The sequence below is a fragment of the Carassius auratus genome, chromosome 6 (genome assembly GCF_003368295.1).
Source record: "Carassius auratus strain Wakin chromosome 6, ASM336829v1, whole genome shotgun sequence".
Lineage (NCBI taxonomy): Eukaryota > Metazoa > Chordata > Actinopteri > Cypriniformes > Cyprinidae > Carassius > Carassius auratus.
Window position 1 is genome coordinate 20,491,988 of NC_039248.1, and position 243,793 is coordinate 20,735,780.

A 243,793-nucleotide genomic window follows, 5' to 3' on the forward strand; every position below is an offset into this window, starting at 1 on the left:
TGTTTTGTTTTGCTTTGTGTAAAATAATTAATGTGTTCTAAAAATGTAAGGCAAATCACAAAGCAGAAAGAATAAGAAGTTCCTTTTCAAACATGTCATGGTATGTGTGAAATCTGTTCACTATTACTGAGCTGTCACCACTCAGTCCAACTCCGGTGTTTATAAAACACTGTATAAATATTTGAGCTGTTGTAAGAGGAGGTTTATGGTTACCAAGGAAAAAAATCTTTGTGGGTTTACATTGGACATGTTATCTTAATTGCTTTACAGAAAGCTCAGATCAGTCTCACTGTTTGTGCTATTCATGTGTCACCTTGTTCACACTGACATCCGGAGGTCATTAGGTCATTGGTGGACTGTATAACTGGCCGTATAAATATGGTGTGTTGCCCACATGAAATCACCAGAAAGTGACACCTTGTTTAAAATGAATGACTTCCTGTAGCTTTGTCAATTCAAATTGTTGTCAGTGGGAATACCCCTTTGTTAAGTAGTGTAGATGACTTAAGCTCTAACTTCTTTTTATGTTAATGGATTTTGTTGTATTTTGGGTTACCAGTCCTCTGAGACCTTTGCTGATATTAAATACTTATTTTTACAAGTTTCACAAGTTACTAATGGAGGAAGTGCAGTAATTACCAAAACTGGATTTAGTGTAACCTTGCAGAAAGAAATCAACAATCTCACAGCATCAGAATATGTTCAGTTACATTTAATAAGGATTGTTCCAGTAGCTCCCAAGAGAATTAAACCCTCGTTTTCATTCTAACAATTAATTTTCTCTCTTTTCTAGAAAGTTTTTTTTTCATTCTGTAATTGTGCCTCTTCCCTCTCTCCTCATCTCTTTGTTCCTCTCTCCAAACCACACAATTCTGTAATGTCACTGACCACATATAATCAGGGGAGCAGTGGTCTCTCATATACACAGCACATTAACTCCACTGAAAAGATTACTGGAAGGAGAAGAGGAGACGGGATGATTAGAAAGATTCCACTTGATGGGCAGAAATAAGGGGAGGATGAATGAAAGATGTGGGAGAGTGGCCTGTGGAATCTCATCTAATAAACACACGCACACACAGCGTAATGAGGCAGAGTCCGATGCGTGCAGGCTGGTTATGGGTAAACATAAGTTTGCATACATTTCACCAGTCTACACACTACATGAGTAGTGAAATAAATTGCTCCATTTATGGTGAGACAAAGACGTGAAGGAAAACACTTACAGCCCTTTATCCCAGGGGCCCTATGTTTAAACAGAGTAATCGTTTATATTCATGTTACAATTAGTACCTCTCATTTCCTGTCTGAACCTCATGGCGAGTTTCTAGAATAATGGCTAGCAATGTTACATACCAGGAACTAAGTAAAGAGAATTTGGCACTAATTTGTGAATGCAGGAATAAACAAAGGGAACAATTACATAAATAAATGAAGATGCTTTGCGTCAAAGCTGAGCTGTACACCATACTCCAATATTGAATGATGGTTTACTGTAGACAGCATACAATCAGTTTATGAAAAATTATGGATATAGGGTAACCTTGATATGCAAGTTAGAAAGAAAGAGAGAGAGTGAGAGACAGAGAGAGAGAGAGAAATCAAATAAATATTATTATCTTTTTTGATAGTTTGAAACCAGTGTTTTTTTTTTTTTTTTTTTTTTTTTTTTTTTTGCTGCATTAGTCAATGATTTATTTAGTCAGATGATTAGACCCTACTGTATTTTCCAGACTATAAGTCACTTTTTTTTTTTTTTATAGTTTGGCTGGTCCTACGACTTATAGTCAGGTGCGACTTATTTATCAAAATTAATTTGATATGAACCAAGAGAAATGAACCAAGAGAAATGAACCAAGAGAAAACATTACCGTCTGCAGCCGCCAGAGGGCGCTCTATGCTGCTCAGTGCTCCTGTAGTCTACCACTGAGCAGCATAGAGCGCCCTCTGGCGGCTGTAGATGGTAATGTTTTGTCTTGGTTCTTGGTTCTAAAAAAATGTGACTTATGGTCCAGTCCGACATATATATGTTTTTTTCCTCATCATGACGCATTTTTGGACTGATGCGACTTATACTCAGGTGCGACTTATAAAAAAAATAAGGTATTTCAAAATCAGTTCATTTTGGAGACTGCCTAATATTAATTCTGTTTAAGAGCTATTTGAAATCATTTTCAGTGTCTAAGAAATAACAGAAAGTTAGAAAAGGCAATACTGTGTCTAAAATATAAGTTACTTAATAATACCTGTTAACTGAACAATGTACAAAAGCAATATCACACCTACAATAATGTTGCTGGCCTGAACATTACAGTGTCTGCCCCCTTCAGCTCACTGTCTTGTGCTTACAACCAAATCACAATCAGTCCTCGGTCCACAAATGAGTCCAACAAAATAATAGAAACCTGAATTTCCACTTTGAATATAGAAACCAACAATTGTAATAAAACAGTTTGGACTATTTTGTCTGTCCAAGTATTGGGGTTTTGCACAGCTTGTCACAGGAGTAGAGGACTCCTGCTAGGAGGCCATATGTACGGTTCTGGAGCGTGGCATAGTGCTCACTGTTGGTGACACTGTTTGAAATGTAGCTGGGTGAGGAGAGACCAAAGCATTATGAAATAAGAGTGTCTATACTGTACTGACATCAGCACATTCAGAATACCTCCCTCATTCACTCGTTTGCTCAGTGCATAGATCACCATAGCAACTTCAGTAAGGTCTCATCATCCGTTCTCTCACCTATCGTGAATGTGAACAGAATGCTGTAAAATGGAGCAGTCATATAGCTGTACTTTCGTCTGATACCAACCATACCTTTTTATGACAATAAGTCATTGACTTAGGGTTATACTCTCAGAGGTCGGCAACCTATGGCACGCGTGCCAACAGTGGCACGCAGAGGGATATATGCTGGCATGCAAGCAACAGTGAAAACTGCATACTGACATACATTTTAAGGCTGCACGTACTAGGCAAGCAGTGCTTGTCAATGTCAAAATTACTGAGATGACCAATCAAATCAAAGTATGCAGGGTTTACTGTTCACTCTTTAAGATTCCATCAGATTGGTGCTGAACAACCCAAAGAGCCAGATTCCACAAAGAGGCCCAGGATAACCAACACAGCTTGAACAGCTTGAAACAACACAAAAGAAAACTTATTGATAATCAAGTAACCAAGATTGATAGTCAAAGAGATGCACAGCATGACCATCACATGTAAATCCATGGTAGTAATCACGAGCTAAAGACTAGAGATTCTTCTAGCCCCTTTTGACCTCTGTTTCTCACAGAAAGCCCCCTCACGTTCACAGAATGGCATGTATAGGCCTATATGCACCAAAATAATGCTAAAAGGACTTATGAGCAGCTTTAACTTCTATGCATAACTCTATATCATGTATAGAGTTATGTTTGACACATTTTTGTTTGTCTCACACATTTGACTTTTAGGCATTGCTATTTGCTTCATGCTCTTAGCCATGCTTTTTGCCCGTGAATTCTTAGAGCGCCATTTCAGCGTGCTCTGGCTCGCATGCCATCCTCTAAAACCATGAGGAGACACGCCACCTAGTCTCGTCAAACTTTACTCTTTTCTTTTCCGTTGAGAGTTTTGTGTTCTGAAGTAAGTTATGCCACAACGCCGTGTCTCCAAGTTCTCCTCGACTGTGTGACCGCCTCAAAACTTCAACCAGTCCAAAACTTTGCATCTTCAGCCAAAGCCCAACCATTGGCTTCTTAAGGCGTCACTTCAACTACTGAACTTCCAGCCAATTGGCAACCTCTGTAAACTCCCTTTTCTGCAATGATGACAACAAGGGGACCCCTTGAATGAGCAACACAAGTACAGTAACTCCAGATCCTAGCTGGACTGGTGCATTTAATATCAAATTTAACCTCATTGAGGAACTTAATGTGAGGGTTAATTAAGTGATTGACGGTTATTCAGGTCAATGCAATTGCACATATTGCTGTCAATTTGGGATTTCACATATAAAAAAATAATAATAAATAAAATAAAAAAATCCAATCCCAAGGCTGTACTTAGCTTGTTTATTCAGGTATGAAGTGGGTTAATCTGGTTTAATTAAATCGCCCAGATTTTCTTTTAACAGGAAAAATAGACAAAATATCAGATCAGGCAGTCCTGACTCACTGGCAATCATGGTTGAAAAGCAGAAACTATTAAGTGGCCCAAGGGGAGGAATTATGTGAAAGTGACTCCGCATTTCAGTCCAGTTGAGATCCCTTTTGAGGTTGCTGTGTTTATGTAATTGCATTTGTACATGCATAAATGACTCCTTGTCCAAAGACATTTGAAAATGCAGTGCTGGGGTATAGCCTCATGTGTAGAACATAAGGGATTTTGAACCAGAATATTTTAGAATCATTATGATAATACTACAGTTTTTATTATCAAAATATTATAGTTCCTATAGTTTCAATTTTGAGCTGAAAAAATAATTTTATTTTTATATTTTCTGTTTCATTTTAATTGTAACTAATATTTTAGTAATTTTGTATTTTTAAATGTTTTATGTCTGGCTGGTCTATGAGAGAGCAAAGTTTAAATGCTTTGTAAACACTTATTCTTCTTATAGTGTGGCAGTATTTTGGCCTTCGACCTGCGTCTCCAAGGTGCCCCTCTCAAACTGCCAGTCACTAGCAGGAGAAGCCAGGCAGGGCACTGTAGCGGTCAGACCCCCTGCCTCACTGGCTGCTGATCGTCTGTCAGCCAACAGCATGCTAAAACACAAGCACAAGAGAGAGAGGTGCAGAAATGGGTGCAGAGCCAGTGGTAGTTTTGTAGGCAAACATCAATTCCTTGAATTTTGTGCAAGCTGCTATTGGTAGCCAGTGCAAATTGATAAACAGAGATGTGACGTGTATTCTTTTTGGCTCATTAAAAATTAATCTTGCTGCCGCATACTGGATTAATTGTAAAGGTTTGATAGAACTGGCTGGAAGACCTGCCAAGAGAGCATTGCAATAGTCCAGCCTGATCAGAACAAGAGCTTGAACAAGGAGTTGTGCAGCAATTTTCCGAAAGAAAGGGCTTGATCTTCTTGATGTTGAATAAAGCAAATCTGCAGGACCGGACAGTTTTAGCAATGTGGTCTGAGAAAGTTAGCTGATCATCAATCTTAACTCCAAGGCTTCTAGCTGTTTTAAAAGGAGTTAAGGCTGATGTTTCAGTTGAAGGTGATGGTCCATCATCCAGCAAGAAATGTCTGTTAGACAAGCTGGATCATCAGGATGGAATGAGAGGTAGACAATAACATAACATCTACATAATCTTCAAAATAACAGGCAAAAAAATTTACTTGTACACTATAAAACATTTTATCTTTAAAAATATTTCTAAAGTAATTTAATTTAGCTTTAATGGGTGGTGTTTTATTTTATTGTATTTTTTATGCATTTAGGACAATGTAAAGAAATACTGCCCTCTAGAGTTATTTGACACCTGTTTACAGTTTTTTGTTTTGTATTGATTTTTCTGTTAAATACATTAGGTTACACTTTATTTTAAGGTGTGTCCTTGTTACAGTTTAATTATGCATTTAGGTACTGCGTAATATTATTTAACTTTGCTTAGGGTCAGGATTAGAGTTTGATTTAGGGTTACTTGCATAATTTATTGTTATTATAACAGTAAGTACATGTAACGTGTAACAAGGACAATTTAAAATAAAGTGCTACCCATTTATTTAGTAACTTATTTGTTGTTTGCTTTTCTTTTTAATCTTTCTTTCTTTCTTTCTTTTGGATCCAAATCCAGGTTCTTTCTGCGTTTCTCACCTTTGCTTTCTTTCCCGAAGTACATTGTAAAATGGCCAAATATAGTATAGAAATGCACTTCTAAGTCAGGTCCGTCAGTGCCTGGAGCATGTCCACTAGAAAGCTTGTTTGTGACAGGCCAGACAAAACCAGGACATGCAGTCCTTAAGGTGACAGCTCCAGGGACTCAGTATTACATGAGACAACATTTTCATTTGCCCTTGGCCAGGAGCTGCTCTGGAGAACAGTGTGTGTAAAAAAATACCAGAGATCCCACTTCATTGATGCCATGTCCTACAGAAACACACTCAAGTGTCATATTCACCCCAAAATCATTATTATTATTTTGTTTTGTTTTTTTTGCATCTTTTACCCACCTCATGTCCTTCCAAACTGTTGGTAATCAAACAGTTTAGAGTCCGAGTGACTTTAATAGTATTTTTCTCCATATGTAATGGGAACCGATATTCTTTTAAATATCTTCTTTAGTGTTCCACACTAGAAATGATAGTTATGGAATGACACGAGGAGGAGCAAATTATAACAGAATTATCTATTTTTGGGTGAAAACTGATACTTTTAAAGCATTAGGTATCATAATGAATATGTTTCACAGCATTTATCAATTTAGATTGATGCTAATTTATAAATATTGTTCACTGATATAGCCTGTTGAGTTACCATCATTTACTGAGCGGCGGAGGAAAAGCTGCTCACCCCTGATGTGTCTTCTGCTGTTAAGCCAGATCTCCAGAAAAGCAGAAGGCATGTCTGAGTGAGAAGGCAGAAGGTTAGAGGTGGGGGGAAAGGGAATGAATTATTCTAAATAGCTGCCCATGCTGGGTGAATCTCAGTTTGGATACTAATCTTACTACATATCAGTATTGGAATTATTAAATTCAAACATGGTGCATCCCAATTCTCTGTGTCAGATTTCATGACATTGATAGCAAGCATCACTGGTTCCTCTTGGAATATAGTGCATGAGTTGGTTGGACTTTTTTTTTATTGAACATTTTGCAAGAAAACTACATCATACAAATAAAATAAAATAAGTCAACAGTAAAATAAGGGGGTATACATTCTGTTTTTGACAGAGTAAATGTATACACCTATATCTTTATATTCACATATAAGTATAAAGTCAATGATTGTTAACATTACAGTATTCAGTCCATTTCTTCCAGTATTTTTGAAATAATTCCTTTTTTTAAGCCTCAAAATGAAAGTCTATTCCTCCATATTGTATATGTCTTTGACGATTTCTAACCATTCACCAAATGAGGGGTTGTCTTGCTTATATCAATGCCAGGTAATTACATGCAATACTTAATATATTTACAAGATACTCATCTCCTTTCAGCACAATGTGTGCAAAGTTTCCAAGATACAAAGTTGTGAAATCTCTTGGTATTTCATATCCTAAGATCTTTTTAAACTCCAACAAAACCATGTCCCAGAAAGGTCATATTTTTGCACAGCTCCAGAATACATGAAGATGGTCAACATTGACCCGACCAAACATTATCCAACAGTTGTGGTGTGGATAATTGTTTGCTTTTAATTTTGGGATTAATGAAGAAACGTACCAAATTTTGCCCTGCAAACTCTTTCCTTTTCAATTCTAGAAAACTTTTCGATTTCCCTTGTGCTACAAAGGTGCACAATGCTGTTTGTATGGACACTTTTTGAAGCAGTATGAATTGGTGTTTTATGAATCTGTTTTTTATCAAAATATCATTTAAAAGTAAACTGTATAATTTGTGTATGTAAGTACATGCAGTTTATAAAACTAAGAAAACATACATTAATCTAACTTTAAATTTAAATCAGGCTGAAGTATATTTTTTTAAATGCATTCATTTATATATAATTTTAATACATAAAGTACACTAAAATGCCCCAGAAATTGGAACGTTTTAAAATGCATTAATTTCCCATGATTGAGTGTATTGCTTTCAAAGAGTATTATTCTAATGTTAAACAATATTATACTGTACCAAGGATAATCAGTATTTAGCTTGCCTTGCCTTGCCTTGCATCCTTAGCAGTTCACACAAGTTTTCTGTCTTCAGAAATACTATGTGTATCTGATAACATCCACATTTGAGATGTAGACAGTTCAGCTGCCAGGAGTTTTGTGCATGTCCAGCAAACTGTCAATCTCAATCCAGGGAGGATCCCACTGGACTTCAGGGGTTGCCTGTTGGACTCTTTCCCTCTTGAATGCCCTATCTGGACACACATGCAATTTATCCCTGAAAAGCATGAGTAAACATCACAGATATTTGATACAGAGAGCAATGTAACTCAGAAGTAGTCAATGAAATTAACAGACTGAATAATAGAAAGCACTGCTTATTAAAAAATCTAAAATGTTCATTATTTACTAACCCTCAAAGTTCAAAATGACATGAGTGAGAGAAAAAGCACCAGAAGAATCAAGATGATACAAAGTCCTGACACCCAGACCAATGATCCTGGATGAAAAAGTTCATAAGGACAGTTATAGCATAGAATGCCAAATTCAATATCTGTATCTCATACCTGTACATTTGTTTTCATCTTTTGAGTTTTCTATGGATTTAGTTAGTCACATGTTAATAATGAAAACTATTGTCTTTAAATCAGTGTGATTTGGATCTACATTATTGACAAAGATGTTTTTACAGCTCACATTGATATTGATGCTGTTGCTTGTCTTGTTTTCAACAGGACTCTCACACCAGTACAATCCACTGTTCTTATAGTCAATGTCAATTAAATTACATTCTTTAGACCTGTCTGTAGATTCTGGGCCATTTAACTGTAAACATCCAGCTCTCGCTTTAGCTCCTTGAAGCCTCCTCAGTATCCAGCCTGTCGAATTAATACCTTTAACTGAGCAGTGAAGGGTGAAATATTCCTCCCTGAAGTGTTGTCTGCTGTCAGGCTGGACCACTAGAGCAGCGTCTGAGTGAAAATCTTTGACTGATTCATTCCGATCCATATCTTGACATGCTCCATATGTGAAAAGGGCGAAATACAGCACTGAAAATTAAATAATGCAACAATGTTAAAATCTTAAATCTTTTTTTCTCCGAGTACATTGTGGATTTTATCCATTAAACCAGGCTAAACTTAGGATAAACATTGATCAAATAGATTGTGTTTTAAAGCTGATTCTTAAACAGTCATATGATTTATGTTAATAAGTTTTATATTAAAAACTCACCTAAGTAACCAGAAGCTGACAGAAGTCCCATGTTTTCCTTTAGTGCAGAGTCTTTTTCTAGAGAATACACGTGCTATACAGATATAATAATCAGAATATCTAGAATAACAATTATAGGCCTTTCTTTACTCTGCCTTTTATGCTAGCTAGCGATGATCTGATCTTGCCGGCAGCCATATCACCCTGGAGCCAAAGACTGGTTGCCCACAGAAACTAAGCATGGCTGAGCCTGGTCAGTACCTGGATGGGAGACCTCATGGGAAAACTAGGTTGCTGCTGGAAGAGGTGCTAGTGAAGCCAGCAGGGGGTTCATACCCTGTGGTCTTTGTGGGTCCTAGAACCCCAGTGTAGTGATGGGGACACTATACTGTCAACAAGCACCGTCCTTCGGATGAGACGTTAAACCGAGATACTGACTTTTTATAGTAAAATTCCCAGGATGTCTTTCGAAAAGTGTAGAGGTGTGACCTTGGCATCCTTGTTAAATTTGCCCATTGGCCTTGACCATCATGGTCTCCTCTCCACCACTAAGCTGGTGTGTGGTGGGCGTTCTGGCTCACTATGGCTGCCGTCGCATCATCCAGGTGGATGCTGCACACTGGTGGTGGATGAGGAGATACCCCCTGACAATATAAAATGCTTTGAGTGCCTAGAAAAGCACTATATAAATGTAAGGAAATATTATTATGATGATAAATTTGTTCACACACAGTTTGTAAGCTGATAATTGGGGTTTCATCTATGCACAAGTAACCAATAAAATAAGTCTGTAGTGGAAACAGAAATGCATCCTTATCTGTTTAATCCTAATCTGTTTAATAGCCTACCTAAAGAGTTAAAAGAAGAAAACAATGTCCTGCTGACCTTTTGTGACAAACTCTTACAGCATATTGTTTCTACAGCATATCCTTTTGTTAGATATAATCAAATAATTAATCATTTAATTTCAACACCACAAATCTATATGAGCAAATCAACCTCTAGCCTGTGTGTCTTGAAACACTATTAGTTCATTTTTTTCTTTTGCTTAGCAAGTTTGTTTAGAGTTTTGTCATTTAAGCTATTAAATAATTCAATAATCTTAAAGTTACATAGTTCTCAAAAGTGTCTCGTGTTTCATGTTTACATCTAAAAGTTTAGTAGGCATGTAGGCCTTCTTGTAGTTTTGTGGTGGATATGTGGATATTAATTGTAATTTTTAACACTATACTTATTTTATTATTATTATTATTATTATTATTATTATTATTATTATTATTATTATTTTAAAGTAGTTATTTTTAAGTAGCTAAGTTTTGGCAGGAATGCTATTTCATTCACTATTTCCCAACAAAAAAAAAATAAGGGGCTTTTATTTTGAAAAACGAACGTTGTGGCGTTATCCTCTAATCTGGCTTCACAATACTCATTACCTGCATATGGCCAGAAACGTTACTAGACCTGACCTAAACTACATTACAGTTATATTTTCTGGCGAGGTGGGACGTCGTTTCCGTGCAACATAAAATGCTGCTGAGGTAAACAGTCACTAGCATTTATTCTGTGCATCCTTACAGTCGACAGAAATGTTTGTGTCAAAAGAAATTGCCTTTAAAAGGAATTTCAGCTGTTGTGCTCAGATAGCTAACGTTACCTCACCATCTGTTCGCAGTAGTCACTATTAATAATGAGTTATTAATATAATTAGCTTGTGCATATGCATGAAATGTTATCGTTGCAGTTAAAATGCGTTGTTTTAGTAATTGTACATAAAGCATTTGCAGTAATCCATGTTAAAAGTTAGGGTTAGGGTAATGCCACCTGCATTGTATTTAACGTTCCACGAAGGTTTGAAATGAAGTATGTACGTCTTTTGTTGTTGTTGTTGTGATGTGTAGATGAAGAAGACGTGATCGCAGGCAGGTGTTGTGATCAGGAGCAGCGGGCAGGACTGCAGGTATGGACACCTGGACACCCAACCCGAGAGCCAAACCCTTCATCCCCCGCCAGCAGCGCAGTCTCTACCTCACCTGGAAATACAGACTCACCAACAAACGAGCAGTGCGACGAATCTGCCAGGTCAGCACATGGCGCTTAATCAGATTATCTTTCAACACTTATAATGGGGGGTTTAGTTTTCTTTCCTTGTGACTATACAAACTAAAGTTTACTTATTTGATGTATCTATTAGTGGACATGCATACAGACATTATTTATTAATTTATTTATAACTGTATTTTTTCAAAATAAACATAATTGATTTTGCATTTATCATTGTTTTTGTTTTGTTTTTGCAAAATAGGGTGTGTATTCGCTTATTACTACTATAATGCTACTCTATGCTTATCATAGAATGATCCATTTAAAAGTAAATAAAAATAAAATAAAATAAAATACATCACTAACTGATAACAACACAACTGTTGATCCATGGCTTTGCCACAACATCGGAATTGCTGACAACATCATAATGTTAGATGTGAAAATTAATACAAGCATTTCACTTTTCAGGTAGTCACTAGTTACATTGGCACAACAAAAGTTTGGTTGTCAGTTTATGTTGTAGTGATGTTACTGTTAGCTGAGCAGAAATTAGTAAAATTGATTTGGCAAATTAAAATGAAATCAATATTTCTAGCTTAGGTAACTAATTAAAAAAGCTAATTTGTGACACTGACAATGTGATTCTTGCAAAAAAGGTCAGATGTCCTTGTTTCTGGTGAAGCAACAGATAATCAGTGGAAGATCTCAAATCATCAGAATGGATTTTTGTAATGTTCATGCAGCTTGAAATTTATACATTTTTTAGTTCAACTTGCACACAACTTGTAATGCTGCTAGAAATGTTGGGTCATGTTGTAGTATCTATAACAGTATATATTTAAATGCAATAGCATTCTCTAAAATGTTCCCATTAAGATCGTGTGTGTGTGTGTGTGTGTGTGTTTGCAGGCCAGTGCTGTCCTGTTTCTACTGATCACAGTGATTGTGAATATCAAACTCATTCTAGACACAAGGAGAGTTGCCAGTGAGGATGATGCAGCTCAAGAGTATGGTAATGTCGATTATTTGCCTTTGTGGACATTGTTTTATGATGCCTTGACATGTTAGAGATTTAAAATATTATAATGAATGGAATTGTAAGGACAGTAAAATCATTGTGCTTTTTTGTGTCAGTTTTGAATTACCAGTTTATTTTTGCCATCTTTAAACATTGTCTCAGATGATGCCCTGCCTAACATGGAAACCCCGCGCAGACCAGCGAGTGGGAGGAAGGTTCTGGATATTGAGGTGTACTCTAGTCGATCCAAGGTTTATGTAGCAGTGGATGGCACCACTGTAAGTGATTCTTAGCCTGTTTTATATGACAAGACCAGATATTACCAGATAACACCGTCAACAACATGTATAATTGATGTATATTTGCAGGTTCTGGAAGATGAGATGAGGGAGCAGGGCCGAGGTGTACATGTTATAGTTCTAAATCAGGCAACTGTAAGAGCACCCATTCACTTCTCATGACAAACTGTATTTTCTTTTATCATCATTACTTGCATATCTTCTGAAGTCGTCAAGATTATTTATACATTTGTATGATAGCATTTTGCTGCATCGTCTTCCTTCAGGGTCACGTCATGGCCAAAAGAGTGTTCGATACTTATTCTCCCCATGAGGATGAAGCCATGATCCTCTTCCTCAACATGGTCACACGTGGCAGAATCCTCATCTTCACTATTAAGGTTAAAAAATAATGCCTCTCCCATCCACTTTCATGGTTTCAGATTTGTGTTTTCTGTGTCTGTAAGTTCATTTCTTAATGGCCTCTTCAGGATGAGGGGACTTTCCATTTGAAGGATGCAGCGAAGAATCTTCTGAAAGGTTTGGGGAGTCAGGTAGCTGTCACCTTAGGCTGGAGGGATATGTGGACTCTGGTTGTAAAGAAGGGAGGTAAGGCTAATGCCTTTTAGCTTTTTAATCATGTATTATACCATTGTTCAAAAGTTTGGAACAAAAAATAACATTGTGGAATGTTCTAACAATTTAAGATCACTGTTTCATATTTTAAAAGGTATTTTCTTAATGTATTCTGGTGATAGTGACACTGAATGTCCATTAGCTATCATTCCAGTCTTCAGTGTCACATGATCCTTCACAAAACATTCTAATGTACTGTAATAAATTACATTTCTTAATAAATTAAAATGGAAAACCCCTCTATTTCCACTGGGAGGTGATATTAATGTACAATTTATTTTCTCAGGTCAAGTGTATGGGGAGAAGCACTCCAAGTCTCCTGCTCTGTCTACATGGGGCGATCCTGTGCTGCTGAAGACTGAGGTCCAGCTGACAGCTTCTGAAGGTATGTCTGCCTCTGTTATTATGAGTGTAGAGTTGATTTGTTCTAGTTATGGATCATGTTGAAGCTGTCTGTTGACGTTGAGACTCATTTCAGAGGCAGAGTGCCATTGGGCTGACACTGAGCTGAACCGCCGGAGAAAACTCTTCTGCAGTAAAGTGGAGGGATATGGAAGCATTTGTAGTTGCAAGGATCCAGCACCCATAGAGTTTAATCCTGACCTAGTAAGACTTTTTATATACTACCATTAAAAAAAACTTGTATTCAGTAGGGATGGGCATTTTGATCGAAATTTCTCATTTCGATCATCGATAGGTTTCAAAAACGATTAATCGGGGGTGGGGCATGGCCATAATTTATATAATGAAAAAAAATCTGAAGATTGTTATGAAAATGAAAAATACAAATCTGACATGAAAATCTATGAAAACATGAACACATGATTAGGACAGGTTAGATTATGATTATGATGAAGCAATGTTATTAAAGGAGCAAGTATCTGCATGAGGTGAAGAGTATACCAATAAACGGACGCTAATTCTGTGACACATCCTATGATAAATCAGATAACTGAGATACAGACATAACATTACATCTTGTATCAGCACAATAGAATGCTAAGTTATGCGTTAGACAGAGAGAGAGAGAGAGAGAGAGAGAGAGAGAGAGCGCGCGAGCTCCCGCTGATGCGTTTTCATGACAGCGCGCTGAAAGATGGGCATGGACAGATTTTACTATAGATTCCTATAAAGTTCTCATTATAAATGTATGGCAGATTTGTGTTATATTTTCATGTACGTTATTAAGTGTAATAGTTGTAATGAAGTATTTTTAAGTTAAGTTTTATTTTCCATAAACCACCTGCGCGTTTTCGAAGACATATGAATTGCATTATGCCCAAATATGACGGAAAAAAAGCTTGGCTGAATTATTATAACATCAATAATAAAATTTATTTTTTGGTTCCCTGATATGTTTATGGTATCAGGAGCTGGGATAAACTCTACATGTGTTTCTCTGCATTTTCTTTCTTTTTTTTAACTATTGTTTGTATGGAGAAGTATAAGACTTTGAGTTCTTAGTGCTTGTTATACCCCTCATCCTGAGAAAACTTGATTCTAGACAGTAGAACAAGAGGGTTTGTGTTCAATATCTGTGTTGAGTAAACCTTTTCTTGTCCTGTTTAGCTGCCTAACAACAATGTCTACAACGTCCCAGTAGCAGTTATAGCTGGAAATAGACCGAACTATCTCTATAGGTTAGTAAACGTATTACCACACTACCAAACCACATCATATATCTGCAGTTCAATGGATTAGTTAAATCTGTGGCTCGTATGTTTTTATATTTTTGTTTCGTACATTTTGTAGCCAATCAAGAATTGTTTATAAGAAATAAGTACCGTATTTTTCGGACTATAAGTCGCATCTGAGTATAAGTTGCATCAGTCCAAAAATACGTCATGATGAGGAAAAAAACATATATAAGTCACATTTATTTAGAACCAAGAGAAAACATTACCGTCTCCAGCCGCCAGAGGGCGCTCTATGTTCTCAGTGTGGTCTACAGAAGCACTGAGCAGCATAGAGCGCCCTCTCACGGCTGTAGACGGTAATTTTTTCACTTGGTTAATTTCTCTTAGTTCATTTCTCTTGGTTCATGTCAAATTAAATTTGATAAATAAGTCGCACCTGACTATAAGTCGCAGGACCAGCCAAACTATTAAAAAAAGTGTGAATTATTTTCTGGAAAATACGGTTTTATTCATCAAGGATACATTAAATGGACCAGAAGTGACCGTGAAGAAGACACACATTTCACATACTATTTTTGTTGTCTGTGTTGTTTTGATTTGGCTTCAGTGGAGAAACCTAGAAATCCTGTGTCTTAAAAAAAGCATACCTTGAATACCTGACTGAAGCCATGTTTGTTTCTCCAGAATGCTGCGCTCTCTTCTTTCCTCCCATGGTGTCAATCCACAGATGATCACTGTTTTTATCGATGGCTACTATGAGGTATCGTCTCTCTTTCATATTCGTTCCTCTCCTCTTAAATGCTTTTTTTTTTTTTTTGGTGAGAGAGAGGATTTATACACATTTACAAATTAACAAAACGTTTTCTGGTTAGGAACCCATGGATGTGGTGGATCTCTTCGGTCTTAAAGGAGTTCAGCATACGCCTATCAGTATTAAGAACGCTAGAGTGTCACAGGTGATATGTTTATGACTTTTGTCTAAAAATTAACAATTAACATGAAAAGGAATGGCGAGTGGTAGATGTTTGCAGTGGTCAAAGCCTGTTTGTGTATGACCATAAGAGGGCACTAATACATTTATGTTCATATTATCTCAGCACTACAAAGCCAGCTTGACTGCAACTTTCAATCTGCATCCAGTGAGTAAATGATGAAATCACCTGCCTTATAGCATATATACAGTTAAATTGTAAAACAGTTACTAATATGTATATAATGTTTTAGGATGCAGATTTTGCCATTGTCTTGGAGGAAGACCTGGATATTTCCATAGATTTTTTCAGGTATGGATGTAAAATAATTGAATATACTGATATATAAGTTCATATATATATATATATATATATGTGTGTGTGTGTGTGTGTGTGTGTGTGTGTATATATATATGTGTGTGTGTGTATATATATATATATATATATATATATATATATATATATATATATATATATATATATATATATGAAATAAATAGTGTGTATAATATTAACTGTGTAAGTTAGTAATTTTATTGCAATTAATTTTACTGAATTACACACATGTCCACTAGATGGTAGCAGACTCCCATATTATTTGTCACAGGCCAGATTAAAAACGTGCAAGTGCAGAATTATTGAGCTCAAATCATGTTAATAGAAAAGATTGAGTAACAACATTTGACTCATTGTCTCTGAAAGTTTTTTTAAATGTGTGATCTATTTCTCATCCAACATTTGTCTCTTAGCTTCCTCAGTCAGACCATCCATTTGTTGCAGGAGGATGACAGTCTGTACTGTATCTCAGCCTGGAATGACCAAGTGAGTGATGGAGAAACAAAGTTTCTTTTCACTTTTCATTACTTGAAAATATGCTATTTTTGTTTTTGTCTTGAGGGTAAATGCTGCCAAATGCTCTTCTGGTATATTTTTCTTCTGCTAAACAATGGTTATTGTACCCTCATCTTAAATTACTGTGAAAGTGTTTAAAGGCCCTCGAGCAGTGCACTTGACCCTGCTGCTGTGCTGTTTTGCAGGGCTATGAGCACACAGCGGAGGACCCGTCTCTGTTGTACAGAGTGGAAAGTATGCCTGGCCTTGGCTGGGTGCTTAAAAAAAGCCTTTACAAAGATGAACTGGAGCCCAAATGGCCAACTCCTGAGAAGGTGATGCAGCTAATGCCTCCATTTAGCCGAGAATTTGTCTTAATAGGAGAAGTTTATGTATTTACAGTTTACATGCGATACCTCTCAAAAGCTGTGTCTTAATTTGGCACAATTTTCCGCTCAATTTGCTTGCACGAAAGCTTCTTAAAGTGATTAATTCTCCTCTCACCATTGGGAAGTGCTGTTCTCGCTATGGATTTTAGTATTTTGTTCTCTCATTTGAATAATATTTCTAACCTTCGAAGAGTCAGTTTGTTGAATTTCAAGAGTGTTTGTAGTGTATATAGTAAGTATCAGAAATTATATTTAAATAAGTGCATATAATGCCTTATTTTTGAAACTTGGAGATTAAAAAATAAAGGTGAATGAAATAGTAAAAATAGTCAAATAAAAAGAAAGTAATATTGTGAAATAATATGAACTATTCTAATATATTTTAAAATGTAATTAATTCCTTTGGTGAAAACTTAATTATCACATGATCTTTCAGAAATCATTCTGATGTTGAAAACAGTTTTACTGGGGAATCTATACTTTTTGTTCCAAAAAAAAAAAAATTTGAAATGAAAATCTGTTTTAACATTTATCATTTTAGTTCAGTTAAATGCCTCCAAACAAACCTTACTGACCCCAAATGTTTGAATGGTAGTGTATCAGTAACCTATATTGAACCTATCTTCACTCTTTCATCCATTGTACTGTTGCTATCCCTTAGCTATGGGATTGGGACATGTGGATGCGAATGCCGGAACAGAGGAAGGGGAGAGAGTGTGTCATTCCTGATGTCTCCCGCTCTTATCACTTTGGCATCGTTGGGTTAAACATGAATGGATACTTCCATGTAAGTGAGACAGTTATATTTGTCTAATTACGTCTATATTTACATTGTTAATGTCAGAGGTTTACCTGTATTATAATATGGTCTTATTATTATTTTTTTAAGTGTATTTTTCAATGGCAAACTGAATCTGGGATGCTATGAATTCAGTGAAGTGGAATGTATATTTTATACCAAATTTTGTGCATGTTTCTCTATAGGAAGTTTACTTTAAAAAGCACAAGTTCAACACTATTCCGAATGTTCAGATGAAAAATGTAGATAGGTATGTATAGTTCCACAATAGCTTTTATATTAGCTTAATTTGTATAATTTTTCAGACATCTTTGTTATTTTCCTCTATGTTGCCAGCTTGAAGAAAGATGCATATGAGATTGAAATCCAAAAACTACTACGGTAATTTTATCTGAAGATCATACTCCTCTGTTGCATATAGTTAATGTAACACCTTAAAATAATTTAATTATCATTACAACAGCTGCAGTAATCATTTGTGTGTCCGCAGTGAAGCTGAGGTTCTGGACCACAGTAAAAACCCATGTGAGGACTCCTTTATCCCAGACACTGAGGGAAAGACCTTTGTAATGTTCATTAAAATGGAGCAAGATACAGATACAAACACCTGGACAGAACTGGCAAAGGTATAGTGTATTTTTAAAGATCCGCAGTTTGAATCTTTATGAGAGTTCAATTGGGTATCTCACATAAATGGCTGCATTTCACAGCAGGTTAGCCAGTAGTTACCCTCCATGTTTTGTTACAATGGGTTGCAATGAATCTTAGCAAAGTGGTGAGTTTTATCGCCTGTTTTTATGTGAACTAAAAGTGCAAATGTCTGGCTGTTGTTTGAAGAGCCTGCAAGGGTAGATAACTGGCTTATAAACACTGAGAGAGGAAATATATAGAGAGAAAGAAATCCAATCTGAGGTGAGGATATTAAAACTGTAGTATTAGGTTATTGCCTTATCTTGTTTACTGCTCTCAGTGCCTGCACGTATGGGACCTGGATGTACGAGGTTATCATAAAGGACTCTGGAGGCTCTTCAGAAAGAAGAACCATGTACTAGTAGTGGCTGTTCCAATCTCACCATACTCGTGAGTATATATTATGTGGCTCAGGTTAGTCAGATTACAGTTGTATGCCCCAAACATAATCACAGATTCTCAGTTGGGTTTAGTTTGGGGCCTGCTATATGACTTCTTGTTTTTGAGCTTATCTGTTGTTTGTAAGGTGTTATTTTTTTTGTCTTTTAATCGCATATATACATTTTATTCCATTTCATTTTATTATTATTATTTTTTGTGTGTGTGTGTGTGACATTTTGTCCATGACCTTCACTGTATCTTTTTTTCCCTCCAGTGTTAAGAAGCCCAATAACGTCAGTCCCATTCACTTGGAGCCAGCACCTAAAGAGGAGGGACCTCCTGTGGAACAGATTTAGAACAGTTGTAATCCCACCCAAAGGCCCTTTCCTAACCACTAACAGACAAGGCCTATGTCAGGCTGATAATGGGCCTTGTGTTACTCTTCAGGCCGTTGCAAGACAAAGGGGATGATCCTGACTAAACCGTCCTGTGCCGGTAGCCTCTAGGAACTGCAGGATTTTTTAAAAACTAGAACAATATGAGTGTGGATTTCAAAAAAGGGTGTGACGTTCACGTTTTGTTGGTATGTATTTTACAGTTTGAGCTTTTCCTGAGGTCATGAAACTTCATATGTGTTTATGCTGGAAGGTCTGACTTTAGAAAAGAACTGATAGATGTTTTAAAGTATTATTGGTACTGTAATAAACGCCAGTGCTGGTTTGAGTTACTGAATTGTGACAGCAGATAACATCTAACCAGGACACTGCAAAAAAGGGATAAAGAGAATATGGCAGACATAAGAGACTTTTTTTAACACTACTGAGTGCTTTGGGCCGTCCTGCACATGCCGTTTTAACTTATGTCTATTTATTTTGTCAATATTAAAATAACTAGGTTTATTTTTACTTCATGGATTGACTTTTTCACAAGAAAAAATGCATTAAGAAACAAAAGGCTTAAATTTGTTTACAAATTAAACTATACAGACGTATATATTTTTAGAATGAAATATTATCATATTTTTTAGTACTTTTATTGGTTCTTTAGTGGCACAGGCAGGATACCTTAACTACATGTATTGGACTGCACAGGCAAAAAAATTTGCTTTAAACATGACGTGATTTTTTTTTTTTTTATGTTGTGCTTTTGATGGCCCTCCAGCAACAGCTTTAAGAATCTTCTTTCCCAGAGAACGACAGGTGATGCTGCTTAGGTGAGATCTATGTGTTCACACAGCCACTAAAGAGCCTTATAAGAGTAGAATGGAGGATTAACGCTGGAAATCAATGCCGTCTCAGCTGAATCGTGGATCTGCCTTGTGTTAACGTGAGTTACTGTGTGTGAAGATACTGGTGAAAAATTGATTTCTCACGCAATAATGGCCAAATCATTTCATGGAGGAGATTGCAGAGTCGATTGTTGTGGGTTCCAGGGTTTCACTGATCAGTACTGATATTGCTAGACATTTGATTTGTGCTGCCACTAAACATTTTCATAGTATCTGGAACATGTGCAATACCATAAAAGAAATGTTTCTCAACTCAACATATTATTTTGTACTCAAGTTTGCAGAGATTGTGTCTGATATGTTAACCAGATTCTTCAACAGTTTTGTATATCTAAGTAGTAGTTAAAAATAATTGGTTTTCTTATATAAAATAAAACCGTTTTCTTACTTTGTTTTCCCTCTGTCCATTTTTTTTTTGTTTCCATGGTTGTTGTTTTTTAAATATGTATTTGCAATCAGACAGTTATGTTTTCAGTATGCTGCACAGTACACTATTTTATTTTATTTATTTATATATATATATATATATATATATATATATATATATATATATATATATATATATATATATAATATTATCTAGAAATCTATTGGAAAGGATATTTAATAATTGTATGTTTAATTGTAATGTTGCCTTAAAATGGCTTTAAAGCAATGGTTCAACTTTTAAGGCCCCATATAAGCTTAAGTTTTTACAATTAATTTCTAAAAATGAAAGCAATATATATAGTGTACACTTTTTAAAAGTTGAATTTTACTTCGAATTCTATTTGTGCATTTTTGGAGATTATATATTTTTCATTAGAATATGAAATCTTTTTTATTATTATTGTTATTATTTCCTATTCGATAAGCAGACAGCACAGCAGGCAAATTATGTGGAAAATTGAAGCAGCCACAAAGGAAATGGTGGGACTATTGAAATCAATGCAAATTTAGTGTGGCTGATCCCTTGCGTCAATGATTCTCCTGTGTGTGTCGATGTTGTAGGGGTAATTGCATCATCACGCAGACCGTTTTTGTAGAATGGGATGTAGTGTCTGAATCTTCGAGTGAAAGTCAAAAACTCTATTCTGATTTCTGTGTAATAGTCTATACATCTTTGATCATTATTATTCATTATGAACTGTACTACTGTCAGTGGGGTAGAAGGTCATACTTTGCCTCTTATGATTACAAAGGATTTTTAGAGGAACTGGTCTGACTCATGATTTCATGTTACTTTTTATTTAGTATCAACTGTACCAACAGAACAAATGATCATCCTCAATCAGTCTTCTACTCAGATATATTTTCAGTGGGTAAGAGATAGTTGCAAATGCATAATTTAGAACACATTCTCCACAAACACTTTCCTATCTCTGCCTAAACGATTTTTTCATGTATAAGAACAGCTTGTGTGACATGAAGCGTTTCAGTGCAAAACAATTATTGCTTCTCTATGCAAATTAACTTGATCTCTGGTTATAAAATTACTTTCTCATGTAGAAGGGGATACAGAAACATTTTATTTCATGAATTGCATTACATTACAACCGCAGAAGAAAATGATTATGTTTATGTAACTTCCAATTTCAAAATCAAATAACCAACTATTTAATCATCCACTTCACCTTGTTAACGTGATACAACTGTAATCCTACAATAAATAGCATCTATAGTATTATGAACAGTTAAAATAACTAATCCTGTAACATAAAGAAAAGATGCATATACATAATAATAAACTAAGATTAGACTTTCAGGTGGCTTTTTTGTCCAGGTAGCAATAGAGGTACATAGACACCCCCATCGCTGCCACCTAGGAAACAAAACACATTGTCATTTAAAAGTGGTGGCAAATAATTTGTCTGTGTCATATGATTGAAATAACTTATAGGCATAAGTGCATATAAATGCATTTGGAAGCAATGAAGATAATGACAACCATTGCTAAAGCTTGTGCTGGACATGCAAAGTGCTAAATTGTTCTATATACCAAACTAGCCTTAACACATCATGATAAAAGGCTACAGTCAAATCCTGAGAGTTGCTCAACTGTCTGCATGAACCCAGTACACTTCTTCCAAGACATTTGTTATTGGAGCAGCATGATGGATGGGTTGTGTTTACCTCAATGGCAGTGACTCCAGCAGCTATTCCTCCCACAATGTTGACGTTCCTCTGGATGATCTTAACAATTTGTTTATAACAGCCCTGGGAAGAGAAACCAATATCAGACAAAAGGGCCCAAATTATATAACCACATCTCTGTAATACACAAGGGTGTAGGAGTGATCTGAAAAGTGGTGGGGGGTCATATTTATATCTTATCAGCATGGCTCATAAATATTAATTAGGTGACGTATCATTCACCTAGTAAGGCTGAAAAAAAATGGTAAGTGGATAATAATCGTATTTGGTTGTGTTGCCTACAGTCAGTCAGAGCTGCCAAGACATAATTTTCATGTTTTGGTCTAATTAGGAACTCATACTAGCAGACTAATCTTACTATATCTACCATATATTTTACCATAACAGTACTGGAAAGAGTAGTATTCAAGTACATGTTTCCATATTCAGCACTTATGTGCCCCTAAAGTGGTGTCTGAAATATTGTAATTGTATTGTAAATTGTGAATTTAGTCACATATACGAGCAAGAAACAAGAATTCTAGCTAGTTTGAAACAATGTACAAAGACCAAACTGACAATTTCATGAGAATATTTTTTTTATGAATTTGTATAATGTGAAAAAGTAAGCATGAAGGTCCACCCCTAACCCCACCCCTAAAAAGAAATGTAAATGTCATAACCAAGTTTGCCAATATTGCAAAATTCTTCATTTTAAATTTAATTTACATGTAACATATTTCAGTCCTTTTCATCATTTCAAATTTTTCATCATTTTTACTTCTGTTTTATTTCTCTGTTTTAGGGTTAGGGTTAGGGTTATGACTGGAATGCAGGACTTGGAGGCATGATGTTCCCCGGTGCATTTGGATGCAGCATTAGTCATATGCCATTTATGACTCATGTGATTGCCTCCAAAATAATTGTGCCCAGAGGTTGTGCTACTATCAGAATTATCATAAATATTCATACTGGAGTTCATATTGGAAACCAGAGATCATTTTGATCCCAGGAGATGGGAAGACCCATAACCATTCAGTAGTATTGTAGGAAATGATTAATTTACTTTAAACTTTAAACATATCAAAACTTTTGCTAGCTATTGCAGTGGAATTATTTGATAGAAAGGTGAATCTTCTGTATGTTTCTCACCTCCACATTACTGAAACCTGCATTGTCGTCGTCACAGGGGAAGAGCTCAAGACCTGCGCAACAGGTAGGGGGGTAAAGGGCCCCATTCTGCTTATAGTAGTAGGATTCAGAGAAGTCTGTGTAGTTACTGAAGCCACAGCACTGCAGCTATCACCCAATGAAAAGCAAGAACAGTCAGTTGCATATAGTATTTTAACAAATATTGCTTTTTGTAGAGCTAACATATCTACATATGTTCCCATGATATGAGTATTGATCTGTAGAGCTCTTGAAGGGTTTTCATTAGCCTGTCAAACTCTTGGCAGTCTGTTTAGTAAGTTAATTTACTGTTAACCGCCCTATACTGGTTTTAAAGGCACATTTGGCCAGGAAATTTGGCATGATGGATTAATTTAGTTTGACCTGTACTGAAAAGCCTGAAGCACAGATCAATACTCATGTATGCATGTATTCAGTTGGCCGTGGCTTACTGTTGTCATGGTTGAGTTCCACAAGTCTGTGACGATTTTATCTTTCCCAAACTTCTCCTTCAGTCCAGGTGTGGCCCACGCTCTTAGAATGATCTCAGTCTTTCAAAATCACAGAGAAAGATAAACAAGGACACATGAATTTCAAAAGGGAATGGATTTCAGCAGATACAAATCTTCCACAAACATACTCCTTTTAAAGCAAACTGCTTTCACCATTGTGTCTCCACAAGGCCGCTAGCAATGACATTTATCATGGCTATATGAAACAAAGGCTAAGCAATAAAGTCATTTCTTTGCAATTCAGTTCTTACTAGTCATGATCATAAGGTTATTTCCTCATTTATTGATACAAACTGTCAAATGTTTTAATTAATTTGTCATTTAATTTGAAAAATATATTCTAAGTGTATTAATATTATGGCTATCAAAGCTGCTTTTACATTATTATATTTTATTTTTTGTTAACACTTTACACTAAGGTTCTATTTGTTAGCACAACTGAATTAGTTAATTTATTCACCTTTGTTGATGTACTAATGCATCATTAAAATCAAAAGTTGTATGTAATTATAATTTAATAGACTTAACCTAGCATGTACTAACAATGTTGTATTTTTATAAACTACATGAACAATGATGAATAAATACTGTATAAATATATTGCTCAATGTCATTTAATGTATGTTAAAGCATTATGCACTTGTTAACTAATGGGACCGAATTTTAAAGTGTTACCATTTTTTTAATTAATTAATTCATTCATTTTATATTACACCATTCCCGTTAGATAAATCAGTAAACTATGAAGAAGGCTGCCATTTTTATCAGTGATATATTTGGGAATCTAACTCAAATCATTTTTTATGTCTTTGTATTTTGAAACTGAATGATTATCGAAGCTCAAAAAATGAAATATCATGGATACATAGTCCACTAATTACCCATACAGTATGCCTTTTATTTAGTGCATTTAGAACTAATTGCATAACATATGGAAAAATAGTTTATTTGAACACACTATGTCTGCATATGCTTTGTAAATTAGAATCTCCTTTGTGTTGCATGCTTGCATTTTTCATATCTTTCTCTCTCTTTTCTTACTTTCTTCCTTATTATTTGAAATTTGATTAATAAACCCAGATGAGTTTTAGACACACAAGGACTTTTTCTAAGTGTCACATGTGTGTGTGTGTGTGTTTGCTGGGAAAGGTGGGGTCAGCAAGAGTGGTCTTCAGCACAGCATGCCTGTGGGGATGTGCAGACAAAACACAATTAAAAGTGCTCCCCCTCCCACCTATGAAGCAGTGGAAGCTACACAGATCAGTAGAGTTATTACACGCAAGCTAATCCATCAATGTCTGGAGGAATTCCCTCACAATCTAGACAGGACAAAGCACTGTAAGGCAAGGGAGCGATTGCTAATTGCTGATCTGAGACCAGTGTGTACGACATAGAAAGCCCTTTACAAACATCAGCTGAATGTAATACAACACAAGAATGTAAATTCTATGTGCTTTTACTTATCATAATAACTATCTTTAATTTAAAGAGTGAAAACGTTATTGCCAAACGACACTCCATCAACACAATGGAATCGAAATGTTCTTGAAATGGGAGCGATTACATTTTGGATCACACTGTAAACAGCTGTGACCAATTGAACATTAAAAACACAATCTCCAGAACGATTTGGCTTATTCTGTAACAATTTTACATATTAATCTAAACATGTAATGCTATTCAAATTCATGATTGTTATGACTTTGTGAAGCCTATTTCTTATCAAAACTACAACAGGGCAGCTGCTCATAGACTTGCACATGAATTATTAAAAACACCAATTTCTTCTTTCAGGATAATAAATAAATGAATGGATAAAAGTGTGATGGTGACAAACAGCACATTAAATGGGTATTTGCATGCTTAATGTTCCTCTGAACAATTTAGTCTATCTATAATTCACAGGAATGTCCTGCACTTTTCCTTTCTGGTGACTCCTTGGTTGCATTAACCGCTCTGGCTTGTTGATGAAGTACTGCGTTTCATCCAGATAGCTTTATAAATGATGCTTCATGAACAAACTGATTCTACGCTTGCATAAATACCTAGACGAACATTTTAATTCTCAATGGAGTAGAACCACAATAACCAAACACCACAAATAGACAGCAGTGTGGATCAAAAGAATAAGCTTCTATTTCCGCTTTATACTTTTTTCATTGCACATGATAACATAACAATGAGTGAAACAGAACTACACTTATCATTTCTCAGTATTTTGCATGGTATAGTTAATTGTGTAAAACCTGATAATCATGTTATCCAGCAAAATGTTCTTAAGAGCTTCTTGTGATACAGTGGAATCAAGAATATCTGACCTTGAACTGACATGGTTAATGTCAGTTTACTTAACTATTTAGGGATATTAAACATTAAGAAATTATTATTTTTATTTAATATTACTTAATTTTTTTACTTATGAAATTATATATATATATATATATATATATATATATATATATATATATATATATATATATATATATATATATATATATATATATATATATAATTTTTTATATTAATTTACAATTTGACTATTTTCCCGATATTTTAGTTCCTTGTTTATGGTATTGTGTGTGTGTGTGTGTGTGTGTGTGTGTGTGTGTGTGTGTGTGTGTGTGTGTGTGTGTATATATATATATATATATATATATATATATATATATATATATATATATATATATATATATATATATATATATATATATATATATATATATATATATATATATATATATATATATTCTTACTTTTCTAACGTAGGATTATTCATTCATATGCATTAAATTAGATTGCTGTCTGTTAAATGGAATTAAATTTTTTAATTTGCCCTAAAAGGCCTTTGTGTTTTTAATTAAATGGCATTATTCTCTTAACATACCCTCCATAACTCATTGAAAGTTGTTGTAATTATTATACATTTCACTAAATGGGTGAAGCTCTGTATGTAAATCGCCTGTTTTGCATATAAAATGCCTAAACGTCAATATTGTAGTGCGATAAATTGCTCAAAGTGAAAGTGCTGGCATAGCGCCTGAGGCAATCTGGGAGTTATTAAGAGGCTGAATGTGCTGGAGCCATTTCAAACCCCCCTAATTTAATGATGGCCAGAGTATGATGGGAATTTACATGCAGCTAAAATGAAAAGAGAGACAAAGAGTGTGTGTGGGGGGATGGGGAGGACTGGCAGAGAGGTCAGTGGTTTAGAGCGAGACTCACGTATGAGGAATAGACCAGGGCTACTATTGCGGCTGCTGTCTCGGCAATGCAAATGAGCAGGATGATGGAGAAGAACTGATAGCATAGAGAAAGACAAAGAGAGTGAACATATTAACAAAATTTAAGCGTACATACATTATTATTCATATTTGACTTGCTATTTGGTATTAGATGAATGAGATTTACCATTATAAGAAGGCATTTACTCTCTTTCTGAGCTCCACAGCACCCCAGCAGTCCAAGCAGAGTCATAACTGCTCCAATAGTGATGCAGAAGACTCCTACATTCACATGACTCTCGAAATCATCAGTAAAGGGTGGCAAAACTTTCATAAAGGAATTTCCGTCCACTGTCACCCATATCCCTGCAGCCGCCAAACACATGCCCGCCAGCTGTCAAAAACATTTTCCACTTTTTTACTTTCACAAATACACCATTGTATTTTAACGGTGATATGCTAATGCCTAGATACAAGTAGGAAATATATACAGTCACCCTGTCATCAGAGCTGTAACCAGAGACCAATGAGGTGAGCAAGTCCTCCTCCCCAATAATCAGACATGGCCAAATACCCCCCCCCCCCCCCCCCATAATTGATTTTCTTGTTTCTTTTCTGCTGCAGTCCATTACACAACTGTCTATGTTGTAACATGACAAAAAGGTATCTGCCTCAATGGAATAACTGCATAAAATAAAGCAGCCTGCCCCAAAAAGCCATCATTTACAGCAACTGAACAAGCCTTTTTTTTTTTCTTTCTTTTTTTTTTTTGTCATAGTAGCCATATGGTTAAGAATAACTGTGTGCAGAAAATATAATATAATATAATATAATATAATATAATATAGTATAATATAATATAATATAATATAATATAATATAATATAATATAATATAATATATGTTTTATAATAGTTTTTTTACTATATGTTACTTCTACTATTTTTCTTTCTTTTCCTTTTTCCTTTTTTTTTTAAGTGCAGTGTAATGAAAATGACTTTGCTCCAAATATTTGACAAACAATGGAGACTACATTGTGACTACGTGACTACAGTGATGTGACGGCGTCCGATGTGTTTGAATAGAACTGATTCTTGAGAAGTGGGACAAAACGGTGCAAAATTGAAAAAAATAAAACCTTGTACTCTGACACATTTTTTTTTTTTTGTTATCTTATATATATACTGAGCTACTAAGCTATGCTTTGATACAACCTCTCAACCTTTTCAGTTTTATCTTTAACAGAATTTAAGAGGTTTTTAACATTTCAAAACACCTTCTCATGTTAGCAGACAGATTACACTTTCACATGTGACCAACAATTCCACAACAAATATAAAATATCATAATGAAATATAAACATATTCAGCTGACAGAGATGACAGAACTGACGGAGTTGACACATCTGATGGTTAGGACGAAAATCTGATTTTGTAGTCATTTTAACTATCAAATTCATTGAATTAATCAATAACTGTATTAAAACAAACACAACAGAAAATGTTTATAAAGCTTTATTCAAGAGTCACAGTTAAGTATTCTGATATATTGTTGAAACACAAAACCTTATGGTGGTGACATCTGACCGTGTTGACTAATTTGGCATTTCTTTCACAAAACAATTGGAGTTCATGTAGTAACAATTATTTTTCTGTTGATGCTAGATGCTAATGGAACCTGCTTCAGGAGAATAAAATGATCTAAATATTTCAAATAATTTGATGGTGTTGACATATCATGTTTGCGACACAGGAAATGACACAGGAAATGATTTTATCAATTTTACAGCATATGAATGACTGAACCCTTGTCTGTGGACACACTGTTTTAGATGTAGTGAGAAGACTATAAGTGTCATAGATTTCCCATAATAATGATCAAATTAAATTGTAGGGGATAATTGTGTTAAATACATTCTATTATTAATCCCCATAACATTTACAATTAAAAATATATATTGTATTTTTAAAACTAATAGGAGTTACAATAGCTGGACATGTTTGTCCATTGTCTCAAGAATAACTCAACAGCCAGAGAATCTGCAAAAGGACACTTAGTAAATGTTCTGGGTAAGTGAATCATTGCTGTTCTCAATCACAGTATTCCGGTAGTCTTCAAAATTCTCTTAGTAAATGAATTTAGAACATGTATTAGGAGAAATGTTTGCATATCAACTGTATCAAGGTCAGTAATGTGTCCAGCTACTGTAAGTTATCCGTAGTCTTTTGTACTTCCCAAAACAAACTGTAGTCTGATACTGTGTGACATAGTTCTAAACACAGTTAGCCCTCATATTTTAATTCATGAAACATCATCATGTCTCATGCTCAAGTTCCTTTGCTATAAAAGCATTATGACCACAGGCGTGTATCAGTTGTAGTCGTGTGTATTTGGCTCCATTATCTTAGGCATTTTCCCATGACCTTTTATTCTCACCATTACGCTGTATGATAAGAGGCCCTGCATGGATTTCCCATTATTGCCAGAGTGTACCTGAGTTATGTGTGTTCTTCCATAGAGGTAGGTCATTCAACAATGGCAATGGCTCAATAGAAAACTAAAGGGTGCCCTTAATGGCCACAAGCCTGCAGGATTAGGTGCTCGGCGGCTCATTTATGTCACTTTCAGGACACTTCGCTGACAATAGGTCTGACACATAACCATGGCATGGGTTTCCTGGGGTTATGACGGACACACAATGTTGTAGTCATTATGTGTCTTCTGATGTATCAAGATCCAAGTGCAACACCATGGTTGGCTTATTTAACTGTGAGCTGTAGAAGAGGTTTATTCAAAGGGTCTGCCTATTTCATATGATGTCTCCAAGCAGAATGAGGTGCATCCAGTCAGATATCAAAAGGTTTAAGCCACAGAACACATTTGGTGGTGGTTTGGGTTAATGAATGGGTTGGTGTCTGCATGTTAATTCACAGTTGGTGCCATAACCATCTCTGAAACCTGATATGTTCTGTCAGACACAATCATGCCTGTCAGGACGACTCACATCCAGCTCAGCTGGCTGACAGCTGAACACGAAACGCTCAATACCCCTTCCCATCAACATTAATTTTTTCCACGTGAGAATAATTTTAATTTGATAATTTCCCGCTTGCGCTCTTGGAGCTTCGGGAATTGTCCGAATGTTTTAGTTGTTTAAACTGACAGCTTTTCATCATGGACACATCTCTAAGCAAATAGAATTTGACGGGCATATTACCTTCAGCTTCTTTTCTTCAAAAGTTCTTCCCTTCCTGTCATAATTATTACAGATTTTTTTTTTTTAAACAAATAATGCTTTGATGAAATGCCACCATGAATGGCATAACGTTGGAAATGGCGTGCCAAAGAAAGATGCTTCTAGAGAGATTTTGTGTAAGGGTAAACTAAGGAACACTGTATGGAAGTGGAATGAAACCGATTAGACATGGAGAGGGGAGGAAAATAATTTGGATTTCCATGGTATTACACAGGGAATTATGGAGACTGCTGTGCAGGGGTGGGGTCTAAATAGAAAAGGGAAAAAAAGCATGTAGATGCGCTGTCTCACTAAATGTAAGCAGAGATGTGTTAAATATAATGAACACATAAATGTGCAGTCTTAATTTACTATTCAGAAAGATGGGAGCTTTCAACTCAGTGTGATCTGTTGCTTTGTTGGAGCTTCTTGGCTCACAGTCTTGGCTGTAACCCAAATATTTAACCCTACAAAAGGAATCCAATCCAGTTACATTGAAAACTATTTGTGTAATATTTAGGGAGGTATTTGCACTTGGTTCGTTTATGCGTTATAGTTGATATCATAGGCAAATATAAATATATTTACCTAAAAAAACAAACAAACAGACATATACTGTTGCTGACATTCACCATTAATACTAGAGCACCTGCATTTGGCACTTTTTGACAATAAAGGCCCATTCACACCAAGAACTATAACTATAAAGATAACTATGATTTGAACTATGAACTGATTTTATATTAAGACTGGAATACACTGCATGACTTATAAAATCTGAACACTAGGCATCATACTCTTGCTAACTTTGTAAATTATTACAGAGAAAAAAACTAGGGATCATACACTAAATAATTGAGGATCACACACTACTAGACTTTCAGGTCGTTCTGAACCCAAGAAAGGAGTAGAAGCATGAAAAATGAAGTCAAAATGTGTTCTAAAATAGGCTCAAAATATTAAACATGTTTGATATCCTCAGCAATGATGGAGTCATAGCCAGAAGCTAAAAAATTGAAGCCTGTGCCCATCACACAGTACCTGATATTCTGCGAAATTCTGTCAGCTCAAATCTCTAGACTGCCTCTGATTTTCAATAGCCAGTGTTGACTTGAAAGACTGTAAATCAGTGCAAAATCTGGTTAAGTGTTTTGCACTGCATTACGACCTTTAGTCTATTAACATTATAGTTATTGTCCTTAGTTTAAATATGCTCCATAATCAGACATATATGGTAGTTAAACAAAGCAAGTTTCGTAAAAAATCTAATTAGCTTATCTTTTGTTGACCAACCATTGCTCTCGAATCATTATGTCAGATTTAAGACTGAATGACAAGACTGATTGGTTTATGTTGAGATTTTGACAATAAGCACAAAAAGCACTTGGTTATAAATTTCTCATTTTTTTCTTTTAATGAAATCTCCACAGAAAACCTTGACCTTGTATTCGGTATAACCTATGTAGTGCCAGTCTTGTCCTCTACCGACCTTGACAAGTATTGAGACTGATAAGTCAGTTGTAGATCTGATAAATAGAAACCGTTCACCAAATAGAAATTAATAGTGTACTGCTCTAACAATGCTTTGAATGAAATATTGTCCACTTTTATGTACGCGCTCCTTTGTTCCTGTGTCTAGAGCCTTAAAAATCTCCTGTCCCACAATGCAACCCAGCTTACCCATCATTTCAGGCAATTGCAGGCTTTAGCAAACAAACAAAGTGGCTGTGAACAATAATGAGATGAAAATTATTGCATGTGAGCAAGTGCGACCGACTTACTCACATTCACACTTTGACTGTGATTATCAAAACTTCACCGTGAAGCAATGAAGCATTTTCTAATGGTTTCATGTTATCGGTTCGCATTAGTTCAATTTATGTGTGTACCGTGTGCGTTCGTTGTAAAGAGGAGAGGATAAATTATTTGTCGCTCATTCAGATGCAGGCTGAATCTATTACATTCTTGACACCCCACATAAAAGTCTCAGTCAATAAATAAAGAAATGCAATTATTCTTCTAAACACCCCTCTCCCTGCACTCAAATGTACACATTTAATGAGGAAAAAAGCTTACTTACGCAGATAAGCAAGTTGAACACAACCATCACAACTTTGACGAATGTGAAGCAGCCCATTTTTAATCTGTAATGAAGCAATAAACATAAATCAGAGCTGCGTTTGATATTTTAATTAGCATTGCATACACAGTACACACAGTGCATGCTGACTCCTTTCCACTTAAATCCGTTTTAATCTAATTTAGTTCTTGCTTCTGTAAAAGCAACTCACCTGGTTTGATCCAAAGTGTAGTGATAGATGAAAAAACACAGTTGAGTGAGGAATAGACAGAGAGGGAAAAGAGAGAGAATGAGATGGAAAGAAAGTGGGAAGAGGTGTGCACAGGTGAGATGGGTGTGGTTTGGATATAAAATAGCTGGTTAGAGTGGCTTTAATGTGGTTTGTGTGTCACATGACTAGTGGTTTCAGCTGTGGTTATCATACTAATTGCATATGGTACAAAATCTCCTTCACACATACCATTTACTTGCTTATGAACAGCAATGATTCAGAAATGTTCTTATGATACCAATTCAAAAATACAGTACATAGTTGAATCCATTTCCATTTTTTTAAAAGAGTATCCACAGTGAAGGTGGGTCAAGGAGAAAGGAGGACAGAAAATATGGACAACGCTGTCTTTAAGGATGACTTCACCTATCAGGTGTTGTACATGTTCCTTACTTTCCTTTGTGTCCTTTTCTGTGTGGTTTCCTTTGTTCTTTTGTCCTGAAGCTAATCTTCCTGGCAGTAGAGGGCAGTATTGCAGTACAAAGGCTCTCAGCTTTCATGGCTTCACTGGTTCAAATCTGTGGTATCATATACTTGGAGATGATTGATGGTCCCTTAGTGGAAGGAAATGTCTTTCTTTGTCCGGTTTTCAGTAGAAAAACAAAACAGAGATAGGTGTTTGAAGATCATTTTGGGTGCTACAGCTTTAGTAAACCAGAGTGCTGGAACAATCTTTTATTTTTGATAAAGTAAAATAATAATAATGAATCATATATTACACCAATTATGCCTATTATTCTTATTATCCTATCAAATGATTATTCACACATTTGCCATGCACTCTCTCTCTCAACTTCTGTCTTTCTTTCCCGTACCTTCTCTCATTCACATTTCTACCAATTCCCCTTCCGTTCTTCATGGCCAGGATTATTTGACATTCCCCACACACCTAAAACATGGCCTTGCAGGCAAGAAAATCACATAAAGAAAAGAAAAAATGACAGATCGCCTGGTGCCACCTTGCCGGAGTTAAACACATATCAGCAGCAGTCCTTTCCGTGATATCACTTTAATGGTCCTATTGTGAGTTATGACAATCTTGCCAATCCCATCATTAACCCGCCCAGTCCTTAATCTCACCAAGAAGAGCACCTGTCAGGCATCATTAGGAATTAAAGCAGTTAATAACCTCCACACATACTCCTGTGTTTGGGGAGAGGGGAGAAGAAAAATATTAGGTGGACACTTTCTCATCATAAGTAAGGCAAGCGATAGAAAATGTAGCTGTATCGGTGGAGCCAGTAAAACATGGACAGCTGTAATGAGGTTGGCTAGATTAAGTATTATCTGTTCCCTCCAGGGCAGGAACTCAGGTGATGCATGGTTGGTTTCTCGCAGTTGCTTCCGATGATCCAAAGGGGCATTCCGTCATTAAGGATCTCCTCCCAGGACAGGACCCTCGTCATAGGCCGGCCAATGATACGACCTGCGAACCTGCAAAACAAGCAGCTCTGCTCTAATGAGGAAGTATGCGACCACGACAAAAGAGCTGCGCCGTAATGGCTCGGTAAGAGAATCTCAGGGCCATTTTATTTGATTAGACAAAGCTAAGATAAGGCGAGTGAAAACTCTGATTTATTATATCATTAACAATGAAAACACCGCAGTTCCAGTCTTCCAAAACAAATCCTTTGTCAAGTTCACCATCTGGAGAAAACAAATACCCTTAAAGCCGTATGCGAATAGTCATAGGGGAAAAAACACATCAGGCATTCCTATTACTTTATTAAGACCACAAGAGAACCCACCCTGACAGCAGTCAGTATAATCACATTGTAAACACAGCCTGTAAATCCCTGCGTGAGACTTTCCTTTTCATCATAGTGAGGGATTACGAAATGCACAGAGCCGCGAACAGAGGCAGTAGTGACTGTGCCTAAACTAAGAGACTCCCCTGTGACCTCTATTGTCTCCCCTAGTATTAATTTATCACAGGAAGCCATAAGCAAATGCATATTAATTCAAGTTGGTCCATCATGCCATAGGCAACTAGCCTATAAATCAGATCTATGAAGAGAGCACAGTTTATGGGAAGGGAGAGAGAGAGACGCATTGCTGTGCATCACAGTTTTTTTTCTTTGTTCTATACATTGTTCATGAGACGGTGTGGATAGTGTGTCAAATTATTTTGTATTATATAATAAATTGATGAATTTGTTTCTTAAATAATTATTGGAGATTATCAGTGAATAACATCTTGAATAAGTTATAATAATAATAAAAAAGCATAAATGTCTCAGTATTTATTTATGTATGTATTTGTTTGTGATTGTTTATTTTCAAACAGTGGATGTCAATGGTAACATTCTTCAAAATATTTTCTATTTTACACAAAAGAAAGAAATTCATACAGGTTTGAAACAACATGAGTGAGAGTTTATTTTTTATTTTTTGGTTGAATTATCCCTTTGATGGTTTTTATTTATTTATTATTAATATATAAGTAATTATTTTTCTAATGAAATTCTACTCTAAATAAGAAACTAAAAGTAGCAGTGGGTGGCAGTAAATGTTATTGAGCTATTCATTTATACTTTTTTTTTTTTTTTTTTGGCTCTCTTTATGAATGGGTCATTGAATTATTGACACAACACTGTTCTGCTCTGGCTTAAATATTTCTCATGCCAAAACTAAACAAAAACAGACAATATTGTTTCTAAAATATAACACAATATTAAATTCCTATTTATTTAAATAGTATATAATATCAATATCACATTTGCAATCTTGCTGTTTGGGACAAAAACACCACACAGTTGATATTTAAATTTAAAATTATGCATTTAGCAGACGCTTTTATCCAAAGTGACTTACATTGCATTCAGGCTAACAGCTTTTACCTAACATATGTTCCCTGGGAATCAAACCCACAATCTTGCGCTGCTAACACGATGCTCTACCACTTGAGCCACACTTGCACTCCTTGCTTAACTATATCACATGATATAAATATCAGACGGAAACCTCATACAATTAAATATCTTGAATCAGGGGGGATATAACTGCATTATATAGGCTATATCATGCTGTGAGTTGTTGGCCTGTATCATGAAATATTTCAGACAAAAATGAATAGTGATATTGAAAATGATATTTTCATGGTGTTTATGGAGTCCTTCTTGGAGCTTGATGTTGAGCTGTTTTATGACAAAAGCTATAGAAAAATTCTTAAACTCAGGAAAAGAGTTCCAGCTATTAGAGGCCTCTCCCTAATAGATACTGTAAATGGACAAAACCAACTGCTAAAAGTCTCAAAATAGAGCTTGTTTTCAAGAGAATAGAGAATTATTTAGGGACATAAAAGGTCTAACTGCACGCCTCTGTGGTGGCATGGACCCTCTCGCTTCTTTCCAGGGGATTGATCATGATATGGAGGCTCTCATGCAATAAATGGCTTCAGGGAGAGCTGGAGATGAGCATCCCCGGAGTGTGGCTCCCCTTAACGACGCCTCCCCTTTCACCTACGGAAATGTTAAGTATGGGCTCGGGAGCACTGAAGCGGTGCGACATCCGCCTGGCCGTATTTCATGCAGATGGGCAGGTTAAATATGCCAGCCACACATCCGATGCTGGGCAATCTTTTTCTCTTCTACCTTAAGCTCGCTCTTTTCAACCCTTCTCTTTCTCTCTTTGTGGTGTCACCGCTTCAAAGCAATTTCTCCTTTCTTAGTTTTATCAGCCATACATTAAAGGTGACTTCTTAAAGCATTAAGAATGATGGCTCACTGTTGCCTGCTAAAGGTTAATGCATTGGATGACTGTAAACTGTTTGGCTTTAGTTCAAAAGGAATAACGGAAAAAAGTGCTCAATCTTAAAATATGCTGAGCCAGCTCTCTCTCCATATGTTTTTATTTATTTATTTTTGAAAGTGAAATATAACATATAATAGATTTCAGCGGAAATACCTAGGAAGTTGGAAAAATACTGTATCGTTTGACTGGATGCTCATTCTGTCAAAAACAAAGGATATGGGAAACATTTCCTCTTCTCTTTTAAGCCTATTAATAATGTATATCATTTTGTTATACATTATTATATGGTGAGATAGATTTGTATTAATCTTATTTAGCATTGACTTTACAGCATTTTTGATCCCAACCCACTTGACTGAGGGAATAGCACATCATTCCACACTTCAGGGGATTCGTTCAGCAGACCTGTAAAGCTGTGGTTACATAATTCAGCAGTTCAAACACACTCCTGTGGACTCATCTGGAAGCTGTTACACAGTACAAAGGAAGGAACGGGGTGTGACTGCTTCACTTTGCCTTTGATGTTAGTTTTGAAATGTTGAATGTTATTAGTTCATAACACAACACTGCTTCTTTTACTTTTCTCTGTGTAGAGAAAAATAGAGAATGTTGGTAAAATCATTAAAAAAAAAAATACATGGCCTTTTGAGTGCATTCCCCACTTTTAAATTTACATTTAGTCATTTAGCAAATGCTTTTATCCAAAGCGACTTACAAATGAGGACAATAGAAGCAATCAAAATCAAGAAAAGAGCAATGATATGCATAGGCTATAACAAGTCTCAGCCTGATGCAGTACTTGTAGCAGCATGTATTTTTTATATATATAATATATATATAATAAATAAAAATAAAACCGGCAGAAGAGAAAAAGAATAGTGCAGGCTAGTGTTAGAGGATTTTTTGTTAATTGTATAATAAATAAAAAGAGAACAAATAGATATAATACAAAAAAGAATAGAGAAGCTAATGCTATTTATTATTATTTTATTTTAAGAATAGTATTCAAATAGAGAGTGCTAGAGTTAGAGGGTGAAATAAAGATGGAAGAGATGTGTTTTTAGTCGATTCTTGAAGATGGCTAAGGACTCAACTGCTCGGATTGAGTTGGGCAGGTCACTTCACCAGGACGGAACAGTTAATGAAAAAGTCAGTGAAAGTGATTTTGTGCCTATTTGAGATGGCACTATTATGCGCCGTTCACTTGCAGAATGCAAGCTTCTGGAGGAATGCAAGCACATAAGTCTGAAGTAATGAATTTAGGTAAATGGGTGCAGAGCCAGTGGTGCTTTTGTAGGCAAACATTATTGCCTTGAATTTTATGCGAGCAGCTATTGGTAGCCAGTGCAAATTGATAAACAGAGGTGGGACGTGCAATTTTGCTTCTGTGTTCTGGATTAATTGTAAAGGTTTGATAGAACTGGCTGGAAGACTTGTTAAGAGAGCATTGCAATAGATAAAGAGCTTGAACAAGGAGTTTGGAAGCCTGTTCCGAAAAAAAGGGCCCGATCTTCTTGATGTTAAATAAAGAAAATCTGCAGGACCGGACAGTTTTAGCAATGTGGTCTGGGAAAATTAGCTGATTATCAATCATAACTCCATGGTTTCTGGCTGTTTTTGAAGGAGTTATGGTTGATGTGCCTAACTGGATGGTGAAATTGTTATGAAACGATGGGTTTGCTGGAATCACAAGCAGTTCTGTCTTGGCAAAGCTGAGTTAAAGGTGATGGTCCATCATCCAGCAAGAAATGTCTGTTAGACAAGCTGAGATACGAGCAGCTATCGTCATATATACATACATCAGACAGTATTTATTTACACTGTAAAAATTATTTGAATTTTAACACTAAAAATGTATGGTAAAAACCTTTTCATTAGATGACAATAATTTACCTTACTCTATACAGTGAAAAATTTTAATATATGTAATAGGAAATTCCATATAATTTTTCAGTAAAATACTGTTAAATGCACAGTTTTCAAAAGTGAAAAACAATTATCTAATTATTTACAGTGAAAAACTTTATACTGACCTTCCCAGAATTCCCTGTGTGACAGAAATAATTGCTGAAATAACTTTTGTTTTCAGTTATGTGTATTAGGGCTTGATGGTGAATGTGTTTTGTATATGTGTGTATGACTTCATTGAACTTTCTGTGTATAAGTGTTTTTTTATTTGAATATACAGCTTGTGTAAAGCTTTTTGTGATGAATATTGATTTATTTTGTGGCTTTCTCTTTTCCGCTTGTGTTGTAAGTTGTAAGGGTGGATGTAAGTATATTATAAAGGTAAGTAATTTGATATCTCAACATTACGTATTGAATTTAAGATTTTTTTTTTTTTACTGTACATTTTGCTACAGTATTTTTTTAGTAATGTTCAGCCAACCACAGTTTCTTTTTTAATATATTTTTTAGTTTATTTTATTAATAAATTTTTTACATTGTGTGATCTGTACAAAGCGACAGGGCTCTTATTATTATTATTATAGGATATTATTAGTCTTAGTCACACAGTTGGTTAGGTAAAGATCCAAAGAACATATTTCCATCTTCCACCTTTAGCCTTTCTGCCTTACTTTTTTCTTTTTTCTTACTTTCTCTTTTCCATTAGCACACATTCATATGCTTGCAAGTACAGCCACACGTACAGGGGAGCATAAACTGCCTGGATTGATCTGAAATCTTTCCCTTTGATAAACCACAGGGAGATGTTATAGATTAGCACAGTCCACAATGGCATCTCCACCACTGAGGCCACCATCACCTCGATTAAAATTTAATCGTGAGCAAAACACAGTGTGTGCATCAGTAAAATTTAGATTTATTATTTATTAGACATACTGTTCAGGCCCTGTGAATCATTCATTGTGTCATACATCCCTTATATAGACTCATATAGCTGATATATGGATCTCGTAAAAATGCATGAGAGACGAATTGAAGGATCATCACGGAGCGATGTGAGGTAATCTAGAAGCTCCGTTATGGATCCAGCTCGACAAACAGCTCTTTGTCTTGTTGTGCTGTGTCAAAAACCACCGTCCTTGCTGCATTATGCACGCTTTCGCCCTATCAATGACAATACCCTCGTCGCTTCTTCACGCAACAGATGGACCGCTGCCTCATTAACTTTAATACGTCCAACATCAATTAGAGAGGAGTTAATTGGGATGCTCGAAAGGTGACTGCCGGCAAGCGTGGCGCATACGCAAGCCCTCCACTTAATAAATGAAACTCGTCAAGGCAAAATATGCCAACAGTGGAGCTGATGGGCCTCATTGAGAGCGGGGACCGCGCTGTCGTTTCGCCAGCTCATTTTTTACCCGTCATGTACCTGAGGAGTTGACCTTGAAGGGGCATTGCTGTTCTGCCTCCCCATCCGTTGTTGTTTCCACACTGTCACTCTTTTTTTCCGGAGTGATTACTTTCACTCGTTCTCCTCTCGCCCTCCCTCCTCTTCACACTCTTTATCTCTCAACAGCTTCATTATCTCGTGACTCTGCCCTGGCCTGTGAGAGATGAGTGTCCCACTTCGTGTTGTTGTTGTTGTTGTTGTCGTTGTCTAGCCGCTGTGGTCTCGAAGGACATCTTTTTGGATGAGACAGAGCACCATGTTTCTGTCAGGCCTGTTTGCTGACTCAGCGCCTCTTCTGCCATGTGTCTTCCTGGAACAGGTGCCGCTTGCCGACAGACGAAAGAATGGGACATGCTGCTTTCAGAAAAGCATGCGCAACACACACTTTGTTATGAAGACAAATGGGTTATTGGTATTGTGTGACACATGTAGATGCTCAATACACAGCGATGCAGTACAGAGAGCCAGAAGCGACAGTCCAAGGAAAGTTAGCACAGCAGTGATTCACAATTACTCATCCAGATCTGTAACTGTTTTTGCTGAAATATGGTAAACAATTCTCAGAAAATGAGTCTGATGTTAACAGCTTCTCCCTGCTTGAGCCAGAACAGGAGAAGAGATCTCATACTCAGTGTACTCTGTTTGTCGTTGTTTGTGTTATTCTATTGCACTTTCTGACATTATTTCTATTTTGTCTATAGTTTTCTATAGTTCTGTTTATAGTTGTATCTATCTGTTATTCTTTCTGTCATTCTTTCTATTTATAGTTCTCTCTGGTGTTCTATTTGTCAGTCTATCAGTTGTTCTTTATGTACTGTAGTTCTGTAGCTTTTTTGTCATCCTTTTCATAGTTCTTTATCTATTGTTCTTTCCATGCTTCTGTCATTCTCTCTTTCTTGCTCTAGTTCTATAGTATATCTAAAGCTTTTGCTGTACTTCTTTATAGTTCTTTTGTTCTGTTCATAGTTTTTTATTGGGCTTATTTGTAGTTCTAACACTCTACACTGTAGAGCACTCTAGTGCACAACCCTATTTTGCTGGACCTACAATGTATGCAATTTCACATCTCGCTATTCTTGTTGGGACATTTGCACAATGACCCTGACCCACAGATACACACTAACACACAGTGATGAAGTGCTTTGTGTTTGTGCACCACAGAGTGACTACAAACACTATTAATCTTATGGTTTTCCCTACTATTCATTTTCTGCATCATGCAGAACCCCATATCCAAAATTGGTTTCATCCAAAATAGGAAATCTGAATTTGCTTTCCTAATATTTTTAGCCCCAGGCAATGCTGCTATAGCCAGCGCTGAGCTTTTACTCTCCTTTTGTGACAGTTTAAAAATGAGGTGTACATGACTATAATAATACAATAATGAGGAGAGCAGCATCTATCCTGAAGATGTGATTATATAATCATTATTAGGAAGGTAAAAGGTCTCCAAGTGCTAAAGTGGAACAAACTCAATTGCAGTAGGCCAGATTCTTTTTTATCATCCGTCTGTTTAGGTATGCAAAAATGACATTTACCTTTAGAATGCATTTGCCCGTATCAGTCAGATCCAGAAACGCCCCATTAAATCACCTTATGATATTGGAATTAAGATTTTATAAAGGAAACAGGCATTAACCTGTGGAAATGAAAGAATAAACAGTGATGGTAGAGTGTATGCCCCGGATCATCCCCGGGGCATCAGATGTGGTTCTGGATGGCTGACTCATTAGAATCCCATTTTCTCCCTCTCCCTCTTTGTCTCTCTGTCCCTCTTTCTTCCAGTGTTGTCCTCTTATGATGAGTGTGTTGTACCATACCAACAGGGCAGACCTGTTTCCCACTGCTTTGCCATGGGGAAATTTGCATGTGCATTGACTGTAAAATTGAGCGCTCCCACAGAATCAAGTCTTAATCAAGCAACTCTAATGATCTTACATTTGGATGAAATTAATGTTTTTGCTCTTTCCCTCCTGTGTGTCACACTGTGGTTGATGCAGGCCATAGGTCATAAATATGTAAAATAAAGAGACAGATAATAGAAAAATAAATAAATGATCTGTGTATAATATATATATATATATATATATATATATATATATATATATATATATATATATATATATATATATATATATATATATATATATATATATATATATATACTGAGAGTGAATTGAAAAATTATGAATTATCTTTCTATCTATCAGTTATCTATAGATATACTGTATGTGTGTGTGTGTGTGTGTGTGTGTAGAGAGAGAGAGAGAGAGAGAGACAGAGAGAGAGAGAGAGAGAGAGAGAGAGAGAGGAAAAGTTGCTCATTCCAACTGAACAAGGAGCGGTTTTTAATTTTACTGATTTAATCAGTAAAGGAACTCCTAATACAGTACATCCAATTAAATCAGTGCATTGTGAACATTCCTATATATACTGTATACTGTATATAGAAACAATAGAAAAAGACGTTTTGTGAATATGGCTGCCTTTATCATTTTGTCCACTGAGGGGCAGTGTTTCTTGAATAAATACATAGATATATTTCCCCTGTGCAGAGAGGGAACACAATAGAAGGTTCCAGGTTTGTTCTATTTAAAATGAAAGAGTCAACAACAAATTTCATGAGGGGAACTGTGTGATTTTTCTTTAGGATGTGTTTATAGTAAGATTTTTCCAGCACACAAGATTCTTCCTAGTTGTAATGTGTATACAACGAACATTTTATTTTTTTATTAGAGTGCTCTGAAAAGACATAGGGATGTTTATTTGCTCATCACAATGAATAGTGCCCTGGGTCAGTACATAAAATACAGAATCTGGCAGAATGTAGCAAACAAATTATAATTTGCTGCTATTGTTGGCAGTATGCACATTATGTTGTCAAAAGGCAAGTGGGGTTATTTTTGAAGTTGTTAATTTTTTTTTTCTATGCAGAACAATAAGCCCAGCTCACCCACTGCCACATAAACAGACAGTGCATACAGTATACATATTCAAATGCATATTTTCAGCACTCACTTTACATGTTGGTTGTTTGGAATGTGGGTGAAAGTGGAACATTCAAGTGCAGGGAAGAGCCGCAGTGTTACGCAATGTCTGTGTGAGGGACAGGGAGGAAGAGCTAATGTGATGGTGGTGAATGTGGGTCAGTGCCATGCTCACTGAACCAGCTCAGTGAGCCTGAGACAGTATCATCCCTCTGCCCATTCCCGCGCTCACACACACAGACAGAAGCACATGTCTGCACACTGTCTCGAACACACATGTAATCAAAGCTGGCAAAATGACGTGTGCTTAGAAGACAGATGGAGCGAAGCAGGAGAGTAAAATATATAATTCATCCAAATATGAAAATCCTGTCATTATTTACTTTCAAATCTGTATGATTGTATTTGTTTTGGATAACACAGAAAATTAGTTTTTAAAGAAAAGCCTTTATTCTCTTTTCAGTTTAATAAAAGTGAGTGTGAACTGTCTGTTTCCAGCATGACATAAAGCACCATGAGTGACATAAATGTGGTAAATTACTCTTTTTAACCGGCATTCTTTTATTTCTTCCATATACTGTAACTCAAAAGGGTAAATTCTAACACAGTCCCTGGTGACTCTTTCTAATAAAAGGGATAGAGGGGCTTTCAAGCTGCAAAATGACCCCCAAAAATATGTAGTTCGTTCAGTTAAAAGTCGCCTTTAATGCGATTTGTGTCAGAACACAAGATCTTTCAGATCTTTTTTAACAGTCATCCAGTTCATAAAACAAGTCTAAATGGTTTGTTCACTAATCAGACCGAATAATCAGAATAATGATAGAATTATCAGTCTTTCCCTCACACAAAGCTATTGTATGGCCAATTGTATGGATGCTTTTTTAAATATTTTTGAAGCACTTTTGAGCCCCGTTTGAAGCTTGGAAGCTTAAGTCTGTTAAACTGCATGGGAAAACTTGACTAAAAGGGTCTACATTTTTAACATTCTTACATTATATTGTAAAAAAATAAATAAATATATATATATATATATATATAAACCAACAAACCAAAAAACATTTTTTTTTTCTTAAGAAGAACACTTGAAAAGAATGTTCTTTAAATAACCTCTTAAAGTCAGGATAACCTCCAACTTGTCTTAAATCTGCAGAGATAAGGTGTTTAATTAATTTATTGGGTTGTTTTAAATATTAACCAGGACAGATGGTGCATAAATGGATGCAACATCTTGTGACAGGCTCTTTATAAATAACTTTTTTTAAATACTAAACATTGCTATCAGACAATCAGAGCTATCAAACTTTAATCTTACTTGCCATATAAAAATGAGAAAGTGCACCAAAATGCACATTTTAAGTGTTCTTTCCTCCTTGCCTATGAGCTCCATATTCTCCTGTATCATGCTGTTTGAACCATAAAGGCCTTGTATATATACTATATAAATAGTCTAAAGATTCAATGTACTGTTTCAAAAGTATTGATTTTTCTGACTATTATTTCATTTGTCAGGCTTGACATGGTTAAAGGGAACAAATCATACAGACCTCATTCAGTAATGAGTTAGCTACAGATGAGAAGAGGTGAATACGGGCACTAGAGATGAGGGAAGACAGGATAGGGCACCACTGAGATGTAGGGTAGGATGCGAAGGTCAACCCACCGCCAAAGACATTAGCTCCTGCTCCTAACCTGATTAAATAGGTCTTGACAATGAAGCCTCTGCACAGGGCACAGGCTTTGTTAGTGCAGTGACCTCTTTATCATCCAGCAAGCTACAAGTCACATCTAGGGAGCAGAATATCCTGATGAGCTGCCTTACCATTCCATGCTGTGGTTCATATTACACATATTGCTATAATTTTACCATTTTATTAGTAGACAGACATCTTCCTATATTTGCCTAGGAACGAGATTACTATTGAATTTGAGCAGAGGTGTGGCTTAATACATTCATTAGAAACAACCTTGAGATCAAGTGGTTAAAAATGTAAGGCAGCATATTCTGACATTTAAAGTGTGGCTTAAAGGGATAGTTCACCCAAAAGTGAACATTCTCATCCTCATGTTGATCCAAACCTGTATGACTTTCTTCTGTTGATCCCAAATTAAGATATTTTAACATCTTAGCGTAACACTTTAAATCGTTCTGATTCGCTGTTTCTTGGAACAACACAAGGTTTAGTTAAGTGGCATGAAAATTCTCACCCTTAAAGTGAAATATAATGCATTTCAAATGGTGTACTTTCTTGGTCCTGTGTGTTTTACATCCATCATTCCACATTTGGAATTCCATGCATTGCATTATGCTGAATAAATACGCAAAAAATACGCTCTGTTAGAGTCTACTGGGGTTTAATGCCATTTAGTGCCATTTAAAGAGGTGTTCGCTGCCCTGAAACCTTCTAATAAAGCCTACATGTCTTGTTTAACAGACAGCCAGGCCTGGAACATGACTCCCCGTGTTTAAACGCACAGTAAAAACCCACTCCTCACTGTTATACGCATCGATAAAATAAAATAACATAAAAAGGTATCCTCAGGCCAAATCTTAATTGGCATTGAAACCACGCTGAATTTAAATGCAAATTGTCATGGAAGACTACTCATGTAAATCCCTTTACATTGACTAAACTCTTAAGTGGACTCGATTCCTGTACTTCTAAATGGTCCTAAGTCCTTTTACAAACCAGATTATTAAACGTTTACCCCGATGGGTGTCTTTCATTCTTGCCCCAAACCAAACACTTAATTCCAACAGGGGGACTAACAAGGGAAATGATCACCCCAAGAGAGTGGGGGTCATATTGAAACTCCTAGGGTCACAAATGAATATTTAAAATTACCTCCATTGCAAATTAGATTTGACCTTGAATGTGTGGATCCGCCTGACAAAGCCTAAAAGGGTTATAATTTGCCATCACACCAGCCACCATTTAGTGACCTGAGGTGAACGTAGTCACTATAATTCTTTCCCTTGTCAGCCTTTGTGAGGACAAAGAGTGTTTTAAAGATGTATAGGAAGCTTTCACTGGGGAAAGACTGAATAAATCAAAAAGGCTAATTAAGGAACATGATGTTTTGTATTTGCTGCATTGTTTTCACTGACAAACACAGACAGAAGACGTGCGTCCTTTGCATGAAAACGATTCTTGTAACCTCAAGGGCCGACACGAACTACAGTACCAATGCCGCCTTGACAGGCCAATAGCTTGTAATGAGCCGAAAGCGATGGGAGACAGAACATTGAGGATGTTAATGGAGAAGGATAGTATTGATTTGCAGATGACCCTGTATAGTCTATCTACAAATCAGGACTGGTCTGTCCCATTTGCCCTTTATGTTTTCAGACACACAGTGTGGCAGAACCTTGCGTTCATGCAGATTTGATTTCTCTAGAGGCTTCCCCATTCAGCCCCATTGAAAAGTTCTTCCCATTGGACTACGACAGACATGCTGCTTACAACTACAAAGGTTAAGAGGAACAATTGTTTAATTTGGGGAGCTTTTGAATGGGAACTTGACTCTTATGACTCGCAAGGCCACATAAACAGATGACACAGAGTACCTCTGAGCCTCTTGCAGGCGGCTGCCTCAGTCACGGCTAGATCAATCCACATGTCTCCTTAACGGCTTGCCGGAGGGCGAGTGCGGTGGAATTGATTGCACATCCATTCAGCCCCTCATAGCTTGCTCTTATGAGATTCGGTTAATGCTCTTGGTCTCCCCATGGTGGGCCTTTTGCCCTCCTTTTCTCTTTGATCTCTTCATTCTGCTGTTCTAGTCTCCACTTAAGAGGAGCTTCGGTTTGGTCTTGTAATTAAATCTGTAATTGTAATTCACATAATTACAAAGCAAGTACTTTAATGGTATGAGCTTCAACTGGGAAATATTTGTTTCAGTGAAGATGTCCATGTTCCGTGTCTATATATCCGTGGAAATGTTGGAGTCAGCAAACAGCTGTGGAACATTAAATTAGTAGTTCACATAATATTTGGACACAGTTTATTGGTGGTAGCATTAACTTAATTACACATTTTCACCATGGCAACACTTTCCAATAAGGTTTCATAAATTAATGTCAGTTACTACATTAACTAACAATGAAATAACAATGAATACTTTTTTTTTTATTCATCTTTGTTATTGATGTCTATAATACCACTGATAGTTCATGTTATCTCAGGTCCATTAAGTGATATTAACGGATATAAATGTTCATTTTAATAATGTATTATTAATTAAAATTGATTTGAAGTATTTTTCATAGTTAGCTCATGGTAACATCTCTAGTTTACTCATGTTATCAAATAGAATCTTATGTAACATTATTTGTTTGGTTCACTAAAAATAACTGGCTCATTTGTTAGGGAATCGATTGATGTAAACTGGTCACACTGGATTTTTTTTACTATTCCACTGGCTGTGTTCTATGTTTTTAATTCTCTAAATTAACAAAAGAGTCATTTGTTTGGTTCAGCGATTTTCAAGATAAATTTATATTGTAGTATGCTTAATATTGTAGTATTCTTGTGTTTTGTAAGTCAGGTTACACACACACACACACACACACACATACAGTATATATATATATATATATATATATATATATATATATATATATATATATATATATATATATATATATATATATATATTATATATTATATATATATATATATATATATATATATATATATATATATATATATATATATATATACTACATAGCATTAATGAACCCAAATGCTGTATTTCTAGCCATCACATTTTATTTAATACTATATTGCAAAAAAGTAAACAACTGCTGTATTTCATTTGATAATTCTTGCCCTTAGCTGAATGTTTCCTCATGCAAGGTATGAAACCCTGTTCACCTCTCTGTGCTTTTAAGTCAATCTTTCAATTTCATTACATATCTTGCACAGAGGTCAGAGGTCCAAATGCACTGAGAGTGAACCGACCCACAAACCCAATCTTGGAAAGAAACTCCATAATCAGTCTAACTGGTTTGACAAACCTGTTCTTGCGCTCTGAGCAGAGGATGAGTTACAGCTCAATTTTCTCCCCGGCTCTGTCGGAATAGCCTAGAGGAGGAACTGTGGCAGATATGAAGGTGAACAGGTTTGGATATAAGCGAATACAGTATTCCTCCCCAAGGACAAGATCCATGTTGCACCCAGATGATGATGAAGAAGGCTATTTCTCACTCTCAAAAGGATATTCAGGTTACAGTGATTAGAATGTCACTGGAATGTAGAACTGTGCGCTTCTAGAAATGGTGTGAACCTGCTCTGATTTGAATCCATGTGATACAGCATTGAATCATAGAATTACAGTAAGTTGACAAATATGAGCATGATGCCCAAGGACCTCAAAATTAAATGAAGATATTAAATTGCTGAACACTCACAAAAGTAAACTGTACTTTCACTGTTGTCAAAACAATCCAAACCTCTGCTATGTTCATTATTACGTGGCCTCAGGTATGTTTATGCCATGAAGTTTGAAATAAAGTTCTCAAATTCAGTTTGTTGGTGTTTATAACTTGTATATGCATATTGCTTACATAACCACAGCTTTGACATACATTACTAATGATTCATTCACATCGAACTGATTCAGAAGCCTCTCTGACATATTCAGTAAGGTTATTCAGTGAAGGATTTTTCAGAAAGATTCAAACCAGTGACTCGTTTGAACAATTTGTTAAACGAACCCATAAGGGTAATTTGTTTGTGAATTAAATCGATCAAATTTCTTGATTCAATGACTCATTCATAACACAAACAAATTACCTGATGATGTGAATAAATATACAGCAATCTGAAGAAATGTTGATCAGTCAGATCTTTCTAATGAATGAAAGATTTGAGTCACTGCAAAATTCCCTCTGGAGTACAGTTTTGTATTATTAAGTACAATATTATGAGAAGAAAAATAATGTAAAAAAAAATATGTTTTTTCCCCTCATATTTCACTAGCACATCAAGATTTTACCTTTTTTGGAGGCATGCTAGCATGTAAAAGTTTGAGAAGTACTACCAGGAGAACAGGGTTTGAGCAATAATAATGTGACTAGGTGATTGAATAGTATTGACTTGACCCTAACAGCACTAGTTATTTCCTAATCATTTCCTATTGGCCAAAACAATTAAACAGAAAATTTCAAATATAGAGATTCAAGCATAATCTTGGCACAAAGTGTTTGGCCTTTAATTGCCGCAATCATTGCTTCCCCCTAACCAATTAAAGTGAGTGACGGATGCTGATTATGTAGGAGATGGGGAAGAAATATGTTACGTGAGCATTTCTGGGGTTAGACAACAACTGTTATAAATGCCTCAAGCATTACCGAATACTGAATAATGAGGTCATCTGTGGGCAACACTGAACAGCAGACAATTGTCCTTGACCTCTCTCCTGTATTGCTGTCTTTCATTTGTCTGTTTCTAACTGGCATTCGTTTTTACTTTACACCATCAGCAGATTCAAAGCCCTTCTTGCAGCACTTTCACCTTTTATCATTAGTTTGAGACAGCTCAGTGCAGAAGTATGTAACTGAATCCGAGTCTTTGTGTGAGGTAATGGCATTAAGAGGGAACATAGTGTACAAGGGCAAATTGTAAAAACTAATAGGACATGTAGTGATGTTTTGGTGTGTAATGGTGGAGTGTGAAAACACTGTTTCAGGGGTCATGAAAGAGGTGTTTGTGTAGTCGAGCTACAGTATTCGTCTGTTCAAATATGACACAATGTTTTAAACAGCTTCAGAATTGAATAGCCTTTTTTGAGATATTTCTAGTTTTTTTTTTAATCATTATTTACAATTTACATTTCATAATTTAGCAGATTATTTTGTTGTCTTTTGTGTGAATGCTGTATGCAAAAAATCATGCATATACTGTGTGTGTGTGTATATATATATATATATATATATATATATATATATATATATATAAAATGCATTTGTGCATTAATGGACTTATGGGCTCGTTACAACTCTTGCAAACTTATATATGACTTACAGTAGCAGCCTCAGTACCTACAATTCTGAATGATTCACAAGGAGTCTGGCTTTTGGTTTGGTTCACATGAAATTCAGCCAGGATGATGTAGCCAGTTGGAGGAGATGACAAATGCACTATGTAACTGAGTCAAATGAGCAGTCATGGGCAGGAAGCACCCCACTAATTTGGTTAGTTAGTTACTAACCTCATACTTTCTTCCTTTGGCTACTCTAAAAGACATTCATGAAAACCAATCTCTCACTCACACCTTGCTTGTGAATTAACCCAAGCCTGCACATTCATCATCTGCCTTAACCCCTGCAATGCCTACATCTCCCCTGTTCTCTTTCTGTTCTCTTAAATCTCCCAGTTGATACAACCCATGGCAGTGAATTATTGTTCAATTAACCTTTTTCACCAATTCTAACCATCATTGTCACCTACTACATGAAAAAGGTCTGACAGACACATGGCTTCAATTCTCTCCCCCTTTTTTAATTTGATTACACTACAGATAAATTGTTCACACTGCAATACACTATGAGCAAACCACAGTGGAATACAGATGTGTGCGGTTGCTTTTGTGTTGTTTTTGTGGCCTGCTGCCAGATTTTTCCCTATACAGTCCGATGGTAATATGCTAACGTGAGCCTCATTAACCTTACACTAACTGTCTGATGTAAATGCACACAATATGATTGCTACAAACATTCTGGAGTCAGTTTTCTGAAGCATCTTGTAGCAAGCAGAGCAGACTTTATGCTCAAGAGACTGCAACACTTCAAGTTTTCTGCTCTTGAACTTTGTCCTTTGAGGCTTAAGTGCATCATGAGTGTTATGTTTGAGCTACTGTGCTGGGTATGGTATATATAAAGTCCCTTTTTTTAGGCAGGCTGTTGTGGTGTGTCGTAAACTTGCTCGCTGCATGCATGGATGGATGGCCTTTAGCTCTGGAACTCTAAAGAATGCTTACATCTGCATCTTATGTAACTGTTGACAGGGCTTTTTGGAATCTGGGAGATATTTTTAGAGATATGTCTCTGTCATCATGCCCTGATGTCTTTCTTTACTTATTGTTTTTTTTTCAGTCCATCTTTTATTGAGTGGAAGCCTGATTTTGTCTCAGAGTGACAAATGAGAAGTAATTGTAACGCAAATTTTTCAATCTGATTGAGCCATCAATCTAATTACTAACAGATTATTTGGTTGCATGTAAACATTGCTAATGTATTGCTTAATTTACATGTACAATTATGTATTCTGAGGATGATTTTATTCAAATATAAATGTATTCAAACAAATGTTTTGTTGGTTTTTCATGCATGGGAATCGAACCCATAACCTTGGCCTTGCTTGCCCATTATAACCCATCGGGAATTTCCTTAAAATGTTATAATAACCTAATCCACACATACAGCTCCATGACTTTTTGACTGAATACTCACTTATAATTGCTCTTGTACTTCACTAATAAGCAGCAGCGCCAGGGCTCAATTTGTCTGTGTGCCAGACTGTTTGATGTTGGTACCTGCAGTGCTTTCCCATCTCCAGCGGCAGGGATGGCAGCCTCAGCTATTGTTTGGGGGCTTTGTTAAAAGGTTTTTGGATTGAAGTGGAAGAAAGCAATTTCAAAGCTGAATTTGATGGAGAACTTAATCGTTGATAATGTTCAGTCTGGTATGTTTTTTTTTAATCTTTTTAAAGAAATGTTGAATATGAGCTTATATATGCATGGATTCTATGAAACGTACTTTATACAGAGATTGGTAGGTCTATTAGTAAAACCTATTGATTTTATCAATAGTTGTTGAATTAAGTGCCAACAGTGACCATTCAAAAATGGGGAAACAGCACATTTCAAGTTTTTCTCTAAAGTTTGCATGCCCATAACTCAAGACGTATTAAAGATGTCTTAATGCCATGTTAGATATTGGGTCTTAACATACTTTCCTTTTGCCATCTTAATTTTTAAGGACATGTATCGTTTATTTCCAGAGATATTGGAATTCCAATATGACTCCAGGGATAAGTTGTGAAATTGTATTACTTTAGATACATTTTATACTTCAAACTAAATAATGTTGAAACAAGGTATGTATCTCATTTCCTTCTGTCAAAACAACTGCATTAATTACTGCAAGTGCCATAAATATTATTTTTTCAAAGTTTGGCTGCCTATATCTCAAGAAGCATTAAAAGAAATTGCTATATTATTTTAGATTATAGTTTTTAATTAACTTTTAGAATCTTTGAATTCCAACTTTTGGAATCTTCATTTCAAGGCACTACATCTTTCAGTCATAGATATTTTGTGATCTCTCCTTTGGAACTTGGACTTGACAAGTTTATTCACTGTCTGCATTGACATAACGGTAACTTTGCGGAGACTGCATTATTTTGATAAATTCACTAAACTGTATTGTACATGTCTACTAAACAGAAAGCATATTTGGACACAGGGTGGCTGTTGATGTTCTGTTTGTTCAGACAGACTCTGGGAAACAGTGTTTGTGTAACCCTATATGGATGTTGGCTGCCTCCGAATGGACACAGATCATTAGGTGAAATGTTCAGTTCCATTTCTTGAGAAAGAGATTTTATCTAAGGCAGTTCATTTCTGTTCATTTAGCTGTTTGTAAATCACAAAATACTCAGAAAATTGCAATAGTTATGGTTGCCAAGATCCATGATGCTCGTTTCACTAAATGCCATATTAAGCTTTGTGATTTGAGCTCTGTACAAGTCATATCATATTTTTCGAATGAGGTTTATTATGCACATAGTTCATAATTCTTGCAGACCTTTATGGTGGGCATTCATTCCACTCAGCACGCAACATGAAATGTTGATTTTAACTGGTTTTAATAATGTGCACTAAGCACTAATAGCCGCCTGTGTTTATGACTGCTCGTTTGACTACACATGGCCATCAATCCATGACAGAACATCCATTTCTAGGTCTTTTCATGATAATTTTGTTGGGTATAAAAGCACATAGTTTTTCCAGAATATGCATAGTTTTGTAAGATGTTTTGTAAGATCTGTAAGATCTGAAGTATGGTTCTTTGAAATATTTGTGTTCTTTCAACACCATGTTCCTTCAATCTCAGCCGCTTTGCTTTTCACTCCCTTATCCTCTTGAGTAAGGTTTTCAAATTTACATTAATCAAAAACATCACCAGACAAGGAAAAATGTAAGATCCCTTGTGTCGGACATTTAGTGCAGTCCCTAAAAGCATTTCTTTGTTCTAGGGAAACCATCTGCCAGTGTTTGCTTTGCTCTCAGGCTTACTTTTGGCAAATGCACCGGGCCTATGGGTTTTCTCAAGCTCCGAAGGCCTTTTCGGATTATACTCATGTATACCTAGACATTCCCATGGGGCCAAGTGCATCTTATGGTCCAGGGTTTCACAAGCATTTCACTTCTCTCCAGTCTGATATTTAATAATCCATTAAGGGAGTTTATGTAACGTCAGCCATGCTAATGTGTTCCTTTTGACATTGGGTGGGCCCATTAAGTTAGCACTGATTCCCAGGGCCGCTAGATTGATGGATTTGACCTGTTCGCTGACGTCCTCTGCGTGAATATTGCATTACAGTCAGTTGGCCTTGGAGATAGGTATTGCTAGGTTTGTTTTGCATGTCGGCTGTCCAGATGCCAAGCCCTGTATTGGATAGAGCATGCGAGCCGCAAGCAATTATTTGTCTGCTAATGCCTGTGCATCGATATGGGAGCGCTTTACTGAAATGAATAACAGACCGTTTGGATCCATGGCATTTCTCATAGAGATCTCCATGGTGCTGGTGACATCATTACTCTGAGGCAGCTGTGCATCTGAGGAGCTTGTGAGCGGTTTAGGTTCCTTTGTCTTCTGAGCACGGTCAGTGTTTGGAATAATATATCTGTCAAAGTTTAATTGTGCCGGGGATATATCAGGAATAGACAGAAATGTTCTCTTTTGTGCTTTCCTCCCGCCTGTAGAGAAGGCGTCGCTTGATACAGCAGGGGAGAACGGTTATCCTTTGGAATTTAAGCAGTTCGGAATTAAACGACAAAATGAGCCACCTGTCGTGCTTCAACTCGATGGAGATACAAATCTCATCCTGCTCGCAGCACGTGCCACTGTACCTGCATGGATTCATGCTGTCCGATCTGATCCATCACCTCAACCTCCACCTACCCACCCACCAACTCCACTCTCTTCATCCAAACTCCAGCTTTAATCATGTGAAATTCATGAGAACAGCAGCAGTGAGGTTAACGAGATGCTGTGTAAAAACCCGAGCGCTCTCAATACGCTCCCTCCTTTATCTATCGAGCCAGATGCTGTAAGCTTATTTCTCTTTTGTTATACAGAAATTTGATTAATTTGACTATTTTGAATATTAAATTGTGCTGTTGTGCTGACATTTACCGATGTCAGTCATCGGGATGCTTAATCCTTCAAAAGCTCTGCCTCTGTAATTCCCCTTTTACTATTTGGCCTGTCATTACAGAATCTCATTGAGATGGAAATGACACTAAGGAGAAGGGGGATAAATGGTAGCATTGTTCCCAATGTTGGAACAAGAGCAGTGTGATAGTCATGGAATGTGTCTGGCCAACTGTTTGGAATGATTCCACAGCATTTTTTTGTTGACTTCATTATTGTTGATGCAACCATCAAACCACACTACATAATAAAATGAATGGCTCACTCCAAAATTTAAATTCTGCCATTATTTACTAACCCTTATGTTGTCCCAATCCCAAATTACTTTCTTTGTGCCATGAAACAAAAAGGTGATTTCGTTTTTTAATAACATTCTGGCTGCTCTTCTCTCCTCAATATAATAAAAATGCTGTCAAGCTCCAAATGACAACAAGTGTCATAAAATTGGCTTATATTAAAGCTGCAGTAGGTAACTTTTGTAAAAATATATTTTTTACATATTTGTTAAACCTGTCATTATGTCCTGACAGTAGAATATGAGACAGATAATCTGTGAAAAAATCAAGCTCCTCTGGCTCCTCCCAGTGTTCCTATTGCCATTTGCAGTTACAGACCGCTCCCAGTAAGAAACAACCAATCAGAGCTGCGGTCCGTAACTTTGTTTGTGTTCAAAATGTAGAAAAATATATATAATAAGCGAGTACACCATGAATCCATTTTCCAAACCGTGTTTTTAGCTTGTCCTGAATCACTAGGGTGCACCTATAATAAGTGTTTATATTCTGACTATTTCAGATTGCTTCGGGGGTACCGCGGCGGAGTAACCCAGTACCTTTGTGATTCTTCATAGACATAAACAGAGAGAAGTAGTTCCGGCTACAATGTTATTCCGCAAGACATAAGCAGTTCTGTTTATTAACCGCTAGAGCGTCAAAAGTTACCTACTGCAGCTTTTTTTTTTTTAAGAAATTAATACTTTTATTCAATAAGAATATTAAATTGATCAAATTCATCAGGAAGGCTATTCCAGAGTTTGGGAGCCAAATGTGAAAAGCTCTTTCTCCTTTAGTGGACTTTAGTGCTATCCTAAGTACTACCAAAAGCTAAACCACTAAGGGCCTTTTAAGTAAGTAATAATACTGTATTTTGTAACTATTATGCAACTTAATATGTAGCTGGTGCAGAGACTGTAAAATTGGGTTAATATGATAATGTTTTCTTGACCTGGCAACAACTCTAGGTGCTTCATTTTGTACTACCTGCATTTTGTACTACCTAGCATTTCTGCATCAGAAACAGGTAACGTTTCGTAGCTTGGCAATGTTTCTAAGATGGAAGAATGCTGTTTTTGTAACATGGGAAATATGATTTTCAAAAGAAAAGTTTCTGTCTAATATAACACACAGATTTTTGACTGTAGAGGAATTAAAAGTACATCCGTCTAGTTGCAAACTGTAATCCAAGAGATTCAGTGTACTGTTTTTTGGTCCAATAAGTAATATTTCTGTCTTATCTGAATTTAATAAGAGAAAATTATTGGAACAGGACATTAAAGTAGATAATAAATGATTCCTAAATCGATCTGACCTTCTCAGCAAATATATTCAGCTTTACAGAAATCGACTGCTTTGGTTAACTTGGTGCAAGTATCCATCTGGGATGGCCGGCAGAACAGATGCCATCCCAAACTTGGCCTCTCTATCATGGAATTTAATAGGCCATAACAATAAAAGCGGGAACACTGGGTGTGCCCAAGGGAAATCAACAGTGTGCTAGACAAGGCAGTTAGAAACTGTATGTGTGTGTAAGTGTGTATGAGAGAGAAAGAGAGACAGAAAGAGGATAGTGAAGGAAAGAGCAAGTAAGCAGCACAAATAACAAAGGCTTGCTTTGCTGCTCTTCTCAAATGATTCCAAGCTGTCCAAGAGTCGTTTGTAATTATGCTTTAAGTGGTTTGGTTTTAAAGACAAACTGACAGTATAATCAACTCATTTCAATCGATCAATCAACTCATTCGAGAACGAGTCAATTGTTTGTTTGTTATCTGGCTCGGCTCTGTGTTCATCTTCAGTTGTCTCTTCTCAGCAGTTCAGTCAGTGTACTGTTTGAGTACATAAATTGATGGATATTGGTTTGTTTTAACTCAGAGGGTGAGTCAGCCACATTTAAAAAGTTAACAGCTTAAGTCATTTGTGGATTAATGCTTATTGGAAACGTGAACCATTTCAAACGATTCAGTTCGATTTGGTGAACTGGTTCAAGAAGATCCGGTTACATTGAGGGATTCGTTGGCAAACCGGATATCACTAAACTGCAGTGTTATGAACTCACTCACAACAGACCCAGAAGAGAAGACAATGCTGAATAAAGTCGTAATTTTTGCTATCTTTGGACCAAAATGTATTTTCGATGCTTCAAAAAATTCTAACTGACCCTCTGATGTCACATGGAGTACTTTTAAGATGTTTTTATTACCTTTCTAACCATGGACAGTATACCATACACACACTTTCAATGGAGGGACAGAAAGCTCTAGGACTAAATCTAAAATATCTTAAACTGTGTTCCGAAGATGAACAGAGGTCTTACGGGTTTGGAACGACATGAGGGTGATTCATTAATGACATAATTTTCATTTTTCTGTGAACTAACCCTTTAAGATGGTATAGATCCTACCTGTCCAATCACTACCACTATGTTTATTTAAATGGGGAGACATCTCAGTTATCACCAGTAAAGTATGGAGTGCCACAAGGATCTGTCCTAGGTCCTCTGCTATTTTCAATATAAATGTTGCCCCTTGGTAATATTATTAGAAAATACAGGATTAGTTTCCACTGTTATGCCGATGATACTCAACTGTATATCTCAACAAGACCAGATGAAACTTCTAAATGAAGCTAACAGAATGTGTTAAAAATCCTAAAGATTGGAATCTGGATGTTAAAGTATATTATACTGCAACTTTTCTTTTGAAAATAATTTTCCCATGTCACAAAAACAACATTCTTCCATCTTAGAAACATTGCAAAGCAACAAAACATGTTACCTGTTTCTGATGCAGAAAAGCTTGTTCATGCATTCAAGACCTCTAGACTGGACTATTGTAATGCACTGCTAGGGGGTCGTCCTGCATCTTCAATAAACAAGCTACAGGCAGTCCAAAATGCAGCGGCTATAGTCCTTACCAGGTCAAGAAAATATTATCATTTTAATCCATCTTTACAGTCTCTGCTCTGGCTACCTATTAAGTTCCATATTCAGTTAAAAAATATTATTACTTACCTATAAGGCTCTTTTTTTTAGCTCCTGCGTACCTAACTAGTCTTCTACTAAGCTACAATCCATCACACTCCCTAAGGTCACAAATCTCTGGCCTTTTGGTTGTGCCTAGGATAGAAAGTCTACTAAAGGTACAATTTTTTTCCGCATTTTGCTCCCAAACTCTGGAAAAGCCTTCCTGATAAGGTTCGGTGTTCAAACACACTATTTCTGTTTAAATCTAGATTAAAGACACATTTTGATTAAAGATTAAAGACCAAAGATCTTGGCCAAGCATTCAAATAATGCATCTCATAATCTTGTACTGCAGTTATATCTGATCACATGCACATCATTATTCTTTAGCTTGGGTTAAACAAATCAGTGTTGCTTGGTTCCATTCCATTGTGTCTAGCAAGAACGTTTCCTATGTGAGCAGTCATAATATTTCAGGAAAAAAAAAACAATTAATAGAGCGCCCATAGGCATGTCTAAACTATATTTGTATAATGTACATGTCCCAGCCACTAAAGCAGTAAAAATGCATTCATACTATGCATCTTATAAGATGTAGAGATATTTCTGTGCTCTTTAACCCCACCCTGTTAAAGCATTCAAATCACAATGAAGGTTACGGCTGAAAGATATTTATGGCTCGGTGTGAGAGGTGATAGCCTCATCTGATACTGTCAATCAAGCATGGATGATTGACAGCTGAAATATTCAGCTTCAGTCCTTTACCCCTGAACATGATCATATATGTGGCATGTGTGGAGATAGAAATGAAAGGGCCACCTCTGGACTGTGATCCTATTTGTGTGCACATTATGATGCATCATTCCTCTACAGGTCATCTCATTATGCTCACACAAACTGCCATTAATAATCAGGAATCCCTTATTCCAAACCACCCACCAGACATGAAATTGCTGCTTGCTTCTGGCTTATAAGGATATAAGTCGTCCAAGAATGTCCCTCATGAATTTGCTATTACATGGGCACACATCGGTTTGGGGAATCCTTGTTTGGTATAGATGGGGGATGGGGTGCTGAATGAGGGCTGTCCCACGGTCCTCATTAGAGAGCTACAGAGTGGGCCAGAGGTTGCAGATTGAGATGGATTACAGCAATTGGCTGTGATGAGATTGCAAAGAACACATTGAAAATCTGGCTGCTATGTTTATGGGGGTGAGAAGATGTGCATGTTTATTAGTAATGTATGGATGTATGTGTGCCCATGGTGCGCTGAATGAATGCCCAGGGGAGGCCCTCCTTACCAACAACACAGATTAGTTGTAATTCCACAGGATGGGTGGCAAAAAGTGGTGTCAGGTTGGGTTAGATTTAACTCAATCACAACTCTGTTTCACAGTCCACTGCCTGATGCTTGATCTATATGTGTGTGTGGCCCAATATCAAGCCTTTGTGGTTTCATTACAGTTGGACACTGCAAATGCATCCACTCCTCTGCCATAAAGAATTCTCATTAAGATGATAGAGGCCATGGTATGAAATAGGTAGGAAAGGGGCAGGAGAGGATTAAATAGGTTTTTAGACCATCCGGCACTGATAGCAGGAAGGAGAAACTCTAAACAGTAGGCTATATAACAAATTAATCACATGGTTGCCTGTACTTAAGTACTGACCCAGTCTGACTTCTGCCTTCATATGTTCTCATTTTGAACTGCAGTGGAGCTCTGGCAGCTAGATACTGCAGTAAAAAAAAAAACGATTCCAAATGATTCTTGGTTGTAGTGGGTAACTGCTCTTTGCAGTGTAGTAAAAAACGGAAACTGAACTTTTAACCTAATCATTATGGTAATTGATAAATGACAAGAGACATTATAGTTTTCTTGATATTGAAAAAAAATTAATGAATAGTGCCAAGAAATGTATATTACCATTCAAAACTTTGGGGTTGGTATCATGTTTTTGTAAGCCATCTCTTATGCTTACTAAGGCTGTCTTTATTTGAACATTTGAAAAAAAAAAAAAAGTAATTTAGTAAAATAGTTTTTCAAATAATTATTCTTACAAAGAATTTTCAGCAACCATTACTACACTGTCACATGATCCTTCAGAATGCATTTAAACAGATTCTGTGCTTATGTAACATTTCTTATTATTATCAATGTTGAAAACAGTTGTGCTACTTAACATTTTTGTTGAAAACATACTTTTTTCAGGATTATTTTAGTCAGTTTAAAATGTAAAGTATTAAATTGAAATTGAAATCTTTGGTAATATTATAAATGTCTTCACTGTCACTTTTTTAAATTTAATGTGTTCTTTGCTGAATAGAAGTATTAATTTATTTAAAATAAAATAATAATTTGAGCAGTCATTTACTTTTTATATTAATGTTGATTTTTTTTATGGTTTTAAAAAACTTTTAGGTCATAAAGTTTGAATGTGCTGTAACTGTCAAATAAACACACTAATATATATATATATATATATATATATATATATATATATATATATATATATATATATATATATATATATATATATATATATATATATATATATAAACGGGAGGAGCAAACGACAGACACAGTGGGCGTGGCGTCAGGCTTTTATCAACAGAAAATAAAGCAAAAGAGGGAATAAAAGTGGCTAAAGGGGGAGAGTGTCCAAAACAAACAGGGGCTCTGGTGTTCTCGTCGTGCTGCGGGTTTTGTGTGGGTCGGGCAGTGTTCATGGAGGAAGGGTCCAGATAAGGGGCGGAGTCCGGCGGCCGCACACGCTCCCCTATTGGGTCCGGGGCGCGAGGGGCGGTGGCTTCTTCTAGGCGCGTTGGGCTTTTAAACAGCGGCCGTAATGAGGCTCCATCCACATCAAGTGTGCCCCATCACACGGCGCCAGCTGACTCGTCACTATATATATATATATATATATATATATATATATATATATATATATATATATATATATATATATAAATTACTATATATATATATATATATATATATATATATATATATATATATATATATATATATATATATATATATATATATATATATATATAAATTACTATATATATATATATATATATATATATATATATATATATATATATATATAAATTACATATAATATAAAATAAATAATGTGTTTTTCCTCAACATTTTTAGTATTTAATGAGTTTTCCTTTACTATGATATTAGTGCAGTTTTATCACCCTGACATTAGAATAAATAAATAGAAAATATTACTAATAACAAAATGAATAATTTTTTTTTTTAAACATGCTCATCATCAAATGTATTGTATGGAATGCGTTTTTATTTATTTTTAAATAATGAATCCATCCAGATGAGAACCGTGTCAATGACCCTATCGGTTATTTCATTTTTAATGCACTGGGCTATCAGTGTTAAATTACATTTCATTATGGTTCATTAAAGATGGGGTTTTGCAATTCATAATTAAATTTGCATTCACTGTGATAAATAAATAATATTGATATATTATGTTTAAAAGAGAATAGGTTTTTCTTTGTATATTAAACAGTGGATATAAAAATATAGGTCTGGAAATATGTTTGTGCCTGTTTCTGTGTATCACCATATGTGCCAAGTGTACTAAGCGCCAGCTGTTTTCTTGTGTGCGCACACTGCTCTATTGTTCAGTACTCCTAAATTCAGTCTGCGTGAACCAGCCAAGCAGAAAACTTTACCAGTCTGGCTCCACCGCTTGCATTTCACAAGCCACTAAAACATCTCACTACCTCTGCATGTTCAACCACCACCTTCATTACGCTTAAAGGCAGAGCCAAACCTCCCCCTTCACCTCTCCTTTGGATGGCTATGGTACTTAAAATGTGGACTGAGCTTTTCCATACCATTCATTCCAGATGTTAATCTCTCATATTAACAGCGCTGCAAGGGTGATGACTAATTCATCAGGCATTAATTGCCCCAGTCATGTCATGTTCCCAAGGCATCATGGGGCAAGAACAACAGATTTCAAACAAGGAATCTTGCAGGTTGAGCTCCAGAGCCCATTTAAAACAAACAACATGGCACAAAAACCAAACATGTTTGTGAGAATCGTAACCTTGTTTTTTGTTGATTTGTGCTCCGCTTGCGATTACAGCACATAACTCAAGAAATCGCTTTCAGAAAGGTCAACCAACTAGCCGTTGGCTTTCCTGTACCCACGACAGCTGTTAATAAAAACTTTAATTATGAATAGGACTTCAGGGGGCTTTCGATGACTTTATTGCAGTGCTGCAGTTATGTTACAGCTCTACCCGGCTGTGTGTGAGTGTGAGTGAACCGAGCAAGCCGCTATCACCTCAAGGGTGTTTTCAGTGCTCTCAATCCCATCAAGTGGAGCTGAAAGGGTCTGGATTTAATTTGGAGCATTGGGGATTAAACTGGGTATATGGTGCAAAGCCATCTGTGCAAGTCAGGAACTCAGGTTTGATTGACGGTTTTTGGGCGTTCTCAAATTGTCAGCATGCTGCCCAAAGGGACAGACTTCCCCAATGGTGGGCATCATCAACATCATCATAATCATAATCGTCAACACCATCGTCATCATCATCATCAGTGTCATCGAGGCGCAGTATGGGGCAGGAGTTTGATTAAAAGTGACCTGGTATGGCCTCGATCATCATCTTCAATCACCATTGTCTCTTGTATTTTCTCCCCAGCTTCACCTGTTAGGTGGCGTTGGTGAGGCTCTGAGCTTTCTCCACACTGATCGATGGCTCCACCAAACAATGTCAAAATGTGTGCAAAGATGATCCCTGGAAGCTAGAGAGGATGCATAATGACCTAGTGAGACTTTTCTTCCATCTTTCTTCGTTCCCCTCCTGTCCCGTTCCTTCCTCACCCTCGTCTGGGCTCCTGCTGCTGGGAGGCTATTAACTCTACACAGCTCAGCAGGGTGTGGGGTTAAAAAATGAGAGCGAGAGTCCCCTTGCTGTATCAAAGTGACAGTAGATTAAGTCCTCAGTCTCTCAGTGGCATTAGAATCTATTTTGGCGAGGTAATACATAGTGTCGACATGGTACGAATAGGTACGTAGAACTTTCATATTTCCCGTCCCTCCCACTTCCCTTGCCTTCGCTTGCTATTTTCCCCACTTCCTCGGCTCTTCAATCTTCCGTCTTGTTCGCTGCCCCAATCTCTTGGGAGAACGGCGATGACCTGCCTTGCATAGCAAATAGAGGTGTTGGTGGACAGCCCGAGAGGAAGTCGTGGCAGGTCCTTACCTGCTGAGACAAATGGGCTGCATTACTCCAGGTGCTCAAACCGAGTGGACAGGCTTTGAAAAATCCCAGCCACATTGGGTCCATCAGACTTCGTTTTCCTCCACTCTACTTTTCCCCTTGCTCAGCCCTGTATCCCATCTCCAAATTAAGACTGTTCTTCCAAGCACACCTTCCATCAAGGCTCTAGATCTGGGCCCCTTATCTCGACCTCATCTCTTCGCAAGCCAAATTTCACACCCCACTGGACACCATTTTCTATCCTACTACACTACACTGACATGTGTGGAGGGACAGCAGAAAAAAGACAATCCCTCAGTGTCTTCTATGTATCTCTATGTATCCTAAGAGCAGGTAGAATGATAATATTGTGTTGCTGATTGAACACTTTGATTATATGGTGTCATGCTGATTGAACACTTCGATTATATGGTGTCTTTATAATTATTAAATTATTTCCTTTTTTCTTCCACTGTCATCTCCTCATCAACTGACTATACTATATATGCAAATAAATGTTTTGAATATGTCATCATATTTCATTATACAATAAAATCTTTAATTGAAAATAACATTGGATTTTCTGGGAATAAATAATGTTATATAATTATATATTTTAAATATATGTATGTTAGTTGTGTGTGTGTGTGTGTGTTTATATATGTACAATATATTCATATATGAAATAAGTCTCTTATGCTCATCAAGACTTCATTTATTTTATCAAAATACAGTAAATACAATAAAATTGTGAGATATTTAAAAAGTAAAACAACTGGTTTCTATTAGAGTATATTTTACACATCTTCAGTGTCACACGATCCTTCAGAATTCATTCTAAAATGCTGGTTTGATGCTTTAGAAACATTTCTCATAATTGTCAATGTTGAAAACAGTAATAATATTTGTGCACACCATTTTTCAAGATTCTTTGATTAATAGAACAGCAAAGAACAGCATATTTTTTTATAATTTAAAATATCACTTTTTACCAACATAAAAGTCTTCTCTGCCTCTTTTGATCAATTTAATGCATCGTTGCTGAATAAAAGTACTAATGTATTTCAAGAAAAAAATATAATAATCTGTTTGATCTCAAACTTTTGAACAGTAGTGCGTACATAGACTTAATTATCAGACTTACTCTCCAGATCATGATTCCTCTCTATCGAACATAAACAAGAACATAAACAAGAAACTTTTGTTTCTTGTCCTCCAGGCCCTGAAAGCTATTAATAAGATGCAGAAGCCTTGATATGGTTCCTCGTCCCAGAAAATGGTGGATCTGGGGTAAAGTCTTGTGTAGATGCTGTTTGGATTATGTTCTCTGATACCCGGTGTTGTAGTCTAGAAACTGTACTGGATCAATACCATGCCTCACTTGCCTAAAGGCCACAGTCACTTTGGTGTGCTCCCTCATTCATTTGGCTGGACTAGTGATTGTTAGGAGTTAGTGGTGAAGCAGACTGAAGGATGCGCTTGTTGAGATAAGGATTAGCTGGCCTATGAGCTAACAGTACTGATCCTTATTGATTTCTCCCAGTACAACAGCCAACAGGCACAGCCTGAAACCCAACTGCTTAATTATCTCCCCTGCAAAGCGTTGCAGGACAGGAGGAGGGCAGACGATTGTAGAGGAATCAAGCCGGAGGAATCGTCTCAGCTTACTGGAAATTCTGAGTGCTAAAATTCTTTTAACCCAGTAGTGATTAAAAAAGTGACTGGGAATCGAAACTCTGTGCTATGGTCTGATGCTATTTATGATCACTTTTAGCAAACATTGTGAAATGAGCTTGCAGACCTTTATATTTACAGGCTGAAAATACTAAACACAGAAGAAATAAGGTAGCAGTTCATACTGATAGTCAACTGAACTGGTAATTTGGCGGGCTATTTTTTCTGTGCTCTGTTGTTAAAATAAAGAGTGGACATAATTTATTTTTCTGTGTAGAATAAAAAGGCAATTACAAAGATAATTGAACATGTACTTCAATATAAAGTGTCACATATGTAGACCAACTGGCCAAAGCAATTAATCTGGGCTATTTGTCTTGGGACCATTAATATGTTTCCATGTGATAATGATGATCTTAATGTCTTGCTGCATTAAGAACCAGTGCAGGTGTCTTCCTGAAAAGCAATTAAAATCATTTGTGGGAAACCTATGGCATGCAGGTGCGCCCCCTCTGTGTGTACATGTGTGTGCGTGTGTAATTTTCTCCATGATATTTACATAAGCTAATCATTGAAGGATCTATGGAGGCCGGTTACTTGTCAGTCATCTACAGCCAATACACATCAATGTGTGAGGCAACATCTCTGCCTCCCATTTATTAATTTATTTTAATACTTTCATCCAATGAGGATGCAATAAATTGATCAAAAGTGTCGTTCATTGAAGAATTCAGAAAATATGGATAAAATGATATCATGGTTTCCCTTTTAAGAGAAATGATGTGCATAAAGTGCAATGTTCTTTGAGAATACATTGTGTAAGTTGTCTGTACTAAATTCTAAAACCTTAAATATAAAGGCAAATTCAGTTAAGTCTTGTCGTCAGGCCAGTAAGTGGATTTCCTGGATTATATGAGCTGTAATTGAAGTTGATTGAATGGAGTAAAGAGACCTGGCAGAGGGGCTTAGCACTATAGGAATGAGCCATGAATTATATTTAAGTGGGTCACATTTATTTAAGGCAGAGACACCCTGAAGTACTATTGAAATGATTATGTAAGTTTGACGGCACACAGTTCAACTAATCGACATGATATTGAATCAAAAGATTCACATGCTCTCACATAGATGTACATGTAGGGTAAGCAGGATGTGCCATGTTAGGTTTATGTATATTTGGGACCACAAAAACAACTATCGCAGATATATAGAAACAGGTTTATGTCTTTATAGGAATAGTACACCTAAAGATGCAAAAACTGTCATTATTTACTCACCTTCCTGCAAACCTCAGAAGTCAGAACACAAAAGAAGAAATGCTGAAGATTGTTTGCCTTGCTGCTTCCAAGCAATAACAATGAAAGGAAACCAAAGCTTTTGAGCTTCAAAAAGGACACAAAACATAAAAGTGGCATAAAAGTGGTCCATATGACTCAAGTACTTTATTCCAAGTCCTCTGCAATCATACAGCATCTTTGTTTTTATGGTGCTTTTGTGCCCTGTGTTGAAGCCTGAAAGCTTCATTCCCCATAAAAAAAAAAAGCCAGCACAATCCATCTTCAGTATTTTTTGCATTAGACAGAAGAAAGAAAGTCGAAAGTCACATGGGTTTGGAACGAAAAGGTGTGCCAATTTAAAATGTTAAATATTAGTTTTCGGGCAATCTGCTCTTTAAGTAGCCGGATTTCAGATATTCTTTGTTGCACTGTAAAAAACAAAGCTCATCTGTGTTTTCCAGAATGTGTCATTTGTTTCCTGATTGAAAAATGAGGTACATAAACACAGGCACACACTTGAAACATATTTGCCCCAAGGGCCCCCACAAAGGCAACATTACCTAACCACATACCCATCCCTTCTCACAATGACCCTTTGTCTGACAGCATAAGTACAATGACCCCAAACCTAAAGATGGATGGGCTTTTTCACCACGTTCATTGCAATACTGAGATTATTAGCTCTGTTGTCTGTGTCTTTCCTCCTTTTTTTTTTTTTTTCACCATTATAGCACCTCTTATTGCTCCCTGTGTCCTCTTCGGTCAGAATTATGGGAGCTATATGTTTACCTATGGCCCTGACCTGCTCTCTTTATTAGACAGGGTCTAATATTAGACACAAGCCCTCTGCGTTCAAACTGGCCTGGGGAGCTTCTTAGCTTACCTGACATCAACTTCAGTAAATAGTCCTGCATTAAGAAAACATGAAGCCTAGAGCGCTCCTAGCTATTTGGCTTTTACCTTAAAATAAATCTATTTCTACTTTCCAAAGAGAAATAATTCATGTATACTCTCGGATGGAAATGGCAGAGCCTCCCTCCCTCTTTCACTTCATGTGTTTTTATTTTTTATATCTGACTTTCAGACTTTAACTTTCAGTAGTTCCCTTTAGGATCAAATCATTTATTATTCTTTGAGATTTATAAGATGTATTACCATCTTGGAAATAAAAAAATGTCTTGTATATTTTGAGATATTGTAAGAGTTCACTGTACTATGAAAACATCAAAGTTATTATTTAATATATATAATGTTTGTGTGTGTGTGTGTATATATATATATATATATATATATATATATATATATATATATATATATATATATATATATATATATATATATATATATATATATATATATATATATATATATATATATATATATATATACACACTCACACACACACACTCACAATTGGTATGATTATTTCTATTTAAGGGCAAATAACATTCATAACGTTGAATATTCTTTTATAATACTTGGTTTAAGTTGTTGGGAGTACATTTATAAGATGTATAAAGAGTTCAAAATAATCTTGTCAATCTGATTTGAAAAGTTTGCAAAAGCATATTTCAGTACAGACTATAAAACCTGTCATAAAGAGGCTGTTATTGAAGAATGGAGCAGTTAACAAAGACATTTGACTTGATCTGACCCCAGAGTTCTTCATTTCACATGCCAAGGGGGTGATTCTCAAAGGCATAGCAAAAAATAAATAATAATAATAATAATAATAATAATAATAATAATAAAGACTGTCAATTCTTACCATCAAAGAGATCATGGAAAATAATCAATTATTTAAAAAAAAAAAAATCAGCAAATGATAAAGTAGCTCTTTATATTACTTTCATTTATAATACCTAATTTACTGTAAATAACCATCAGTATGTCAAAAAGTAATTTGCCTGACTTGGCATTGTAAACAGATCCATATGTTAATTTAATTTAATTTTGATTAATTTATTTTTCTGGGTGAAAACCCCAGAATGCTGAGTGAGGGATCTAAAAAAGCAGTCACAGAGCTAATGTAATATGAGTGCAGAGGGAAGCAGCTTAGGCATCATATAGCTGACAGATTTCACCAGTTTTACAGCAACACCTGGCATATTAACTGCCTCAAGGAAACAGTCAGCAATGACTCCTGACACTGTAGAGGATCTGCGTAGCTGAGGCTGTCACGCATTGGTATTCAAATGTAAAAACCTCAGCTAAAGCCATTTTGTTAATCTATTTAAGTTCATTTAATTTCTAACGGCAACCAAATAAATTACTTTGAAAATAATGAACGAGATTCACCAATGTACCCAACTACACACAAATTCAATTGTATCTCTTGCCTTGCCTCCACTTTTGGAGTTTGACCCAATTTCTCTGCTTTTGAAGTGTTTTTTTTTTTTCCTGGAGAAGGGAGAGTGCATGAGATAAAGCAGACTTTAATATAGCTATCACTAACATGCATGTAGTTTATGTAGTAGATTTTTTTTAAAACTAGAACGCCAAAGCAGCACATCACAGATTCATAATGTATTCCTTGTGGAATTGTCCTGTTTCTCTACTCAGAATACTACAGTGCTGGAGAAGCTACTTTCAAAGTAGCTTATTTTCGCACATTCAAAAACAATGGAAGGATTTTGAGTAAGTGAACGAACAATCAACAATCAGAGTAACAGTATCAAATAGCATAAATAGAACATGTACACTAAACAGAACAAAAAAAACTCATTTACATAACCAAGTCGAAAACTTGAATTGAAGTTTCAACAGCATTTTTTTATATTTATATAAAAATATTTTACAGCATTATAACTGTGCCTTTTCAAGTTAATGTGTCTTTGCTGAATGAAAAAATACATATATCTTGCTTACCCTAAATTTTTGAATCATATATCACGGTTTCCAGAAAAATATAAAGCACCATAATTGTTTTCAACATTGGTAATAGTCCAAACTGTTTCTTGACTACCAAATCAGCATATCTGAAAGATTTATGAAGAACCAAGTGACACTAAAGACTGAAGTTATAAATAAATTACATTTTAAAACATATTCTAATAGAAAACACTTTTAAACTGTAGTGACATTTAAATATTTATTACTGTTTTACCTATATTTTGGATAATATTATGGTGAGCATAAGAGACTTTCAAAAACATGAAATACAATCTTAATTTATCTATACTGTATGAAAGTGTATGATGTTCTATACTCTCTGAACTCAAGAAGCAATCTGTTGCATTATGCAGCAGTACTGTGCTTGCTTCCATAAATGATCAAATATTGGGCCGATTCTCAGATGTGTGCCCGATTAACCTGGCCAATTACATTCATTCACAACAGAATCTACTCTCACATCTCACCTATCAGTTTATCTCAGCACTGTTTGACATTCTGTCAGGGATATCATCCGCATCTCATTCACACAGGGGCCTGTTTGCATAAGTAAGCTTGATACAGCAAGTTGATTAAAAGGAACCCCTCCGGCCCACCCTCCTCCCTGTTCCCTAACCTTCTGCCACCATCTCTCTCTGTCTCGTTCTTTTCATTTCCATAAGTGGTATGATGAGGTGGAGGCTGCTGTCAGGATCAGCACTCCCATGTAAATGATGAACGACTTAAACCCTCGACCCCCACAAACACCCTCCCTTCATTCAAAGCCAGCCTCTCTCTCTCTTTCACACACACACACACACACACGAATGCCTGCAGTCACCTAGTTAAATATTTGATGCGGTTGTCGAGGCAGGTTATGCGGCACAGGGCTGCCTCACACCACAGATGTAATATTCATAACGCAGACTCCGCTAATGACAATCAGGGCCTTTGAAGTGATGGCGAGACCCAGTACAGACGGTGAGAAAATGCTTCTTATGAAAGAGAGAGAGAGAGAGAGAGAGGAGGAGGAGGAGGAAGGTGGCGACAAGGGAAAAACATCCCTGGAGCATTACAGCGTGAGCTGAGAGTGTAATTCTCTAATATTAAATGCAAAAGCTGAGCTTTAATGCAAGAACTCCTCTGTGTGATCTCATTACAAATGAACACACGTAATACACACAGACTTTTCAACACACAGCGATGGGATAAATATACTTGCACAGCACTCGTAATCGTGGGAAACCATTTATCACATGATAGACGATTGATTGTTGACATGCATGAAGAAAGACATGCCCTGATTCTAATGCTAGGTAGAGATATGAATATATAAGATATTATGGACGATGACATTTTTTTGTCCTGACTGTTAATATATAAAAAATACAGGCAGTTTGTACAATCCACATTTTCTAAGAGGAACAGGTTTTGAATTTCTGAACAGAAATTTTCTTTGATGCCTCCTTTTGTTATATTGGAATATGGAATGTAGAAAATACTTTTAACACTGAGAAATGTTAATTATTTATTTCATATAATAATTAAGGTTGTTTGTATTCACAGGTATTGTTACTTGATGTAATACAACACTTTTTTAAAAAAAAAGGTTCTTTATTGGCATCTATGGCTCCATGAAAATAATAACAATAATAATATCCTTGAAATCTTTGCATTGTATAAAAGTTTTCATAAAATTTTTCAAATCTATAAACCATTATAAATACAAAAGTGCATTTTGAAAATTAATAATTCTTTAAATATTTTCTTAAGGGTCTGTGATCATTGACCCATATTAAAGGTACAGGTTGTAGGACCTGCCACGAGAGGGCGCACTACCAAAACAATAACAATCGCGTGGTTTGATGACGCTAAGAAGGAGCGTGGAGCATCACTAAAGGCGTTAACAAAGGGTAACTAACGTCATTGACAGGCAACTACACTGCCCCATGTCACTGTTTAGCCACATCAACTCTCGGGACCCACCGGTGGGTCCAATATTGCATATGCCTAATTCTCAAAAAAATCTAAATAACAGCTGAAGTGGTTAAAATGGGATTTTTCTCATGATTAACAAGTAGTTGAAAACATTAGAGATATTGTTAGTAACCAGGTGGACAAAATATATAACACTAGCCTAGTGGTTTTTGAATAATTTACTGCAAATATCATTGTACCTTTAAAATACTTTAACAAGTAATGATTAGGTCATATGGCACATGTTTGCTGTGTTGCACCAACACAAACATCTCACAATGGATAGTATTTCAAAGGACTCTTTACTAACTCACTGTTCTAGAACAAAGAAAACTATAGGATCTCCCCATAATACATCATTGAAGCAGAGATGGAAGAGAGTTTGCACTTTTGCGGTGGTCTCCAATGGCTAACTGTTCAGCCTCCTTTTATCTTTCTGTCTTTCTCTGAAGTTGAAAAAGCCAAGAAATCTACTGGGTTCCTGCTGCCTATCTCTCTCTCTTTCTGCATTCAGCTCTTATCTGTGTCTCAGATAAGTTTTTATTGAGAATAAGTGAATGAAATCTAACGTCGGCATCTTGGTGGAAATAAATAGTGCAGAATATGACTGAGAATGCCTGCTTATCATCAAAGATCATTTTTTTGGATCTCTGAATGTATAACCCCACTCACGCTGGGAGCAGCAGCAGGCCATTATATAAGAGCCTTGCACCACATTCCTCATACCAGGACACAAACTTACTGTTTATTGATGTTTTCTCTCTGCATTACGAACCTTGACATATTTGGATCAGTTTTGCATTTTAATACCTCCATACCTATTATGGTAGCTGATAAAGTCATTTTGCCGATAACGCCATTTCTGCAGTGCAGCTTCAACAAAATCATTTGTAGTTAAAGAGGCGTATTGAAAGTGGAATGCTTTTAAAATAGACAGGGCAATTTAAAGTTTCTCAAGGTGATTATTGTAGATCCTTGAGCAAGTAACGCGATAAATCAGAATTAATTGCTTTGTGAAAACATCAATACATGGCCAAGATTTCATTTTGTGTTAAGTATAATGTAGTTTGCGGCTTTCCTGGTGTGCCAATGAAACAGCATTGGAGATATGTACAAATTTCTGCTCTTTTTGCTCTGTTGGTCTTCTGTGTGTTTTTTGGTTGAGTTTGTTTGTATGAGTGGGACAGAACCTTTTGTTCAAACTGTTCTTCTCTCTGGGTCCCTCTAGGAGACAAGAGAGGTGTGTGCAGTGCAGGAGACAAAGGAGACAAAGAGGCTGACTGCAGTGCTTCCTCTGCAGGATTGCACATTATAGTGAAAGCTGGTGAATGCTAGCAGAAACATATGTAATGCACAATGTATGGTCAACTGATCATTGTTGCAAAATAACACTAATGGCGCAGTCAGACTTTGTGCACATAAAATTTCTATGGACACTACAAAAGTCATAATATGGCATCACATACTCTGGCTTCTTTAAAAAAATTAATAAATAAAAAATAAAACTTCAAATAATACATCCAAAATATAAAATTATGTAATCACTTCATTTTACTGCAATGCACCAACTGATACACCAACCGATCTTCTGCTTTGGAATGCATCGTAATTCACATTTTGCATCTTCTGTATTCACATGTGTATCAATGGAAGGCAACTGAACGAAAAGGATAGTGTGTCTGGTCATTAACAGTGTGATCAAGGTGTTGTATTACCTTAAAGAATTTTATTTCATGATACATTTACATTATCTCACTCAATACATTGTTACCCGAATAAATAAATAAGCAGACATTAAATATTAATTTGAGCTGAAAGATCTGCTCATCTTTAGATCAGCTGAAAACTATGCTAAGAAAAAGACTACATTATAACAAAGACATTCTGAAACAGAAAACAATTAGTAGCCTATAGAAAAAAAGACGAATACTGGAACAATGTTAATATACTTAATTCATATATACATTTGTTTTTCTCCATTTTAAGTTCTCTCACATTTCTGTTTTCTTTGTTTGCATGCTCCAGAGTGGATTTAAAATAAATAAATAATTGAATCATTATCTCAACCAATTTTTTTCAAAAACACTAATTTATTCAGCAACAAAACACCACTCCTGTGTGTTAGTGATGGGAAAATCAAATCATTGTATTGGTTTGATCTCGATCTGCAAATCTTTATTCAAGTCAATTAATTTATTTGACTTTAATTTAAATTTTATACTTTGATACCAAATTCCCAAAGCAGGTTCACATGCGCAATATTCTAAATTATGAAATCTTTATAATTCAGCCAAAGAGAAATCACAAAAAACAACAACAACAAACGCATCTTGAGTAACACAACGTGAATGAAACGATCATAAATTAACATTTTCTCTTGCTTAGCATCAGACATGCTTAATTCTGCCATGGATTTGTTTGGAACTATGTTCATTGGTGGATTCAAACCAGAGTAACCTGGAATATGTAGTTTGAATGTTAGTTAAGCTACACACTATTGTCTTCTTGGTGATTGGACTGTCTCATAAAATAAGTATTACACTCACAATTATGCTGCTTTGGTAGTATCAGCACAGTGGTGATTACCTGCTTGTTATCAGCCATTGTAAACCACTGGAATTCTGATATCCTAAGTTCTTTAATCTGCGGTAGCCTCCCGTGGATCTTTGACCGCAGCTCTGTTGTCTGTTAAACAGAGTTTTCCTTGATTTGAAGCAGAAGGAGGCCTAATTGGGATGTGGGCAACAGCCTGTTACATCTCTACTCATTAGCAGCAGTACTGAAGGCAATACCCAACTAGGTCAGAGAGTTCCTTCACTGCAGTACCCAGGCATTGAATAGCACATCAGCTCTGAGACTACACACACCTCTCTTCCAGCATCACTCTCTCCAGTGATTAGAGCCCCAGTAACCCTCAAGTACATTATATGCCTTGTGGGCAAACCCTCGATCAACCTCTGCAAACGTAGCCCCTCTCTGGAGGAATCCAAGGGCTCATTTGTGGGTCATTTAAAGGCAAGGCAGAAGTATTTCTCAACTACATAAATGTACAGTGCAAGGAAATTTAGCTTTAATGATCAACTTTTCCATCGGCACTTTTGCAAAATGGCAGGAGACATTTTTAAATTGTTATTTTATACAGGGGTTTTTGTGCAAATTTAATGAACTTCAGTGAAGCATCATTTGAGATTTGTCGAAAACCGAAGTAGCTGGGGGGAATCTGTCAACGGTTTGACATTGATTATCTCACCAGGGCAATGGTTTATTTATAAAAATATATGAGATACTTTAAAAGCTTCATGCTGGTGGTAATAAGGTTTTTTAAAATATGCAAAGTAAATCACATATTTATTATGTGTACGTTTCTCCCCTTCCACGTGTATGATGGAAGAAGCAGCTGTGGGAATAACAGATGTAGACTAGCACAAAAAAGAAAAACTTACTGCTGACATGACCAACTGCCGTGTCTACCTTGGGGATGTTATGCTGAAGGTGAGTGACATGAACAACCACTTTTAACAATGCTTTTACACTGGTGTTTTCACAGAAGTTGGTAGCTTTTGATTAGCCAGAGGCTAATAAGTATTGATGGGAAAGACTCCCCTAGTACTAGCATCTGTTTTCTTAACAGAGCATTTGGGATCTCATTAATAATGAGCTGTTTTGCTTACAGGGATGTTGAGCGATTCGGTTTAAAGTGAGCGTTCAATATAAAATAAAAATTATGTTATTGTTTTCTCAGGTTTTACAATACTGTTTGATTTTTCTTCAGCATAGCGCAACAGGAGGAAGACATTTCACCTTTTGTTCTCCACAGAAGAAATAAAGAAAGTCATATGGGTTTGAAATGCCATGACAGTGAGTACATTATGACTCAGCATTCCATTTAAAAGTTCCCAGTGTTTGAACTTTTGCAAGGGCAGTCGTAAGTGTGTACATCCAAATTTCCTTCATATGTTCTCTGATAAACACATTTATTTTCTAAAAGTGGTAATCAGAGGTGAGCCAATGTAGAGGACATCTTCAATGTGAGCCAGTTGGGATGTAACCAGGCAGCCATCTGTGTCTGTCACAGATTCATCCAAACAGAAGGACACTCCAACTCTCTTCCCTTTCTCATAGGTCTGATGTAATGAAACCTGGCTCATCCATTCTAACAGTTTTAACCCTTTGTTCAGTAACTACATAAAAACTACAGAGAGGCTAGAAAGGTGAATTTGATTTGAAGATTGTATGAGTTGTCTGTCTCCCCATCCCAATGCTTTTCTTTATGTGTTTTTTTTTCTTTCTATTATCTAGGTTACACATGCTTTAAAAGTAAAAAAAAAATAGTTTTTGAATCCTTTATGCTCACCAAGGCTGCATTTATTTGATCTAAAATACAGTAAACCAGTAATATTTTGGAATATCATTACAATTTAAAATAACCGATTTTTATTTTAATATAATAATTTTAACTAATTCATTCCTGTGATGGCAGAGCTTAATTTTTCTTCAGTGACACATGCTCCTTCAGAAATCAATCTGATATGTTTGGTATATATATTGACTCCAACCTTTTGAATATAGTGTCACAAACTCAGCCTCTGTGGATCCCTCCGATCACCACCTGGAGTACTGACCGGCCTGCCTGGATTACATTTCCCATAATGCTGTGCCTGAGACTGATCACCTTTACAGGTGTTTCTCATTACCCAGACTATTTAAACAGTGTCTTCCCCACACTCGTTGCGAAGCCTTGTTTTGCTATTGCTGACATTTCTGAGCATTTATATCCTGCCTGACTCTCTGTTGCCTAGTTTGGACTGTTTATCTGTTTTCTGATCATTTGCTGCCTGCCTCATTGACCCTGCCTGCCTCTTGGATTTATTCTATTCTCTGTCTGCCAACTGCCTTGACCCTTTGCACGAACACTATTTATGATCTGCCCTGCCTTTTCTGTACTTAACGCTACTGATTGAACTCTGCCTGTTTGACTTGTTTCTTGTTTTATTAAAGCTGCACATGGAGCCCAATGCCACTGACTCCCTATTACAGAAGACTTTGCCACAAGTCGATCCAGCAGCTTTCTACCACTTTACCACGGAGGTATCTGCTCAAGTGACAGTACTGGCCAGCCATCAACAGCAGCTCAATCAACTTACTTTGCTCACTGAGGAGATGGTAAGGACCTTGCAAGCCCCCCATCTACAAGCACCTGAGGCAAGTTTTCCACCTCCTAACCTACTTCCACAAGCTCCAGTTTTAGCTCCTGTCACCACCAGTCTTCGCTTGGCATTTCCCAAAAAGTTTGATGGTTCACTCACAAGGTGTAAGGGATTTTTGCTGCAGTATTCAATTTTTGTTAATCAGCAATCCATGTTATATCCCACAGACGAAGGTCGAATTGTCTGTTTTTAGTTTCTTCTAACCAGAAGGGCGCTGGAGTGGGCCACCGCAGTGTGTAGGGATCACCGTGTTGTTTTCCTCTCTTTCTCCATTTTTATCCAGCGTTTCAAGGAGGTCTTCGAACACCCCACTGGTGTAAATCTACAGTCTGAACTGTCCTGTTGTGATGAGGATAAATCATTGGATCAATTCATTGACCTGCTAATCTGTACTGATAATCTCACCCACTCTCGTCACCTACCTTGGCTTCCCTCACCTCTTGTCGGAGCGACATCGCTGCCACCAGATACCGAACGCATGCAGATCAGTTTCACCCATCTCAGTGTGGAGGAGAGAGAGATGCATCCGCCATAATCTATGCCTGTACTTCAGCCTTCCTGGACATATGAGACCTTCCTGTCCCACTCATCCTTCTCGCAATTCTTCTGCGGTGAGTCAAAACCTTAATCCATTTACTATCTTAGAGATTTCAGTTACCTTAAGGGTTAATGGGAAGGTTATGGAGACTACGGATAGGATCGACTGGGAGCGGGAAATTTTATTGATTCTGAATTCTTCAAGACTTAAAATTCTTTTTGTCCTTTGTGAATCTCGTTTGGCACTAGCAGCTCTAGATGGACATCCACTGGGCTCCAGCCGAATTCACTTCACCACCAAGGATTTATTACTGTGCACAGGAGCTCTTCACAAAGAGACTATCCATCTATTTGTCTTCCAGTCCCCTCAGACCCCTATCATCTTGGGACTTCCCTGGCTAGAGGGGCATAACCCATCTATCTCCTGGACAGACAGACAGATAATTCAGTGGTCATAATCATGCTTCCAAAACTGTCTCAACATTACACTACAAAGGATCGAAACAGATCTTGCCCTGGCATCCAAACTTCCTGTAGAATACCATGATCTAACAGAGGCCTTCAGCAAGACCAAGGCTTCTCAACTAACCCCTCACCGTTCAAGTGACTGTGCTATAAATCTTCAGCCTGGTTCACATCCCCCCCAAAGGCAGAGTTTTCCCTTTATCTCAAGCCGAGTCTGAAGCCATGAAGTCATACATTAAGGAGGAACTTGCAAAGGACTTCATTTGGCTATCTACATCACCTGCTTCAGCAGGATTCTTCTTTGTCAAAAGAAAGATGGAGGACACCGTCCGTGCATTGATTATCGAGGAATCAATGATATCACCATCAAGTTCCGCTACCCCTTACCTCTAGTCCCTGCAGCCCTGGAACAACTCCAAATGGCCAAGTATTTCACCAAGCTTGATCTTCGCAATGTCTATAATCTTATTCGCATCGGCAAGGGCGATGAATGGAAGACGTCTTCCTCCACCACATCTTGACACTATGAATATCTTGACATGCCGTTTGGGTTAGTCAACAGTCCTTCAGTGTTCCAGACATTTATAAATGATGTGTTTCGAGACATGCTGAACCGCTGGGTTATTGTATACATTGATGACATCTTGATTTATTCTTACTTCTATGAGGACCACGTCAAGTGTGTTCGTTCTGTTCTACAGCATCTCATCAACCATCAGTTATATGCCAAGTTTGAGAAGTGTGAGTTTCATCAGGAGACAGTGTCATTTCTCGTATATGTGATCAGTTCGGGAGGGGTGGCCATTGAGGACAAGAAGGTACAAGCAGTAGTAACCAGCCACTTTAAAGGAATTACAACATTTCCAAGGCTTTGTCAACTTCTATCAAAGACTCATTTGCAACGTCAACACATTAGCAGCACCCATGATATCCATGATCGAAAAGGGGAAACAATGTCTCGTCTGGTCATCGGCAGCTCTTTCTGCATTCCGTGAATTAAAGGAGAGGTTTACCACTGCACCTATCTTGCACCATCCTAATCCCGAGCTGGAGTTCATTGTAGAGGTTGATGCTTCCAGCACAGGCATAGGGGCCGTTTTCTCTCAACGACATGGTAACCCACCGAGATGATATCCTTGTTCCTTCTACTCCCGCAAACTCAACCCCACCAAACAGAATTACAATGTGGGAAATCAAGAGCTTCTTGCTATGAAGGCATCCTTTGAGGAGTGGCTTTCGTAGGCCTTGGCTTGAGGGATACACGCCTTTACAGTTCTCACCGACCTTCACAATCTCGAACATCTGCAATCCGCCTAAAGACTCAACCACAGACAGGCAAGATGGTCTCTGTTTTTTTACCAGATTGGACTTCACATAAGTTCGCAGAATTAGGGAACAAGCTGATCGATGTCGGCGTATCAACCCCAACTATAAGCTGGGCCAATGGGTCTGGTTGTCCACTCGGGACCTCCTTCCTTAGCTTCCCTGCAAGAAGCACAGTCCCAAGGATCCTGGAGCCTTGTCGCCACGGGAGAATAATCCAGTACCTAGTGGATTGGGAGGGGTATGCTCCAGAGGAATGTTCCTGGATGAGTGCAGAGGACATTCTTGATCCTTCTCTCACAACAGACTTTCTTAGGAACCACCCGGATAGACCCATCCCGAGACCCACATTAGCAGCGGCTCACAGGGAGGGGGCTCTGTCACAAACTCTGCCTCAGTGGCTCCCTCCGATCACCACCAGAGGGAACCATCACCGGAATACTAACCTGCCTGCCCATACTACTTTTCCCATAAGTGCCTGGGACTGATCACCTTTACATGTATTTCTCATTACCCACTATTTGAGCAGTGTCTTCTCCCACACTCGTTGAGAAGTCTTGTTTTGCTGTTGCATTTCCGAGCATTTATATCCTGCCTGAATCTCTGTTGCCTAGTTTGGACTGTTTATCTGTATTCTGATCATTTGCTGCCTGCCTCATTGACCCTGCCTGCCTCTTGGATTTATTCTATTCTCTGTCTGCTGCCTGCCTCCACCCTTTGCATGAACACTATTTATGATCTGCCCTGCCTTCACTGTACTTGGCACTACTGATTGAACTCTGCCTGTTTGACTTGTTTCTTGAGTTATTATAGCAGCACATGGATCCCAATGCCACTTACTCCTCATTACAGATAGTGTATATTTAAAAAAACAATATTGCAAAAATAAATAGTTTCTACCTTTGTGTAGTTGTCTTCTTCTTCATGTCATGGTATTGTTATGTGGAAATGTAATTGAACAAGAAGAGAGCGAGAAAATGGACAAGGATTGTCACTGCAGAAACGCATGAGAACAAAAGAATAAGGGAAAGGAAAAATAAAAGAGCTGCTCTTGGAGAGTATGTGAGTGAGTGCTGTGTGACAGTGTGCAATCCCACATGATGAGTGCTCTACTTATCCCTGCTAATGAGCAGGTTGTGTGAGTGAAGTTCGCTCTCTAGTTGCCAGAATCCGGTGACATGTCTTCCACAAGTGATTATTAATTTACAAGTCAACATGTTAACTCAACAGTAGCAGACTCTGCAGATGAATTGGGGCTGAAGTCTTGAATGCCTGGATGATTTCTTGAGAATTTTTTAAACAGCTTTGAACTCCTCATGACCTCACCTAAGAACAGGTAAAGTTTTGTTATTCAGGATCTCCGAAGGCATACAGATATAGACGCAGACAAAAAAGAAGAGAATATATTAGCCATTGGAAAACTCAAAAACAACCACAAAGTAAAATGCAATGCTCTAGGGCTAAAAACACAAATCTTGACAGATTATATATGTAAAGAAAACTGAGAACCACCTTGACAGGGTGCACCCAAAATAAAATAAAGACAAAGCTACACTTTCTGACAGAAAGCAAAAAGTGCACAGACATCCCAGAAAAGTTTTACCAAATAAAATATACATTGCATTTTGACATAAACTCCTATTAGGGCAATGAAAACATTTACATTTACATTTAAGCATTTAGCAGAGCCTTTTATCCAAAGCGACTTACAGTTAACTGAGGCAATACATTTATTTGCCAGTATGTAAAGACTGCTTTATTGCTAAAAGTACGCTTATTATTACTTTAATTGGCAAATTTAGTTTTATTCTGGTTTCATGTTTACCCTACTTAACTTGTAATACTGTATAATTAAATAATAATAGTAGTGTATTTGTGTGTGTGTGTGTGTGTGTGTGTGTGTATTATTTATTTGTAATTTTTTTTATTTTAATTTTCTAAATTGTTTAAAAATACTTTTAGGAAATGTTTCATACTTTGTGCCACAAGTGTCTTGCCTGATCGAATACAACAAACAAAATATTATTAGTAATAATATAAATCATCAATATCTTTGATCATAAAGTTGCATTTATTATTATTATTATTATTATTTAGTAGTAGTAGTAGTAGTAGTCATAGCAGTAGTACCTATTGACATGGTTAAGATTTTGTCATCACTGTCCTACTCACGAATAAAAGTGCTCCTAGTTTGCACATTTGTTATTTTATTGGTTGAAATTACTAGTTAACTCTGTTATCGTAATTTCTGTGCTTTTAATGGTTTTGGCTCTTTAAGAAAAATAAAGTGTCCAAAACGCAGAACACAAAATGAAGAGAACGGTAATGTATTTTGGTAAATTTGGAACCAACATGGAACACTACAAAATAAACATGTATACTTGATGATAGTCTTGGGGAATCATGAGATGATCAAAAATGAGTATCGATGGTCCAATCAGTAGTGAGGTTTCTACCCGGTGAGGAACCGTGTGTTGTGATGAACACATTTACTAGGTCATGGCGCTGACTCAAAGCCCTAAGGTTCTCTCAGCACCAGACGAATCCTGTCTGGTCTCTGTCCCACACTGAGAGCACATATGCTCAACATGTGATGATAACACTGACCTTCTGTAGAAAGTGGTGAGGTTACACTTCTCATACTACATAGAAATAAGCATGAATACAAACAAGTCTGTTATTACATTAGGCAGAAAGTTTAAGCTTTTTTTATGGACTGCAACAGGTAGCATGTTTACTATTCTCTGATTTTTTTTTACACCATAGCAGTGTTTACGGAGAAGGCTAAATCTGCCATCTACTGTAATGTAATAGAATATTAGCCATATATTTGCAGTTTGCAAAAATTATTTATCAAAAAAATTCAGCTGCTTTTTACTGGTCAACAATGGAGAAGATGCTTTTAGGAAGCAGAAGGTGTAGTTTCAACATCAGGCACCCAAGTGTTAACAGGGCCAAATCTTGACCTCTACAGTTTAAGAGACCTATTCTATTATTGCGTTCATTTTCTACATTCATGTCCTTCATGATCTGTTTTTCTTTTCTGGCTTGTGATGACATCATTGCCTTGCTCTGGCCGTCCTCTCTCATACACTTGCCCCTGGGGCGGCGAGGCTTGGCAGCAGTCTTCCTTCTCTTTCTGTGACTTTCCTTTCAATTCATTGCACCTTATAATCTTTATTTTGGTTGGGTAACAGCTCTACGGCTCTTTACAAGTGATGCTGCTGGCTGTAGGTGACCCCTCTTCAATGCTGTTCTGTCCTTTTTTTTTTACAGTCACTCTGTCTATAGTCTAATGTCTTTGTCCTTCGACCCACGCCTTTAAACATTTCCTGCTGAAGATATAAGATGCTCCTGGAGCCTCTTTTATACATGTACAAGCATCTACGTGTCGATTTAATAGAATATTTGCTGAAAAATACTCATAATGCTAAAAACCTGTAAGACTGACTTTTTCATTTAATTTTATTTATTTATTTATTTATTGGAGTGACAATAAAGTGGCCAGCTAGCTTAAAAAAATGTCATGAAAGTGATGTATACACTATAAGTCTACAGTCGTGCAGTAGCTCTGTGTGAAGAACAGACTGAATTCTATTCAACTCTATTCAACTCTCAAATATGACTGATTAATATGATAGTGTTTGTTCCACAATTCAATTCAATTCAATTCAAGTTTATTTGTATAGCACTTTTTACAATACAAATCGTTACAAAGAAACTTTACAGAAAATTATGTTTCTAAAATATTTAGTAGTAGTTTATGGTGGTGACTGTCAGTTTGTGCATGTTTGACAGGATTTTAGAAAAAAATTAATACAAGATGTAGTCAGGTAGACGATGAACATTATCAATATTATTAATTAATAGTTATTATATGATGCAGTCACACATGTAGCAATAATTGTTAGTTCTGTTTGTTGATTCAGGGTTAGCATCATCTGGGGTCAGCATCATCTCTTCTCAGGTGTTCTGGATCCAGACTGGAGCTTGTGTAAATCCGGTGGCAAAACATAGGAACAAAATAGAGCCATCATTAGCATAGCTGCTGATCCAACAAAGTAAAATTAGTTTCTACACTCACAATTTAAGACAATACATTATTCGACAATACACAATTTAAGAGATACATTATTCGAATGCTTGGCGAAAGAGATGCGTTTTTAATATAGATTTAAACAGAGAGAGGGTGTCTGAACCCCTAACATTATCAGGAAGGCTATTCCAGAGTTTGGGAGCCAAATGTGAGAAAGCTCTACCTCCTTTAGTGGACTTTGCTATAGGAACTACCAAAAGTCCAGCGTTTTGTGACCTTAGGGTGCGTGATAGTTATCGCATCCTCCGCTGTGGAAAGATCGTGTCCTGGGTGCACCGGGCCTGTGCAGAGAAACACACAGAGTAGACGTGGTGGGACTGTTAGCAGCACGCTATATACTTACCCCGGACATTTTTGAGCGTCAGCCCGGGATGATTCCAGCGTGGCTCTCCGTTCTCTCAGCTGGGCCTGCCTCAACTCCAGGTCGCGAATCTGCTTCCCCACGGCCTCCAGCTCGAGTTGCACAGAATGCAGCTCAAGCGTGTCCCCACCTGCAATCAAAGGTAGACATGAATCCGCCATTAAAGCAAGTGACAGTGGGTACAGCAGTGGTACTGTGTGAATAGAGTTTTAGCAATGTAAGCGCAGTTAGCTGAAACCACGCTGCTGATGCTAACGGGCTATAAGCTAATAGCGGACCCGGGAGATCAAAATAAAACTAGTGATAGCGAGGCGCTCTGATTGTTTTTGTTGTAGAATACAATAGAGGATATATTCACACGTTATATAAACGGAAATGATGGTGTATAAAATAGATTTTTAAGTTAAAAATAGTCGATAAAAAGAATATAGTGATGGAGCTCAAACGCAGTACAGACGCCAACAACAAACAGGAAGTGACGACAATTTCAATAGATGACATTGGATGTTATTGACTTCTGTTTGGTATCATTAAATTTTGGAGTGGTTCAGAAGCAACAGAATAGTCACATGTTCCCTCTGCTGCTTTATAGTTATATAGTTATAGGATTTAGTAACTGTAGTTAGTTAGTTAGCTATTAAAAAGAAAAAAAAAGTGACGTGACCCATACTCAGAATTGCTCTGCATTTAACCCATCCAAAGTGCACACACACCAGGAGCAGTGGGCAGCCATTTATGCTGCGCCACCCAGGGAGCATTTGGGGGTTCAGTGCCTTGCACCTCAGTCTTGGTATTGAAGATGGAGAGAGCACATTCACTCCCACCACCTACAATTCCTGCCAGCCCAAGACTCAAACTCACAACCTTTGGATTACAAGTCTGAATCTCTAACCATTAGGCCACAACTTCCCCAGTATGTATTTATGCATGTATGTATGTATGTATGTATGTATATGTATGTATTAACGTAACAAAATCTGTAACCCAATAAAAAAGAAAATAATAATAATTAAGAAAAATAAAAAACATTCAAATGATGCCAAGTACAGATTTACAATGAATGTGCCTTTAAAATGGATGTTCTGCATTTGTGAATAATAATTTATATTTTGTAATTTTTTATTAAACTTTTTTTTACAAAACATTACAATTTCTAGTACTTCTTCATACTTCTTCAGTACAGTTTTCATGCTCAAATAGTTTGTTCACAATCAGTATTACAGTATCTTAAAATTAATGTAACTTTAAGGTCCTCAATTACATTAAAAACATTTTTTATTATTCAATAAACTGGGGGAAGAAAAGTGAAAATTTTACTTGGGTAGTTTTGTTTAAATGATTATGTAAAAAAAAAAAAAAAAAAAGTAGAAAACAGGTAATGTCCTCACAGAAAATTACAAGTACATTTTGTGTTAAATTTACAGACATTTCCTTCAACACTGAAACACGTTGTAAATTTTCAAAACATGGGTAAAATTTATATTTTATATGTATATATATATATATATATATATATATATATATATATATATATAGATATATATAGATATAGATATATATAGATATAGATATATACATATATATAAATAAATAATTTATTTATTTTTCTTAGAGTGTATTTTTTTTTATAGTTAAGCAGCTAATATAAAGTACTGCAATATAGGTTATGATACAGAAACCATGTGCCCACCATAGATATATGATGTATAATCTCACTGGCCTGCAACACATTAACACTCATCGCAACCTATGTTAGTATCAGTAGCCTACAAACACTATCACACATTCAGATAGTTAGTTGTCTGGAAACCTTGCCCTAAATCCCAACAATTTCCGTATAACTGAATGTTTAGCTACATATATCACATTCGCGATGTGTTCACTCATGCTGATAAATGTCAGCGTCTACCTATAGTCTGCTCTTACCTGATCCTCTGTAGATACAGAAGCCTCTTTGCTTGATTGCCACCTCCAGAAAAATGATACCTTAAATCTGCCTGTGCTTCTATTACACACTTCATTGGCTTTTCTTCCATCACCTACACTTGAAGACACATGTTTTCATGTGATAAGCGAAACAAACATTCCCTACAGTAATTTTACCAAAATTACATTCCCAACATAATATCTGTATTACCTTCTGCTAAACATATGACTGTCTGGCTTATACTAACCAGAGGCCAGGCCACCAATATGCCCCTGACCTCTGATCGGTACAACATATCTCCCATATGTAGACTGGAGGGGGCAGTAAATGGGACAGGCAAGCATCAACCCTCAGGGCTTTAGGGCCTGCACTGGCTGTCAATATAGACTATGAGATGCAACAATTGCCTTGAAAGTATTTGCATTTATACAGACAGTACAACCATAAAAAAGACAATTGAATGTGAGATCTACATCACCAATATAGAGACCACATCGTTACACCCAACTGAAGTAGGTGGCTTTATTATTATGGGTGGAGGTTTTATGCAATCCAAACCTTTCCTGAAGTCTTTGTCAATTATTGGATTCTGTGGCTGGAAGAGTAGGTTCAGTGTTGGTGGGTTTGACAAATGAAAACAGATGTTTTCCTTAAAAAAAATAACAAAATAAAATAAAAAAACATCTGGCTTGGTGTGGATCAGTGTTTGCTTTGGTAAGTGAGGGATGAATATAGCTGTGAAGTCTACGAAGGAACAGCACAATGAACAGTTTTAGTTTTATATTATAACTATAATAATAAAGTTTTAACAAGCAATCTAATTCCATAAAAAATAGCACACCACAACTATAACAATAATGACACAGAGACACAATGCTATTGGAATCAGTTTCAGAATGATTTTCCCCAGATGATAAACAATAAAAATATCAACAGCCAATCAGAATCCATCTAGCTTTAAAGAACGGGAGCATTTAAAGTGGCAGATGGCATACAGTAACTGCAGCATGTGCTTATAATAAGCATAATAATATTGTGTGTTGGTGTACTAACAATAGTTATTGCTTTTGGTGTGAACGTACAGAAGCGTATTGTGAATGGGCCTGAACAGCTAAATAAACAAAATGCATGGTCAGTTTGTGTCTAAAAATTAAAATATGGAATCTTCTGCTTTTCTAAACAATGAAAAGCTTCCCTTTTTAATACCAAATCAGTAAGAGATAAAATAAACCAAATGAATGGCTGCAGTGTGTATAAAATGTAAATTATTTGATATGACCCTGAATGAATAAATTATATTGTTCAAATAGTGGTTTGATTATATCATTTTCCCCCTACAGTATAAAATTCAACTTCATTTCTGGGCTTGGAATGTTGTGGAGACAAGCAGCTGGACCAAAGAACAGTTAAATTGCTGACTGAAGACCTCTATTTTCTTCCAAGCTCTGTTACTGATTGAAAAGGAAATGGAGCTTCATGTCACTGAGCGCAGAGGGACTGCTGAAGAGGCCATCTCAGGCTTAGGATGCTATGAACGTTAATGCAGAAATGCTAATAGCAGAATAAAACAATTTGTCTGTCTTTATGCAAACTGTTACTATGCCATGGAAAGCGAGGCCTGCTGCACATCTTTTAAGTACATCTGAGAGACAACTTGACAGTCAAATTCAGAACTGCTATTTTCATCATGTAATTAATTATTTTTCTTGTTCTGATTTGCCACTGACTCAAGTGCATAATAATGATAAATTACTACTACTACTACTACTACTACTACTACTACTACCACCACCAACTGTGAACCATCTCAGTATGCATCAAAGCATGTGCCAGAGACTTGTGTGCATGCATTCATTCATGATTTATCTTGATTATTTTTCATCTATCTTTCCGCACCACAAAACGATTTCTGTCATTTTACATTTGCATAAGGTCCTGGTGTTTACTATTTTATTGTAATGCACTGAGTTTAGGCGCCTTTTGTATCAGAATTACACTTTCAGCCTTATGGCATATAAAATTACCTGCATTATTCAAAAGCACAAAATTAAAAAATATCATACCAAGCGCCGAGGGTAGACAATGACAAGTGAAGCCAAGTTACTCCAGTGACTCTGTAATGAAGAGAGGTAGAACGATGAGGTATTCTAAGAAAACAACTGTTTAAAAGATGGATATAGGAGATTATGTGCTAATTTTATGGATGACCATTAAGACCTAAGGCTCCTAGACCCACATTAATAATATATTTCCTATTTCCATTTCAGATTAACTTCTTAGTCACAATAGTCCTGCTCTGGGTAAGCTTTGAATAAAAGAAATTAAAATCTCATCAATTATAAACTAAATAGAAAGTTAATTTAAAAGATTCTATGGTTGTTTCCTGGTTATTGCCCAAGCAATTATAATATGAATATATAAGCTCAATATTTTCTACTGTATTAGAGAGATTAATATATGAAATACTTGAATTGTGTACTGAATGTGATAAATGATTTAGCATGAGAACAATATTAAAAACAGAGAAGACTAAGCCTATAAACCATTTAAGGTTAATTATTTTATAGGTTAGTTGATGATAGATTAGTATTTAGAAACTATATCATTATTCACTTTATGTATAACGTGATATAAGTGTCAGTGACAAATAGGAATGGCAGACATGATATAAAGGAGAAATCTTTTACATATCAAATTATCTTATAAATCTTTTATAAATCATATTGTTCAAAATGTAGGCCTATTGTTTGTGTTCATGTTGGTTTCATGCATTTTTGAAAAATCTGTAACAATCTTGGATTTAATGACACTTAAAATGTAAAGCGATTAAATAATAATAAAAAAATATTAATGAAGTAATGAATTGTGTTCCATTCGCCTTAAACACATTTCAGTCTCTGCCTTTAATAAATAAATAAATAAATAAATAAATAAATACATACATACATACATACATACATACAAAAATCATGAATATCGTGCTAAAACATTTGCCCTAAAACATTTAACAAAAATTAACATTAACATAAAAAAATGAAATAAAAATAAAATAATAAAAAAGGAGTCTACAATGTTATTTTCTGTGATGTCGATTATGTTGATGGATGTATCTGTATGGACGTATCTGCACACGTCAGACGTGCATTATATAACTTGAGAGAATGTGTCTAGGCAGATCAGAAAAGTACGACGCAACATTTTCACGCTGCAGTGCGTTCTTCATTGCCTGACCGCTACATAAGGACACCCGAGTTTCCAACTTTGTCCCACGGTGTGATAAGCAGACAGCGGAGGCGTGGTCTCTGACGTCACTCGGGCTGAACCGTACTACAGCACTAGTCTGGCTGGATGTCTGACTCAGCCACGCAGGTTATTTGGGAATATATTTTAAACGCATGTTTTAACTAAACAGACCATATAATGCTCGCTCGTTCCTCTTGCTTTGGACCACGCGCATCTTGTATTTTGGTCGGTTTGGCTGAAGTGCGACAGGAGGTAAGTTATAGTAAGCAATATCACGCGAGTCGAGTTTCTGCACGCTGTACAGAAGTTGGCACTGTCCCAGTCACGCGCTGCAAGTCAGACATGTAGCCTGCATTTCATTTGGCATTGAATTGCTCAGCGACTGATTAACACACGGTTAATGTGATGCTATGCATGCTGTAGCCTCCAATGCTTTTGCATATTAGCTACAATCCAATAATGCAGGCTTTTTATTTTATTGAAATAACAAAGTTGCTCTTTTTAATTAAGGATTTTAATTTCAAGTTGATTTGAGTTAGAATTTGTGAAACTAACTGTAAAATGACTGCTTTCAGGTTTTAAGGTCTTTATCAAGAAGATGAACAAGGCTGTTGCATTTGATAAATAGACTGACAATGTCTATGTTAATATCTTTCTGACCACAACTCCTAATGGACTAAGAGGTTACTTCAATAAATTTCTATATGTGGACTTGTGCCAACGCTGCAGAAAAGCCCATCGTCCCGATTCCAGGTCACTGTGTCCCCAAATTTGTGCTACCACTGTCTTATACCCTCGCTCGTCTGTTCATCCCTTGCTTTATGGTGCTGTTTTTGCTTTTTCTGACCCTGTTTCGTATCTTGTCACTGACTGCTAGATTTCGTTTCAAATAAATTAGTACTTTTTATGTATGGATCAAATCTAGAACTGCGCAATAACGGCCTCTGCCAAACATACGGTACTGTTGGAGTTTTAACCCTTGCAAGAAACACAGCTGAATATCAGTAAGCTCTCAGGATTTAACCCAAGGACTTTCCAAGTGAGTTAGCACTCAGGATTTAAACCAAGAACTTCTATCCAGGCCAGTTTTAAACCAGCATCAAACATCACAGAGCTCATGTAAAGAGCAAATCATGAGCTCTGACAGTTTCCAGTACCGTGCACTGTTCGAGTACAAGCAGGAGAGGGGTGACGATATCTCTCTGCAGCCTGGAGATCTCCTCACAGTCAGTAAGATGGCACTGCTGACATCCGATTACCAGGAGGGTGATGAGAAGTGCCCAAAAGGCTGGTTGCATGGCATCAATGAATGCACAAAGGAGAAGGGCAACTTCCCCGGCACCTTTGTGGAGTATGTTGGGGTCGTGAGGACGGGCCTTACTTCAGGGAAGCCCTGGCCGAGACCTGTACCACCAACACCTGTAGGGCCCCAGCCCCCAGGGGCCGCTGCTTCAGAGAGTGAGTGTTATCATTATGTTTATTCAACATGCTTTATGTAACATAATGTAATAAATGTAATAAAAATACAGTGATATAAAATTCTAAATATTAATTAAACATATATGTATATGTACTTTATAAATAATAATTATAAATTATAAATTGTACTTAAAAAAAAAAAATATATATATATATATATATATATATATATATCATCATAATTTATCATCATGATATGCATGTACTGTATCTATCATCGTAGAATGAAAAATATTACAACATCTCAAAGGCATCCATAATCTTATACCCTCAATCTTCAGAGCAGGAAGGCTAATAATCTCCTCCCCACATTTGGATTAGGCAGCACAACCCTGTAATAAAACGCTTCACTTGAAATTTGAGGACATTGTGTGCAAATCACAGACTTCAGCTCCCAGTAGTAACATTACTTCCAGTGCTGAAAATAGGGATCTGTCAAGGATTTGTGAATGTCTTTGAGAAAAAGATAAGAAATAAGTACATGACAATTTTAAAGCTAAAATAATATTCAAAATGTTGTGTTAAGCTCTTTACGGGGCCTGCATTGCCCCCGTGTTTCTGACTGTGGTACAGTCTGCTTGTGGGGGTGTTCATATGCTAACTAGGTCAGACAGCCAACTCTGGTTGTTCCAAGAGTGCTCTTCTCTCTTACTGTCTAGGGCACATGTCTCTTTAATGGTGAAGGTTTAGGTTGTATTTATACTATTTATGTGTTTTATACACTGTATATCCTCTTTTAGTGGCTGAGTTCTTTTGTTTCAGCCAAGGTGCAGAGATGGTAATAAACAGCATAGCAAAGCCATTCCTTAGTGTCAGGAGAGGCAAAAACATGCAGTTCTGTTGAATAATTGATCACTGGTGCATTGGATGGCTGACAGTCCACCGATCATTAGACTCACCCTGTGCCAAGAGATCCTTGTGGAACACTGATGAAACACTTATGCTGATTATAGATAGTTTTATGAGGCTAGCAAATTGTCAATTTTACAGAATTTATCAAATGGGTTAAATTTTTTTTTTTTTTTTACTATATATATATTTTTTAATCAGGCATTACTGAATGGAAGCTTTTGGAACAGTGAATATGGAACAACAGTCCAGAACTGTGCCAAAGACCTTGAACTTCTTACACGGATGTATTATTTGTATATAAGAAAAATATTAATATCTTCAGAGTTTGGAAGTGTGGTTGACCTACTTACAGAGCCTTTATACAAAAAAAAAATTATATATATATATATATATATATATATATATATATATATATATATATATATATATATATATATGAATATTATGAATGCATTTAACATTTTAAATTATTTTTATGTTTAAAACAGACAAAATCTAGCATGAAATTCAGTTCCCAACACTGCAATCCATTCGCTTCAGGCTCAGTCTGTTTGAAGTTGAAATCATTTATTGCTCAAACATCTTTTCACTGTACAAATTTGCTGGTTCATGTTCATCCAGGTGGAACCTTTGGATGAAGTGACATATACAAAGTCTGTATACTATATGTGTGTGTGTTCTTCATCTGCTATGTTCCCATTATTTGGATTGTGCTTAAAACAACTTGAATGGTTTCAGTTAGGTTAAGATGCATGAAGTAGCTCTGTGTTAGGCTGTTGGCCTGTTTAGCGGAGGGCTAAAACCCATGCAGGATTTGACTTGACTAAGAAGTATTCCTAAACAGTAGGTTTATATTTATTTATTTATACATAACTGAATGGATTGTCGGAAAGTTGGCAAAAACTATCGTTCCCATCTGTCTCTAGGACTTTAGAGAGTAATTTTGATCAATTTAACCCTCAATGTAGTATGGTGTGGCTGCTTTTTCTGACCTGGTGTTGTCTCTGGACAGTTGCTGAAGTGGATAATTTCCAAGATTCAACATATGCTGCTTTGTGTATTAGCATAGTTTTATAAGGTCAGCAGTCATCTCCATTTTTGGCTCATCTCTCAATCCCTTTTTCTCTGTCAGCCTCTGCAGAGGTATCATTAGCATTTTATGTTTGAGCAAATTTGCTCCAGAGTTGCAAAAAGTGGCCCATTTTACTTGACAACAGCTTTATGTCATGTCTCCTGGACACACAATTGGCTGTCAGATATTGGGCAGGCAGATTTTCTGTGCCGAGATGATGCATTCCACAGCTGGTTTCTCTCGGTCTTTTTCCCACTATGAATATACTGACATGTTCCAAGGCAACAACGAGGCAAAGATCAACCTATTAGCTGCTCACCAGCACTGTTAAAGTGTCAGTCAAAGCGTGCAGTCTTCACATTCACCATTATCCTTCTTATTGACTTGAGATCCATCTCCTTTGGTCACTGATGCCTGATTACTTTGACTCTCATTTCTCAAAGGCCTTCTGCAGATTTATGGTTGATGAGGAAAAGCCACTTTTGGTGTCACGCTCTGATCAAGCACACAGAGATGTGTTAATAGATGAGTCGGAGAGCTGCTAAGTGGGATGATGGTTTTTACCAGGACTCCGGAAGAAGCCTGAGCAACTCTTTCTGGGATCAATTTTCCAGACGTGCTAGTCAGGTATCATGGTTGTATTTGCAGCTAGGCTTAATGAGGCACTGAGCAATGCAAGAGAGTGCGATCCTCCATAGAGTATACTAAGAACAAAAAAAACAAATGTTCTTTCTACATTTGAAATAACCCCAGAACTGCAGTATACGAGGGGAATTATGTCACAGTTATGTTTTTATTTTCACAGATTCCAATGCTTTTGCAGAAGCGGGTGTTATTTCTCATGATTTGAGGAGTGTAGTAGTAGCATTTCATTATGAATGGTATTCAAAAAAATAATTACTTTTGGGGTTGGTGAGAATTTTTTGTATGTTTTTAAAAGAAGTCTCTAATGCTCATCTGCAAGGTAAAAACAGTAACAACAATATACTATTAATATTTTCTGCTTGAATATGTTTTAACATGTAATTTATTCCTGTGAATTTACAGCATACAGTACGTTATTCCAGTCTTGCATGATCCTTCAGAAAGCATTCTAAAATACTGATTTAGTGCTCAAGTAACAATTCTCCAACTTTTTTTTAAATAACTGCTTTGTACCATTTATTGTATTGTGTTATATTATATTGTATTTTACTGCCATATTTAATGCATCCTTTCAGGTAATAAAAATAATGATTTCTTTCAACAACAAAAAAGAAGTACTAACCCCAAGGTTTTGAATGTTTATTTTTGCATTGTACACTTGCAGTATAGACTTTTTATCTAAAAAGACATGTTACCAGAGAAACCTAACATATATCTGTGTAAAAAATGAACTGAATATATTAATTACAAAAGTGTATAAAAATGTCTGAACTCTGGATAATTAACTCATAGCCCAAGGCCTTCAGATTCAAATAAGAATTAAAATAATTTTATTTAATCAAGGTTATTAGGTAAATAAACTTTCAACAAACCAGGCCTTTGAAAGCCTTAGTGAAGGTTAAAGGGATACTTGACCCCAAAATGAAAATTTTGTCATCAATCACTAACCCCCATGTTGTTCCTAACTAGGGGTGGGTACCGAAACCCGGTATTAAAATGGCGCCGGGGCTAAATTATGAAAGACCGTAGTATCAGTAAGATCTGACGGTATCGGTTCTGCTTTCGGTACTGCTTTTCAAACTTTTCTAATGTGCGATCATATTAAGACGTTTGTCTGTGAAATCTGCGAGATCTCTCATGCACGCAGCAGAGGCTATCTGTCAGTCACACACACGCACACACAACAGGGGCCGTTAACATATCGCGTTTTTTTTCGCGCTCAAGTTCGTTATTTCAAATGTATTTTAAATGTATGCACGCTCATATTGGAAGCGACGCGGTTGCGACGGGCACGCGGTGCGACGAGCTCGTTTTTTCCAGCCGCGCAGCACCGCATCGAGTTAAAAACATCTCAACTTTTCAGAATGCCGCAAGCGCACCGCAGGTCATGTAACTTCCTCGCCTTTTCCGTAACAACGTTGAAAGCTCAGCCAAGATGAAGTAACAGCTGATAGGTGTATGTGGATTTTTAAATTAATTGAGTAGCAGTGCTGCTGCAAGCAGTTTTTAGTGCTGCAAATCCATTTATCCATTGCTGAAATTTCCGCGTCTTGATGGAGAGAGCAGGTCATGATTGCTTAGCAACGGCAGACTCCTCAGGAGAGCAAATGCCTGAAGGAAAAAAAAAATCAGAAAGCAGCGTGCCTAGCGTTTTCCACGCATTTTTAGATGCGATATGTGAACGGCCCCTTACAGTACGAAAACTCCTGCTTAATACAAAGAGTGACGATGGCGGAGACAGCAAAACGTTCCAAAGTGTGGTTATACTTCACTAGAAATGCAAAGTTTTCGACTGCCTAACACAACACAAAGTAACACAACACAAAGTACCGATAAGAATAACGTTAAAGTACCGCACCGTTAAGCTGTATCGGTAAGAGTAGTAATACCGTTAAAACCTTAACGATACCCATCCCTATTCCTAACCTGTAAGCTTTGTTAGTCTTCGGAACACAATTTATGATATTTTGGATGAAAACTGGGAGGCTTGTGAATGTCCCATAGACACTGCACCACAAGGTTGTGCTGTTTTCTTTCAAATCAAAGCATTAATATACGTTTAAAAAAATATATATCCTTTTGGCGCTTCTGATACAGAAGAGCATATGCTGCTTGCGTTCAGCTCATAATCCCCAAAATGGCAATACGGTGATGTGGAGAGAAACCGAGGAGAGGATTTGTTGAATGAAGTCATTATTTTGTTTTCTTCATGTACAAAAAGTATTCTGGTCGCTTCATAATGTTACAGTTGAACCACTGATGGCAGATGGACTATTCTGACGACGTCTTTCATACTTTTCTGGGCTTTGACAGTGTAACTTACTTGGCAGTCTTTGGGACAGTCACAAGACTCCCAGTTTTCATCCAAAATATCTTAAATTGTGTTCCAAAGATGGACAAAACTTTTACGGGTTTGGAACGACATGGTGGTAAGTGATTAATGTCAAAATATCCAATTTGGGGTAGAGTATCCCTTTAATGAAGCCACAACACACTGTTTTGTGTAACGTTAATGTTTTAACTTAATAGTCATGATAAAGTGAAGGCTTTTCCATTCATATTTGACTCCAAAGGCCTTGGACTAAGTTTACTATTTGAACCGAGGGAACCTTTATCCAAAGAGCACCAGGAAGAATTCATTTTGTACTCAAGCGACACTCTTTGCATGGCTGTTTTGACAACAGTATAATTAATTTAAGCAGTATTGTGTAATATATAAAACAGCTGCGCAATTGTTGGGTATGCCATGGAAGATGGCTAGGTGAAATTGCTGGCACTGATTGTTTTTCTAAAAAACCCTATGTTTAAGACACAGTGTTACAAGCCTCATTTATGGCTTTTGGCTCTCACAATTTGCTTGATTTGCCCTTGTGTAGTGCTTCATGCTCCCATGTGACAGGGAGGTTCAGGCTCGGCCAATGCTTTGGCAGAACACTTGCTGGCTCCCATATTTCTTTCCTCCACATTAGCTGCAAAGCAGTGGAGCAATTTCAAAAACGTAACCTTTTTAAACTCCGTTTAGGACTTTGTAGTTTTATACCATAATTTCTGAATCAATTGGTCCTGCACAACCTAGGTAAACTTGGCCAAAGCACATTAAAACTGAAAGGCAATTTTGAAAAGCAAGTTTTTTTTTTTAATGCCCTGCAGATAATATCTTAGGCTCCTGTTTGGTGTTTGTGTATGTTTTCTCACATGCAGAAGATTTTATATTCCTACATAGCGAAAAGTTGTTAACTCTAAAACACTGACAGCAATGGTAGTGTCGGGAAATAGGATATTAACAGGGGTTTTATGCTTATTCCCCCATGTATAGTAGAATTTCATTGTTTTAGCCAGAGAGAAGCCAGTGTTTCGAATGTCATCTTCTAGAGATTAGATGAGCTGTAAGTTGATGGCTTGTAGCCGTGAGGACAGCAGGTAATAAAAAGATTGCTATTCATGAACAATGGGTAATTTGTTCGGTGGAAAAGGCAAGATAATTCAATTTAGCCCTTTTTTTTTTTGTTACCCTGTTAACAATAGACATTCAAAATCATGTGCATTCTCACAAGGCTGGAAGATGCTAGTCATACTGGTAGGAAGTGTAATAAAAGCTGTTTTTTTTTGTTACATGGACAGGTCACCACATGGAGGCCTCCATGTTGAGATCACATGACCAGTCAATACTGCTAGCTTCATCTCGCTAACAGTTTTTTTCTCTTTGTGGTGTACAGTAATTTAATCAAATTTCAAAGGAACATGCATAAGTCCCACTGGCTTTCATTTTTGCATTGCCAAAACTCGGAACAGGCATGTAATCATTTTACATTTACATGACATGTTTCATTTTACACATCATTTGAAATGCAGGTAGGCATCCCGGTTCTTGCAGCTGTTCAGCATTAGAGCGCTTTCTCCCATGTGCATTTCTGAACAGACGTTTGTAAGATTTCACTTTAAGCATGACAACGAGGGTTGGTGCAAACCCTCTCAGTCATATTTATCTGAAAATCCATCACAACCATCCCACTCAGTGCCATGCCAAGAGGACGAAAGCCAAGTCTTTGTTTGCCATTTTATCCTGCTGTTGTGTATTCTCTGTCTCGCTTGTTTTCCATGAAGCCCAGGGATGATGATAAACACTGCCTTCACTTGGGAGAACGATGCACCATAAATCTGCTTTCTATCCTTATTTCTATGCTGTGGCTCCGGATTGGACCGTGGTTTTTTGAAATCTAGAGAAAGGCACAAACCAGCTACAACTGCTTCTCAATATTATACTTTCTCCTGCTATTTACGAGCACCCATAAAGACTCATGCCTTTTATGTCCTTACTTTATGTCCCTTTCATCTGTGCATTTTAAATGCGACCGAAAGGCTCTCGATAAATTTGTCGCGGTGTAATTTAACCAACATAATACGCAAGGATATAAAATGCACAAGGGTAAAATGAATGGTGAACCACCTTTTTTATAAACAAGTGTGGGTCTTTGTTTGGACACAAGCATTATTCTTAATTTTATTTATTTATTTATTTAGCTAGTGCCATGTTTTATCTAAAAGTTTGCAGTTGATAAGATTTTTTTTTGTTTGTTTTTAAAGAAGTCTCATATGATTACCAAGGCTGCATTTATTTGATCAAAAATTCACAATTTAAAATAGATATTTTCTATTTTTAATGCATTTTACATTAAAGGTATTTCTGTTATTGGAGAGTTGAATTGCCTTAGGAAATCATTCTAATATGCTTAATTGGTGCTCAAGAAACATTTCTTATCAATGTTGAAAACGTTGCTTTGTTGATAACAGCATTTATTTGAAAAGGTTTGTAATATTATTAATATCTTTGCTGCCATGTTTGATCAATTTAATTCATTTTTATTTATTTTTTTCTCAGTGACCCCAAACTTTTTAACACTGTATTTTTCAATTTTTCCATTATTGTGTAGGCTAGCTGAATCTTTTCTTTTTCTTTCTTTTTTTTTCTTTTTTTTTTGTTACTCATTAAAGCTCATTCATACTGCATATATATTGATATATACATTGCCAATTTGCGCCAGGTCCAGAGTTTAATTTATGCCTCAGGTGAGGCTCAAAAGGCAGGTAAACACTTAAATATAGAGCTTTACAAACACACCAGGCTTTTATTAGCATCAGCACATAACTTCAAACCACTTGAGTGGAGTAGTGGAGTGGAATGTGCATTTCTATTAGCATTAGACGTGCTGCAGATTGGCTAGCATTGAAATTCCCAACGCATGCCTTGATGGAAGAATTTGCTGCAAGTAATGCAGGGTGCAGGACCAATACACTGGACACTTCAGTCTCTGTTAAGAACTGTTCTTTTTATCGGATCCACTTTAGAGTGTTGCAATGAGCCAGGGGCTGATAGTTAATCTTGGCCATTCTCAAAAATGCCACAGACGTTTCTGGAGGGAATGAAAGGTGTTTTGAGAGCTGAAGTCAGCTGCAGTCAGAATTTAAGGTTTATCTTGGTTGAAATTCTGAAGTGTTCTTGGCCTCTACAGCTTTTACTGCTTAAAAATTCCTTGTGTTGAATGCTCTTATTGTGTTGGCATTTTAAGACTCAGAGTTGGGGTATAGAGGGTGAAGTGCTATTTCATGTTTGTGTATGTGTGAGATACCAAGTATGCCAACTGTCAGTTGGGGTTTGGAGAATACAGCCCCTGTTTGGCTGTACAGCAAGAATCTAGTGTTATATAACTGTGGATGATGCGATATGCTTTCGCATGTGTTGGGAGAATGTCATACATAAATTTGGAGGCATGTTATTTTTATTTTTTTATTCATACCATAAATCAAATCAAGACAGTTTTCAATATACAGCCCAATTCACCAGCTCTATAAATTTAGACATTGGTGCATAGCTGTAGTGAAATAGATTTGATTCAGAGAAATGGATTTCACACATTGTGACAATATTGTTGAGGAGTGATCTTCATCCAGCCAGGAAGAACAAATAACATCGCTGCAGGTCAAGAGGTGAGTTCTGCCTTTTACCATTTTCATAAATCTCTAAAGTGTTCCAGGTTCATGGTGAAAATGAAATAGTTTCTCATTCTTGTGGTTTTGTCTGTTGTTTAGAAGTTTGTTTGATAGAAGTATAGAGCATGAAATATTCAAAGGAAAATAAAACATTTCAAAATTATGGAAAAACAACTACTCAGATATTTATTTTAAGGTTAAACTAGTTTGTGGTGGTACAGTAATGCTATCCGATGATGATACCATGGTATTTTGTTATATATTATGATACTAAATGTTTGCCATGCTCATGTAGACATGTAAACTTTTGTTCAAAAGTTTGTGGTTTAAAAAATATAAAAACTGCTATAAAAGGCTGCTATTTGATAAAATACAGTAAAAACAATAATATAATAAAATATTATTGCATTTTAAAAGAATTATTTTCTATTTTAATACAATTTAAAATGTGGTTTATTCCTGTGATATCAAAACAAATTTTATACGAAATTTCACAATTGTCACATGATTCTTCTTTATGTATATATATATATATATATATATATATATATATATATATATATATATATATATATATATACTTTCTGATGAATAGAACCTTCAAAGCAACAACGCTTATTTGAAATGGATATTTTTTGCAACAATGTGACAAAACCTTTACAGTTATGATATGGGTCAGATGAAGATATCACATGCAGTCAAAATTAGAGCAAGAAAACTATCAACCAGAACAAGATAATACGAGGCAGAAAATATTCAGTTGACTTGAAAATGGTTTTCTGTGGCAATTTATTTGCGCATATTTGTGTGTTATCAAACATGCACATAGCCACAGAACCAATATATCCATGGCCTACCTACCTCTGCTTTGTGTTGATTGATTGATTGGTTAAGTCATGTCATGCCAAAATAGATGGATATATACCTATCTTTATTTTATTTTGTTTAGTGGCAGCAGGAGCTGTCAGTTCTATTCCAGTTTTTTTTTTTTTTTTCTGAGAACTAAAAAGGAACATCACAGGAATTGAGGGTAGCTTGGCAGCCTGTCCTTGCAGACACATCAAAAGTATTTTAAACAAGCTCATCGTTTGCCAGGCTGCCCTCAAGTTAAATAGTTACTCTCCATCCTTAACCTTCTGTCCTCTTTCATCTTCCCTGGATATTTGCAGCGTCTCTGAAGGAGACAGCACTCCAAGGAAATTAATGATGCATCAGTAAATATGACCCACAGAGCCATGTTGACACAGGTGGTGATCTTTTACTTTGGCCCCATCTTCAATTTGCTCTTTTACTAGTAGCAAGTTTGTTTAAAGTCTTCCCATCTGTCCAAAGCTACACAACCTTCAAAATGTTTAGACTGGATCCCAGAAAAAAGCCTGGCTTATTTGAAGGCAAGAGCTTTCTTCTCCAACTTTACGAAAACATAGAAAGTATTTGATTTGCTCAAACAACACCCAGGCTATTTCTGGGCAACCCGCATTAGACTTTTCACAAAATAGTTTGCTAAGAGTAATCGAACCCAATTTCTCAGTGACAACAGAGAATTTAATCGCTAAAGAATCATTTTCTGTTGGTGGTACCTTCTCAACGTCAAATACTGCAGAGCACATCCCTGATCTCAGACTGACACTGTCACTGAAAGTTAGTTGGGGTCTGTGCTACAGCAATGATTGCCTGAAGGCAACCTAGTTCTTACTTGTCATGGCTGTCTCATATGCTCTGCAGATTAGATTGAGGAGGCAGAACCCTGTTTGATATATTTTTAGACATATAGACATGCAGCCTTGCTTGAGAATCTACACATGCCAGAAGCTTTTTGCTTGAGAAAAATCATAGAATCAGTACGATCACAGACTTCAGTGAGATTTATACATGTCCCGTCATGGCAAAAGGGTGTTTAAAGGTCAGGTATTCGTGATGGCGCGCTCGGTCTCCCTTCACATGCCATGAGAACTGTCTCTTGTCTGTACAACTCTTTGTCTATAGATATTTATTTTCCTCCAGGCTAATTTGTTCTATTCTCAGGAGTATTGTCTTGTCAGGTGAATGTCAAAACTTTGTGTGTGTGTGTGGGTTATTGCATTTAATGGATGTCAGTGGATGGACTGCACTTTGTGTGATGCAGTTAGTGATGCAAATTACACAATTCATCTTTAATGATAATGTGTCAGAGATAATTGATTTGTTAATTTTAATTATATGACCTTTCATTTTGTTTTTCTGTTCATTAGTTGATGTGTCTGTTCTTCATCCCTTTATGGCATTAACCTTGAGAACTTTATAAAAACCCTTATGCTTCTCATTTCATTGATCATTTCATAGATATTTAATATCACGCTTTATTGCTGGCCTTATTGTTAACTATTCATACTTGCATATACAATATTGTTCAAATTTCAGAGGTAAGATATGTATTTGTCCTTTTTTTAAAAGAAATTCATACTTTTATTCAGGAAGGTCATATTAAATTGATTAAAAGTGACTTTAAAGACAATGACGAAGTTACAAAAGAATTTGAATTCAAATAAATGTTTTTGTCCTGAAAAAAATGTATCACAGTTTCCACAAAAATATTAAGCAGCACAACTGTTTTCAGCACTGATGATAATAAGAACTTTAACTTTAGAACAAAATCAACATATATTAGAATGATTTCTGAAGGATTATGTGACACTGATGACTGGAGTAATGGTTGCTAAAAATTCAGGTAGGCCATCGCAGGAAAAAAATAATAAAATAGAAAAATGTATTTTACATTGTAATAACTCATACTATTATTGTTTTACTGTAAAAAAAAAATGCATACGAGACTTCTTTCAAAAACATTTAAAATAGATAAACTACCCCAACGTTTGAAAGATTGTATTTTTATAAAATAATTTTTTTTTTAAAAATCTGTATTTTATATGTTATACTATGTTCTAAAGGGTTCATATTCAATCCTGTGGCTGCAGTATGACTCTATTTTCCCCTCCCTGGTGCTTGAATGTTCCACTCCTCTACTAGTTCTCATTTTTTGGAGAGAGTCAAATCTGGATTTGATGACTGTATCATCTCTTTGTGGCTTTTTGTGCTCCTCATCCAAATTAAGCTGCTGAAAGAGAGACACTACTATGAAATCACCAATTTATTTGCTCACTGGAAACTACTAATAGTCCTCTGAAGTCTGCCCGCTGTTGCACTGCCAAGGCGACATTAGTCTGAGCTCAGATTTTCTCTCTGGACCCTGTAGGTCCATTTAAACCATCAAGCTCAGGAAGGAACAAAAGTTCACAGCAGTTATCTTCCTGATTATTGTTCCTTGTTGACAAGGACCAGGATTGAAAGGCCTGTTATTTATTTCTTCTACATTTTCTGGGTGTTTCTTTGACCACAGTTGCCTTAGGTTTTTGGCCCAAGATAAAAGGATAAAATCAAAAGTACCTCGTCAAATATTGATGCAAAGAAAGATAAAGTTTATTGTATTTGTGAGTCATTCGCATTTAGTGCCCATGACCATTTATTCCCTCTAGTATAGCTCTACTAAACCACTGTTTTTACAGAAGTTTGGTGTTGGTAAGATTTTGAGTTTTATGTTTTGGAAAGAAGTCTTGGTAACACTTCAGTACTATATTCTCACTATTAACTTGCTTATTAGCGTGCCTAATATTAATATATTGTCTGTTTATAATTAGTACTTATAAAGCAGATATTCTGCATGACCATATTCTGAATCCCTATTCCTATACCTAAACACAACTACTAACTAATTACTAGTTTATTGTGGAAAAAGTCGTAGTTAATGGTTTGTCAGTATTGCGAGAATTCGACCTTAAAAATAAAGTGTGACTGAAGTCTCATATGCTTACCAAGGCTGCATTTATTTGATTAAAAGTAGTTATTCCTACAGCGGCAAAGTTGTATTTTCAGCATTTCAAAAGAACTGTAAAGGGGGCATATTATGAAAATCTAACTTTTTCCATTTTTAAGTGCTATAATCTGGACCTACAAACCCAGGAAAAAGTTAAAAATAACAAACCAGTAATTTATTTTGGTAAGATTTTCTCTGCAAGCTTGTGAAAAACTGTGAACCAGTTCTAATGCCATGGAGAAAGTTGGATCAAAGCAAGAAAATATGAGAGCAGTGGATTAATTTACTTTATATTACGCTGCTGCCACACAGATCTAATACAAACATGCAATTCCTTTGTCAGCTATTTACCTTAATATAGATAACCGACTGTTTTTGTAACTCATGTATGTTTTTAACATAAATTTGTGTGTATTTGACAGCTTAAATGGAATAAGACATGAAAGAGAACTTTTAGTACTCACATGCACACAGCCACTTTCTGTGCATATGCTTCGGATGTGTGTGCTCAGAAAACCATATATCAGAAGTTTAAACTAGAGGCTTTAAATCGCATTATTTCAGCACAATAGATGTAATTTCTGCTTCCACTCAAAATAGGCATTTTCAAAGTGATATAATGATCTGTGGGGTATTTTGAGCTGAAACATCACTGACACATTCTGGGAACACCTAAGACTTTTATTACAAATGGAAAAAAAAGGGCATAATCAGTCTTCTTGAAATTGACCAGTATAAGTCTTTACTCTCATCTTTTGATCAATGTAATGCATCCTTAAACCAAAGCCAACTTTGGACTGTGGTGTATTCACCCCTGTATGGGTATTTACTTTATAAAAATGTATCTTTATTTTCTCTTTCTTTCCGACAATGAGCCCAAAAAATTTGATTAATATTGGCTACCCCAAGAATGAGACAACTTGCCTTGCTCAAAGTATTTTGCGCTGATGGTTGTTGATGATTGTAAATGGTGGCTGCCATGGTAATGCAGGAATGTTCTCAGCGCTCTGAGACACACTTGCGGCTTGGGTGAATGGACAGTGTGGGCCAGTATGGACCACATCATTGTAGGTTATACAGAGTTCTGGCCCCACCTTGGCCTTGCTTTGGCCTCTTATTGGCCTGTGAGGGAATGTGCATCGGTCATACCCCTCGTTGAGGGGAAACTCCCTGCTCAAAACAGCATGACCTCCGCAAGACACGCCAACCCGAATCATGGCCTGGCAAACTGGCTTGTTTGGATCAAACAATACTTGCTGTTGCCATAGAATTTCAAGGACTGCATTTATTTAGACATCAAGCTTCAACAACGTGTGTATGACTGTTAAGAGATGCTGCAGAAGTATCAAGGATTGTCTAAAACGGAGAGTTTAATAGAAATAACATTCCTTGCTTCTCCATTAGTGCATGTTGGGTAGACTAGTCTTTGTTTGTTTCTTGTTGTGATTTGTAGATGGGGGTATATAGGCTCACAGCGACTATTTATCTTTATTTTCTCATCCCCGTCTGAGAGGACATACTGATCTATCTCGAAGTATGCCATAAAAGAGAAGGACTGCAGTAGCAAAAAATTTTGCCACATGGGAGCGACTGCATACTCGCTTTTTATTTTACCTGCTTTCTCCTTTTCAAGCAGAGCTCTTGGATCAGGAGCCACTGATTACTGTCACAACATATTACCCAACCCATGTGTCTCCTTCCACAGACCTCTTTCTATTTCTCTCTCCCCTTTACTTTATCTTTGATTTAACGGCCCTGGGACATTTTCCTCCTGCAACAATTTATTGTTTCTGCTCTTCTTTTTACCACAATGACCATTTCACTTTTGCTTTCAATTTTTGGTTCTCCATAATAAGATCATTAATGCTTTTAAGGCTATGTTCATTTTGTTGGCTCGTCGATTTGATGTAGACATTGAAATACTTTGAAATGATTTGAAAGCTTGTCAAGAGCACGCATTTGCTGTAAAGAGCCTTCATGACATTGACAGAATAGCGCTTTTTCTTTTTTCGAATTGTAAACAGTGCTTTTTCTCAATATTTTTTCACAGCACACATGCAAGCAGTGCTTTTAATAAGTGCCTTTTAATAATTTTCTAATAAATGATAATATGTTTATTGGGAGGTGACCTTTAAGAATTATTACAAACTTGACTTTTGTGTAAAATGAAAGTGGCCTAAGAAAGGTAAACATTTCCATTCAGATGGTAAATAATTTGTATACATAATGAACCCCAAACTGTATATATTCTTATGTGTGGTTTCAGTCAGAATTATGAATTCATTAAATGAAATGTGCTGTGATAGTACCTGATACTGCTGACAGACATCATACAAGGTATGAATAACTTGGTCCACATTGTTAGGGGTTTTTAAACTGGGCCCCGTTAAAAATTTTAGAGAAAAATGAGTGCTCTCACTGTGTGAACTAATGAATTAATATTAATGAAATATTTCAGCATAATGATTTTTTGACATTCAATGAATTTGATATTTATTTTGCATTCTGCTTTCTATTTAAATGGATTGCAATGTTTTTTGTTTACACTCATAACAGTATAAAAAGATGTATCATACTGAAAAATATGATATAGATGAAAAAAAGTCTAATTTACAATATTAATGTTTGAAAATAACATTATTTTGTCAAGTTTTGTTGTTTGAAACCCCATGCAATGTTGTTTCATTAAAGCTAAAGTTGCAAAAGATTGATAGATAATAATAGTGTGAAAAGAAGTGTTAATTTAGCTAATGTTCAGCGGAAAAAGCCTCCGTACCAAATTCACAGCTACACAGTACCTTACTGCTTACACAAGCAGTGTGAATCTTGTAACCTGTTAATATCCATGTTGAAATAAATGCACACTATTGTGTGTGTGTGTGTGTGTGTGTGTGTGTGTATGTATTGCAGTGTAGCAAGACCAGAATTCAGCATTCATATTGTGACAGTGTGTTTTAAGATAAAATATAAGGTATAAAATATATGAAGTGTTTTGTTTCTTTGAGGTTACTTTCTTCATGTTTACCATCTTTCCCCATCCCTTCTCTCTGCTGAAGCATTTGAAGTACAAGAAATCATCACTTTAGCTTAGGCACATCCCAAAATAGATCTGCAGCACCACAGATAAAGATCAAACGGCATGCAGTACCAGAGCCTTTCCTCGTTCCTCTGTGGGATGGTGTGAAGGTCTCTCTTTCTTTCTCTCATTGGTAGAAATGGGGCATTATGAGATGGGGTTGAGTGCTAGAGATGTGGGATGGGTGGAAGTGTGGGAGAGATAGCTAGTTAAGCCCCTGGCATGGGGAATGATTAGGATTTTAGTTAAAATTTGAAGACTAAGCAGGCTCACAAGAGGGATGGTTTTCTCCTTTATTATTGAAATAGGAGCAGATTTTGCTGCTGTATGTAAAAAAAATGAATAAAAAGAAGCTAAATCTTAATTTAAGCTTAATTAAAGTTTACACTGTACCCATATCAAACACTAATAGACACAGAGAAATGCTACATAGAAGGAAGATTTTAAAGAGTTTCATTTAGACACCTTAATTCTAAAACGGAAATGTTTCGAATAATTAGTTATTTACAACATCATAAATTATTGGAATGATTAGTTATCCTCTTATTATAAAAATTATACTTATTATATAAATTAGATTAAATTTGTTTTGAGCAGAAATCATTTGTTCAAGTTTCAAAATAATATCTGGTTAGAATGAAATAAATAATTCATTAATAATGTCTTTTTTCTCATGTAATGAAAGTCACTGGAGTTACGTATATTGAATATAAAAATATGGTTGATTAATCACAGATGATTTTTAAAATCAATAATATGAACAAAAAAATCCGACAAAAAAAATAACGTAAATTAGAGCTGAAGCTGGATAATACATAGTAGTGCCATGAGAATTTTCAATTTTAAAAAATTCATGTCATTGATTATAAATATCTAAGCTTTATCGCTACACTACTGATGATGTTATTGTTTCTTTGTTGTTGTTTTTTTAATTCTCATATGAAATAGATTCACGGATTTCACTTAACACTTGACCCCATTGACTTTCACTGTATGAGCAAAAGCATAAACCATTAATCTGGCACAGTTACCAGTCGGCAATGGACAGGTGAACTATTACAGGTAAACCTGCTGGCAGTGAAAATATTTATGACAGAAATTATCCATGAGGAATTCTAAATAAAGAAATACCATTATTGCCAGGATCTGTGTATCATTCATTAATTAATTCATTATTTTTCATTCTCTAATTCAGTTTAAATTTTAGATTTTTGTTTAGGGGTAGAAAATGAATAAACAACTTGAATATTTGATTTCTACATGTGGAAGGGAATTAAATGCCCCTTTGTGCAGAGGTCATCCGAAGATCAAACTGTGCCATCATCAGTTTTTCAGCAGTATCATTCAGCAGAATAATAATCCTCCACTGCTGTAGTTGTACAAATTCATAACGCATTTAATGCAACTACGTTTTAGCTTTTTTCATCAAACAGACTAATGAATAGCTCAACACAACTCATACCAGGGCAGAGTCTAGACAGGGCTTTCTTCTGTGTAGACCAACAGTTCTTAAAGTGATAGGGGTCCGCAACTAATTTGCTATAGCCCTAAGTATTTCCAGACTTCCAAGTGAACATCAATCAGTACTCAACATTAAAGGGATCATATGAGGCCATTTCAAGTTTTCTTTTCTCTTTGGAGTGTTCCAAGCTCTTGGTGTATAAAGAAGATCTGTAAAGTTGCAAAGACTAAAGTGTAAAATCCAAAAAGATATTCTTTATATAAGTCAGCAGTCAACCACGTCCTAAAACTTCACATTTAGACACACCCCCACATGTCTTTGTCACTATGTGGGAAGTTTTGCATAACGCAGCCCAAAAGTTCATGCAAAGAAAGAAGGCGTAACTTTTATTCTTGCTGTTGCCACCGGCGCCATGTTGTGAAGTTGCTGTGTTTCGTTGTAAAAGCGAAACTACCTTTTTTGGCCTTCCAAAAGAGGACACAACTAGAAATCAGTGATTAAGTTGTACTGTTCCAGAACAGTTCCACCCAAATATTCAGATGTGTGCAGCACATTTTATGGAGGATGAGGACTGTTTCCTGAACCAGTAGTGTACAATGTATCTGTGGCACAAAGTGCTGTTTGTATAAAGTTGGGCAGTTCCAACTTTGCAAGGACACAATTGCAGACATGGTTTTATGTTTATGCAGCATGATACGCAATGCAACACTTAAAAACTGTATAAGTGATTATAATGAGTAATTATGTCCCCACTGGATGCAACAAATGCCTCATTTTTATTGGGTTTTATTGGTTTTGTCTCAACTAGAGATGTCCAGATTGCAAACGATTCGTTCTATTTAACTGATCTTCTTAATGAACCGGGCAAACCAGTTCACCAAATCGAACTGAATCATTTGAAACGGTTTGTGTTTCCAGTACGTGCTAATCCAAAAACTCCCTCTGATGCGAAATAAACCAATATCCCGATTTATTTAGTTACTCCTAACAGTATATTGACTGAACTGCTAAAAGAGAACTGATGATAGGATGTGCATGAGCAGAGTAGCTGGACTGAGCTATTCATTAGTCTGTTTGTTTGATGAAAAAAGATTAAATGTAGTTGAAATTAATCCGTAATGAATCCGCAATAAATGCTTAATTAATACGTAATGATTAAAAAATAACGTTTTTTTTTCTACTTTCAATATAAAATTAAAAAAAAACTAATGAACGAATGATACACAGATATGCCAGCATTGAAAAATAATGTTTTCACTCATGCAATCACAAGCATTGTGTTCCTCTTTCTTAATTTTGGATTTAAACACCGTGATCCTGCAATATAATTGGTGCTGCAAAGACATGAATTCCATAGTAGTAAAATATATTTAAGTCAGTGCACTATCCAGTCCATGCAATGACCTGTGGGAAATTGTGTTACACTCCTGCATGCAGGAGATAGCTGCTATAAGTGAGTCGTTCCTTAGGTGCTTCTTACTTAGTTGAGTGAGCCCGTTTTCACAGCAAGACTCTGCACTGCGGTTTGTTATTTTAATTGCCAATTATAGTCTCCTGCTGAGGAAAAGAAAAGAGCGATAAAGAAACTCTGTATCGTTCCCCCATTGTCTGGTTACCCTCTTTTTCACCCCCACATTCCCAGCCCTCCCAGTGCTCTTCAGAGGAAAGAATCCAACACTTAACTAAACTGTTACATTTCCTGTCACTGTCATCCATTCATACATCTATACTTGCTCTGAATGAGGACATGTGTGCCACAGAAAGAAAAAAGGCTCTCACATCTTCATAGATGACAGGTGATTGTTGTTCTCAAAGTGTTTGGAAACTCGCCTATTAAACGAAGGCAAGCCTCGGGCCTGTTAGGTAAGTTTTCTGCAGAATACGTTATGTTTCTGTCATGCCTTTGCTCTCTTTCGCTTCCATCACACTCCCAGCAGGATGTCATGCCTTTTTGTGCTTTGAAGCTCCCGGATCTTCCAAGATGTCTACGCGATTTTCTCATTGTTAACAGATAGGAAAGAGTTCTATTAATGGAAATAAAGAAGCGTGGTTGGAACAGGTTGGATTCTTTTGAAGATACCGAGGTGGAACTGTTGCACACATATTAGTTGGTAGTGTTCTTTCTTATCTGATCGAATTTATTGATTTTCATTTCCTTTATCATGAAGACTTTAATGTGTGTATTCTTAAATTCAGCCATACCTTTTCCACAGATTTACTTTCAAATGAAGCTCTTCCATGTGGCTTAGTTACCTACAGAAGTTACACACGTGTATCACACAAGCATACACAATCCTTAATATACTCAATATACATTTAGCAAGCACACTTCATAATCTCAACCTTCATTTAATCTCACTGGCTGTTCAATCAATCCTCTTATTTCTGCAAACATTATTGATACTCCTCTTTCACCTTTCTGGAATCAGTGTAGCACATTCACATTCATATAATATCACATCCAAGGACACTATTGATTACAAGCGCAATTCATTTCATTAAATTTCATTGAACAGCTATGTCTACTGTCTTTAGTTGCATGGAATATGTGCCCTTGGAATTCTGAAGAAAGCTCTGTGGATTCTGAATAGCCATCATTGATTGCTATTTGGCATGGAGCACACCGAATTCTGAATTATTTTATTACAGTATATTAGATTACATACATTTTAAAAAATGGGTATTCAAATAAAAATGTTCCTCATTGTGTTATTGTTGAGAAGAAATTTTATTTTTCTTTGTCTCTGACATTCTTTTTCAGATTGGAACTGGCTAGAATGAAATGATTGACTGATAATTTTATGGTTTCATGAATGAGAGTAGCCTACATAGACTTGACCACTGTATACAAGTTTAAAGTTTAAGTTTTTTTTTTTTTTTTCAATTAATTTATTTTTTCAAATAATTGTAAAGGATGCATTATACTGATCACAACTGGCAATAAAGAAAGAGTGTTACAGTGTTGCAAAAGATTTCCATTTCCCAAAGCTTTCTAAAAATATACAGAAATAAATAGCAGTTTCCACAACATTATTAAGCAGAACAACTTGTTTTTCATCGTATTAATAATAGAATATTTCCCTGAACACTAAATCAGCATGTTAGAATGATTTCTGAAAGACCTTGTGATATTGAAATCGTAATGGCTGCTTAAAATTTAGTTTTACCATCACAGAAATAATGTACATTTTAAAATGTATTAAAGTTATTGTAAATCGTAAGAATATTTTACCATTGTACTTCTGTTCGTGAATAGATTCACCCTTAAGATTTCTTTCAAATACAAATTACTGACAACAAACTTTTGAAGAGAAGTGTATTTTGGCGATTTCTGATAACAATTCATGATTAAATAATGCCTTTTAATAAAAGCGATGTGTTTTCAGCTCCTTTTAAAACCTTTTTTGGACTAAGGCCTAAGCCTTTGTTGAAACAGGTGCTTATGTCTTCTTAAGAAATGAGACAGTGCAAGAAGGCGTTTTATTGATGTGTTGGTACAGTAAGTCTTAAGAGGCTTTGTATACTTACGGCCACCAACAGAGCTGCGAGCCCTGTTTCTGCTGACATCAGTGTTTAGATGTGTAGCGTGAGCCCTTTAAAACCTCTGTGTAGCTCACCTGCCATATATCTCTCCATCTTCACTGCTCTTCCCCTCTGCCCTCGAACAACCTCCTTATCCCTCCACCCTTCCATGCTTTGATTAGCTCTACTGTTCAACAGCCTGCAGCTTGCCCCAAGTTAACTCTACCACATACATATATATAGTGAATGCATGGAGGGTCTCTGTTAACCTTTACACACATCTGGACTGTGCCATAAACTGGCAGTGGCCTATCAACATGAAAAGGCATGTCCGTTTTAATATGTCCTTTCTGTGTGGTCTCCATTGCATTATAGTAAAACCATGGCATTTGTAAGGCACAGTCATGTTGTTTTTGCTCATTAATACCTTAAACAGCTGCCAATCAGAAATAGGGTTTAAGAGATTTGCAGATGTGCGTTTGCATATATTGCTCTCCTCTTACTTGGCTTTCAAAGCTCTCAAATACACTTCCCATTCCGGCCCAGTATTAATCAAGCTTTATCTCTTTAGTGATATTCATCTCATTAGTGATAATCCTATTAAATACGTCCAAACTGCTGCTCAACCCGTTTGATGCTCCCTCCCTCCAGACAGGCACGAGGAGGTGGTGATGTCCATCTTCCTATACAGGCCATTAATTATTTAAGCTGAACTGAACATAAGACAATGGAAGTTATTACAGCCTCCGACTTGCGCTGTCTCGTGGGATGCCTGCTGCAGAGCTGAATGGCTCTCATACACTGAGGACAGCATTACTTACAGAAATACAGAGAATAGAGTAGAACAATGGCTGGTTCAGTCGTGAGATCCAGTCATAAATTCAGTTGCCTTGGATAAGCTGTCCACATCAGGGTTTAAACAAGATACTTTTTACTTAATTGTAAAGAAGGCCGAATAGAAAAGAGTTTGATGTATTACACACATTTACCTTGAAAATGCATGTAGCATTCTTTCTTCTTTTTCATTTTCTGATGTTATCGGTTGAGCCGTGGTGCTGCCGTTGTTTGTTTTGTTGGTAGGAAGAGAGGCATATGTAGAATTGACTGAGCCAAATATCAATTAAATCAGTTTGTATTACTGTACTCTCACAGGACACTGTGTTGCACGGATATTTGCTTTGTGTCACTGAATCCTGCCTGTCATAGTAATTGGATCAATTATTAGCATTGATCGCTCCAGAAGACTGTGCACATCGATATATTTCATTAAGAGGGTATTTTTGTATATTGCTGATTCTGCATGCGCTCAATCAAACACACACAACTTACCAACAGAGACATGACAGGCGTTTTAGCAAGGTAGTTCAGCTATCTTACTGGTATCAGACAATTAGTTATAATGTATCTAAACTTTAGTTAAGTTTTCTTTGGCATGAATCTTAAACTTTCAACTTGGGATTGGATTGTAAAAATAGATTAAAGTAATTTAAAGCAAGTGTGTTAACACATGTTGGGGTCCAAAAGGAAAATCTTGGATTCAAAGGCAACATTAACATTATTTTTGGGATTCTGCACTTTTTCTTGGTCATTTGTCATTTATGCAAATTTGATATTAAACATGTAAGGGTTTGTATATTTTATGACCCCATATTGGACAACAGTCTTTATATCTGTATCTGACTGATCATCATATTTTAATTCATACCTCTTTGATTTGTTGCATTGTTTATTAATTATATAAATGTATCGTTCTTATCCTTGATTGTGATTGCTCGAGCCCTGTTCGAAACCGTTTACTGCGCCACTTATTTATTACAATTAATTTATAATATGTACTAATATGTATAGTGTTTATTTTAATACTATAGGACAGAAAATATATAATAATACAATAATATACTTCTGAAGCTTCAAAATTGTACTCTATATTTGCCTCCTTTCCGTTCAAAAGATGTGAAATTTGGTATGTATTATTAAGATTTATACTTGGATTTGAATGTCATCTTGATGGCTCAAAAAACTCACAATAGATCCAAATGCTCTTACTTTATAATAGTAAGGGTCAAAAATGCTGTCAGCACAGCAGACTACATGATATTATATCGAGAGATCTGGAGTGGAAAATCGCGTTTCTGGCTGCTCATTTGTCCTGTGCAGAGTGATGAAGGTTCTGATGCCATTTCTGAATTAGTTATGCATCATTTACGGAGCAGCATGATTAAGTAGTGTAACCGATCAGGACCCTTTTAGAGTGTGTTTCGCTTGAATGCATCTCTGCTGGAGAAGTGCAGCTTGCTTTGTTTCAAACCACTGCAGTGTACATGTCTCTTTGGATCTGCCACTTTATTTTTATTTTTTTACGAAGCATACAAGCGTTCCTCTCTTTTGTGTCTTTGTGGTGGCGAGGCTGGTAAAGACAAAAACATTTGTGGGCTATATTATGAAGTTTGCTGCTCTGATCACTGAAGTAGCAGTGTCATCAACTCTAAGCAGGCAGGCTATTAGTGGACTGGCTTTAATTTATTTTGCATGCTCATAGCGTGAGAGCGGGAGCTTATCTGCCTATTTGTCATGAGATGATAAGTTTCTTAGCCATTAACCCAATCTGTGCCCCAGGTGTATTCTCTAATGCTTCAGGCATTAGGCTCTTTTAAAGATGAAAAAGCCCTCCAGGATGGGATGTCTGGAACTCCAATAATTAGCCTGTATAATATTATACAATTCTGTAAAATGATAGCTTCCATTGTTCTGTTCTTGCTAAATAACTTTTAAAAGTATAGTTTACCCAAAATTGGAAACATTTTGGGTCGTTTTGTTTGTTGATTGATCGACCGTTCATTCATTCTGTCGATTCTTCTATTGTTAATTTATTTTGTCTAACTGTCTTTCTGTCATTTTAGTTGTATCGTATTATCGTTTGTTCTAACTGAATCTTGCAAACTTTAATTCTATTCATCGTAACACATTCTGTCTTTTGTTTTATTTGTCCTTCTTTTGATCATTTGTTCTGTCTAACAGTACATCTATTGATCTTTCATTTTGTCTTCCAGTTGTTAATTTAGTCCTTCTATCAGTTGTTTGATCATTCTGTCATTCCATGTAAGTGTCTTTCTCTATATATCTTTCTATCTATTAGTAAATTTGGTTGACAAAACAAAAAATGGCTTGTATATAGTATAATGTAATGCAGTAAAATTACAATGAACAGTTCTATAGTTTGTCGTTTTATCTATCATTCATTTGCTTGTTCGATTGTTCTATCTGTCATTCTGTCTATTTTGTCATGTCTACTTTCCACGCTTCCTAAATGAAGCCCAATATTTTTACAGTTCTGTTTGAAAGAAAACGGCAGTGTTAATGTCGTGTTTTAATGGCTTTGGTTGATTTTAGTTTGATTGCATTGTAAAGGTCACTGGTCTTTTGCGCTATCAATTCCGATCTGTTATCGCATAATGTATGTGTTGTCTGTTATCACATGAGTATATTTGTGCTTGTGTTTGGCACTGTGCACTAAATGACATTCTGGGATGTGCACAAACAGCGCTGTTTGTGTCCACACATGTACTAGTTGAGCTTGTGATTTCCGAGCCAAATGCCCCTTAAATCGCCCTTGAAGCTGCAGGGAGATAAAAACATGCACTCACACAAACCCAATTAAGGAGAAGGTGAAGATAAATGAGTCAAATGACAGATGGAGCAGAAAGTTGAAGAAATCAAGAGAGTGATGAGGAAAGAGAAAGAGGGGGTTGGGAAGAGAAAATGAGGCATTCTGGGACAGTTGTTTAATTGCTGCTGTCCAGTATTCAAGGGCTGTTTTAATTGGCTTGTATTTCTTCTTCCAGAAAGCCGGAGGTGTAGTGTAAAGCTATAGTCTGAAGCTCAAAAGGAACTTTGTCTCTGCATTTTTTAAATTAGCATTTTAAGATACTCATAAAGATGTAGGATTAGCCATTTGCCAATTTAATTAGCATGTTTTGTGACTCTGTTGCAGCTTTGATGAGGTTATACATTAATGCATGTTGCTTGCATATGCATTTCTGTTTTCTTTGTTCTAGACTTGGTAGCATGTGTGTTTTTCCTGCAGCAGATGTGATTGGGGTATCCGTCATCTTTTGAGAGCGCAAACTGTTTGACTGCATAGCCCATTGTAAATACAGACTAACGAAAATCTCATGCAATAAATGCAAAGTGAAAGAACAATAGAAACATTTAATTGTCCTTACATTTTGTGTAAGCATGTTTATAAGTGAAGATATTCTTGTGCTTCAAGCACTTGTCCAGCAATGCCTCTCATAAAGTATGAGCTCTGAACCCAGAATGTTTGATCGACAGTCATGCTGTGGTGGGCAAGTGGAGGGTAAGCCTCATCACTCCATAACTCTCACATTCCCACACCCCACACCCACAAGAGCAGAAATTGTCCCCTTGGAATTATAAGGTTCTATCTGCATTCCAAGTAGTTTTGAGATATTGAGCTTCAAAGTTTTTGCATTCCATTCGACTGTGTAGATAGAACCTTATTGATTTTAAATACAACTCCCATAATGTATACAACATTTAAAAAAATCTATCACATAATGTAAATAAGTTGTCAAAGAATAACAATATGGGAATAACTCAATTTTGACAAAAAATGTCAGATAGAACCTTATAATTCCAAGGGGACGAAATCACATTGTATTATATATATGACTGATAAGAATTCACTATTCAAGTGATATTGGAACTCCAACCGTTTCACTGTTTGTATCACTCCGCTTGCGGTATTTCTCACAGAAATAATGTCATGATGAATGCCCAAGTCCACTGTCATTTAAAAAATTATACTGTTTTTGTGTCACAGAATGTAGAGTTTTTTAGGTGAGAATGTAGTTGTTTAGACTTCAAATATGCGGCTTGTTAATAAAGATAAAGATTCAGCAGTTATGAACCCACTGAGCACAGCCTTACTTAGAGCCAGCAGCAAATTCCAGAAGACCCGGTCGAAGTATTCAAAATTGTATTCAATATTTTATACAAAAAAATTGTAGTATTTATTATTGGGAAGCCGTGTAAAGGTTTGTGATGATCTTTTTCCATTGTTTTTACGAACCAGCAGTAAACACTTTTAGATTGAAAGCGATTGAAACGGAAGTTATTTTTACATTTAACAAAAGCTTGTAAGATGCAACTCGGCGTTCCTTCGTTACTTGTTCTAAAGTGATGTTTTCAAATAGCAGAGACTTGGGTTCAGCTGTTAAACTGTCAAACTGAGATATAAATCTGTGGTGGAAGGAAGTAGTTCTGCACAAAATAGAGTTTTTAAAGAAACTCTGTTGTTGTTTCTTATGTATTTACACAAACTGGCCTACATCCGAAAGACAGCCATGCTGATATACAGCATACATATCTCATGTCTACTCGTGTGCTATCACTTATATATAATGATTTATTTCATTAAATAATTATTAAATATAATCATAGTAACCTTTTTTGGATTAAAAGTGATTATAGGGATTATTATTCAGGCACTGAATTTGAAGAACAGTTGTGGAAATTGTGACTGATTAGGCTATGTAAATGGCACATTTCAGAGTGCTGCCTGTGTTAATTTACATGCTGCTTTTCACAAACTCTCTGCAGGTGCTGTGAGATTAACATGCATTTGGGAACATAATGTGTACTAGGTAATCTTTATTTACATTTGCATTTACACAGTTTCCCATTTCCAACGTTTTTGTGGACAGAACTTTACAGCTTTCACGACAATAATTCCCCAGCAAAGTAAAAGCTAGAGTATTTGACGTTACAGTCTTGAGAGTTTAAAGTCAAAGTGAAGTGAAAATGTCATGTTTAAAATCTGAAAATGAAGTGTAAGTTACATGTTAAAAGTTTGAATGCGACGAATTAAAATGTGTTTTCTAACTTGTAGTTTTAGTTGGTTTTTGTAAAAAGTGAACACACTTTAGAGTCTTTGTTCTTTGTTTCTGGATGTCTCAGCAGTAAAGCATATGAGACATTGTCTTTATAAAGTGAAGTGTCATTTTTGCAGATCAGAGCACAATATGTGACTGGCTGCCCTATATTTATAACACACAATCAAAATAAAATGCTTCTTAATAAAAGATGCGATATTTTATCTGTTTACTTGCATGTGAAATGACCATTAACCAACATCGGAGAACTGTGAACATTCGAATGTGTCACTATTATATTAAATAAAGGTCAATGCTGTACATTTTTCAAATATCCATCAACTTTATCCTTACAGGGTATGTTTTGGCTAATGGTTTTGCTTGGACTAGTGTTAGTATGGGGACTCTAGAATCATTAAATAAGGTCTGTCAGATTTGCCAAACTAGGTACAAATAGACAGACTTTGTTTTTTTATCAAAAAGATGAAATGCAGTATTATTACTTGATTTGCATAGATCACTAATGCCTGCTAGTAAATGTCGGTGATATGTAAAATATGCAAGCTGACCAGGACAGATGTTTAGCCCTGTTAAGTGCATATCTGATAGCGCCATGTATGCAAACCTAGTACTGTACAGTATGTATACGTATTTAATATGTATGTAAATAAGATGCTCCCTCGAATACCGAAGCATATATTAACCATCAGGGCATTGGCACAGTTAGAGACGATTTCCCCTCAGCCATTTGATAATGTGAAATGTTGCATGTATATATGTTGTTTGCATGTGTAACTAGTTTCTGCTTCACGTTTTCATATAAAACAGGTCATTTTTCTGAAGCAGCATGTAGAATTAATTTACCAGTTACCATTTACCCTTCTACATACAAAACAAACTTATTTATTTTATATGTCACTACTATATCCACAGAAAAGTATTTCTTAGTGTAATTGGACACACTTCGATTATTCCACGTTTCTTCATGTATAAATCATCCCACTCATTCGTTTGCCAGTGGTCAAGGACTTCTTTTCAGCTTTTGTCAGTTTTCATTTTTGTGACTCATTGCATGATTTACAGATCTGGAACAGATACCAGAACTTCAGCTTGGACTCTATTTAGACACTAAACAGAGACTCACACTCATCTTTAGGTCAATGCCCTGAGTTCACACGTATTATGACTTCATGGATTTATCCAATCATATGTTCAGTCATTCATCAATTATTTTTTTTTTTATAATGAAATATTTAGAAACATTTTGAAACATTTGGTTGTGTGTGAAAAGAGTTTGTATCGGGTAGAAATGTGTTTGAGTTGTTAGTCAAGGCCAAAAGGAGTGTATTGAGTGAGTGTCAAGAGATGAGAGGTATTTGTTTAAGCAATGAGAGTAAAACACACTGGGAAATAATCCAGGCAAGACCTTCAATAAGCCAAAGAGCACAGTTTTCCATTACCTCACCAACATCAGCAGTCGTGGGTTCCTAATACACTAGAGGAACTTCAAGATGGCACGCACATGATCACGCACAGACACGCGCTCTAATGAAATGGCATTAACAAACATGATTGCAAACGAACAGATGATCACATGCAAAATATTCACATGGACAGATGTTTTCAAGGGAAGAGGTTGTGGCCTCCATTTCAAACCAATTTGTGGGGTGCATTTTGCATAACATTCACATATACTGTACGGCTGTTTCTTCAACCATTTTTTTTCCCGAAATGACATTCTTTCATCAGATTTATCACAGATTATGTATTGTTTAATAGTATTCTGTGATGGACATGAGGACATTTTCAACCTTTTTTTTATTTTTATTATTACTCTTAGTACTCTTACTCTTTTTTACTGTGGTCAATGCTGATTAATTATTTCATAATTTATAAATTAGAGTAAAATTATATTTTAATAAAATAAAATGCATTAAAAAATGGCACAATTGTTGGTTGTGATGATATTAATAAGTAAATACTGAAATGGTTTATGTCACTGTTTGGTTAGATTGTCATGTCTCTTATTGTTATTTTTAATGAATTAAGATTAAGAAGGTAACATTTCTCTCCTGTGGAACACAAAGGAGTAACTAAACAAAATTCAAGCTTAGTATATTTCAATATAATAAATATTTAAATTGAATAAAACACCCATACATGTATCTGAACTCCAACACGCTTCTCTACTAAGGTGCCATTCATGCTGAACTTTCGGGCAACGTTGTAGAACAATGCTGGGGATCCTTTATCCTTACTGTCTTTGTCAGTGCTGCACAGCGCCGATAAGGTTAATTACATTCACAAACACAGTCGCCCTGCACCTCTGCCCTGACTTTGGGAGGGAGGGATGGAAGAAGAGGGATTAGAGGTCTATAGGAGCAAAGCATGATCAGTGGGAAGGAGAAAAGGACAAAGAAAGGGAAGTTTATCCTTGTCCCAAAGTATAAAGCGAGAGATTCTTCTACAACTGCTTCATGGTATCTCTGTTATCTGTTTGCTTTAGTTTTCTACTACCTTGCTTTGTTGTCTCTGTGTCTCTCTCATTATTCCCTGTTGGTTATGCTTCACTGGGGCAGTATGTTGTGTCTTTGGTCTGTGCCAGTGTGTGCCAGTGATACATGGGACCGTGCACCTGTTCAGCTCTCCTCCTTACGTGCCCTCACAGCGGGGTGCGCGGTTACACCCTCAGGCAAGGACACCTGCACCCTCTGATCTTCAGCTGTCCTGCTCTTCCTCAAACCTTGAGTTATTTGCTTTTAGTCTTGAATCATTTGCTCCTTCTCTGTACACATTTACACTTTCTTTTACCTATTTTTACAGAAGTCTCAAAGGTTGTTTTTGTAATTGTTTGATTTGCACTGGTCTTTCAAGGTGTCGGGTTAGCATCTGTCGCTTTCATTCTCTTTGCTTTGAATTTTACCTTTCAACCTGTTCATAGCAGGAGACTTCCAATGCTTTTAACTATATGAAAGCCTTCTCTTTCTACTGTTTCTGCAAGAGTTCTTGTTAAAGGGAGGTTGTAGTTCAAGCAAAAAAAGAAAATTATGTCATTTCCTCACCCTCACCCCATTCTAACTCCAGATGTCAAAATTAGATGTTTTGTCAAATTTTGACAGATTTCAGATTTCTGAAAGTTAAGTGAGTAAGGACTACTGTTAATTCAGCTGTCATTAGAAGAATAAATTAAATTTTAAAATATATATAATAAAATTATATTAAAATAGAAAACACTTATTTTAACGTAATAATATTTCACTACTGTTTTTTTATATATAATTAAATCCAGCCTTAGTTAGGATAAAATACATTTTTCCAAAAACATTGAAAATCATATCAACTGTTTTTTATATTATTAAAGTCAGAGGAAATTCTAGTGAGAGAGAGAGAAAGCTCTTCTTTTTTTTCTCTTCAGGTTCCCAGTTCTCGTTGATCCTGATTGGCTCAGGACAAGAAGCACCGTTCCAGTCACTCTTTTTTTATTTTCATTCCTCTTTCTCTTATCCAGCACGTTCCCCCTGTGAACTTTTTGTTTTGCTCTCTTTCTCTTCCTACTTCTCTCTCTCTATTTCCCTCCCACTCTCCCTTATTCATTTCTCATTCTGACTAAAAACTATTCCCCTTAGTATTTTCTCTGCCTCTTCTTTTCCTTCAGTTTTCCTCTACGATGTGAGATAAAAGTAAAATATATATTCAGAGAAGTTTTATTATATCTGATAAACTGACGTTTCTTCATATTTATTCTCCCAGCCTTAAGTGTTTTATGTAAGCAGGGATGCAGTGGCCTGCATGTCTGACAGCCAGCGTCTCCCTGCAGGCCTGAATCACAGCCCCAGTTGAGTGGAACTGATGAACACACACACATTCAGGCTTACATAAACAGTCTGTCCCCCACACAGCCAACAACCTGTGTTCTCACTCTTTCTCTCTCTCTTTCTCTCTCTCTGTTTTTATCACAGATGATCACTTAGTCATACAGTCTTTCTTTCTCTATCTTTTGGAATGTCAGATAGGCACTGCGCTGAAAGGATACACATTGTACTCTCAGTCTTTACAGATTGGGCTTGGTAGAACATGTCGTAAACAACATCTGCCATGCAAACATCTTGTTTGGCCTTTTGATAGTATTTAAAAAATATATATGATCTATAACAGTCAGGGCTAAAATTATTAGAAAAGAATCTTTTGAAATGCTTGGATTGAATTATTTTTTGCATCTATTTGTAAGTATCTTGCGAGATCACGCCATGGTATCCAGTTTGCAAATAAATGACTTTTATGAATCAATCGATTTTAATAAGTCAGGTCTGTACTGTGGCTTTTAACAACAAGCATTCAGTAAATATATTAATGTAAAGCTGTCAATGCACTTTATCAAGCGATTTTGTAACTACATCATTTGGTTCTTAAAGGTTTTTTATTATTTTTTTCCTCACTTGTAAGTCTCAGTGAATTCAGATATTCAGGTCCTATCATGCATGATTTTCTCTACAGACAGTTATTGAAGTCCTGCTTTGTGATCTTCGATTTATCATTGAAACATTATAGAATATTAATTAGTATCATGGAGCACCTGGATCTTCGTTTGGACTACAGTCATGTTTGAAGGTTTTCTTTTTTTCTTTTCTTTTTTCCCCCCGAGCCTCAGTCCAATCTGGTTCGAGAGTGGGTTATTCTCGCCACTCTGTTTTGCACTTTGTCATCTCACTTACTGTGGAATCTTTTTATCTGTTTGTTCCATCCAATCTTTTTATCTCCCACTCATTATTTCTAGCAAAATCAAAGCAAGCTGACGCCTCTTACTCAAACGGAGAGATCTCCCAGAGGCCATTGCAGTATCCACCTGCTGAGGCTGGAGGTTCAGTCTGCCTTGCACAACCCATAGTTTGCGTACAGATCCCACCGTACATCTCATTTCAAACCCCATCTGCTATGTGATGTGAGAACATCAGGTCCAGCTGTGTTGTATGTGCAGGTCTAAAACCCAGTGCAACGCTGCCTCCTCAGAGCGCTCTTATCTCAGACTGAAAAAGAGTGCAGCCTCCCCCATGCTGCATTTGTGTTTCATGGGCTGAATTCTTAATGACAACTCAACTTCTGTGAGGAAGAATCAACTGAATAGTAGATGAAGTAGACCTATTTTTTGCTATGAGTCTTAAATGAGAAGCATTCCTTGTTTTATACATAACTTCAGTCTTAAGTACACTAACTTTCAAAAGTTTAGGATTGTGCTTTTTCTTTTCTTTTTCTCACCGTGGCTTCATTTATTTGATAAAATATTATTATTATTATTATTATTATTATTTTTGTAGTCAATTCCTGTGATGGCAAAGCTGACTTTTTATCATCCATTTGTCTTTAGTGTCGCATGATCCTTCAGAAATCATACTAATATGCTTATTTGGTGTTCAATAAATATATTATCTTTAGTGTGGAAAACAGTTGTGCTGCATAGTATGTTTGTGGAATTTTTTTTTTTTTTTTTTTTTTTTTTTTATAAATATTTTGTAAAATTATAAATGCCTTCTTTATCATTTTTGATACATTTTGTATATCCTACCTGAATAAAAGCATTCATTTATTTCAATAATCTTACTTACCCCAAACTTTTGAACTGTAGTGTATCTGTTTTTGCTTTTGTAAACTACATACTTTAAAAAAAATTTTAACATTAAAACAAACATATATATATATATATATATATATATATATATATATATATATATATATATATATATATATATATATATATATATATATATATATATATATATATTCTTGGACAGTGGGGCGTAAGTATATAACGATACAATCCTCTTCATTCAAAATGTAACTGATTGCAATGATATAATTATACTTTTTGCGTAATTAATTGTGTGCAGTCTTTATTCTTACATCTATTTAGCATACTGATTTTTGATCTGATTGTTTATATCTATTTCTTTTTCCATTCCACTTGGAGCTGCTAGTGATCAGGTAGTCTTTGAGCGTTGAAAACTACCTTTGTCTCTCTATAGGCGGGCTCACTGTTCTTCTTTGTTAGAGAGTTCCAACCTAGTGAAAGAGCACGGAAACCTAGAGTGGACACTGTGTGTGAGAGTGAGTGTCAGCAGCTGGAAGTGACCCCTGTAATGCAGGTTATGTCTTCCATCAGCAGCGGGGGGCACGAGGCCAGAGGTTAATGGATAGTGCAGTCCTTCCCATGACAGCCTAGTTAGAACTGTTCTTTGAGAGGCATAGAAAGAGCGAAACGGCAGAAACTATGCCACAGTATGCACATGCACACACTAGGACAGAGGAGAGCTGTGAATCCTGTGGCTGTTTTACATTTTTCGAACACGCTGGGATACAATGATCATCCCTCCTCTCTGTCAAAGCAGCAAAGCGTGTCCAGATGTCAAGCGCACACCTGAATGTCCCATTGTACGGATTTAATGAGTTCTGCAATGGATGCTGAAAATAGTTGAGGTGATGAACCAATAGTCTACCAGCACTAATAACTGTTTAATGGAAGGATGGAAGGGATACCCCCGACATACCGTGAACATGCACGAGTGGTTTTTTTGTATTTCTGTATTTGATTGTTGATTCTGGCTGATGATGTGGTCTCACCATCTTTATTTTTTCTTCTTTTTTCCCCTTACTGGGTCAGCACAAATTGCGGCTTAAGGAAAACGACATTAGTGATGATGAATGTGTTTTATGTTCCATTAATCACTTGGTTGAAAGGAGTGTAGAGAGAGAGAGAGAGAGAGAGAGAGAGAGAGATAGCCCTCTTTGTTTGCTGTCCAACCAATGATTTATGTCCCTGAGTGGTAAACGCCACCTGAAAAAAAGAAGGGCTCCAATCAAAGTGACAAAATGAAATACATAACAATATTTGGGTTTGAGAATGGAGGGTTGGGGGTCGATTTTTAATGTAGGTTTACTCTGAGAAACTGTCATTAATTATATAGTCTTTACTGTTCAATCACACAACTGTGACCAATTAGTAATCCCTGTGTCTTTTAAAGTGACAGAATGCGTTGTGGTATGATTAAGATAGCTTGATTTAATTATAATTCATTTATGCTCAAAATACAGGTCTGTTATTGACTGCGTTAAGCTTATAGAATGTAGGCCTATGAAGAAAAATGTCGGAAATATTTCCTACTCCTAAATTCCCAGAGAGAAGCATATCTTCCAGTGTTCATCGTTTAGCTGTTGGAATGGAGTGAATCCTAGAGTAAAAAAGAAAGGATTAGCTTGCCTTTATCAAGCCGTAAAATGTCGTCCACCCTATCTCCCACATATTTCATTATTTGTCTACGTTCAGAAGAATCCGCCTATCTGCCCGTCCAAACTGTGAATTTTCTAAATCCATTTACAGACTAATATGTTTGGTTTTTACAATCATTGCTGTGATAAGATGTTTATTTTGACTTCACTCTCGCACGTTTCCGAGCTAGGAATGGGATTTCTTTGTTTCCGCTTTGATGGTGGAAGTCCTTGTTGCATTGTGATGGGAAGGTAACAATAGAGCGATGCTTTGATGGTTCAGAGATGGAAAACAAGCGCTGCAAACCATTCTGTCATTTTAAATGTGGATGTTAGAAAAGCATTATGGCTATTTCTCTGGAGGAGGATTCCTTTAAATTCATTTTGCTTTTTATTATCGGGTCATCAAATGGAGTTGCTTCAGAGAAAGCGGGGAGAGCATGTAATAAAATGAGGCTGTTAATTGAACTGGCTGAATTTCATAGGTTTCTGTCATGTACATCATTCAAATCTGATGGTATTTTTGTCAGAGGAAGTGAAAGCAATCACGGATGAATTGAATGCTTATTGCTTTGCCAATATTTGACACTAATGCCCCTCAGAAGCATCATACCTAGTGGATTTTATATGAAATCTCTGAAGAAAAAAAAATTGCATTCAAATTATTTTAGAGGCACAACTATTTTTAGCATTGATAACAATTAGAATGTTTACTGAGCACTAAATTAGCATAATAAAATCATCATATCTAAATAATTATGTGGCTCTTAAAACTAAAGGGCTGCTGAAAATTCAGCTTTGCCATCAAATTAATAAATATATTTTTTGTAATATATTAACATGGAACACAGATATTTTGGAAATGTAAAGATATTCATGATATTTACTGTGGTTTTGATCAAATAAATGCAGCCCTAGTGAGCTAAATATTTAATTCTAAAATATTACCACATGTAATTTGCTTTAAGAATTCTGTCATCTAGTCATCTCATGTTATTTGAAACTGCCACTGGTACCTCTCCAAAAAGTAGTCACATGACACCCCTGAAACCCATCAAAAAAATTATTATGAAGGAAAGGTTGTGTAAATGTGTGCGAGAGATGACAAGTGAGAGACAAAGAGAAACAAGTCACCCGTAGGAGAGCGCAAATTGAATAGCATGGATCACAACGTCCGTTGGATCTTATCTTAATTACAAGGAAGATGATCTGTGCAGTTAAGAGTGAATGCTGAAGTCAGTACTAATAAACTGTGGTGGCATTTCTCTAATCGGTCTCCTCTCCCCGGGGAAAACAAGTGTCCCATGGTAGAAGGAGTGAGCGAGTGGGCTGTCTGATGTGAAACAGGTGGGGCCGTGGAGGAGTTTTCTTTTTAATTGCTTTTCGCTCATGCCTCGTTTCTCTGTTGCTCTCCTGATGAATCTGTCTTTGCGCTCTAAGGGAGTTCTTCTTTCTATGTGTGGCCACGTCTTTGTGCGTGTGCTGCATGTGCACCTGCACGCATCTCTGTGTGGATGGAAATGCCAGTGTATTGTTATAGTACATCTCGGTGTGTGTTCAGTTTACACAGGAGACATTTTATGCACTGCTTGCAGACCTACTGTGTTTCTAAACAAGAGTGCTGGTGTCAGTGTACACTATCTCTCATTTCTTGTTGCTTTATACCTCCTTCATCCCTTGTTCTGTGGCTCGCCTCTGTATTAATCGAAGGAATGAGAGGGACAGTGTGTAACAAAGCAATCTCCACTCTGCCAATCATGTCCTCATTCATCAGGCTTCAAAAGAGTGCAGAAAGAAAACACACACACAGAATAGAGCATTTTGACATTTTTGGCATTGCCTAAATTACCACCCCATATTCCAGTTCCAAATTTTGGGGGTTTGAAATTTTGCATTTTAAAATGCTAAATGTTAAATTTTTGCATTTTACTAAGCATAATCATATATTATGCTATATCATGCTCAAAGGTTTTCTACCCCACCAGCTTAATGCATTGTGTTTCATTCTGGAGCATCAGTGAATGTTTGAGACGTTTTTAATAGTTGTGTTTGAGTCCCTCAATTGTCCCCAGTGTGAAAAGTCACACTGCTGGAAAGGGTTCAGTTATGCAAAAGATGTTGTAAAACTGAAAAATCTGCAGGACATGAAAGATTTTGCTGAAGAACAATGCTCCGTTTAACTGTTCAGAACAAACAAGGGAATCGTGAACAACAAATCGTAAACAATCACAAAACAAAAAACAGTCGTAGATCATTCAGGTAACCACACACAGTATTAAGTACATTTCTTATTTTCACCAGTATTGGATTTTTTCTTAAGATTCTTTGATTAATATAAAAATCAAAAGAACAGCATTTATTTGCAACAGAACATTTTTGTGAAAATGTGAAAATCTTATTTTTGGTCAAAGAAATCATGTCCTTACTAGATACGTTTCTGAACCTAAAAGATTAGAACAGTATCCACATACAAACACACACTTAAATGCATATATTTCCACACATTTTCTCCTCCACTCAAATCCAAATGTTTTCCAGACACCCATAAATAGTGCTTTCTGTAATCGCTATTAAAATAAGGTCATCATCATCATCATCATCATCATCATCGTCGTCGTCATCATTCCTACCTATTTTCTTTCCCCCCCAATACCAGTGATATTAAGTAGAGAATAGAAGCTTAGAATCATGTATGATTCAGAAGTGGAGGTTGAGGTGGCCGTAAGCTGGTGGAAGTGTCCTTCAGAGATGTGATTAGAAAAGGAAGTGAGAAGAAAAAGGTGCAATGGCTTACTTGGTAACAAAGGAAGCAGAACTGCAGAGAGTAAGCTAAGACGGAAGAGCAGGAAAACAAGGGAAACTGAAGCATTGCAGAGAGACATGTGGAGCAGGATGGTGATCCATATCCCTCACAGAAAACATGCTAATGTACAAACACACACACACACACACACACACACACACACCTGCAGCATACATAGACTAATCTAGTGTCTGTATACAATCTGAGCTCCAGAACAAAGGTGGCTGTAAATGGCACTTGCCCCACAGAGATTCTATCCTAGCACACACAGAACCTCTCAAAAGTGATGTCTAATTTAACTCAATTTTCCAGTCCATTTCCAGGCTTCTTAAACTGATTAATCCTCCTCTTAGCGGTGGGAAGTATGATTCACACCATGGATTCTTACTGATAACTGCTGTTACTCCTGCTATTACTCATCAACTGTTTTATTCTCCTGTATCTTATTCGGTGTATTTTATAGATAGGATTTCTGAAATATTTTATTGTGCTATTCCAATTTTAAATAATTACTTTGTGTTTTAATATGTTAAAACAGGTAATATAGAATGATTTCTGAAAATGCAGCTGTCATCACGGGAATAAATTACATTTTAAAATTACAAGAACTATTTTAAACTAATAATATTTCACAATATAATTATTTGAACTGTTTTTTTACTCAAATAAATGCAGACTTGATAAGGATAGGAGACTTCTTTCAAAAACATAAAAACGTTTGTCCATTAGTATGAGGTTAATTTATACACATTAATTTACATAATGTGTCATGTTCAATTATATCAGGACCTCATTTAGTTAAGCCTTCTGACTGTAGATAGAGCTTATTAAGTAATTGCTGCCTCTCTCAAGCTGACACCATATTTAACAGTTTGGACATATTTTAATTGCAGCAGCAAAACACAATGCAGAGTGCTTTCTATAGTCTTTGTCACTTGTTAAGATCCTACCTATCAATTATTTAAAATTTCACCAGCAAAGATAGGTTTTATTTTCACTTGTTTAGCATATTTCCCTGACCCCAAGAGATTGCTAAGACTTCAACACAATGCCAAACTAATAATTAGCGCCTACAGGAATTGTTAGTTCCCTTTCCGTCAGTCACTCTCAACATCACATTGGTGACCGACGAATTGGGATCTGGCTTAGAGAGACCAATCTACTTCGAGTGTAAACTAAACAAGCCAATGGACATTGGCATGCAGTGATTGCATCCAGCTGCCGCTGATCACAGTGTGAGCGTAAAAAAGGCAGTAGGTGCAACGCATACCAGCTTTCGGAGCCAAACGATCACATCATTTTTCTCCTGACTACTCTGCTTCAGGGTAACATTGCTGCTCTTGTACTCCACAACCAGTTGAGCTGCCAATGGAACGTGATGTGCCATCTATAAGGAGCGTACCAACAGTGGCACTCCTCCTGCTAAATCCTCCTCCTTCACCACTCTTGACAGTGGTGCAGCTAGGGGGTTTACAGGGGTCTCCCCGGTGGAGTTGCGATGCAGTTGTGTCTAATACCACCTCCACCCAGCAGGGCAAACCGTGCCTCCCCTCCTGGGTCTGTAGGTACTTCCCGGCGATGTTTATGTGGCCTGTGGAGAAACTGCCGCTGCCTTACACACTGTTACTGCAGGTTCTTCAGGCTCTTCCACAACTCAGTCAAAAACATGACCCAGCAGTTCTGCACAGATTAGAGGTGATTATAACCCTTTTGGAAATGGCAGAAGTCTAGCGGGGAAACACAGGCTCTGAGGCTATACCATGGATTTTACACATATGGGATCAATTAAGTCTCTACATGTGGAACCCTCAAGGATTCAGTGAGAGAGTGAAGGCCTGGCGCCGGACGTTCCTGGCTGCCGAGGGGGTGGAGGAGCTTGACGGTATTTACAGTACGGACACTTTGGAGTGGCTTTAGCAAGCTGTCACACAACCGGGGCCTCTTAGTGCCTCTACCCGTTTAAGGTGAGAACAAAAGAGGATACCAGCTCCAAACGAATACTATAGAATCTAGCTAACGTTTTGTGGTCGCACAGCCCATAGCTCTTCAAATATCTGTCAGCGAAGCACCATGAGCCAGCGCCCAGGAGGATGAAACACTTCCAGTAGAGTGAGGTTGCAACCTGAGAGAGCAGGGCACAACCTGTGCCTGATAAGGCAGGATGATGGCATCCACAATCCAATGGGCCATCCTCTGCTTAGAGATGGCATTCCCCTTTTGCCGGCCTTTGTAACAAACAAAGAGCTGATCTGAGGTCCTAAAGCTTTGTTTCCGGTCTATGTATGGACACATGGCTCGGACACGACAATAGCAAAGCTAGGGCTGGGTCTGCTTGCAGGTTCAGGGGTAGTAGGGTAGTAGGAACCTTGGGCCATAGCAGAGCCAGGACCTCAGGATTACTTGGGAGTCAGCTGGCCCAAACTCTAGGCATGATCTGTCGACTCGGGACTGGCCATGGAGCCAGTGTTGAGGCGGTCTCATATGCCCCAGGAGCCTCTGAAACTGTTTCAGTGGGACCGCTGTCCAGCTCTTGAACATATTCAGGCAGTTCAACACCGACTGAGCACGTTCCTACATGATGCGTGCTTGTCTGTTTGAAAGAAATCAACTCCATACTGATAAAAGAGATCCTCTGCAACTACGAGAGTTTGCTCTTTTCCCAGTTAACCCAAATTTAAATTATTTCATTAATGACTCACCCTATTGTCGTTCCAAACCCGTGAAACCTCCGTTCATCTTCGGAACACAGTTTAAGAAATTTTAGATTTAGTCTGAGAGCTTTCTGTCTCTCCATTGAAAGTGCGTGTACCTTTCTGGACATGGACAGTATACCGTACACACAGTTTCAATGGAGGGGGACAGAGTTCTCGGACTAAATCTAAAATATCTTAAACTGTGTTCCGAAGATGAACGGAAGTCTTACGGGTTTGGAACGACGTGAGGGTGAGTCTTTAATGACATAATTTTCATTTTTCAATGAACTAATCCCAATGATGGGTCGCCGTCATATACATACATAACATCAAGGTACAGTTACATAAGTTACGCTGTGCACGCAAAGTTTCTTCAAACACCACAACATATACTGGAAAAGGGATATTATGTCACAATATAGGGTTACTGTATGGGTAAATGTGTTGTTTATAATACACAGGCTACCCTGTTACTCTGCAACACTGCAAACCATGCAGCTTGAAAGTCTGTTTTTTTTTCAACACCAGATAAACATCTAAAAGAACAGATTTTCATACATTTTAAAATGTTAAAAGTCACAGATATCTGCACAGTGTTATTCTAACATCAGGCAGGGATCATGTTAGCAATGTATTGCAAGTTTACACACACATTCTAAAAATAACATAATACACATGAAAATATAGCTGGCCCATTTATTTATGTTTACATTACTTTAGCATTAAAATGAATGATCCCCCCCCCCCCATTTTTTCCTGCATTTTGCATCTCATTGCGATAACGTCTCGGTTACGTAAGTAACCCACGTTCCCTTCTCTACTTTGAGTGTTAACTAAACAAAACCAATGGACAGTGGCCCTCTGCGCCCTCTGCGCCTTGCAACCAGAAGACCAGTCACTATTGTCATAGCACAACCCACTCAGTGAGACTGAATAATAATGGATAATACTGGAAATGTTCATATAAAAAAATAAAATGCCTTATTAATGTTAGATTTGTTTCTTACAAATACACCACTTTTCACTTCACAAGATCGCGTGGATTTCTTGTGCATTATTGTGATGCTTTTATCAGCTGTTTGGAGTCTCATTTTGACAGCACCCTTTCAGAGGATCCATAGAGAAGTAAAGTTAAATTTCTAAAATTCTGTTTCTTTGAACAAGCAAACTAATCTTGGATGTCCTGAGCATGAGTACTGTACATTTCCAACCAATTAAAAATGTTTGATGAATGATTCCTTTAACAGCACTTTACGGACTATGACTATTAGTTTTACTTTAAAACTATTGTTGTTGTTTTTGCACATTCACTAAACGGAAAGAAAAACGTGTTTAATTTGTCTAGTGTGGCTTGGACATAGAATAATGCCTGCTGTGCCCTTTAAGTATGATCAATTACAACATTCTGTGTATGTATGGCACTGTTGGGAGGCCAAGGTCCTGTTTTAACCCCGTTTCAAAGAACTGCTATGTCGACCTATTTATTTAATTAAAATTGATTTTCAGTTTGAGTCAAACTATTTTCTTTTTTGTTGTTGCTGTTTTTATTTTCCCGAGTTTCTATTACAGCTTGTGCTGCATCCTTTAGGCTGTGGCTTAGAAACTGTTACATTACAGCAGAAAACAGCTGTGAGTTGATGATGATGTGTCTTTTTCCTTGCTTGGTTAGTTTATCCATCCCTTATCCCAGAATAAAAAAAATAAAAAAATAACTCTGAATATCATCGAATGTTGGGGACACATCAGACAGTTTCAATGAATGTAGCTTTCTGGAAGGTTTAGCTGACTGAACGGACTTTTGTTGTTGTTGTTGTGATCCCTGTATATGTACAGGTATACTGTTAATGTATGAATTGTTGAATGCTGCTACTGTTTATTAATAATTAGGACTTTGATTCATTTGTATTGAGATTTTATTTTATTTACACTTTGCTCCAAATATGACCACAACTTGGATTCAGCATTTAATTTAAACCTGGTAAAACATAACATTTTATGATTCTGACAAATGTAACGCATAAAGAAACATTTTGACACAGTAAATAAATAATAAATATTTAAGATTCTTGATTATTTTGGTCAAAAATAAAATATTTACATTTAGTAATTTAGCAGACATATTTGTTACATTTGATGATGTGAATTCCTTTGTAACATGATCATCAGGTTATACAATCTATTGTAACATTGTGTGTGTTATAAACTGTATATAGTATAGTATATGTATTGTGTTAGCTGACCTTTTAAGTATATATTATGTTTTTATCTATTCACAGTTATTTATTAGAGACTCTATTGTAAAAAAATAAATTATTACAGGGATTTCTTGTGTTTCCACCACAATAGCTGGCGTTGATTTTGATTTGAATTGACTCTGGGAGATGTGTTGTTGGGGTTAAAGAGAACTTTTAGCATAATTATTTCTCTATGGAGAGAGAGAATTTTGTACTGGAATATAATGACAGGCTTGCTGGGACCTTTTTTCTCAGCTTGCTTTGTGCTTCCTACTATTGCACATCTGCTGTGCACTAATCAGGACAAACGCGCACACACACTGCTTTCCCAGCGGACCTTGGCCTCTGAAGTGTCATCTTCACCCATGGACTTGAACTGCACATCTGCACCAGTTCCAGTTGCAACATCCAATGCTCTTTTCTCATTCATTTCCCTTCTCTCTCAATTATTCTAATGTGCAAGACTTCTCATCACGGCCAGCTGTGCCGTGTTATCCATTCGGTTTTGTTGGCCAACGCCGGGATAGACAATGCATCTACACAAAAGATAGGGCACAACTAATGGGTTACCTAGCGCAGGTGTGTATGATAAGTAACGGTAAATCATGGGGGAAGTCACCATTCTGAGCGTGTGCAGAAAGCCCCCTAAGCAGATGCAATCTGTGATGTACAGCTGGAGATGAGGTAGGGGGTCAAGAAAAGACACTCAGACATGCTAGAGCTCCCCTCCCCATATCCAATCTCCCTCTCGCTCTCTCGCTCTTTTTCTCTGCTCAGAGTGATAGGGTCAGTAGCTGTGATGGAGGTCACCAGTGATCTGTCTCTGTCTGTAGTTTTACAGGGAGAGGCTGGGACTCTAACAGAGATGTACAAGCATAACCACACACACACACACACACACACACACACACACACACACACACACACACACACACACACACACACACTTCTCTGCTCTCTAAATGAAGAAATACTTACTACTTCATACTTCTATTGTCTTGACAGTTGATAGAAACTGAATCTATTTAGTTATTTTAATCTATTTTATTTACACCATATGCTCCAAATGAGACATATCCTGTCAATTACATCACTTTAATTCATTTATAACAGCAATAATGTTTAAAGTGACAGATCTCTTGAGAACTACACACTTCCGATTTATTCCCTACACAACTAAGCTGTATCCCTTGTGTCTGTTTTCCCTAATGGTGCCTTTTGAAGTTTGAAGGTTTCTTGTTCTAGGAAAAATGGTTAAATCTCTTGTGAATGAGATCAGAAAAGCTGTTCACTCATCTGATATTCCTTCTGATCAGTTAATATCAGTATGAGTATTTACTATTGATTTTAACTAACTGAATAATTAATAGATTTAAAAAAAAATGACTTCCTTGCGTAGTCAGAAAAAAGGAAGAAGAATTAATGCCACAAATGGAAGAAACAGCAGTGGAAGCACATTAGGGATGCATCCATTGTTGCTTGAACACAAAGCCACAACTTTTTCAAACAGTGAAATTGGTAAAGAAATTAAATGTAAAAAAAAAAAAATGAAAAGGGAAGAATGGAATGAATTTTAATGTCCCCTCAGTCAGGTCTTTTTTCTTCTTCCTTGAGTAAAGAGAAAGACTTGAAAGCGCACATGAAATGCCCCCCAGTTTTCAAGGTTGCCTTTGTGTGTTCTCATTTCATTTACATTGAGGTGGATAAAAGCCCTTCGTCTTTCAGTCTGTTGAATTATGTGACGTGAAGATTGGGGACAGTATGTTATGCATTAGGTTTGGTCATTGCATAGCTGATCACCCATGGGGATGGGTGGAAGAAGCGGATGAGTTTAGTGTTCCTCTGGTCCCGTGCAGACACACGCATCATATATCTAATTTCTTCTCATTTTCCAATCTTTCAGTTACATGCCACATCTCCTGACTCTCTTAAATATAGTCTAGAGCAGTATTTGTCTGTATTTCATGTGCAATATGAAGCTGTGGGGTTTGGATGTGGAATATGTGATAAATATTTAGTGGCCAGCAGGAAAAAGTTGGCCTACATTTGCCGTCTATTTGTCCTGTCTTACTTTAGAATGGCAATAACTGCGAGGAATAAACACATATAGAGATACACACGGGCTCAGAAGGCAAATACATACGTGCTGAAAGGCAATGCACACATTTACATCAAGAGGAAATAAATAACTTCAGCCTGCTTTTATCTCTCTTTTCTTATTAATTATGCATGCCTCAGAAGGCCGCGGTCAGACACTCATGAATGAATACATTTGCGGCGCACACACACTTTAGTTTCTCTCATGGTAGTGAAGAGGTCTTTAATAGCTCATTAAAGGCCCCTGCAGTAAGTGAGCGTTAATGTTCTTTTTGCAAAGGATGGAAGACCACCACATCGTGGACACTGATTCAGACACCCCCCATTCAAAGACTAGATCTAGTTATCCAACACAACAGATATTTTGAAAAGTGAAATGAAAACTGTTGAACCCCATTGACTTTTATTGTATGAACAGATTTGTAAAAAAGAACCGATAAAGGTATAAAGATTTGGAATGACATGAGGATGAGTACATTATGACTGATGGGTCATGGATCAAATGATAGGTCAGTCAGATGTCTGTTATTTCTCCTAAAAATTTGCATGGAATAGTATATGGCATCGTCAATTTATCACCCAGCCCTAGATAAAATATGTTAATAACTTGTATATTACAGCCTTAATTGGATTTTTTATTTTTTTTTATTAAATCAATAAATGATGAAATGTATTACTATTACTGATTTAAATAATTCTTCTGGCAAGTAATATAATTTATTAGACTATAGCTGCAGGTTGTTTACATGCCAAGCCACATTCTATGTTTAATAGAAAAAACTGACTGCAGCTGTGTATTTACCGGTGCTCATCACATTTAAACTTATTTGTTTTATATAAAGAATCCTCTAAGGCTCTGCTATATTTGTCCTTTTTTAAACATGTTTTTTTTTTAACTAAAGAAGTAGTTCTTTATTCCCAGCACAACGTACACTATAACCAGTGAAGCTGTAATACCATTTGCTGCACACTTTTGTTTAATGACATGTTAACCTGAGTTATATAAACTCACAGCCCTCATCTGACTCTTTCAGTTTTTTTTTTCTTTTCATTTCTGTTTTCTCCCTTTTCATCAACTCTTTTCTTATACCGCTCATCTGACAACACACAAATCTTTCCTTAGTTCCTACGATCCCTATCCCTCTCCCTTTCATTCTCCTCCCTCATGGAGTGCTCTAATTGAAGAGGCATGTGTTCTACGCCCCTCTTGTGGGACTCTATCATTGGCTGCAGGCAAAACATCCGAGGCCAGGCCCCTGCCAGGTGGCATCTTTTTGGGAAGGCCACACTGCGACTTTAACCTCTTTTTTTTTGCCTGGATCCATCACCTGCTTTACTCCTTTGCTATTTACATTATTCATTCTTCCTTACTGTCCTCTCTTCAATCTTTTTTTCTCCTAAATGGGACATATACACTTTTTTTCTTTCTGTTTGAAGAAACTGGATAGATAAAAAATAATAATAATTGCCCGGGGTCACTTGAAAAACATGCCTCTGGCAACATTTCTGCAAAATTGATTTACAGTTTCTTGCACGTTTTGTGGCAATTTCAAAGTTAAATGTTGAGTGAGGAGCACTAAAAGCGCATTCAGTTCATTCCGAAACTGATGAATGTAAAGCTGACAAAATTGTTGTACTGTACATATCACAGCACTTTGGCTTGCTTATACAGATTTTTGAGCTTTTTATCATGTGTCAGGATTCATACTTAAGCAATCTACAGTAGTGAGTAATTGCATTGTGCTACCAGGTGAGCTACCGAGCAAGTTTACTATGCCAGAAAAACCATATGCATGTGACACAAAGGTCAAAATGTATTTGTTACCAAATCATCCACTATGATAAAATAAGATACAAATTATTTTACTGCTTCTAGTTTTCATTTCAGCGAGAAACCGCTGTGATTGCACATACCGTATAGGTAATTTTTTGAAGTAGAGTAAAAGTGTAGGTAAAGGCACGTTTTTCCACTGAGGATAAGTTTGTTGATAAAATACAGACATCACTCTAGATAAGCGCTATCACACATTCAGTATGAGAATCTAACCCTTTTATCCCAGAGGGCTCTTCATGGTGTTTAAATTTACTGAAATGGTTCAGAACTTGATAGATTGACAGTCTCCCTCTTGGCATCACTTTCCCTCACTTCATAATCATTTTAATCTCGGCCTGTGTGAACCTGATAAAATTTGTGCGAACTATTGATTTGTGTAATGTATTTTCTTATCCCTTCAGGAATAGACAATGAGCACCTAATCAATATCAAGGGAAGAGCGGGGCGGTTCTATCCATCTGGACAACTGGTTTGGATAGTGCATCTAAATTCAATTATTTTCACTGACATATTTTCACCATTATCTTAAATAAAATTATTCCAAACGCATTGTGGCCAGTGTTTGTGTGTGTGTGAGTAAGATGCTATTTTGCGAGGCAATTGGTAATCTCTCCGGTGTTGAAGGGGGTGGCGCCCGCTATCACACGTGATTGATAAGAATGTGGATTGCAGGAATTATAAAGCTGTGGAGTCTGTGTGTGTGTGTGTTTGTCACAATTCTACTGCATTTGAATCATTGCTCATACTTGTTCATGGCACAGGGTTATTTGTGAGTGTATACCTTTGTGTGTGAGCTGGCCGGTCCACTTCTTTCATCACTCTAGCCTGTGGCAGGGTCAAAGGCTAAACATCCCTTATTGACACAGTGGAACAGAGCAGGTAAAGAAACGGGAGAGTTTCAATTTCACACTGTAATGGAGGAAATGGCTATAGCTGTGTGTGTGCGTGTGAGAGAGAGAGAAAGAGAGAGAAGAGAAGGAGAGGGAGGGAGAAAAGAAAGAGAAAGGAGGAAAAATCCCTCAAAAACATTCAAAAGATTTACAGGAGGAGACTACTCCCTTATCACTTTGGCAGGACCGTTGTACGTAGCTGCAAGCCTTCATCTTTCTGACCGCTGCTCCTCCTCCTCATACTCCAATTCCATTCGAGAAAGCCCTCAGCTCTCTTTGTCTGAATCTTATGTATTGTGCACCGGGTTTTATGTACAAAGCTTGATTTACTATGTGGCATCACTTTAAAGGAGATGTAGGGTATGTTATGTAGAGGCAGTAAGCGGGAGCTTTATTTTCACATTGTGTTATGGATTGTATTGTGTGGACTGCGCACACAAATCCCATTTGATTTCAAAATTCAATCTGTCTGTCTGCTGTCATTCTGCAAGTGATGTAATCTCATCTGTTTGTTCAGACAATGTAGTCAATATCCGCTGCACCTACACTGGTTGCTATAGTAATGAATTCAGTGAGTGTCACACTCTTATATATTTAGAGACAGAGAGACATTTATAAAAGATGTGTACATTCACACATAGATCTTGACCAGGTGTCTTCACACTGGGGACTTGCGACCACCAGAAAGTTTTTGAACTTGAAAGAATTTGAACAATTTAAGAATTTGAAAATGTTTATGTATTTAAAGGGCATTCAAATTTAACGGGAAATTTATCTGACACATTATGATTGTGAAAATCTGTGTACAAATTAATCTGAGCTGCAAATGTTTGTATATCTAACAGTTTTCTTATAGTGAGCTGATAAATTTAATAAAAAGTCACTGTTTTCCACTGTCACTGATTTTAAAAATTAGCTTTGCCTTCAATAAAATAGCAACAAAGAAACCAGTTATTTAATTTAGCAAATAAAATGTTTCACAGTAATGTTTACTTTTTTATACATTAAAACGGTCATGAACTTCCTCTGTTTTTTCTTTTTCTTTTTCTTTTTTACTGTGCTTCTGAAGTCCACTTATAATGTTCTCAAGATTTTTTCATTAAAAAAAAGAATTTAAAAGTAATAGGCTATTTTCTCTCCTGTTTTTGACCGCCCTCATCAGAATGCTCTGTTTGAATGATCGTGGTGGTTTGTTAACTCAGAAGTAAATGCCCACTGCTATGATTGGCAGTGTTGCCAAGTCTGCGGTTTTCCCCAGGAATTGGGCTTCTATAACACTGTTGCCGCGGATGGTTTTCATGTCCACAGGTATAAGCGACCCCAATAACATGATATATAGCCCCTAAAATGAAACGATTTGTTATGAAAACCTGGCAACCCTGATGATTGGCTAACATCCACCTTCACAGGTGGATGCTGCTGTCCTGTGTAAAATGGAGTGAACAAAGGACCCGGCTCTTACTGACATGGTCTGGAACTTCATTAAAGATAAAATTCATCCACTATTTTCTAACGTTGGAATCACAAGAAATGCAATACAACGACAGATTTTTTCTACAACTTGGCACTGCACAGCATCTTGACTTTGAATCATCTTTATCGCTTGGTTTCGGCGTAGACCTGTGCATTTGCCTCTCTCATAAACACTACATGCGTGAATCGGTGGGCAGGGCTAAACAGCGATGTCGAAGCATGTGTTGATCTTCTGCGTGTTGTTTAGTCACACTATTACATCATAGAGTGGTACATTCCACAAGCTGTCGTTTTGACAGACTGGCTGTTTTAGACTAATGACAATATTTTGAGTTCTGAAACTTACAGGATAGTACAGTGACCGCTTATATGTCAAATGATAAAGGGAATGTTGGTTTCTCAGTTCATGACCCCTTTAAAAAAGAGCATTTTTGTAGTTTAGACAGTGTCTTTTTATGTGTATTGTCTATATGCTATTATATAATTTATGAAGATCTCAATTTAATTTCAAATTGAAGATTACTATAGTTGGTTCCCAGGGCGATATTTTTATTTATTATTATTTATTTTTTTTGTTACATTTATTTGATCTTTATTTCAATTAATTAAATACATTTTTAATCATTTTAGTTTTAGTTATTTTAACAACTCATCACTTTTGGCGGTCCATGGCATCAAGAGTATGAAAATCCAATTTGTGCAATTGTCATGAGATACATCTAAATTCAGATTTAGCATGTTTTCTGTTGGTGTATGTATTTCACTTTTGATATATTACCAGAATCTTATGTAAGATCCCACCAGTGGCTCTCACCATTCTTTTGTCCTTTCAAAGCATTCGGTTCTGTCCCACACACTGTAGTCCCTTCTGCAGCACACAAAGGCTCATATATCTGAATCACTGTGGCTAGTGTGGCACCCCCTAGTGCTCACTGCGATATATTGCTCTGGGTGAGTGGACTCAAGATCATGAAAGAGCAGGTCACTGTATCGCACTCTCAATGGGAAAGAGCCAATAAAAGACAATTATTGTAATCGTTATTGTGTGCAGAAAATTAGTAAATAGTGCTGACAATCTCCTGAATATGCTTAGGCAAGTCAGACAATTAAAAGGAAGATTTATTTTAATTTATGGGAAAGCAGGTGTAAGATAATATGTTTGTTCATAAAGACTTACATGTTGTGTTTCCCACATTTTCAGCTGGCTGACCCCGACTTTGGAGACTTAATGGCTTTGTGCAGAAGTGCTGATCCATTCAGTAATTCCCTGTCATTGTGACCAGAGCTCGTTAAACACACACACGCACACACACACACATGCACACATACACAGGGCAATGAAACCCCTAGAAACTGCTTTCTGTCCTCTTAATAGAAAACGGATAAGATCTGATAAGCTCGTCTGTTCTCGCAGAGCTGCTAGGATGGGCACACACAAGCTTTGTACAGTGACAGCAATACACCCCCACAGTTTAACATAGTCTTGTGCTTTACACTCATAAATGCCACTAATGGGATTGACAATAGATATTAAGTTGAGATGTATTTCCCCTAGAGGTCCTTTGCCAACAGTGCCATGTTTTGTTTGCTTTGTCCATTCTTTTTTGCAGATCTTTTGATTGTCTTAAGTTACTTGCAAGCTAATTATCATGTGTTTGATCTACAAAGCATCTGGAAAAAATCTTCAAATATGTAACAGTTGGCACAATTTATTTTCCATAATGTAATGATAAAAATTAAACTTTCATATGTTTTAGATTCATTGCACACCAACTGAAATATTTCAGGTCTTTTATTGTTTGAATACTGATGATTTTGACATACAGCTCATGAAAACCCAAAATACCTGTCTCAAAAAATTAGCATATTTCATCCGGCCAATAAAAGAAAATTGTTTTTAATATAAAAAAAGTCAACCTTCAAATAATTATGTTCAGTTATGCACTCAATACTTGGTCGGGAATCCTTTTGCAGAAATGACTGCTTCAATGCAGCGTGGAATGGAGGCAATCAGCCTGTGGCACTGCTGAGGTGTTCTGGAGGCCCAGGATGCTTCGATAGTGGCCTTAAGCTCATCCAGAGTGTTGGGTCTTGCGTCTCTCAACTTTCTCTTCACAAAATCCCATAGATTCTCTATGGGGTTCAGGTCAGGAAAGTTGGCAGGCCAATAGAGCACAGTAATACAATGGTCAGTAAACCATTTACCAGTGGTTTTGGCACTGTGAGCAGGTGCCAGGTCGTGCTGAAAAACGAAATCAGTCCTTTCACTCTGGTTCCTCTGTTCTTTGCTGTCCCTCACCCATCAGCTTGTGCCTCACGTTTTGAGAAATTGCCTCCGTGATGTTTCCTGACAGTGACGTTAATCGAAGCACCAAACGCATAGTAGCACTCCAATTGAAAGGAAATTTGCCCACTGCCTTCTACACAAAGCCAAACAACCTGTGACCGCTTTCACACACACATATAAACGTGAAAGTCCTCGCGCACATGTGTGGTGCCAGAAATGTAAACACAAGTTCACGCTGGTGCAAATCGAAGGGCAGGGTTTTGACATTTGAAGCACATGAAAAAAAAAAAACATTTGGAAAATATCAAGTCAGTTGTCTGGAATTATTTCCCAGTGCCTCGTGCATTTGTTTTCCTCAGTGTGTTGAATGTGTTGCAACAATTGTTTATATAATACAGTTACAGGAAAAACATAGATTTAACACTGCATGAATTGGTCAATAGACAAACATAATCTGCTTTAATCACATTTATTCACATGCTTTTTCCACCCTCCACTGTTGTGTTCAATTAAGACAAAATGCATTATTGTTCGTCTCTTATTCATTAAGATCAGATCAAATTTTATGGCTAATTTCCACAGAAATCCATGATTAACGGTTTACATACTTCATGCATATAATTCATCAACTAACCAGTTAAAATTCCACTCCTACATCTTTAGTTTCTCTATAATGAAAGCTATAGTTTGCACACAGCTCCACATTAATCTCCTCTTTAATAAATCTTGGCTGGCCAATAATTAAGGAATGTGAGGCTTCCAAAACAAAAGGTACGAAGTAGAGAAAGAGAAAGTGTGTGTGTGTGTGTGTGAGAGAGAGAGAGAGAGAATTATGATTCCTCCCATCGTGCTCTGACCTGTTTGCTCATTCATAAGGTGTCGCTTGTCGAGGTCCATAGAGAAACCAGCAGGATGTGGAGCAATTAAATGCACCGTGTGTTGTTGGAATACCAATGCGCTCCGCTGGTATAACGAGTGTAATCTCAAACCTCCGCTGTCTTTGTGCCACCTGCATCAAAGCCTAAGAGGAACTTTTCATTAATCTTTCTGTTTTTTTTATTTTTTATTTTAATCACTGTCATCTCCCCCATTCCTGTTCCTGTTGCTTCATCTATATTACTTTTGAAGGATCACAGCAACTTATACATTTGCATATGGTTAGTCAAAAGTAATAATGGGCCTGTATCTAATTCCTGTACTGCAGATGCTTCTGGTTAGATTTAAACTGTCAGATCTAATTGACACTTCAACTAAACCTTTATCATGGATCTTTGACCAACAAAACCTAGATCATCACGGTCCAGAAAGTATTTCCACCTTGTAGCGTGATTCTCCCGTGCAAAAATTTCAGTGGGGTGCAACAAGGGCCACTGCTGTGCAGATTAGCGCACAAATTACACCAGTGCATTGGAACGCAAACTTTTCCTGCTGTCAACAGATGCTTGTGTGTGAGATTCTGTTAAATAAACAGCCATTTCCTAATTACAGAGAGAAAAACGAGAGATAGCATTGCTATCTGTGTAGACATTAGCGGGTGGTGTACATCAGTGCTAATTAGTGTTGTCACTGAAGATAACTCACACGAGCATGTAAACAACACTACAAGAGTACTACATGGACCTCATGCTTCACATAATGGTGCAGAAAATCTGAATTTCTCGCTATAATGCAAATTTGATGTAAATGATACCACATACTGATAGAAATGAGTTTGACAACGTTTGTAAATGTCATTTAAGTTTCCTGTTTAGAGTGAAAAGAAAATGCAGATCTGAGTTTGCTATGGAGTAAATTAAATGAAAAGTTAATGTTTGTTTATTTTTTTGTTAGTAATATTAATATCTGGGCACAAGATGAAATCATGTTTATTCCATGTAGTTATGAGGGTGATGCATTACTGTGATATGACCTTTAGACTTTATTTGCATGTGCGAAAGGAACACTTTGTCATGTTTTCTTAGTTACTGTAGCACATTTGTAAGTTTCACAGCATTTGTTTGTCACCCTCACCTCAAACTTTTTTAAGAGGTTAGACTTTACAGTAATGTTCCATTCCAACAGTTATTAATCTTGGTTTATTCTGCATACACCAACACATTTTTAATAGAAAAAGTAGTATAAATTAATATGAATGTATTATGTACAAATATGAGTAACCATGAACAACAGTATATTTATGAATAAACTTCAACCTAGATTAATAAATGTTTTATGGTTAGTTCATGGTCCCTTATGCATTTACAGCTTTGCCTTATTTTTAAGTGAAACCTTTAAATATCAGTTTTTCAATAATATTTAGCAAATTCCATATTTCTTTTCTGAGGGGTAATAGTCTTTTAATCCACTCTTCACCATGCTCTCTGGTCATGTGTGACATGCTCAGTGTCCCAGGACAGCATAGACAGGGTGTCATACGAAGGATGCTGCTTTGTTTCTCTTTCACACATATGGATAATTTGTCTTTGACATTACTACATGTCAATACTAAAAATCAGACCCCCTCAAGGATTTTATCCATGGTGGTCTGAACACATATAAGTGCCCACATTTAGAGATATATGGGCACACTCCCCATCTGGAACCTCAGCAGAAGGTCAGTGCTCAGTGGAAGGACAGCGAAGATGGGTATAGACAATAATGCTTCTGAAACATTTTTGTGCTGTATTTCATTCTGCTGGAGGACATACAGTCCAGTACCTGGAGGACAGGTCATATACAGAATTTTAAAAACCCATTTGGACTAAATGTTTATAATTTGTGGCATTTAAAGGGATAGTCCAGCCAAAACATCCATCATTTACTCCAATGTCATTCCAAACCTGTATGACTTAGTTTCTTCTGTGGGACACAAAGAAGATATTTTGAAGAATGTTGGTAACGTAATATTTTAGATTCCCATTGACTGCCATTGTATGTTTTGTCCACACAATGGAAGTCTAAACTGTTTAGTTACCAGCATTTTTCAAAATATCCTCTGTGTCCCACAACAGAAAGAAAGTCATACAGGTTTGGAATGACATAAAGGTAAGTAAATGATCGCATAATTGATGTTTTTGAGTGGACTATTTTTATTTAATGTTCATATATGTCAATATATTACTGGTAATTTTTAGTTTACGTTAGCTCATAATACATTTTAGTACATTTTAGTTTACGTTAGCTGGGCCACATATCACTTCACTTTCACTTTTTTTCACTTTCATAATGCAATAACTAATGTTGTACTAAATGCATGCTTAAATGACTTTAAAACTTTCAATAAAAAAATGTGTTAGTATTTGTAAAAATTCAAATAAACTACATTAATTCTGGCTTTTAGAGGTTGTCAACTTTTGCATTAACTTAAATGTGTGTGAGGTTGACACTTGAGTATTACGTTGCATATCTACCATGCTTGTGTGAATATGACAACCTGACTGTTCCCTAAGGAGAGATGAGATGTGGGTTTACAGGCAGCCACCTAATCAGTGAATTTGGTCTCTCCAGAGGGAATCCTCATCATCATCATCTCCCTGTCTCTCTCTCTTCCCCCTTCTCTGACAGGCCCCAGTGGAAAGGGAGATGTTGTGGAGCAGTGCGCTCTGCCTGATCAGACCCCAGCCGTGGTGCTCAGACTGACGGAGGCTCTAGAGAGGCTGGGTGAGTTTGCTCTTTTACCTCACCTATATAATTTAACTATTCAGGTAGAGTCAGACACCAGTCTAGCATTCACATCGATAACCCATGATGTTATTGACAAATTCTATACATTGTATATTTCCTTCATCAAAAATGAAATATATTTTTGCAAATAGAAAAAAAAAAATCTCTAGAATAAGTTAATTACATATGAAAGGTTCTATTGTAGCATGGTGGTAATGATAATATCATTCAAAAGTTTGGGTTTGGTCTCACCAAGGCTGCATTATTTGATCAAAAATACAGTAAAAAAAAAAAATATATATATATATATATATATATATATATATATATATATATATATATATATATATATATATATATATATATATATATATATATATATTGTGAAACATTATTACAATTTAAATAACAATTGTAACTTTCTATATTTAGATATCTTAAAATGCTATTTATTCATGCAATGATAAAGCTGAATTAAACTGACCTCAGATTTTTGCAATGTTTTTACCTTCTAATACCATTAATTTACCATTGTATCACCACTGTACTTTTTGTAATGGGTTTAAATGTACCTCATCTCTCCAACATTTCAATTTACTAAACAGTTTTGGTTAGGATGATAACACATAAGATTATAGACCTGACCTTTGACCTCTGTCCTGTGCTCAAGACTGGGAGAATGAGCCACTGTACCGGTCTGGCCAGACCTCCACTGGATCCCCAGAATTATTGCAGGCTTTGGAAACGGGTAAGTTCACAACCATTTATTTTTACCCATAACTAGTTTATTTTATACATTTCTAATTTCAGATTATACTGTATAGGTTTATGTTTACCAGAGCTGATTGTATGGGAGTCTTATATAATAATGATGAAATATTAATGGGACATAATTTATGCTGAAAATTCTTAGATCAAAAGGTTGCTGCCGTGTGTATGTGGTTCAGAAGAAAAAAAATAAAAATGACAGTCCTAATTCTAAAATATATAAAAGGTAAGAATAAACTAAAACAATTAAATGTTTTTGTGCAGTGGAGTAACTTCCAGTGTTCCGCAGTGTAAATCCAGGCCACTGCTGTTAAAAAGTTTGCAAAGTTTAGCTGAAGTTCTTATTTAGCACCACAAGGGAGTGCTCTGGCTCCGTACTTTTTTTGGGAGTTTCCAAAAAAACTCAGCACTATTGTTGGATTAGATGAAGCAAATAAATGCATATTCACACACACACACACACACACACACCTCACCCTCTTCCTCTCTACTAAAATGATTAGGTAGAGCTTGAATTTCCCATAGGAGAAAACTCCTTTTATCACTGTAGTTCACAAATAATTTTTATTTTACACTGAGACTTTTAAGTTTAAAAAAAGGGACTGTGTTAAAGATTGTAATTTATTATGCCACTGAACCAGCAAAACCCTTGACACTGTGAATGGCACTCATGTGCACAGGTAAAGCCTTAAGTCACAGCTTAAGCATCGCAATTATATTCATAATTCTACCGGTTGACAATGTCACACGTGCCCTAACATGACCTGGGCATGTTCGTGTCACTTTCTTTAGAGTACATGTGCACACTTATGCTCGCTTGCACAAATCCATAAAAGGACAAAGGGTCTTTCACGAGTTGCTGCACAGATTCTGAAATATGTCTTCTGACACATGAGCACTCTTATGAACTGAGGATCTATATGTATAGGGTAGATGTTGTCAAGTTGTGACTGGTGGACATAAATATGCTCTGACAACATGGTAAGGCCAGTTTACAGTGGTGTAGGAAAGGTTAGCTTTTTTTTTCCATATCAACCTTCACCGTTGATTTGAGTTTTTGCCTTTTTAATACTCCTTAAGTATGTTTGAGAGTGTTTTTCAGGCTTAAAAGTCCAGTCTCATCATGCCATACAGGTTTAGATTGGATTTGGTCATTACAAAACTCAATTTCCTTTTTAAAGCAATTTCTTTTGCATGTTTTTTTGGGGTCAATATTGTGTTACATGGGCAACTACAGTGATACATTTAAGATTACATTTATATATACTGTACATTTACACACACACACACATATTTATTTATTTTTTTTTTTTTATATATTTTTATATTATGTTGTTTAAATTGTTCCATTCACATCTAACCATAAGTCTAACCTTTGAGTGGTATGAATGCCATTAAGCCAACCGTAAAATGTTGCAAAGTGTATCCAGCACCCATTTCCTGTAGTTATATAACAGGTTAGTTACTCAGTGTGGAAATACTCACACCATTACATACACTCTCATAAGTGTTTTGGCAGACACGCACCATGGTTGCCATTTAAGATCCCAGCCAAGAAGTGGTGAAGTCCAGTGGCCACAGAAGACCAGGGACAACATTACGTCAGCCAGCTAGATCCTGTGCTATCCAACCAGTGATTTGTGGATCAACAGTGTGTTGTCATGGAGATGGCAAGCCGTTTTAGCCACGGGTTACATATTTTAGAAAAACGAGAGAGAACGAAAGAGGAAAGGTTTCATGTAGGAGGTAGAGAGGAGCGGAGAGAGGAATGACTCATGATCAGGTGTATCGAAGATCGACAAGTGCACATGCAGTAAATTCAAACTAATGGTCAAGGAGGATTGACAAACATTTGCATTTGTGCATGAATATGCATTCAGTGTACAGCAAATGCACACAAGCGTGAACACACACACATACACGGTCGACAAGAAAAGAAAAGCGATTCCAGCACTGGTCTCCTTGGATACAGTGACAGGCGCACGGAGAGTGTAGCTGACCCGTGCCCACTCGACAACATGCCAACAGCCCCTCTTCCCTTCCGATTATTAATTCCGACATTCATCATTGACGCATTTCTCGTCTTTTTCTTGCATGAGAGAAGCTGAGCACTGCAAAACACAAATTAAAAACACTCTTCTCATCTTCCGCACTTCCTGCTCTCCCATTGGCTGCCAGTGATGTCATCCTGTCTCATATGCAATAGTCAATAACCTATTGGAGTCCAGCATTTGACAGTCAGCTTGGGCAGAATGGGCTTCTGCCGCTTGAGCTCTTCTACGCCCTTTGTTTTATTGGAGTCTTTTAGCAATCGTCTTGATTGACGCCCTTAAGTCCTAAAGATTTCTGAGGGGAGATGGTTCAGTGCCCCCGGGGAACACTTTGTTCGGCGGGTGGTGTTATAATTGTTTTTCATTGCAATTGATGCTGTTTTTTTTTTTTTTTCTGTCTGTAAATGCGGGCCAATTAAAGACTGCAGAGATGCAGTCATTTGTGCATATTCATTTTATGTGGTATGTTTGGGGTATATAATGCATCACATGCACATTCATCTTTAGCGTTACTATAACGGTTTACTCTTAAGACTTGAACTGTATCAGCCATTCGTTCCGGTCGTTTCTGCAGTCTCATTGGAAATTTCCTCACCTTTTTGCAAGACGGCCCCTCTAGTTTTGTTTACGCTCACTCTACCTACTTAATCCATCCATGTCATCTGTTCTGTCCAGCTCTTTCTCCTCTTTTCTGCAGATACAGCCTTGGAAGTCATCACTAAGAATGATGTCATCCCTCGATTGCTCTCTCTTCCTCACAAACACACACACTTACTTGTGGCCAGAATACTCCGTTGTTCAGCCTTTTTGGCTTTGAAGTTTCCTGACAGAGACGTTCTGATCGATTCCTCCGCTGAGTTAGGGGCCATTTATGCATTCTTGCATCCATCTGCACTGTTTTTAAATAGTTTATATATATATATAAACATGCGCTATGTGGGTGTTTTTGGCCGTTGTGATGCATTTCATAGTTTTTATTTTAGTGTCTACTCCTATGAGTGCTGCAATTTTAAGATGGCATGTGAAGTTAAAAGAGGTTCAGTTTTTAAAACAGTCTATCAGGACATGCATTCTGCTTTATTGAAATGTATATAGAAATCCTGTGTGCATAGATAGATACTATAAATAGACAGACATATGGATAGATGATTAAAAGATGAACGAATGGATTCACGATAGATAGATAGATTGAACAATAGACATGGATTAAAAGACATATGGAAGGATCAATATCATGACCTATTTTAAGCCTAATATCTTCAATAGCAAGCATGTTACCGAACTGGTGAAGCTCTCTTCATCTGCAGTGTAATGCCACAGTTGTGTCATCTCTTTTGAACAACACCTTTTCATTCGTCCATTTTCACTCATATCCCCTCCTTAACTCTTTTCATGCCCTCCTTGAAGACTTGATTGGGTGGAGACACATAATGCCAAATATGTGTAAATTAAATTAAGTTCACGGCAGCTTAAATTGAACAACAATGTAAAAGTCTGTGTCTCTTATGAACCGCTTTCTTTTTCTTTTTTTCTCTCTTGCCTTCTTCTTTTCAATTGCTGTCTTGTTTGCTTTCTTGCTCTTCTGTTTGCATATTTGTCTCTTTCTATTTGTCCAATTTTAATAATTTAAGACTCATGTCATCTATTATCTGTTTCCAAAACACATTTTCTCATCAGCAGACCAGGAAGAGTAATTTTATATAATTAAGATTGATTCTTTTGCAAAGTTGCCATCGTTTCAGTTTATTAGATTAGGGTTGTTTAATGACCTGCAGCTTTAATCAGTGGGAAGTTTAGTCTGTTGGGTTTATAATGAGGCTTACTGTATTTGGTGCTGTAATTCGGTAGGTCTGTGTCTGTTGATTGTTTTGAGTCTCTGCATGTCCCTCTTCTCTGTGTGCTGGCTCTTCTTGTCCTTGCTTTCATTGCCTAAGATGTTTACATGACAATCTCCCCCGCATTTTTTACACTCATCACCTTCTCTCTACTCTTGCACATGCATGCTCGCACGTACACAAATGCACGCACACCACGCTCCTGTCCCATCCCAGAGGGTAAACAGTGGCGTGCCACAGGCATCATGAACTGTACTACTGCACATTGCTGGTATCAGCGTTTGTGAGAATATATGTATATATGAACAAAATGGGCAAGACTGTTATTGTGGTGTCTAAGTATCTTTTTTTGGTCTACAAAAAAACTTTGTGGAACAGAGCTGAATGAAAGACAGTGCAGTTTAGTTGTAGAAATAGTAGACCCAAAAATGAAAAGTCTGCCAACATAGACTCTGTATCATGGATTTTGAAAACCTGTATGATCGTGGGACACTGAAGTGTTTCTTGATAAGATAGTTCACCAAAAAATGAAAATTATGTCTTCTGTGATTTACATACGCTAACGTAGTTCCAAAACTATAGGGCTTTCTACTCTGGGACATTATATCTGATTGTTTAAGAAATATATTATTTAATTTTTTGTCCAAAACATATTCTTCTAAATATAATCTTTGGCCTTAACTATCAATCATGTACTAAATATATATATATATATATATATATATATATATATATATATATATATATATATATACCTTTTGTGTTCATATTGCATTGCAAAACAATTTTGCTGCTATTGATATGGGATATGGGTAAGGCTAGGGACAGGTTTGGTGGTATGGGTATGGGATGGTTAAGGTAAAGGATGGGTCAACAGTGTTATAGTAAATTGAATTACAGAAATTAATTGCAGATGTAATTACATGCAGGTAAAAAAGTACAATGTAAAAGTATGTATCAAATTATTCATCTAAATGTAAGTACATTGAAGTTGAGGCCAGATGGCAGAATTTTCTTTTTTGGGTGAACTGTTCCTTTGATTGATGAATGTCCAATCTGCACTTTTCCATACATTGTCAACTTTCTGTAAATTGCTGTTAAGCAACATTTTAAACACTATATTTTAAATGAATCGCAACTTTAATTTTAGTCTGCTTTTCACAGAATGCTATCATATGGCTTCAGAATATGGAGCATTTAGTTTTTTGTATATATATATATATATATATATATATATATATATATATATATATATATATATATATATATATCTATATACACACACACACACACTTTGTCTTTTTTGTAGCTTGAAAGCCCTCTTTCATTGTATTGAACAGAGCAGCTCGGACATTCCGCTAATGGTCTTCTTTTGTGTTCTAGGGTCATTTTCATCATGAAACAAATATCCTTCAACTGTAGATGTCACTCTCTGTTGACAGGATCTATAGTGGTGCCAGATGTTTACATTCATGGGCATCATTCCACATTTCATGGCATTTTTACACCCATGACATGACAGCTAGATATTTTGGTGTCTGTGAGTCAGGTCCCAGAACAATGAAGGAGGTGACTGAGTTCAGTTTAAGGAGGAACATGGCCCCACTGACCGGGTCCACAGTGGGTCTTGCGGTCACCCAGGAATGAGGGCTGTCGTCTCTGGAGCTATTTTCCCCTCCCTGTTCCTAAAGGTTGCGCCTTACTGGAACAGCCCTCTTCATCACTCCAGCATAACATAACACACAGCATCAAAGCTTACGATAACATCCAGCACACATCTCCCAGAGGCACACAAAAGCACATATACAGTAGCCTATCACAAAATACTGAAATGACAGAAATTTCTTTGTCAGAAGAGATCAACAGAAAAGGCAATTGTACTAGCATTGTAAAGAAGAAATGTCCCACTTTATATTAAGTGGCTCTGTTCTTACATCAAAAATAAGTACAATATACTTATTGTGTTTCATATTGTATTGCAAAACACTTTTGCTACTGTTGAGGTGGGATATGGGTACATTTAGGGACAGGTATGGTGGTTTTGGGTCTGAGTCAACAGTGTAATTATAAATTCAATTACAAAAACTGATGACAGATGCAATTATATGCATGCATTTTTAAAATATAAGTATAATATAAAAACGTACACAATAAGTGCATTGTATCACATGATTAATTTATATAGAAGTACATAGTAGTTAAGGCCACTTAATATAAATTGGGACCAGAATTTCAGAAATCTGGCCTTGTACTCAAAAGGTTCTCGAAATGTAGTCTGTGAAAGATTCTAGTTGACCACAAATAAATGAATACATTTCTATGACATTATATCAAGAATGAATTGACTGCATTTTCTGCTGTTTTCATGCGTATTGCGAAAAGTGCTATAGAAATGAACTTGAATTGGACTGAATTGATTAATAAACTTAATTTATGAACATTAATTTCAATGAAATAAGAATAAAAATAGCAATCTGTTATAATAAAAATGTAAGAGTTATTCATTTGCATCCTTTGTGGTGTTTGCTTCTTGCATCCTTAGGTTTTTTAAGTGTCTTTTTTTAGTTTTAATAACCACTCCTGTAGCCCAAACAGTACATCATGGTACTTGCTACACCAAGGTCATGAGTTTGTTTCCCAAATGCTTGCACTGATTAAATGTATTCTCTCAGTGTAATATAAGACACTTTGGATAATAACATCTGCCAAATGCAAAAATAAATATAAATGTAAAAAGAAAAAGCTGGTCCACCACCTGAAATAAACTGTGAGACTAACTTACCCTTTTGGGGTTTGAGTATTCTCTATTCACAAGGGCTTTAAATGTCCCTATGCATGTCCTCTGCGAGCCCGATGTCTGAATGCCTTTCTCTGTTTGCACCCGTAAATATCATAAACAAAAGCCTCTGGGACTCTTGTGTTGCTTCAGAGGGTGGCTGGTGACAGGAAGATAGAGGAGGCGACAGAGAAATTGAAGCGAGGGCTCAAGGGTAGTGCTGGGTAAACACGGAACATGGACCAAAGAGCAACACTAAGGGTTAAAGTAGGCTTAGTAGAGCATGAATTTGTGGATTGACCCACAGAATGCTTTGACAGGGTGTGAGTGTGTTTGCGTGGCTTCATGTGCACATGCGAAGCCAGAAAGTGTCTTGGACAGGGTCAGGTATGCTGTTTCATACTTTTCCACTCCAGACTGGCACCAAGCGTGTGTAATTCTGGAAAAGTGTCATGAATATCATAAGGGAATGAGAGTTATTACTTCTGAGAGTGTATTATTAGTAACTCCATCGGTGGTCTATTTTTGAATTTTGTGCATTGAAATGGGGGGGGGGGGTTGACTGTGGAATGTAATTTAAAAATGCTTAAAAGTGTTGAAGGAGCTCCTAAGAATCCTGAGGATTGCTGGGGTCCAAACAACACTGGACCCCATTGATATTCATAGTATGAACATATGAACAAAAAATCTTTTGTGTTCCACAGAATGCATTTTAATTTGGTTTCTTAAACTAGATCCTGTCTGGATCACTAAAATGGAAATGGATAGTATAGCAGAGTGAACTGCTTTTTGGTATTCATGATCACAGTTTTAAAAATGTTGGTTCATATGAGGAGATCACAGCATGGCGTCTAAGCCATGCAGGAAACACTTTGATGTGTGGGTGAAAATGCAAGTGAGTCAAGTGGGGAGAAAAAGTAAAAGGGAAAAATCCAAGATCCATTTCTGTCACGGTGTGGGAGCTTCAAACACAAAATCACAATGCGGCGCCGAGTCAAACATTCTGCATGCATACGCACACCGACCGTGTTTCCCACTGTGAGAAATCTGATTACTTTCTCTGAAAACCTTGTTTCTCTCAGATGTAAGGCAGTGAAGCCACACATTCAGTGTTATTAAGTTTTATTTATGTTTTTCCTTTTCCAAGCCAAAGGTATCTTTATAGAAGTCATTGAAATATTATTAAAAATATTACTGGGTAGGCCAATAAACAGCCATTACAGTAAGTTATGGTTATGAAATTAAGTTTAAAAAAAAAAGTGTTTCACTCTCCAAACCCAAGCAAATCGTATCAACTTGAAACTTACTTGAGCTAAAGCTACTTACTGAGTTTTGTGTTATAACTATGGCTTTGAAATAAAACTGACAAAGTCTGAGGTACAGTATATTTAAAGGCTATCTTTTAAAAATATAATATTGTAAGTAGTTTCAGAACCTTGAGCTAGTTCCGTGTCCTTGCCAAACTCAATCAGATTTGCAAACTGCAATCTCTTAAATGAATGTCAGCAGACATCTCAGTGTTATTTAGAACAGGCCGAACAACTGGCTAATATAAAGCGAAAAAATAAATAAAAATATATATTTCCTTCCCCTGACTAAAAGGAATTGTTAAGATCTACCGAGAAAACACACACTAATTCCATCTCTATTCTCCATAGAGTTAATGTACTTAGTGCTTTTTGATTTAGAGGCCCATGGCTTTTTGACAACTGTTCCTTTTTTATGCAACACAGTCACAGCTTTTACCATTGTGAGCGAGCTGGGTTGCCTGCATGGCGCAGCTGAGTGAAAGATGAGATAATGTGGCAAATGGAATTATGGTGAATCTAATTCCCTTAGGCAGAACAGGCACCACTGTCTCACCTATCCACGTTTTTCGGACAATTTTATCAGTACCATTCCATTAGCTTTAATCTTCATTATTAGATTTGATGTGGAAACTTCACTGAAAATAATTAGATCATTTGACATTTTCCTTTGTCCCCCTTGTTCTCCTTCAATAGACCAGCTTGAACAGATCTCAAATTAACCAAGTGGCAATTTCTGATTGCTGAATGCAATATTTTTAAGTGATCTACATGATGCAGTTATTTTAGTTAACAAATTTGTATTATTTGCATATTTATTTATTTATTTATTTATTTATTTATTTATTTATTTATTAGAAGTTTTTAAGGCTTTTCAAATATTAATTCCTTTTTATTTTGTATAAAATATATCAAAAACACCTTTAGAAATGTACATAACTGTAGACTTTAAACAGTCCACAATTTGCTTTTAAAAAAAACAGTTTTGATTTTATGTCCATTTTTCCATTTCTCTTCCTTTCATTGTTTTTTGCACAGAAATATTTTTTATATAATTAGTCTTGCTCCCAGCAAGGCCAGAAGGTTACATTTCCAACACAATTCAATACAAACGTATGACGTCGAATTCATGCTTTTGAACCACTATAATTTACACCTTTATTTTCCTCCACAGCCCATGCAAGATTTTGTAGGTCAGCGCTTCCACAGGGACTAAGCCATCTGTAAAATTTTAACAGCAGATAATGACCAGCTGAGGCAGCTTTATCCAGAGCCGGTGGTGACCTTTACCCAAAGGATCATGGTGATGAGTCGTTTCAATGCTTTTAACTTACAGCACTAACCTCTAAAACCAGTCTGAAGGGTTTCAGGCTATTATCACAACCTTTTGGTCCTTCGCCATGTGAAGTCTCTTCACACATTTTAAGCAGGTACTATAGGGTCACTGTGGAGAGTGGGGTAAAGCCCCAAATGATCACATCTGATTATGTGTCCCAGTGGCCAACAGACGGTGCCAGGCACAATAAACAAAAGCCTGGTGGGTCAATAGTTTTAGGCTAGACGGATCGGAGGCTAAATTTGACAATGAGTTTAATTGATAGGCATGTAAATGGATGAACATAAGGGATGGTGGAGGGATAGGGATGGGGCAAAAGCTTCTTGATGACCTAAACAAATCTGTTTGTAGTGGATTAGACACTTTACAAGCTGGGCATTTAAAAACACACTCCAACAATATATGGATCAAGCCAAGCAGGGGGAAACAATCGATTTGGGCCACTGGCAGGCAAGAAATTAAAGATCGGCAGATGGGCATCCACTGGGAGGGTGATTAGAAAAATAAGAAATACATGTGGAAGCTCAGGATGGACATTGCGACCAGTAAATGGGATTCATTGAGAAACTGTGATCAATAGGTGCTAGTTTCTCGCATGACTGTTCCTCTGAGATAGAGGGGGAGTTGGGTTATGGAAAATCCCTGCACTAATCTAGCCTGATATTAGCTCAGCGCACTTTGTTAGCCACGTGAGTTTAATGTAGAAGAATACTATGTCTGTGGAGGTGTGATAAATTGCACATTTTCAGAAGTGCAATCAACATGATGGCGAGACAAATGGCTAAGACAGTCTTTTGAAAATTCTGTTGGTATATTTGTATTAGAGTTCCAAAGCTCTTAGAGTCCGTCCACAAAGAACATGTTTTGCTTTACACTGCACTGATTTTCCATTGTTCTTCTATGTATACAAACCCTACTTGGTCCATTGTCCTTTGGCCTTGGGTTTTGTACAGTGTGCTGACCCTTAAAAAATGTTTGACATTAATCACTTACCCCCATGTCGTTCCAAAATCTTAATTCATCTTCAGAACACAATTTAAGATATTTTGGATGTAAACCGGGAGGGTCGTTATTGTCCCAAAGACTGCCAAGTAAAATACACTGTCAAGGTCCAGAAAAGTATGAAAAGCATGGTCAGAATAGTCTATCTGCCATCAGTGATTCATCTGTAACATTATGACTCGATGAGAATACCTTTGGTATGAGGAAAAAACTAAAATAATGACTTTATTCAATAATTTGTCTTCTCTGTCTCTCCCAACATCACCGTAGCACCATTTTGGAAAATATGAGCTGGACGCAGGCTGCTAACGCTCTTCTGTGTCAGCCACACCACAAGGATGTGCTGTTTTCTTTCAGATCGATGCATAAATACATGTAAAAAATGTATCTTTGTGGCGCGGATGACACAGAAGACTGTAAGCAGCCTGCGTCCAGCTCATACAAAATGGCGCCACGGTGATGTAGGGAGAGACAGAGAAGACGAATTGTTATATAAAGTGATTATTTTTGTTTTCTTCTTGCTTTATATCGTTATGGTTGAACCACTGATGGCAGAAGCCTCCCGGTTTTCATCCAAAAAGCCCTATAGTGTTGTATAGAGGTCTTTCAAGATTCCACTTACCACTGCAAAATCTTGAATATTTCTTCGAGTTCTTTATTGTTTAAAATGTTCAATACACTATCCTTACTCCATTCTACACCAAAGTACACTCATGAAAAAGACTCATAATATAATATTCCATTTATTTTTTGATATTTAAAAACTTATCCCGTTACTCTGATATGGGCTTAATGGGTAATTATGATCTATTTATTGTTTCACCTTCTGCCATTGTTTGCCCTCCCAAGCAGTTTGTATTACTTATCTGGTTCATCTGGAATAGCTAAAATATCTTGAAGATTTGCATTGAATGCAAGCATAGCGGCAAGTCAACAAACTAATCACATTTGGAGAGTGAAGGTCATTAGAAAAGCTTAATAGCTTTTTGATTTCACTAGAACCTGATCACAGGGAAACTTTATTTTACAATTAGTCAGGGGGGCAATCAATGCCATTACAATTTAGCTGTGGGGGTCAGTCACTTTTCTTATATTAAAATGGCATAGAATGTTGGAGGTGAGGGGAGGTGAATGGTTTTCAAATGACACTTAACCTCTTTCTTTTTCAGAGCTTTCCTGTTGGTGTACCTGATGGCCCTAACTGGCCAACTCCAGTGTTAATCTCATTATAACTGGCAAAGATGTCTATTTATTTATTTTAATTTTTTTATGTATTCAAATAATCCACTTCTGAATACCAGTGAATTAAATTGTTTATGAATATAACAACTTACATTTTCATGTGACTTGAACTTGCTAGTCAGAATGTGTAACTAATGTGAATACCATTACACAACAATATCCTAAACTCTCCTATCCTAAAATATGTATTATTAATAATAATTACTTGTATTTTTATTATTATTATTATTATTATTGGACCAAAGCAAACTATGAGTGCAGCCATTAATTAAAAAAGTATATAAATAAATAACATGAATGAAACAAAAACTGTGTAACATGATCTGGTTATGCATTTTTTCAACAGATCTTGTAAAAATCTTTTCTTTTTTTCTTGTTAAAAGACTGTCCTTATTTTACCTACACTACCCATTTACTTCCTTAAGTACAGAAAGGAGAGAGATGGATCATGAATGATTCATGAATGAGTTTTTTAAGCTGAAGTCTCAGCAACTAGAGATTTACAGTGTAGTTACGATCCAGGGGCGTATTCGTGAAATTTTTTTAGTGCTAAGTGTTGCTCTTAGTAACAAAAAAATACAATAAAAAATCTTATAAATGTGGGTGTTTCTACTTAAAATTTAAGAAAAGATAAAAGTAATTCAGAAAGCATCTTAACCCTTAAAAAGAGGTCCTAAATGGTTAGGAGTACGGATAAGGAGTTTTAAGAGGCTTAAGAGTTTCTTTAGCGGTGGAGAAAATGGATGAAACATGAAGAGGGAGAAGAAATATGTTGCACACAATGCATGACAGTGAGTTAACAAGACGCTACACATTAGATTGTGCAGGGATCATGTTTGTGACCACTCTTATTAGAGACACACCAACATTTCTAACAATTTGCAGAAATGTCAAAGCACCACAAAACTAAATTAGAAGCTCTCTGAGAGGATTCTTTGAATCTTTAAAAATACGGACCCAGATGTCCAAAACGTGTAATAAATGTGTCAAAATTACTCACAAGCTTCTGTTTGTCTACATGTTTTCCTACTGTCCAACATTCTGCAGGCATTGTGGATTGTACAGTGAAAAGTATTTATACATCCCCAGTTATACTTAAAGCATAAATGAAAAAGTTGTGATCTGAAATATGTGAGAGATCTGTCAATGCCTTTTACACCTTTCCAATACATCAATATGCCATTATAATTTTAGCACAATGAAGGGCCTTTTAAAATTACTACTGTATAATTGCCGTCTACCAAGCTGCCATTATCCGAGGCTTTGAGTTATTGACCGGGAGACTTCCACTCAAATTCACTCTCTTTGTTAAGCTTGTGACTGGATCATTGTCCCCAGAGGGGGCAGAAATGGTCAAGGGATCTGACCACCACTGTAAAGTGAATCGCTGTAGGGTTTCACCAAGGGCACATGGTTTGGAAGGGTAAATAATAGAGAAAGCACTTTATGTGTCTATAATTAACCATTCTCTCTCTTTCTCTTTCTCCCTCAGACCCAGCAGCGGTGGACTTTGAGCAATATGAATTGTGTACATTGGCTGATACACTTAAGAGTTACATCCAGGACTTGCCCTGCCTGCTCATCCCAGCTGTAGTGTACAGTGAGCTGGTCTACACTGCTCAGGGTAAGCTGCCCTCTGAACTTAAATTGGAGTCATAATGGATCAGTTTTCAGTGGATTTGTTTCTAAATTAGTCAACACTGATCTCTCATGAACGCTTAACTTAGCAAATGTCTATATAAAGGTACGATAAATGTATGATGGAAGTACATTTTGCTGTGAATAATGAAAGATATCACTTTTATGATATCCTTTGAAGCTTTTTAATCATCTTTGAAGCTTGAAACCTCCAGTCTCCATTGTTTTTGATTACATTCCAGTACGATTCTTCAAACAAGTCATAAAAACTTGAAACTATATACGAGCATGTAAATTATGTCAGAATTTAAAGGTTTAAATTCTCCTTAGTTAAAATGCTAAAACTAAAATAGGTGGGTGCTTTTGTCCTCTTCAACATATAAATGCTTAAAAATGTTCAGTGGGCAGAAAGAGGCTTGAGAGAGGCCGAGAACAAAAGGAGTGTAATAGAAAGAGGCAGAGAAAATGTGAGCGTGTGTGTGTGTGTGTGTATTAGTGGGGGCGCTACTATGCCGGAGGGTAGGTTCACACCATCTCTCTGACCTCGCTCTGCATTACACCCACTGAAAATGAAACAAGCATACACAGAGTCTGCCCCATCTTTTAGACATGCCTGGTTGCTCATAAGTGTTGCCTGACTTTGTAAGGACAAACAGAATTATGTAAGGACCCTCGCTGAGTATTGCCGCATCATGTTTCTGATGCCTGAAAATGATTGCGGTCTTAAGGCGACTTGTGTCCTTAAATACACTGGTTAAATAGTATTTAAGGATAAGATGCAAACAAATTGCTTCAGATACAAAAAAGAGGCTGTTTTATTCTTGAAATAAATGTATTTTTCATAACTTACTGACAACCTTTTGACATCTTTTAGGCATGAACTTTGTATCTAATATGTTTTCAAATCTCAGCTAAATGTATCTTGTTTTGAAGGCATTTATAAAATGCTACTGAAAATGACAAAAAAAACATACTAAGGCTGGCCACACACTAGAGGATTTGGTTACACTTTATTTTGATAGTCCACTTTAGACATTCTACTGACTGTAAGTAACTTTGTAACTACATGTCGACTACGTATCAACTAAATCTCAGAAATTTGCAACTACATGTCAACTAACTCTCAAAGTAGACTGTTAGGGTAGGTTTAGGGTTAGTTTTAGGAGTAGGTTTAGGCTTAGTATTAGTTGACAATAAGTTGACAAAGAAAGTGTTAGACGATATTAAGCAGACAGTCTACTAATACTCTACTAACCGCTAGTTGACATGTAGTTGCAAAGTTACTTACTGCTATTAGAATGTCTAAAGTGGACTATCAAAATAAAGTGTTACCGAGGATTTTAAGGCTGATTGGCCTGATTTGCACCCCTGAAAGATCAGGGGGTGTGGCCCGATTCACAGTTTGTCACAAATTAATTTGTCCAAAGAATCCTCTATTGTTTGGTGTCATTTATTTATTGTTTGGTGATTATTTAACTGCTTCTGATCGTTCCTGAACTCAAATCGTAAATATAAAATATGCCTTTGACGTGATATACAATGAGAGCAAGCAAGCATCACCTACCAGATTTTGTATAATTCTGTAGCTGAAGCCTGGCTTTCTTTCACACGAGTCTCCGTGAAATCGTTCCTGCAGTCAACAAGTGTGGTATCTCGCAGTCTGGTCAAATCATGTAGTGTGTGTGTTCAGAAGATTTTAAGGCTAAAAATCGGCTGAAACTGTCTTCAATGTTGTGGTCTCCCATGGTTTTAAAATTGTTTAGTGTGTGGCCATTGCCAGCCTTGGATAAATTTTGGCAGTTTTATGATTGATTGATTGATTGATTTACTTTCAATTTTAGGATTTCAAGGCATGATCTTCTTTTTGACTAAACATATTGTTGATAGTTTATATCTTCAATTTGCAATATACTTATTCATTGTCTTGATTGATGTGCATGATTTGTCCCATAGAGTGGCAAGTCTAAATGCAGTTTAACTAGTTTCATTCATGCAATAGGAACATACTTGATTGATTGGCTTATACATAATAATTTCATTTTCTTCATTTTCCAACCTCAGTTCTGCTGGCACTGGTACAGTATACTTAAACGAACTGCAAAAGTTAAAATGAAATATTACCTTCTATCTTCAAAGGATGGAACTAATATATATAGTATAATATATATTATATAACGAATATATATAATATAGTTTTGTGATGCAGTGAACAAAAATCAAGGCAATGACTCACTATAATGTACTTGGGGTTATAATACAAAGAAAGGAGTAACTTTGATTCACACTGTTGCCGCCGGTGCCATGTTGTGGAGACACTGTATCATTGTGAAAGCAAAAATACTTTCTTTGGTCTTCCAAAAGAGGACACAACTAGAAATCAGTGGTTAAGTTGTATTTACAACACTGTTCAATCCAAATAGTAAGATGTGTGCAACACCTGGAGGAGAGGAAACTACAATACCGGCAGTTCTGACTCACAGTCTGTAAGCACGTCTACATATTTAAAGGATTTTCCACTGATGATTCAAACATGAGTTTTGAGTAATGTAGAGTAGCGCTTGTTGTTTATCATGTCTCCAATCACAAATGCAGACATGGATTTATGTTTATGCGGCGTGATGCAATGCAGTATAAGTCATTATAGTCCATAATTATTCCCCCACTGGATGCAGCAAATGGCTCGTTTGTAGTGGGTTTTATTATATTTGTCTCGTCGCACCGTTCTTCTGACTGGGAGACACATCACAGTATGGCAAGGGGCATAACATTTCCTTTACACTCTTGAGGCATTCGGCCTGTCACAATGTACTGGATTGCTGGCCAATCAGAGCACACCTCACTTCTCAGGATGAAGAGCTTTGTAAAAATGACGCGTTTCACAAAGGTGGGGCATAGAGGAGCAACAATAATGTACTCCTCCTCGTAATATGTGGAAATAGTGTGTTATTTACCTTAAACTGCATAAGCATGTTCCATTACACCAAATATACAAAATAATGTTCTTTTTAGCAACATCATATGACCCTTTTAACAATGCCAAACTCTACCTCCCCTTCCCTGGATAAAATCCATTTAATTGTGAAATCAAGCATGCTTTTGTTTGATATGCTTAATTTAATCAAAACACCAATTCAAACTATTAAGCCATTTATATATACTGTGTGTATATATATATATATATATATATATATATATATATATATATATATATATATATATATATATATCTCATGTTATCCAAACTCCTAGGGTTTTATGATGCATGACTTAAGGGTACAACAATCAAATTAATTTCAAGCTTTAATCTAACACAACTCTACTTGAAAATGTATTGCTTCCCAAAGCATGACAATTTTATTAAGTGGAAGAAAAGTGCTAAATGTTTTCTGGTAGTTCTGGTAGTATTTTACCAGTTTTGAGTCCCATTGAGTGTCTCAGTCTCATTTTAAGAGCATTACTCAGTGGTAACTCTCATGCCTTGAGCATCGGTGCCCATCTGGCTGGCCAGCAGCCAGTATGCCCTCTTCCAGGAATGTGATTGGCCGTCTGCAGGGCTCCCCTTCCCCTGGTTGTGTCGTGCTGAGTCCAGATGGACTCGGCCAAGTTCCCAGCCGTGGCCTGCAGCCTATGACGCTGGCCTTTATTGAACAGGGGTCAGTCTCTATCAGTAATCTCCAGGAGGCAGCGGTTGGTGGGACTCTCCGGCTTCAGACTGGGGGCATGGGTGTCTGTGTGTGTGTCTGTGCATGTATTACTGAGTGTATGCATAGAACTTATTGATAGAAACCCTCTTGTATCAATGGTCAGTGAGTCTCAGGCCAAGGTCAAAGTAGTGACCTGTTTTCTGATCGGCAGATTGTCAGACATTCATCATTCGGCCCGCTGCCACCCACTGCTCATAACCTTTGACTGCTTAGCACTTATCTTCTATAAGCACTATGGGTGAAGCGCCTTAACCAGCCATCACCTTAATGGCTTTGTTCATGCTCATAATTCATGCAGGAAGTGTGGTTGCCAGGGGATTGAGTTTTTTTTTGGGGGGGGTGCAACTTTTAGGCAGTATTCTTTATTTACATTGAAAGTGTTTTGGCAGGTAAGATTTACTGAGTGTATTGCAGGGCTGTCCTGTTTGCAAGCTGACACCATTGTCATTGAATTATGACTATTAGTAAAATTCAAATGAACAAAAATTTAAGGGAAATTAGAAAATAATGTGTACGTGTTAAACATTTTATCAAATGATGAAGAAAGATTACTTTACAACTAATTTATTGAAAAAAAATGTTTCACTAGCTGTGATTTGTTGCATGACCCTTTTTTAATTTTCAACTAACCAACTAAAAAACGAAAAAAGATTAATAACTGATTTATATCAGTATATTTATATCAACATATACTGCATTATTTATATATTATATTATACATTTATTGTAGATATTTAATATGAATCATTTATACTTTTTGCATAGAATAATTGCGGACTTTGCATATATCATGTTTCTAAATTAATTAAATTAATTTGTGTTTGTTTGTTTATTTATTTAAACATATGTTCAATCATAATTTTCGACATTATATGTATTACGTCTGTATGAATTAAATTCCTTAATTTTTGAAGTCCTAGAACATTGCATGTAGAATTTTTTTTTTTTTTTTTTGTGTATTTGTATTTTTTTTTATAATCAAGATGACTGTTAATTCCTCAAATGATGGTGACAAGAGTTATAACCAGGCATACATAGTGAATAAACAGCGGTATCAGCAGTTCATGCTTGGTGAATTCCCCCTCGTTCTGTACTTTCCAGACTGGATGATATCCCGCATTGATATCCAGACTCTATCTGTGTTTCTCTGGCTGATGAAGACAAATATTCATTGTGTGTAGGGGACTTAGGGATTAAATGCTCATATCTTCGCTGTGCCACCAGGGTACACTTTAACTTAAAAAAGCCTGAATCGCAGATGCTGGCCTTTTTGGTGTGGGAAACCCCATCTCAAAGGAGCTCTTCAATATGTTGGAAGCTGTCGAAATAACTGCATTGTCCTTGTGGGTGCTCATAGACAATGGACTCGAGGGCAATTTTAGGCTAGCTTTTTAACTCCTGCTGAGCTGACTTTCCAGTCCCAGGTCATGGGTTTTGTAATGTGCCCCAATGTTCAATGCTGCTGTCTAAGTTCAGATGAGTTACATCTATATTATTAGAACCACAGGGTGGATGTTTGGCTTTTAGTCCCTGCTAGTAGATGCTACAGCATCATCCAGCTGCTAAATGCATCTTATCCATTGACAGCCATTTAAAAGTATGAGTGCATTCCATTTAGATTTAATTTGAACATTCAAACCAAATATATTTTAATAACTAATAATAGATTAATTCCAGTGTCCAATTAGTTTTTGTATGTTTATAATTCTCTGTCTGCTCCCATTTCACTTCATAGGTCAAGATAGTCAATAATACGGGCTTGAAGCTTGTTTCTGTTTTTGTGTTGCCAACAATCTCTCTCTGTCTCTTTTAGAAACCCAAGGCATGGAGGAGTGTGGACAGCAGCTGAAAAGAATCCTTGACTCTCCCAGTGTCCCTCAGGCTAACCATCAGCTCCTGGTCCATCTGACCCAACACCTAAGTAAGGTGGCCCAAAGTGGGGGAGCAGCTCAGGCAAGCCCCAGGCTTCTGGCTCTGGCCTACAGCGAGGCCATCTTCAAAAACAACCACTTCAGGTATTGTAAATAAATTGTTGTCAACTGAAATCTACAGTCTTCAAGCTACATTACCATTCAGAATGTGGCCAGAAAGTTTTTAAGGTTTTTGACATATTTTATACTTACCAAGCCTGTATTTATTTGATAAAAAATGCAGTAAACAGTAATATTTTGTAAACGTACTACAAATTAAAATAATTGTTTCTCTTTTTTTCTCATCTTATTTATTCCCGTCATGTCAAAGAAGACATAAATCCAGTCTTCAGTGTCCTCCATAAGTATTGGAACAGTAAAGAGAAAACTGTTTGCTGTGAAGTCAAGAAATCTGTAAATATTATTAAAAGATGAATATGAGACTACAGAATGTCACATTTTATTATTGGGTGATTCAACACAAAGATATTTTACCAGCTATCAGCACTTTTAGAGTTTTATCTCACACAGAATGAAGTTTCTTGGAAATCTAAAAATGTAGAAAGTTTCCTGTGAGGGTTTGGCTTAGGGGGTAGGGTTGGTGTAGGGTGATAGAAAATACGGTCTGTACAGTATAAAAACCATTACACCTATGGAGAGTCCCCACAAGGATAGCTGACCAGACATGTGTGTGTGTGTGTGTGTGCGTGCTGGTGTGTGTGTGTGTATACATATTATCTTGTTCAATCTTGTGGTTGCTCTTGCAGTGGGGTTGGTGGGTAGTTCAATGCAAAGGACCGACGGCTCACATTCATACTTGCATGTGCATGCATGTTCTTTGTTTCAGCAGAAAACTCAGTGGAACATATGTCGAAGCCTATCTTTATTCCCTTAGTTTAATTAAAGTGGAGCAGAAAGAGATGAGGGAGCTGTTATTCCTGATCTGTCCCTCAGCCCACTGTAAGACAGCCCTTAATGGCTGCAGCTCCAGTACAATCTCCTGAGAGGAACAGCACATAACATACAACAGATGGGAATGGTTATTAAAATGTGTTGCACTGTTACAATTCCTTGTACTTGCCATTTAAAGAGTACCAGGAGTGAATGTTGATAACTCACTATTTATGTACCCTGACTGTTAGTATGTACCAGACCTCTATGACAGACTATAGTACATGTTCATATTATTGTTGCACATTTATTAACTATGGAATTAATATTTTATTTATTTATGTATTTACAAATTTTCCTTATGCCACTGGTTAAAGGGATCATTGTGATCTCCGTGGTTCTTGACTGTGGAAAAGAGATTGTAGAGGCACCTCATAGTTACTCACAAATGAATAATAATCAGAAATATTTTTTTTAGCATGAAATTAGCATATTAGAATTATTTCTGAAGCATTGTAAGACAGTGATGAATGAAGTAATGGCTTCTGAAAATTAAGCTTTGCCATTACAGGAATAAATTACATTTTAAAACAAAAAATAATAATATTCAAATAATATATACCATAGTTCTTTTTGGCTAGTTTGGCATTTTTGAGATTTATATCTCATTACAGTTAAATAGTTGGTGACATCCCATGTTCTATAAAGCGCCCTCCTGAATGAAGGACTTTAGTGCACACAATAAAGAGTAGTGTGCATGTGAGTCACTTGCTAACTCAGTCAGCACATTGTAGTCCATTAAGTCGCCTCGCTTTTATTTGATTGTGAGCTGCTTTTCGGTCCCTCTGCCAAGAGTCTCCAGTGGGACTTTCCCTGCTCTTAGCGGCCTGTCAATTGTCTTATGGCTCTGGGGCAGTTCAGGCAGAGAAAGAAAGAGAGAGAGGTTAAGGAGGGAGAGGGAGCGCATTATGCCAGAAGCAGTCATTTCTGGTTAGTCATCAGCTTCACACAGTACCTGAGGTCATTGAGGCATCACAGGACCTGAATTACAGCTGAATACATAAGCAAATGAACATTCGCTTCTAAAAATCCTATTGAGTTTTGACCGTATACAAGCAGTCAACAGTTCACGAAGTAGATCAACTGCTGCAACTCATGACATGACCTGTGTGCATTATGACTGACTTGATTCTTGATGTGTGTTGTGTGTAAGAGTAAGTCTGACTTTTTTTGTCTAAACTTTACATGTTTCATGAGTAACCGTTATTAGAGCATTTGTTTAGGTCCAGCTTCACTTCTTAGCATGGGACGAATATATACACAGTATTCACTCTTAATGTCTTTTTCTCACTCCAGTGCGGATGTAAACCCAGAACATCATGTAAAGATTCTTGAGGCCCTTATCATGGTTGGAGGCCTAGTGGAGATACAAGCTGCTCCAGGTAGGATATCAGAGGTTCTCATCATTTTATTTACTTTGATTGTAAGATTACTGCATGACCTAAAACTTTCTTTTGAGAATCCAGTGGGTTTTTATATTCCATTCATTTTGGCTTTAACTTGTTAGCTTGGGTGGTTAATTATAAAGAATTATCAAAATTATTTATTGATTTTTGATTTTGTCCAAACAAGTTATGCTTCGATGTCTTTGAGAATGGACATTTCTGGAAGCAGATGTGAAAGTAGTGTCTTCTGTGGGTATAGGCCTAAATATGTGTGGGTAAGGAAGAGAGGTTGATAAAAGTGATGGGTTGATGAGGAATTAATACATAGAATAATGCATAATAGTTCATGATACAGTACGTGCATTTATAGGTACTATAGCTTTTTGGCAGGCTTTGATGAAACTCAGTTGTTATGGATCTTCTGACTCGACACTCTCTTTACTTCCATTATTTAGAATCCAAACATTGAGTTTCAGTCATTAAACTTCTGCAATATAATATAAATGAATATTGGTCTATTAGATGTCTGGAGTCCCAGGTAGTCCATGGAGGTTAACATTAGCCTCAGCTTTTTATAATAACGGAGTGCATTAAATGTGAATTATCAGTTCAGCACAATACTGTGGAGGATTTATGTTTTCCATTTTAATGCACTTAAGCAACTTACTTTGGGCAAACTTGAGCAATTATGAATTATGTAAATTAATTTCGGAATTTGCAGCACAGCATTTTTGGGATTGTAAATCAGCAAGCATGGATAAACATATGGGTTCACAACAAAGCTGACAATACTTTAATTCACAGTGTTGTAACATAAAGTTGGTCATAATTCATTTTAAAATGTAACTGGAAACTTCCCTGTTGAAAAATCCAGCATATGCTTGTAAGGTATGTTTTGTAGCGAGGCTGCTGGCTTTAGCTGGTATAAGATGGTCCTTAGCTGGTCATGAGCTGGTTTAAGCTGGTCCTTGTACAGGTCCTAAACCAGCTCAAACCAGCAACAATGCTTCAAAACATACCTTACCAGCATATGCTGTTTTTTTTTTTTTTCAACAGGGTTTGGTCAACACATTCTCTGATACAGAGGCTCAGTTTGGGGTGAAGTAACAGACTAGAACTTAGAGCTAATAAATGCACCACCCATGGACACATGCATAGATTTATGGAGTCTGGTGTGACCTTCTCTTGCTGCTCTGGGGTCATAACCTTAGCCCCAAAGCAAGACTAAGGGATAATGATTCCAGTGGCAAGCTTGAGCCTTACTTAGAACTAACAGTCATGGTCAGAAACATTTATCCCTAAACTATATTCAGTTGTTTAATATGATTGGCTGTCATATACATTGCTGTTACTGTTATTTTTTTTGTTTCTGAAAAAAAAAAATTCTTATAATCACCAAGGCTGTATTTATTAACATAATTGTTTATTTAAAATATAAAAATAAAGCAAGTAATTCTTTAAAATCTTACAATTTAACATACTATTTTTGTTATCATATTTTATTTTTTTTAAATGTAATTGATTCATGTGATGGCAAATCTGAATTTTTTGCAGCCATTACTCCATTCTGATATGCAAATTTGGTGCCTAAAAGCTTTCTTTATTATTTATCATTGTTGATAACGCTTTTGCTGCTTAGTATTTTGTGGACACAGTGAAGTATTCTTTTCAGGGTTCTCTGGTGAATAGAAAGTTCAAAAGAAGAGCAATTTCTTTAATTGAAAACTTTTGTAACATTAAAAATCTCTTTACTGTCACCTACGATCAGTTTAATGTTTTCTTGATAAATAAAATTATGAATTTCTTTCAAAACAAACAAAACACAAAACCTTTGAACAGTAGCGTATTAACTTTCAGTTTAAAAAATATAATCATTTTGAACAATATACATTTTTTTTATTCCACTTGCATATTTTTCATGCATAGTACTACTAGCCCTGGAGCATCCTCGTGAATTTGTGTGGATAAATTAACTTAGAATCTGCAGAGACTGTGAGCACAGGCTCTATTTTCTAATGGTTTCACCATCTCTTTCACTAAAGGCTACATTAACTGGGGCCAGAGGGCAAAGGAGCCTGGATGGGTGGCCTTACGAGCAGAGGGAACCTCTTCACAGCCAAAAATGGGATTTATACAAAACACAAAAGAACAACTAGAGCAAAAAATAGGTTAGAATGCATCCATTCGCACGATAACCCATCAGCTTATGTATGACTTCCTTTTTGGAGGCAGCCAGTAATGTACCTAGAGTGCTTTAGCAAACAACTGACCCCTCCTGTGCCTCCAGCTCTAGTCTGGTCCTAATATGTTCCAGCTTGGTAAAGTTTGTTGGCAAAACATTGCGTTTAAAGAGCAATCTTTTGGGGGCCACGTCGGGCTCAATCTATCTTGGCTGACTGCACTTGTCAAATGCTGATGGATTCACTGTGGCTGTTAGCATGGGCTCTAGAGAGAAAGTGAGACAGGAAACAAAAAGGAAAGTGGGCAAATACAAGTAAGCAAGGAGAAGGGTATGACGAATACAGTTTAGGAAAGGTCACAGCCACTCTTATGTTATTTCTGTCACTGTCAGGGACTTCATGAACGTGCGTCAAATTCTGACAAGGAAAATAATAAATTGTTGAGTAAAGTTTTGTTTTCTTTGCACACGAATAGTTTTCTCATAGCTTCATAAAATGAAGGTGGAACCACTGATGACTATTTTATGGATATCCTTACTACTTTTCTGTGCCTTGACTGTGGTAGCTCTGTTGCCATTTGTGGAGAGTCAGAAAGCTCTTGGATTTCATCAAAAATATCTTAATTTGTGTTTTAAAGGTGAAAAAAATGTCTTACAGGTTTGGAATGACATGAGGGTGAGTTATTAATGACAGAATTTTCATTTTTGGGTGAACTATCACTTTAAAATTATAGTGTTATAATTGTAAAAGTGCTTAGCATTATTATGTTGCTAAGTTGCTTTAAAAAGCAGATGCCTGTGTAGGCAGTTGGGAGAGAGGCAGCTTACCAGGTTTTGGAAACAGAGTGACCAAGCTGTCCAAACTCTAGATAATCTCAAGGCCACGGCATGCTGTTTTTCTCTTTTGTTTTTACTTAACTATCCTCATTCCAGTTCTTCGTTCTCTCTTTCTCTTTTAGCAATGTGCTGAGCCGTCACATTTAAAAAATAATAATAATTTAAAATTTCTTCCCTTTGGCTGAAGGAGTGCTTATTTTTGTTGTGTTGAAAAGTCAGCTCTATATCTGTCACTCTTTCTCTCTCTCTCTCTCTATGTATATTTCTCTGTCCCTCCTAGCCTTTGTTTCCTATCACACACAGCGGTTCTCAGTCATGCCCCCAAGCACTGACTTTAACCTCCATATATACACAAGCACACATGCACACGTTCTCTCCTGAGGTCATGTTGCAGGCTCATGGAATTCCCCACTGGCTGACCTGGTGTCCCAGATGACCCAGTGAAAATGACCAGTGCTTTCTTCCGCAGCCTCTCAGCTGCACACAATCACATGCTTCAGTGTACCATGTAATAATCTTTAAGCTGCTCACTCTATGGTCTTTGTTCCACAATCTTTTTTTCCCTTCCTCTATCTCCATCCATCTAAGGTCATTTGCAACACAAGCTCAAATTTGGCATTCTGCTTGGTCATACAGGCCTCAAGCCTGGTCATTATGGGTAGCTGGAGCACTGAAGTCTTGAGAGTGAACGGTTAACATGAGAGCAGATGAGGTCAGGCATAATGAATGGCGGAACTATTCATCACATTCTATACTTAGTATGCTTAGGATTATTTTCTGACTGTATATTTTACGTGATATTAGCGCCAAGCTGTCCTCACGCGCCATGGACTAATTCATCTGAGCTTTAATGCCAAAGAACAGCAGATGCTCTCTCTTTCCCCCCTTTCTCTCTCTAGTTCCCTGGCTTTCTCCCTCTGATTACACCATTTCTTCATTAAAGAGATAGCAATCGCATTAAGGTTGCCTCAGTTGCACTCTAAAACACATTAATCTTCCTTAAAGATTCCCCTGCCTTCTCTTAGCAAAGGGCTAATCAAGCTCTGATTAATATGACGTGGACGATCTTAAGCTGTTTAGCTAGTTTTACCATTGTTGATAAGGTGATCCGGAGTAGAATTAGACACCGTTGACGTTGTTCTAGAATGCTTGCTCGTTTGCATTGTAAAACAGGGAGGGTTTATATAAATCGCGAACATGAACCATATGCGCCTTTTAATCATTATTTTCATATCAAGGGTCTCTCTGAACTTGAACTGTATAAAAATGTCATGGTCAGATATTTCTCATAGGGCTTTTTAATAGAAAATACCACTTGTTAGCTATTTATTACTGCACACAGTTGTTTTTATATAGCCAATCCTAACTATTATAATCTAACCTACATATAAACCCAAAATAAACTTTGGCTTTTTAGCATTAAAAATAAGACTAGCTTTATTAATTGTTTTTCCAAATGAGCATGTCCCTGAATGTGCCCATAGGGAGCTTGTGTCAGATTTAGCTAATGTCTCTGGACAAAGTGGTCCTTAAAGTTTAACAAAATAAACCCCCGCAGACACACACACACACACACAAATTGAGAATGATTCCCTCTGGCAATTTGCCACCTAATCTTACTCAAATATTTGATATGAAATGGCCAGTATGGAAAGTACAGCCATGAAGCCAAGACACTCATTACTGTATGGCCAATATTTTTACACACATTAAAAAATGACGGAACAACCACTACACATGCGCTAGCTAACTATCCAGCACAGAAAGACTCTGTGTTATATACTTTAAAAAAAGATTTGTATCTAGTATGTCTGCATGTTTAGTATAGTGTGATATTTTTTACTGAGGGTTCAATGCTTCCTTTAAGACGGCATAATAATGCAAATTAAAAATAGACAAAATGTTAATTTCACAATAATTATTTCAATGAGAATGCTTTTGGCACTATGATACCCTGTCGGCAGTTATTAGGATTGGACTGTTTCTAGAAGCTTTAGTCCAATTTGTGTGCATGGTGGATGACCCCAGGTCAGTTTATGTGTTGGGAAAGCTTAGGGCCTGTGCTTTTTAGACATGCAAAGCTCATTATCACGGAGACAAGTACGCATGTATGTTCTTTATTTGTGTATGTTTACGCAGAAATTATGTGTCCGCACTTAATGAACTAAGAATTTACATTGCTTCTGCTTCTGTCAGCTTACTGCTTACTTCATTGCCTCTCATCCAATTATGTGTTTGCTCAGCCATGACATCATATGCCGTACGCATGCGGATTTATTTGATCAGATTTACATATAGACAAAAGATGGTTGCAAGCAAACCATGCATACAGACTCAGAAAAGGCCCAGTGGACAGTAGTGCATGAAAAGAGTAAGTGTGTGTTTGTGCGTTTGTGAACGTGAGTAAGTGTGTGTCACAAAAGAATTTATACCACCATAAAAAGCAAATAAATCCTAACACACAGCTATTCGACCTTGACTCTTTCCCTCTCTCTTTCCCCCTCCTCCGTTTTATTTCCTCTGTGTCTTGCTCTGTCTCTTCAGGGGCAGAGTTGGAGAGACAATCCGGACCAATTAATATAACAAATTACTCGCACGCATGCAGAAATGTCATATGCAGATACACTGGCACTTTGCCAACAAAGGAAATTGGCTGAAAATAAAAGAAAAAACAGCCGGGTTTCAACTTTGCAAAGAGAAATCCCTGTGGCTGAGAATTTTATATATATATTATGCAAAGTACTAAAAGATTGCTGTCCTCAGTGTGATGTCTTTTATGTTGATATTTTTGGATTTTCTAGATCATTTTTATGCACACTTGTTAATGCCAATATCTGAGATAGTCACTATATCTGATAATGCTATATCATAAATGATTTTATAATTTACATATAGTTTCATGCCTTAACATAAGCACTTAATTTTCTATGACATTTTGTTGTGAAATTACTTTGGAAACATTTTAAACCTGTCAGCTCAGTCAATGTATATATCTGGCTAAAATACATGAGGTTTTGTGTAAAGCTCCTGGTGGCATAAATAAGAATAGGTTGATAATTATGAACCAATCAGTAAAGTTTTTCCATTATCTTCCATAATTTTCTATTATTACGCCTTTCTTGGAGTTTTCTGTAAATTCAATTAGATTTTCTTTTTTTAAATAAAAAGAAAGTAATAATATATACTATTGCCTTTACATAGATGTGCAGAATACAATGTCATACCATGACTACTTTATTATAAGTGTGTCCACGCATGTGCTTATTAGATTTATTACCAAAAAAAAAAAAACTTTTTGGTCAGTCATAAATGAGGGCGTTTGCTCCAAACCATCTGCGGCTTAGAAAGTGTTTCCAGTCAGTTTCATCAGCATGTGTCAGCTCTAATGCATATATCTGTTGCATTTGTTTGTTTTGCCTCACTTCCAGTTTTAGCACTGCCTTTTGAAGTGCAAGGCCTTGTATAACTCTTTTCTGTGGGGAACGTGTGGATGCTCAAGCGAATAGGAGAAAGAGAGAGGGAGGGATAGAGAGAAACTAAGGCAAGTACAAGGTTCTCAAACTCAATTTTAAGTACAGCTTGAGTACGTAAAAACTTATGATATATATACATATATATGTTACATGAGAAATGCTGACTTGCCTGCTAGATGAAATAAGATATGATTAATTTTATTTCGGTTGTATTATGATTATTATTATTATGCTTTTAGTTTGTTTATGAAAATAACCCTGGCCTATAGTACAGTACGTAGTATGGCACTAAAGCCTGAAATATATTACATGAGCCTTAGGTTTGACATCTTCACGTTAGCGTGTCACAAACTGGCATGTGAAGAGATGAAGGGTGAGACCGGGACAAGCTGTCAAAAGATGTTTGCAGTGACATTCGTGTGTTACCTGAGAGGCAATAGAGTGAAGGGATAAAAGTCAAACTAGCAGTAACACTGAGAACTTCGGCTGAATGTTGCATAAATGAGCAGCGGAGGCTTTGTCTGCTGCGACTGAGGCCCTAATGCGGTGTGATTTATGAGGCTCAGCCCCGGGCTGGGGTTTTACGGCTTTTATGTGGCCAAGCAGTGTGTAGAGTGCAGTTTATCAGGTCATCTGCACTGTCGCCGATACCATCTCATTCTAGCCCGCGGAGAATAATGGTGTGACATTATGGGCCTTTAGCAAGCCCTTAGAGCAGGGGGTCAAGGTTAGCCTGTGTGAAGATGTGAAATGGGCCCTGATATTGTCCTGAGCTGAGATGTGTAGAAACAGCTCTAATTTCTGTTCACATTTCAATAAAGCAGCTGCCTCACCTTTCCTCTCATGGGCGGAAAGGTTTATAGGCAGCCGGGGGATCGTAATGGTCAGGGTGGCAAGATGGAAGCAGGCACACAATGACATCTCTGCCTCACACACGCATTCACAAACAGAGCCCCTGAGACCTCACACACACAGCCTTAATACAGCCCTGCCCACACACACACACACAAATTCACACTGTTTGCCCCGTCATCATGCATTTGTGCCTCATAAACACTCATGCACACACATAGACACACATGCAGACACCCACAAGTGTGGTCTGTATATATTGCCCTGTCCCCTAGGGAAGAAACATGGATAATGAAATTTGCTCTCAAAGGAGTTGTAATACTTGCTATATGCTTTTTGTCTATTTGATATCGATGACTTTTTCTTTTTTAAATTATTGATATCATATTTTAGTTTTACCTCAAGGCAAAAAGTTGTTGTAAGCCTGGGATATTGCATGTTGACCATTCAGTTTTTTGGTGCAAAATAACCAAAAAAACAGAAATAACCATTTGTACTTCCGTAGGTTTTTGGGCATAATGCCATGGGAATCATGATTTAAAAAATATTTCGTGGATCCATTTACATTTACATTAATATACTCTGCACATTCTGAGCTTGAGGGACGGGATGTTCAGCTCGAGGCAGTTTAGCAAATCACAACACACTGAGCCAGCTGACCAATCTCAGCCCATCGCGTATTTCTGAGGGGAGGGGCTTTATAATAACAGGAAATAATTGAGGCGCATGTGAGAGAAGGGACAGATCAGTGTGGAATAAAAGGTAAATTATGGGAAAAATAATGTGTTTTTTAAAGAAACGAAGCATGAACATATGTTAGACTGCACTCTATAAACACAATCAAGCCTTCAAAAAACCCAGTCAACCACCCCTTTTTTGGTCTATGGTCTACATACTAAGTATGGTAAGATGAGAAGTTAAAAAAAAGAAAAAGACGTGCATACTGGCAGGTCATAAATCAAACCTGGCAGGTAGTAAAACTAGTCTAGTATATGTTCATGTAAATTTGTAATGCATATCTCATCCTAGGTACTGAGCGAGGCCATTAGGTCATATCTGGCAGCCTTGCATATAGCCTTTAGCTTAGACCAGCTGTCTCGATCATCCCTGCTGTCCTCAGACTCTCTCACACACACACACACACACACACTATGACCATATGACCAAGGCTCTTCTGAACTGAGGTTCTTACCTCAGTGCCAAAGGTCCAGCAAATTTGACCCGTGAGTTTCATGCACAGCCACTCAGTATCTATTTCTGATCCCCCTACATTTTCTTCCTCCAGGGTTTTGTCTCTCTCTTTCTTTCTAGTGCATACCCACTCTTGTTTCTCCTACTCACATTGACAACTGAAATCACACTTAAAATTCCTGAATATCATTGCTTTAGATTCTTTAGATGCTAATTTTGTTTTCAATATGAGCAGTATTTCTATTTTAGAATTTTAAACCTAACCAACTTTGCTAAAAGTGTTTGAGCTGTATTTATTTAATATAACAACCTTCCTTTTTTTATTTATAATGCAAAGACATGCATTATTTAAACTTAATGTTCAACAAAGCAGTGTTTTTATTTTCCAACATATTTCACACAGTAGTGGTGTTTCCCAGCTGCCTCACCTGTGAAGGTATTGAAAGTAAGACATCCGTTCTGCGATGTGATTATGTAAGTACTGTAAGATAACTCTTGACAGGGCTTCTTCTCATCTGATGTGGGCAAAGCACAATGGCCTGGGAGGCAGCATGCCGATTTAGCATCACAGAAGCGCTTGAGCTCACAATAAAAGCCTCTCCCTGTGGGGTCTGACATCTCCAACAGCTCCTGCCATGAATGTGCAACATGATACTCTTTATTGAATGGCTTATTGCTGATGGAACTGAGTCACTTTATCCCCAGTGAGCTTCACTTCATGAGGAGCCTAGAAGAATATCCTGTCCATTATTCCTTTGTACAGTACGTAGCACACCCTGCCATGTATCAATTAGTCCTGGAGTTCAGAATGTCCTCCTCTGTTTATTGTGTAAGCCTGTTGAGGACAGAGTGGAGAGTACGTTGCTACGTTTGAAACTTTATAAAAAAATAAAAAAAAAGGTTTATACTGGTGTGGTTTCACTGGCATTACATGGACTGAATTTTTTTTTTTTTTTTTTTGTTCTTGAGGTATCACAATATTAAACTTTAATTAGGGGTGAAATTCACACTTTTCATCACCAGTAATACAGCAAAAACTAATGTGCCACTGATTAAACTAAAAGTAAACAAAGTAATATAAAGTTAAATCTTAATATAAATCAAATTAACATTTAAATAAATTATATTTAGACAATGAAATGTATTCTTTAAATAAATATTTAAAAATCCAAATAATTCCTCCAATAAACTGTGACAAAGAACAAATAAATAGTTAAGGTTTCTCTTTTTCTGGTCAATATTTGTGTTTAATTAATATTAACAACATAATAGACAGAAGCAAGTCTATTAGGCTGAATTTACACTGCAAGGCTCAATGCACAGATCCAATATTTTGGCACATCTGGCTTTTTGTTTTACACGTTTACAATCACTGAAGGCAAATGGACTGTGTTTACATTAAAACAATTTGACCAAGAAGTGCATTTGATTTTTCAGGCTTGCACCCTAAAGAGGCTGTGTACTGTATATACATATTTATGAATCTTTATGACATAAAACTTATTCTAACAATTAAAAGCAACTTGCATCTATCATCAGCAGTATCTTAACATCCACTGTGATGCACAGTGCCCACATGTACTGATGCACCATATCAAAATGCTCATGAATATTTCCAAATCCAATATGCCATTTGGATTTGGAGTTTGCATGAAATGAGTAGTTCTTTGGTTGCAACACTGTAATGCAAATCCAAATGCAGTTAGTGTTGGAAAAGGCCAAGCCTGCTACAGAGCCAGGAGCTCAAGACTCTCTTATTGAATTAGCTAGGCAGCACTGGAGCTCCGTGGTGCATGGTCTTAGGCCTGCTCTAGGGTATTAATCTGACTGGCTGTTATAGGGGCATTCTGCATGGTTGGCTAAAGGGATTCTCCCTGTGCTAATGAGTTTGGATTTCATTACTTAGAAATTGAAAGAGGCTCCCTCTGAATCCAATCAGGGCTGCCGTCTGGCTTTCAAAGCAGTTGGTTTGTTCTGGGCATGGGGTTGAATCAGGTTTCTGAAGGTGAGTGACATGTTGAAATAGTGTTTACTTCTTTGAACAGCAGTTTTGGTCTTGTAGGCCATTCAGCAGCTTTTCTGTAAATGTCATGAATCCATGGAGTTGAAGACGGGTTGATTGATGTTAATAGTGAATAGAAGAAGCTCCAGGAACTCATGTCATGATGAATTATGGGTTCATTATTAGAATGTCGGGACATAGTCTAATGATTATTATCTCTTTAGGCAGGACTCCAGACTAAAATATGAGATATGAGGCTGTACTGTTTCCACAAAGTTGTACAGATGGTGGCAACAGCACGTGATTGGTACATTAGCACCAGTTGGTATATACAGTATGTGTGTGTGTGGGGGGGGGGGGGTGCTTTTAAAATGACAAATTAGGATCGAAACAAATAATAATACTGATTAATGTTGTACTGCACAAATACTGTATGTTAAAATTACCAATAATGTAACATATTTTGTACCATAGAAAAGCACATTTTACAATAAAGCACTGATTTCTATAAAATTGGATTAGAACAGATTTTACACAGAATAACTTGAATCTAAATTCATGGAGATCTAGCTGTCAATCCCTTTACATTATAAAAAAAAATATTGTTCTTAACACTCAGGACCAAAATATTTACAGTAAGCCTAAAATTTTGATTTATGAATTGAATTGCATATAAAATTTCTGGTTGCACTTTATTTTACAGTACGTGTACTTACACATACTTATAGTATACTTACAGTGTATTTATCTAAGAAAGTTCTGGTAATACAAGGTAACTACATGGGGTAGGGGTAGGTTCAGGGTTAGTACCTAGTTATTACATAGTTATTGTAATTAATATAATAAGTACATAGTATGTACATGAGGAACAGGACTGTAGAATAAAGTGCTACCAAACTTCCATTCATTTGGATTACACAGATTTAACATAAACAAATAAATACATTTAATATGTTGCATATTTGTCAGTCATACTTAAATTATTAGATTACTGCGCTCGTAGATTACTAGCCATTGGCATCAACTTGATTTTATTTATATAATCATATTTCAAATATTTCACAATAAATCTAGCTGTATATCTATATCAAAATGCATTTATTAAAACAGCTTAGAATGTGATTGTTCAAATGTATGAACTTAGTTCGAATATGACTAGCTAAGAAACAAATAATATTCACTTAGTAAATGTGTATGATTGGATAACAAATTTACTGATAATAAAATATATTCACCTGGGAATTTTGTATTTATAACCGATTCAGTTAATTAATTATACAGAAATCTTACTGTACCTGTTTCATACCTGCTTCATTGTGAATGTGTATTATTGTTATACCCGTGTAATCCAAATGGATGAAAATTTTATATGCAAATACTTAAATCTTAAATTTAGGACAAAATATTTTTTATGCATTGCTCAGTATGTCAGAAAACAGCTGCTCGAGTCTTCGATTGGCTCTGGCATAACTTGACGTGATAGCATAAACGGCTTTGCTTCAGAGCCCTGCTGGCTGAAGACAATTTCTCAGTACAATTAAAGATGCCCCTGTCTTTAGCCTCTGATCCAAAGCTGACAGACCAAGACCAGATGTCGTGCTGAGATGGCAAGACAACCTTAAATGTCCAGAGATCAATGGAAGATGATACATAATTGTTTTGATTGAAGGCATTTAGGTGAGCAAATGACTCTGTTGCTGCAAAAGGTACCAGCTGCATTTAGTTGACTACAGATGCTTAAAAGATTAAAGGTGACCTTGTGTCACATTTGCAGTGTTGCTGGTTTCTAAACTTTGACAGTAAATAACGTGAATCTTTTAGTGTCCGTTTCTTTTCTACATTTTGGAAAATAAGATTTCATAAGCTCATTTCACATTTCAACACCAAACACAAATAAAAGAATGCAGTAAAGGAATATTTGGAGCGGCCTTGCTCGGTTGATTGCAGTTTTGTTAACATTTTATTACGCTGATTTTTCCGTGTCCCGCCCAAAAACCTATAAAAGTAAATGGAGTTAGACACAATCTGACTCCTGTTGCTATCAAGGCTAATGTAAGCCACCTGGTGATCAAACATCAATAAAAATTGTCAATATTTTCCACTGGTGAAATTTATGAGCTTGGACTTTTATAACTAGTGCTGTTGTGCAAAATGATCTAAAGTATACAGAGAGATCATGTGAGTGTCACGCAGAGAGAAAACTCCGATAAGATATCACACCGTGGACTGTCTCTTTTTCTCTCCCTCATTTTCCTTTTTTAAAATTAATCTCCATACTTCTTTCCGTCTCCATCTCTTTAAATCGTCCATGTAAAAGTTATATGGTAGTTCACATGAAAATGAAAATTGCCATTCTCCCTCAAATCATTCCAAATCACTATGCATTTTCTTTCTTCCATAAGATCCAAAAGTTTAATATTTGAATATTCTGGCCACACTTTCAGTATAATGGATTTAAAATAAGATTGGTGAGTAAAATAAAGAAAAATAGAAGCATTGTAAAAGTGATCTAAACATGCTGTATTCCAAGACTTCTGTAGCTGTATTATAGCTTTGTGTGACAAACATATTCAAATAACATCTAACAAATATTTTAATTTTGGGTGGACTCATTTTAATAAATCCATAAATTACATTTAATACAGTGCTACACCCATTTTATTCTAAACTGAAATGAAATGTACTTCATGAGTTATGGGTTTGGCTAACTAATTATTAGCCTTTGAGAACTAATCCAGTCTTTTGCTATATCTTTAGGGTTACATACCCTTAGGCCTCTTCACTAACCCCTAAAAAAGATTAGAAAGCAGCAGATGAAACTGGGCTCTCATCACACGGCTGCTTATTTACATTAATTGATGGATAGACGCATGTTGATATATGATTAATTACTATAAATCCCGATTAGCACCTGAATAATTACTGAGACGATAACATGGTGGAGTAGAAACTGATTACGGTGGTAATTATGATAACCCCCTCACCGCAGAGGTCCCAGTCCTCCCAGCCACAAATGTATGAATGTGTGTGTGTGTTATTAAAATGAAAGTTCAGAAGGGCTGAGAGTTAAAGAGTTACTGTACTCTAATGAGTGCCAATTACATCAATGACATTACCTGATAATTATCAAATGAAGAACCCCAGGGCCCATTTGCCAGTGTTATCAAAGATGTGCCCTTTTAGAAACCCACAGGAGTCAAGAAAGCGACAAAGATCGTGTCTTCATGGGAAGCAGAAATAATTTATTTGCAAGCTTTGGGATGTAGCTTTTTATGGCGGCAATTGATATTTGAGTGTTGGCATTTTGGGAGCATCTGCAGTCAAGTTTCTTGAAAGTTTTATAGAATTTTGTTGCATATTTAAATTATGATGTTCCCAAAGAGGATCTTAACCATATGCACGTTTGCCATACAACTAGGTCATTTGTAACGAAGAGTGATGATTTGATTAAATGTTTAATGAAACTGCTTTATATGCTAATAAATTATGCTAATTACATGTATATTATATACACTTTTGTTCAAAAGTTTAGGGTTGGTAAGTTTTTTTATTTTATTTTTTTGAAAGAAGTCTTTTATTCTCAAGGCTGCATCAAAAGTTCAGTAAAAACGGGTATAATTGAAATAGTTTAGCAATTTAAAATAACAGTTTTTTATTTATTTTATTTTAAATGTAATTTATTAACGTGATAGTTATGCTGATTTTTTTTAACAGACATGCTGATTTAGTGCTCAAGAAACATTTCATATTATTGTCATTTTTAAAGACGTTATAGCATTAAGTTATTATATTTTTTTTTCTTCAGGATTCTCTGATGAATATACAGTTCAAAAGCATGGCATTTATTTGAAAAAAATCCTTCGTACATTATAAATGTCTTTTCTGTCACTTAAGAACAATTCAATGCATCCTTTTTGAATAAAAGTATCAATGAAAAGAAAAATCTTACTCATCCAAGACTTTCGAATGGTAATGTGTGTGTGTTTGTGTGTGCATGCGTGTGTGTTGGGTGTTGGGGTCTATGATGACAGTGGAGATTCAAGATGGTTCTTCGAGCCTGCGTATATCTGATTCCTTTTTCACTGTATCTACATACATGTATGGGTCAGATGGCATTCTGGCATTGTTAATTGTTTTATTAATTAATATAATATAATATAATTAGTAACTGAACTAAAAGAATGTCCCAAATTGGTAGGCCTAGTAATATTCAAATTTGTCAGAGATGCAGGGCTGTTAAAGCAACAGAAACAGCACTTTTCAATGGCTTCTTCATTATCAGCTAGTGGATGATTTTAAGTAGTTGGCTATTCTGAAAGCCGAAGATTCTGAATGACTCTAATGCAGTTAAAGTGAACGAAAAGGCTAGCACTATGCTTAGGGCTTTGTCAGTGTGGTAAAAACACATGAAAAAGTCAAGTCAAATTCCTTGTGTGTGTAAACATACTGGGTTATAAAGCTCTTCTGATTCTGAAAATTACAGTCCCAGACGTAATGAGAGTAGTGCCTCTTCCTTGAAACAGTCAAGGGGATTGTGATGGCCCTGACCCTCAGGAGCAGACGAGAACGGTAGAGGGATAGAGGAAGACCGCATGAGATGGCCCCCAGGCAGATCTCAGACTGAAGCTGCCTTCCTCAGCAGATTCTCACGCCATCTTTTTGCTCCACTTTTTCTCAGTCTCAGAGTCAGAGCTAACTTTCAGCAAAGTCTCATTTACCCCTCCTCCATTCTCCAGCAGAGTTATATAAGCGTGGAAAAATATGATCTCTCTTCTCCTTCTACTGTGCTGCCAAGTAGCTGTATATAACTGATTATAAACTTTGTTTTTGTAGTTTTGTGCACAGTTTTCAGACTAGAGTGTGTAATGTCTGGCTGTGTGTCGAAATGTCTGCCTTTAGGCGAGTGTGTATGTGTGTGTGTTTATTTATTTGCTGAATAGAGATGAGTTCAACAAACACTGACAATCAATAAAAAAGTGCTTAGGATAGTTTTGTTACTTTTAAAAGGTCTCCTTTGAACATTTGTATAAAGAATAGTGCACTGAGATGCAACATTTCAGACAAAAAAAACCCTGAAACATTGGTGAGAACTATGAAGGAAGCCTTGATGGGTTTTTTCAGCCTTATGTTGTTTTACTTTCAGTCTTCTGTGGAACACAAAATAACATATTTTGAAATTGTCAGTGTTGTTTTGGACCCCATCGACTTTAATTGTATGAAAAAAAAACAACACAGTTCGTTCATGGTGTGAAAGAAAATCATATAAGTTTGAAACAAACGTGAAGGTGAGTAAATGGCATAATTGTCATTATTAATTGAACTATCCATATGTACATTTTGCCAGAATGTGTTTTCTGACAATTGATCCCATAACTTTGAATAAACTGTCGAATGTCATCTATAAGAACATCTGCCAATTGCTTCAGAAATTTATTTTCTCCAAAACTGTCCAAAGTGTATTAATAATTTTTAAGTCAGATCATTTGTGTGGCCAGGGCAGATGTTAAAGTTCATTGTGTTGTCCAGGTTTTATGATTATGACCTCACCATTGCATTTGCATTTTAACATTGGTGTTTATGATAAAAATTTAGGCAGTTGTGGCTCTTTAAAATTTCTCTCTGTTCAGTTTTTGTGGAAACAGTGTAATACTAGGTAAATACTGTTTTGCTGCGATAGTTCTGTATTATTTGGACACAATCCTTCTTAGTGATTGATGGTCCCTGTCATTCACTTGAATATTTTGCCCACTATTGTTTTTTGCTGATGATGTCGTGCTTTGCTTTGTTTATGCAGTCATAATCATGAAGACTGCTGTTCTTAAAACTCCAAAAAATCAGACTGTTAATGTTAAACAGGTTTCCTTGATTTGCCCTTTTTGGAAGTCTGACAAGTTAGCAATCCTATTTCATCCAACTGAATACAACTTATACTACACTGAAAAACAGTCTAGAGAATATAGACAATCAAGAAAATTCAAAAAGATAATCACAACTCTTTTTTTTTCAGCTGTAGCATGCACAATTTGTATTACCCTCTTTTAAAATGGGAGTTCACGTTAATTTGTCTAACTACTTTATGTGTGTCAAAGGGAGACATGATGCTTTTTTGTACATGTAGCAAATGTATTTTACCCTTTTTCAGTTAAATTTTGTGTGGGGGGGGGGGTGTCCAGAAAAAAAATTATCAACTACAGCTGTATCATTTTAGCATGTACCATTTGCACTTTGATTTTTTAGACACTTTTTGGAACTTTGAGGGACTTCTGTGGTTGCCTTTGCAGTGGCTGTAGCTGAGTTTGCTTTTAGATTAATGGAAATTTACTCTGTGGTCTGTCATCAAAGCTGCTCTCTCACGCTGCTTGAACAGCAGTGAACAGGCTGCCAGCAGCTTCTCAAAGCCAGGAGAACATCTTTCACTAAGGCCTCATCAGACCTTCACTCTGCCCTACTTGCTGTTATTGCTATGTTGTTTTGTTGTCATGCTATCCACTCACTATGCTGTTTTATGTGTTTTTTCAGCACATGTACAGTGGTAAAAACCAAACTGTGGTTTGCAGAGGGGTAGTATAAACATAGATCTTGGAGGATTCTGCTCGTACATCGACAGTTTGAGTCATAAAGAGAGGAAGGAGCAAGGAAATGTGAGGCAGCAAGAGCTGGGTGTGTTTCCAAGCAAAGCCCCCTGGGACGCAGCTCTCGGCCAGCCTCCAGCCACTGCTTGCACCCACAGCTCAGCCACTCTCTTTGGGCAAGCTTTGGCAGTCTGCCTCTAGTCTCTGGTACTTTATTGATAGAACGCGTCTCCCAGGCCACACTCGTTTGGCCTAATGATGCTGTCAGAGAAGAATGCACTCCCAAGAAGCCACCAGTTCTCAACGTCGCACGCAAGCTAACCAAAAACTTCTTTATTTACTTGTTCGCCTTCTCAAACCTTTTAGCATATGTAGTACATAGGAACATTAACAAAGTTTATGATTAACTAAATTCCTAAGTAAAAATCTTTTTAGCTGAGCAGTGTGGGCAAGATACTAAGATCCTTTTTTTTTTTTAATTAAGTTTTTTTTTTTTTCTTACCCCATTGACATTTCTTATTTTAAGCATGGCGTCCGTTAATTTTCATTCTTTTTTAAATATCTAATACTAAGTAAATTGTTTCCCAAACACATGTATCTAGATTTAAGAATATTTAGGTTTTTATACTTGAAAACAAGACGAACAATATACTGAGGAAAAAATATAGTTTAAACTAGTAGCATTGCTATTTGTAGTGGTTCTACTCTAAAATGATCAAAATGAGTTTTAATGAAGCTTTTAAACAAGTCGAGTTTAGCAAAGCAAAAGTTCAGCTATGTATGTGAATAACTGGAAACAATAAATCCAATGCTCTGCACCCAAACCCAAAAAGCCGTCCTTTCACCACACTGTTAGTACTTGCGATGTCTCGTCAGTGTGAGGCCTGGTCGGGGGTTAGACATTTTGAAAAAATCCCCTCAACCTCAGACTATTCAGTCCTGGGGCCACTGTTCCACCAGCTCTTTCCCAGGCTGCACCCTCAATGACGTATTGCAGCATTCACAGCAAGTGCTACAGGAATAGAATGTGGTGCTGTTTGTACTGTATACTTACAGAAACATGCAGCTCCAGTGCGTGGCCAGTGGTGTGCCAAGCTTCTTTCAATGTATCTTTACACATATATATGCCTTGTTTATTTACTTCTGGGTTACATTGCTGAGGTCACCTAGGTTTATATTGCATTGGTGTACTAAAGGAAGAGAAATATAGACATTGTTTTTTAGCTGTTTAAAGGCTTCCCCTTTAGGGAACATCAAGTTTGTAGATGGTTTCTGTCTGCTTTAAGCTGGTTATGAACCATCTGACCAGCTACCATGTTTAAAATGTCAGCATGGACATTTTAAGGAAGTACAACCTGCTGATTGCTGGTTTGTTGCAAATCCAAGGTGGTCCAGCTTCTACCCAAGCTAGATCAGGGGTGTCCAATCCTGCTTCTAGGTTCAAGGTCATTCAAGTGTGTTTAATTCAGGCTGGAGCTAAACGCTGGTACTCCAGGAACGGGTTTGGACACCCCTGAGCTAGAAGCACTTTTTTTTTTGTCAGTTCTCAAAATGTGTTGTTCCTTCCCAGTAGATTCTTGTATCTTGTTTTTCAGTGTTCAGCTTGACACTTTTGAATTCTAACTTAAAATGCAACTCTCAGCTACCTGCAATTGCCATCTGACAGCCGCATTTTATTTTAAGTCACTTTAGAAAGCAGTGTTGAGGATAATTATTTGATTTTCTCCTTAGCAACAAAGGGGATGAAGATGGCCTCCTTATACAATTAATGTCCCTTCTTAATACCCAATCCATAGACAATCTTAAGTCAAATGGGCTTACAATACCAAAGCCAGCTGACAGGTTCTATTACAGAAGATTGCTAAAATGGCAAATTACTTAATTCCATTCGATCACAATGAACAATAATGTTAATCCATCAAGATCCAACTGTTAATGGTGGAAGCCAACTTAACTACTCTAATGATCTTTACTTCTACCTCTGTCTACTTGGTGCAACTATGCAAAGACAATAAGAGGCTCAGTTTGAGGCCTCTTTAATACCTTGAGAGTATTAATAGGGTCTAGCAGTGGTCAATTAAATGATTGGTTTGGACTTGGAGATTGGTGGGTAAATGGTTCATGGAGAGAGGTGATAGGATTGAGAGTGAGCTAGAGAAAGGGAGTGAGAGAGCCACACTTGCCATGCATGTAGAAACACGCGCACACCTTTGCGCTTGCAATTCTGAAATACTCTTACAAGATTTCTCTCAATTTAACCTACCTCAATGCATGGATTATGAAGATACAAAAGCAAGAATCCCACAGGTACCACCAGAATGAGTTTGGTCTTGAAATCAATCTGATTATCCTCAAATGACCTGGCTTACTTATTCATGTTTAATGTTCCTTGAAGTGTCTCTGGGACAACAGGCACAAAAATACTGCCTGCTGATGCTGACTGTGGCAATCAAAGTGAAATCTAGCCAATACTGACTCGCTAGCATGCCACACCACAAATTCTTTAACTAAGTCAGATCAAGAGCCTTTAGATCTGTGAGACTTTTAAGGCTTCTGGATTTCTGTAGGTTCTGAAGTGCTTACTCTTTTTATCTTTTTTATGGGCTTTGGATTGCCCAGGGGTTTTATTGTTAAGATGTGTTTACACAAGAGGGGAGCCTGATATGCTTTATGGTCCTGATAAAGGTTTATGACTAAAAAGTAAGGATAGTTGCTGGCAAAATGCCTTACCTTTGCAGGGTGCAAATAAAATGCATGGCGTATAATAGTGACTTTGTTATTAAAAATATTTTTGTAGATAATATTCATAAAACCCAACAAACTCCATATTTTATGTAATTTACAAAATCAAATATAAAAAAAAAATTTCATAATGTAAAAGAAATGTTTTTTTGAATTAAGAGTATGTTTTATAAGAAAATAAGATTATTATTTTTTTTTTTTTTTTGCTATTATAAAATCTTATGTTTGGCCACTTAAAGTAAAAAATAAACATTATGCAAAGTGAGTTTTTTTTCCTCATGCAATTTATGCAAGTAAACTTGTCTTTACTCCGCTAACATGGGTCAACCACTAGATTGGCTGTCTAGACAAAGCTTAACAGTAATGTACACTTGGCTTAGATGTGTCATGGGTGCCTATTTAATAGCTTCACATCTAATTTTCATTCAGTTGTCAAGTCAACGAAAATAGTATAGATTTTAAAAATTGAAACATTTTCTACATTTATAACAGAATGTTGCTTGTTTCTGTAGTCATGTCTCTTGACAGGACCACATTCGAGAGACATTTTCTGATACCCTTTTCACTGTATTGAAAACATACGCATTTCCTGCTTCACTGGAGCATCTGTCTTTTACCACAGCTTGCGTGCATGTTCAACACCCCTCTACAGCAGGGTTGGGAGGGCTTCAGGACCATAAGGAATCATTGGACAGGAAGTCCCAGAGCGGCAGCCATCATGCCAAACTGACAAGCTAAGCCACTGCTTCTGACAGGCTGCACTGTAAACCAGCGCAAATTGTCCTTGCTGCGCAGTGTGTAAAGATGTGTTCATATGCGTGTGTGTGTGTGTGAGTGCGTGAGAGAGAAAAAGAGGGGTTGCAAGTGGTTGCACTTCAGGCGAGGGATTCCATTGCGTGCTTTCTCTCCCAACCTCTCACGCGAGCACAGACGTCTGGCTGAGAGCTGTGGCTCCCCTCCTCCCTCTTTCCATCCATCTGATCTCCGGTACTCTCTCCAGAGAGTTCGAGCAGATACTGACAAGGCACTTCATTTGATAGAAGGCTTGTATTGATCTATTCACCTGGTGACATGAATACCAAACACAGCAGATGCAACAAAAATAAATGTCTGTCTCTGTTATGTCTTATGTCTTGCATAAATCACATCTTCCTTAGAACCTTTGTTAAAGGAGCTTGTTAATCATGTTGTTTGTTTGTAAACACTGTCGCTTACACTTACACAAATACCTGCATCCAATCTAGGGATAAAAGATAACTATGTCCACAAGAGAAGTCTGCAAGTAGACTGAGATACTTGGAATTGACAGAACCTGGCCAGAGGTCAGAGGTCTGGGTTTTATTGCTGGCTTTTGTCTTGAAGTACATAATATTTAGGCTAATATGCACCCAACACACAATTCTTTTATTTTTTTATTTTTTTTATATACAAATTTATTTTACTTAATTTCTTAATTTTTACCTTTTTTTATTAATTAACAAAAAAAATTATAATAATTACAATTCTTTTTTTCTTTTATTATTATTTTCATCTCTCTCTTTTATAATTTTTTTATTTATCTCTTTTATAGATTTAATTTGAGTCACACACGCATGCACTCATCTCACAGTGTTTTGGAGTACCGCACTTCCGACCACATCTCAGACTCTAAAGCATTTTATGAATAAAACATTGCACCGTACTTGAAAAGTACTTTCTATCATATAAAATGTCATTTATCATGGATTTTTTATGTTATGAAAGAGCAAGGTTTTTTTTTTTTTTTTTTTAAGAGAAGTCATATCCTTTTTTTAAAACACTGATTTACAATATATATTATGAAGACCGGCCACTTAGCTGCATCATTGTGCTGTCTAAGTGTGTTTGGATTGTATATTTTGCATTAAATAATAATAATAAATGCATTAAAACACTTTTGGAATACCATTCTCTATGTTAAGAATTAAAGCAAGAGGATCAGGTGGCATTACCCTGCTAAGGTTCATCGTCAGTACAGGATCTGTTCATTGTCCTAATGTGGTGGATGTCTATAAGTCACTTTCCTGGATAAATCACTCCCATACATGGATTTACATCACAAAATTATACCCAGGGAGCTTTGTGGGAAATCCAAGCTTTGCTAAAAGATGATGTCCTCTCTCTGAACCAGGCACAGAGGAAAACACAGTCTTTTGGATTTTATTCCTGTGTCCTCGGTGAAGGCTTTGGTTTTTATGTGCAGGGGCATAAATTTTGTCTATATTTTGGGCGGGGGGGGGCAATAAAAATAAAATTTCTCAAAAGCAATTTTTGTACATGGATATGTATATTCAGAGGAAAGCATTACTACTATTAGTGTAGCAGGGAGACTGTGCCAATCTCGACAACTTCAAGCTGTTGTGGTTGCGACAGCGGCATTATTATCCATCAAAGTGCTGCCAAGTCCGCAGTTTTCCCATGGAATTGGGCTACTTTATCACTTTTGCCGTTGGTTGTTTCTCATTTCTTGTATTTCAGCCCCCGGAATGAGATTTTTACTGGGGGACCCCCTCAAAACATGGTTAGTTTGTGCTAGTTTTGGGCTGCTATTGAGAAGCAATTGGGTGGGTTTTGTTGGGCAACTCTGTTAATTGGGTAACATTATTATTGCTAACATAGTGACTCATTGAAAAATACATTAGTATCATCTGTATTAAAGAGTTGTACACTGTTGTACACTTGCGTTGTACTAACACAATTATTTAAAGTATAAAACATTGTTATTTACAACACACAGTGTGGTTTTTAATCATATTTGTTTTTGTGGGGGACAACCCCTTTAGATAGGGGTCCTATCCCAACTCATCCGCCCCAAACACCCACCCCCCACACCCCACCCAACCCTCCCGGGATTTCCGCCTATGTTTGTGTGGGAAACAAACGCAACCTACCACGTTAACATTCTTTTGAAATGCACAGAGAGGTTTCTGAAGTATAAGCGAACAAGAATCCGAAGCCTTGTTTCGCAATAGCGCATTTGAATTTCCTCTTCTCTCCTTGATCCCTGAGTGAGCCCTGAATAATACGCCTTTACCACACTACAAGGCATATCATGTTGAAGGCTATTCTTTGAACGTGTGTGAAATGCAGGAGTCCTACATTGCCCTGGTCAATAAACATCAGTAAAGCTGACTATAGAAATACAGATGTGTACTGTAGCATGCTCTTTCATCAGGACACTTTATGTAATCTTTTGAAACCAGTGTAATCTCTTCATACTGGTGCAATCTAATCTCCGTGACACACTGTTTGTGCAAAGTATAAGCAGTTAATCTGCATCCTCATCATTTTTAAGGTGTACATTCTATAACTTCAGTCTGATGCTTTCATGTCTCACATTTTACTGTTGCCAGTCCTCATCTCCTTTAATATTTTTTTTTATAAATAATCTTTCTCACAATGATACCAGTTCTTGAAGGCCATGTGTGTGATTGTGTTTCAAGTTAAATGTAAGCTTAAACTTTACATTTTAACTGATAAACTTAATATGACCATTGTAAGAAAGTCATTTTTGTTTAAATTATGTTTTATTTTATTTAGTTTTATTTTATAAAATTTTGTTTTATTTTATTTCTTGTGCTGTTATCAAATATTACGTTTTGCCTCTGAAAATTAGTACTTTACTTCATGGGAAAGTAATTGTCAACATTAGGTCAGCCAATAGAATAGTTTTAGGGCGGTGCTATCTGTTTGTCAAATAATGACAGGAAAATGTATTTTAAAAGAATAATTACTTTTGCAGTTCTACTCTGTGTTGCTAATGGTGCAGAAATTAGACTTTAGCTTTATTAATGAAACATGTAAATGACTGACTAAATGCATTTTGCAAACAATGTCATTTGCTCCATGACTTTATTGAAGTTTTGCCAACAATAACTGGCTCTTGTGTGACATTCAACTTGTTTTGTTGTGGAAAATTGCCTTGGTTAATGCTGTGTATAATGTGGCTTCACAGAACAGAAACAGTCGGTTTCGTTCAATCATGTTAATTTGACCATATTTACTCCTTTGTGTTTTACGTTTTCTAGTTTTGTAGTTATTTGTGATCCCCTCTGTATGTACATACTGAATCTATACTCCTCCTTAATATGCTACAGTGGTCAGTTCATCACCAAAAGGGACAGACTTGGTATGACACTTCATTAAGGCCAATGAAAATATCACATTATACCTATTAAATGTTTAAGTTCATCTTTAGATCTTTCCTAGATTGTTTCTTTGAACACTACTGGATTTTGGAGCAAACTTCAAAAGCTACAAATTCCCACCACTACTCATTCCCCTCATTGGAAGAAATCGATTTCATCGCCATAGTTATTAATGGGGTGTTCAATCCTGCGTAAACCTGGCCCAGCAAAGTCTTACGACTACCCTAACCAGCAGCCAGTCCCTCTTTCTTTGTCCCTCTCATTTGGAGCTGGAAGCAAGCAGAGAGTCCGATGAAGTCGATATAGCCTTGGTGTTTCGGTCCCAGACATCTGGCCTGCTCTCTTTGCTGTCTGCCTCCTACATGCTGTGGTATTATGTTGTGTTGACTCCCTATAGTCCCTCACCCTAATTCATCACTGTTTATCTTCTAAATGAAAACTGTCATCATTTACTCACCCACATATCATTCCAAACTAGTATCTAGGAGATATTTAGAAAAATGTTGTGTTGTTGTTGTTTTCGAAACAACACTGGACTTCATTGACTTTCATTGTATTGGCAAACAGAAAAAAAAGAAAAAAAAGACTGAGAAATTATTTAAAAATATATCATCTTTTTGTTTTTCCACAGAAGAAAGGTTTGGACGTCATGAGAGTGAGTAAATTATGACCAGATTTTCATTCGTGGGTGAACTGTCCCTCGAAGGAAGATCATTTTGGTTCTATTTTGTGTTTAAAAACAGTCATTTGTCAGAGCTGTGGCACAGTGGGTTTTGCACAGCGCCCAAAACTGACTTTTTGCCACACCTGCCAATGGTGGTTGAATTGGGAAATTTTACCAGCCAAAAAGATTTCTTGCCAGTCATTTTTATTTTCTAGTTCAACTTAAACCTTGAGCACTGTATGTGTGTGTATATTTCTTAATAATATTTCAAAACAGTTATATTTAATAGTGATAGTAATACCATTTTATAACAATTTTTGATTAAATAAATGCAGTGAGCATAAGGGACTTCTTTCTAAAAACCCTTTTATGCTAATAAATATTTATATTTATAAAACAAAATGATCTTAATAAAGTTGCGACCAAATTTCGGACCCATATTTTTGGTATTGCACATGGTTCTCGCAGATGTTCGCGTTCGAGACTAAATCATGTACTGTTCCCATCTTGTATCATTCCCCTTACTATACAGTCTCTTCCACTCCACTTTCTGGTAAAAATTAAGGTACAAAGCCAATGAATAAAAAAAAATAAAAATGAAAATGATTCTCCCAAATTACATCTCTTTGAACAGAGGATACAGCAGGTCTTTCATTGCTCTCAGCAAAGGCTTTTAATGCATTCCAGGGGTCTAATTCCTTAGTATGAGGGGGGCTTTGGGGAAGAATTGCCATGTTATGTAAGACTCAGACTCGTGCTCAGAGAGGGGAAGAAAGGGGCCATGGGATTGAGGTCTGTGCTGGCTGTGAGCTTTACATCGGGTGAGTGGTAAAGTAAGACTGACGCACTTTAAGCTGATTAAGGGTTAGTTAGGTCAGTGCCCCGGTTTGAACCAGAGACCGGGGGGGGGGGGGCATAGGTAAATGAGCATGGCCTCATCCAACCAGACCACAAGTCTCTCTGGCCAAAGGGATGTGACCCACATCATGGAGTACTGACGCCAAAGACATAATGAGCTTGGAAGTTTGTGTGTATGAGAAAGAAAGTGAATTATGGTTCGTGCGTATGTATGTAAGCTTTTAATATGAAGTCAAGGTATGTTAAGACCCCATAGAGTAGCGTATGTTAAGGAGAAGAAATGTTCATTGTTATGTTTTGTCTCTGTTGCACTACAACCCATGCTATTACTTACCCAGTGTGTGTGTGTGTGTGTGTGTATGTGTGTGTGTGTGAGTGAGAGAGAGAGAGAGAGAGAGAGAGAGCCATCCATAGCTGCTCTCCCTCATTTCCCCTGGGTGCTGGACAAACACTCAATAGTTATAAGCCTGCTCGCTCTATATAAACCTCTTACTGTAAATGCTGTAATACACTTAAACCAGACATGGGTTCTGATCCCTTGGGTTATAACCATCAGGTATATGTTTAATCTCTGAGATGAGTGATTCAGCTAACAATGAATTAATATAGTCAGCTTTTGGTACCACGTGTCCAAGTGTACCTAACGCATCATTTCACATTACCTGTAAAACATCAACCTAAAATATGTAACTAGTCTACTTAAATACTGTTAAATTGGAAATTATAATGCAAGTTGTAATTTTTTTTTTAAATGTTTTGTTAGTTTTTACAATTTGAAATTCCAATATCTTTAATATTATTAGTATTATTCTGTTATATTAAATATGTTTTATTATATTCTCTTTTTTTATTACTTTAGTGTAGTGTAGTTTGGTTTACATCATGACCAGTCGTTACACTTCTGAATTAGTTCAGCCAATAGAATGGTTTAAGAAACCCCAGTTGATCCAATCTAATGTCTTGTTCCTATGTATAGTGTCATTGTTATTGCTGAGTACTCCGTTACTCAGCTGTCATTTACAAATGTTATCATCTGGTTGCGGGACAATCCGAGATGATTAGTGAGTCCACTCTGGGGTCAAGGCAACAGCCGGTCTTTATAGCCTATATTGATGAGGTTATTTCCCATTTTGAATGTCTGTGGTCCACCTGATAACATATCAGATGCCACTATATACACTAAAACCAGTCCGTTTAGAATATCTTGAGTTTCACGACATCAATAAACAGCATCCTGACATACATCTCACAATTCACGAGTGGTTCATGAGAAAAAAGATGTTTTGGAATTATACTTGAAACCAAAGCTTTAGGCGATGTGACCAAAGACCACCCACAGCATGTTCAATGGCAATCTGATGAATATTGAATGCAAATGGAAATTTTTGATGTGATGCTTGTTTTGTAGCAGGCATGAACCACAAAATTGACAATGAGAGATTTAACCCTTTCGAGTCGATTAACGCATATATGCGTTTTGAGTCATTTTCACCTGATAACCCCGAAAAGAACTTAAATTACACTCTCAGTTTTAATCGTACAGATAAGAGCAATACATCAATCGAATCTGTAAAGGGTCTAGTTTTTTTTGGATACAGACATAATAACAAAAAACCTTTGTGCACTTATAAAATAAAGATAACAAACAAGGTGCGCTGTCTACAGTCTTTGTCTCCGCTGATCGTCATGTACAAACATTTCATTAAAATGAACTGTAACTCCGTGAATACTCAACGAAGAGACATGAGAGAGATATCTATAGAAAGCCTGGAATGTCTACTTTTAAACTAAACAAGTGCTGCCGAAAACAAATATTCTGAGATAAAGTAATCCATATGAAAACAACGCGATGTCTATTTTTCATATCTCCGCTCATTATATTTAATGTGACCACGCCCCCGCGCTTAACGCGCTATTCAGATTCAAACTGAAGCGCGCGGCTTGAATACGCCCACACAGAAGAAAAAGCAGCCAGACTATTCTTCAAGTTTTTATTTTATTTTACTGTTTGCTTCGCGATGAGAGGACTAAGACATAATTCACCCCAAAAAGATGTGATGTGGTTGAGGATTTGAGAAATGGATTTCCTCAGAAAAAAGAATGAAGCACTTTATTCAGCAGAGATCATAAACAGAGTAAGTCTCTCTTTATTTATTTGTACTAGTTTTCACATAACGTGTAAACATTTTACTAGTTAGACTTTTTCCAAATACTTTTTCCAAACTATAATTCCTGACTAAATGTATAATCAAGTGAAACATTATGAAGTTTCAATAACAATATACAATACTATACCATTCAAAAGCTTGATGTAAATAATATAAATGTGACAAATAGAGATAACTCTAACAAATGTAAAAACAATGCAGTTCTTTCGATTTATTCCCCCTAAAAAAACCTGAAAAATATTATCAGCTCTTTTCAACATTAATAATAATAATAATAATGATGATGATAATAAATGGGGTTTATTTGGTAGAAAATAAGATTGTTAAAAGGATTTCTGAAGGATTGTGTGACTAGAGAAAGGATGCCAAAAAATTTGAAAGTCAGCTTTGATTGTTCCTAATAAACTGTTTAACTGCTCCCCCAAGTGGATATTAAATTATGTTGTGGGATAATTAAATATATTCTTAATAAACTACAAACATAAAATTATATACTTTTATTTTGTTCTCTTTCTTGTAAGTCCTCCCTCACAGTGGCACAGTTGAATGGGAGGCTCATTATGCAGCTCATTATGCAGGCCTTTGTCTTCTCAGGTGTAAATCACAATGATATTCATGATAGTTGACGCCTACTCGCATATGACTTTTACCAACAAAAAGTGTTTTAGAAAATTTAAATCAATATATTGTTTTCTGTGAGTGAGTAAACAAGATGATTTTCACATCATTCAGAAAGAAAAATTCTAGGCTACAAGCTCCAGTTCTCAACTTTTCCGGCAACCAATTTTATGTATGTGTTTTATTCCCTTATTCAAGTGATTTAACATTTTTAGTTTTTCACTAACCATGCATAACATTTTTTTTCTAAAAAATACAATCATGTACATGCATGGGTTTCACATATTATTATAGCCCAGTTTGTGCTGATTACAGTGATATTAGACTTTACCCATTTAGATATTTATAAGAAACTGAAAAAAGCACAAATGTCAGGGCATGACAAAACTTCTCAAGGCCCCAAAAATACCCTTAGACTCCAGAGGGTTAAAGAGTGTATGAAAGCAGGCGTCAGCTGGCCTGCACATGTCTGCAGAGCAAGTGATGGTACATCATCAGGGCCAGCTGCCTCACACCTTATAGAACTGAAGCACCAATTACCCTCATAGAACCTGGATGGCAGGATGAGTGTTTTCATCCTCAGAATAGCTTGAGGTCATTTATCTGATCTGATAGCAAACTGTCAGTGATGGCTGGTGTATTGTCATTCTGTGTTCTGCAGCTCTTGATAACCCTTAGCTCTTGTCACACTGTGTATATGGCATTTAGGTGAAGGGAAACTCCATCAACACAATGCTCAATGTACTGTATGTGATGTCTTTCAAGTCCTGAGTGTAAATATGATTTAGGTACTAGTTTTGAACCAGCCTTTTTTGTCCCAGCAGATGAGCACTAACCAGGTTTATTTACTCTTAGAAATAGAGGTTCCTTATTGGCATTTTTGGTTCCATGAAGAAACTTAGCTGTTCCATTGAACAAAAGTTTTTTATAATGCAGAATTACTCTTTAAAGTCTTTGCACAAAGAAAAAAAAAGATGTTCACTGAAAGGTTCCTTCAGGAACCCAGAATTATTTTTCTATTGCATTGCTGTGAAAAAGGCCCCTTTTAAATGTTTATGTTTAGACTAAAGGGTTTCATAGCTGGAAATAGTAAAATAATCACACAGTTGAATCTATCGATATAAGCAGACATATGCATATATGCCGTACTCAAATGCTAATTTAATAGTATGCTATTTTAATGATCAAATAGCAGTAATTCAGTAATTTTTAACAGTACTTCTGCTGTAGTATAATTTTTATTTAAGTGTTGTTGTTCAGTCTGCACTACCTTTAAAAAGTTTAAGGTCGGTACTTTTTTTTCCTCTCTCTTTAATTAATACTTTTATTCAGCAAGGATGCATTAAAGACATTTAAATGTTACAACAATAATCATGGCATCATAAAAATATTAAGAAGCAAAGACTGTTAAAAATATGCATGCATCAGTCCAAAAGAAGTTATATAAAAAGCACCCATCCATAAAGAAAAAAAAATGTGTCTCACACTGTTCTGGGGGCTGAACAAAGGCCTCTGTAGCGAATCAGTGTCTTTTTGTTAAAAAAAATATCTATATTCAAAATGTAATAATCACTTTATTGTAGCTATTCACAATGTTACTGTATTTCAAATAAATGCAGCTACCGTGAGCATAGAAAGAGACATCTTTTGCTTGTTGACTCGATGAAACAAAACCAAGAGGTATTAGAGAACAGAAGAGTGTTTTTGTGTGTTCAATACTCACTTTACTGTCCTAAAGACTCTCATACTTGCACACGTTCACACTCACAGTGTCTCCTGGAAGGCCTACATAACATCATCAAACGATGTTGTTTGTGTGTGCCCAAGGTTCACTGCTTTCAACTTACTTTTCTCTCTGTTTGAATCTCAGCCCTCATTCAAGCTTTCATTCTCTGGATCCCTGCATCGAACAGCATGAAATGTCAGCCAGCTTGTGATGTCTGTTTGTGTGTGCGTGCTCTTTATAAGGGCCATAGTTGAGTCTCAAAAATCAATGCAGTATTTACATTCTGATGTCAGTCACTTTGTCCTCCAGACTCGAATGCAACAATTCTTATTGGATAATGTAATTTGAAATGGGTCCCCATAGAAATATCTCATTGAATTGGTCTGTCATGTGTGTGAAACTGTTGTAAATTAATGCCAAAGAAAAACAATGAAGTAGGCTCACATGATGCATATTATTTTTCCAGTCCAGTCTGCTTTTCTAGGTATCTTTGTGCTTTAGGCGAGACAAGAAATCCTAATTAACTCTACAAGGTATGAAGAATATACACCTAAGTTTGATTACTCCTCATTTGTGCATAGGAGGAAGGTCTAAATGAGGTCAGAAAGAGACATGGGACGCTCTCCACCCGCATACATTTGATATGTACTGCATAAAGAGAAAAAGTGTGGTTAGAAAAGATTGAAGAATGATAGAACTTCTCACCAATGGAAATGTTCCCATGAAAGATGCCAAACTAAAATTTTTGTGTTTAAAATATGCATCTATTTTCTATTGGCACCTTGTGTTGGATTTTGTTGCAGAAACTGCTTGTTTTGACTGCTTTGTGCGTAGAGCCTGGCTTGAACTGTGAACTGAAACTCAAATCTGTTTGCCTCAGAGCATAACAACCAAAATATGGCGGTCAGACCGACATATTTTCTCTTTGTGAAGGAAAAAAAATGCTTTCTCTTTCTTTTCTGAACTGTGATGTTGGTCAAGGTTAAATACTGTATCGGATTTAAAACAGAGCTGAAAACACCATCAATCAAACATATCAATGAAACGTATACATTTAACTAGAGTATTTCAGAGGGTTGACGGAGCAAGAAAGAAATATTTGAATAAACGCAATATCTCTCTCATATGTCCATGTTATGTAGTCATTTTAGAGAGTATGAAAAGATAAGGATAATGAATGAAATATAAAATATCTTCACAAAAAGCATGGAATGATTACCATATTAATATACTGTGTTATTAACATGGTATCCCAAAATAAACATGGTATTACCATGGTAAATGTCCAAAAAAAAAAATGTTTGAAAGGGGGAATGAATTATTAATAAATATTTTGGATTAATATTAGTTCTTTACATATGTATTTTATTTTTTATTTTAGCTTTAGTAAAATGGCCACATAAATAATTATTTTATATATATATATATATATATATATATATATATATATATATATATATATATATATATATATATATATATATAATATCATAATAACAAACTTAAATGAGTTTGTAGCTGCCATTTTAAAGTGGATGCAAATAAAAAAATATTGTGGGGTGTGGGAAATACCTTGAAAAGCCAGGTTTGTCACTGATTTTTGGGACAGATGGCTGAAATGCAAAGAAGTGTAAAGATATAGATTACTTTTTGCGGTGTTGCAAAGAAAGTTATGGCAGTGATGACGATGCCGAATTGCTTTCTCCCACACTGCCAAATCTGCTGCTCTAGAATTTGTTATTAGTGTGCTCCAAAATTTCCAAGGCAACAATGATTTTTTTAATGGAAGCGTCATTGTCACAATACACCAAAAAAGCATATGTAATAATTTGGTTCATTTGAATCAAAAAAATATGCCATGCCTTAAGGAATAAAAATTATTTATTACCTTTGTCCAGTATGTCTTGCTCTAATACACTTGAATAATTTCTCTCCTTAATCCAAATTGCCATTCACTATTCAAAATGCCTGTTTTCCTTTCAGAAGAGCTCCTGCCACGGTCAGTCCAGTTATCAGCAGGCTTTCAGTGTTTGACTTTAATCAAATATAGCTACAATCTGAATGTTTTCAGTGTTTGGTTGGCGTAAGCACTGTCGGATTTGCATTATTGACCCTAGGCCTCCATTGTATGTGTTTGATTGAGTGGATTACTACAGCTGTTACAGAGAAAGATGGGATTTTCCATCAAGACAACCAATGGGTATATCAACAGCTCCAGTGACCCAAGAGATTTACCAGGTTCAGTCAAAACGGAGATGTCTAGATCTTGAAATATCCCGTATTTCTTATGCTGGAATGGAATTATCAAGGGGGTTTCTTCAATTTAGAGTCCCACAGATGATCTTGTTGGGAAGCAGGGGAATATGGATAGATGAACGGATGAGAATGGAGATATAGTCAGTGAGGTGAGGCCAGCGGAAGACTTGAGATGTCAGGCAAAGTGGAGAAAGAGGGACGATGGGGGTTCTTCATCAAAAACCATATATCTTTCATGGACTGTGGGTTTTATTGTAGCAGTTTTTTGTTGGATGAGTTGAGGAATGTGAGTAGATCTATTTCAGGCCACAAGAGGTTATTTGCTGTCAGCATCATCTAATGGTCTGATCCATAGGGCTTGTTTCTCTGCTTCTTCATTTAAGCCTGGAGACCTAGTACTCTTTCCTATCCAATGACTGTTTGTTAAAGGGTTACATGTCACACATAAGTTTGATAAATGTCTCAGTGGTTTTGGTCCGTTCAATAAAAGTCAATATTTTGGACTCCATTGACATTCACTGTACTGACAAAAACTGTTGAAATCATAATTTTCATTTTGGACCTATAAGATGATGTCCAGTTGAAAAGTTCTTGATTCTTCATCCCAATGAATTCATAACCTTTTGCTGATATCGTACTCTTTGCCGGTTACAATAGCCCATGATGGATGATCTGAAATAATACAAAGACATCACCACACTAAGGCGCAGGTCATTTCCTTCTCAGCCATCACTGATGAACCTCATTCTCCTTTTACCCTCCCCCAGAGGCTCTCTTCCTGTGTCCATGTCTGCCATTGTTGGCCTAGTGCATCCAGACATCAATTGCCCTCTCAGGGACAGATGAGAGAAGGTCAGGGGTGTAGGTCAACCCTCCTCACGCTCACAGCATAAATCCACCTCCGCCTATCAATTGGCCTCTCCATCTGGGTGTAAAAAATGATGCTATTGTTGGACCAAATTGTGTCCTGTGTCTGAGCGATAAGCCGAATATAGTTGTTACGGCTTCCCAATGCCGACTTTGAAGAAGCGCTACTTCCACTGACCTCAGGATTTCTCATAAACTGATCAATCGCCATTTGTATATAGTAATTTTCCTATTTCAAAATTCCTTCTATGTGATTCTGGTTCTGTGATACAAAGGTACGCCTAATAAAATTTTATTTGGCTGAGAATGAATGCTGCGTGGCATTCTGAACATTGGCAAACTTGAAGATCTTAATGTGTGAAACCATGTATGTAATCCTCAACATTTCCATTGAAAATCGATGTTTGACCTTTTCTTTGATGCACAGATGTCTTGATGTGTGCATAGCTGCTTGAGTGTATTACTGTAATAAGATTTATCATAGGCTTCAGTCACAGACTTTGATCTCTGTGAATGTTTCTAATATTAAATGTAAACCTTTTAAATGTATGTCTTCAAAATACTATTTTTTTATTTAATAACATCATGCTCAGATTAAAACAAAAGATTTTGTTTTGTCAACACTCTCCTGCACATATTTCAATTTTTATCTTCCTTTTATGTCTCTCTTTTAGCCTTTTCCCCCTATTTTCCCACTACCCCTCACTGCCCGGATGTCTATCCCTCACTCTTCATATTCTCAGCATTCTAGATACTTGTACATCTGGCAAATGTCACAGTGAGAGATGTCACTTCTGCATAATTGTCATGTGTGACGGCTGATTTGGACCCTCTGAGCGCTCAAGCTCTTTTGATGGGGTGACGATAGGGGGAATGGGTTAAAGAGTGGGTCATGGAGCAGGGGGGTCATTGGGACAGAGACACAGACAGATGAGGAGGAGACCCTGCTGGCTCATCTCTCTAATGGATGCCCTGAAAAAATGAAGTGGGCCTTAGCAATGTTCCCTCTCATTTATTTCAGCATAGCTCAAAGTAAAATCTCTCTGAGTGCAAATTCAAACACTGTGAGAATCATCAGGATCAACATGCTCCGTTAACTATGCAGTTAGGTGAGCCATGAACTACTCTGGTTAAAATAAAAATGTGCAAAATTTTGAACCAAGCAACTTATACAAAAGCACCATTCTGTGAATTTTGAATGTGATTTATACACAATGACTTAAAATGTTAAAGATTTAAGGACTGCTACAATAGGTGTCCTATCAAATAAATACGTAAATAGAACTTATATATTTTATACAATATATAAAACTAATATTACATAAAACATTTAACGCTATTATATAAAAACAAATATATAATATAATATGATATGATATAATATAATATATTTATATTATATTATATTATATTATATTATATTATATTATATTATATTATATTATATTATAAGTAGCCAAATTAAACATCTTTCTTTGTGCACCTTCCAGTGATTATACGCCTCTTTTTGTGTTGACTGAATTGCAAAAATCTAGTTCAAGTATGTTCTGTAATTTTGTCTTTTTACACAGCAGACTTAGGATTTATCACTAATATCAGTTACTTTGGTGAGCTGGTCCTTGTTTAGCTTCCAGGTCAGCATCTCTCCAGATGTCTGTGACTCCTATTTTTCAGTAATCTTCAATTCCTTGTTCTCCTGGCAGATATGTTGTATGGCAGCTTTATCCGCTTGCTTTGTAAGCACTTGGAATCCTTTTTTGAAAGCAATTGGTTTCTCTCTTGTTCCAAGATCTGTACCATAATCTAAATCAGGTGTTGAATGCTGTTTCTAAGTTAAAAGCAGATCACGCTTTAAATTGTCCTTCAGGAGATCAGACTGTCAGATTCTAACATTCCTTTTTTCTTTTTATTTCTTTTTTTTTGGGGGGGGGGGGTATTGTTAACAACTTTTTGACAATATTTTGCAATTAGGCAATTGATGTCAGTCTCAGCTGTTTGTTAATATATAGTATTTTAAAGAAAAAACACTCATTGGGGTGCTCAAGTGGCCCAGCAAAATCTATAAATGTTATAAACAGATATATATTGAGGCTAAACCGTACTGAAAAGATTATACAAATATCTTACCCTTTTGCTTTATGCAGTGACAGTTACAGGGGAAAAAAATTGCATGAAAGTTATTGTTTTTTTATTATTATTAAATCAAGTGATTTTATTTGTTCACAGTGTAATCTACAGACTTTTGTATACAATTACCTATGCTATGTTTTTCTTTAATAATACATAATAAAAGCAGTGCTATTTATTTAAACATTTATGCATACTTATCTCTTGAGTCACAGTTAATTATTCATATCTTCAATCATGTTTAGCTATATTAACACAAAGTCAGTCTATTGGGTGTTTAAATGCAGTAGGGGATATAAAAAGCATGATATAAAGTATATGTATTGTGTCTAATTTGATTTTACATCTGACACATGCAACACATGGGTTACATGGCTCTGCTTTGTGTTAAAAGAATCTTTTGACATGTAGATGTCAAGCATGTTACTCTGACACACAACACATATGTATTCACATGCATGTGCACAAAAGGGGCACAACAGCAGCTAAGTGGGTTCCCAGCTGGACTGCCCTAACAAGGCCATATTGATATACATAAGCAGCTCTTCACACCCTAATATGTCTATGGAATGGTGGAGAGGAAACTGCTTTGAAGATAATCATATATATATATATATATATATATATATATATATATATATATATATATATATATACTTCATAATAACATAATAATAAATAATAAAGTTCATAATTAAGTAAAGTTGGCTTTTTATGCCTTTTGAAAACCTATATTTAAAATATTACATTTAATGGACTGTAAGTTAAAGAGTTAGTTCATTCACAAATGAAAATTATGTCATTAATTTAATGACTCACCCTCGTGTCGTTCCAAACCCGTAAGACCTCCGTTCATCTTCGGAACACAGTTTAAAATATTTTAGATTTAGATTTAGATTTTTGAGATCTTTCTGTCCCTCTATTGAAAATGTATGTACAGTATACTGTCCATGTCCACAAAGGTAATACAAACATCATCAAAGTAGTCCATGTGACGTTAGAGGGTCAGTTAAAATTTGTTGAAGCATCGAAAATACATTTTGGTCCAAAAATAACAAAAACTATGACTTTATTCAGCGTTGTATTCTCTTCCGGATCTGTTGTCAATCCACGTTCATGACTCTGCAGTGACGCTGCTGACGTAAGTCACTGCAGTAGTCATGGGAAGTTCGGTTCTTTTTCGCGAACTGGTTCTTTCGGACAGTTCAATTCAATAAACTGGTTGAAAAAAATGGTTCACCGGTTCTTATGCGCTCAATGTAATGACTTCATTGGCGATGATTGCCCTTCATTCAAGCCTTCGGTTTACCCGTGCTCATAACATTAGCACATAATCAGTTCAGAATCAATCACCAAAAGAATCAGTTCGGTTCAGATGTGCTGTGTGTCAGTCTGCTTCACGCTGAATCATGCATGCGCAGTATCATCAGCTCCTCGGTTCTCAAATCAGACGCGTCCAACAGAAATGGTTGTTGGTTCAGTGTACTGGTGATCCGAAAACCCATGCAACCGGTTCTTGACTCGAGAATGAGTCAATCTTTCATTTGTTATCTGGCTCGGCTCGGTGTTCATCTTCAGTTCTCTCTTCACAGCAGTTCAGTCAGTGTACTGTTTGAGTAAATTAATTACTCCGGCAAATTGGTTTAATTTGATTCAGAGGGAGTGTCAGCCACATTAAAAAAGTTAACAGCTTAAGTCATTTGTGGATTAATGCTTATTGGAGACGTGAAACGTTTCAAACAATTCAGTTCGATTTGGTGAACTGGTTCAACTGGTTCACTAAGAAACTGGTTAAATCGAATGATTTGTCCGTGAACCAGACATCACTACACTGCAGTGTTGTGAACGCGCTCACATCAGACCCGGAAGAGAAGACAATGCTGAATAAAGTTTTTTTTTTTTGTTTTGTTTTGTTTTTTACCAAAATGTATTTTCGATGATTCAACAAATTCTAACTGACCCTCTGATGTCACATTACTTTTGACTACTTTGATGATGTTTGTATTACCTTTGTGGACATGGACAGTATACCGTACATATATTTTCAATAGAGGGACAGAAAGATCTCGGATTAAATCTAAAATATCTTAAACTGTGTTCCGAAGATGGAGGTCTTACGTGTTTGGAAAAACATGAGGGTGAGTCATTAATGACATAATTTTAATTTTTAGGTGAACTAACCCTTTAAATTAGTAAGTTAAATGAATCAAATAAATATATTTGACAGCATTTATTAAGAAATGCATCCCAGAATGTGCTCCTTTTGAATATGGTTTGGTGCAATTGGAAAACTGTTAAGAGAATGGAGTGGAACTAAACTTTGGGATTTGAGCAGAAAGTTGTTTTCTCAGCAGTTTAGCTGTGTGTGTGTGTGTGTGTGTGTGTGTGTGTGTGTGTGTGTGTGTGTGTGTGTGTGTGTTTTGTGTGTTTTTGTGTGTGTGTGTACGTGCATATGTGCATGAGTGTGCATGTGAATGTTTAACATGCAGCAGATGCTGGTTGTTCATACCCACTGGGCAGAGAGCAGATGACACTGTAGGCCATCTCACCAGACGAGAGCTCCCAAGGTAGGGTGTGGTATTTTTGGGTCCATCTATACATGCATAAGCATATGTACAGTATGTGGCCAAAGGAAGAGCCTTGACCCAGATAATTGTCAGTGTTAAAGCAAAATTATAAAATGGGGGGAAAGCATAAAATTAGTTCAGTTAATGCCACATCAACTGTAGTAGAATTGCATTTTACCAAAATCTGTTATTTTATACTTTTTTTGTTTTCTTTAAAAAGTTCATGCTTTTAATTTATTTATTCTGAATTGATTTCATTCAAACACTTACTAAAATTGTGCATCAGTCATGAACAGTCTACAGTTAGCCTACAGAACTCTGATAATTGACAGTTTTTTGAGTTGTTGCCATTTGGTTCATGACTCTGAAGTCATTCTCACCCACTAAAAGAGGATTCAGTGTATTGAGAAGTGCTTAAGTGAGAGAGACAGCTGGACGTGGAGCACAATGCATCTTTCAGCTTCTCTCTCCGTTAGGCCAGATTAATTCACAGATTTTAATCCCATTATGGCTAACCACATCTACAAGCCTGATCACTCAAGCTTACATTCTCAGTGGATCTTAAAGTCCTTCTGTTTTACTTAAATTGTTTTTCCAAATATTTCCTGAATATTTTTTTGAATGTGTATGCTGCTGCTAATAGCCCAAGCAGAAGAGAGACGTTTGGTGGCACGAACACTTCGAAGAACTCCTGAACCAACCTGCACTAGTTCGCTGAGGAGTTATTCTTACCCACGGTTGACCTATTGAACCTGTGGAAGATAGACCAATCTTGAGCACAGAGACTAAAGTGGTAGTTGCTGTGTACCCAGCATCCACAAGATATTGGTGGAAATGTACTACCAATGTAATACCAAACTCTGCTACTTTGCTTTGCTTCGTAGACAGAGTCTGGAAGGGCATAATCGACAAGCATTTACTTTCTCATGGGGCGGGGGGCACTTGCTGAAGTTAAAAATCATTGGTGTACCAGTAAGCCAATCACATATAGTTTGGTTATGACGTGTGTTATGCGCCGGCTCAGCCACCTCGGCTTGAAATTCTGCTGTAAACACAGGAATGCTGCGAAAACAAAACCATTGAGTGAGTTTTGCTGCCTCCTTAATCTGATCATCCATGAGAACAACCAAAGAGGACACAATCTCAATTATTGCCTTGCCAGACTTTGGCCTCCCCAGTTTCTCACTGTCGATCAATAACAGTTGATAAATTAAACTTTTCCCAAAACCTGTCGGGAGTAGGGCCACAACATCACTTCCATTCAAAATGTGAAACAAACACTCTTCTTGTTTGGGCATCAGTAGGCAAATGCAGGGAATTTCTCCACAACAGAGTGAATAGCGTCCCGTGGCTCCATATCTGTTGTCGTTTTTGATTTCCCTAACCTAAACTACAATCTTAAACTTGGCGCTTTTGTTTATTTTAGCGTCTGTGTCTATGATTGGATGGATCTGGGAGCTGGTTTGCTATCTCAGACTGAGTACAAAAGTGAACTAAAATTGAATAGAAGTACAAAGTCTGACGTAGTCAGTACGGTGGTCCAGCCCTAATTGACAAGATGACCACCTTGATGAACCAGTGCGAGTAAATAATTGTTAGTCCCAGCATTATTGGTAAACTTCCTAAGAAGGTAAATCTTGCACTGGGGAGGTATCAGGCTACCTGTTCCCTGGGAAGATATTGTGCTTGGTTCTCCTTCGACACCTCCACTTAGCAACTTATGCACAATTGTGGGAGGAGCAGTCCAGTTTTCGAAGTGGGACATCATTGAAAAAATGTTTTTCCTGAGGAATATTATCGAGCAAAGCACCTAATTTCAACTGAAACCATCGATTTTACAAAGTCAAAAATAGTTAGAAGCTATGGCATTCCATTAATATTCTACAGAACATCTACTGTGAAACCAGTTGCTTTTTTGACTACTTCCAGATTAATAATGGTATCCTCCGGGGATGCATGACCTTGCCATTCCTCTTCATCCTAACTCTAGATTTTGTCATGTGATGTGTCACCAAACCGGCCAACTATGGCTTGTTTGGGAGAGATGGTAGACAAATAGGGGTCTGGGTAGACAAATAGGGGTCAGACTACGATATCTCCCTCCTTACAGCTACCCAGCGATCCCTCAATAAGTTTAGCTGCGCATTGGAGTGCGAGGTGGTGGAGATCAGACTTTAGATCAGTGCCTCCATAAGTAAATTCCTTTGTGTCGGCTACGCCCGTATCCATGCCCCCATCCATTGTGGGACAGCAACCGCTTGAAGAAGTCAGTTACTTCATGTATGTTGGCAACATCAGCAGCTCAGTTGACCCAGACAGCAGCACAGACAAGGACATCCCATTCTATTGTTCTGTCTACACTGAATGCAGCGCGCACGGCTGACAAATTCCCAACAGTAAACTGCTTCTGCATTCTATTTTTGACATACTGACACAAATTTCAAATGATTTTCTACTGTCACTTTGTCGCGTCCTGTGTAGACAGACTTTAGCTGTACACAGACAGGGCTTAAATGGTCCAAGAATGAACACTGCACTAGTGATACAAAACACACAGCTCTGTTAAGAGCAATCTTTTTTAATAAAGACAAATTATTATTAGGCTGGGCTACTGTAAGTTTTTTTAAACGTAATTATTTTCCAAGCCTATTAAGTGCACGTTTTTATCATGTGTAAAATTACTGATTAACATGCTGGATAAAAGCATTTTGTTTTTGTCTTGTCCTCACTCAATTTAAAGTGCTCCCACACAGCTGTGGTCTTCTGCATTTTTGTCTTTTCTTCCTTATGAACTGAATCATGATGTTCACTCATGGGCGATTCATATTCAAAGCCGAATGAGAACCTTTTCTTGGGGGATAACTAACAGATGTAAAAAAAAAAAAAAAGATTATTTGAATCTCAGAAATGAAAATCTAATGCCAACCCACCTAAACCAATATTCAAATATTCTGGTCCAGCCCTACTGCAGTGAACACTACACTACCAAACATTTTCCAACAAAGATGCTTACGTTGGATCTTAATATTGTACTATTATGACCAAATCTCCACTGAAGAAGTACACCACAACATGGCCTCTGGCCAACATCATCATCGAATACCACTTCTGGTCCACAGGTTACATACTATGCCAGCAACCAGACAGCTTACCAAAGGCCACCATACTGTGGACGCCTGCCCAGGGGAAATGGAAGCAAGGCCAGAAGAAGCAAACCTGGCACCTCTCATTCATTGATGATTTACATGCTGTGGACCTTTCATGGGATGAAGTGGAAGCAGCTGCTGCAGATCAGCCTTGTTGGAGATTGCATGGTGCCCAATGCACCAGCTGGCGCAGGAAGAACAAAGTGCTAATTAAGTTATGTGTATTATTATAGTATAAATTCACAAAATACATTTATTTTCTTATGCTTCCATCTTTAGTTTAACGTGTACGGTTTAAAACGTTTTGTGTCTTCAAATTTTCAAATCAAAACCAAATGGTCATTCCACTCCCAAGTTCACTATCTAGTAAGCTTTTAAAAAACATATTGTCCTTGGGCTTATAAGAACTTTTTTAAGCTAATAAAGACACTAGAATATTCATAGACCAGCTAACACTAAAGAGGTGAGATCTAGCAGATATGTATGCAGATTATTTCAAAATAATTTACATGATGGTTTTCATGATGGTTTGACATGTAAATGCCAGATCCTGTTCTTCAAGAGGTGTGTTGGTTAGTTTGTTTATTTGCACAGGTCCAGACACTGTATATCTCACACTGCATCATGCTTGGGTTTTCTTTATTGTCAAATCACAGAGGACACTTAAAAATTCCCAGCGCATGGATAAGTCTCTTTAGCAGTTGATGTCAGGCCTCAGCAGACCCCAATGTCATCTCGTACCAGAGCCACAGCCCCATTCGTCTTCATCAGGGAGGATAAGTGACATGGCAGTACCTTAAATAATTGACGATGTGCTCTAATGATTGGCTGCTCAGTCGACAAAGCCGAGAGTGCACTGGGTCAATGAGAGCTGTGGTGTCAGTTGTCATGCTCTGAGGTGATGTCATTGAACCAATCCCCCGTAACTCTTGAAGCAGAAAAAGATTGAGGGGTCAAACCAAATTAACTACAACTTAGTAGTTCTGCATTTCACAGTCAAATCAAAGCAACACTGATATGCAGCCTATAAAATGCTGGATTATTTTTTAAAAGTGATTATATGATGCGATCTCTTTGGAGTGTTACAAGCTGTTCGTGAATAGATAAGATCCCTATAGTTGCAAAGACTAAAGTCTTAAACCCAAGGAGATATTCTTTATAAACATTAAGACTTGTCCATGCCCTCCTAAAACACCTGTTTTAAACACTCCCCCACATGTCTACATCATTTTATGGGAAGATTTGCATAACACCGCCCAAATGTTCATGCAACGAAAGAAAGTATAACTTTTATTCTTGGTGTTAGTATTGTTGCTGCTGCCGCCGCCGCCATGTCGTGCAGATGCTGTGTATTTCATTGTGAAAGTGAAATTACTTTGTTTGGCCTTCCAAAAGAGGACACAACTAGAAATCAGTGGTTAAGTTGTATTTACAACACTGTTCCAGAACCGTTTAACCCAAATATACAGATGTGTGCAGCACATTTTACAGAGGACGAGGACTGTTTCATGGGAGAGTAGCCTACAGTGCCCTTGTTCTGACAAATAATGCTGACTCACAGCCTGTGAGTATGTTTTCATGTTTAAAGAATTTGACACTGATGATTCAAACGCAGGTTTTTAGCAGCGTACTGTAATGGGAAGAAGGAAGTGACCAGGGTTGGCGTTGGAGACTCTGATCATTTGTTAAAGGACACACAAAAATAAAAAGGGCGCATCCAGTGCGTTCAACAAAATAAAATAAACAATCTTTCAATCCAGCCAGAGCAGTCTCTGAATCCCTGTTTCATCTCTCTCCCAGCATGTCTTCCAGTCTCCCTTTTACCCGATCTCGCCAGGCCAATTACTTAAATCAGACACAGGTGTTCATCATTTTGCACTTAACCCATTTACTCGCCACTGTCTCCCAATTTTCTCTCTCTCTGCAAACTTCGCTGAACCACGCCCCCCTCACCACAAGTAGCATTTGTTGTTTATAATTTTTCTGATCACAAATGCAGACATGGTTTTATGTTTACGCAGCGTGATACGAAATCACAACACATAAAAAGACAGCATCATAGGATGGTAAGGGGTATAACATTTCATTACACCAAATACACAAAATAATGTTCTTTTTTAGCAACATCATATGACCCCTTTAACCCAAATGCTGGGTTCAGCCCGTTGGGTCATTTTATTGGGTTGTTTTTTATATTTTTACCCAAGTGCTGGGTTGTTGTTGTTTTTTTTAACCAAATGCTGGGTTCCGCTTGTTGGGTCATTTTATTTATTTTATTTTACCCAGGTCCTGGATAGGTTTTCTGTATCTAAGTTGCTGGGTCATTTTAACTGTCTCCGACAAAACAATGCAGCTTCTGAGTTACAGTCAGGGTGCAGGCTTTTTGAGACCTCTACAGGAGAGAGCGTTTCTCAGCACTGCTACCACTGATTTGGTGCACTTTTTCAGTGAAATGAAGGTTTGTATAGATTTTATATCATATATAAAATCTTTACAGTGTTGTAAATTGTATTATTTTACACAACGCAACATAAGGACGAGATGTCAGTCAGCTGTGTAAGCAGTGGTCGTTTCGCATGATGGAAATGCCTTTTGCCTTGCATAACATAAATGGATTTTATTCATTATAGTACTAAGTTTCATTTAACTTAAAATATGTTCTTTAATCTCAGTACTGTTTGGTAAGCTTTTAAAATCTTTCAGCTACGAGTAAAACGCAAGGCCGTGGTCTGAAGTTTGCAGCTCCCCTGCGAACAGCAGCCCTTCACTGGCTCAAATTAGAGTTGATTTAATTAAAATAACCCAGCATGGTGGGTAAAAACATTTAACCCAACCAGCTGGGTCAAAATAATCATGTATTCTGTCCAATATTTAATCACTACTGGGTTGCTAAACAATCCAAGTTGGGTTGTATTTAACCCAGTATTTTGGTACTGGAACATTTGGCCTGCTGCTTTTGTTAAAAACAACTGATATGAAAATGCACTTTTTTTCTTTTCTTTTTTTGGTTTCGAGGGTCTTTTATCTGTTATTTCCCAAGACAGATTCATGCCCAAGCATCAGTTAACCAACTAAACATTACCCATCTCATAAAGAACATCACAATTTGATAAAATGCAGTCGTGAATCTAATATGATGTACTCCTGCTCTTTATCTACTAATTCATGTAGACTTCAAGAATTCCCACAGCTGGTTTGGGAACACTCGACAAAACTTATGTCTCATGGCCGCTCTGTGTTTGTAATTAATGCTACAAAGCATATTAGAATTATTTTCTCAATTTTAGACACATAATGTCATTTAGACTGCTTGTCTTTTGACCACAACTGTGTCCATGCACATAAAGGAACCTTTCATTCAGTAATTTGTCGTCCTCCATTCCCCTTTTTCATTCAGGATAATTCAATCTAGTGATCACAAGTAAATCAATCTGCTTTCTTGCGGCTGGAGAACAAACAGATCTCATCGGAGGAGAAAGTTGTGTCCTATGATTGCATTGGCATGGTTGGATAGTTGCATACGGTCAAACTGACCTGGCACAGTGAATACAACAATTGTACATGCCTGGGGGACAAAATCATATTTGTTTAATATATTTAAAACTTTTTTTTTTTCAGAATTTTTGTTGATGAATAGAAAGTTCAAAATGAAAACGTAAAGCAGAAATCTTTATAACTTAATAACATTATACGTCTTTACTCTCAATCAATTGAATGCATTCTAGTTTAACAGAGAGAGCACAGCTGATTTTAAATATGGAGTTAAAGCAATCTTTTCCTTCTGCTAGTCAGAAAGAGTTTCAAATGCACAATTAGCTACTTGCTTCATCCTCTGTTTACACTGCAGTCATCAACTCTTTTCTTTCTCCCTTTGGACCCTTGAGTTGCATTGAAACATTAAGAAGACAAGGGATGTTTCTGTGCTTGTCTATGTTGCCTGCCACTTCAGACTTTTTACTTCATTTCAAATATCTCCCTCTATCCACTTGTCACCACTCACATTCTCCTCATCTTTCTTCTTTACCTCTTCTTAACTCTTGTGTGGTTACATCTTTTTAAAAATAGATTTAATGCAACGTATCGTATGCCTTTTTCATAAACAAATAAAACCTTGCTATGCGTTAGCACTTTACAAACATACTTTAACAAACTCATATTGGCGCTTGTTCATGAATATTTGCCTGAGGTAAAGAAATCAGATTTGTAAATTTGTATTTTGCTGAGCCAGCAGCACCATGCTTTGCTTTTGTCCTACATCATTATTTCTTGCTTGTTATTTATTGTATCAACTCAAACTATTTCACTGTGGGTCATTTTAATAACATTCCCTTCTACCCAGAAGTGCTTCATTTTCTGCAGTATGTGGTGCTGAAGTCTGGATTTGCATGCTATGCAAAAAAGGCTTTTTTTTTTATTCTTTAAACTTGTGTGTGTACTATAGTACATGCATGGAAGAGAGAAACACAAGAGTGTGTTTTATGAATTTCATGGAATTCTTGTGTATCCACCTGGCTCCAATTTATAAGTCTCTTGAACAATCATATACTCCTATCTCTTAACTTGCCAATAGCACAATTGTTATGCATGGGCTGTTTGGCCTCCCAGTGATGGTGTTTTGCTTGTTTCGCAAAGATTCCCTCTGCGGGCTTGGATGGGGTCAGCTGCTGTTCTGTCAATGGCTTCTGATACTGATGAGGTGTATGTGCACATTGTGTTGCGTATTAAAATATATTTGCATAGTTCAACTGTTTGTATCATGTTACTTCATGAATTATACCAAATCACCAAAGGTGGTCAGTCCACTCCAACACAGTATTTTTTTTAGAATAAACATTCTCTCTCTCTCTCTCTCTCTCTCTCTCTCTCTCTCTCTCTCTCTCTCTCTCTCTCTCTCTCTCTCTCTCTCTCTGTCTATATATAGGAGAATATATGTAGTGCATTGATGAATGCATTAACTAATGGGGACTTTTTGTAAAGTGTTACCTGAACTGTTTTTATTTTGGTTTTAAACATTACGTATGCAAGTTATAATGCATCTTTTTGTGGTTTCAAACAAGGATGGGAGTCTCATTTGCATCTTTCTATTCTTCATTTGGATGCAATTCAAATGCCTAGCAACCACAACCGTGGGAGTTGAAGGCAATCAACAGTTGATACAATGACATGCGTGTGTCACTGGGTTCAGTCTTCTATCAAGGGATGAAACAGGCATCAGGTGCTGATTATAATTGTAACTAAGAGCTAGGAGAAGAGAAGGGGGGTTCATTGGATGGTTTGTTCACTTCAGCATGAAATCTCATCGGAACTCACACGGTTATAGACCAAATTAATTATGCACACAACTCTGAGATACTTGTTACAATCAAGGGATGGGATAAAACCTTTAAACGCTTACACTGAAGGGTCTTGAAGTTGTTATCCCATGAGATTTACTTTTAATAGAATAACACGACTCATATAAAGAAGTGGAAGTGATAACTTATAAACAAAAGTTTAAGAGATCAAAGTTTGACTAGTAGCATAATAGGTTTCATCCCATGCAATGCTTTATAAAATTTGTATTAAAATATAGAGAATGAATGTAAATGGATTGTTGTGTCGTGGTTTACATTACCAGTTGTTACATTTGATCCATATCAAAGAAAAATAAGCATCTACAAAGTAGGAAAAAGGAAAGATAATAAATTACAAGGATAAGAAATATTAATGCAGATAAAAGAGATCTCCGGTACTGTAGCCAGGAGTCACATATCATGTTTAGTTGCTCTAGCTTTAAAACAGAAGTAATGCCACATTTAATATTTATTCATGGAAGTAGGACAGAAAAAATGGAAAAAAATAATATATAAATATAGGCCCAAATATAAATATTGAAATGCTTATATTTTAATGATCAAAGCCTCATGCTAAGACCCAGAAGTGAACACATATGTGTATGGGGGAGAGGGTATACAATTATAAGTTCTACGTTGTTCATGAATATTCATTATGTAACATGAAATTTGCCCAGTAAGATTGGTGGAAATTCAGGCACCGGCAAATATAGTTGGTGTTATCCATAATAGGATTGAAGCTTACAACATGCACATTTGTTTACTGATGCAATTGTCTGGCAGAGGCCTCTGCTTCGTCTTAAAGTTAGTCACTTATTTACTTTGCATTGTGGCCAAGCAAAATACAACTCTTAAAATATAATCAATGTTTCACAAAAGTGGGTGGGACAAACTGCATCCCATTAGCATGCAATCAGAGCATGCATATTATTTTATCATTAATGTTAGTTTATTGTTAGTTCACTTTGGCTCAGGTACATTATAAAAAATTATTACTAAGATACAACTTGCTACTTCCTTTTAACTTATGTAGCTAACTAATGTGATTAAATGGAACCTAATTGTAAAGTGTTACCAAAATCCAAATGTAACAAAAGACAGACAGCATAAGAATGCTTTTTGCTCCATTCATTTATTTTTAAAATTGCTAAAAGATTTTTAAGTATTGAATCGAATCGAATTGAATTAATCAAAATTAGAACCAGAATCATTGTTATTGAAGATTAATCTCATTTATCAACTGTTGTGATATTCTACTCTTTTGACAATCACTCACAGAACATATTGAAGTAAAGCTGTACATTTATTACATTATATGCTACATATTTGTGTCCACAGTTAATTATTTTCTCAAAGAGCTCTTTTGAGATGAGTACTATTTAGATGTCCATTTCAGAATAAAACATATAAGCACACATACTGTTATTCTTACAAAATGGTCATAGTGGTCATTTTTTTTAAATTGAGATGTATATACCATCTGACAACTGTTAGTACCATAGTAAATAAGCTTTTCATTGATGTATGGTTTGTTAGGATAGGACAATATTTGGCCGAGATACAGCTATTTGAATATCTGTAATCTAAGGGTGTAATAAAATATAAATATTTTGAAATCACCTTTAAAGTTGTCCAAATGAAGTGCTTAACTCTATCAAAAATTTAGTTTTTACATATTTACAGTAGGAAATCTACAAAATATCTTCATGGAACATGATATTTACCTAATATGTTAATGTTTTTTGGCATAAAAGAAAAAAATATAGTTTTGACCAATACAATGTATTGTTGGCTGTTGCTACAAATATACCAGTGCTACTTACGACCAGGGTAACATATGTAGTCATTAACTTTTTTTATTTTATTTATTTATTTTACTGTTTTTTCATCCACTTTTATCCTAAGCAGATATTGAAAATACATCCTTTGGAGGTCCTACATGAGAAGTGCTGCTCATCTGTAAGTCGCTTTGGATAAAAGCGTCTGCTAAATGAATAAATGTAAATGTGCTGCAATAAAAAGTTCAAGAACTGTTCAGAAAAGAACAAAAAGCTAGTAAAGTGATGTAGGTGAGACCTCGGTCCTTCCTAAAGAGGCACACCCAGTCTCAGCCTCTAATCTTTTGATAGAGTCTATTCATTACTTGGCTTCTATAAGTGCAGCCTTGCCATTATGGCAAATGGTTAATCTGTTACTATTTGCTTCTCAAGTTGACACTATCATAGCTGCAGATCTCGTTTAGCTACTTTAGTCTCCTGATAGAATGCAAAGATATCCGGTGAACCCAGCAGGTTTCCCTGGTGTTGTATAAAAAAAACAATGGGCTTGTTTTATTGTAACAGTTTTAGACGCTGCGGCTGGGCTAATTGCAACTTCAAACCACAGATCGAGCCTCTAATGTTCTGTTTGTTGATTGTTTCATCTTATCATCCCTGATATTTAGTTTTAGGACTGTTTAATCATCATCGTAAGCTGTTAATTAGTCTAGGGTATGTGGAAAACGCCTGCTGATATACTATCTTTGTGTCTCGCAGACCGATCTGGCTCAGACAGGCAAGAGTTAATCAGCCCTTCCTTTATCAGCTGAACTGCAGAATGCTGAGCAATGGTGCCTGATGCCATGACAACAAGAGGGCCGTTCAGAGAGAAGGGTGGCTGAGGAGTAGGCGTGTGGAAAGAAAACGATGACAAGAAAAGTAGACCCAGGAGAGAAAAGAGAGAGAGAAAGGTAGAGAGGTAAAAGAGAGGCTGATTAAAACTTGAGAACACTGTAAGAAAAGTGGCCAAGAGGTGGAGAATGACAGAGAAAGACAATGAGACAGAGGACGGGGGCATGGGGGCGGGGATTGGCAGACGCTGACTGCTTGTTACCGAGTGTCACCGGAGTATTGCATCAGTCCAAGTGGGATGCTCACATTGCAGGATGACATCACAGCATCGCAGACTGCCTGCCACCCAGAAATGGAGATGGAGGGAGGCTTCCTCTGCCTTTGCTAGCTAATAAGCCAGTGTGCTGCTCTTTTTTTTTTGCAGAGTCATTAACACATCGTTGTCATTTTTGGGGCTGCTCTGTTGCACACGCACATGCACGGCAATACTGGTGATTTATGCCTTTTCGCACACCTGAAAATTTCGCCAATTCAGAATGAGAAGTGAAGAACAAATACCAGACAGTATGCCTAATCGTTTAACTCTAATCAGAGCATACATTATCCAAGACACATGACTCCTTCTGCCGAGTGTGCCCATTAGTGCAGCCTTGTGGATAAAAGAGACTAATACCTAGTCATGCTTGAAGGTGTATCCGATAATAAAGAACTACTGTTTCTATAATGTGCGTCCGGTCCTTAATGAGCTTTGTGAGTTAGTCATATGTGGTCTATATTTATCATGGATATTGCAGCAATAAAGGGATAGTCAACCAAATGGAATTTTGTAATTTAGTCACCTTCATGTTTTTCCAAACCTGTATGACAACTGTTTTCGGAATTTAGGAAGAATGTCCTGGTCATTCCTTTCATAATAACAAGGAGTTAAATGTATGCCTGTTCTTCTTTGACTTTGATTATAGCTCACAAGCCATATGGATCACTTTTATGATTATTTTATGGTACTTTTTCATTAATTTTGAAAGCTCCTGGAGACTAACTGGACCAGAAAGTTTAACAAATATAATTCTCCCTTTGTGTTCAATGGAAGTAAAGTCATTGGGGTTTAGATTGACATGAAGGAGTAAATGATGAAAGAATTTTCATGTTTAGACACACCATTCCTTTAAAGAAACATCTCTAGTTGTTCTGTTCTTTTCTTTTCTCTGTTGGCTTTGAGAGAAACAGCTTATGGCTTATTCCAGGCAGTGAGACAGTGACCGAGAGAGCAGCCTGATTCTCATGAGCTCAGCAGAAAAAACAGAAAAGGTGATCGCTCTCACTGTGTGTAATTTACAGTGGATTGAAATTAATTTCTCCCTCCATGATATCAACTGGGGAACAATGATATTGCTTCTTTCAGCTTTCATCTCCTTTATGAATTATGTATAATGCACACCAGTGGTCACACAACTGCTCTGGGTTTTGTGTGCCTCTTCAGTGCCGCCCTTATGTCTGTGTTAAATATGGAACAATGAAGCCGCCTATTTGCATCTGAACTGAAATTGTACTTTCCACTCTAGTTGTTACAGTCACAGATAAAATATGAGATGCTCACGGCCACATTTAGTCAATACAGAAACAGCACAGTCAGGCTATTGTCACCCAGCAGGCGACTTTTATATTAGCATGTCATTAAAATGTCCTTCCATTCACCACCCTCAAATCTACATGTTATGGATATACCTTTAAAACTTCCCTAACCCTTCTTATTCTTTAAACAGGATTTGGCATCGCTTAGCTGGGTCTTGTAGTCAGGCAGATTAGAATCTCTTTCTGTTAGTCATGCCTGGCTTAATCGGAGAAAAGCGTGTGAAATAATAAATCTTGCTGGAATAGTGTGAAACATCAGCTAGCAAACATTAAAAAAAAGCTAAAGAGATGAACTTGATGGCAAAAAATAGGTGAATGTAAGTTATATATGCAAATGGAATATTTATTTCAAAGTTTTGTGGCTTTTATTTCTATTTGTATTAGCCTTAAGGCTAACTATATGCTAGTCTACTCCTAAACAGTGATAAATAATAAACACATGCTTTTAAATTTTACATGGTGAAATGCTGATGACTCATCCAGCACTACACAGATATTTGTTCGATCATATGCTCTCGAGAATAAGCATGTCTTGGTTAAGTACATTTATTATTTAAACCACAGAGAAGACCAGGTTTTTAGCTAGTTGGGTATACATTTCTCTGCAATACAATTAATAATTTGGAACCAAACATTTGATTTTAATATTGGCATTCACCACGTCTTAGTTCATAGATACACACGTTGGTAATTAATTAAAGTTTGCAGTGCACATAGTTGGCAAGATCTTTTCCTTTGTAATTCGCACATCTTGGAACAGCCAGATCTGAATACCCTACAGACATACCATAGAAACACCGTTAGCATTTAGCTCACTGTCCAATAAGAGGAAAGGCATGGACCAATAACAAGCCGCAGTTGGTTGTGCATTAAGATTTCTAAGGCACACACACTTTTCTGACACTAAAATCCCCACAGTCACGTGTGTCTTTCTCCAGTGTTGCAGGGGTAGCTAGCAATACACTTTAGTCCAAACCAGACAATCTTAGTCTCAAAAACAGAGTGACCTCAAATAAATGCATCAGTCTTGAATTTACTGCTTGTATGGACATCATTTACATGATCCTGTGTCATTTATTACTTGCTCATTATGCATTGGGTGTAAGTGATTAATATTTTCCCACAGCTTTTTATGGATTACCGTGACTGTTGGGTTGCTTGTCATTGTTTTGGATCCATCTGCTCATGCTGGACTGAAGCATGGACAGTGACAATTAAGCAAGTTTGACACAGTTGACAAGGACAGCCTTTGTCAGGCACGAGCCATCTGGAGGTTGCTCCCTGTCCACAAACATTGTGATCCTATTTTTTGCTCTGGCCATAGAGGGACATTCTCCCTCTTGATGGATAGATCAGACATGAGAACAGAGGGGACTGAAAGAGGCGTACAGGAAGACAGATTGCCATCCACAAGATAATTGTTCCTAAAGCAGACCACCAACCTGCATTAATGAGATGTACATAGCTACAGAATAAATCCTGAAGCTCAGGCAACAGTTAGGCAACAATGCCCGGAGGAAGTTCAGTATTTTTCTCAATATTTTATTTTTGAAACTTATAAGACTGACAGACTCAACACATACATAGGCCAGTGTATTGGTGTTTGACAGAAAATGTTTTTTTTTTTTTAATAAGTTACTTATTTTATTATTAGCCTGTGTGTTCTATATTTCATATATATAACAGCCCATAATGAGCGGCTGTTTCTCTTATTATGATGCTTCTAATATTTACAGATATGCACTGTCAATATCTCTAATCAACATGCTATCTTTTACATAGAATATAGCATCAAAATCATTACTTCCTCCAAACCAAACTCTGTTCTCTCCATCAGTTTTGTACCTCATAGTAACGGTTCGACCAATAGAATGTCGACTTCCGCTCTCCGAGCAAGTTCATTGGATCATGAGAAACACGCGGCTGCAAATAATGTACAAACTCCGACTTTGGCAACTAGTTAGGAGAGCCGTGCAGTCTGATTGGCTCCCAAATCTGGAGTGTGCGTGCTCCACCGCACCTACAGAGCCAGTGATCCGTTTTAAAGCGAGTCCATTTCTTGCCGGTGAGGGGGTGCAGAAAAATGATGTCACTTGTGAATGAAACGAACCGTAACAGGCGGCACAATGAGAATAAATAACTACAAACTCGACTTTCTTTTCGTGTCTTTAATTATTTATCATATGTACCAGTCGCTAAAACGAATTCACGAGTAGAGTGATTAGCTCCTCGTATGTCGGTTAGAACAGACCCCACCCCCATACTGTGCGCACCGAATGGACTCGTCCTCATGAAGTGAAAGGGCCAGTAGACCTAGGGAGCTGATTGAAATGAAGACTACTGTTTCGTTATGGTAGGACGGGGTGGATTGTAGAGCTGGTATCTACTTTCTGTTCTGTCGGACTGTTAAGAGTTTTTTTTATTTTCTATAAAATGCTCTATCAAGTGAAATCGGATGAGTGAAGCCTGGTGCTTTGACAGCTTTCATGACACGCAGTTACTCTGAAGCAGGCATTCAGACTGTTAAAGTTGAGCTCTCCGTTCAGTCAGACGAGCTTTTTATGTTTATTTCATTCGTCTGTGTTGCAAATCTGATTTTGCTCAGTTTGGTGAGAGCCTAGTCATCACCAGAAGACTCAGACCATGTACAATACAGTTTGGAATACAGAGAAAGAAGATGACGACTGGAGAGACGTGATGATGCCCTATTCCACTGAATTAATATTTTACATTGAGATGGACCAGCCGCCAGGTACAGATAAAACAATTACGTTAATCTAACAGATCGCTTAGTTCACACCGATAATGTACATTTTGTCTTTTCTTCACTCTAACATTGATACAAACCTGTAACGTTATGACTTTATCTCCTCCGTGAAGCACAAAAGGTTAGGAGACCGCCAGCCCCAGTCACCATTTACTCTGTGTAAGCTTTTCTTCATAGTGAAAATGAATGGTGACTCAGATGTCATTTTGCAGATCACCTTTTGTGTTTCATGAAAAAAAAAATGACGTTCAGCGTATTTAACGTTACACAGTCTCATTATCTGACATTGCAGTCATGTCTGCTTAAACAATTGCAACTTGCGCCTCTAAGTTAACGTTGAAATGTATTTTATTTTAATGTTACGTACAGCAAGTTTACGTTAGTCATGTATGGCTGGCATTTAAAATTCCCACTCGGTTCTTCCACAGAAACCCATTTCGCCATTTTAAAATCCTTCATTTTCTGTCAGCTTGTCAGTAAAATGTGCCTTAATCGTACGTATAGTGCACTGTCTGTATTAACATTATCGTGTACATTTTAAATGCATCATAACAGAGTTATCACTCAGACAGGGGAGCCATATTAAAGCCTCTTTCTCCCTGAAGAGAGTGCAACAGTCTACATTTATTTTAAACTAATCGTTCATTTCAATTCTCAAATTCTGTCATTTAATCACCCTCTTTTTATATCAAATATGTATTATTATTTGTATTTTTTTGTTCAGTAGAACACAAAATTAGTTTAGTTCGTGTGTTGGTCTCCATTTACTTTGCATCTTTTTCATACAATAAAAGTTAATGAATGAGATGTCATTTTGAATATCTCCTTGCGGGTGAACAATCTCTTAAGGACCAGAGTAAAGCTCTCTGGATATATCTAGTAATATTATAATTTTGTATGTAATTTGGACATGTAAATGGTTAAATGAAAATCTTTATAGACAGATTGTGTTACAGGTCCTGCTGTAGTCCTTCAGTTTTTGCTCAGGAGATTTCAACGTTTTGCATGGCTCACCACAAATGGTGTTGATATGCAAAATGTGGAGAGATCGAAATGCACTCTACGAAATGGTTTGACACCTTAAGTGGTTTTATGCAGGATCTGCTCCTGAGCCGTTTTTTTGCAAATAGGGACTATATAGCTTGTAGACCAGTGAAGTCACAGAATTATATATGGTGAATGCTCTTCAGCGGTCTTTTGGACTAAGTTTCCCAGCTTTCTGAATGTTTTTGGTGTTCTTCGCTCCTTATTCAAATTCAGTCCCATTCATGTGTCATCTATTAAGCTCTGACACCATTTTATTGCCATTAACAATGATGTCATAGACTGGAAACTGGATCCCATTCAGAAGTCACAGGCATAGTTGACAATGGGTCGTTAATTTGTGTCGTTAATTCCTGAAATAAAGAAACGGATGACACTTTTGGAAGCGTGAAATGTGAATGGAATGGGAAAAGAGACTGTGTTTGACAGTTGTGCATGAGGCCGTTACTTTCGTGTGATCATTGTAAGGGGTTTTAAGACAAACTGTGTGTAATGCTAAAGCACAAAACACATTTTGTGTAAATTTCTTGTCTGTAACATTTTATCAAGGTTGCTAAATTGTGAAGATGGTGGTGTCTTTATGTATCTGCATACAGTTAACTGTTTGTTGGTCCAAATGCAGCCTTATGCCAAGAGTGGGCAGAATGAATCATTTTATTACGTTCATTTTGTTCTTTGTGTTGTTTAGAGGCCGCTCTGTTCTAACCTCCTCGTTTCTTATAAAATGAGCTGTGGTGGACTTGACGGATCTGGCAAGCCGGATTCTGGCTTGAATAGCCCTTCGATTGCTCTGCCACGGGGATGAATGAGCACAGCACCGTGTGATCAACCCACACATTAATCTTATCTTTCATTATGTGCCAATGCACACAGGTTTATCAGATTTCTCCTTTTTCCTATTCGTCCGTATGTCCCCATGTACTGTCAATAGCCTCGCATTGACTTATCATCTGCTTCTTCCTCAACTCGCGGCACTTCGTCTCCGAGACGCTGTTAGAGAGGCACTGCGGGATATTTAAATCCGCCTGGCCCGAGAGAAGATGGGTTGATTGGAAAGAGTGACACGGAAAGGAAAGAAACAGAAAGAGGTTCCCGTGCAGATGTTCATTAGAATATTTATTACAGCTGAATTGAGATGTGAAAGGCTCCGAGGTATGGCCCTGTATGTGCGTGCGTCTGCAAACAAGCAAGCAACCGCTTTGTTCCATTGCAGTGTCCAATGAGCACAGGTGCCACGCCGCCCCCAGGGGAAAGTTGGCCCCTGTCTCTTATAGGGCCAGTGATGTGTGAGTGTAATAAAGGCTGCCGGAGCAGTGTGCACTGGCTGGACAACAAAAGTGCAGCAACACCAAAGGGAAAGTCAGCTTCTAACATCCCTTAAGGGGCATTCGTATGACATAAGGGATGGAAATGTCACTCTTTTCTTGATACATTGTTCTTTCTTTGTTCCGTGCTTTTTTTTTTTTTTTAGCTTGTTCTCTCTTGAATGTATTTGAGCTTGTTCATTCATAAATGTCCATATAATATAGATATTATATTGAGGTTTATTATAAGCAGGTTTTGTTTTTTTTGTTTTTTTACAGAATGTGAAAACAGCATTTTTCTTTCTCTGTACCTATAGGCATATGTGCACAGTAGCAATACAATAAATATAGATGTAAAATAAATATACATTTTATATATTAGTTTATAAATAAATTAATAAGTGTTTAGGCAACCAGCATTAGCATCACCTTGCGTTTCTAGCTAAGCGGCTGTGAAGCGGTTCGATGCATGTGTCCCGGTTTGTGTTCACCTCAGCGTGTGTTAGCGTCTTTGCCTTGTCTCTCTCGGGGAGCAGCCCCCCCCCCCCCTCCCCCACATCATTCCCCAGAGCTTTCCGCTCTCTCTTTCTCTGTCTCATATGGTTGTGTCCACCTCCCCTCCTGCTTTCTCATTGGCTGCTGCCGACTTCTCCATTGAGAGGGTTTGTTAAGACAGCAGCGTCTGAATTTAGGAGCAGGGATTTTCCTTCTGGCTTTAGTCTGAAAGGCAGAGCGAGTGAGGGAGGGTGGAGAGAAAGCGAGAGCGAATGGGAGAGAGAGGGAGAGGGAAAGAGAGAATAAGAGGACTCGTGTCACAGGCAGCTGAGTGCAGGCTGTATACATGCAGCTCAAAAAGGATCCCGAGGAGGACGGTAAGGGAGACACCATTCTTCTTTTCTTCTGATTTTTCACGGTCACTGTCTTTGCTTTCGTCTTTTCTGTCTTATGGCTATTGTAACGCTCTGAACTGGCTGTCAGGGGAGCACAATGACAATTAGTGTTTGTCCTATTGTGTGGGAAGTGTCCTGGATCTTGTATGAATGGAAACACGCGCTGTTGTCGACATCAATTAATGTAAGAACCATGCTTTTTTCAGGACGTGGAATCCTTGATAGCTATACTTAATTTTTCTTGTTTTGTGATTTTATTTTATTTAAAAAAAAATAATTTGAAGACAGTTTAAGAGTTGAACTTCAAGGATTGTCTTTTAGTCGTTCATTAGTAGCGGATGGTGACAGTGCATCATGATGATATGCACGGAGCACGTATGGTTTCACATTAGATAGTGAGGGTCCCCGGTGGACTATTTAATCCACCCATGTGCTTAGTGACACTTTTAATTCATTCCCCCTGGATCGGGACGTGGCAGCCCTCGCCTGCTGCTCCCCTCAATGGCACTGTCATCACTCTCTGCCACATGCTTTTTCTCATGCTAATGCACCCCTTAATTTGTAAATACAAACCCTAAATTAAACTATTTTGTGTGTGTGAGGCCAGTCTATGTTTGTGTTTGTACCGTTGTGTTCAACGTACTGTTGCTTTATCTGCTCCATCACCTGTAGAACCAGAAGTTTGTTCTTGTCTTGTCTTTTTGTTACTGTGCACAAGAGCACGGCAGAACAATGACCTCTGGAGATGATGTTCTGAGCTGCATGTTGTCATTTAAATTTGTTTCCTAAACAATGGACTGCTTGGTCGCCGATCGCCATAGGCTTTACCTATAGATGTATAGGTTTCTTTGTTCAGACTTGCGCAGCTCTGCAGCGCTGCACTGCCACTCACTCCTTCTCATTCTTTCCATACTACATCCTTGTCACTTTCTTTTTCTCACATTTCCCTTTTAATCGTTCATTAAAAGTTTATTTAGAAAATATAATAATATTTTGAAATATCTTAAAATTATATCTTACAATTTATAAAAAATAAATAAAAAATTTACCCTTATTTATTCACTTTGCTTTCATTGTGAAGCATACTGGGCTAGTTTACTGTTGTAGAAATGTAAACAAAATCTTTTCACTTTTGTTATTTAAATTGACCCCCTTTGTTTGTTCAGTTTTGCCATAAATCATGATCGTAATTAGTTTGAATCAGTGAATGGTAGCTTTAAAAATGACTGCGTTCTGCGACTCTGTGTGGACTTTCCATTGTGTGCCCCCCAGCTGCGAAATCTCTGACACTAACACAGATGGGGTGACTGCTGTAATGAGATCACCTAGTCACATCTCTGCCTCTTTCTTGCCCTGTTTCCTTCCGTTTTCCATGTTCTTTTTTTATGCTCACACCCCATCACCGCTCACAAAGATAACCAAGTGTGTGTGTGTGTAGGACTAGGTGGTCACACACTTACAGAAAGAGCTGACAGTGGAAAACTGGTAGGCAGGAATTTGAGGTTTTAGCTGGGCTTGTGCACCTGCCTTTTGGCTGCCGTAAAGAGCGAGTGAGAAAAAGGGGGGTCATTTCCCTTTCTGGTGGAAGCCTGCTACTGTAGCTCTGAAAGGGGCTTTGTGACTAAATTAAATATTAGGCTGGAATATATGCTACAGGCATATATTTATGTATAGAAATTTGTTTGTGTGTTAGTATCGAAAAGTGAGATATTGAATCTCAGTTTATTGTGTCTCTAAATTAGTGAGTGGAGGAGGTGAGTGAGCAAATGTAATATTAATATGGTGATTATTGTGTTGGCGTAGGGGGAACAGAAGGTTATACATTGTCAAATGACTCCTCATAAGCTGCTATGCTGCTCAAACAGTCCCCTACCACGTAGGGAACACTCCCCCAAACGTTTGTGACAACAGGAAAGTGCACAGGGACGCTATATTTAAGTAAATCCTTTGAAGAAATATTCATTTTCCATTCAAGGCATTTGGCTGATCTCCTCTCAGAACAACTGAATTGTAAGTAATAGTGTGTGTGTGCACCTGCAGGAGCAGAGTTTGGGTGGGTATGTGTCCGTTAGCCTGGCTTTGCTTTGACTGGTTGAGGCCGCTCACCCCACCAGACTAAGGGGTTTCCTGTGGGCCAGTGGAGGGAGGATTTGTTACCGTGCCTGGGTCTCCGACTACACTCATGCACTCTCACTCCAAAAACCACCACTGCTTTTAATTAATGACACCATCAAAGAAAGCCATTCACACACTCCTCTTCCCGCACACCGAAACTTTGAAGAATCATAAAGATCTTCAATCCACAAATGTTTGCAACGTCAGGAAGTAATAAAACTTCAGTGAAAACTAGACATAAAAAGTACTGAAGTGGCAACACAAGAAAGTATCTTTCTCTCTTCAGAGAGTCTTCATCCCCTCTCTGATCTTTAATGATTTTATTATTATTTCTTATTCAAGGAGCAAGTTGTGTGCGGAGCAGTGTGCTATTCTTTGGCTGTAGTGTGCATTGCATGTCCCTCTGGGCTTTTATTTCTGTGACTCACCTCCGGTGTAATGAACTTTAGTCTTGCCTCTCTTCATTCGCATACCAGATAGAAGTTTCTTTGGCTAGAAGGGCCCCTGGGAGTTTCTAGAATCAGCTTGGGCTTTTATGACATCCGTATGTTCCCTTGCTCCATGCCCTTCTCCATTTCCTAATGCAGTAGACCACTCCCCCTCCCCTGTCCTGTCATAGATATACACCCGCTCTCACGCAGCCTTGTCTCTGCCAGGCTAAAAACAGGTGGGTGAAACGTAACTTTTTTTTTATTTTTATTTTTTTATAATGATGTGGTATTTGAATTCAATATGACCATAATCTGCATGAGCCCCAACCTCCCTAAACAAGATAGTACTGCTTGGAGCATGTCTTTGGTTTCACTTAAAAGCTTTCGGAATAAACCTATTGATTTGTGAACGGAGTGGTCCATTGCTGTTTCAAGGCCCCTGTTGCCTTGTTTCATCTATGTCGAGGGGAGGTTAGTTTGGCTTGGCGTTTGGTGCAAGGCTTGAACACTATGTCTCTGTACATTTCAGACAGAGTTGCAGCCTAGTATTTGCCAACTGCAGTCTGGTCTTGAAGGTTTCCCTGAAGCACTTAAACACAAAAACACGTGTACACCTTGTTTAGAGCAGCTGCCGTTGCATCCCTAGATTCATCTAGTCTTGTTGGAAATTGTGTAATTCTAGATTCAAGTTTAGTTTTGGCTCCAAGGTTGAAAAATTCACATCAGGAGATTAGACATGAGAATGCATGCTGTGAAGATATAACACGCAGCACATACTCTCTCAGCGAGCACTGCGTGGCTGAGCGGCACGTTCTGGTGACCCCTGACCTACAAGATAGCAAGAGCATCATCAGCGTTAGCTTTCCAGCATGCTTTTGCGGCAGCTGTTGTTTGCCCTTTGCTGCCAACAAAGGAAGCATATCTCTCAAAGGAAAGGAACCTGTTCAATACATATTCAGCAAGTAGGAGAAAAGCAAGACTGGCAGAGAACGTCATTTGTTTTTTGTTTACACTTTCGCTTGGACCGAACAGGAATATGTTGTTGTTGCATTTTCCGTGAAAACTGATCTTTTTGCATTTTCAGTGGAAATCATTTTTGCAATTTCCAAAGCAAGCTCGTCTAACTACAGATGATGTGAAAGGAGAGTACTGAAAGGCCATCTATGGGAAAATGAAGGGCTAAAGGTCAATAGTTAATTCTGGGCAGAAACCTTACTACTCTTTGGCTATCAGTACTAAAAGTACTCACAAACTTTTAAAAGACAAAAAACACTATCCCAATGCAATGCAGTTTGTTTTTGTTTGTTTTGTTTTTTTAACTATATCGTATTCCTACAATTTTTGCATTTTTGCAAGTTGAAATTTGAATTCTCTCAGCAACTTAACGTTAGTCATGAAGATTAACAACACAGCCATTTGTTAACGTGACGTCCGCTTAGTTTATTCTTTAAAAAGATTAGGTTTTCATCCGTAAGGTTGCAACACTGACTTCATATTTCTAGGATTGCTCATGAGGTTAGAAGACTTTCCACTAAAATAAATCTTTCTCATTTCTTCTGCAGCTCTTCCTCCCAAGCCAACAAAACCCATGACACCAGTAAATGGCAACGGTGTGAAAGAAGCCGCCAGCGGCTCATTGCAAGAAGCAGAATGGTACTGGGGAGACATATCAAGGTAAGAGTCACTTGACGCTAGACTGACTTCATTTCTCACTTGATTGGATTTCTGTCTGTTCTGCTCTGAAAATCTTTCCTCATGCCAGTTAGCTCATAAGTGTGTCTGCCCTCATCACGTGGTGGACACGTCCGGCAGTGTGCAAGTCAGGTGATAGTTGGCCAGTACAGTCATAAGACTGCATTTGGATCAGATGAAAAGTTCTCTGGGTTGTTACTTGACTGTTGGGAGATGTCTGATCTTCCCATCCCTCCACCTGATGGCTTCCAAGTTGGTAGCCTGTGGTGGAGTCAGCTCTGGAGTGTCATATTGCTCTTTCAGCTGCTCTGCAAACTTTTTTTCTTTCTTTCTTTATGTGAGCTGGTGAACTTATTTTGATCCTCTCCTCTTCTTTTGGCTCACTTATCCTGAAGGCATGTATGCTTTGCTGCAGCTGTACAAAAGCAAGGGGGGGGGGGGGCACACAGGAAGAGCTGAAAAGAGAAAAACGGAGTGGTTTAGTTGCCATTACTTTAGGGGAGGGATAGAAGAGCCCAAATCTCCAAAATGTCAAGCTGTCTGGCCAGTTTCCAACACAACCCATAAAACTCTCAGGTTTCGGCAGATTAGTCTGCTGCTTAGTGACCAGCTTTAGACTCGTTTGATGTCGGGCGAGTAGAAACTCTGCAGAGATGCTCAGAGGCTCACCGATCTCTGAAGCCCTGCTATCCTTTAACTCGCATAGGCCCTTTCCAGATAAACAAGATCTGCTTTTTAACTTCAAACCTATGCTCGGTGCTTACTAGTTTCTAAATCAGAAAGTAACTTAACTCTAGACATCAAATAAAGAGGAACTCCAAAGCACAGTGATGCTGACTGTTTAATTTTCAATATGGACTGCCATTGTAGTCTCAGTCAAGAATGTTAAAAATCCTATTATGATATTAATACTATGCAGTCACACTAGTACTTAAAGCAGTGGTAGTGCATTGAGTGATTTAACTTATGAGGGATCGGATTGAAATTTTAGTTGAGTATGTAGTAATGGTTCTCAGCCATGTTAATCATCAGCATGCCTTTTGTGGATTTCTGATTTTCTTGTAGGCTTGAGCTTATTTATTATGGTTAAGTGATAATTAAGGCTGCGTAACATGCAATAATTTTGTTGAATTTGTTCAAATATCTGGATGTTTGTGCATGCAAAACCAGATTTTCCACTTCACACTGACATTACTGCTGCGTGCTCATGTGCATGACATCATCTGTACACAGTTGCTAACCTTGTCTTTTCTCTGCTCTTTGCATATTCGTACATCGTATTGGAAGTTTTTTTTTTTTTTTTATTACATCACATTACAATTAGCAAACATGCTTGTAATTTCATTTCTCAATTGCTTCTCTAATTCAAACGTTACTAAAATAGGACACCTCACCACAGTGCAGGATGTAAGAGTCCTTCTCCCCCAGAAAGGTGGGAGCATTGCTTAGTCAAAGGCTCCTTACCTCAGCAGGCCAAAGTAGGCTAAATATACCCCCTCCTGAGAGCCAGGGCCGGGGTCAGCTGAGCTGCAGCATGACTAGTCTGTTGGCTGTCAGGAGAACGGGAGGAGGCCTGGAAGTCCAGGGGTGTGATATTCCTCCCAGACAGACTAAAATAGAGAAGGGGGCAAAAAAGCAGGAAAGTCTTTGAAGCCTGACAGCTCCTCCGCTGGTCGTCTGGAGGCACTTTTAAAGAGACAGCCTGTCTGATTTTAAGACAAGAGCTGGAGGCATCGGCATACATGTTGGTGTGCAGGACGGGGTCAACAGTTAAACCATTCAAAGATGTCTCACTCTCTCCCAGACGGCTGTAGCAGACAGTATGGTCACAGACCAGTGCCTTTGCCCTCTGCCAGACCAAATGTATTTATACAGACAGGCAAAGACAAGTGTGTCAGCCCTTTCTGTTGAGTATAAGACTGAGGCCATGGAAAACTTATTTTAGCTGTAATAATTAATTATTAAGTGCAAGATTTGATGTGAGGAGTATGTGTCTTTTTTTTCTGTGCAGGGAAGAGGTGAACGACAAACTGAGAGACATGCCCGATGGTACTTTCCTGGTGCGGGACGCCTCGACCAAGATGCAGGGAGATTACACACTAACGCTAAGGTAACTAATGTTTTGGAAAGCTTCTGCTTACATTCAGCTTACATTGGTCCGTGGTCCCAACACGATCTTTTTTCCCTACAGGAAAGGTGGAAACAATAAGCTAATTAAGATCTACCACCGGGATGGGAAGTACGGTTTCTCAGACCCGCTCACGTTCAACTCAGTGGTGGAGCTCATCAGTCACTACAGGCACGAGTCACTGGCTCAGTACAACACCAAACTGGATGTAAAGCTCATGTATCCCGTCTCCCGCTACCAGCAGGTAAATGGGTTTAGATTGAGGGTGTGTGTGGGGGGGTATCACATTTACAGCCATCCCTTCCTTTCCTTTTACCTCCGTGTCCTCCCACAGTCCGGCCCTAAAGAGCATGTTTGCTGAGTGAATTGTGCAGCTTGTTGTGAGTGATACTGCAGAGGCAGCAGGATGCTTTTGGCATGAAATATTACTTTGTTTATTGCCACAGCAGCGCACCTCCTAAATAATTGCACACATCCACAATGTCGAAAGGCTATCCAGGCATTTATTCGTTTCCCTCTCCTCCTCCTCCTTCGCCCTCCCGGTATCTTCCTCAGACACACAGGTGCTCATTATTTAGGGGGTTCCACAACTGTAAGCCCTCGAGAGGCACTTACAGATTCCAAGATTTTTATTAATGATTCCTGGTAGAAGATTCCTGAAAAATGGCTCTCACTTTGTAAGCAAAACCTACAGTATGTTGCTGCGAGCAGTCCTTTTTTTTCCCATCGCACTTTTCCTTGCTCAGCAATTCATATCAATAACAATGCATTTACTCTCGCTCTCTCAGGATCAGCTGGTGAAAGAGGACAACATTGATGCAGTGGGGAGGAAACTCCAGGAATATCACAATCAATATCAGGAGAAGAGTAAAGAATATGACAGACTCTACGAGGAGCACACAAAAACCTCACAGGTAAGCCTCTTAGAACCTCGCCATTGGATCGATAGACAACCGACCCATTAACTCCAGTGTTAAATACCACATGCACAAACAATTTATTTCATTAGAGAAGCTCATTGACCAATTAACCAAGTCTATTAAGAGGCACAGCATCACATCCATTGATTTATCTTTCCTTTGATTGCAGGAGATCCAGATGAAACGTACTGCAATAGAGGCCTTCAATGAGACCATTAAAATCTTTGAAGAACAGTGTCACACGCAGGAACGCTACAGTAAAGAATACATTGAGAGATTCCGCAGAGAGGGCAATGACAAAGAGATTGAAAGGTGCGCAAAGTCCTCAATTAAGAGCGCTTCGGTCTGCAACCTTGAGCTGTGGGTTTACAAATCGTTCTGGTTTCTTTCTCAGGATCATGATGAACTACGAGAAGCTCAAATCCCGTCTTGGCGAGATTCACGACAGTAAGACCCGGCTTGAACAGGACCTGAAAACACAGGCTCTGGACAACAGGGAAACGGACAAGAAAATGAACAGCTTAAAGCCAGATCTCATCCAGCTCAGAAAGATTCGAGATCAGTACCTTGTGTAAGGAGAACATTCCTTTGCACCTCATTTCATTTATCTTCATTATTGACAGTATTTCCTCCATTTATAAACACTCCACTGCTTCATTTTCATGCAGCTGGCTCAATCATAAAGGTGTTCGACAGAAACGAATAAACGATTGGCTGGGGATCAAAAACGAAAACCCGGATGAGTAAGTCAAATTGTCTTAAATTACTTGAAATTTGAGATCAAATGACTGGCTCCATCGCAGCATCTAATACATCTCCTCTCACAGCGCCTACTTCGTCAGTGAGGAGGATGAGAACCTGCCACACTACGATGAGAAGAGCTGGTTTGTGGGGGACCTAAACCGAACGCAGGCAGAGGACTTGCTACTTGGCAAACCCGATGGGGCCTTCCTCATCCGCGAGAGCAGCAAGAAGGGCTGTTACGCCTGCTCTGTTGTGTGAGTATCTTAAGAAGTTGTAGACATAGTGAGGTTATAGCTATGCCAATGAAATGGGAGGATGAGGTTTCTTACAAATGGTTTTCTTAGACCACTGTATACCTCCGTGGCCTATAGAGTTTTAATATATATTTTTAATTAATACAGTTCAATTAAAGTTTATTTGTATATCGCTTTGCACGATACAAATCATTGCAAAGCAGCTTTACAGGAAATGTAAGTTTCTATTTTAAAGTTTCTACATTTTACACATTAGTAGTAGCTCATGAGTGGTGACTGTCAAGTTGATGTCCTTATGGCAAGAATGTACAGTAAAATACATGCAGTTATTGACCTAATCAGACAGATGGTGAACACGATTTACTGCAATGATTACCGTAATTATCAGACTATAAGTCGCACCTGAGTATAAGCCGCATCAGTCCAAAAATACGTCATGATGAGGAAAAAAACATATATAAGTCGCACTGGACTATAAGTCGCATTTTAGAACCAAGAACCGAGAGGAAACAGTACCGTCTACAGCCGCCAGAGGGCGCTCTATGTCTTCAGACTACAGGAGCACTGAGCAGCATAGCGCCCTCTCGCGGCTGGAGATGGTAATGTTTTCTCTTGGTTCACGTCAAATTAATTTTGAAAAATAAGTCGCACCTGACTGTAAGTCGCAGGACCAGCCAGACTATGAAAAAAAGAGCTACTTATAGTCCGGAAAATATGGTATATGTTGCATTTTTTTTTTTTTTGTATTAAGTCAGTTTTGTCGCATTACAGTAGATACAGCATGTAGTTTTAAAAGAATATTACATCATCATTAACGAAAGTATATGAAATTAGAAACTTCTGTTTTGATATAAAATAGGCATGTATAAAATTAGATGTATTTTTCATTGACATTTCAAAATTAAGACACTCTAGCTTTTCCCAGCTACAAGAAACAAATCAATGTATTGATCCTCTTTGATTATTATCACCTCTAGAGCGATTAACTTTGGGTGTCATTGAGCAAACGGATTGCCTTTATCTTTGTCTGAGGTCAGATTCTGGTTGATAATGCGATCTGTTGTGTCGTTTCTGTCTGTAGTGTGGACGGCGAGGTGAAGCACTGCGTCATCTACAGCACACCCCGTGGCTACGGTTTCGCTGAGCCATACAACTTGTACAGCACTCTGAAAGACTTGGTCCTGCACTACCACCAGACCTCACTGGTCCAGCACAACGACTCGCTCAACGTGCGGCTGGCGTACCCAGTGTATGCACAGATGCCCTCAGGCCCTCGGAGATGAAGTCTCGCCCCCCAACATTCAAAAAAACTCTACACTTACGGGAGGGAGGAACAGTTTCTGAACAAAAAAAAAACATAACAACAAAAAAAAAAAAAAACACTTGCTGCAACACACGTCAGCCACCTTGGAGTTATATATTTTTACAAGAACAATTTGGAGGGCATTCTTTCTAAAGACTGCTTGATTTGCACAAGGAAGTTTTAAATGTTTGTGAATGTGAAAAAAGCAGAAGGAAGCAGAGGAGCCGAGTTTCAGGTGACCCGCGCTGCTACCTAAACTCAAGCTGGGACTTTTTACATGCTCCATTTTAGCATTTAGCTTAAGCTTCTTTATTTTTTCCTGCCTCCGTTTTCTCACATCTTTTTATTTTTCATTCAGCAGGTTTTTTTTCTTTTGTGTGTGTTTGTATTGTCTTTGCAAAATTCTTAACTATATGTAAGGCAGGAAAATATTTAGTTTGTTTAAAGTCTCCATCTCTCGAAGTGTTTAAAAAAGGCAAAAACTGTAGCAAACAGACGACTGACACTTTCCAGAGTGTTCTCACAGTGACTGCTGCTGAACGAGGGGCTGTGAGATGGTTTGGGAGGGCACAAGTGAAAATGTGTTGTAGTCTTAAAAACAAAAGCTTGTTCTAACTAACATTAGAGGTGTTTTTTTTTTCTTCTTGTTTTCTGTTTGGCTGGATCAAAAGTTTTTTTTTATTATTATTATCCTTTTCTAAGCAGTTAAGATCGCTACAGCTCAGTGCAGAGACCAAAGTTGGCAAGGGAAGGACCGTTTTTATTTTTTACTACTTGTGATAAAATTGGCTTGTATTAATTGAGCGAAATTGTACTTGATACACTTAGTTCACAAACTACTTCAAATAGTTTGGATCTGTGTTCTGTCACCAGAAGCTCCACTTTTTTTAAGAACCAAAATCGCATGCACAGACACAGCGGACATAAAGCACTTATATAGAAATGACAACTGACCGCTGCACCAAAATTGAAAAGAAGACTAAAACAGTTTCTTGTGGCTTTTAACTGATGTGGCATCTTAATGTTTAATTGGATTGTATACCTGTCAAACATGTTCAAAATATGTTCTTCAGGAAGCGGGAGCAGTGTTCGAGCAGATGTGCTTTAGTACGTACTGTAACTTGGAAAAAAAAAGTGCAATCCAGCTTTTGATGGTCGAGTAGTGGTCTGTCAGAGAGAGAAACAAACTGCTCGCAGTGGCATCAAAAAGCGATAATCACTTGAACCTTTTGCAGAATTTCCTTTAAAAAAAAAAAAAAAAAAGCCCCTTTATTGCCTAGTGCTTCTCTCTTTAGCAGGTTGACTCATTCTGTATCAGAAAAGAAATAATACACTTTTCATTGTTTGGCTGCCTGTTGGTTTTAATGTCACACAATAAAACCTTTATGAAAATATTCAAAGCTATATGCACAATATTCATTGTTGGAATGTCAGTTAGATCACTTCCTGTTTTTGTTGGGCTTCTGGCATGCAGGTGTCCAGTTTAGTGTTGAAGATCACATTGTTTTTTTGGTTTTCTCCCACAGTTTCCCCTTTTTACAATTTAGCTGTAAACCACTGCAACTCCCCATCTCACTCCTGCACAGCATGCTGTATTAGAAAAAGCAGCAGATAGTGAAAATGTAATGGCATTATTTGTCAAAACACTCAAATGGCAATTTCTAACTATATTATGTTTTGGCAAATTCAAACAACTGTGCTGTTTTGTACGATCTGGTTACACCCCATTTAGGTCTGGGTGGAAGTTTTCATATGAAACAAAACAATTGCCAAATCATAAAATAGTTGTCTTTTTCATAAGGTTGTGTTAATTGTTTCTAAAGTGATCTGCATGATTTGAAATTGAAAACTTGGAGTTTTTTGGTGGATGGTTGGTGGGTTAGTTTGGAAACCGACAGAGCAGTTGTTGAGATGAACTTATAACCTGGAGTCCTAATGAAAACCACATGCAGACAGGGAAACTGATGGAGGTTATTCCCCATCCGCTGTTCTATTCAGTTGCTCTTCTATTTGCTATTGGTGGGTTTGATTGGGTGTTTCTGGCAGAAGTCTGCATTCTTGTCTTGTCTGCTCTAGCATGGCTGTAGCACGAGCAGAACATGCTAGCCTCAGCAGATCACCTGCTTGATTTTAGTTCTGTGCATGCGACCATTCACAAATACGTCTTTGCAACCTTTGTGTTGCCACTTTTTTTTTTTCTGTGGAAAGCTTTTGGTTACGGTGTTCTATATCATAGGTCCAGTTTTATTTTCATTTTATTCTATCCTCCAAATGTTTTTGAGTTTCAGATTTTTTTTTATTTTTTTTATTTTTTTTAAGCTGGGCCCCAGAGGGGCCCTTTGTCTATTACTTGAACTCTTGTATCACTCACCATTGAATGTCTTTAATAATACATAGATACATTTATTAAAACACAGGAAATCCCTTTTATGGCATGAGTGGATTGAGTATAAAACGTGTCTGAACATGTTTACTCTTCAGCCTGGAACTCAACTTGTGTGTTTTGTTGAAAGTAAAGGGGCTTATTTATGTTCACAGAACTGATTATTGGAGTCCAGTATAGCACACATCATATTTAAATAATCGTTTTGAAAAAAATGTTTGAATCACTTTTTTTTACTACATTTATGAGCGTTTGCCCAGGCGTTGAGACCAAAGATTTAAGTTTGGTTTGTTTCATTTTATTTTCTTGGTAAGTTTTAGTTTTAAAGATATGCATAATTTTCTTCCCTTGTATTTCAATTGCCTTGCTTTCATGCAAACTTAATTTTGTGTCTTAGTTTTTGGGTTGCTATCGCTAGCCCCTCACTTGTCTGGCAAAATAACAATGTCTTTACTTCTGTCCGTATATTTAAGGGTTCACTGTGGATTGGCTGGGGGTCCATTTTTTGCCATTTAAAAAAAAAAAAAACTGATAAAAATTTGTTTACCGAAATGAAATGTAATTTTGTTAAGCCTCAGACTGAACAGTCTGGCCTAAAGATGATTCATTTTTTGCACTCATTTATTTGTAAAAGATAAATGCTTTTTTGTGTGTGTGTGTGTGTGTGTGTGCGTGCCATCACAGTTATTCCTTGTCATTAATTTGTCCGTTAGGTCACTAAACCACCTCTAAAGTTACCAAAAACAAGTGTTTCTATGCCTCTTTTCTTTACAGAATAGGCTTGCGTTCACTCCAGCTGGAGTGATTGTTGCCTTTTCTTTCTGTTTTTTAAAATTCATTAAAGAAACGGACAACCCTATAACACAGAAATGTATGGTTTGTTTAGGAAAAAAAAAGTGATTGTCATTCTCTGCAGGGCAGAAAGCAGCGGGGTTTGTTGGTTTTCTTTGTTCCTATACTCAAGAAAGCATGAAATAATCTTTTTTTTTTTTTTTTTGAAGTTTTCAGGGACATGAAAAGCATTGCATTGGGAATTCGTATGAGAGTCATTTATTTGTGTTTTTTTTTTTTTTTTTGTATTGAAGTGGGAATGGGGGAAGAGCACACATTATAATAAGCCGACAGAATCGACAGTGCATTGCTTCAAAAGCTCAGAGGGTTTGGACATGTACCAAAACAACCTTTCTTGACTCATAACCGCTTGAGTTTTCAGTTAGACTCTGTACAAAGCAGGTCTGGCTAAGGTTATTTCCGGACTGTTAACTAGCACTGGCTATTGCCCCTTTGTGCAGTTCTGCAAAGTTTTATTTGCAGTCAGGTTTGAATATGTTGTGATTCTCATTGGGAGTCTTTTGTGTTCTTACCACAGCTGTCCCACCATAATATCCAGCACATTTCTTATATATATAGAAAAAAATAAAATAAAAAAATAAAAGGTTTTCAAAAAAAAATAAAAAAATTAAACTATCGCTCTCCTTCCCACTTTGACATACGTAAAACCCAGCATGCTTCTTTGGTACTCTTGACTGTTGTTTTGTGTAATAAAAAATAAACAAACCAAAAAAAGGTAAAACTTACAAAAAAAAAAAAGATGTGGAAGAAAAACTGTTAATTGTCTGTTTATGGTGTAGTCAAATATAAATTTTAATATCGCTTATGAAAAAAAGTCTGCTTTTTCAGCTGAAACTAGTTGGAGCCCTTTGTTGCAGTGACTTAAAGCAAAATGATGTTCACAAAAACTGAGACAGAGGAGCTGAAGCAATAGACAACAGCGTGTTCGATACCGTTTGCACAACCGACTCAGTAACGTATAAATGCATCTTAAACTAATGTGTTTTCTTCATACTCGGATCATCTTATTGACTGAATACTCACTTTTATTCTGCATAAATCAAAATATTTCCTTAACACCAGCAGTTTTCATCTCTGGACTTTTATAGACTCAGCTTGAGCAATAAGCCACGGGTTCTCGATGTCCAAAAAACATACATACTGCAATGAAAAGAAACATGTTGCACCGGCTCCAGTCCATTTATGCTTCTATTAACAAGTGTTTCATGTCTTATTAGACAAGTTATGGCACAAAGGACTTGAGATACTTCGCTCTGCATGTAGAGAACGAGATGTCAGAAATCCTCTCTCTCAGTATTTGAGTATCAGTTGCTTCTGACTTATCGCTATTCTTCAGTTACGATTTCCACCACAAAACATTTTCTTGTATCTGTTACAATAGTTTGTATTGGTTGTAGACTCTCCATTTGTTATGAGGTGAACTCATGTATATAATCAATGGAACTCCACAATATTCAGTTCTCTTGCAGAATAAAGAAAATATTTTGTTCAAGTCTCTATCTTTGCGTATATTTCCTCTTTGTGGATTTGTGGATTATTGGTTCTAGCCTAGGAAGTGGGTCACATTTTTTATTTTATAAATTCTAGTTTACTGATTTTTTTAAACATTAGGAAAAAACAGAATATTTTAGCTATAGTAAATGTTAAGTTGTCCCTAGTTAACTACAAATACTGTACATTTGCATAGTTATGTACTTAACAAAAATACCCTGAAATCTTACTTTTAGCATACTAAACTTAAAGTCTGCTAAACTGGAACAACCAATTTTCTACTTAATTCACTTTAATTGCGCAAAAGTAGTGCTGAAGATTAATTAAAGATAAACTGAAGTAGATTTGATTGTGCTAAAGTGGAAATATCGCAAGTATACTTTGGGTACACATTAAATATCTTGAATTTTAAGATCAATATTATTCAAAAATCATACAATCCTTATTAATAGTGACATCAAAACACATTTTAGGCTTAATATTAAGAAATGTGCATTGTGCACAAGAAGCACTCCCAAAAAAGTTTAATTAAAATTTTAATATATTGATATTTTAAAGTCTCAAGCAATATGTATGTACATTTGTTACTAGATTGGCAGTTTATGGTGCTGACTAACCATAACATTTTTGTTTCTGGTGTCATTACTTAATAATGAAAACTATTTCAAATTAGGAAAATATTCTAAATGTCCAATACAATTTCTTAACATTTTGGGTGTTGGCAGAAATAGAAAATTCCTAACATAACGACACCACTATGACTATAAAAAGCACTATAACACTCACCAGAGCCTGTGTGACCTTGTCAAGCACCGTTTGTTTTGGTAGAGAAAGTCTGATATTATTCCTGGACCAGATCATTTGGCCTTCATGCATGTCCAGACTGTTCCGACCTGCTCATGACTCTGGATCAAGGGCTAAGCTTTGGCTAAGTCCTCTGAGCCAAGTCTTTATCAGTGAGCACTGTGATACACTTTGTTCTAACTGCTTAGACATGTATTACATTAAACACAGCTGTAATTAATGATAAACAAAAATATCAAATTCAAGGCATTCGTCCAGCTGCATGGATGATCTTCACTATGTGATCCGATATTATCTGCAAATTTGTTCAGAAGCTACTTGAAATACTATGAAAACAAAGGGCTTCACTGGATTTTCAGGTTCTCAGCATATTGCAAAGCCTCAACATTTACATGTAGTACATTTAACAGATGCTCTCATTTAAAAATGTAGTGTCCTACAAAATATACACTTATATTTTTAGTAAGCTGCTAGAATGGACAGTGTGCAACTGTGCATAATGCATACAGCAGACCCAGAAGTCATTATGAGTGTGTTATCTGGCCCTGGCAGGCTCATTAAACTTGACGTAAATCATCGGAAATGGAGATGAGAGTTGCTGACAGCTCATATTCGTTAATCTATAAAGGCCAAGGGGCAGCTGATCTTTACGTCCTTTATCAACTGCTTTCGTCCGGTGGGAGCGTGGGGTCATTGGGAGGGATGGAGTTGGAGACCCCTGTGTCGCCTTGCTAGAACTTTACAAAACACAATAATAGTAAAATCAATAGCATTTTCATAGAGTTGATAGTTTCAGTTATTAAAAGGTGAAGTTTCCCTCAGACATCACCTCAGATATTAATCTGTGACTTGATTGTTTTGCTGAACTCACAAAGTTTATTTTTTTCCCAGTGCTACTTCGGTTGTGTAAATTTGATCGCTTTAAAGAAATGATCGCCTTCCAAAAACCGTAACCTCTGAAAACTGCCAACAAGGCATTTTTCCAGTTCTGTCAGAAGCCACTGCAAGACATATTTGAGTCATCCTACCTCCCTACAGACCATTGCTTTGGGCACTTACCTTGCCTTCACGTCTACTTTGGAAGTTCCCAAGACAAAATGTCCTTTGTAGACCATTAGCATCATCTAATTCACATGCGGTTGACTGGCTAAATGGCTGAGGATCCCAGAAAAATCATAGCACTGTCCAAATAAACTGGAGGAATAAGAGCCCATGGTGAGACTTTGTTGATGTGTCAATCAAAATTGCTGTATTTGGCTTTGTTGGCACACCACAGCTCCAAAAATGCAAAAATGTTTATTTCATGTTCTCACCACTGGTGACATTTTGAGCCGTACGGCTCTTCAATAGATAGTCATCATGTCTGATAAAGAGCCTTACGGCTCAAAATGTTACCTGTGGTGAGAACATGAAATAAACACTTCTGCATTTTTAGAGCTGCGGTGTACCAACGCTTCCTTCTTTTGATTGTTTACAATAGTTGAGTGCCCTTATTGAGGTTTTTATGTAATGCTATTACATTACTAGTTACTCCCAAACACTGAACAATGTATATTCAAGGTTCATATTTTATTACAGTCAACAATCATAAGACTCAACATATCATTAAAAATCAGAAACTGCTGTTGTGCAATAAATCTTGACTTCATGCGATTTCCCATTGGGATACTCATATTACTGATTTGTCTGCTAGCACTTCAATTATCAAGGTTTGTCTCTGGTTTGTTGATCAGAGGTAAGCATGCAAACACTTAAAAAGGATGGAGACATCCTTGAACATTTGACAGTGAAAAAATGGGATCAGAATGGTGCAGATAACCAGTTTAGTTATTTTGAAACATCCATATTCTTTATGGAGTGATACACACCATGATCATCCATCAAGCCATCCAAACAGTTTCCTGCTGATTGCGATCAAATAACTCAATTATCTAATTAGTCATTGCATCATCCTTTTACCTAATGGGCACACATTAGATCTCTCTTTCTCCCTGTGGACAACCCATAGGCAACATTCAGTCCTAATAAAAAAATAACTTCATAGTTTTCCATGCCTCGCTCCTTCCATTATTTCATATCCATACAAAGTTTCCTTCATTTGAAATTAAATGTTGACTTTGTTTTGGTGCCCAGCCGAGGCAGATGTGGACTGTACAAAGACAGTGTGTGAAGCTGCTGTGACCGTTCAGCGACTTCCTTTCTCTGACAGGTTATGGGTTTTGGAATTCGCTGCCAATCCTATCATATTTCCCTCTGAGCGCTTCAAATATCTGGCACAGGAGACTGACATGACTGACTGAACTGTATTTCTCCACATCCCTCCTTTGGTTGTGCTGCCTATAAAATGCATGGAAAGCAATAGGAATATCAATATTGGAGACTAGCCTAGTCTCACCATAAGTAGCCAGTTAAATAGAATTTAACTGCATTTAGCATTACAGAAGGAATTCTGTTTTCAAAAGAGTGGTTATTGTTAACTAAAACTGAAACTACAAAAAACCCGTTACTAAAATAAAGCTTAGATTAAATAATGATAAATAATAGATTAAAGAGTAATTAATACTATAAAGAAAAAAAATTATATAAAATATTTAGATATAAATATTTATTCATATGAAAATATAAATACTGATATCTGTTTTTGCTTATAAAAACGAACAACTAAAAATCACAAAAGCACATACATTTGATGCACTTAAAAAATAAAAATAAAAGCTGTAAAAGTATAAATAAAAGTATAGGAATAATACTAAAATAACACCTTTTAAAAATGTTTCTTCCAGTAACAAGCCATTAAATCCAACAATTAACGGTGTAGCACAATAAATGTGTAGTTGTTATTTTATATATATATAATTAAATGATAACTGTCACTTAAAGCCTGTCTGAGCCTGTTGTATAAATTGACATTAATCATTTTTAATAAAGATTTCACAAATGTTTTCATAGATATCAGTGTTAACACAAAAAGGATATGGTCATCTTTTAACTGAACTTTATTTTAACTGAAATCTAGATAAGCTGATTGATTAGCATAGCTTCAAAGTAGCTATAGTTACAAAGTAGCTTCTCTAGTAGGCCTTCTAAACAACAGGTAATAAACAATGCTAATAAAATAACAAAACAAACAATGGCAAAAAACTTTCTGCGTCACACATTTTCCTCAAACTACCAAGACCGAGATGATAGTTTATATAGTGATACTGTATTTTTGGCATCCTCACAGATGAGCCATTCAGTCTGTTTCCCCTGAATTGAGCTCCGTTGAGAGAGAGCTGCTGACTCTGCAGGCAGGAAGCACAGGTGACATGTGTCAGACTGTTCTGGCAGCCCAAGGCCTCCACTACTCCCAGCTAAGAGAGGAGACGCTGTCTGCCAGATAGCACCTATAGCTCTCATATCTCTCCAACATCATGACAAGGATCTTTCCAGCTCCAGACAGACAACCTTCAGAGAAAGGTCTGTGCTGAACCTTGCTTGACGGGATGCAGACCCCCGTGTGCTGTCAGCTATCATAAACAAGGCCTGAGTTCTGATTAATGTGTGTTCATACAATGAAAACGATTCAACTGCTGATGTGACTGAGGGGAATCAAAGTTTACATGCATTAGCATCTTTAGAATGCTAATAAAATGGCATGTAACTAAATCTGCAATCATGAGTCATCATCCCTTTGGGCAAAGGAGCACATAGTTTCCGTTAGAAGACTTACATAGAGTAGTTCACCCAAAAACATAAATTTTGTCATTTGCTTGCCCTAATGTCATTCCAACTTTTTTTGTGTGTGTGGTAAACAAAAAGAGAATCTTATGAAGAATATCCAGGCTGCCCTTTTCCAAGTCAATGGGAACAGCTTGTATGTAAATTTTTATGACTTTCTAAAATTGTAATTTAGAGTGAGCTATAATTCTGCTTGGAAAGTTTCTGCTGGCGAGTTTTGATCTTGACAGTGATGTTTTTAGAGGAACACATTTCCTTTCATCTACACTTCATCAGGTTCTGGAGTTGGATGTTGTCGAACCATAAATCCACTGAAAAAAAAGACTGATTAAGAAAAACAGAGAAAGAGAGTGTGTAAAGGGGGTGTAGAGAGCGAGTTAAAGGGAAAGGTGGATGTTGGTGTTGGCAGAGGAGCAGCAGTTGTTGGCAGGACTGGAGGAAGGTGGTGGAGGAGTGAGAAGCGAGCCAAGCTTTGCATACATCTCCAATAAAAAGGCACATGTTTGGGCAAGACTGGAGTCTGGGACCGCTGTGGGGTCAGAGGTGAAACTGCAGTTGTAAGATAGTAATGTGCTTATTGTCTCAAACTAATTTTTGCGAAGAAATTAAAATATGCATTAAAAAAGGTTTACTCATAAATTGTACATTCATTTAAAATAAAATGTAACATACATATAGTGCTCTATGGGGTCTGTTAAAATGTTTCAAATGATTTTTGAAAGAAGTCTCTTTTTGCTAACCAAGGCCAAATGGCTATTTTAATGACTTTGCAATGGCTTAAACCAAGCACGTGCACAAAATAAAACAGGAGGTCTCTGCTCCATGAACTGGTATGAGAACTAGACTATAAGAGATGTTCAGAATGATTTTTTTAAGAGCCCTTTTGTGAAAGCACTATACGTTTGTTCTCATGACTGTACCTGTCACCTGACGCTTCGGTGGAAAGTGGAGCACTATCCTCTGTGACAGTGTTTACATAAGGGTGGTGCTGGGTGTGTGAAAGAGGGTTAAATTACAGGATATGCGGTCAGGCCACTAAAAAAAAGCTGCAAACTAATGTTTATAAATATAGCAGTGACCTACAGGTCCCTTTCAATGGCCTCCTTTTAACCCTGCGTCTATTACAGGTCTGTGATGTTGGCTTGCGGTGCAGTGGGCAGTTTCTGAATGAGGGCTAGTGTTCTTCTGGATGGGGGGAAGGACTGCTACACTTTAACGGCTATGTTTGTCCACCCTGTGCTCAGGTTAAAGAAACTCTGGCGTATTTGTTCAAGCCATGGTCTTGTTTTTTTGATGCTACGACCCGGACCGCATGTTTGAAATAAGCTCCAGTTTCCCCAGCTGTGGCTGAAGTGGACAGGAAAGCCACAACATTATGAGAACTCTGCAGCAGATGTGCAGCTCCTATTTCAATGGTTTAATGAATGCTTATTTAATGTTAAGACCTGGCTGTCTATGCTTTCACTGGCTGGACTGCAGCAGTGTGAAAAGACGTGCGAACAGTGTGACTGGAGATTAGTTCAGGTATTTACACACTGCTGAGTGCTGCAAACTGACACGTGAAACAGAATAAGTGAACTTTTACAGTGCTTAAAACAAAGGCCAAAAGTTCTTATATGCTGATTCGGTGCTCAAAAACATTTCTTATTTTCAGTGTTGAAAACACGTGGAAAATTTAGGTAATAACATGGATACTGACACTAGAAAGAGAATATATGAAGTTTGTACGTGGTCGCAAATTTTGAGGTACTTGACAAATAACAAGGACTAGGCAAAAAGAGAAAATAAAAGGGTATGTACTGTATACACTACACACACACACACGCCGAGTATACTGTATAAATATGTGTGTGTGTTTGTAAAATAATGACGGAAGAGAAGATTTGAGGGATTCAAAAATAACATAAATCAGCATTTAGCTCAGTCATATTATGTTATTATATATAGCATGACATTTCACGGTATTGCTAAATGTCACACAATGAGATCATAAATTCACCCTTCACTATAAAGGAAAAACTGACTCTAAAACTAACACTGCACAACATAACATGCATTTTAAAGAGCTGACGACGGTTACTCAAACTTTCCTCTATGATACACTGATGGGAGACACAGAGATGTCGCTTTAGGAATTTTCCTGAGCCCAAAATGCTAACAAAATAAAATAAGGGAAATGGCAGTGAAGGAATGGAACAATAAATAAGGGCAGGGTTAGAAAAACACAACGGAAGAGGGACATTCACTTGAAATATCCTCGCATGCAAAATTGGAGCGTTTAACTTTTGGAAGGACGTGTCTGTCGCTTTGCAAAGGAAGAGAGATTATTTCATTTTGCTTCTCACTACACTAGGCTTAACGTCAGGGCATTATGAGAGTGAGTTAGACAGGAATACAGAGAAATAAAGATGAAGAATAAAAATAAATTGGTTTAAATGTGTTACTGAATCAAATAAAGTATGTTTTAATTCCCCATTTTTCATTTCAATTCATTAGCTTTTATGGCTCAAATATGATATTTTTATATGAAAAAAATTGAAATAATTGTTGCTTATCTACTGTATATCACCAAAAAGTAAGATGAAATTATGTAGCTTGTCGTTTGGTAGTCCTATAGTTTTTTATTGTGGATGTCAAATATACAATATAACAATGATTGATAGATTTGAATAAACATTCCTCAAATGCTGATGTATCATTTAACATTTTAACATGATTTTTTGAATACGAGTTTTCTTGTGATGTATGGATATGTACCTGTATGGATCAAGTAAATCTAAGTTGCAGTAAGTGATCATACTGAAATATTACTGACAATATAAAAGTTATTTTCTAACTATGCTAAAATTAATTTCTCTTGTTAAAGTAAAATAAACTATCAATCAGATGACAGAAGGCATGTCGTAGACTGTGTACAAAAGATTTATTTGCAAAAATTTGATCATGTTGATAATTTAGAGGCATTCAAATTTTCCTAGTAAATATGATTATTTAATTTTATTTAGGCTTTTTTATTACTTGTACAAGAAGGTGATGAGTGCATAAAGAATTAATATTACATAAAAATATCTATACATATACAAACAGTAGGTCTGAAGTTAATAATATTTCAATTCAAGAATATGAGTAACATTTGCTGTAAAGTGATCTACAGAGTTTCAGATTGCATTTAAAAGAACTCTTGTCTGTCGATTGAATTCAGCCCTTTATTTTACAGTCCAGTTTCTCATGTACATACTATGTACTTATTATAGTAATTACAATAACTATGTAATAACTAGGTACTTACCCTAAACCTACCCCTAAACCTACCCCTACCCCATGTAGTTACCTTGTATTACCAGAACTTTCTTAGATAAATACACTGTAAGTACACTATAAGTACATGTAAGTACACGTTCTGTAAAATAAAGTGCAACCATACTTTTGGATGTGTGTGCTGCCTCATACTGCTGTGTAAATGTATTAAAGAGCATCCATCCACATCTAAGTGTGGAACCGTGTTTGTAGCCATATGATAAGACATATCAAATGTCTGTGTTTGTACATGGCTCCATGGAAGCTAGGACACATACTGTACAGTATATGTACGGGAGTGTGTGCGTGTCAGTCGTCAGTTCTTTAAAGCTCCCCCACTCCATCACTCCCTAATGGTGGACCCCACCCCATCAAGTAACATTACCTTTCCTTCACTCACACTAATTATAGCTTGCGTGTGCACACATATACACACACAGCCCGCCACAATCTTCTGTGCCCTGAAGGAGAGAGGGGAAAAGCCAGACCTTCAGGAGTATTTTTAGACCCTCCGCTTAACAGGCCTATTCTAACGGAAAGCATAAAAAATTGAAAGAGGGAGATTTTTCTTCAACAACTTCTGCTGGAAACG

General features: G+C 37.0%; 3 protein-coding genes across 7 annotated transcripts; 2 read left to right on the plus strand and 1 right to left on the minus strand.

Annotated features, from left to right (window-relative positions):
- The first annotated feature begins 10,374 nt into the window (after window positions 1-10,374).
- LOC113100530 (protein O-linked-mannose beta-1,2-N-acetylglucosaminyltransferase 1-like) lies at window positions 10,375-20,329 on the plus strand. Its single transcript, XM_026265216.1, has 22 exons — window positions 10,375-10,514; window positions 10,875-11,055; window positions 11,929-12,031; window positions 12,200-12,315; window positions 12,406-12,471; window positions 12,603-12,716; window positions 12,807-12,924; window positions 13,238-13,336; window positions 13,430-13,557; window positions 14,521-14,591; window positions 15,273-15,348; window positions 15,461-15,544; window positions 15,686-15,727; window positions 15,813-15,871; window positions 16,309-16,381; window positions 16,597-16,725; window positions 17,441-17,566; window positions 17,764-17,828; window positions 17,915-17,959; window positions 18,069-18,204; window positions 18,549-18,658; window positions 18,924-20,329. The coding sequence occupies exons 2-22, from the start codon at window positions 10,936-10,938 to the stop codon at window positions 19,003-19,005; spliced, it is 1,962 nt and encodes a 653-aa protein (XP_026121001.1). The 5' UTR covers window positions 10,375-10,514; window positions 10,875-10,935; the 3' UTR covers window positions 19,006-20,329.
- An 855-nt stretch (window positions 20,330-21,184) lies between these two features.
- Window positions 21,185-33,604, minus strand: LOC113088726 (tetraspanin-1-like). 3 transcript variants are annotated; one of them, XM_026255807.1, is made up of 9 exons: window positions 33,354-33,604; window positions 32,932-33,110; window positions 32,268-32,331; window positions 27,140-27,346; window positions 26,954-27,028; window positions 23,672-23,770; window positions 23,202-23,348; window positions 22,050-22,133; window positions 21,185-21,738 (listed from the first exon to the last, which is right to left on the minus strand). In XM_026255807.1, the coding sequence occupies exons 2-9, from the start codon at window positions 33,036-33,038 to the stop codon at window positions 21,679-21,681; spliced, it is 843 nt and encodes a 280-aa protein (XP_026111592.1). In that variant the 5' UTR covers window positions 33,039-33,110; window positions 33,354-33,604; the 3' UTR covers window positions 21,185-21,678. The 3 variants fall into 3 exon arrangements, with proteins under 3 accessions (XP_026111592.1, XP_026111586.1, XP_026111597.1); XM_026255801.1 differs by having other exon boundaries at window positions 32,932-33,114; XM_026255812.1 differs by lacking the exons at window positions 32,932-33,110; window positions 33,354-33,604 and adding an exon at window positions 32,479-32,795.
- A 54,015-nt stretch (window positions 33,605-87,619) lies between these two features.
- Window positions 87,620-235,386, plus strand: LOC113100537 (phosphoinositide-3-kinase, regulatory subunit 3b (gamma)). Of its 3 annotated transcripts, XM_026265224.1 has the most exons (16): window positions 87,620-87,774; window positions 88,098-88,980; window positions 142,474-142,569; window positions 143,243-143,320; window positions 156,382-156,513; window positions 162,045-162,246; window positions 164,389-164,474; window positions 225,176-225,287; window positions 227,317-227,415; window positions 227,497-227,677; window positions 228,222-228,347; window positions 228,523-228,665; window positions 228,748-228,924; window positions 229,022-229,096; window positions 229,181-229,351; window positions 230,433-235,386. In XM_026265224.1, exons 2-16 carry the CDS (start codon window positions 88,656-88,658, stop codon window positions 230,632-230,634), a joined length of 2,205 nt encoding a protein of 734 aa, XP_026121009.1. In that variant the 5' UTR covers window positions 87,620-87,774; window positions 88,098-88,655; the 3' UTR covers window positions 230,635-235,386. The 3 variants fall into 3 exon arrangements, with proteins under 3 accessions (XP_026121009.1, XP_026121017.1, XP_026121020.1); XM_026265232.1 differs by lacking the exons at window positions 87,620-87,774; window positions 88,098-88,980; window positions 142,474-142,569; ... (2 more) ...; window positions 162,045-162,246; window positions 164,389-164,474 and adding an exon at window positions 217,044-217,814; XM_026265235.1 differs by lacking the exons at window positions 87,620-87,774; window positions 88,098-88,980; window positions 142,474-142,569; ... (2 more) ...; window positions 162,045-162,246; window positions 164,389-164,474 and adding an exon at window positions 220,889-221,049.
- Window positions 235,387-243,793: the final 8,407 nt, after the last annotated feature.

Excerpts from the sequence above, each read along its gene's own strand:
- LOC113100530 (XM_026265216.1), top strand. The coding sequence starts at position 10,936 with ATGGACACCTGGACACCCAACCCGAGAGCCAAACCCTTCATCCCCCGC. Across the intron at positions 13,558-14,520 it reads TAGAGTTTAATCCTGACCTA|CTGCCTAACAACAATGTCTA; the intron begins GTAAGACTTTTT and ends TGTCCTGTTTAG. Across the intron at positions 18,659-18,923 it reads GTTCCAATCTCACCATACTC|TGTTAAGAAGCCCAATAACG; the intron begins GTGAGTATATAT and ends TTTTCCCTCCAG.
- LOC113088726 (XM_026255807.1), bottom strand. The coding sequence starts at position 33,038 with ATGAAAGCTGAGAGCCTTTGTACTGCAATACTGCCCTCTACTGCCAGG. Across the intron at positions 27,347-32,267 it reads TGTTCAACTTGCTTATCTGC|CTGGCGGGCATGTGTTTGGC; the intron begins GTAAGTAAGCTT and ends TGTTTTTGACAG. Across the intron at positions 22,134-23,201 it reads CAGGTTTCAGTAATGTGGAG|GGCTGTTATAAACAAATTGT; the intron begins GTGAGAAACATA and ends TTCTCTTCCCAG.
- LOC113100537 (XM_026265224.1), top strand. The coding sequence starts at position 88,656 with ATGAGCTCTGACAGTTTCCAGTACCGTGCACTGTTCGAGTACAAGCAG. Across the intron at positions 142,570-143,242 it reads GGAGGCTCTAGAGAGGCTGG|ACTGGGAGAATGAGCCACTG; the intron begins GTGAGTTTGCTC and ends CCTGTGCTCAAG. Across the intron at positions 228,348-228,522 it reads AGCACACAAAAACCTCACAG|GAGATCCAGATGAAACGTAC; the intron begins GTAAGCCTCTTA and ends CTTTGATTGCAG.